This window comes from Prunus persica, chromosome G3, assembly GCF_000346465.2.
Source record: "Prunus persica cultivar Lovell chromosome G3, Prunus_persica_NCBIv2, whole genome shotgun sequence".
In the NCBI taxonomy this organism is placed as follows: domain Eukaryota; kingdom Viridiplantae; phylum Streptophyta; class Magnoliopsida; order Rosales; family Rosaceae; genus Prunus; species Prunus persica.
Window position 1 is genome coordinate 22297108 of NC_034011.1, and position 284526 is coordinate 22581633.

Sequence of the window (284526 nt, forward strand, 5' to 3'; positions counted from 1 at the left end):
TGGACTTCTCCCATGCCTGTCATAAACCACTCTGGAAGACAAAGTAGATTCATAATGCCTGGAGGGGTACTTGTCTGCTGCAACTCTTGACGAAGAAGGATTCCGATAAGACCTCTCCACAGAACGGCGTGAATAATGCTCAGGGTGGGCAGAGCGATTGGTGTCATCAGAAACCCTGCGACTTTTTGCACCTGGATAATCCCCATAGTCTCCATAGTGCTTGCGCTCACTGATACTTGAATCGGTACCATACCTTTTTAACCGATTAACAGGAGGGTACTCCCTGGGGTAGTACTTACCATTGCTGTACTCATTTTTGTACACTCCGTCCTCATCAACAATTTTTGAACTGATCCTTATATTCCTCTCTGAACCAGTCTCCCACCTGGCCGTACTCTTGCTCTGCTGACTTCCACTTCTATTAAATTCTTTCCTTCTAAAAGCATCATCGTTTGAATACTTCCCAGAAGGTGGCGTCCTCTCACGCTCAAATTTCCAGCCTTTGTCCTTACCCATATCATACCTACGCATTTTACTGTGAACGTAGTCATCTCTGGCCACTTCCCCTTTCTGCCATCTATCTGGAATGAACTCACCTTTCTCAATTTCATCCTTGGGTGGTCTCCACGACCCGAATTCAGCTTCCCCTTTTCTGGTCCTCTCCGGAACTATCTCTCCTTTTTCTATGTCCCCTCTTCGCCATTTCCCAGAAAAGGACTCTCCTTTCTCCACCTCACTTCTCCTCCATTTCTCACCAACAATCTCTCCCTTCTCAATCTCAATTCTTCTCGATTTCTCTGGCACGAATTCACCATTCTCCACTTCCACTTTGGGCCACTTCAAAGTCCCCAATTCACCCTCTTCCACTTCCTCCTTCTTTTCCTCAGCATTTTCACCATTCTCAGCTTCTTTTGAAACACAGTTACCACCTTTATCCAATCCCAATTCGCTTCCTTCAGATTCTACGTTCTTAGAAAACCCGGGCTTCTTGACGACTTTCTTCTTGGGCTTCATTACCTTCACTATCTTCTTCTTCTTAACCGGCTTGGAATTGAAGCCATTGTTAGCAGTCTTGCCTCCGCAAAGCGTAGTCTTGTCCTGAATTGGAAACCTGTCCATGATATTATGCTGCAAAGGCATGCATGCGACGCCTCCATCGCCCATGGAAATCCCAACCCTATTCTCAGAATCCCAAAACCCTAATTGTCCCCTTCCCCGGGGCTCTCGATGCTCATACTGCAATTCGCTTCAACTGTCTTCCTCTGTCGAATCCTCGCTTCAATTGAAAACCCTATTTTCCACAAATTCAACAAACAAATCAATACAAACCCAATGTAGGGTTTCAATGTCAAATACACGCATGCATAAATACTGAAAAATGAAGCATAAAAACCTCGAATTCAATAAGCTTCGAAAATCAAAACCCTAACCCATGAAGTTAAAAAAGATAATTGAAATCGCAGGGAGGAAAATTACGAGTTACCCAGAAAATTTTGACGAGCTGAGTGAATAGATCGGCCCGAAAAATCTAGCTGGCGAAGCGAAACAACGTGTGAAAAAGAGAGACTTGACGACGACAGATCGATAAACAGCGAGAATTGAAAGCTCCAAGATGAATCTCTCTCTGAGAAAATCTCTCTCTCTCTCTTTCAGAGTTTGTGTGTCTATCTGTTGGTTCCTCTCTCTCTTGTTGTTGCTGTTCTTGTTGGTCTGAAAGACGAAACCTCCGTGTTGTTATATTTTTTTTTTTTTCTTTTTTTTCTTTTCTTATTTCCGATCTTTGCCCTTTGGGGTTGTGTTACGATTGTGAGTCATGGGGGTACGTTGAGAAAATTACCAGAATATCCTTGGGGTCTTGGTCTACGTAGAAACAGATTCGTTAACTAGTTACTATAACTTAAGAGACCGGCCTTCAGTTTAACCGACTCCAGTTTCATAAAATAAATTTAAAATAAAAAATTTAACCGCCTCCAATAGTTTCACCAGAATAAGAGCTCCACTTGCATTATGACTTACATACAATGGTGAATTATGGCTCCACTCCACCTATTCAAAAATAAATAATAAATGGCAATAGGTTTTAGTTTGGTGGAAAAGTTTTGATTTGCAGATTTGAGATGTCAGATTTCAACCTCATAACATCTTAAATTATCACTTATACTAAAAATAATAATAATAATAACTAAAAATTCATACAATATAAAACAATGTTAAATAAATTTCATATATGTCATTTGCATACCGACTCCAAATACACATATATTGAGAAGTGGACTTTGTTTTGTTTTAAATACGGCAATTTTATTGGAAAAAAAAATAAACTTAAGCAATATATTATAATTAAAAATCAAATGGTTCTTCAAACTAAACATATAAAAATTACTGACAATGCATACTTATCAACATCATTAGCCTCACAACAAACATAACAAATTTATGAACGAAACGAAGATCTTTTGTGCATCACAATCATAACAATCCGCCCCAACCAATACATATCAAAGATATGGACTAACTAGCATTCACAAATTTGAGATGTGGTTAATTTCCTATACATTGACTTAGTTTTTTAAATTTAATAATAATAAAAAGGATTTGGATTTGAGACTTATTTTAAAAGTAGAAGAAAAAAATCAATATTCGTAAATAAATAAAAAAGTGCAAATAAACTTGTTAGTACTTTATTCAAATATGTTAAAGGAATTGTGAGAAGAGAATCACCTTCTCATATATATCACAAAATTACTTTTAAATCATTGTAATTTTTTTTAAAAAAATCAAAAAATCATTGTATTGATTTGTGCTGATTACTACTTTAAATTAGTGCTGGGCCCCACCTTGTATAAGGTATTTTTGGTGTAGTAGTAGAGGTGAAGGGTGTAATTGTCATTTTGAGTTGATGATGGGGTCCTTGTGATGATAGAAATTATAGAAAATAAGGGAGGGTTATTTTGGTAAACATGGTTTTGGCGCTCAACTCAACTTGAGCGAAATAATTTAGGAGGGGAGGGAGAAGGGTTTGCTTTGCAGATGCAAAATATGCAGGCGGAGGGAGTCCCAAAGTCATCGTGGTTTTGAGGCTTTGAGATACTCAGATCAAATCCACCTACGACTTTATATTAAAATGGTCGTGTGTCCAAAATTCCTGGAATTGGTCAAAGTGTTCAAGTTTGGATTTGGACTCAATTGAAGCCCAACAAATTTAACTAGGCTCTCTGACTACAACTAGTTCCGCAAAATTTTATTTTTAGTTTTTAATTTGGGTCAACTAGCGTGGGCTTTGGAGATTGAGATGTTGAGGAGGTGTGTTGAGGATTTCAATCTAGGCGTTTTAACTCATTGTTCGAAACCGCTTCTCTATTGGGGATGATGATTAAAAAAAAACCAAGATGCACTGTTTTTACGGTTACAAAGGCTTTGGTGAAGGATAAAGATAAATCATTATAGCTCTAGAAAAAAGAGAAGAGAAGAGAATGATCTCATACTTACAATGTTTTACTTCTGCAATGATTATGTACTGCACGTGGAGGAGATTGTTCTCTCTCTCCTCTCTCTCTCTCTCAATGATTTCTAGCTATATAGTACACTTGGAGATCATTTATTTGAGCAAATCAACAGCCGTAATTGAGAAGATTTCAAATTGTTATTTTTAATGGAATGGTTGAGATTAAATTGATATTTTCCACATCAAAAACCAAATGTATTGGATAAATTCCCGCTCGAGGTTTGGCTTGTCCCTAACCACAAAGTGTTTATAATTGATTTTGAATAACTGACAGTTAGGCACTAGATAGTCTGCTAGCTAAAAGTAGCAGTTTGTCAACTGCACCATACCTTGTGGTTAAATGTACATCTTTTAATTGCCCTAAAAATGTGTTTATATTCATTGGAAATGGCAGACATGAGCTATCCAAGTCGGATCTTCACTTTATACCCGAGTTCGAATCCTCCTCTTTCGTAATTTATTTTAGATTAATATTGAATAGTTTGTATAAACATAATATATATATATATCCATTGAAAATGCAATTGAGGATGTGAAAGTGACTTTACATTCCGTACTTTACACCTAAACATTGAAGATGCTCTAAAGTCGATATTGACTAAATTATATCCAAGAATATTCTGTATCAAAAATGAAGTTTGAATTCTTGCCCAAGCCCAAAGTCTCTCCAACAATCTGGTTAAGTCCAGAAGGAAAACACAGACAAAAAGCTTATATTACCACACCACATCAAATCAAGCTGATTGAAAGCCTTTTAGTTTGGTTGTATGCTGACAATGGACACTAGGGGAGACCATGGTCTTCAATTTCATAATTAGGGAACTTTCAAGTTCTACCCTTCTAAATCAACTGACTGGCAATTTCCTTTGACAAAAACGCAGGGATTGCCCAGACCAAAAAAGAAGAGGCGAACCTGTCAGACAACCGATACAACCACCCCAGCCAGTCACCCAGCTGAGAACGATCCTCTACGGCTATCTGGTGAACCAGAAGCTGTTAATCACGCTCTGATTGTACGGTCTTGATTCATCAACCAAGTTGGGATTCCTGTCTCCTTAGAAATCAAGGATACAGAGGTACGATCCTATAGAACAGATCCTGTCCAAGTAAGGTCGTGCCCTCTCTTCACATGCTGAGCTATGTAAACTCGTACAGATGTCTCTATATTCTCGATGTGGGACTCTCGCGAGACTCAGCCTTTGTCTTATTTTTGTGTTGATTTCCGTGGCATTCAAATGCCTGCCGTTGATTTCGTAGTATCAGTACGTTTCGTTTTCATTGCCTTCACAAATCTTTGTAGTTAACCCTCACATCAAAGGCATTACACACAGTTTTATCAACAAGTCCTTATTGTGTTTATAGACTCAAGATTTTATCCCAACTACAATGTTTTTCAACGTTTCCACTTCTTCTATCTCCCCCCAAGACTTCCTCTTCTACTTCACACTCATCACCCGAAACCCCACTATCACAACATGTCTCCCTTCTTACTTTTTCTTCTTATTCAAGTTTGGTGCTGCATTCATGCCGCCACGACCTTCAGACTCCCAAACAAGTCCATGCGCGTTCGTTCCTGGGTTCAAAGCTGTTTCTGTTTTTTCAAAGTTAACTACTTTCTATGGCTAATGGTTATGGTAAAATTTGTACCCAAGCAAGAACTAATGCACCATACAATTCGGATCGATCCATTTGCTGAACATAGTAAAAAAAACTGAGCATGATTTTGCCGGAAGGATTAGGAGTAGATCTCAGAGGAAAGAAAAGACACCAAGGCACCAACCATTTTCAAAGACACATTTGATCAATACTTGGTTAAAGAGGCCAGTACAAATTGAGTGCTTCACTTTCCAATATATTGCTATTTAGCTCTCTAACTTAAACCAAAAGGCAAAGACTGGAAACAAGTCCTACTGGAAAACAAAAAGCAATTCCAAAATAACACAAAGAAACAAACAGGGCCCAAACCACAAATGCACAGCAACTTAGAAAAACTGCATTCCAGTAATTGCTTGATATATATATCAAGGTTTATTTTATATCTTGGAACTGATATACAGCTTTGGCATAAGCATAACCCAGATCTGGATCCCGAGTACGTTTCAGTCTAATACAATTATAATGACGCGGAGTTATCAAAACCCATTAGATTAATCCAATCTCCAATGGTTAATTTTTTTTTTTAAATACGTGTAAATGCGTTGATGTTAAATGCAGAGAGACTTCTTAATAATTCAATTAAGAAAATACAGTTTCCCAACACCAAAAGAAACAAGAGAAAAAGAGAAAAATAAAAAGGGAGAGGAGTTAATCTCAGTCTGTACGTATAAGCTAGTTCTCAAATTCTGCACAATATATGAAAATTCCAAACTGTTCTAAACCAAATAAAATACCATCCTCTAACTTCCATAATAATTACAACAAAAGAAAACATTAAAAAAAACAGTAAAAGTAAAACTGATCCGGACTCTGTATATGTTCATGAAGGGGGTTGCCGCAAACTCATCAGAACATGAAGGAGGTTGCTGCAAACGCTGCAGGTACGAACACAGGCACATTGTTTCCCCTGAAATTACACAAAATTTCCACACACAAAAATATTATAAATAAAAAAACCAACAAGAAATTAAACTGAAAACCAATTAATTACAATAAATAAATTATAATAATTACCCGGAGAACTCGTCGTGATTAGTGCAACTGAGGCTTCGAGCCTTGGCCTTACGTCCTTTCTTGGACGATATCTTCTCAGACTGAGCCTTACCCTCGTGACCAGAAGCAACCCCATCCTCTGAGATTGCAACAAGAGCTGGCCTCCATTGTTGAGCAGACTCTGCAGACTTCGATCTTCTCACACGGCTTCTGATCATCTCATGATCTTGAGTTTGCTTCGACGACGACGACGAACGGTAACACGACCCCAACTCCAACAGGAACTTCATGGTTGATCTGCTGCTTTGGTTTGATCTGGTCTGTATATCTTCTCCACAATAAAAAAAAAAAAACTATGTGCTAGCTATAGCTTATGGTTTGGTTTGGTTTGGTGTAAGTAGAATTAACGTGAGAACGAAGGTTTGTTGCTTTTGGTAGGTTTTAACTTTTAGTTAGGCATCTATTTATAGGGATAAGTTAGGATTTATGACGCTGACGTGGAGTGTCTTCTTTTCTTTTATGTTAATCTGTAATCTAATTAATCCTAATCAACGTTTTGTAATTAAAATGGAAGTTTTGTTTTGCCCTATTTAGTTTCCTATGGATCCATAATTTGGCAGGTTAAGAGTTTCTCGTTAATTATCCATTATCCATTATCCAAATATTATCGGATCTTAGCCAAATAATATCCCACAAAGTAAAGTTACATATTATATTCACAAGAATTATTGTTTTATTTGTTCTCTTTCTCCATATTTGATTAAATATACGTTCATTCTCTTTTTATACAAGCGATATGAGGAATCTCGAATGCAGATAACTACAAACCCCTTGCAATTTAATACACCTTCATGAATCTCCAGTCTCACCTTTATTTTTTCCCATGCCTACATGACATGAATGGTCCTTTTTTCTTTTTCCCTAGATTCTGCCTCATCTTTGAGATTTGAACTACTTACAATATTATTAGAATAAAGTGACTCAAACACCACTAATCTGAGAACCAAAATACTTTATTTTATAATGATATTTTCCTAATCCAGGGAACTCCACAAGAATCAAAATTCTTGCGACCACCTAACTCAAATCACAAAATATTAAATTGTTGTTAGGCCCCATTATGCACATTGAATTCTTGTTGGTCCACTGAGTAGCTGGCCAGGGTCTTCATATGTACTGTCACAATTTAAGGCCGAACATAGAGGTGGAAGAAGAAGAATCTAGATTATAAATCCCACCATAAAAAGAAAATATAAAAAGAAAATAAAACAATTTAAAAGAGGCCGCACCCGCACTAGTAGGGAAATACCGACACTTCTCCACCACAAAATGTTACACTTATAGGGAAGGTTTATCGTTTTTACTAATCATCACATCAATCAAAGATCTTCTTCCAAACCACAATCAAACCCCCGGTGAAAATGAAAACGAAAGTAATCCTATCTTATCTTAGGGAAAAAAAGATAAAAGAACTTGGGCTTTTCTCTTTTTCTCCAATAGAAACTTTGAGCCGAGTTTTGGCCATGGCCTGTTTCATGTTTTGACTTGGGGCATAACAAAAACAAACACAACCCAGAAATAGGGTTTGTCCCAATGGGCTCATCCTACAATGGTGCTGGCTGCACGGGCTGGAGCTTCAATAGGAGATGGATCGTTTAGCGCTAATAAGCGTACTTGTGTTCAGTGTAACCGTCAAGCCAACACATAATGTTACTAACGAGTTCATAACTTAATAGTAAGAACATTTATTCACAGATAAATAGTATAAGGTTCAATCCTCAATCACAACTCTCCTTCCAAACTTTGATCCCAAAAAACAAAAAACACATATATTTACTTATTTATTAATACTATATTAGGTAGTGATATTTCTCAAGCCTTAGTCACCTCAGTTGGATTAACCAATAAACTAAGTCCATAACATATCAAATCATAACTCTGTGGCTTTTGAAGTTTGTTGGTATCAGACAAACATTGAAAAAATTTGATTGATTGATGTCAGGACTAAAGTTTGGGTGAAATCTACAATGCTTATAGATCATTTTATATTTCAAATCAAGCGAGCAAATTTTCCTGGTTGTTGTTTTGACGTGGCATAAAATGCTGTCTTACCCTACTGAATTGTCTTTCAGGGCACACATACATTTCCACCACCTTCAATTGCTCCACTAGAAACAAAATAGAGTTCGAGAGTTCTCGGTCTTGTTTTTCTTCATGGCTCTCTTATGTTTGGATGGGATTGGGGAAGAAATATAATTAACCTCCATAAGATCAAGATTATATAATGAAGCTCCCCCAGCTAGAGATTATCCACAAATTCAGCTAACTCCCACTTAGTTTAAACTAAAAGGCTTAATTATCTTTTACTTAAGCAATATTAAGAAAGGGAAGATTCAAACACAGGATTTCGGTTGCATGAGTAACTGTACAGTAGCTAGATTGTGCAAAAAGGTATTCATGGAAATGACAAGGCTTGAGCACCGTACATTACACAGAAGACAATTTCCTTTTCTCTTGTGAAGGAATGCAAAATCTAAATCACTAGATATTTTTTCGGATTGTCTAAGTAAAGTGAGAGTGACATGTCTCTCATGTGCAGCAGGCTAGGCAAACAAAGCAAAAGCTACAACTTTTCAGTAACAAATTATTCCGGAGAAAAATATGTATATGTCATGACATTCATGAATCATATATATGATGCTTCAAATCAGAATTGAAATAACTACTTTTTCTCTTTTTTGTACTTTTCTTACAGCCTTTTGATTTTCTTCGAAATGCAATAATATAAAGGTCAGAGCCAATAATACATACTCTATATATATATATATATACTTTGGCTGTTTCCAGTCTTTGAGATGTTGATATCAAATAAATGAGCAAATTATGCCAATCTTTTTACGGAATTGAACTTTTTAATTTGGAAATTAACACTTTATATATATTCACGGAAGAGTTTTGACCTAAATTTTAGTCTTAATTTATAGTCTAATAACATAAGAAGCCGGGAACTATATCTCTACTAAGATAAATGAAATTACTCTGTACTTCAACACAACACTTAGTTAACTGAAGTCTCATCTCATGTATTGACTTTATACAACCGCATGAAAAACGACCCGAGTGGAGATGGCTAGTTTATCCATTTTTTTTAGTATTTTCTAGGATTTCCGTCTCCATGCAAACACTGCAAAAGACAAATTAACCTATTTCATTCTATATATATATATATATATATATATATATATAAAGCCTGTTTAAATTGTTGCACCTTCCCCTGGTGCAGCTTCGTTTACTCAAAACAATGATTGAGTAAGAATTCTTTTTTTTTTTTTTTTCTCTTCCCTTTTAAAATAATCAAACAAACAATCCACAAAGGTTTTTATGTGCCAATATTCCATGGTCCTTAACCCCATAGGGAACTGACATGTTTGTGAGATGACCACATTTGTCCTCGTGGGAAGAGGTCTAATTTGTCTTTTCCTGTGGCTTCACGTGGCACAAGAAACCAAGTGCAAAGGATAGGTAACCATCACAAAACTCAAGGGCAAATCCATGCTGATTAAATTAGTGTTGTGGTTTTGTCTTAAATCATACTGCATGAGTGCAAATTCGACAAAACACTGGCCGGCGAAGACAGCTTCTTTAACCTACCCTTTACTCTCTTCAACACCTCCCACAATTGCTAGTCTCTTAGATAATGAGAGGTGCTAAGTAATTAGCAATATGCCAAATTTGCTTGGAGCTAGCCTTAGCTGAGCTCCTTCTATGAGAATTGAAGTGCTAGATTCTTGTAGTTTGAGTACTGGTAATTGAGTAAAAAAAAAAGAGAAGGAAAGAACATCGCAATTTGGAATATTCAAATAGGTTGACTTGGTTTTTTAACGGTGTTAATTAATAATATCAATGATTTACGATGCGTATAGCTTTACCTTATCTCATATGTTCTGATATGATCAATTTTCATTAACTAACTCACACAGACATTTAAATTTTTTAATTTGAATCTAGACATAACACATTCGAATTTGATACATCTTTCAAGAAGTGTAGAAAAATATCACTAGAGGAAAAATAGTTAATATGACAATATATATTATGTTGACCTCCCCATCACTCTATATTAGTTCATATACATTTAATTTAATTAGTAATTAATTGTTCCGGATATTTCAAGAGAAATGTAGAAGTATACAATATTCATCATACGTGCAACTAATTATCAATGCATTCTGTCATTTTATTATCAATCTGAAAGTTCCTATTGTGTATATATACCATACTTATGTATGGATAATTAGGGATATATAGTCTCTCTCTAGTATATATATATGGTTCAAGTAGCAGATAAGCTATAAGCTCTCAACTCCGTGCATGTTTCGTAGACAGAAACACATCTCACACACAAAAGCCATAGACAGATTTCCATTAACCCAAGGCCTCATATATCTCTTGAACCTAGAAACTCACATACCAACAGATAAAACCCTAGCTCTTCAATCCCATCCACCAATCTTCACAGGACGCGTGTCCAGCACCCAACTGTCCCTTTCCTCTCCCTCCTCCTCCTCCTCCTTCTCCCTGAAGCTCCTTCTTTTCCCCCACATATTTCTAATATTCACAGCCATGAAAACTGAAGTTAGAGGAAGCACCACCTCCATTTCTCTACAAAATCCTACTACTATCTTCAACACCTCTCAGGGCGCTTCGTTAACCGGCGCGCTTAAAGGGTGTCTTGGAAGCCTTGACGGGGCATGTATAGAGAAGCTCTTACTTCACTGTGCAAGTGCCCTAGAGAGCAACGATGTAACCTTGGCCCAACAAGTGATGTGGGTGCTCAATAATGTTGCTTCTTCTGTTGGTGACCCTAACCAAAGGTTGACCTCATGGATCTTGAGGGCACTGATTTCAAGAGCCTCCAAGGTTTGCCCTACACCTATGAATTTCAATGGAAGCACTAGTAGTAGTACAATCCCCACTAGGTTGATGTCGGTGACCGAGCTAGCCGGGTATGTTGATCTAATCCCATGGCATCGTTTTGGATATTGTGCATCAAATAGTGCAATTTTTAAGGCAATTCAAGGGTGCCCAAAAGTCCATATCTTAGATTTTAGCATCACTCATTGTATGCAATGGCCTACTTTAATAGATGCATTGGCCAAAAGGCCTGAGGGGCCTCCTTTGCTTAGAGTCACTGTTCCCAATTGGAGGCCACAAGTTCCTCCTTTGCTCAATGTGTCAAGCGAAGAAGTTGGTCTTCGTTTGGGGAATTTCTCTAGGTTTAGGGATGTCCCTTTTGAATTCAACGTGATTGAAAACTCATCTTCTTTGGAATTGCTATTCAGTACTCAATTAAACCCTTCTTCCCTAGACCTCCAGGATGATGAGGTTTTGGTTGTAAATTGTCAAAATTGGTTGCGCTATCTCTCCGATGAGCAACTTGGCGGTAGCCCGGGCCATCAAGATGGCTCTATGCGCAACACTTTCCTTAACATGATTAGATCCCTTAACCCTAGGATCATAGTTGTGGTGGATGAAGATTCTGATCTTAGTGCACCAAGTCTTAGCTCAAGAATAACCACTTGCTTTAATTACATGTGGATACCCTTTGACTCTTTGGAGACTTTCTTGCCCAAAGACAGCACCCAAAGGATGGATTATGAATCTGATATTGGTCACAAAATTGAAAACATTATTGGGTTTGAAGGGCACCAAAGAATAGAGAGGTTAGAGACAGGCGTTGCAATGTCACAAAGAATAAGGAACGTTGGTTTCTTAAGCGCCCCGTTTTGTGAAGAGACTGTTAAGGAAGTGAAGGGCTTGCTGGATGAACATGCTAGTGGTTGGGGCATGAAGCGTGAAGAAGATATGTTGGTGCTCACATGGAAAGGGCACAACTCAGTTTTTGCCACAGCTTGGGTTGCAAATGGGCCAAATCCAAATGGGTTGTTAATGGAGGATTAATTGGCTTCCAAAAAAAAAAAAAAAAAAAAAAGTTCATGCAAAGTGAAGTTATGAATTTGGACCTACCATATTGGGATAGGGGGGAGTGGTCCAGGTGATCGAGAGGCAATGACAAAAGCTTAAATGGTTGCTTTTTTCTCTTCGTCAAAAAGCTGCAAATGAGCACAAGACAAAAAGGAAAACGGCAGGCATTTTGTGGAAAAATGATTTTTTCACGAGCACTTTGTATTGAAGCTTTAGCTGCTGTGATCCATCACATGAAAGGCAAGAAAGAGGAGAGAGAGTGAGAATGGACATATTGTTGTCTGCTGTTTAGTATGGGACAAAGTCTAGTACTTTAATGTTTTTCCCATCTGTACGTACGTGCCGGCTTTTGTTCCATGATCAGTTCTGTGAAATTTAACTTTTGTTTAGCCCCTTTCTTTAATCATAGGAGTAACTATTCCCTTAATAATTTCTTGTTTTGGTAACAGTTTAAGTGACAATATGTACGAGTGGAAGCTTGAAAGCTACTTCTTTTTCTTATTCAAATTAGTAACTAGGCTTTTGTTCCATAAGATCAACTTATCTGTTCAAGGCATCTTTAAAGACATGGATATATATATTTTCTATGTTTCGGATTGTGTTTTATTCTTGGCCGCTTGAATTTTTGGGTAAATCTAGGAACAGAAACATGCATGCACACATACCAACGAAAGAGTGTATCAAAGTCGAAGCATGAAAAGAGAAACATACAACAAGGCCCACATTGCCTTTAATTTCATGAGTAGTCTTTTTTTTTCTTTTGTTCTTTTGTGAATTCTCATTATTCCAATGTTAAGACTCGAATTTAAGATTTTTTTTTTGAAAAAGCACAATTGTTTCGAACCATTATATTAATTATAATCTTTTTTTTATTGTGGTAATTATTATTTTGTCTCAATTAAATCCTTTAATTTTTTATTAGTTTCTCAGTTAATTGCAGCAACTTCAATGAAGTTTCTAGCATGAACAAACTAAGTTTGGCCATTGGAAAAGAAGAAAATAAAAAATAATCGATTAATTGGTCACGTTTGAATCACTGGGATCTTTAGCACAATTTTAGACTCATTGATTCTCATTTCATAGTAGATGAGTAAACTTTGAATACGAAATAACAACTCTCATAATAAGCACGTTCACCTCTTTTTTCATAATTTGTATTTAAAAGTTCTTCTTTTATAACATCAAGGCACTTCTTACAACTATTGATAGCAAGATCTGCAGTGCATTGAACTTCACGGTATATTACATCTCCGTTTGGTACACCAACTTATAACTCTCCAGAGAAACATATGAACGTGGATTTGTAGGTGCCTGCCATTTTATATAAGTTGGTCAACAATTCATTATTTCTTGCATGGTTCAAAAATGAGAAGAATTAATGAATTTGGAGAACTCCAACATTGGGCTAGTCACCAGATATGGTACTTCATGTGTCATTTTGATATGCCAAATTTGAAATACCAGAAGTTAATATCTTACTTAGAAACTTGTCCAAGTTTATATTATATGTCCCATCGACTGGAAAGGTTTGTTTGTTAAAACACTTATGCCCCACATAAGGAGATCCAAAGGTAGTGTAGAGAAAAACAAAGAAAAATAAAAATAAAAACTCAAAAATATTAACAGTTTTAAACTAAACATGTTCAATAGAATTAAACTTCCATTCAATTTAAACAAACACACACATGTATATTTGACAATCAATACTATCTTAATTCTAAGGTTTACCCATAAAATTCAATTATGGAAACATTTCAATCTCTAAGGTTTACCCATATTTCAAAAATTATGGAAACACATCATAAAGTCTAGGGATTTTCATAAATAGACCCATTCTAACATGACATTTTATACAAAACTCCTTAGAAAACATATTTGGAGAAAAAAGCCCTTAATTAACCACTTGTCATGTTCTAATTGGTTATTAGGGTGTAAAAAAAATTTCACTTGAAATTAACATGTAGTTACCAATGAGATGTTAGTTAGATTGACTCAGGCTTTTGGTGTGCTCCCAAGTGATCGTGAGTTTAAATTCTCATTATACTCTTTTACCACTCATCATTTTAAGTAACACGATGTAGAAGTGAAAGCTTGAAAGCAATAACTCGATCAATAGCTAGTTCTTTTTCTTACTCAAATTATTAACTAGGCTTTTGTTCCACAAGATCAACTTACATGTTAAAGGCGACCAGAGGTGTATACAATATATATTGCGGTGTTTGATTCTTGGTCCACCAAACCTTATGGGTAAATCTAGCAACAGAAACATGCCTGCACTGTGCACATACCAAGGAAATAGTGTATCAAAGTTGAAGTATGAAAAAGTTAAATATATAACAAGGACCACATTGACTTTAATTTCATGAGTTGTCATCTTTTTCTTGATCGTAGTAATTATTGTTTTGTCTCAAATTAAGCCTTTAATTTCTCAGTTAATTGCAGGACTTCAATGAAGTTTCTAGTATGAACAAAAAAAAGTTTGGCCATTGAAAAAAAAAATGAAATTGAAAAAGAAATCCGACCTGCCGGATTCGAACCAGCGACCTAAGGATGGCTGAGAGCACATAACCCACTACAGTCCTCCGCTCTACCAACTGAGCTAAGGTCGGATTGTTGGAAGTGATCTTGTCAGATGGCTATATCTATATGAAACGTAATATTTAATTTCCAAACCTTGGACCTATTTAGCTGGTAGTTACTTTAAGAAAAAGCCCAAGATCGAATACTATGCAATGTGAATAGTTTGGGCTCAATTGAAACCTAAAATAAGTCTGGGCTTAAGCTAATAAGCTTGGGCTGTATTGATCCCACAACGCAAGTGTAAATATTTCTTTTTGGGGTCAGCTACAACATGAGTTTAATTAAGTTGAAACTTGTGATGTGGTGGAAAGAGTATAACACACACACAACAAAGTTGTAATGTTGAAAGACGCAATTTTATGAGATGAACAATGCCCAATCATCTCTCTTAACCTTAAAAATAAAAATAAAAATGATATTAAGAACAAGCATAATTTCAACAATAAAAGGGTAAATACAAGGGATATACAAGAAGAACACACTCTAAATGGAAGTTCTTGCATACAATAAATCAGGAACATTAAATCCAGCAAGATAGTGAGTAATAAATATTACAAAATCAAGCCCAGTTTACTTAGAGTTAACATATAGGGGATCAAGAAGACTCTTTATAGCACCAGTGCGATATAGAGACTATGAGAATGATTGATTTTGCATGAACAAGGAACCAGAAACACCAAAAGTGAAAGGTCTTACAGCTCAACATCCATTTGGCCAAAGAAGACCACAACACCTCTAGCATCCCACATGATCTCACAACATCACATATGAAAGATCCATCAAGATCTAACAACTCTGCCTCCTCAAGATAAAGAATCTTTAAAATCTAGTCCAAAAGGACTAGGGAGAAACAAAACCCAACACAAAATTGGGAAGAAGCAAAACTTAACATAAAATTGGGGAGGAAAATCTCTCTACAACATGAAAGGGGAGAGAGTTGTCCGATTTATTAGCCGAAGGGGTCCCTAGAACCAAAATGGATTGTAGAGAAGAGAGACCAACAAGAAAGGAAAAGAAGAGAAAAGAAGGGTCGAGAGAAAAGGAGAGAGTATTATGTCTCTTAACTTTTTACTCTCAACTTATAAAGCATCTTTATATATAAAAAAATACGAGAAACACTTAGAGTCATCTCAACTCTTACGAAACATAAGTCCTTAAATCTAAATAAAACCAAAGTAGAACTCATTCTATATGAAATAGGTAATGTGTCACATCAACTGTGTGTACCATATTATTGTGTTTTTAAATAATGTGTCACATAAATTAGGTAAAAAAGTAATGGAGATAAAAGTTGTGATGTACTTGTGTTGCATTTTCCCTGTAACATTGTAGAAGGAAATCACAAATGGGTCGTGAGAAGAAATGAGGGAACCATTTGTCTGGCAAAGAGGCGGATCTTTTGGTGGGACCCACGTAACAGAAGTGGGGTCCTCCAAAGCCACATCCTAATAGCAAACGTCCAAATAGTACTCAACCAAAGAAACAAAATAAATAATTGAAAAGAAAATGTGAGATCGTCTAGATGGGCATTTCGGTCAATGTAAACAATCCTTGCCAGAGAGGGAAGAAATAAATAAAGTAGTGGATAGGGGAGGGGAAGGCAATGGGTGCACTGCAGACATACAGAGACTTGCAGCGATGAACGTGGAACAACCAACCAAAGGCAGGGAAAGCCAGCAACAAAGCTTCACTTCCAAGCTTTAAAATGGTCTCCCTCCCAAGAATATCACACATTAATATTATTATTATTCACAAATATACTTTTGGGGTTTTCATAATTAATTTTCTAAGCTTAGATGTATTTTCTCTGGGAATGTCAGAATGTGGCCAGTGGCCTAAATATGTAGTATTAGTAACACACACTTCAACTGCTCCCTCTCTCTCTCTCTCTCTCTGTCTCTGGGGTTCATAGTCAAATATTATATATCATACTTTTCTGTCTTTGCACTCTTTGTTTAATTCCCAGTTCTCACTCTTTAGAGGCTTGTCCTCTATATCTCAGTTGAAAACTACATTGCTTCTGCTTGAACCAATAGTGTCAATTTGCATTAACCGAAGTTCCTAACCTCTTTCCCTTTGTCTTCTTTCCCATTTCAGAATATGGATTTGTGTCCTCTACTTCCTCCTCTCTACTCCCCATTTGGTCTCCGCACCTCTCTGTCTTCGTTGCACCGTTAAAAATTTCTTCTTTTGCTTTTCCGATTGCAGTTCCCAAAAAAGACTCTTGATTTGAAGTGGGTTTTTGTTTATTTTAGGTTTTTTTTAATCATTTGAGTAATGGAGGTTCATTGTGATCTTGAAGTTGATGTCAATGGGGAAGAGTCTTTCATGGTGGACAAGGTAATTCTGTACTTGCAAGTAGTAGCAACCTCATTTCTTTTTCTTCTGTCCAAATGGTGATCTTATCCCACTATTTCTTTCTGTTTAATTTTGTTTACTCTTCTTGTACTGGAAGTGGATCCTCCTCTCTGTATTGTCAGTTCATTAAATCATGACAGGTCTGAGAGACTGAGATCCTTTATTGCTTGCCAATAATTGGTTGTCTCTCTCTCTGTGTCTTATTGTAATAGAGTCTTATGCTTGAATTGTGAGGTTTTACTGATTATCTTTCTACATTTCGTGCATGCTCTGGTAATTTTTCTTTGGTTGCTTTCCATGTCCTCCATCATGAATGATGAATTAGAAAGATTTTCCCTTTTCCGTCCACCAATTTAATTCACACCTAATTTGCATTGATGTGGGTCCTGGACTCATGGCTACCTTAGCTTTTGTTCTTCTGTTCGGTCTATTTAATTCACAAATTGCACGTTGATTTGGCAGGCCTTTTTCTTTTGCTTCATTCTCTCATTTATTGCTGGTATTTATGGGGCTCTCCCATTAATACTGCCCATGAAAGTAACCCTTTTGAGATGGACTAAGGGTTACTTTCATGGGTACTAATTACAATTTTCTGCCCTTCTTTGCTGGGTTGAGCAGCATACATCTTTTTGGAATTGCCCTTACCACAATTTATTGCCTATAACGACCTCTCTTCATTCTTTGGCATGTTCTGGTGTAGATTCCCACTTTTTATTTATCTATTTTTTTTCCCAATTCAATGAGGTCATTCTTTTTGTTGGGTTCCTCCTCTCCATTCTGGAATTTGTTGGGGGGGTTCTGTCTTTACAAAATTTCTTCAGTACCTGCAAGTTAGAAGCCTAAATCTTGCATAACATTGTTTTCATTATTTTAGTAGCTCTCTAAGTGACAATGATTGTCTCTTTTGAGCGAAGGAGTATTAATTTTTTTAAAAGATGAATGTCCCTTCCTCCTTTAACTCTGTGTTTTCATGATCATTTCTGCAGAAAATTATTGCTTCCTACTCTGGCAAATTGAGAAAATTACTTGGCAAATCAAAATCTACCTCAAGAAATCTTAAAGTGGTATTGCATGACTTTCCGGGAGGAGCAGAGAGTTTTGAGCTCATTTCAAGGTTCTGCTACAACCATGGCAGCACCGACATAACTCCTTCCAATATTTCCCTCCTATATTGTGCTGCACAGTTCATGGAAATGAACAATTCTGTCATTGGAACACATAATTTATTGGAAAAAGCAGAGAAGTCATTTGAAGAGATCAGATATTGGACATGGTCTGAGCTTTTAATGGCTTTGAAGCATTGCCAAGATTTACTTCCAGCCGCTAATTCTCTGAGCCTACTCGAGAAATGCATGGATACCCTTGTAGCAAGATTGCCTTCGACAAGCGAAGCGAGTCCTTGTCCTTCCACTTCATCCCCAGATAGCTCTGGTATTCGGTTTTCATGCGACACTCGAAGCTCTGAGAGTTTGAAAACCAGCTCATCTCGGGCAACCTGGTGGTTTGAGGATCTTCTAGCTTTAGGTCCAAATTTGGTTGAAATGCTGGTCAAGTCCATGATTTCTCGAAAGCTTGATCATGTTATCATTAGTAGGTTCCTCTTTTATTACCAGAAATCGAAGTTTTACACTGTCAAATCTGATGCCAAGTGCACCTTTGTGGAAACAGTCATTGATATGCTGTATATTCTTGATCAGAGCTGTGTTTCTTGCAAGAGTTTATTTGGGATTCTTCGAGTTGCTCTGAATTTGAACATAAACAAAAGTAGCAGGAATAAGTTGGAGAGCATGATTGGTTCACAGCTTGATCAAGCAATATTAGACAATTTGCTTGTTCCATCCCCACGGGGGATCAATTACTTGTATGATGTCAATCTTGTTCTAAGGTTATTGAAATCATTTCTGAGTGGAGGAATCTGTCAAGCATCGCCCATGCGATTGAGGAGAGTTGCTGCCTTGGTGGATTTGTATATGGCAGAAGTAGCCCCAGATCCTTGTTTGAAGCCTTCGAAGTTTGTGGCTTTAGCCATGGTCATGCCGGATTCTGCCAGAGACTCCTATGATGAACTTTACCATGCCATGGACATGTATATAGAGGTATCACATTTATGTCAAAGAATTTTTTTAAGCTATCTATTGCATGTATTTTTGCCATGTACATGAGAGAGCATATTGTGGATTTGATCTGCACTCTACTCTGTTTCATAACCTTTATTCTTGTTAAGTTTTGATCTAGTAGCTTATGATCCGTGCATTCAAATAGGACATTATTAAAAGATCTTAAAACATTGAGTCTCTTTTGATTTTGAAGATTATTTGTATGAGGTTGTTTATGCATTGAATTTGCTTGGTCATAGGTGCATGCAGGATTGTCAGAAGAGGAAAAGATGAAAATTTGTTGTGTGTTGAACTATGAGAAGCTCTCATCAGAGACTTGCATACACCTTTCTCAGAATAAAAAGTTTCCATCAAAAGCAGCAGTCCAAGCTCTCGTCTCTCAGCAATTGAAGCTTAAAAGCTTACTCCATGCAACCAACAATTCTAAGTCCTACGCTGACTCCCCTTGTAGTGCCGGCGAGGTTGGAAATTGGGGAAGGAAATTCGACGCCAATGAACAACTTGTGCTTTATGCCGGGAAACTCAATCTCGCAGCTGACAATGAGAAACTTAGAGCACATTTGCAAGGCATGCAGTGCCGGGTAATGGAATTGGAGAAACTGTGCAAGAAAATGCAAACTCAAATGGCAAAGTTTACAAAATCAAGAGCATCAAGCCACAGTCATACAAGATCTGTGCCCAAACTCTGTTCATGATAGAAGTTGAGCATTTTATTCCATTAGTTTTCAAGTATTATCTCATCTCTGTATAGCGCAAGGAAAGGGGTTTTTGTGTTTGCAACAGATTTTTCTTTCTTTGCTGGATAACTAAAGGTGAAAAGCAAGTTGTTTCACTTGCAAAGATTGAGGAAATCTTTGGTTGTACAGTTACAGAAAGAGAATTTCTGTTGAGTAACTTTTTCTTTTAATGAAATGTCCCTGTTCATTTCATGTAGTGCTCTTTGTACAAGATAGGATTTCAAGGTTAAGTCATTTTCCCCAGTCACTCTCACATTTGGGGCCATTCTGGAATGCAAGCTGGCAAGCATATTTTCTGCATGAATAGGGAAATATGAGGGTGAATGAAAGCTGAACATATTTGCTTTTCTGTTTCTTCAATCATCCATCATCATCACCATGGTAATTTATCTACAAATAGATTCTAGAAGATTAAAATACTACTGTCATATATCAATGGTTTCAATTACCAGTCAACTAATGAAACAAAGAACAATAGTTACTTGCTGTTAAGATATAAAAAGTCCAGTGTAGTTGTTGTTGACTTGCCACAAAAAAAAACAGTAAAAGTATAGAATTGAATAAAATGGTCCACTTATTGACATGAACAACACTCTGTTCTCCTTAGATTCCTGAACAGTCTTGGCTGTATAAAATAGTTTTCTTTTTAGGTAGTGGATTGTGTGTTCACCTAACTCATTGCGAAGTTGCCAACATTTCATGGGATTACAAGTTTAAAAACACTGAAAGTAAAACAATAAGTAAAACAATAACTTAGACTAAGTCCTCCTCCATTTACATAACGTAATTTGAAGGATCACTATTTACATGGACCAGAATTGTGTGTGGACGACTCAAATGCTATAGGTTGGTTTTCCGGGTCAAACCTAAATCTTGGTGAAACCAAGATGATATCATATGAATGAAGAGACAGAATCCCACGAAAGCCTTTTCCTTAGACGCCACTTTTCTTGTACTAATTCCTAGGTCTTACTTTATTCTTAATTATGAACAACCACAGATTATAATATAACCTAAGCAAACAGAACATACCACATTCATCAAGCATGAGCATTTCGATGAGGAAATGACTTTTTCAATGTTGTTACTTGTTAATCTGTTACTGGTATTTATAGTTTCCTAGTTTGAATATTTGAATGGCAAATGGCATTGCCACGTACATAAGAGTCTAGAGAGAGACCTTTCTTTCATGGAAGCAACATGTTTCTTGGCTTTGCCTTGTCCCTCTTCATTCCCTCTTTCTTTAATATAATAAACCCTAAACCAATTCAAACGAATCTCTCAAGAAAATAAGAAACCAAAGGAATCCTAAACAAAACTCCTCTTTTTTCTTTTTGCTTCCTTGAACGAGAAGTAGGTAGGGGTGGGCACTCAAACCGGCGAACCGGAAATCCGAGCCGAACCGTACCGAACCAAACCGGAAAAAAACCGAGTTGACCAAAAAGTCAAAAATCGGTCAAAAACCTAATATTTATCCAAGTTCAATGTCAAAATATCTCTCTTTTCTCACTTTAATATTTATTTTTTATATGAAATTTAATAATTTGTTAATTTTCAAGTAAAATAATAATATTTTAGTTGAGAATTTTATTTAAAAAAATTAAATTTTTTTTTAATAATCCGGTTCAAAACCGAACCGGAACCGGACCGAAACCGGTTCAAACCGAACCGGACAGTTTTTGAAATTTTTTTTATTAAAACCGAACCGAACCAAACCGAATGAATAGTACCGAATCGGTTCTAATTTGAGGCAAAAATCGGTCCAAACCGAACCGTGCCCACCCCTAGAAGTAGCACGAACTTCGTAAGACATCACCAATTGAATAGAAATTAGCCACACAAGTTAAAAATGAGAAGAGAGAAAGATGGAGAGTAGTTGTTATTTAACTAGGTAAAAAAATGAAAAGATAGAGTACTTGGGTTGGGTTAAACCGTCCAAGTGATAAAGTACATAGTGGAAAAATGAGTTATAATTGTGATCCATGTTGCACGAGCATTTCAATTTGCTAGAGTGTCGGACACTCGTACACGTTGACACACCTCGAATACGCGTTGGATACAATCAACAGACTTGAGACACTGTTGTCGTATGAATTTCACTTTTAAAAAAAAAAAATCTTATCAAATGTGGGCCAAATGCCCAAAAATAAGGACATATCAATCGGGCCTTACAACTGCTAGGACTTTTTGTAAAGTTGGTGGATCATCGAAACGCCATAAGCCCCAATCAAGATGCAAGTTGGTCAGCCATCATATATTCGTAAAATATGAATAAAGTGTTGGCGTGATTTGTGAATATTGACTTACTTTCCTTACACACCAAAAATTCCTATTATAATTGTAATTGATTTATTTTAATTCCTGATTTCCTACTGTAAATAGATTTAGGAATTTATTATTTACTTGCCCATTCAAGTTTCATTGTATTATAAATATGACCTCCTAAAAGGAGAATAATACACAGAAAATTCCCACAAACAAATATTCTCTTATAGTTTTCATATTTTAGCATGGTATCATAGCGGCGATCTTGAAATTGCTGACTCTAGTTTCAAACCCCTGCCGCCGCTATGGGGGTTGATGATTTTTTCAACCCTCATGGAGGTAGCACCACCGACTCCTTCTCTCATTCTCAATCAACCATCGTTGAGTTGAGTGCCCAGATGGCTCCGCCCCTACAGATGCAGACTTTGACCCTGAACTCGATCCAGAATCAAGATCCTCTTTTGACGACCCCGACTATGACGACAACGACCCCGACCTCGACTCCGAAGACGACCCCGACCCCTACTCCGATGATGACCCCAACCCCGAATTTGTCTCTGATTCAGACCCCGATCTCGATTTCGACTCCGACTCCGGCCCCGACTCAGGCTCAGATTTCGATCCAAATTCCTACTCAACATGTATCCTATGCATCTTCCGCTGCACAGATTATGACTTTTAGACTAACGACCCAGACACATGGACCAAATTGCGCATATTATGGTGATCCGAGACACACTTGTGAGACTTGTTTTAAATCGCATGGCTACCCCGATTGGTGGGCTACTCTTACAGATCGAGGACAATGCAATATGACCAGTAATGGTACTGGTTATGGATTCCATACTTCCGATAAGATTGATTCCAAGAGCTGGATAATTGATTCTGGTGCAACTGATCATATGACGTTTGACCCTGATGATTTTCTGAATACTACACAACCTCGACGAACCTGTATTGCAAATGCCAATGGTGTTACTTATCCTGTGACAGAGACTGGCACTGTTGCACTCTCATCCTCTCTCACCCTGTCTAATACTTTACTTGTTTCATCTTTATCCACTAAATTGTTGTCAGTTAGTCAGCTTACTGAACAATTGAATTGTTGTGTACTCATTTACCCGAGTTTTTGTTTGCTTCAGGATATTCACACTAAGGAGATTCTTGGTCGTGGTACTAAGAGAGGGGGGCTATATTATGTCGATGACTTCAGTCCCGGCGTGGCTAACAGTGTGACACATCCTTTTAATAGCAAACAAAAGCAAATCTGGTTGTGGCATCGTCGATTGGGATATCCGTCTTTTAGTTATATGAAGCATCTTATACCAGATTTATTCTCAGGTTTCAAAGACTCCGACTTTACATGTGATACTTGTATTTTGGCCAAGAGTCACCGTGTGCCCTACCCGTTGAGTACGAACAAGTGTACTACTCCATTTACGTTAATTCACTCTGATGTCTGGGGACCTTCGCCTATCACTGCTCCTTCTGGTGTTCGATGCTTTGTCACATTCATCTATGATTGTACACGGATGACATGGCTTTATTTGCTGAAGAATAAAAACGAAGTGTTTTCCCGTTTTCAGTCATTCCACAAACAGATGAAAACTCAGTTTAATGCTCAAATCCAGATTCTTCGCTCAGACAATGGTGGAGAATTTGTCAATCATGACTTTCAGACTTACTTCCAACAACATAGAATTATCCATGAGACGATTTGTCCTCAGACACCACAACAAAATGATGTTGCTGAACGAAAGAATCGACATCTTCTTGAAACCACCCGAGCACTTTTGATTGGCGCTCATGTTCCTTGCCGTCACTGGGATGATGTTATTGTCACTGCAGTTTACCTGATCAACCGCATGTCTTCTGGTGTATTGACATTTAAAACTCCCTTACAGGTGCTTGCGCAACACAGATCTCTGCCCTCTGTTTTGGTACTCACACCCCGAATCTTTGGATGTGTGGCTTTCGTTCATCTCCACAAAAATCAACGTAGCAAACTTGATCCCTGTGCGCTTCGTTATGTTTTTATGGGTTATGCCACTCATCAGAAAGGTTACCGTTGTTATCACCCTCATACCCAACGAACCTATGTCACTTTGGATGTGACCTTTCTAGAATCTGAGCTGTTCTTTCATGACCCATCATCCAATTCTGCGCTTTAGGGGGAGATACGAAGTGAAGAGCAGAATTGGAGCAACTTGGAAAACAAAGAAATTCTCCTATGTACAGAAATGATTGATCATCCCGAGTCTGGAGCACGAGATTACTCTCTGTTGAAAAGCGACCAATCGCCCATTCATAGCGATCAATTGCCTGACCCACCTGATCCATGCGAAGATATTTCTGATCCAAGTCTCACACCTGCAGACAATACAGAACAACAAGATGAAGACCCCCCTTCTAACTCAACAGTACCAACAGACCAATCTCCTGAGAGTATCCTTGAGGTAACTACTCCTACTAGACTTGTGCATTTAGATGATAAAACTATTGGATATCAATTACCTTTCAGGTAAAATCGTGGGAAGCCACCAAATCGTTATTCACCTGATATTAGCAAGACATCCAAGTATCCAATTGCAAATCATGTATCCACTGAGAAGCTGTCTGAACCACTCAAGGCTTTTGTGCATCAGTTGTCTGCTATCCATATTCCAACCGAGGTTTCTGAAGCATTGAAAAATTCTAAGTGGGTCCAAGCTATAAAAGAGGAGATGAAAGCTCTTGAGAAAAATCAGACTTGGACATTGGAGACTATACCACGAGGAAAAAAGACTATCGGATGTAGATGGGTGTTTACTATAAAACACAATGCAGATGGATCTATCGAGCGATATAAGGCAAGACTTGTGGCAAAAGGGTACACACTGACCTATGGTATAGACTATGAAGAAACTTTTGCACCAGTTGCAAAGTTAAACACTGTCAGAGTCTTATTGTCCCTTGCAGTTAATTTGGATTGGCCACTACACTAGTTTGATGTAAAAAAATGCTTTTCTACATGGCGAACTCACGGAGGAGGTGTACATGGACATTCCTCCTGGATATAATACTACTCAGACTGGAACAGTTTACAGGTTACGAAAAGCATTGTATGGATTGAAACAGTCACCACGTGCATGGTTTGGACGGTTCACCATGGCAATGAAGAACAATGGTTTCAAACAGTGCAACTCAGATCATACTCTGTTCTTGAAATATCGAAAAGGGAAGGTAACATCATTAATAATCTATGTTGATGATATGATTATTACTGGGAATGATAAACAGGAAATATCACAGCTACAAGACTATCTGGCTACGGAGTTTGAGATGAAGAATCTAGGTGGACTCAAGTATTTCTTGGGAATTGAGGTGGCTCGATCGCAGCAAGGCATATTTCTCTCTCAAGGAAAATATGTCTTGGACTTGTTGACAGACACATGAATGCTAGATTGTAAACCTGCGAACACTCCTATTGTTCAGAATCATCATCTTGGAGAATATCTGGATCAAGTTCCAACTAACAAAGAAAGATACCAAAGGTTAGTGGGAAGATTGATCTATTTGTCACATACTCGACCAGACATTGCTTATGCGGTGAGCGTTGTCAGTCAATTTATGCACTCTCCAAGTGAAGACCACATGAATGCAGTTCTTCGGATACTTAGATATTTGAAGTCTGCACCTGGAAAATGACTTATGTTCTCAAAGCATGGTCATCTAAATATTGATGGTTATTCAGATGTAGATTGGGCAGGTAATGTAACAGATAGAAAATCCACATCGGGTTACTTCACATTCGTGGGAGGTAATTTGGTGACATGGAGGAGCAAGAAACAGAATGTAGTAGCTTTATCCAGTGCAGAAGCCGAGTTCAGAGGCATGACTAAAGGGATTTGTGAACTTCTTTGGTTAAGAAAGTTGCTTATTGAACTCGGGTATAAACCTACATCCACAATGAATCTCTTTTGTGACAACAAGGCTGCTATAGCCATTGCACAGAATCCGGTTCAGCATGATCGTACTAAACATGTTGAGGTGGATCGACACTTCATCAAACAGAAGCTTGAGGCTAAAGTGTTTCAGTTTTCTTTTGTGAAATCCGAGGATCAATTGGCAGATATTTTGACAAAGGCGATTTCCAGTAAAGCATTCCACAATTCACTGGATCAGTTGGGCATTGGCGACATCTATGCACCAACGTGAGGGGGAGTGTTGGCGTGACTTGTGGATATTGACTTACTTTCCTTACACACCAAAAATTCCTATTATAATTGTAATTGATTTACTTTAATTCCTGATTTCCTACTGTAAATAGATTTAGGAATTTATTATTTACTTGCCCATTCAGGTTTCGTTGTATTATAAATATGACCTCCTATAAGGAGAAGAATACACAGAAAATTCCCACAAACAAATATTCTCTTATAGTTTTCATATTTTAGCATAAAGTAGTAAACCTCTTCCTTTTTTAATTTGATATGAAAAAGAAAACTACCTATATATAAACCTGAATCAAGTAGGAAACCTCCTCCTTTTTAATTTGATGATATGAAAAAGAAAACTTTACCACTACTTACCAGGCTGCCTTAGCTGGAGACGAAAGACCTCTTAATCCAGTAGCAAAAACAAAAAAACAAAAGACAAAAAACACATAATCCAATATTTCAAATGGGACGTTATTGGAAATAAACAATCACGCAGAAACAATTATTTGAGTCCTTTTTTAAAAAAAGTTTATTTATTTATTTAGATCTGGTATTTTTTTTATAAAAAAAGTGATCTCTGGATCTTGGAAAGTTCCAGCTAGAAAAAATACCCTCAAAAAACTTCCAGCAAAAAAACCCTCAAAATGAACCAGAAATCATATCGCGATATATTGACCATTTGATTCAAAATATTGAACGAAAATATCGCAGCCGAAATATCCTCGAAAATATCGACGAAATTATCGATATATTGACGATAAATGGAAGGTTGTGTGCGAAAATATCGTCTGTCCAAAAAAACGATATTTTCGCCGAAATATCGATGAAAATATCGGCATTTAATACTATGGTTATATTTGCTTGTAATGTGACTTTGTTTGATTTATAAAATTTTATTTACATTTTTGTTTCAAGAGAAAAAAAAGCTTATAATATATCTCCTTTATATAAAATAAAAAAATTATTTAGCCTACCCTTACAAAAATTTATGGATCCGCCATTGTGTGCATTGGGCAATCTGAGCAAGGGTTGCTACTGCTTTTAAAAATTGCTATGTAAATGGAGAAGATTACTCAGCTATTATCAATCAAATTACTTATATAAATTTGCAAGCAGATTCCTCAGAAATATTATGAGTGCTACCACACATCATGCATGAGACTGAGTTAGATTAAAATACGTACTGCCCAAGTACCCAAATCGTTGCATAGTCGAAAACTGGAGATTGTGCTGGTTCTCTAAGCATTCAAGTGTCGGACTTGTAATCTTTGGATTCAGTAAAAAATAGGTGTGAACTAAGAAGACTACCCGAGACTCATTGATATCCATGCATTATCAATATATATGTTCTTCAAATGTGTGTGCCTAGTTTGTCGTTGCACCACTTTGCACAAATCAGCCCACTGAGTAGATATATGCAACTCAAAATTGCCAATAAGTTGCAATTGATTCTCGCTAAATTATTGGAAACTCGTGAGGAGGTTGTCGATGAAATAGTTAAGAGCATTTACTCGTTCACGTTCTAAGTTTGATTCTTCTTTCCTCTAATATCCCTCATAGTCTTGTACTCGAAGTTCGATTCCCCCATTTCCAAATATCGCTTGTATAAAATAATAATAATAATAACAATAAAACTAATTGAATACATATAATACTTGTGTGTTGTGTGTGTGTGGGTTTGATTTGGGGGGTACATAAACATAACAATGATTTTCTAACCTTTCAACAAACAGATGTAAAAAGCTCAAGTTGATCCAAAGTACCATAAACATCACTGGGTTTTGTCAACCCTTTCCTGAGATCACTGACTGTCTTGAGGTTCAAAGACCATTTCGGCAGACCAGAAAAAAGCACTCCATCAGTCTCTGCCTCTAGTGAAGCTCAACTTTTTTTGCTAAGCCCATATGCACTCTCCACCGCCTAAATAGCTTCACTATTAATGAAGCAAATTAAGTATATACACACGTAAGGTTCATCAATGCAGAGAATATAATTTGGTACTGAATGAGTAACCAGCTATATAACTTATAAGTGGTGGGTATAGATTAAAAATACATGCCACTTTTAAATTCTTGGAAAATATGCCATCTTATTTCTGGGTTGTAAATTAATTGTCAAAATCATTCATTTTTAGCTTATTTTTCAAGGAATATGCAAAAAGTAAATAAAAATATTTTGACACCAAAAAAAGAACCTAAATTTGAGAAACATCAAAGCAATAATATTTTATTTTATTTGTTTGGTTGAGGCATTTGTCTTCCTTTCTTTTTATTCTTTCATTTTTTGGTCCCTAATTTTTTTTTATTAAATAAATTGAGGATGCAAACTTTTTTTAAAGCTAACGTCCTCCTACTGTCAAAATCCTCCACATTACACTTTTTAACAGGAAACTGGATGAAATGATCCTGACGATGGGGCCATTAACTGAAAAAATGTTTGCATTCTTAACTTTTTATAAAAATACAGTGTAAATTGAAAGTACCGTACAAATTTAGAGGTCAAATTACCAGTGTAGTATTAAAAAGTTTATATCCATAATTTCTAATTTTCTTTTTACCAAACATGTTACGTTGTTGCACTGAAACTAAAGAAAAGCTGGAAAAAATAATGAAGACTGGAGAAAGCCCATTAGCCCACCCCAAAAGCCCGCTTTAGCTACGCCATTAGCCCACCTCCGCCAGACTTAGCACGAAAGAAAACAGCACAGCTCCTGTCGTCCCTCCCTAATTTTCTCCCTTCTTCTTCTTCAGTCGAGTGGAGGGAGCGTCGTCACTGAGTCAGTCAATATCGCCGTCGGTAAGTCATCTTTCTTTTCCCTCGAATTTTCAGTCGATTTGTTTGTTTTCTATTATTACTGAGTCTTCTTTTCTATAATTCAAATGATTGGGTTGTGATCGATATGAATTGTAGTTTCTCTTATCTTAATGGAATGATTTTTGTTTCAGATTGTGAACCAGCAAAAAAAAATCTTGAGAACCCAGTAAAGTGCGGTAATTTTCCTTGTGCTATGCTCACACTTCACATTGTATATAAAACTTGTCATAACTATAATAGCAGATGCTGATACATAGTTCCGGATTAATGATTTCATTTAATATATTTGTCATCTGTGCTTGAGATAGTTTTGAATTTATTGGTTAGTCTTCTTTTTGAGAGCCACAAACACCTATCTTGCACACATTACAATAGCCATGCCTAATTTTGGAAATTTTCACAGATGGGGGAGCTGGCAAGTCAGAAACATGTTCAGTTCATTGTATCAGTCGAAAAGGTCTGACTTTAATTCGAATCCATTTGTTATGCTTTTGCTTTATACCTTATTGTAATAAGATGGTGATGCTATGCTCAGAAGAAGGATTCTTTTGAGTCCGTGGTGATGGAGCATATAAGAATGAATGGGGCATACTGGGGTTTGACTGCTCTTGATCTTCTTGGGAAGCTGCACGTCGTGGATGTCGAGGAGGTTGTTTCCTGGGTTCTCCAGTGCCAAGATGACTCAGGTTTGTACTTTGCGTAAATTCTTAGCCAGCCCAACAACACTAAACTGTTATTTTGATCTTCATTGTTTGTATGGTGATTTTGAGTTGTAGAGAGAATGATGATACAGCTTTGTTTATGCAGGTGGGTTTGGTGGTAACATTGGGCATGACCCACATGTACTATATACCTTAAGTGCTGTGCAGGTTTTGGCCTTGTTCGACAAGCTTGATGTTCTGGATATTGAAAAGGTTGCGAGTTGTATCCTTTAGCATATATTTTTGTAAATTGAAATAAATCTTTACCACTTACATATATATATATATATATATATATATTTTCCATTGGTTAATGACATTCAAAATAATTGTTACGCCTTGTGTTGAGAGGCTGCTTATAACTTCCTAAAAGTAGATGTAAACAGAGACAGCCATCTACAAAATTAGACAACTAAATATGTAAAGAAGATTGAATTTAAGCAAATTTGTGCAACTTAATATAAAACTCAGATGTGGCTGGGCTGCAGAATGAAGATGGATCATTTTCAGGGGACATGTGGGGTGAAATTGATACACGGTAATCTTTTTTAATTTCCTCTACTTTGGGAATTTTATGATTTGTTGAAGTTGCCATCTCTTTATGCAGAACATGACCAAGTAACAAATTCTTTGCTGTTTCTTGTAAAAGAAATTAACAAAACAGTAACACTTTCTTTTGATTTTAGGTTTTCTTATATTGCTATCTCTTGTCTCTCATTACTACATCGTTTGGATAAAATCAATGTGGAGAAGGCCGTGAACTACATTTTAAGTTGTAAGAATCATGATGGTGGATTTGGATGCACACCTGGTGCAGAGTCTCATGCAGGTCAAAGTAAGTTATTTACTTTATAGTGTCTCTAGGATGTTTACTTTCTGTTTAGTGCTTAATAAATCAGTTTTGTTATATGTCCATTTTTAGGCTTTTCCCCCCCTGTATTTTGCTTGTTAAACGAACTCTGTATAGGCTTTGTTCAGAGAATTTTTTGACTTCAGATTCAGTTGTATTTTGATGGAAACTCAATAGATCATCGAAGCTGTTTCCTTTTTGTCCATTCAACGGATGTTAGCAGTTACTCTTGCATTTTACATCACCTAGTTAAGTTTTAAGCTAAGGCTGTCATTATTTTTTTCTTTTTCACTTAAGTTTTTAGCTAAGGTCATGTGACACATCTCTTTTTACATCATTCCAACTGCCAAATCTAGTGGAGTATCCTTAATCTTGCTTAATCCACCACATGCCTGATCCAGAAATGGCATAATTAGACTAAAAACTACAGCTTTGCTCTGCACATTGTGACTGCAGTTTTCTGTTGTGTGGGTGCTCTTGCCATCACGGGGTCATTACATCATATTGACAAGGACCTTCTTGGATGGTGGCTATGTGAGCGGCAAGATAACAAAACTGGAGGTCTTAATGGTCGACCAGAGAAACTTCCTGATGTGGGGTTTTTTTTCTTTGAAATTGAAACTGAATTTGTTCCTGTTAACATTCTTGGACTCTACCTTATGGAATTGTTTATTCATTTCAGGTCTGCTACTCATGGTGGGCTCTTTCTAGTTTGATCATGATTGACAGAGTTCATTGGATCAATAAAGACAAGCTTATCAAGTTCATTTTAGACTGCCAGGTTACATTTACCTAACGAGCTATTTGTACATTTGGATTATCCTTTAGGAGTGGACATTCTCCCTGTTTTCGTATTTCCTGAGTGAAATTCCAATCATGTAACTATGGATTTATCTGAGATGCTTTGGCTAATTATTGAAAATTGCAGGACATTGAAAATGGAGGAATTTCTGACAGACCAGATGATGCTGTTGATGTTTACCACACTTACTTTGGTGTAGCTGGTATAATTGCTTTGCCTCTGCTTTGTTTGTTTTCCAAACTTCTTCACATAATAATTTGGCATGTTGAAATCTTTCTGGTTAGAGCTTCTTAGTTTCCATCTTGGTTCACAAGGGCAGCTAGTACCTGCTTATGAACCGCATATAGTGCGAAAATGTTTATATAAGATGATTTGTGTTCTCTGTGTAATTTTCTCTCTACAGTACTCATCACATTACATTTAAAGTTTATGTTTATTGATGCAGGACTCTCCCTTCTCGAATATCCAGGGTTGAAAGCCATAGATCCAGCGTACGCTTTGCCGGTTGATGTTGTAGATAGGATTATTTTAGACAGATAAAGGCTGTGTTTGCAACACTCTGATTTGCTTGAGCTTGCTGCAATTTGACACTTTTGTGGTTCTCTAATAGGTCGCAACTCTCAACACCCTACTGATATGTAGAATATACGTTTTTCACTTTGGATGATCCATAGACATTCCAGTGGTAGTTGGATGAAATGAGTAATTAAGTTCACAGCTGTAGCCTGTAGCAGCCACCATCCCACTCCATGATGAATCTCATTTATGAAGTATGGGGATTGAACTGTGTCTGGACGTAGAAAATTGTGGTCCCTGTTCTTCAACATTCGATGTCATCCAATTCCAAGTTATCATCTCATTCCCTTTTCTATTTGGTTTCTTTGTAGAAAATAGGTAGATTTGATGACTGAACTTTGATACGTATCATGATACATTTTCGTCTAATCTAATTGAAACTTGGTAACATTGGCATACATACAAATATGCCATCAAATCAATCAAGGGAAGAAGCCCTACTATCTTTATTAGCATGTCAGATTGTTCGTCACCTCCAATATTCGGGTATTCGATTTTGAACGGCTAATGAAACCCACATTTAATCAATGGTTGGAAATCATCTACGCACATTTGATCTATGATCATACATTATCTAGTCATCGAGAAATTCACAACAAAATGACCCGAATCACATAAAACAAGTATCACATCGCATCTCAGTCACAAAACGGTAAGTAACAAGAGCCAAAATGTCTTTAATTGCATCCAGGTTGTGTTGCCACTTGCAATTTGCAAACAATATGAGAGAGAGAGAGAGAGAGAGAGAGAGAGAGCTAATGTTTGTTTGCATGTGACCTTGTGTGACAAGATTCAAGATTTGAGCATCAAATTCTTCGACGTGCATTATACATGTTACATATATATATATATATATTATAAAGTATACTATCACGTGTGAGTTTGCGGGATCGATTTGGCTCTTCCTTTTGGCTCTCTTCATTTCATTGGAGATTTCCAATGAAAACAGCCGTCACCTCCACCCAATCCCATCCCCTCCACATCCCATCCCAGCCGACCTCAGTATTTCAAACACAATTCACGTGCCCACTTTGCCTCCTCCCTCATTCCTGTGGAAGCTAGACTAAGGGAAGCCTCAGATTCTAATCAATCAACGAGACACACGTCAGCATTCCTCAAACATTAGCCTTACGTGTACGCATGTGATTGCCAGAACTTTAGGCGAAGTTGGGGTTGGATTGGGATTGAATACAATAAAATAGGGTATTTGTTGGAAAAAGAAAAAAAAAAAGAGTGGGAGTTTTGAGAATGTGTGTGGGATTAAGAGGCGTCATGATCGAAAAGACATGTTCATGCCAACATGCGTGCACTCTACCTCCCTCTGTCCTTGTTTAATCTGACACGTGATTTTAAATATTTCACTGTTTCATTTTATTTTATTTATTCATTTTCTATGTTAAGAAATTTGAATTCCCATTTAAATTGAGTGCAACCCAAATTAGAGTTTGATGTGAATCAATGTAGGCATAAATAAATTGGGAGCTTTGGTGAGGTTGAAAGTGAAATTGTACACGTACAACTGTTTTCCCAATAATGGTCATGTTGCCTCATAAGCCTATAGATATGATGGATCATATAGGCCTGGAAGCTCTTTGTTTGCAAGAAACCATAAATGCAATTACACTTGCTCACTTACTATATTTTTGCATAATTCATTTACTAAAAAATAAAGAAGAAGAATTTATGAGTAATTTATAGAATAAATCGAAAATTTGATTTGTCAGAACTGAAGTAGTTACTTTCGAAATAACAAAAAGAAAAAGAGGATTCCTCACTTCCTTCTCTCATTCAAAACCGTGCATAAGTTTTTATTTTGCACGAATCCTAAGTGATAAAATAAAGAAGAACTAATTTTTTTCTTTTTTTATAATTACTTTCCTCGTGTATGTATAAGACTGAATCCATTTAATTACTAATCGTTAACTTTTCGAAGAATCCATAATTAATTCTTATCACAAATATAACATCTTCATCACCCATGTAAATCGACCCCAACACCTTCGGTAACCAAGTCAAGACAAATCTCGCTACACCAAACGCAATAATTTCTTAAAGAAATCCTGATTTTTTTCAACTCATTATTATTGCCAAAAAAGTACAAAATTCTTTACCATTTTCTTTTATTTTTTGGTTGGTGAATTCTTTGGTCCCAGTCGCCAGTCCCATCCAATTGAACGCTGCGGGCCAGCGGCCCTGCCAAGTAATTCAACGGCTGTTTACTACAATGTCTACAAAATATCTCTTGCCATGTGGATCTATGCCATTGGATGATCATAAGCTTTCTTTTTCTTTTTTACATTATCAGAAACTTTTCCTAAGGCTGTAAACCAATATCCTAAAGCATAATTGCAATAATTTGTTTTTTATAATACACTAGCCTCTTTCATAAGCGCTTTGGCGTCTGTGATAGGCTTTTTTTTATAAAAAATTTAAATTTATTTTAGAATTGAAAAAAATAATGAGTAGTTGTGTTTTATAAAAATAAGATTTATTATAAATTTTTTTAATATAAAAAATATAAATTTACTATATTATCTTCTAATATTTTGAATATTTTATGCTTTTACTGTATATATATAAATTATACGATGAACAAATACACTGTTACATTGTAAAAGGATGATTTTATTTTGTATACCAGGTACAGTAATAAATAAACTAAACAAAAAATAAAATATTATATTTAATTTAATATATACTAGCCTCTTCGCACGCGCTTCCGCGCTTGCGAGAGGCTTTTTTTTTAAAAAATTTAAATTTATTTTAGAATTAAAAAAGATAATAGGTAGTTGTGTTCCATAAAAATAGGATCCATTATCTGCTTTTTCTTTTTCTTTTTCTTTTTTAAAATATGAAAAGTGTGAATTTACCGTATTATCCTCATTTAATTAATAATTTGAATTCTTAATGTTTGCATTAACCAAAGGCATTTTCTGGTATTTGGAATGTTTCACCATTCTCTGCCTTTTGCTTTATATATATAGATAGATACATTAATGGTGGACAACTTCTCTTGCCTCAACCAATCCATAGCAGGGATTTATAAAAAACAAAATTATATTCCACATCAACGTATTTAAATGAGTCAACTACTACTCATTTAATCAAATCCGACATTGCTCTTCCATGATGTGGAATACAAATGCTGCCAATGTTTCAAGGTAGGGATGCAAAGGCAGCCCATATTTAAGGACAATCCAATTGCATTTTGGTTTACAAATACTATAATTAACCATTTATATTGGAGTATCAGCTCCTCAAGTTGTTTAGTACTTATAATCATAACGCGACATATTTGTATTGGTATAACCCGAATTCTCCATTCAGATGGAAGAATTTCAAATCGATGGATTTAGATTATAGGTAAACTTGTTCGTTTAGATTAGTACAATTCATGTATGTCAAGCTTTGCACAATAAAAACATAGAAGATAAATGGATTTCAACTCATTCATTTCATGTAGTCATTTTCATACTATATTACCTCCCGTCTAATGTGATTCTTATCTTTATAGCAAATTCAGGCTTATTCTCAAATCGAAATCATTTCTTTTAAATCCCTCCACTAAACCCGGCTTGACTTTATATTGAATTCGAATCATGTCATATCTTGCATCAAATTATCACCCATGATCTCATTTTTAATATCCGTACACAATAATGTTCTTACTAAAAATAAAAATAAAAATAAAAAATATCCAAAATATCCAAAATATGGCCCCCATCCCAAGAACCCAGAAAACAAAGGTTTTATTGCCATTATAGCATTGCATAGTGCGATTGCACTGAGCTGGCACTGTCATTACTCAAAGCAAAACAAAAAACAAAGATAAAGTGAAGAGAAAAAAAAAAAACACAGCTCCATTCCCCAGCTTTTTCTCCAATACCACCAAGAGATGCTTCATTGACAGCTGGCCTCGTCAGTGAACCAGCTGGACTTTCCCACGTGTCGTGGCCTCATTCGCAGTAGATCTGTATTAGGGCATGGACATGTCGTACCGAAGGGCAGTAGTGCCCCTCCACAGTCTCACAGCTTTGGCCAGCTAATCAGCGGGAGGGCCTCACAGAGAACAGAGCAACGGCTACATTTTTAATCTCTTGGGGTGTATTTATCGAAATTTGAAATCATACGTGGCTGGTGATGTGGTGAGTGGAATTCAGTGACGTGGACAGTGAAATTGGTGAAGGGGCTTGTGAGAGAAGCCAATTCAAACGGGCTATAAAAGGCAGTGTTTTTCGTGTTGCTCTCCAGACTCGGGACTGAGGGCATTTCAGAGTTGAAAAAGAAGAAAGCTTCATTCTCTCTCTCTCTCTCTCTCTCTAATATCTTCTTCTTCCATGGCAATTCCAGCGTTTAAAATTATGTCTCTGTTTCTGAGTGTGTTTGTGGGTTTTGCATTGGTGGGTCTGGTCAGCTCAGCTAAGTTTGATGAGCTTTTCCAGCCAACCTGGGCTTTCGATCATTTCACCCATGAAGGAGAGCTCCTTCACATGAAACTTGACAACTTCTCTGGTATATACCATTTTCTTTAGAAAATCAATCGCTACCTCTAATGATTTCTTTAGAGTTTTTGAAGCAGAGCATCAAGCTCTGTTTTTTTACCCAAAAAAAGCTCTGTTATTTTGGTTCATTATGCAAAACAAAAATGGTTGTTTTCTTGTATAATGCTTGCTCCGCCTGTTGCTTGGACTAATATGACGGTGGGTTTGAAATTTCAGGAGCTGGGTTTCAATCCAAGAACAAGTATTTGTTTGGCAAAGTGAGCCTTCAGATTAAGCTTGTAGAGGGTGACTCTGCTGGAACAGTTACTGCTTTCTATGTGAGTAAACACTACTACCAGTGTATTTTTCAGAACAAAAAGCAAATCTTTTTTGCTTGATTCCATTATTTTCTGATATTCTGCTTTAAAACATATTAATTTTTGGAAGTTGAAAACAGCTCAGCTTGTTGTGGTGCCAATTGGGTCCCCTGTTTGATCGATTTGACATACTATTTATTTAGACTTGGCTTTATTTGACCCATCATTGTGCTACTGATACTACCAGTAGCTCTTACCCATTCTGTTTACTCTAGTGAAGTTTTTATTTTTGCTAATTCTGATTTGATTATTAATTTGTTCTAATCTTATTACTAATTGTTTTCTCATTGCTTAATCCATTTGATAATCAAATCCATATATAGAAAATCTTGTGAACTTTGAATTGGCTTTTATGGAACCAACTAACATGTATCAGACTCTGACAACTGAAATTCAATTCCCCTTTACTCATTCATATGCACTAAATGATATTAATATCATATCTTATGGGTGATGTGATTTCTATTTAATTCTTCAATCTGTTTTCCTTTTTTTGACTTGTTCGTGCAGATGTCATCGGACGGCCCATCTCACAACGAGTTTGACTTTGAGTTCCTGGGCAACACCACAGGCGAACCCTACTCAGTGCAGACCAACATTTATGTGAATGGTGTCGGCAACAGGGAGCAAAGATTGAACCTTTGGTTCGACCCCACCACGGAGTTTCACTCCTACTCGATCTTCTGGAACCAGCGCCAAGTAGTGTAAGCACTTAAGCCTTCTCTCGTCACATTTTCTGTGTACATATGCATACATGGTGACTGTGAGCTCGTCTCGTTGCACTCAACTTCGACTTTCCCCTTTCATATATTAGATTAATTAGACAAGTTTAAAATATCACGTGTATAATAAATAAAGATTTATGTGTACATGTGTGATAAGTGGTCATTAGTAATTACGATTTCAATGGAGCAGAGGCATCCTTCAGTTCATATTCCAAAAGCCAGCTGCCAGTGTCATGAAGGCAGCGTGTGGAGCTTGCCTGCCCCCACTCTGTCTAAATATAAAGTTGAGAAAGAAAAACAAAAAAGCCCCATGGAAAAGGGAACGAATCTTACATGATGTCTGTACTCTGTAGGGTCGTTTTATGTGTAAAATTTACAGAAACACTGGGGGGGCGCCCGTTTGCTCTGTTTTGGCCCACTGGGCAAGCAATGGCTTTGGCATTTTGCTATATGCCGTACTGCATCATGTCTCATGTGTGAGGTAGTATTGTAAGAGTTTGACAGAGACCCCATTGGGTAAAATAAAAATAAAAATATGATATTCTTCTCAAAGTTCTCATCTTGATGTCGGTAAAAGCGACAAATTATATCTTAATAAAAATGGGCCTATAATTCTTTCTTCTGGTGGGTTCCTTATGTTAAATATAAGTTTTTACGTAAGGGACTCGTAGGTTTAGAATATTTATCCCTACACTCGGAGTTCTATGTTGAATTTCCCCTTCACTTACATATTCTTCTTCAATTATTGGTTTTGTTCAGGTTTCTAGTGGATGAGACACCAATTAGAGTCCACACCAACATGGAAAACAAAGGGGTGCCCTTCCCCAAGGACCAAGCTATGGGGGTTTACAGTTCAATATGGAATGCAGATGACTGGGCCACACAAGGTGGTAGGGTCAAGACAGATTGGTCCCATGCACCCTTCATTGCAAGCTACAAGGGCTTTGAAATCAATGCCTGTGAGTGCCCAGTTTCTCTTGCAGCAGCAGATAACGCAAAGAAGTGCAGCAGCAGTGGAGATCAGAAGTATTGGTGGGACGAGCCTACATTGTCAGCCCTCAATCTCCACCAGAACCACCAGCTCGTGTGGGTCAAGGCTCACCACATGTTCTATGACTACTGCACTGATTCTGCTAGGTTTCCAGTGACACCTCTTGAGTGTGTTCATCACCGCCACTAGGGTTCATGGCCTTGGGAAGATTGAAGGAGAAAAAGAAAAACTTTGTATAAAAGAAAGGGCGAAAAAAGGAGGGGGGTTAAAAAGCTATGAACATGTGCTCCATGTTTTTTTTTTCTTTTGTTCGTTTCTTTTGTTCTCATTGGGTCTCAGGTTGTATGATAGGCGTGGTAATTTCAATGTGAAATATGAATTTCCTTTTTTCCTTAAATTTTTACTTGTGTGATACTGAGACTTACTGCTCACTACCAAACATCGTAAAAAATTGCTAGCTTGCATGCGTTCACAGTTGCCTGGTATAATTTGTAGGTCACGGGGAGAACAATCATGGTTGATAGTAGTAGGTAGGGAATGGGAAAAAGTTATGCGACAGGGAAGGAAAATGCATGAAAGAAACAAATAGTGGACCCCAAATTTGGGATGTCATTTTGTCATAGTGGGCCAGCCTCTTCAGTCCTCAAGGCAAGTGGTGAAAGGCAATGAAAGTGAAACAAGGGTAAGGTTTGGCTTTTAACAAGCCGAGTGGTTAAGTGTTTCATATCAATGAATAAGTTGATATTTGGGAAATGGAAATCCAAGTTAGAATCTCGGATATACGAATCTTTAAAGCTATAAATTCATTTTGCATGAAATCACACTTATTATTATGGGCCAAAACATTTGCAGGTCATGATTAAAGAGAAGTTAATAAAGAACCGAAAGTCATTGGCCATGTGAATATGTGATGGCATTATTTGGTTTGGTTTCATCTCCCTTTTGAAAGGGGAATGTGGGAACAATGTCGTTTGTGCCTTTGTTTTTTTCAAAGTGATATGACAACGCTTGACATGCATTTTAGACAATTTGTGCGGGGAAGAAATCAAATTAAGCAGGGAAGGTCACAAGAATACAGTTTGAAAGCTTCTCTTTAACTTTTCTCGTGAATTCAAGCTTTCTTCTTTCAAGGGTTGAAAGACTGTTGTTTCCTAATCTCTTCCTATACTGCTGGGCCAGAGCTTTCTTATTACCTCTGCCACAAACACGTGAAACTTGTGTAGAAATTAAAACCTAGCATTATGGACTAGCTTGCATGATTGACCTTGTTTAGATGGGAGACCAATAATTTATATTTGAGGATCATAGAGGTTCCTTTCTCTACAGGCCAACCTAGCAACTGTAACTTGGGATAACTTTGCTGGTTTTTGGTGGATTCATGACATAATCCAAAGCTCCTAGGTCCCATACAAAAGATACGACATGAAAGGGGGTTGAAAGAAGGTGATGGTTTTCCACTCAGATGAATTAATCTGGTCCAGAGTAAATAATGGAAAAAACACAAAAGCTGAAAGGAGCCATTTCACAAGAATCAAATCAAATGACTTACTTGGCGAGGAGGAAAACTTATGTGGAATAGAGATAGAACTGTTTTGTTGTCTTTTAACCAATTATAACTTTTCCACTTGATCGGAAATAACAAAACAATACTATTTTCCGTTGCACATAAATCTTTCTGTTTGAGGAGCGTCCTCTGCTGTAGATGGGTTAAATATAACAGTAACTCTGCTTTCTGTTGTGTTTTCTTTTTGGTTAAACACAAAACTTGACTGATTTAACGTGTATTCTTTTTCTATTCTTTTGCTATGATGAGATGGAGCTACCACTCATTTAAGAGATACAAGATGAGGTGGTAGATCAGGAAATAATAAAGGCAATAATTAATTCTCAGAGTAAAACACATCAGGCCCCATTAACACCCACCAATCTTTTTTATGGGTGGAAAAGCTTTGAATTTGATCATTGAGGACAAAAAACAAGTGAAGCATCAAGATCTAGGGAAGACAATGATGGTGGCTGATAGGCATCAAATTTGAGTTCATCATGAACTGAAAGGGCTCAAGGCACTGATGAAAGTGGGAGACAGAGCTAAATGTAAAATAAGCTTAAAGTGGTTTTGTCAACTTGTTGAACAGAAAATGAACATTATATATATATATATATATATATATATATAGCAGCATACATTATAAGATGCTTTAAGAGAATATTATATGTAATTAGAGGCTAACAAGAACAGACAAAGGGGCTCATATTAATCCCAACAAGTATAAATCAACCATGTTTAGCTTTGGCATGGAAGAGCTGCTATTGATCATTAATGGAACCACACAAAAAAATGTTGATCACATGTCATGGCAGAGAATCCAAAGGAACAAGAAACGAAGATTCTAGCAATGATATTAGAGAAACACTTTCATTATCAATAATAGCAATGAATTTTGAGACACTGAATTATATTTTATTAAAGTTATATCAAATTTGGAATAATTCAAGTTGACTAGAGCTAATGTACTCCTCACTCTACACCTGAGATCGAATCCCCCTCTCCGTAATTTAGATTAAATTAAAGTAGATCATCGTTTGTATAAAAAAAAAAAACAGATATAAATAAGTTACAAAATAAGTACGTATATAGAGCTAAAACCCTAGACAATAAAAATAGGAAACCAATATAATTGATCCAACATCAAAGACAAACCAGATGATGTGACATTCAAAATTAACATACAAAATAAATAAAACAAAACTTTCCTGAAACATTTGGGTTTTTCAGCCCAAGGATTATTGGGCTTATGGGTTCTCTTTCATCCTGTAGCTTACAACTTGGGCTGGGACTTGGGTTCAAAATTCAAAATTTAAAGTATGAAAAAGCTGAAGATAAAGAGCGAGCTAAAGATTACAATTCATTTGGGGGCAAATTGGGGCGGTTAGGGCTTTTCTTTTTTCTTCACATTTACTGCTTGGTCAGTTGTCACTGTCGACGCCTAGCCCTCTCTTCAGCTCCAAATTCTCTTTCTATGAAGCTTTGACCATTTTTCTCTTCTGAGCTCAGACCCCTTGAGACACGAGGGTAGGGGGTCCCGGAGCAAAAGAAGGTAACTTTTTCGCTTCTCCAATTCTTGCTTGTTACTTTTGTTGTCAAATTTGATGAGATCTATGCTTGGTTATTTTCACTGAGAACGTAAATCCAGTCCAGTTTTGAATTTATTTAAAAGATTATATTTTTGTTTCATAATTTTGATATTTAATAAATTTATGATTTTGTGTATAGCGGCAAGCTTGCGGCTCTAGCAAGATTGTCAATTGAGTTAGTTTTTGTTTATTTGTTTGTTGGAAGAGTATTGTCAATAACAAATGGAAATTCTTAGTTGACTGAATGTTTAGTTTAAATGGTTTGTGCGGGAAAATGAAAGAGAAATTAATGTCGGTGTTGGAATTGTTTGCCTGAAAAAGTCAAACTAAGTGATCTTTTTGCATCTTCCTATTTTGTGTTCCATGTATCCAAACGCAATATGCCACAATCATGTTTTTGAATTTGGAGTAGATGGAGGTCATTTTTCCATTGTTTTGTACAAATGGTATAATTATTGGAAGCTTCGAGAGGCCTAACAGTCTTCCTAGCATTGTAGGATCTCTTCTGAATATAGTTTATGGTTTCTTTCTTTGTGTTTACTCTCTGCTGTTTTAATCCTGGGAAGACTTAGGTTTAGTGTCTGTATACTGAATGAGTAATTGAAGGATATGTGGTTGCATTGTATGTTGGCGGTTTTGCGTGCCCGTATGTTGGCTTGATTATGGGCATTGCACTAGGTGGTGTTTCAAGGTGTTGCTTTTTCTTTAGTTTTGTCTAAGGTTTGCGTAGCTGAAGCAAATTTGGCCGGTAATTAAGTGTCGCTTTTGAAATAAAGATTATCTCTAAAGACAAAGCCTTCTTTCTAATATTGGCAGGTGACTCATTGTATTTCCTGTTCAGTACAAAAGTTAACTGCATGACCAAGTTGGTCAAAACAGATCCAAGACAGGATGGATCTAATCCTGTGGCTGAGACTCTTGCGAAGTGGAAAGCATATAACGACCATCTGGATTCGTGCAACGATGAAAGTAAACCAATTCGTAGAGTACCAGCCAAGGGATCAAAGAAGGGATGCATGAAGGGTAAAGGCGGGCCTGAGAACTCTCGTTGTAACTACAGAGGTGTTAGGCAGAGGACATGGGGCAAGTGGGTTGCAGAAATTCGGACACCAAACAGGGGAAGTAGGCTCTGGCTGGGTACTTTCCCAACTGCAATTGAAGCTGCACTTGCTTATGATGAAGCTGCAAGGGCCATGTATGGTTCTGCTGCGCGCCTTAACTTTCCTAATATATCAATTTCCAGTTTGTCAAAGGATCCTTCTTCTAGGGCAACTCTTTCAGCTGTTTCCTCGTTAGCAACCTCTGCAGGTTCAGAATCCTCAGGAAGATCAGACCACTCGGAGGATTGTGCTGCTCAGGGTAAGGTGAATTATCTTTCCCCTAGTGTAGAGAATGAGGATACGACGATGAATCGAGATCAAACAAATGAGGATGGAGAAGATGAATGAAGAGTCAGTCTCTGACCTTCTCGGGCATTATGATGTACATTTTTAGTATACATACTTGGGTGATGGTGGAGGGTGGATTTTCATATTGTACGTGGGAGATGACAGGAATTTTGATAACTGTAATTGGGAGACGAGCAATTTTTAAATTTTTTGTTTCAATTCTCATTTGGAGTATAGAGCTTCTTACCTTTCCCATGGGCGGTTTCTGACCGATGATGAGATGCAAGTTTCACATACATTGAAGATTATCACTAATGTAAGTTCCAGTAATTGGCCGAAGGTCGACCGAAAAAGGATAAAAAAGAAAAGTAATTGACTAATGCTTTCCCAACCAGAAGAGGAAATTTTTTAGAAATTGAATAAAAGCCAAGGCTAATGCTTTTATATGTAATTTTGTTAGTGGGTTGTCCTGAAGCCCATAGGAATCCTTTTATCAAAAGCAAAAGGAGTTCTTGTTAAAGGCGGTAAATCTCTGAAGCGAAATCTATATAAACCGCCAACCAAACCCAACTTCAAGAGCGAAACCAAAACCCCCAACAAAACCCTGGAAATCCCAAACCGCCATTAAAGCTCCAGAAAACTTCTTCACGCAGAAACACAGTGCTCGTGACGATTTTTCTCACACCGTAATATTTGGTTCACAATTCGATTTGGTTTCTTCCTCTGTTTCGCAGTAGTATGCAGAGCAACGGCGAAATTGCGCCACCTGGCACCGTCGCATCGTCGGTTCTTCCACCGCCGATGGCGGAGCCCACCCTCTTCGAGAGGGCTCGGACATGGCAGAAGCTCGAATCGAAGCGGTACGGCACTAAGCGAAAGTTCGGCTTTGTCGAGGCGGAGAAGGAGGACATGCCTGCGGAACACGCGAGTAAGGTGCTTAGAGATCACGGGGACATGTCGTCGAAGAGATTTAAACATGATAAGCGAGTGTACTTGGGAGCGCTTAAGTTTGTTCCTCATATGCCAATGCCATGGGAGCAGACCCGTGAAGTTAAGGTTTTGTACCATGTAAGTGGAGCAATAACTTTCGTGAACGAAGTGCCGTTGGTTGTCGAGCCGATATATTTGGCTCAGTGGGGGACAATGTGGGTTATGATGAGGAGGGAGAAGAGGGATCGTCAGCAGTTCAAGAGAACGCGGTTTCCACCATTCGATGACGAGGAGCCTCCGTTAGACTATGCTGATAATCTGTTGGATATTGTTGATCTGCCGGAGCCAATTCAACTGGAGTTGGATGAAGAAGAAGACTCTGCTGTGTGTTCTTGGTTTTATGACCATAAGCCTCTGGTGAAGACAAAGCTCATCAACGGTCCAAGTTATCGCAGGTGGCATCTCTAGCTTCCGATTATGGAAACGCTTCACCGGTTTGCAGGGCAGGTACTTTCCGATTTGGTTGACCGCAATTATTTTTACTTGTTTGATAGGGAGTCTTTTTTAACTGCCAAAGCTCTTAATATGTGTATACCAGGTGGACCCAAGTTTGAACCTTTGTATAGGGGCATGGAGAAAGGGGATGAGGACTGGAATGAGTTTAATGACATAAACAAACTCATTATCCGGTCGCCTCTCCGAACTGAGTACAGAGTCGCATTCCCTCATCTCTACAACAATAGACCCAGGAAGGTAAAGCTTTCTGTTTATCGTACTCCCATGATTATGTACATAAAAACTGAGGATCCTGATATACCTGCGTTTTGTTATGATCCACTGATACACCCAATACTGAGCACTAACACAAAGAAAACTTATGATGATGATGCGGAGGAGGAAGATGATGGTTTTGTTTTGCCGAAAGGGTTGGAACCGTTTTTGAATGATACTCAGCTTTATACTGACACCACAGCTGCAGGAATTTCCTTGTTGTTTGCCCCACGCCCTTTTAACATGAGATCTGGTTGGACGGGACGGGCAGAAGACATACCTCTTGTGTCTGAATGGTATAAAGAGCATTGTCCTCCCTCGTATCCAGTTAAAGTTCGTGTCAGCTATCAGAAATTGTTGAAAAGTTTTGTGTTGAATGAGCTGCATCATAGACCACCCAAGGCTCGTAAGAAGACGCAGCTGTTTAGATCTCTTAAAGCTACCAAATTTTTCCGAACTACAGAACTTGATTGGGTTGAAGCGGGTCTTCAAGTCTGTAAGCAGGGATATAACATGCTAAATCTATTGATCCATAGGAAGAATTTGAATTACCTTCACCTTGATTATAATTTTAATCTGAAGCCTGTGAAAACCTTGACAACAAAAGAGCGTAAGAAATCTCGGTTTGGTAATGCTTTTCATCTCGGTCGTGATATCTTGCGGTTGACAAAGCTTGTAGTTGATGCCCATGTCCAGTTCCGTTTGGGTAATGTTGATGCCTTCCAATTGGCTGACGGCCTGCAGTACATATTTTCCCATGTTGGTCAGTTGACTGGCACGTACCGTTACAAGTACAGGTTGATGCGGCAGATTAGAATGTCCAAAGATTTGAAGCACTTGATTTACTACTGGTTCAATACTGGGCCAGTAGGGAGAGGACCTGGAAGTGGCTTCTGGGCACCAATGTGGAGGGTGTGGTTGTTCTTCCTTCGTGGCATAGTACCTCTTCTGGAAAGGTGGTTGGGAAATTTACTTGCCCGAAAATTTGAAGGGCGCCATTCGAAAGGAGTGGCAAAGACTGTAACTAAGCAGCGTGTCGAAAGCCATTTTGACTTGGAGCTTCGAGCTGCTGTCATGCATGATGTTCTCGATGCCATGCCAGAGGGCATCAAGCAAAATAAGGCCAAGGCTATATTGCAGCATCTCAGTGAGGCATGGCGTTGTTGGAAGGCAAATATTCCTTGGAAGGTTCCTGGTTTGCCAGTTCTCATAGAGAATATGATTCTTCGTTATGTCAAGTCAAAGGCCGATTGGTGGACAAATGTTGCTCATTATAATCGTGAACGTATAAGAAGAGGTGCTACAGTGGATAAGACAGTTTGTCTGAAAAATCTTGGGAGATTGACTCGCCTTTGGCTAAAGGCAGAGCAGGAACGACAACACAATTATCGGAAAAATGGTCCATATATTACACCAGAAGAGGGAGTTGCAATGTACACGACAACTGCGCATTGGTTGGAGTCAAGAAAGTTCATCCACATTAAGTTCCCCCCTTTGTCATACAAGCATGATACAAAGCTACTTATCCTTGCTCTCGACAGGTTGAAGGAATCTTACGCTGTGGCTGTAAGATTGAACCAGCATCAAAGAGAGGAACTGGGTCTCATTGAACAAGCCTATGATAACCCACATGAAGCTTTGTCACGAATAAAGCGCCACTTGCTCAGTCAGCGTTCCTTCAAAGAAGTTGGCATACAGTTCATGGATTTGTACAGCTTTCTCATTCCAGTTTATGAGATTGATCCTCTTGAGAAGATTACAGATGCATATCTTGATCAATATTTATGGTATGAGGCTGACAAAATGCATCTCTTCCCAAACTGGATCAAGCCTGCAGATTCAGAGCCACCCCCACTCTTGGTTTATAAATGGTGTCAGGGAATAAACAATTTACAGAGTATATGGGACACAAGTGAGGGGCAGTGTGTGGTGATGCTTCAGACTAAGTTTGAGAAGTTCTTTGAAAAGATTGACTTGATAATGCTAAATCGGCTTCTAGGTCTGATTCTTGACGGGTATCTTGCTGATTATATCACTGCGAAAAACAATGTGTTATTGTGTTACAAAGATATGAATCATACAAATTCTTATGGTCTTATACGTGGTCTTCAGTTTGCATCATTTGTGGTGCAATATTATGGGCTTGTTGTGGATCTGTTACTTCTTGGATTGACTCGTGCCAGTGAGATTGTGGGTCCACAGCAGATGCCAAATGAGTTCACTACTTATCAGAACACAAAGGTTGAGACTCGGCATCCTATCAGGCTGTACTCTCGATATATAGACAGGGTGCATATGCTGTTCTGCTTCACTCACGAGGAGGCTAGAGACCTTATCCAGAGATATCTGACTGAGCATCCAGATCCCAATAATGAAAATATTGTTGGATATAATAATAAGAAGTGCTGGCCAAGAGATGCCAGAATGAGGCTCATGAAACATGATGTAAATCTTGGGAGGAGCGTTTTCTGGGATATGAAGAACCGTCTTCCTCGAAGCGTCACAACTTTGGAGTGGGAAAACAGCTTTGTTTCTGTTTACAGCAAGGATAATCCAAATTTGCTCTTCAGCTTGTGCGGGTTTGAAATTAGGATACTTCCCAAGATAAGAATGAGTCAGGAAGCATTTAGCAGCACGAGAGATGGAGTTTGGAATTTGCAGAATGAGCAGACAAAGGAGAGGGCTGCAGTTGCTTTCTTACGAGTTGATGATGAACAGATGAAGGTGTTTGAGAATCGTGTGAGGCAGATCCTTATGTCCTCAGGCTCCACAACATTCACAAAAGTAGTCAACTAATGGAATACAGCCCTTATTGGTCTTATGACTTACTTCCGTGAAGCAACTGTGCATACACAAGAGCTGTTGGATTTGCTGGTGAAATGTGAAAATAAAATTCAGACTCGTATTAAGATTGGATTGAATTCGAAGATGCCGAGCAGGTTTCCACCTGTCAACTTTTAGACGCCAAAAGAAATTGGAGGTCTTGGCATGTTATCTATGGGTCAGATACAGTCAGCAGACAGATTTTGGTGTGACGCACTTTAGGAGTGGAATGAGTCATGAAGAGGACCAGCTGATTCCAAATCTTTACCGTTACATACAGCCATGGGAGAGTGAATTTATAGATTCACAGCGTGTTTGGGCAGAATATGCAATGAAAAGGCAGGAAGCTCAGGCACCAAATCGGCATCTAACCCTTGAAGATTTGGAAGATTCATGGGATAGGGGAGTACCTCGCATAAATACTTTGTTCCAGAAGGACCGTCACACTTTAGCTTACGACAAAGGGTGGAGAGTTCACACAGAGTTTAAGCAGTACCAGGTCTTGAAGCAGAATCCTTTCTGGTGGACACACCAGAGGCATGATGGAAAATTGTGGAACTTGAACAACTATAGAACCGATGTTATCCAAGCTCTTGGAGGTGTTGAGGAAATACTTGAGCACACCTTATTCAAAGGAACATACTTCCCTACTTGGGAGGGTCTTTTTTCGGAGAAGGCGTCTGGCTTTGAGGAATCTATGAAGTTTAAGAAGTTAACCAATGCACAAAGATCTGGGCTCAACCAAATCCCCAATCGTAGGTTTACCCTTTGGTGGTCGCCAACCATAAATCGGGCCAATGTATATGTGGGTTTCCAAGTGCAGCTAGATCTGACAGGAATTTTAATGCCTGGTAAGATCCCAACCTTGAAGATGTCATTGATTCAGATATTTCGAGCCCACTTGTGGCAGAAGATTCATGAAAGTGTTGTCGTGGATCTCTGTCAGGTTTTGGATCAGGAGCTGGATGCTTTGGAAATTGAAACTGTGCAGCAGGAAACTATACATCCGAGGAAAAGTTACAAAATGAACAGCTCCTGTGCTGACATTCTTCTCTTTGCTGCCCATAGATGGGCAATGTCAAAACCTAGTCTTGTGGCTGAAACAAGGGATGTGTTCAATCAGAAAGCAAGCAATAAGTACTGGATAGATGTACAACTCCGTTGGGGAGACTGATTCTCATGACATTGAACGTTACACTCGAGCCAAGTTTATGGATTACACAACTGACAGCATGTCTATTTATCCTTCTCCCACAGGGGTGGTGATTGGTATTGATTTGGCTTATAACTTACATTCTGCGTTTGGTAACTGGTTTGCTGGGTCAAAACCACTACTTCAACAGGCAATGAACAAGATCATGAAGTCAAATCCAGCTTTGTATGTCTTGAGGGAGCGGATAAGGAAAGGATTGCAGTTGTATTCATCTGAGCCTACAGAACCTTATTTATCTTCCCAAAACTATGGGGAGATCTTCAGCAATCAACTTATTTGGTTTGTTGATGACACTAATGTGTATCGTGTTACAATCCATTAAACATATGAAGGAAATGTGACTACGAAACCCATCAATGGTGCTATTTTCATATTCAATCCAAGGACTGGGCAGCTATTCTAGAAGGTCATTCACACAAGTGTGTGGGCGGGGCAGAAGCGACTTGGTCAGTTGGCTAAGTGGAAAACCGCAGAAGAAGTTGCTGCGCTTGTGCGTTCTCTACCTGTTGAAGAACAGCCAAAGCAAATTATTGTCACTTGTAAGGGAATGCTGGACCCATTGGAGGTTCACTTGCTGGATTTCCCCAACATAGTCATAAAAGGAAGTGAACTGCAACTTCCTTTCCAGGCTTGCTTGAAGAATGTGAAATTTAATGATCCAGTAGTAAAGGCCACTGAGCCGCAGATGGTTCTTTTCAACATTTATGATGATTGGTTGAAGAGTATTTCATCATGCACTGCATTCTCCCGGCTCATTCTGATCCTTCGCGCACTACATGTGAACAGTGTTAAGGCGAATATGTTGTTGAAGCCTGACAGAACGGTAATCACTGAGCCACACCACATCTGGCCTTCTCTTTCTGATGATCAATGCATGAAGGTCGAGGTTGCTCTAAGAGACGTCATACTATCAGATTTATGCAACAAAGAACAATGTGAATACATCGGCCCTGACACAGTCTGAGATTCGTGATATCATACTTGGAGCTGAGATTACCCCACCTTCTCAACAGAGGCAACAGATTGCAGAAATTGAGAAACAGGCTAAAGAAGCAAGTCAGCTGACAGCAGTCACGACAAGGACTGCAAATGTGCATGGTGATGAACATTGTCACCACTACGAGTCCGTTTGAGCAAAAAGCATCTGGGTCCAAAACTGATTGGCGTGAGAGAGCAAAGTCTGCTGCAAATCTATTCTTGCGAGTCAATCATTTATACGTGAATTCGGAAGAGATAAAGGAAACGGGTTACACATATTATTCCGAAGAACATCTTGAAAAAGTTTATTGGCATTGCAGATCTGAGGACGCAAATTGCTGGTTACTTATACGGTGTAAGCCCTCCTGACAACCCTCAGGTCAAGGAAGTTTGCTGCATTGTCATGCCACCTCAGAAGGGAACCAGCCAGCAGGTTTGTCTCTCATCAGTTCTTCCTAAGAATGATTTCCTCAATGATTTGGAGCCTTTGGGATGGATGCACACGCAGCCAAATGAGCATCCTCAGCTTTCCCATCATGATGTCATATCTCATGCGAAGATGTTAGACAGCAACACGCAATGGAATTTGGAGAAGTGCATCATTTTAACCCTGCAGTTTCACTCCAGGTTCCTGCTCGTTAACTGCATATAAACTCACTCCACCTGGTTATAAATGGGGACGTCAAGTCAATAAACAAGGCAGCGAAGGCGATATAACTCCACAGGGATACCTTCCAACTCATTATGAGAAGGTTCAGATGCTTCTCAGCGACAGATTTCTTGGTTTCTTTATGATACCAGATATTCGTTCATGGAACTACAATTTCATGGGGACGAAGCTTACGTCTGGTATGAAGTATGACATCAAGCTTGGGATACCCAAGGAGTATTATGACCAGGACCACCGGCCCACCCATTTCCTGCAGTTCAGCAACTTGGAGGAGGGTGACAGAGAAGTTGTTCGGGATGATAACTTCGCATAAATATTTTTTTTTCTGGAATGCAAGGCCAAAGGTGTACAAGGTTATGTTTTTCCAATCACCATACTCATCATTCTTGTCATAATCAGTCTGTAGAATAGAAAGTTTAGTATTTTACTGGATAGCGTAAGTAGCCCATTTGAATATATTTGTTTTATTCATATGTTTGTTGTCTTCCTTACGAGTTTATGTTTTCTAAACTTGTTTACATATGCTTCATCATTAGTTGCTATCGTGCATATATTTAAAGCATAAATAGCTGAATAATCAAACTGCCAATTGCTAACCTTTTGAGAATATCTTAATCCCCCAGAATTTGGATAAGATAGTATGCCATTTAGCCAGGACAAAGGTTTCTTAGATATTTAGGACACAAATTTGCCGACAAATTTGTTGCATCCATGATGCCAGGAGGCAAATACGGGATTCGAATTTAAGGACATGAGAAGCATAGCTCAACTGAAAAACAGAGGCCACACAGGTCATGGGCACAACCTAAGCTCTGTCTTGACCTTAGGAAACTTAAAGAGTTTTACAAGTCACATATATATATTATAAAGACATGAGTGATCCTAGGCCATCAATAAGGAACAGGATTATAGGCCACACAAACTCGCATTCAATTCCAATAAAACATTCATAATATATACCCTACAATTATATCATTCTTATCCTTGCGTAGTTTGCAGTTCAAGATATTACAAATTCACATGAAAAAGAATCCTCCTCATCAACTATGTGTTTGAGAGAGAGAGAGAGAGAGAGAGAGAGAGAGAGAGAGAGAGAGAGAGAGAGAGAGTCAACTACTGTAGCAGACACACGTGTCATTGGCCTTTCATGGGATATTTGAAGTGCAAAAGTCCGTGAGGCATCTCTTTAGGTTTTTGAGCTCTTTGGACTTTGGGCAGTTTGGTGGAGACAGTTCACACCTCACACAGTTTGCTTTTACCCACCCACGACGATGGTTCGTTTTGGTAAATCTAAAACTAGCCAGCAGCTCATTAGCTAAAAGCCACCTAAAACAACCGGCCATTGCTCAGTAAAGTAAAAAGGGTCCTTGGATTAGTAAAGTCTTAATTATCACTTATCTGAGCATCTACAACTGTCCATAATGTATATTATTGTTCCTTAATTACCATGAGAGAGTTAATTGGGTTTGATTTGAACACCATGTAATGTCATTAACGGTTCCAATTTGAAACCATCTCACTCAATCCGCCTCGGGACTTTTTAATGTAACTTTTTTTTTTTTTTTCTTCTTTTTCTTCGGGATGACATAATGCAATGCCATCCTTTTTAATTTGTCATCTTGCTCTTTAATTATAGGGGTTGACCGGTGACCAAAGTTCACCTAACCAAGTCACATGAGTATTAGGTTAGGGTAAAGGAGGCATGAAAAAAAGGCAGGCTAAAAGAGAAAAAACAAAACAAAAGATGGTTGTTGGTTCATGAGATCATGAGTTCATATCATGAAGTGTCAAGACTGAAGAGCCCAACTGGAAATGTTAACAATATAACATATATATATATATATATATATATATATGGAAGAACTTGCAACCTGCTATTTTCCAGCTGTAACACCAGCTGTGCCCTGTTGATCCCAAACTAAAAGGGGGAATAAGAAAAAAAAAAGAAAAAAAAGAAAAAAAAAAAGACCCTCTAACGACTCTTAAATCACTTGCAAATTGAGCCCTCCATGGAGTTGGCCAGCAAGCAATGAAATCGAAATCAATAAAACCGGAGAAAGCGACACCGTTTCATGACTGCAACCACTCTCTTCCCTGGACCCGTAGGGCTTTATGAAACCGCCAATATGGACTAAAACGAAGAATCACTCGTGTTTACCGTGCATAAGCAGTGAAAATGTACAATAGTATACGTAGAGCGCGTGATTAAAAACAAATGTCCTATACATGTGAAGAGCTAGTATATTTTAAATACGAACGATATCATAAGAATGTAAAATCGAACATAAAATCTTGGAAAACATGATTTTCGAGAATAGCTGAAAAATTATAAATTCCTCAAAATTAATTTTGTAACACTCCTTCCTTCCGCATGACATATGATATGGTGGTATATCAGATGTTTATGGCTCGTCTGGTAATATTTTTAGAGTGTATTTTTAGAGAATGTTTTAATAGAATAAAAACGATAAAATGAAAATGCATTGAAAATGCGTTTGGTAGATTAATTAGAAAATATCTTCAGAAAACAAAAACAATGAAAACGTATCTGGTAGTACAATGTGAAATAATAATATGTGAGTTATTTTTATAAAAACATTTCCCATGAGAATGAAAATAACTTTTTTCTATTTTCTATAAGTACACATGAACTTGTTTTTATTTTATGAAAATATTCTCAATATTTTCTGTTTTTAGGCCCCAAAAGCCTTATTTTTATTATCTAAAAATGAAAACAATCCCTTAAAACGTTATCAAACAGGTCCTTAATAGTTTTGAGAGAAAACCCTCCTTCCACATTGTTTTGGGAAGTTTCTTCCCAAAGCAAAAAGTCCTCCCCATGCCTATTTCTTTCCTTTTCCTTTATTTGTTTCCAGCTTTTTGTCCTCCAAAACAATCACTACACATCTCGAGCCCTGAAGTGCGCTGCACAGTGTATCCAGTTGTAGTTGCATGTCGTTTTGTACTTCCACAGATGTCTCTTTCTAACGCTTTAACCTGCCTGCCTGCCGCCTAGATTCTCTTCCGCGTATCAAAACTTTCCCGGATCCCAACTCCCTCTCTACTCCACCACACCATAATAAAACTTTTAACACACATGGGGTCCACTACCCGCAACAACCTCCTCCCCTGATCAACTGAGCTTCAAACCACACGTCCATCCTTCCGCATCCATCTAAGCCATCCGTTCCTCTCTATATAAACCCCCCCAAACCCAACCTCATTCCAATCTCAATCTCCCCAAAACCCAACCAAAGAAAGAAACAATCTTTTAGCGATAGCCTCATATTCTAAACCCAATGGCTAGACTTGGTCTGATTTGCTTAGTTCTAGCTGGGTTCATGGTGCTTCAAGCCACCATGGCTGATAAATCCCGGGATTTGGAGCTGAATCCATTTGAGGAAGTGAAGTTCCAAGATGGAGTTTTTGTCAGAGAAGCAGAACACTCTGTTTCTGTTGCTGCAGAGCCATCATCTGAGAGTATGCAGGAAGCCCAAGGGGCTGAAGCTCCAACTAGCAGGCGTTTGGGACCAGGAAAGCATCACTCCTCTGATAAGTCTGTGGCTGGAGGAGGTGTCATTATTGGTGGCCTCGTCACTACCATTTTTGCAGCTGTTTTCTGCTACATCAGGGTTACTAGAAGAAGGGGTGGTGTTCATTAAGCTCCTTGCTGCGTTTACATATATATATATATATATATATATATATATATGAGGATAAATGAGTGTAAAGGAGTGATTTTGATCAACACAGATACAAAATGATATCAGAATTAGATGATTTAGTGTAGTCAGAGATTTATCTTATTATTTTTTTGAATATTAGTGAGTGTGAATATTAAATTGAGATTGAGATTTCTTTGAAGAATATGCTTTATTTTTGTGCATTTCAGTGCTCTGGCTAATCGCTTTCGTCTGCCTTTATCTTTTTCTAATTTCTCAAGTCTAAGCTGAGATATGGCCTGGTTTATGATCTGCAACAACATGCCTTATTTTCTTTCCCGGGAAGCAGCAGAAAGTGGAGGCTTCTATTTACCTAGTAAGGGGAGAAGTATTTTCTATTTTGAATCATTTGGTTTGGTCTGCCAAAAAAATCTAAAGCTGATTATGTCAAGGGTTCCAAAAGAGAGAGAAAAATTGTAGTGTTTGCATCATGGACATACAAAATTTGAGCGCTCCAAGAAAGTAGGATTTCCCAAGCACATGATTTTTCATATAAAAATAAGAGGCAGGTCGGTGCCTCTGTCATGCTGCAACCACCCTGCAATATTGATTGTTATGTGCATGAAGTTTTCCATCTTGTGGAGGTTTTATCATAAATGAACGCGGAATCAGGTATATATATATATATATATATATATATGAAGATTCACCTGATTTGTTTGGAAAAAGTTAAGAGTCAACTGGAAGAAGACAAATCTTCCAGGCTTTCACATGCGAAGCAACCACTAGACCAAAATCTTTCTTTTGGAACTACATTCCCCTGCGTTTTCATTTCAGTCACTCAACTCTGTTGTTTTTCTGTTTATAGTATTAAATTAAAATACAATTAAACAAAGAAGTTCAATTCAACGTCCACCAACCCAGCATTTGTAATTGGCTCCTCCAGGCATTCATGGCTCTGCCGGTGGATGCGACTCCTTTTCCTAAATGGCGCTTTTTAATTTATAAATACAACTTCTTCCCTCCTTCTTATGTTATTATGTAAGTAGAATTTCTTATATTCTTGTCAATAATATTGCATGTGTGTAGAAGTTTTGTTGTTGTTGTTTTTCTTTATGAATTATTTTTACATTTGTTTATCTGTGATTTGCCGGAAGGAGAAGTATCTCCTACGAGGAAGAAGACAGAAGAAGTACATTTGGACGGTAAATTGGATACGGAAGTTGAACATTCAGCAAAAGATTGAACAGGGAAAGGTTGGCCGTTCGGCATGGAACTATGACTATAGAGCCCCACAAGTCTCTTGGGGTTGACCAACTTTATCAAAATAACTCAAACATGCTCTCATCTGATTGGACTGCTAGCAAACAGATCAAGGTCTTCTAGTAAAGTTGCAATTTGGTGAAGAAAAGGGGACACAATATTTGATCGATGCTAATTTTTCTTATAAAGAAAAAATATCCCTATTTATTGTGGTTGTAGAGGGAGAGGCATCATGTGTCTTCAAAATGCTTGGAGGGTCGGTCGTTGTCACTACTTTGTTGACATCTACAGTTTAGCTTCTTCAATGAACCAAAAGTTACATGATTAAAAAACAAAAAAAAGAACCAAAAATTGAATGCAGTGGCAGCTATGCAGAACACCAAATTGAAATTTAGGTGAGAGAAAGCACCATGTCCATGTGTTAGGTTAGAGAAATTGTTATTAATACATAACGATTTAATGTCTTAAAATAGTGGGCTTTATCACTTGTTGACAATGAGGCTGTTAGGAAACTCATCCTTGCCATTGAGGAGCCAAACACTGTTTAAAAGTGAATACATAGTTACCAAATCTTTCTATAAATTGTCATGAGAAAGAGCTAATCAATTAAGGATACAACAAATTATGGGTTACTATATATAGACTTCCCCAGCAATGTAGGTCAGTTGGCAAGGCATTGTGCCGGTCTCCTTGCACCCGAGTTTAAACCCCCTACCCGTACATTAGAATAATCACAATCCCCACCCATCCCAAATAAGATGGGGAAGAAAAGAAAAGAAAATACTTGGGCTTCATGTAAGCCTTGATTGGGGACGAATTAAGCCCATCTGAAATTCTTATGCGTTGGGCCAAGTTTCTAGCCCTTGTACGAAAATAGACCCATTAGCTTTTTGGGGTGTCTTTGCCGTCGATAGTTAGTCAGTTGGATTCAACTATAACTGCCCTCTGTTTTTACCCCCAGATTAACAAACTCAACTCACAAATCACAAAGAATACCACTCTCTCTCTCTCTCTCTCTCTCTCTCTCTCTCTCTCTCTCTCTGTGAAGAAAGAAAGAAGCAGACTTGAATCCAACACCAATGGCTTGTTGCACTCGTTGGCATGCAGCAGTCTACTTCACCATGGCTGTAATCTTGGCCTTCATAGCAATCTCCATGACACTGCGTTCAGAAGCCAACGATGAAACTTCACAAACCAAACCCATCAGCCACATTGTCTCACTCAACGCCTCAAGAACTCTGAGAAGAGCCGGCTTCAACATCATGGCCACTCTCCTCCAAGTCTCACCAGAACTCTTCTTTTCCTCTGCAAATGCAACCCTCTTTGCTGTCAAAGACTCCGCCATCTCCAACGCCACTCTCCCTCCCCGCCTCTTGAAAAACCTCCTCCAATACCACACCTCCCCTCTCCAGCTTTCAATGGAAGACCTTCTGAGCAAGCCTCAAGGTGCTTGCTTGCCTACCCTTTATCAGCAAAAGAGCATTGCAATCACCAAAGTTGATGAGAAAGAAAGATCGGTTGAGATCAATAATGTGTTGGTTTCACACCCAAATCTGTTTCTTGAAGGACCCATTTCAATTCATGGTGTTCTTGGCCCATTCTCTGCTTTGGATCCTCGAGATGTTTATCGGGGTTGGGATATTATTCAGTCACCTGCCTGTGACTCCAATTCAAATATGATTTCTGATGTTCCTCCTGATTTGAAGAACATGGTTGAATGGACTCGGATCATCCGATTGCTGAACTCAAATGGGTTCGTTTCGTTTGCCATTGGGCTGCACTCTGTTCTTGATGGGATTCTTGGAGATCATAAGGGTTTGAAGTCTGTGACAATTTTTGTTCCACCAAGCTTGGAGCTTGAAGCATATCCTACTCCTTTGCTTGAGAAAATTGTGAGGTTTCATGTTCTGCCTCAGAAGTTTACAAACAGAGAGCTCGAATCGTTGGCTCCGAGAACATTGCTCAGGACCCTGCTTCATGGTCAGCCTCTTGAGGTCACTGGGGCTGTGGATTTCATGAAAGGATTGGTCATTAGTGGAGTGAACATTGTGGCCCCTGATATGTTTTCTTCCAGCAAGTTCATTGTCCATGGGATTTCCCGAGCTTTGGAACTGGACGATCTGCCTAATACAGCAAGATAAGGTGGTTTCATTTCAACTGGTGCTGGGTAACAATCTCAATGCCTCTTCTCCCTCAGCCAATGGATATTGAAGTCATGCAAAATCGAAAGGCAAACGCACATCACCTTGCAAATACTTTTAGTTCCTTCTGCTTTTGTTTTGGATACATTGGTGTACGTGGTTTTTGCAACACAAGATGATTCTTGTTTAGGATAGAAGGGCAAGTTTCTTTTGCTGCATCTGAACAAGGCATTGTCAAGCAACATCTGACAAGAAATGTACACTCTCAAATGATTCAATTTGTAGTTGAATGAATAAGTGACTGAATAAGAAGTTTAAGACTGTAAGTTGCAATGACATAAGACTCATATATAGTTTTCAGCTTTTGTGTTAGATGAATGCTACTAGTAATTCATGAATGACAGGCACAGAACACAATCTGAAACCTGCTAAAAGTACGAGTTCGGCACATCATTCGGTCAAATTAACAAAAGCCGGAATTAAGGCTTTGGTAGAGTAAAGGTTGGGGGGGAAGAACAATTTATGTCAATCAATCAGTTGGCTACTACACAATCTGAGTATTCCACTATGCCTGAATTCTTTTCTCCTCAACAAGGTAATAAAAACCTCTAAACTAGAAAATGCCACACCTTGGACACAATCATTCGTCCTCTAAATTCCTTACTGAATCATTCAAAACTTGATTTGAAAATCATCAGGCCATTACAGAACAGCAGGAGAAGATCCAGGGATTAGAGTGTGAAACAACAGGGAAGGAAGCCAATTCAAAAGCATTTTATGAATCATCAACTTCAGACGTAACAAATTGCGAAACTCGGTCCAGGGCCAACTTCACAAATCCAATGCTCCAAGACTGATAACTTAAGACCCTCTAACTAAGTCGACCAAAGAAAACCAGATATTGATATGAATGATACGCAGCCATTGGCATTGATCATTATCAAGCCACCAAACAAGATGTTATCATCAATGTTCTTCGGGCCAATTCACATTCCGCAATGCATGTCTGTTTTGAAAAGTCATTAACAGATTCAGTTCAGATAAGAAGAAAGCTTGGAGTTTGTGATTTCAATTCAACTAGACAAAGAAATTACTGGATAACTAATTGTGTTCAGTCAAAACAGAGATTTGAATCCTAAATTTTGCATTAGAGTAACAAAAGATTAAATGAGTAAAAACAAGGCACCTGCTTAGGTGCATGAATCAACTAAACAATACATTGCAAGGATGAGAGGAAAACAAAACATACCAGGAAACTTGAGAGTGAAACCATTCACTCAATCCCATACTCTTTACAACACTTCTAAAGTTAATCCAGTTCCATTCAAGTTCTTACCCATTCAAGTTAATTCAGATGTACCAAACTGTGAAACTCTGTCCAGGTCCGAATTCTCAAATCCAACGCTTCAAGACTGATAACTTACGAGCCTACAACTAAGTTGACAAAAGAAAACCGTGTGTTGATATGGATGATACGCAGCCTTCAGCATGGATCATTATCATCCCACCAAAGAAGATGTTATTATCAATGTTCTTGGGCCAATTCACATTCAGCTACACATGTCTGTTTTGAAATGTCCAAGCTAGTTGCAAGTAGGATATCCTAAACTTATATAATTCATTAACACATTCAGATAAGAAGAAAGCTTGCGTTTATGATTTCAACTTGACAAAGATTGTGTTCAGTCTAAACAGAGGTTTGAACTTCGAATCCAAAATTTTCCATTAGACAACAACAAAAGATTAAATGTGTAAAATTAAGACAGACAAACCTGGCTCTTTGGTGCATGAATGAACTGTGAAATACAGTTCAAGGATGGGAGAAAAACAAAAAATACCATGACACTAGAGAGTGAAACCATTCACTAGATTCCATACTTAATCCAGATCCATTCAAGTTCTTACCCATTTGCTTAATTCATTTTCATAAGTCTTTTAAATCCCAAATTCAGATTATAAGTAACACACTATCCAATCTATAAACCATCACCATAATCACACACAAACAATTTGGAACCAAAAAAGAGAAGAATTACCAAAAATCAAGGTAAATGCTGAACTTTCATAATAATCCTTGTCATTCTCAATCCAGTCAAAGTAACATTAAGCGCACCAAGAAAGCTTGAATTCGTAAACAAATCTACAATCTCCCTAACCTCCTCATCCCCACATTCGTCAACAACCACCACACAAACCCCACCAGCCCTCACAGTCCTCTCCATCTCCGACACAAACCGGTTCGGAAACATAGCCTTTGCGAAATGAGCACTAAAACCCAAATCAAACACATCGTCAAAGAAGGGCAAGTTGTGGGGATCGGCCCGGCTCACCAGAGGAGGCGAATCGAGGAGCTCAATTCCGGTGACGTCGGCGACGCCCAACTGGTTCAGGGCCATGACCTCGTGGCCGGCACCCGCGGAGACGCAGAGGACCTTGGAGTCGTTGTGCAGGAGACCCATTTGATAACATGCGCGAAAGAAGTTGGAGAAGGACTGGACTTTGTTCTGCCAGGTCTTGGTGGACCAGAGCCGTTTGTTCTTCTTGTGCAGAGGGAGGAGCTCGCGAGGCGAGGAGTCGCAGGAGGATTTGGGAAAGCGGAGATGGGGCTTTGGGGGCGAATCTGGTGCGACGCAGGTGTCTGGAGTTTTGAGCAGGAGGAGGATGAAGGTGATTGTGCCTATGGTTATGGAGACGTACGAGAGCCTCTTCAAAAACATCTGTATGTGCCTCTCCATAACAGAGACCAGAAAAAGCTTTGTATCAATGGAGTTGTCCGCTAGAAAAAACTTGGGTGGTCTTCATTCTTGGACCTCGCTACACATGTCGAATTTTCAGCCGCTTGAATTTTCTCAAAAGCCCTCGACTTTTAATCTAATTACACAAATCTCTCCGCCATTAAATTAAAAATGCGGTTTTTTCCCCAGCGCCTTTGAGCTTTCAACAACTGCGTCCCTTCCACTGTGATGGCTGTGACTCTCGTTAGGAGAGCCTCTCTGCTTCCCCTTCCCGCCAAATTCCGAACGCCGGCTCCGAAAACGGCGACGTTTTCCGAATTTGAAATTCCGGTGTCTTTTTCATTCACTTTCCTCAGTCACTATTGTTCGTCTGCTCTCCGTTTAGACCCATGCTACTATGGCGACCAACAACTCCACTACAGCTACGATTCTGACTCCTTCTTCGCGTCTCTGATTGATGGTTCGACCCAAAAGAGCCACTTGGGTCAAATCCACGCGCAGTTACTTGTATTGGGGCTGCAAGACAGTGGCTTTCTAATCACCAAATTGGTGAATGCAAGCTCGAATCTTGGGTATGTAACGTATGCCCGTCGGGTGTTTGATGAATTTACTGACCCGGATGTGTTTTTGTGGAACGCAATCATTAGGTGTTATTCTAGGCACATTGTGTTCGCTGATGCTTTAGAAATGTATGCTAGGATGCAAGCAATGGGTGTCAGTCCAGATGGTTTTACTTTTCCTCATGTGCTTAAAGCTTGCAGTGGCTTGCCGGACCTTGAAATGGGTCGCCGGGTTCATGGACAGGTACTCAGGCATGGGTTTGAATCAGACGCGTTTGTGCAGAATGGTCTTGTGGCACTGTATGCCAAATGTGGTCGAATAGAGAGTGCTAGGGCTGTGTTTGATTGTTTAAGTGAGAGGACGATTGTTTCGTGGACTTCGATCATTTCGGGGTATGCCCAGAACGGCCAGCCTTTAGAAGCTTTGAGGATCTTTGGCCTTATGAGAAAATTGAATGTGAAACTAGATTGGATCGTTCTAGTCAGTGTTCTCAAAGCTTATACTGATGTAGAGGACTTGGGACAGGGGACATCAGTTCATGGTTGCTTAATTAAGATGGGTCTTGAATTTGAACCGGACTTGCTCATTGCACTCACAGCCATGTATGCAAAAAGTGGACAGGTGATGGCTGCCAGATCATTTTTTTATCAGATGAAAACGCCAAATTTAATATTGTGGAATGCTATGATTTCTGGGTATGCAAAGAATGGTTATGCTGAGGAAGCTGTAGAGCTATTCCGTGAGATGATCAGTAAAAGTATGAGGCCAGATTCAATCACCATGAGGTCTGCTATCTTAGCATGCGCCCAGGTGGGTTCTGTTGGCTTAGCAAGATGGATGGATGATTATATCAGTAAAACTGAGTACATAAATCATGTTTTTGTTAACACAGCCCTGATTGATATGTATGCAAAATGTGGGAGTGTAGATTATGCTCGGATGGTTTTTGATAGAACACCTAATAAAGATGTTGTTGTCTGGAGTGCGATGATTGTAGGCTATGGATTACATGGCCGAGGACGAGAAGCCATTGATCTTTACCATTCTATGCAGCAGGCTGGGGTGCGGCCAAATGATGTGACCTTCCTAGGGCTCCTCACTGCATGCAACCACTCAGGCCTTGTGGAAGAGGGATGGGACCTTTTCCACAGCATGAAACACTACAGGATTAAGCCTGGCAACCAACATTATTCCTGTGTGGTTGATCTTCTTGGACGTGCAGGCCACTTGGATCAAGCTTACGATTTTATCATGAAAATGCCAATTGAACCTGGCATAAGTGTATGGGGAGCACTTCTGAGTTCATGCAAGATTTATCGTCGTGTGACTTTAGGAGAATATGCTGCAGAACAGCTTTTCTCATTGGATCCATATAATACAGGACATTATGTTCAACTCTCAAATCTCTATGCTTCAGCCCGTTTATGGGACCGTGTCGCAAAGGTACGAGTACTGATGAGGGAGAAAGGACTGACTAAGGACCTTGGACATAGCTTGATTGAGATCAATGGGAGGCTTCAGGCATTCCATGTGGGAGACAAGTCTCATCCAAGATCTAAGGAAATCTATGAAGAGCTTGAGAGTCTGGAGAGGAGGTTGAAGGAGGCTGGATTTATCCCACATACAGAATCTGTTCTGCATGACTTGAACCAGGAAGAGACAGAGGAGACACTTTGTAATCACAGTGAGAGGCTGGCAATTGCTTATGGCCTCATTAGCTCTGCTCCTAGGACTACACTTCGGATAACCAAAAATCTTCGAGCATGTGTAAATTGTCATTCAGCAACCAAGCTAATATCTAAGCTTGTCAACAGGGAGATAGTTGTTAGGGATGCAAAGCGTTTCCATCATTTCAAGGATGGGCGTTGTTCCTGTGGAGATTATTGGTGAAAGAAAGGGAAGGCAAGCAGTAAATTTCTTTTTGTGTTCTGTTTCAGCTTCCCACAAGAACACAAGTTAGTTCTCAATCCATGTAAACCAGAATTCGATTCTTTGAAGTTGGATGTCTGCCGCGGAATCATTTGGCCTTGTAGAACTAACACGAATGATCGCGTGAAGCAATTTGCATGGAAGCAATGCAAACTAGTGGGCACATGAGGCAATGCTCGAAATCTTGAGCTGCAAAGAAAATGTTAAAGGTTTTGAAGCAGAATCATATCGACCCAAACAGAAGCTGACTTTGGCCCACACTGGAGTAATGGTAAAATCGAAAGGAAGCATATTAAGCAAGACGGTTGTAGGGGTTGCTTAGCTGGATGATGCTGTAAATTATCACTTCACTCGTGAGTTATTCATCCTTAAACCAGTTCGGAATAATTGGAAACAGAATGCACATATGTTTTCATCAGCTTGCTTGTTTTTTCACATGGCACAAAATATTTAGTCTAAGCAATAATAAAAAATGTTGCTTCCATGTTCCATCTTTCATCTTTTGATCCCACTAGAATAGCTCTCCAAGTTTAAAGAGCTTTAAGTAGCCCTTAACTAACGATGATAATATCCACCGTCAACTTATTAATCTTTTGAAATTAAAGAAAAACCATCCGAAACCCAAATGTGAGAGGTGTGAACAATAGCTTAAGAAAAAAACAAGAGGAATCTTGAACACCTTTTCAATCAACGCACCAAAACAACATTGCCAGCGACTGCCGACAAGGAATATCAACAATCACCCTACACAAAAGAAAAGTAAAGCTTTTCATTTAATCTTGGAGTCGAAAGATGGAAAGGGCAATCAGTTGTTGAGGTCTGCTCGAGCACTTCCAGCCCCATAGGCAAGGGCTGTCACTATTCATGTGAATAGTGGTAGCCCTTGCAATTTTGTTTTCACCCCTATGGGCAAGAGAAGGGCAATTACTATTCACATGAGATATGAGGTGATGAATTTGTATTGAATTTTGGTGTGGGATATAAAGAATATGACTAGGTATTTATAATATAAAAAATTCTGAATTTTTTAGTTTTTTTTTTCTTTCAAATTTTTTGTTATTTAAATTGGTTGCTGACGTTAGCATTGCGCCACTTGCCCGAGCAACAGCACAGGCTGGACTTGCCTGAGTTAGTGGGTCCCACGCCTTGCCCAGGCTTGCCCTTGCCCGCTGGAGCCGTTCGTGGGCCAAGGCCCTATCCTGCAGGGCAAAAGGCCTTGCGGTGGACTTGCTCTTGTAGGGTTTAATCTATACAGATGGAAAGGGTTGGAAGCCGGACTAATTGATTATTAACCTTGAGAAGAGTTAATTGTCTCCCCTCGATGTTGTGGCTTCAATAGTATCCCTGGGAACTCTTATCATAAAAAACCGTCTCATTCGAAATGAAATCTGGTAGCATGTTTCACTGATCGGTCTTGTTATTCTGTTCCAGACATGGTTTATTCATTTTCTAACTCTGTCCACCTCATTGATGCGCAACATTTATTCACAGATGGGCAGCGTCTTTCGCTTAACCTCTGTGAATTCGGTGATTTTTCAAATTTCCTTTTTTACTGCTTAATCTCTTTCTCTTTGGCATGACCACTGCTTTCTAAGAGGCATTATGTTATTGAACCTCTTCTATATTCTTTGCATATGCCCTCAGTTTCTGACATCAAAGGAGGGTTCTTTCCCCGAAAGTTTTATGCTCCACAATATCAACCTTTTAGAGCTACGAACAGGGTTTACCCAATATGATCTGGTTGGCATGGCTGCACTGCTTAAAATGGTTCTATATAGAGAGGGGCTGCACAAAGTTGGAAGTGCTAGTCACCAAATCTTTCCTTCACAACACCAAATAGTATCGACTCTGAGCTTTTATTAGGGAATCAATAGGATCATTCAAAGGTTTCTTGTTTTTGGAAGGTGGAAGTCTGCCATGGAATCATTTGGCCATGTAGAATCTACATGGATATTGATCGCATGAAGCAATTTACATGGAATCATTTGGTCAGGTGGTAAACTTCCAAATGTAAAAATGACAGGTTACTTGGCATCTGTAGATTCTGCAGGCTACCAACTTTTTTTGATTGAGAGTTTCTCTTTTCCTATTTTTGATTGTGGTTATTTGACCTCTGTTCAAGTCAGCATATTTGAATTTTTAAAAGCAAATCTTCTTTTTTCATTCTTTATTGGCTTAATTACATCAATAAAGAATGTGGAAATTATGCCCAAAAGTTTGAGGAATATGTAGCAATGTGGTTGGGATTCTGCTTATGTGGATGGCTTCTCAAAGATAGGCACAATTTGGGTACGTACTAGATGGTTATCGTGAAAGTTTTATCGCCAGTATTTTTCTAGATGTTCATTGTAACGTGTGATAATAAAAACTTTTAAGATGCCATCTAGAAAATATACAATTATAAAAGAATAGAAATTTAAGTTGATTGAAAAGAGCCATCTTGCACGCGCAGAAGAGATAATACGGAAAGGAAAAAAAAATTTACGGTTAAATTTTAGATTATCATCGTTTAAGAAAAATATCAAAACACAAAATCATTTTGCTTAAAGAGATAAATTCGTAAAATAATAAGTTATTTAAATAAACAAAATTTAAAAATAAAACGAAAATAAGAGTTCAATGTGCCATAAAATTCTCCAGGGATTTAAATTTTTTTTTATTAAAAAAAAAAAAAAAAAACCTATTGTGTTGTAACTTGTAATGAATCAGAAATCAGTCCAAGAAAAAAACAGAAAAAATAAGCAAGACATCTCTAGAATCGAAGAACATGGAAGAAGCAAGCAATCAAAACATAAATAATCTCCCAGAGGAGCTCCTCCTCCGCATCCTCACCTTCCTTCCCACATTAGATTCCATCCAAACCTCTCTCATATCCCAGAAATGGCGACCACTCTGGTCACGTGTTCCCTCCTTAAACTTACCTTTCGAGCTCTTCCCTTCATACGAGCCACCCTTGGATACCCGCCAATTCTTCGCCGAATTCATCGATCGCGTTCTCATTCTTCGCTCCAATTCTCCCATCCACACTTTCCGCCTCTCCTTCATCTACCATGATCACTACGGCTCCCATGTCGATTCCTGGGTTCGCTCCGCCATAACCCACCTCCACGCCCGTGAGCTCCATCTCGACTTCTTTATCCACAAAGATTTTCATGACGAGGAAACCCTAAATCACAAGTATGATTTCCCTTTCTCTGTTCTGAGAAATGGGTATGTTGAAAACTTATGCGTTACGCGATGTGATCTTACATTGCCGGCCAAAATGTCCACTATGCGTTTTTGCTCGATTGGGTCCATGTATCTCGATCAGGTTTATTTGACGGACCACATAATGAGTGATTTGATTTTGGGTTGCCCCAATTTGGAGGCTTTGGAGCTTCAAAACTGTTGGGGGCATCATCATTTGAAGATATGTAGCACAAGGCTTCAGAAGCTAGTACTTGGGTATTTTTATGATTCTGAACTCCAAGAGACGCTTGTGATTGATTGCCCAAACCTTTTTTCGATCAGTTTTGATTGCTGTGCCTTTGACAAGTTTGTACTTAAGAACGCGTCGTCCCTGGTTGAGTTTCATGTTGATATTGTGCACCTAATCGATGGGTCCTATTGTTATTGGAGCAAGGTTGTGAGGCTACTAGGACAAGCAACTAATGTTAAGCATCTTAATGTGCAAAATTGGTGGTTTAAGGTAATTTTCTTGACCTGTGTTCTGATCAATCATTGTTTACTGTATGATGATTTTGTTTAACTTTAAGTTTTTTCATTCTTTTTTGTATGTGGGAATTATGCCAGAAGTTTGAGGAATATGCAACAATGTGATTAGTGTTCTGATTATGTGATTTAGGATATGCAGAAGTCTGGTCCTTTATCAATCTTGTAGATATAGCTGTGTGTATTTTTGAATGATGCTGTAATTTCTAGTAGTTGAAATAGCTAACAACATGAGAGAATGTAGGCTTTTCAGCTTTTCATTGAAGTTGAAAGCTTTTCATTGAGTCTTGTAGTCGAAAGAAAGATGGGGAAAGGATATTTAGCTGTTGAGGTCTGCCCATTTTTTCAAGCCTTAGGCTTAGACAGAGGAAATGATCAGTGCCTAGTTTATACAAATTGGTCATGGATTGGTCTCCCAAGAAAGAAGTGGTTGAGGGATTGAATAGTACAGAAAAATAGCATAGTTGCTTGTGGACTGTAGTATGTTCGATCACTAACCATGGGGACAATTTAGTGCAAAAATGCATTTCCTGTGCCAATATTGTTTTTTGTTTTGCTTTTTTTTTTTTTTTAATAGAGGAAGGCTCATATTCAGTAAGGATTAAAACTGGATATTCTGCATTTTACGTTTCTGCAGCTTGCTTGTATTGCAATAAGTTGCTAAACTTTCATAATCGGTAGATTTCTCATTCAGACAGGTATAAATGCGATCTTGTAACTTAATGACATTTATAAAATTGTTTTGACAAAATCAGCTACCAAGAAAAGGTCATGTCTGTTTTTTCTTATCTGAAAAGACAAAAACAGGTTCTTCCTTGATGATCGCTCGTTCTAAGAAGCAGGATTAGTTGATGATTAACCATGTCATTGTGCTGACTTGTCTCGCCTTGATGTTGTGGCTTCAAGGGTATCCTTGGGAACTCTTATCATAGAAGAGTCTCACTGGAAATGAAATCTGGTAGCATGTCTCAGTGACCAGCCATGTGTCTGTGCTAGACATGATTTCACTTCCTAACTCTGTCAAACTCAGTGATATGCAACATTTTGTTCATAGATGGCCAATCTCTTTGGCTTAACCTATGTGAACTCTGAGATTTTCAAATTTGACTTTTTACTAGTCAACCTTTTTTTTCTTTTTTCACTATGTATGAGAACTGGTTTCTAGAGGTATTATGTAATTGAACATCTTCTAATATTGATAGTTGTTTTCTGTGCATGTGCCCTCAGTTTCTGACCTCAAAGGATCCTTTCCCCAAAAGTTTTATGCTCCACAATCTCAACCTCCTAGAGTTGAGAACGGGATTTACGCAATATGATCTGGTTGGCATGGCTGCATTGCTTAAACTTTGTCCCAATCTCGAGACAATGATTCTACAATACCTTTTCAAGATAGGGGAAGATGTGAGTACTACATACATTCTCTTATGCTTCCGTATTACTTTATATTTATCATTCTCTTTCATATTCCATGCTGCATATTTAAAATTTGATCTTCTAATTTCCAGGATAGGTTATCAGAAGAGTTACTAAATAAACCAGTTGACTTGAGCATGCCAAGTCTCAAGCAAGTTACAATGAAAGCGTATACTGCAACAGAAGATGAACTTAATTTTTTGAAAATCTTGATTGGGCAAGGAGTTGCCCTACAAAAGATTGTGCTTGCTCGCACCCAAGTTGGCGAGGAAGGACAAATTGGTGAGAGGTCGCTTCCTCTAGTGGTTCTATATAGAGAGGGTTCACAAGGTTGGAAGTGCTCATGGGCCCTGTACCCCGCAACACCGCGTAGTATAGACTCTGAGCTTTAGATGGGGAATCCATTGGCTCATTCCGAGGTTTCTTGTTTTTCCTGAAAATGGGTTTAAAATTAGATGATTGTTGCAGATATGTTTGGATTTGTTTTACGGATTATCTTCCGTCCTATTTCTTCGTTAAAAACACTGCATGTTTAGTGGAGTAGAATGTTTCTTCTTGTGTTACAAAGGGGCGGAAAGGCCCAAAACTTCCATCCTTGTCTTGTTAGGAAATTAACTCCTAATACTTCTATTAATATAGAACAAAACAAAATTCAATGATTGATATGTTATAAATCTAGTGAGAAATTGGAGAGAATTGAGATAGAGAGGAGGTATAGAAACTGATCTCTTTATTGAATAGAGAGTTCTTCACATATCTGTATCTGTGTTCTCTCTATTACAAAGAGGAGGAAGCCTTATTTGTAGGGAGAACAAAGTGGTTGCCTAGTGAGAAATTAGAGAGAATTGAGATAGAGAGGAGGTATAGAAACTGATCTCTTTATTGAATAGAGAGTTCTTCACATATCTGTATCTGTGTTATCTCTATTACAAAGAGGAGGAAGCCTTATTTGTAGGCAGAACAAAGTGGTTGCCTAATCATTCTTCTTGTGTTGGCAAGCATCATCATTACCTTTTTGGACTCCACCTTCTCCCTACCAATACAAGTGGGTGGGGGGGGGGGGGGGGGGGGGGGGGGGGGGCGGTGGAGGGGAAGCTTTATAGGTAAGCATCATTTTGGACTCCACCTTCTTTATTTTACAACACTCCCCCTTGGAGACCACAAATGATATGTAATATGCCTCGTTAAAAACCTTGTCAGTAAAAAACCCAGTGGGACAAAAAAAAACTGGTCAAAGGGAAAAAGAGTACATAATCATGTGTAACATAAAATTCTATGTATATTGATGCGCGTGCGACACTGCCTCGTTAAAACCTTGCCAGGAAAAAACTCAGTGGGATAAAAACCTGGACGAAGGAAAAAGAGTACAGTGTTGGAAGATTTTTATTGATAGCGCGCTCCCCCTGATGCTTGGCAAAAATATCTTTAAGTCATACTGTTGATCAGCTTCCTGAATATCATAGTTGACACTGCTTCTGTGAGTCAATCTTGAGCGACACTGCCTCGTTAAAACCTTACCAGGAAAAACCCAGTGGGATAAAAACCTGGATGAAGGAAAAAGAGTACAGTGTTTGAAGGTCTTTATTAAAACCATGCTCCCCCTGATGAATATCTCCCCCTGAAAAATTTAGGACTAGCTTTTGTCCAGTAAGCGACTATAAAAATTTTCATAGTATACCCTAAACCCTTGAGCGACACTGCATCGTTAAAACCTTACCAGGAAAAACCCAATGGGATAAAAACCTGGATGAAGGAAAAAGAGTACAGTGTGGAGCTGAGCTCTATCTGGTCTAGTATACTTCCGGAAAAACATTTAAGGACCAACGGATAAGACTCTCTTAGTATAAGCAAGAATCTCGTTGGTATAATGCTCGATCGAGACAAATATTTCGTGAATTCTGCAGAAGCTTTAATGTGTTGCAATCACATTATAATCAATGTACTCACTGAGGTAATTTATGCATATTAATATTGAGTACAAATTTTGTGCTTCATGCACATGTCCTTTAGGGACTTGCTTTATGCAATGTCAATCTTCTCAACGGATTTTGTCTAAAAAAAGGATTAAACTTTATGACACATTATATAGCTTTAACCCAGCTATTTATACATCTTTAGGAAATCGCTTCTGGTGATATGCTCCGTGCATTTAATAACCCTTAAAGATAATATGTTGGTCTCCGTAATTGTGTAATAAGGGGAGGGGCCACAATTGAATCTGTAAATATGGAGAAAAACCCAACATTCCTTGTTTCTGCCAGAAACAGTGTGTCATACAAAGCAGATATATTCCCTTTTATTCCGAACACCCAAGTATAAATTTCAGTATTAATATCTTTTGGGGTTCGTACTGTGGGTTTGTTCTTTCACGTTCATTCACATCTATAATGGAATTACCTCGTTCCATTTTGGCCAATGATATTGTCGACATTTAATAATTGAACGTGGTTCCAATCAACACAGCCCATTGATGATTTGAGTAGCTACTCCAAAATCAAAAATTGTCATTCATCAATTCATAATCTCACAATTCTCATTTGCATGCGCATGCATCAATTATAAGCATTTCTTTGCTTTTGGGTACCCAAGCCACTTCATGGGGCTTTTATTATGTGAGAATGTGGATTATAACCTCCATTGGAGCGTTATTTAGCAGTAGGGCGTGGATAATCTCTATTTAGAGAGTTGGAACATTTAGAACCCATATATCTGTCATGCTGCAGGCATGCCACAGATTAATACATACATGTCAATTAATTTATGGGACTTTAACCCATATTATGGGACTTTAACCTATATAATTTGCTACGCATTAGGCGTGCATAATATCAATATTGACATGTCAAAGGATTGTCCTTTCGGGACTTCAATCCATATCATTTGCTACGCAACAGGCGTGCATCATATTGATCACTGCTATACCCATATTCTGTTCTTATGGTACATTAATCTGTGCAGTGTATTATCAATGTATCCAACTTGCAATCTGTAAAATTTGCATTAATAATTCATGGATACATACAAGCCATTCTTTTGGAACGGACTTATCTTCCCATTTGGTTACCTTTCAAGATAAAATATCAAATAAGTATATAAGCAAAAAATAACACAAGTATTGCTTACATCCTTAGGTGGGAGAAACTTTTCTCAAGTATCATTCAAGCTTGTATCGGCCCAGTAAATGTAGCGCTTGATGATCTAGTTATATCCTGCAATAGTAAAATCACAACTCTTTTCTCTGTCAAAAACAAATAATCCTCAGAGAGTTACAGAAAGAGAAAAAAATGCAAAAAGAGAAGGTAAGCAATCAGGGAAGGAAGCTGGTGGGAGCAGACAATAAGCTCTCATATCTCCTAGTCTAGAAGGACTTCCGGAGATTAGAGCATAAGATCGCCTTCACAGTTTCCTGATATAGCGGAAACGTGATCAGGGATAGTCTCGCTTCCTGAATGGATGATCAGAGATAGTCTTGCTTCTCGGGCATATTAAGTGCTCACTGATAAGAAAAACAAGTAGATATCGCATCACTAGGTATGGAGAAAACTGGATGTCTTCTGCAAAGAAAATTTCGTTAGTAACACATTTATACACAAATACAATGAATAGGTAGAACCGGTGAATTTCAAATTAACCATAGGAAAATTGCGAGATTCTCGGGGTACTTTTGAAAAAGTAGCTCCGTGAAATCCGTAAAGCAAGATCAGCTTTGACGAAAATAATACTTGAAAACGCCGAAAGTGCCAACAAACATTAATGGAGGCTACGTGAAGTTTTGGAATCTGGGAAAGAAAAAATAATATGGGGATCTGAGATAATATTGGGATCCTGGAAACTGTAGCCATATTTCCTCCTATAGATATGGCCTTTGCAAAACTTGATTGGAGCAACTGCGTTTCAACTTGCTCCTTTCCTGTTATAATAATTGCGCACATTCTTAAAATTTGCACCTGTGGTTTTTACGTCTTTTCAAAATGACGGTTTGGAACCTTGTGCCTTATAGGTTCAAATAATCACATCGACTCTCCCAAATTTCATATTTCAACGTATAAGAGCCCGGAACTTTTGGCCTGGGCTAAACACAAACTCAGAATTTATTTGCCCTTTTCAAAATGGACATGAAATATGAATTGACTAAAAGCCACACTAATATCTCATATATTTGGGTTCATGAGCTTCCGGCTCAGATATAACAAAATATGTGGGGAGCCTCAATTCATCATTCTCTTATGCCAAAGAGATATGTGGCGTACCACAATTTGCAATAATACCTCAAAGGTTGTCCATTTAATTGTTGGAACTTCAGGTTCTCAACACTGTTAGATTTTGAACTTCTGGCCAAAATCACATATTCTCATGGTATGGACATTCAATCCCCTTAGATTTTGAACTTCGGGCCAAAATCACATATTCTCATGGTATGAACATTTTTACAATTTTCTGTACATATTTCTGGACTTCAAGCCCTTACATAATTGTCCATATTTTGAGGAACTTCTGGCATCTCATTTAATTGCTCATCCATGAGTTTAAGGAACTGCAGGTTCCCTTAGGAATGGTGATAGTTTACCCAGAATGGTAAATATTTATGCATACATCACTATTCATGTATACGGCACTATTCATGTGTACAGTACATTTGCCAGTACAGTTATCATCCATGTGTACGGCATTATGAACCAATACGGTACTGTTACATCATTAAGGAACCCCAGGTCCTTATTTACATGTCAGGGATCAAGGACCCTCAAGTCCGATCACATGTTAACATCATCATCAAGGATCTTCAAGTCCTGATGTAATTGTATGATGAGGATCAAGGAACTTCTGGTCCTGATCTGCATACTGTAAAAACTCATTATACAACACATTTAATCCATATAATAAATTGCTGGTAAATAAATTACCGGTATGGACGATAAACCCGCACCACACTTTAAATAAATGTAAATGTGCGGTAAATTAAATTCATAAAGTTAAGGTGCTTGTGTGGGCATTAATTCTGCTCCATACATTTAAATAAAAGTAAAGGCGTGGACGATAAACCCGCACCACCCTTTTAAATAAATGTAAATGTGCGGCAAATTAAATTCATAAATTAAATTGCTTGCTGTATGGATGTTAATCCCGCACCATACCTTAAATAAAATTAAATGTGCGGTAAAGTAAATTGTGCTTGTATGGGCACTAATTCTGCTCCATACATTTAAATAAAAGTAAAGGCGTGGACGATAAATCCGCACCACCCTTTTAAATAAATACTGGTTGTATGGGTAATAAACCTACACCATACAGTAAATAAAATAAATGTGGGGTAAAAACCATCACCGAACATGGAAAGTGTTAGTATTAGTAACGGTCTCCCACTGATAATATGTTTAGTATTACCAAGGGTCCCTTTTTGTTAATGGTTAGTAACAGAATGACAGATAAATATAGTATATTATATATATACTTAGAGGAAATAGGAAATAATATAATAGGAAATAATAGGGAAGATAAGGGAGCAGAGATCTTATCGCTTATTCTTTCGGTTATGCCCTTGCTGAGTGATCCCCCTTTTATTTTATTTTTTTTATTTTTATTTTTTTTTTTCGGTGGGTTTTGTTTGATGCAGACAGCGTGCCAGCTTTCCCTTATTTTCAATCTCAAAACATTCCTTTCCAGGCTGGAAACGACAGGCGCTGCTTTAACAGCGCTGCCTTTGAGGGAGTGGGTGGTTTTACAGGTGCAGCACAACCCATGATAACTGTCCTCTTGTGCAGACGAGAAGAAACCAAATAAGCCACCCAAGTTGATGTTCTTAATGGTCTTGCAGATCTGAGAGGCAATAGCAATTTCTTGACTTGAAACTCTTGGAGCTCTTCTGTCTTGCTGTTTTTTTTTTTTTTTGGTTCCTGCTGCTGTTCATCATCTTCTTCATATTCTTCATGTTCAGCTAGGGCTAGCAAAGGCATGGACTTTGGGTTGGGTCAGTTGTAGAAAGATGAAGACTTTCTTGACCATTTGGAGGCAATCAAAACCCTCCTCCTCTTGTTGAATGGGTTGTCTCTCTTCTCCACCTCCTTCACTGAGCTCCCGGAGGAGCTCACTTCTGACAGACTTGGAGAAGCTTGGTGATGCCGTAGAGGAGGACCAGAGAGAGAGACAGAGAAGTGAGAGAGCTAAGATCAAGGGCCATGATGATGATCTCCGAGTCGGGAAACTCCGAGATGATCCAGGTCTGCATCCTTAAGTTTGGAGCTTGAAATCCATTTTGCATGATTGTCTAGTTCTAGCTTTAGTAGTAAACTTGTCCAAGGTTGCGGCCTTCCCTCTGCCACGGTGGGGTTGCTTTGCTCCCACTGAAAATTACTCATCATTTTATACTCTGTTATAAAACAAGGCGTTCATGGCGTTCATGTTGAAGGAGGTGGTGGAATCGGGGGCAGGGGATCGGAGCTTGAGGTTGTCGAGGGCCCAGCTCAAGGCGTTCATGCTCTCCCAGCTCCGGTTTGGCGTCGACGAGGACGAGCTCGTCGGCGAGGTCCTGGGTGAGGATGGTCTGAGCGATGGCCATGCCCACGTTGCCAGCGCCGACGACGGAGATCTTGGTGTGGCGCTAGGTGGAGGAAGGTGAGGCGGCGTGCTGGAGGTCGAGCTCGTTGGAAATCCATGGTCCACTGGCAGTTCCTTGGCTTGGACGACGACAAAAGCTCCTCTGTCGTTGTTGTTGGAGGTAGGTTCACTTCCTCAACCGGTTTATGCCTTCTATTATCAATATGATTATATAACATTACAGATATAATAATGTAATAAACAATCAGGATAAAGAAAAGTGGAGAACTTATCTCTCAGATAGTCATCAAGAGTTCTCCTTTTTTTTTTTTTTTTTTTTTTTTTTCTCTTTTGTGCCGTAGCCCTTTCTCTGCTTTGGATTGCTGGCTGCAGATCCTCTTTGTTTTCCAGGTTCGTTTATGAGCTACTCAATCAAACCCAAGAAAGAAAAGCAATGAAGCAGAGTGTTTTGATCGAATTTCCCAGCTGGTATTTTAGAGATATTCGTGCTGATAACGTGTTATAAATCTAGTGAGAAATTGGAGAGAATTGAGATAGAGAGGAGGTATAGAAACTGATCTCTTTATTGAATAGAGAGTTCTTCACATATCTGTATCTGTGTTCTCTCTATTACAAAGAGGAGGAAGCCTTATTTGTAGGGAGAACAAAGTGGTTGCCTAGTGAGAAATTGGAGAGAATTGAGATAGAGAGGAGGTATAGAAACTGATCTCTTTATTGAATAGAGAGTTCTTCACATATCTGTATCTGTGTTATCTCTATTACAAAGAGGAGGAAGCCTTATTTGTAGGCAGAACAAAGTGGTTGCCTAATCATTCTTCTTGTGTTGGCAAGCATCATCATTACCATTTTGGACTCCACCTTCTCCCTACCAATACAAGTGGGGGGGGGGGAGGGGAAGCTTTATAGGTAAGCATCATTTTGGACTCCACCTTCTTTATTTTACAACATGATACTCATATTTTTTTCATTTTAAACGTAAGTGTTATTGTATATGGGCTTGCGGACTGGGTTTTTATAGGTGGGCGGGCTAGGCTTTAGACACCTTAGCCCAAACTTAGAACACTAAAAATGGGCCAGGCCGACCTAGCCGCTTGTGAACCCTTGGGCCCAATCTTTTTGAGCAAGCCCAATAATTGGGACTACAAAAAAAGTGGATAGAGCTCCATTTAGAACACAGGTGAGATTCAAAATTTTATCCCCAATGGTTGGGCTCTAAACCCAAGGAGCAACAACAACTTTTTAATACTTAATGGTATTAAAAGAATAAAGGAGAGAGAAAAAGGATTTTGTGGCTGCATGTGATTCGCTGATTTTTCGCGTTGGACCCACTTGGGTTTCATGAGCTTCAACCGGCACATTTTGTGGACTTGGTTTTAACCCTCAGGTGAGCTGAAGCATTTAGGCCTCGTTTGTTTATAGGAAAAGAGACTTAGGAATGAGAAATTAATTGTTTTTTTATGTTTGGTAAGTCCAAGCATTGGAAATCGTTGCCTAGTCCATGGGAAAGTAGGGGAGAAAGTGAAACCATCTTCTCCACTTAGGTTTTGTTTTTCCTCCCCTTGAGAAAGTTTGGGAAAATAAGTCAATATTAAATAAACATTTTTCATGATCATTTTGTCCCTATTAACAATTTAGAATTATAATATGTCATTAAATGCATTCTTATTTTTATTTAATTTAATATGAGTATAATTGAAAATTTATAAAAATTTTGTTTTCCATTCATACTCAAAATAAATATGGAAAAAGAAATAAAGTGATATCTCTCGGTTACTTTCCCAGTATTACCAAACGTGAGAAATGAATTTTCAAATTCGTTTCATGAATCAAACGGGACTTTGGAGATCCATTTTTACTCCATTGGAAATGGGTTTTTGGCATGAGTTGCTATACCTTGCAGCTCCATTCAAAGCTCTCACTGGGCTTGCCCTTATAAGATATGTTTTTGGGTGCTTATTTTTTCACTTCTTTTTTGTCCACTTACACTTCATTTTATTTTATAATATTTTTTTATATGACATTTTCTATTAGGTGGGGCGATAATATACTAAATTCACATACGGATACTAGGATTCGAAAGAATCATAATGACTCCCTATAATTTAATGCTGCTTTGTTTTATGCATATTTTAAACTTTTAATTAATGCTAATTATTTTTTATTATAAAAATGAACCAATTATGTTGAATTACAAAATAATTATAGTATTTATGGTAAGGAAAAATGCTCTCCTCCTAAAATAGTTTTTTGTTTGTATTTTTAGTTAAAATTTAACGAAAAAATAAGGAACATTATTGCGGATGAGTGCAAAAATCAGCTCCGTTTAATTTTTTTTTTTTCCCAATCTTCATGTTTTTTTTATTTATCAGGCTTCTTCATTTATGTCCTAGACATCGAAAGAAACCCAAGCCCTAGAATATGGAGGAAATGGAAGAGGCAAGCAACCAAAACCCAAGCGCCACCGTTGCCAATTGAAACCTAAACGATCTCCCAGAGGAGCTCCTCCTCCACATCCTCACCTGTCTTCCCATATTAGAATCGGTCCAAACCTCCCTCATATCCCAGAAATGGAGACCCCTCTGGTCTCGTGTTCCCTCCTTGAACTTCCTCTTCGAACTCTTCCCGCCATACGAGCCACCCTTAGATACTCGCCAGTTCTTCGCCGAGTTCATCGACCGCGTTCTTATTCTTCGCTCCAATTCTCCCATCCACACTTTTCGCCTCTCTTTCATCTACCATGGTCACTACCGCTCTCATGTCGATTCTTGGGTTCGATCCGCCATAACCCGACTTCGCACACGTGAGCTCTATCTCGACTTCTTCATCCACAAAGATTTTCATGACGAAGAAACTCATAATCACAGGTATGATTTCCCTTTCTCTGTTCTGAGAAATGGGTGCGTAGCAATCTTAGGCCTTACGCGATGTGATCTTTCGTTGCCGGCTAAAATGTCCACGCTGCGTTTTTGCTCGATTGGGTCCATGTTTCTCAATGAGGTTTATTTGACGGACCAGGCAATGCTGGATTTAATTTCGGGTTGCCCCAATTTGGAGGCTTTGGATCTTGAGAACTGTTTGGCGCATCATCATATGAAGATATGTAGCGCAAAGCTTAAGAGGCTAGCACTTAGGTATTTTTATGATTCTGAACTCAAAGAGACCATTTTGGTTGATTGCCCAAACCTTTGTTCGATCAGTTTTAATTGTTGTGCCTTTGACAAATTTGTACTTAAGAATGCGTCGTCCCTGGTTGAGTTTCATGTTGATATTTTGCACAAAATCGATCGATCCTATCGTTATTGGAACAAGGTTGTGAGGCTACTAGGACAAGCACCTAATGTTAAGCATCTTAATGTGCAGAATTGGTGGTTTAAGGTAATTTTCTGATTTTTGTTCTGGTCAGTTATCGGATTTCTGTTTCGATTTTGGTTAATTTCTGAATTGGGGATTTTGTTCTTTTTTGAATGTGGAAAGTATGCCAAAAAGTTTGAGGAATATGTAGTAATGTGGTTGGTATTCTGATTATGTGGATGGCTTCTCATAGATAGTGTATTTCGGACTTGGTGATATAGCCGTGTATTTTTCAATAAGACTTTGTCTTCTTGGAATTGAAAGAGATGAGAACATGAAAGAATGTAAGAATTCTTAGCTTGTCATTTAATCTTGGAGTCGAAAGAAAGATGGAAAGGGTAATTAGTTGTTGAGGTGTGCTCATTATTGCAGGGTTTAGTCTAGCCAGATGGAAAGGGTAGGAAGCAGAGTATCCCTGGGAATTCTTATCATAAAAGAGTCTCACTCGAAATGAAATCTGGTAGCATGTCTCACTGATCAGCCATTGTGATTCTGTTCCAGACATGCTTTATTCACTTTCTAACTCTGTCCACTTCATTGATGAGCAACATTTCATTCATAGACGGCCAACGTCTTTGGCTTAACCTCTGTGAAAATTTTCATTTTTTGCTGCTTAACCTCTTTGGAATTTTTCCCTACGTATGACCACTGCTTTCTGAGAGCATTATGTTGTTGAACCTCTTCTATATTCTATCTTAATTGTTTTCTGTGCGTATGCCCTCAGTTTCTGACATCAAAGGATTCTTTCCCCTAAAGTTTTATGATCCACAATCTCAACCACTTAGAGCTACGGACGGGGTTTACCCAATATGATCTGGTTGGCATGGCTGCACTGCTTAAGCTTTGTCCCAATCTCGAGACAAAGATGCTGGACTACCTTTTCAAGATAGAGGAAGATGTGAGTACTTTTACATACATAATTACAGCAATTCTAGATGTTTCTATACTAATGTTTTGTCTTTCCTTTTTTCTGTTCCGTGCTCCGTATCTAAACTTTGATCTTATAATCTCTAGGAGACTTTATCAGAAGGGTTGTCAAGTAAACCAGTTGAATTGAGCATGCCAAGTCTCAAGCAAGTTTCGGTGACATCTTATACTGGAACAGAAGATGAAGTTAATTTTATGAAAATCTTGAGTACGCAAGGAGTTGCCCTAGAAAAGATTATACTTGTCCGTGGCCATGTTGGTGCAAAGTCGCGTGTTCAAATGGTTCTATATAGGAATGCTTATTGAAACTAAATATCCTGCATTTGCAGTTTTTTAGCTGGCATACTGACATGATATGATAGGTAAATTTGTCAAGAAAAGTAAAGTTCCATTTGTTCTTTTTATTGTACCACATTTCTTTTACGGCAATAAGTTACTAAACTTTCATAACAGGTATTGAGTTCTCATTGAGAATGGTATAAATGCCAATATTGTAACTTAAAGATATTGTACAAAATTGTTTTGAGAAAACCAGCTACCAAAAAAAGGTCTGTATGTTGTTTCTTATTCGAAAAGTCAAAAACAGGTTCTGCCTTGATGATCACTCGTTCTAATAAGCAGGATTAATTGATGATTAACCATGTCATTGTGCAGAGTTATTTGTCCCTCCTTGATGTTGTGGCTTCAAGGGTATCCCTGGGAACTCCCTATCATAAAAAAGCCTCAGCGGAAGTAAAATCTTAGCATGTTGTAACAAGCCATGTGATTCTGTGCTATACAATCTTTAGTCACTTTCTAACTCTGTCCAACTCATTGATGTACAGCATCTCATTCATAGATGGCCAATCTCTTTGGCTTAACCTCTGCGAACTTGGGGATTTTTCGAATTTCACTTTTTACTGATTAACCTCTTTTGGCTTTTTTCCCTACGTATGACCACTGGTTTCCAGAGATATAATGTTATTGAAGATCATCTAGTATTAATAACTGTCTCTTATTCATATGCCCTTAGTTTCTGACATCAAAGGAGGATTCTTTCCCCAAAAGTTTTATGCTCCACAATCTCAACCTCTTAGAGCTGCAAACAGGATTTACCCAATATGATCTGGTTGGCATGGCTGCACTGCTTAAACTTTGTCCCAATCTCGAGACAATGATTCTGGAATACCTTTTCAAGAAAAGGGCAGATGTGAGTACCACATACTTAAGAATAGCAATTCTTGATGTTTCTGTATTACTTATGTTTATCATTCTTTTTGTTGTTCCAGGCTGCATATCTAACATTTGATCTTCTAATTTCCAGGAGAGTTTATCAGAAGAGTTGCTAAATAAGCCAGTTGAATTGAGCATGCCAAGTCTTAAGCAAGTTACAATGAACGTGTATACCGGAACAGAAGATGAATTCAATTTTATGAAAATGTTGATTGGGCAAGGAGTTGTCCTAGAAAAGATTGTGTTTGTTCCCGTCCAAGTTGAGAACGGAAAAGTTGTTGAGAGGTCGCTTCCTCCAGTGGTTCTATGTAGAAACGGTTCACAAGGTTGGAAGTGCTCACCGGACCTCTCCTCAGTACGGAATATTATAGAGTCTGAGCTAAATGTGGATTAGGTTTAAAATTACATGGGGAATCCATTGGCTCATTCCAAGGTTTCTTGTTTTTCTGAAACTGGGTTTAAAATTAGATGATTATTACGAATATCAATATTATGTTTGGATTTTGTTTACGGATGATCATCCGTCTTCTTTCTTCATTAACAAAAATTGCATGTGTGTGAGGGGCCGAAAGGCCCAAAACTTCTCTATCCTTGTCCTGTTAGGAAAGCGACTTCCAGTTCCTTGTTGATCCCCAAAACAAATAAAATAAAATAAAATAAAATCTTTCCTCAAGCAAAAAGGAAATATAAAAAGAAGTTGCCGTCTTTATATATATATATCGGGTCTCTTCGTATCTTATTCTAACACCTTACCCAGACCATGGAAACCAGAGCTGCAAAGAAGAGAAGGCTTCTTATGGAGCAAGAAAACAAACACAACTTGAAAATCAAGGACGGGCTCAGTGATCTTCCAGATGATGTCTTGCACCACACACTCTCCTTCTTACCCATTAAATCTGCTGCACATACAAGTACTTTATCTAAAAGGTGGAGAAAACTATGGGATTCCGTCCAATTCTCGACTTCTCCAAAGCTTGTCGTCCGACAGGGCTGCGATTTGAAAAAAAACCAGCTACGGTTGGGGAAGTTTATGGCCGGCATAGCAAAGTAGTTAATGGCATTTCCAAAGTATTGTCTGGCCGCCATGAAAACTCTAATATAGAGGTTTTTGAGTATGCTGGTTACCCTAGTTGGTTGCTTGATTGGGTTCCTTGTCTGGTGAAGCATAGGGTTGAAAAACTTGTTCTCTATGTCTGGTTGGTTCACTCGCTTGACTTGCCTTGCTCTCTATTTGAGTGTAACTCACTGAGAAGCCTCACATTGGAAGCCACTCGTTCTGAACATTGCCTCCTAATTAACAATCCCGACACCCGGTTTTGGCTTCCATCTTCTTGTGCTCGGGCTACTAGCGGCCTTCGCTCTCTGTCTTTAACCGGAGTGGATTTCGCAGGCAACGTATTATTTTCAGATCCTTCTTCATTCCCTTCCCTTGAGAAATTGACTGTAGATCATTGTAGAAGAATCAGCCATCTAAAAATATGCTGTGCCAACCTCAAATGCATAGAAGTTTGCAATATGGGTATAAAAAGCCTGGACATATCTGGAATGAAACTAGAGAAGTTGACAGTCAAACTCTGTTTCAACGGATGTGGCAAGGGAAGTAGTGTTAAGATTTTGGCTCCCAATCTACAAACATTTTGTTGGAACGATAACGACTTTGCTGAGAAGTGTTTGATTCAGAGCTTTCCAAAGCTCATGGAAGGTGAGATTAGTTCTTGTGTGCTACCAGCCAACGTTAGCAAAGTGAAGGCTCAAAGAGCAGCCAATCTTACTTTCCTCACTGTCCCAAGTTGGGAGCCTTTGTTTGTCCTATCGCATTCTTGAGATTTTGTCGAAAATATATCTTGAATTCGGTGGTCTACCATATTCATTTATGAACCTCAAGACCTTGCAAATTTATACTGATTTGAGAAAAGCTGATATCCCGGCTATAGCTTGCATTTTCAGGAGCTCTCCTGCAGTCCGAAATCTCACAATTACGATAACCGCTGGCTGTGATATCCATAGCCCACCCGCTGGCTGGGAAAATCAAGCTCAAAGTTTGAGCTCCTTCCTATGTCACCTAAAGGTGGTGAATATTGTGGTTTGGACAAATACGATACATGAAAGTGTGATTAACGTAGTGAGGTTTTTGCTTCAACATGGAAGAGCCTTGCAAAAATTTGTCATTTCTTCGTGGCACTCCAAGGTCCATGATCAACTTGCTACGTTATTTCCCCGGGCATCCACTCGTCTCGAAGGCTCATGGTTCTACACTAATTTTGTAAACACATAGACATAGATGATCATTATGGATACCACATATATATTGAGTTGTATATGTTGTTGATTTGGGATATTATCAATTCATAAATCTGGCGTTCAGAATTGCAGAATTTTGCTTAAACTTGCTAGCAAACTTCAATCTTTTAGTCAAAAGTTCTCTTTATATTTGTCAAATTCATCCAAACTCCCGGTTATATATATTGGTAGTGACCTTTACTTGAGTGTGATTCTCTGACGACATGTCTGATTTGCCTCGTGGCGTATTTGAGTGTGATTCTCTGAGGATCCTCACATTGAAACGCAGTTTTATATATCAACCCAAAGCCCCAAGAAATGCAGACCCATTGCTTCGGTTTTCATCTTCTTATATTAGGGCCATTAGCGGTCTCCGCAAGCTTCACACTTTGTCTCTAACTGACGTGGATTTTTCGGACAAAAAAGTAAATTTAAAAACTATGATTCTTTTAAAAAATATGAGTTTTCAAATAGTGACTTTAAGATCTAAAAACTTGTTTGATATCCTCTATCATTCTTATTGTGCAAGAAAAGTATTAACTTCCAACATTAGCGTTCAGATTGTAGAACTTTCGCTTAAACGTTTTGCAAACTCGAGTCTTTTATTCAAAGTCTCTTTATATTGGTTAAAATCATTCAAACTTCCATCTTTGTATTGCTCGTGAAATTTCTCTTTTTATATTTTAATAGAGTTTATATCAATAATATTTATAAAATATTAAATGAAAACAATTCATATATGAATGATATCTAATTTGGAATCTTATGTGAAACTATACACTTCTACTTTTATGTGAAACTATACTTATAAAGCAAAGTAAATTAAAAAAACAGAGAAAACAATAAGAATGAATAAATTTGACATTAGGTTTGGAGAGAAATGTTCTGCAACATGCCAAATCATTACCTAACTCATCGTATTCAAATTTGAGTTTTGCATTTGACGTTTCCTTTTGGAGATGCTAGTGCTTGTTGAGAAACTGAAATTAACTTAAACGTAAAAGGATTCTTTGAGTAAACGTATTTCACAGCACAAGAATACTGCAGTTTTCCTCTCTTATATATATCTGAAAAACAAAGCTTACAAAATAACAATCTCCACAATAACCACTAACACACAAGTGCAGATTTTGTGGAGTTCAACTACCTTAAGCAACGGAAGCAAATTTGAACGTGGTGAACAGACTAAACCACAACTTCTACATTCTAGGACTTCATCTTGACTTGGTCTCTACATGGCCATGTCAGCATTATTTAATTAAAAAACTAATTAAACTTAACTAAATAACTTTTAACACCCTCCCTTAAACTGATTTTTACGAAAAACAGTTTAGGATCTCTACACCATCACATAATCATCTTCCTGTTCAATGCTTTGAAATGAACAAACTCCCAACATGCTTCTCAGCTTCTCAAACGCAGGTACCATTACATAATCATCTTCCTGTTCAATGCTTTGAAATGAACAAACTCCCAACATGCTTCTCAGCTTCTCAAACGCAGGTTGCTTCAAAGGCTTAGTTAAGATGTCTGCAACCTGCTCCCCACTCTTGCAATATTCAAGTACAATCTTCCCATCACTGCACAGGTCACGCAAAAAATGAAAACGTACATCAATGTGTTTACTTCTCCCATGCATGACTGGATTCCTCGATAGCTTTATAGTTGACATGTTGTCGCAGTAGATGGTTGTTGGTCCCTTTTGAACATCACCAAGCACTTCAAATATTTTCCTAAGCCACATAGCTTGACAGGAGCTTGCAGCTGCTGCTACATATTCAGCTTCTGTTGAGGAAAGTGTCACAATTTGTTGCTTCTTTGAGGACCACGATATTGCACCAGAGTTGAGCAGAAATGTGTGACCGGAAGTGCTCTTGCGATCATCTATATCACCTGCATAGTCACTATCTGTGTACCCAACAAAACCAGAACCATCTTCCTTTTTATAAAACACACCATAATCAATTGTCCCCTTTACATACCTGAGAATTCTCTTTGCTGCATTGAGATGCATTTCAGTTGGTTTTTCCATATATCGGCTCACAAGACTCACTGCATACATGATGTCAGGCCTCGTGTATGTTAAATACATGAGACTCCCAATTATCTGTTTATAGAAAGTGCTGTCAACCTCCTTTCCACCTTTGTCTTTGCATAGCTTTAAGCCGTGTTCAGCTGGAGTTCCAAATGGCTTGCAGTTATCCATCTGAAACCTGTTAAGAATGTCCTGTGCATATTTTTTCTGGTAGATGAAATTACCAGCAGTAGTTTGAATGACTTCCAATCCAAGAAAATAGTGCATTAATCCTAGATCAGTCATTTCAAACTCCATCATCATAGACTTCTTGAATTCATCAAACATTTTAGCATCACTTCCAGTGAATATCAAGTCATCAACATACAAGCATACCATGAGTATTTTACCTTCTTCCTCAGTCTTGACATAAAGTGTGTGCTCAAAAGGACATTTGTGAAATCCAAGCTTAGCAAAGTGAGCATCTATGCGACTGTACCAAGCTCGAGGTGCTTGTTTCAATCCATAGAGTGCTTTCTTCAGTTTGAACACCTTCTCTTCTTCTCCTTTTCTCTCATAACCAGGTGGTTGATCAATGTACACCTCCTCTTGCAGGTTTCCATGCAGGAATGCTGACTTCACGTCTAACTGAAAAATTTTCCAGGAATTTTGAGCTGCAAGAGAGATCACTAACCTAATCGTGTCGTGCCTCGCAACTGGGGCAAACACCTCTTTGTAATCAATGCCATGCTTCTGCTTGTAGCCCTTAGCTACCAAACGAGCTTTGTGCTTGTCAACCTCACCTTTTTCGTTCAACTTTGTTCTAAACACCCATTTAACACCAATGGTTTGCTTTCCCTTTGGAAGATCAGTTAACTCCCAGGTTTGATTCTTCTCAATGGACTTGATTTCATTGTCCATTGCTTCCCTCCATTTCTCCTCTTTAACAGCCTCAGTATATATGATTGGATCACTATCTACAAGTAATGCAAAGTGAGCATTTTCATCATCAGAACTTGAATAACTTATATCGTAGTCCATCATCCATGCTGGCCTCTTCCTTGAGTTCTCATCTCTCAAATTGTATCTCTCTTCTTCAAACTGTTGAGATGACTGAACTTCAAGTTGAGGTGGCTGCTGGGCTTGAGTTTCAGGAGCTGCTACCTCTTCATTGTCTAAATCATCATAAACTGGAATTTGTTGTTGAACCGATCTGTTCTCAGACCAATTCCACATAGTGTCTTCATCAAATATCACATCCCTGCTTACCACTATCTTCTTTGTAACTGGATTGTACAGTTTGTATGCTTTTGAGACTTCACTTACACCAAGAAAAACACATTTTTCACTTTTGTCATCCAACTTCTTTCTTTTCTCATCGGGGATGTGTGCATATGCTATGCACCCAAACACCCTAAAGTGATCAACCGCAGGCTTCAATCCACTCCAAGCTTCTTGAGGAGTCATATTCTTAACAGAAAATGTGGGACTTCTGTTTAAAATATGAACTGACCATAGCACAGCTTCAGGCCAAAACTTCTTGGGAATTCTTCCTTTGACTAGCAGACTTCGAACCATGTTGAGAATGGTGCGATTTTTCCTCTCACTTACACCATTTTGTTGTGGTGTATAGGCAGTGGTCAGCTGTCTCTTGATGCCTTTCTCTTTGCAAAATGCATCAAATTCCTTCGAACAGTACTCTCCCCCACGGTCAGTTCTTAGAATTTTAATCTTCTTTTCTGATTCATTTTCAACTAGAGCTTTGAAGCTTTTGAATGCTTCAAATGCCTCTGATTTTTCCTGCAAGAAATATACCCATGTCTTTCTACTAAAATCATCAGTAAAGGAGATGAAATATTTCTTGTTACCATTTGAGATGGGATTTATTGGTCCACATAGATCAGAGTGAACCATCTCCAGGATTGATTGAGCCCTTGCTGCCTTGCCACTTGGAAAAGAGTCTCTTTTGTGCTTCCCAGTGATGCATTCTTCACACATCTTTGATGGAGGAGTTATATCAGGTAAGCCAGTGACCATCCCTTTCTGGTGAAGTGTTCTCAAGCCATTAAAATTCAAATGGCCATATCTGTAGTGCCATCTCCACGGGTCATCTTCTTTGGCAAATAAGCAAGCCTGCAGAGTCTTGATTTTCAAAGGAAACAATCTGTTGGAAGACATTTTTACAACAGCAATGGACCCTCTTTTTGGGTCGTACACTTCACACTCTCCTTTATAGATTGTAATCCTGTAGCCTTTATCTTGTAACTGACCAGCACTCAGCAAATTTGTCTTCAAATCAGGAATATAAAAAATATTTGAGATAGTTTCAATAAAGTCATTTTTAGTTTTGATTTGAATATCTCCCTTACCCATCACTTTCACTGTTGACTTGTCACCAAAACTCACTACCGTGTGAAAGCTTTCATCCAAATTAATAAAGGAAGACTTACATCCACTCATGTGATTGCTGCAGCCTGTGTCTACATACCATGTCTCCTGATCAGTTTTTGTCAGTGCATGAAAAGCCATCAAAAGTGTCTCTTCCTCCTTCTTTTTCTCCACAAAATTTGACTTTTCTCCTTTTTCTTTTGGTAACTTCGTGTAGCACTCATTCTTGTAGTGCCCAAAATTTCCACATCTATAACACTCCACTTTTGACTTATCAAAGTGGTACGTACCTTTTTCTTCAAAGTCATCATCTCTTTTGAAAACATGAGATGACTTGCTGTCATCTCTATGTCCAGACCGTCCACCTCCTCGATGACCTCGACCACCTCTTCCTCTATCACGTCCACCTCTTCCACGACCTCTTCCTCCTCGAGAACTTGAGGACTCAGAAACAATGGAAGCTTTCAGAGCTGTTTGTTCTTCACTGGCAGTGGTGCGGTTAAGTCTTTGTTCATGCACTAACAAAGAGCTTTGTAGTTCATCAACTCGTAACTCAGCAACATTCTTTGCCTCTTCAATTGAACAGACAATGTAGTCAAATTTTGGAGTCAATGATCTCATAATTTTCTCCACAACTTTGACTTCTTCCATGGTGCCACCATTGGATCTCATCTTGCTTGCTATTCCCAGAGTTCTAGCAAAGAAATCAGTGATGGACTCTCCTGATTTCATTTGTAAAGTTTCGAAGTCCCTTGTTAGAGTTTGAAGCACTGCACGCTTCACCCTCTCTGACCCTGCATATTTCTTCTTCAAAGAATCCCATATTTGTTTGGAGGTCTCCTTCTCGAGTATCGTCTCCAAGATAGATCGATCAAGTGCCTGAAAAAGGTAATTTTTCACCCTCAAGTCCTTCAGCTTCTGTTCAGCAACCCTCTTTTGTTGTTGTTCAGTCAACACAACTCCCTCTGCTGGGGCGTCAATTCCTGATTCCACAAGATTCCAATACTCCTTTGACCTGAGAAAATTTTCCATCAGCATGCTCCAATGGTCGTAGTGACCATCAAATCGTGGAATCGCTGGTTGAATAAAACTCTCAGTGGCTTTCTCTGTTGCCATTGTTTCTTGCTGCTGCAAGACACAATCTTTCACCTTTTTCAAGTTTGTTCAGGCCCAGAAGAGCTCTGATACCAGATGTTGAGAAACTGAAATTAACTTAAACGTAAAAGGATTCTTTGAGTAAACGTATTTCACAGCACAAGAATACTGCAGTTTTCCTCTCTTATATATATCTGAAAAACAAAGCTTACAAAATAACAATCTCCACAATAACCACTAACACACAAGTGCAGATTTTGTGGAGTTCAACTACCTTAAGCAACGGAAGCAAATTTGAACGTGGTGAACAGACTAAACCACAACTTCTACATTCTAGGACTTCATCTTGACTTGGTCTCTACATGGCCATGTCAGCATTATTTAATTAAAAAACTAATTAAACTTAACTAAATAACTTTTAACAGTGCTAACTCTTAAACTTGAGGGATCAAATCCAACGGAAATTTCTTCAGAAGCCATTTTTTTGTAATGCAGATAGATAAGATTGACAATGTTTAACTATACCAAATCAAGTTTGTAATGAAGATAGAATTACAAAACGCGAGATAGTTGAAGAGCTTCTCCTTTGTGATGAGGAGTTTGTTGATATTGGTAAAAGTGGAAGAACTATAAAGGAGAAGCTTAAGCCTACCTTATTTGGTGATTATGAAGGTATATACATGTGTATAGATATATATATATATATATATATATTTGACTTGTAGGATAATCATGTGTATAAATTTGGTTTAGCTGCCCTTGAATACTTCCATTTTTCTAGATTTTATTTTTTCTTGTTGTACTTTTGAATATTAATAAGCAATTGATATGGTTTTTTGTTTGATTCAACACTTGGATTTCACGTTTGGAGGCTAAAATCGAATTTTGGAATACCAAAATAGTTTTTACAATATTTTTGGGTACTTAAAAGAATTTTCTAGGATTTTTAAATAATAGAAACTATTTTAAACATATATTCTAATATATAAATATATTTAAAACGTATAGCCGGACGGCTATAATTTTTAAATATTCGAATAAATTAAAAGAGTATAGCCGAACGGCTATACTATTCCGCCCGGCTATACTATTTAAATATTCAAATAATATAACGAGTACTATTTAAATATTCTAATATATTTAAACGTATAGCCGGGCAGCTATACTATTGAAATATTCGAATAAATTTAGCGAGTATAGCGGCGCGGCAGTACTCTATAAATATAAGAGAAACTGATTGGTACCGTGGCATCCTCATACATCCCAAATGTAAGACATCTTGCTCACTGGAAAGCAAGCCTTGAGGAGTATGAAAATTTAAATTACAAAACGTAATTGGAGCACACTTATCAGGAAAATTTAAATCTCCACATAGATCCTGTTATCCAGAAAAAAGATTAAAGGGCAAAACCAAGTGTTGTTAACTACAGGCAAATCAAGATAAAAACCTGAAGAACTTATTACCTGAACATTTTCTGAGCGTGCATCATGTGAATAACGGTAGGGAAGACTTTTCAAGTGCTGCCATAGAGAATGAATTCCAGTAAGCATTCATTAATGTGATCTCAGCGGCCTAAATAAATAAACATCCATCGAAACTGAGATATACATAAGCAAATGACCATATAGGTTTCTCCAGGTGCAATGGACATCAAAGCGGATAACGAGGAAATTGCTGCCTGTTGTTCAAATGAATTAGAGCTGGACAACCACATTGGTCCCAGTAGGGTCGGCACCTGATAACCACTAACTGGCGTGGATTTCTCGGATGGTGATTTATTTTTGGATTCTTCATTCCCTTTCCTCGAGAAATTGACTCGACACTCTTGTGTTGGAAAGCCTCATCTCGAAATTTGTTGTCCAAACCTCAAAGATCTACAAGTTGGCAGCACAAGATGAATAACGTAGACACATCTGGGATGAGACTAGAGACCTTCAAATTCACCCAGTGTTTCGGAGAATGCTGTTTTAACATTTTTGCTCCCAATCTACAGAGTTTTTATTGGGCAAGTAACAACTTTGCTGGGAAATGTTTGATCCAGAGCTTTCTGATCCTCCGGAAAGCTGACATATATTATCCGTTCACTGTCAAAGGAATTAAGATTCATAGTACAGTAAATCTTTTTTCCGCAATCTCCCAAGTTCAAAACCTTAGGCTATCCTTTGAAATTTTTGAGGTGAGTTTAACTATCTGTTTTCTTTAATCTACTAGCTTGTTTTGGATACACATACACATAATTTTAATTTGTTAAAGATCAATTTTAGAACACACCTATGTTAATCTTGAGAGTGATCAGCACACCCAGCACCCATCTGGCAGCAGCTCAGCAAGCATCTTTGACAAAGGATTGCCCTAGGATTTGTTTGACTGTATATAAAAACATTAGCAGCCGCACATTTTGTAACAATTCTTACATTGTCTGAAACTTTCTTCTTTCATGAAACTTATCAAATATGTGGTAAAAATTTATGATTTTGCCTAGCTAGCTAGATATACGATTTATAATCGACATGTATATTGTACTGCTGGGAATTTCCAAAAATGTGTTCTGTGGATTTATGCTGCTTACTTATCTATGCAGATTTTATCAAAAAGATATTTTGAATTCGGTGGTCTGCCACCATGTTCATTTATAAACCTCAAGAGCTTACAAATTGATACAAGTTGGAGCAAATCTTACATCCCAGGTATAGCATGCTTATTCAAGAGTTCTCCAGTAGTCCACACTCTTGGAATTGAGATAAAGTCTTATTGCGCGCCAGACAATGTAAGTTTTGGCATACTTCTTCTTGTGTACGTATATGTTGTTTACACTTCTTAATTAGGTCATACAGATATTTACACGTCTTTTATATCTGTTGTAGAGATGATCTTTGAGTGAATATCTACAAAATAGACAGTTTGGATTAGTGAAATACAATGCAAAGTAGGGTGTTCCTTAATTATTATTTGAAGGATCCCTCAATGAAAACTCTCTGTATATATATATCTCTGCTTCACAAACATATTAATTGTACATTGTAATTCAGAAATGGAACAACAATTTGTTGGACAATGGCCACTGCACTAAAGAGCAATTCTGGGATGCTGAAGCTCAAACTCTGAGTCCCTTCCTATGCCACCTGAAGGTGGTGAAGATTAGGGTTTTCCAAAAGATGGGGCATGAGGGTGTGATTAGCATAGCAAGTTTCTTGCTTGAACATGGAAAGAACTTGCAGGAAATGATTATCATTACTCCGAAGTACTACAAAGCCTCTGATGTAGCAGCTTGGAAGGATAAGATTGGTATAATAGAGGGACTCTCTCGGGGATCAACTGATGTCAAAACCTCATACTTAACTGCTGATATGTAGTTTTGATGTTCTATGTATGTTGCTTAACATCGTTTTGCTTACTCTCAGAAGAGAAACTCTGAAGAGCAGTTAAATGAACCAATTTATCTCAAGCTCTAAGAAATCTCAAACAAGGAAAACGATGCGTATTTGGTATTTCCTTTTATAATACTTGCAAGGTGTAGATTTTTAAAACTAAAAAAATGAGTTGCTCCTAAATTGTTGGGTGAAAGCCCTTCCTTCCCATCTTATTATTTACTCATAAAAATTGCATGACTGCTGGAATGTTTCTCGTTTGTGTTGCATGGGGCCGAAATTACAAAAACTTCAACATTCATATTTTGTAAGAAAATTAACTTTCAGCAATAGAGAGGGAATGTGGCAAAGATATTATCAATTATAAATTTTGGAAAGGTTTTTTTTAAGTTTTTAATTTTTATAATACAAGTGATAGTCTAAATTATAAATGGGTCCGTTGGACTTCACAGATGGTCAAACCCACTCTGATAACATGAAGAAAGTTGAGGGCTCGTTTGGTATCCTACTCAAAAACTATGATTCTTTTAAAAAAAAATATATATGAGTTTTCAAATACAAAATTTAAGATCTAAAAACTTGTTTGGTATTCAACTTCATATCTATTTTTAAGATCTTAAAACTTGTTCAAATTAATTATTTTTAATTTTAAAAAAAAACATAGAAGAAGTTGAGGACCTCTATCTCTTTATATGATAAACCAACAAAAATTAGGGTTGCCGCTGTCGCCGACTAGATCTGGCCAAAGCCATCATCAACGACGAGATCTGGGCCAAAGTTGCCATCACCGACGAGATCTAGGCCAAAGCCGCCGTCACCGATGATGAAATCTAGGCCATTGACATCGTTGTCTTTCATCAGAATGGTCTCGATCTCGCCTATCTAATCCGGGGATGAGTTCGATGGAGCCTCCTCCGTCGTTGACTCGGTCAATGGTTAGAGTGAAACAGAGACTACGTCGTTGACTCACTTGATGGTTAGAGAGAGAGAGAGAGAGAGAGAGAGAGAGAGAGAGAGAGAGAGAGAGGGAGGGAGAGAGAGAGAGTCCAAAACCATTTGACAATGGGGGGAGTAACCCAACTCCTTATAAACTCATGCTAAGTCCCTTAACTTTTTTTTATTTTTATTTTTCTGAAAAGTCCCTTAACTTTTCAATGTGGGACAATACGAACAATTTCCATGGGCATGGACTCGTAAATCTCAACACGAATTAAGTTTTAATTTTTGTTAAGCACGTTGTGACGGGACCCGCCCCGAATTCCTCGGAACCCGGGATGAATCCTGGAATTCCCGACATCACACTGATGCCGGGCCCACTCATTGAAACTATAGCCTCCTTTCCCAAAAAGAAATAAGGGCACAAGACTTTTTACTGAAATTTTGGCTGAGTCTCCCTTATAAATTGAATATTTCCCAAAAACTTTAACCTGCATAACAAACACAATATAGTCCCAACCAGTAGCATGCACAATCTAATAACATACAATTCACATAGTCGGCCTCCGACCTTCAATTAATCCGAAGCAAAACCACCTACCAAACTCTTAAATTAAATAATGAAAATAAACCAAACATTTAATGAGCTCAAACTAATTTATGCATACCCACCGTAATTATCACCAAATCACTTCCCAAAGTCCATCATGTGATATTTAACAAACCAACACAAATCGAAAGTAGATAGAACTCGACCCAAGTCATATAACAATCCAAAAAGGGGTTTCAAACCTAACTTGACCACAACCACAAATTAACAACATTCACTTAGTCCAACGGAATAATAATACATCTATTCAATCAAACCTCGTTTCGATCGAACCTTAAAACCACCGACAAGGTCGACACCAAACTCATCCAAAGACCCAAAATAACTTGAGTTCGCGGCTGCACCCAGGTGGGGCCCCAGGCTACCTACGTACCCTTACTGAGGGATCAAGCCACACGTAGTTCTTCCAACAAGAATCCCAGCTCCAATAACATACAATCCATTACAGCAATACAAAATAGTAAATTCTAGAATTATTAATTTCCCTTTTCCTTAAATTACAACACACTAGACATTATTCTTTTTAAGCATCAATTTTTCCCCGATATAGTAAAATAATCCATTTTTCCTTTCCTTGATCTTTTATCACACGCTGGAATTCTCCAACGCTACGTGTGATAATTCATAGCAAATCACAGGGTCTCACACTTCGGAAATTCCAACGCCACGTGTGAGACCTAATAATCATATAATCTTCCCATACGCCGGAAATTCCAACGCCATGTATGGGAAGTGTCTCACATGTCGAAAAATTCAACGCCACGTGTGAGACCTGATAACCACACAGTCTTCCCATATGCTGGAAATTCCAATGCCACGTATGGGAAGTGTCTCACAAGCCAGAAAATCCAACACCACGTGTGAGACCTGATAATCACATATTCTTCCTATATGTCGAAAAATTCAACACTACGTATGGGAAGTGTCTCACACGCCGAAAAATCCAAGGCCATGTGTGAGACCTGATAATCACATATTCTTCCCATACGTAGGAAAATCCAACGCCACGTGTGAGACTAAATAATTATACATTCTTCCGATACGCCGAAAATTCCAACGCCACGAATGGAAAGTGTCTCACACGTCAGAAAATCCAACGCCATGTGTGAGACTAAATAATTATACACTCTTCCCATACGCCGGAAATTCCAACGCCACATCTGTGAAGTATGTACTTTTACATCATGTAATCATATAACTTTATTCAAATTTCTCAATCATTATTCCCAACATGTCTTTATATACATATATCGTTTTCCAAAATTGCACAAGCTTCAAACAACAATATAACATCCGATAATCCTCCAATTTAAAACGATAAATTAATCTCCTAATCCCACATAATCAACATAACTCAAATAACAGTCAAGGCTGGTCAATAAGGTTATTTTAATCCTTCTAGAGAGGTGAAACTACCTCAGAAGATTCACGGTCAACCCAGGGTCATACTACCCAAGCTTGGTCAAACCGGCCCATGGGGCCCACAACCTCCGTTTTACTATCCGAAAGTTCCTATGGGTTCCACAAGATTTAGGATACACGTCCTGCAAGTTTGGTCCTGATCGAATAGTCGGATCGCACGATCGGACGGTTATTGTAAAACACCAACTTCAAATTCCTACACGATTCTAGGAGTGCCTAGATCAACATATATAAATTTCGAAACGATCCAACGGCTCCAACCTATCGAACCCGGATAACGCACAATATGCGAAATCCGTTCGATAGTCAAACGACATCGGAATTGAAATCCGAGCACACCTACACACTCGTGAGGACCAGGAGGTTACGTCGGGACACAATGCCCTTTTTCTACAGTGCCCACACTCTGCCACACGTGCTGGTAGCGCATCTAAAGAGATTACGCTTCGCAGTAAAATCTCAAAATAACGTCTCAAGACTCCTACCCTAGGTGTAAAACCCTATTTGGAACCACTTTTATTCATTGAGCCTATCCCAAAAAGTGACCGGAAATGGCCAGAATCGCGATCCCAAATCTGGCCGAAATCCAATTCAAAAATCAAGCTACCTAAGCTCTAAATTGATGAAATCCTACCAAACCATCAGCTAGATCATGAAAAATAGGTGAGAAAGCATACATCACTTGCCGGAATTGGTGGCCGGACGACGGAGAACGAATTCGGAGAAATTCGAGCAAAAAATCGACTGTTTCTCTTCGATTTTCTTACGAAAGCACGGCGGCAGGCGACGGGACTTGGCTAGGGTTGAAGGAGGACGGTGGCCCGGTCATTTTGGTACTGGCCTCGTTAGCTTTGGTGGCCTGATGAGGGAACGGCTGGCCAAAATATGGCAGGCTGGCGCTGCCGTCACGAGAGAGGAGAGAGAGAAAATCAGATTTTATCAAACCCTTTTCGCAATAATTACGATTGTGCCACTGAGGGTATTTTGATCGTATCTTTTTCATTACAACTCCGATTCGAGCCCACTACATGTCTACGGACTCATTCGGCCGTGCTCTACGCAACGGTATAGTTAAAATTTCCAAATTATTTTTCGGTCAAAAAATCAACTTTAAACCCAATAAAATATTCTATGGGTAAAATATTCTTTTATCTAATTAAATTAATAACTAAAAATTTATTTAGGACTGGGTCGTTACATGTTGACTAATTAAGTTTTATTTCCTCGGTCACACATGGTGTTGTCATTTCACACATATTATCAATTCATAAATTTGGCATTCGCTTTATATTTGCTAAGGGTATGTTTACTAATCATAAATTGGGATAAACAAGAATCAGAGTAATTAGGAATCGGAGTCATGCATTCCAATTAAGTTGTTTACTAACAGTAAAGAAATAGAATGAAAATAAAAAGAAATACCATTAAAACTGTTTACAAATGTCAATAATTGAAATCAAAACCAATTTGATTACCAAAATGTCCTTACACAAAACAAATTTATTTTGTTCAACTAGCAACATAATTTTTCTAATGAATTTAATTTCATATTTATAAAAAAAATAATCAAATTTTATAGGTTTAATTATTTATTTTCAATATGTCTAAATACATAAAATTATAGATAGAAGGTAAAAATTCAATATAATTTTTTGTTGCATGCAACATTCAACAACAAAAAAGAAAAAAAATAGAAAAAAAGAATTGCAGTAGAAGAAGAATATGGCCATATGAGAGAGAGAGAGAGAGAGAGAGAGAGAGAGGGAGGGAGGGCCTGCCGATGGTGATGTGAGAGGGGGGAGGGATATGAGAGTAGTTTTGGTATGAAAAGTTTATTCCTGTTCACACTTCTCCAATACCACATCCCTCATCAGTAATCTCATTCCTCCAAAATCAATCACATTATTAATTTTATGTGGGGTCCATGCTGTCTTTAATTCCTAGAGTGTTAGTAAACAACGGACTGACCTGAACTAGAATCACTCCTTTTTCTCCCATTCTCGTTCTCCTTTCGTAAACATGCCCTAATTTAGAGTGATACTAAACAAGCTATTTATTGAATTACTAATTTATCCTAAGATAAAATAATCAAAATGGATATAAACTCACAATTTGCATTGTATCCAATACTTTTGAAATATAAATAAATAAATAATGTCTCATCAAACATAAACACTCTCCCGACCTAACCTCCTTACCCACTGCCAACCAGCCATGTGGTTCTATCTCACTCTCTCTCTGAATTTTGGATGATGGACTCTCAACAAGGTCTACGAATTGAAGTCCTCCATCATTAGGAATCTCTCCTAACTCCAAAACCACCCTCTAGTGATAATCCAATTCCGATTTCTATGAAATAAAGCTTACCAATTCTGTAATAGGGAATAATTTTATCAAATTCTAAACTACTAATTCCCCACAAGTACTGTAATTGTTTATCAACTGTAGGATCTAATGAGGAAGGTCTGTGTGAGAGAAGAAAAGAGAGTGAGGGGCAGGGCCCATGGCTGATAGTGGAGATAGTGAGTGCGGCAGCCAAGGCTGGCAGTGAGGAGGCTGGGTCGGGAAGGAGGTAGTTATTGCTGGAACATTTTATTTTATTTATTTTTTATTTCATAAGTATTGGCTGAGAAGGTGCAAATGGTGAGTGAGTTTTAGGTTAATTAAATTTTGGTGATGTGGACTTATTAGAATTCATTAGATTAATCTAAAGGTTAGTATTTGTTTAAAAAGGTGTTGTGTGATAGTATATTAGAGTGTAACAGGGGTGTTTTTGGTAATTAAATAGAGTGTATTTAGTTAATTTTACATTTTAATTAAAATATTAGGGTGTACTTAATTAATTTTAGGGTTCGTTTAGCAGCACTCTTTTTTTTTATTGTCTATAAAATTCACTCTACACTTCTCAAACTTTCATGAACTCCTTCATCCTGCAGACTTCTTTAAAACCCACAACCCTAATTGAATACTCCCCTAAATAAAAAAGAGTTGCCGTCTAACGTTTCTCGGGTCCCAAACCATGGAAACCAGAGCTGCAAAGAAGCGAAGGCTGATAGAGGAAGAAAACAAACGCAATGGGCGACGCAGGGACAGATTCAGTGATCTTCCAGATGAAATATCGCACCACATACTCTCCTTCTTACCCATGAAATCCATCGCACAAGTAAGTGCTACATCGAAAAGGTGGAGATCTCTATGGGCTTCCCTTCCTATTCTTGACTTCTCCGAGGTCTGTCCTCTCACCTTCCCGTTCTTTCAAAACAAAAGCGTTGGCCAAATTTATGATCAACAACTTAAAGTAGTGAGATTTATATCCTCAGTATTGTCTCGCCGCCATGAAAACTCTAATATAAGGTTTTTTGCTTTGGCTGGTTATGTGATTTATGCTTGGTTGCATGATTGGATGCCTTGGCTGGTGAAATATAGGGTTGAAAAACTAGTTCTCAAAGTCTGGTCGAGGCGGATGTGTGATTTTACTATACCTCAGTGTTTGTTTGAGTTTGATTCACTGAAAAGTCTCACATTGGAAAGTAGTAATTTTCCATGTCACCCACCCCCAAAACCCCAAACAACTTCAGAAGAACAATCTAGGTTTTCTTCTTCTTATTATGTTAGGGATACGGGCGGTCTCCGCTCACTTAGAACTTTGTCCCTAACTAAGGTGAATTTGTCAAATGTGGATGGTGATTTCTTTTCAGATTCTTCATTTCCTTTGCTTGAGGAACTGACTATAAATTTTTGTAGAAGAACGAATCCTCTCAAAATTTGCTGTGCAAACCTCAAGGATCTACAAGTTTGCAAAATTTTAGTAGACCTTGACATATCTGGTGTGAAACTAGAGAGTTTGATTGTCAAAATTTGTTTTAGTCTCAGTGAAAACAGTGAAAACAGTGAAAATTTGGTTAATATTTTCGCTCCCAATCTACTAACTTTTCACTGGGAGCATAATGACATTGCTGAGAAAAGTTTGATCCAGAACTTTCCAAACCTCAGAAAAGGCATCATACATCAACGGTTACTAGTCCAATTTCACAAAGTGAAGACTCATGCTGCAGTCAATTTTCTTTCCGCCTTATCCCAAGTTCAAAACCTTAGTGTGTCCTTTCACATTCTTGAGGTCAGTTCTATTTTCTCATATACTTCTTTGGAGGCATAATCATTTTGAATTTACGAGCTCTCTTGGATGCTTTAACAATAGATGAAGTTGCAAAGTAGTCGTATCTTGTTGTTACTGGTGTTGCATCTATTTATTTACTGAATATACATAATACCCCAAAATTGAAAGTGGGACATAGCCTTTGTTTTAAGATCTATCTGTGGTAACAATGGATCTGTATAGCTATGGGGTGATATGTAATATAACCTACATGTATATGGTACTGGAAATTTCCATAAATATGTTCTCTGGATTTATATCGCTTATAAATTATCCATGCAGATTTTATCAAAAGTACATTTTGAAGGTGGTCTACCACATTCATTTATGAACCTCAAGACTTTGGAAGTTGTTACTAGTTTGAACAAATCTGATGTTCCGGGTATAGCATGCTTATTCAAGAGCTCTCCCGTTGTTCAAACACTCAATATGGCGATATCTTCTATTCATACATTAGCAAATGATGTAAGTTAATTTTGTCATAATTCTACTTTTATGTTTTTCACACTTCTTACCTCTCCATAACATAGCATGTTATCTGACTTACAACATATTACAAAATTAAATTCAGAGATGGAACAACATCTTGTTGGACAGAGCTGGCTGCAGTGAAGAGCAATTCTGGGAATCTCAAGCTCAAACTTTGAGCCCCTTCCTTTGTCACCTAAAGCTGGTGAATCTTCGAGTTGCAGATCCAATGCATGTGGTTGACGTTGCAAGGTTTTTGCTTCAACATGGAAAAGAATTGCAAGAAATGGTTATTCGTGTGAACAAAGCCTATACCATACCTGCTTGGGAATATAAAATCAGTATAATAGAGGGACTCCCGCGGGCATCGGGTGTCAAACTCTCATGCTTAATCAACTAGGCTCCCCTTTATGACAAAATGTACAAATCAGACAAGCTTATTTCATTAACGCAACTGTTGGTTTCGTTCTGGACAATATTTCAACTCCATTTGGCATGACTAATTAGCTCAATGCATCTCACATACAATGCGAAGAAGAAACTACACCTTACTTATAGGCTTTTAAGCCATAAGGGAGAAAGAGTCCAAGTATCCTACCTATTTTTCATTCCGACCAACAAAAAAAAAAACTAATAGAGGTAGAATATTATCATTAGGTTCAAAATTAAATTCTATATATACTAAAACCCAATGCAACTAAACACTGTAGCTAAGCACAGTATAATGACGGAAATGCCCTCATTTTGCTGTTGTTTTCTTTTTGTTTTTCCTTCATAACAGTAAATTGACGAAACTGCCCTCAACTAAACAGCTTCTTCTGTTCCCGTTTTTGCCCCTTCCCCTTCGTTGCGAAGGTTTCGTCCGCTCAGAGAAGTGCCCATTTTCAGTCCGTTTCGAACCAGCTGGTTGGGGGGCAGCCATGGAAGATCTGCATTCATTGTTAGACATGCGTGGGGGGCCGTCGATTTTTGTTTGGGAGGTGCGCTGCAAATCCAGCCGCACTTTTAGTCTTTGTCTCACAGATTTGTGGTCGGGATATTTCTCATCCTTTCTACAGCCTTCGACTCAGACTTCCATCTTTCTTGCTTGCGAATTTTTGCATCCTTTGTCTTCAGGTATGCATCCCGTCAATTTTTTAACAGATCTTTTGGTCTTCATTTCATGAATTTGATTGTTGGCTGGGAGATTTTTCGTCCTTTGTAGAGCGTGGGTGTGAGTCATGTTCTATCTTTAGGGTATTTTTTATTTATTTTTCACGAATTTGGGTTCATTTATTTGGTTACTTTGATTTCAGGTTCTTGGGTAATCCCTAATGCTTTATTTATTTATTTTTTACGAATTTGGGTTCATTTATTTGGTTACTTTGATTTCAGGTTCTTGGGTAATCCCTAATGCTATATAAGAGGAGCTGAGGTATTTATATTTCACAACATATCTTTAGGGTATTTTTTATTTATTTTTTACGAATTTGGGTTCATTTATTTGGTTAATTTGATTTCAGGTTCTTGGGTAATCCCTAATGCTATATAGGAGGAGCTGAGGTATTTATATTTCACAACATATTGGGTTCTATCAGGAAGGGGATTGAATCTCACAGATTAGCTCAGGTATTTCCATCATTCTTATTATTAATTTTTTTAATCAATTGTCTATTCAATGACTTTGCTCTCTTGGAGAAATCTTAGAAATGGAAATCATTCTCAATTTCTGTTTTGGTTGCTGATAAAACACTGGAAAGCAAAGACTAAGCATGCTTTTTTTTTATTGAAAAAATTTTCTTTTTTTATCTGCTGTTGGTTGTTGTATTCTAAATATGGAGAAAAAAATTAATGATAAAACACAAGGAAAAAAGAAGTGAAGATTAATCAGGTTTTGACAAAATAGAAATTAGGCATGATTAACCAGCAACCATGCTGATAAAGTGCCATCTTCCCTTCTTAGATTGACTCTCCAGCATATGGTGTCTGGGGAAACATATGGTTTACTTTCTCAGTTCGATATGCTTGGTACATAAGTTCTGAAAATTGTATGGCCTGATTGAGCAGGCATGCTGTAGCTGTAGAGTTCTTGCTTGAATGTGTATGGTTTGTCCTTTAAAATTACAATTGAACATAATATCCTAGATATTAGGATTGCCGCAGGCTTATGTAGATCACAGTCTGTGCAACGATTCAATCCTGAGTGAGAGAGTGGTTTTGTGATTTTGATTGTTTAGGGTGACTTTTGATTGAGATGTTCGATTGAGTTGTCAGGACAAAGGGAATGTAAATCTAGATCAACACTTACAGAAAATTAAAGTTATATATTGAAGTTTTTGGTTTTTAGAATTAGAGAGGCTGAGAAAACAGAAATCATGCTACAATGTACCTGGAATGAATATTTGTGCTGCCTCCTTTAAGGAACCTAAATCTGTTATGTCTTTGGCCTGTCCAAGTTAGCATATATTAGATAAACTGTACATTAGTATTTATCAAGCAGTTTAACTCTTTTTAAATTGAAGAGTGGTAGTTCTGCATCATTTTTCGCAGCTTCAGCTCTTTCTTTACTTATACTCTCACTCATACAGCCTTCCGTGCTCCCTGTTTCATTCTTATTATTAGAGCATTGGTTGTTTGGAACAATAGAATATATGTGTTTGTGTGAGTGAGAAAGAGAAAAAGAAAGAGAAGGGTGGTAGCACTATACCTTCCATATGAAGAATTTGTTGGCTGGGAGATTTTTTGTCAAGAGACTTTCTTTCTTTTAGTTTTTTGTCAAGAGACTTTTTTTTTTTGTCAAAATAGAAATTGGCAATTATTTTATCTTAACCTCTATTGGTTTTCTTTGGGGTTCTCAGGAAACATTTCACTTGATTCCTTGACTTGGTGGGGCTTGATTGATTATGAGTTTTGAGTCAAATGTGCTCACTGTGTATATCTGTTTAACTAGGCTTGATATTAATATATGCATATTGTTTGATCGTTATAGAATTTAGTTAATTCTTTAATATAATAATAGATATTTGTAATTGTGAAGTTGTTTACACAAAACTAAATTTATGTTGGTGTTAAAAATATAAGCAGGATTTCATATAGTGATGTAAATTTTGTCATCTTTTTCTCATCCTGTGATAACCTATATTTCTCTAAAAATGTGATTCGATCCAAATATAATTCAATTATTTGTTTATTTCACAGCTTGAATACACCAAAAGGCAAGGGACTAGACATTTGCATTCTGCTGTCATTTTCGAGGTATAAAACTCCTCTAATTCATTGTCTTTTTAAATTGAGCATTATTAGTCATGTTAGTCAATTGATTTTAATTATTTTGTAAGATTTTATATTTGCTTTTCATCGATTATGCTTGCATACAAGTTATTTACAAATAATCTTTATTTTGTTGATTGATACAAGTTGGATATGCTTATTGCTAAAAATTTTCTCCTCTTTTAAATATTTTCCCTTTGATGTTCTCATTGAATATTTTATCTAAATCATTAATCTGGTGAATTTGGTTGATTATAAATTTTGAGTTCAATGTCTCAATTGTACATATGGATTTAACAAGACTTTATATTAATATATATATATATACTGTTTAATCATTATGAACCGAAATTGGTTGTCTGATAAAATAATAGATATCTAGAATTGTTATATTATATTTTAATCATATTTACAGGTGAATTTTTTTGGAAAATGTCCATTTTTCAGGGGAGGTTCTGCCCGTTTTTCAACAGAAATGTCAAGCCCTTAAATAATTTTTACTCTAAATAAGAGCAAAAGAGTCATATGTTCCTAATACATAAGAGAATTAAAAGCCTAAACATTATATTTACATCCTTTTTTTCAATTTTTCTTCAATATATCCAACCATGATTAGTTTACCTATCTTCAACTTTTCCTTTAGATAAACACAGAATTTAAAATATGTTTACTTTGTGTTACTTCAATTGGAAAACCATCTACAGCTTGCTCATTAGTTCTCTTAATTTTGTAACTTTGTATTTCCTAGATTGGAAAACTATTTATAACTTTCTTATTAAATTGTTAAATTATATTATTCCTGTTTATACATAATTAAATGTTTATGATTATTGTCCTAACTCAATTTTCCCCATTCATCAATATTAACATTTACTATTTTTCCACTTTTTTATAACAGGGTCAAGACCTCCATCAAAGAGAAGAAAAATCATGAAGAAATTGCAAAACAAAACTCGCCCAATTAAACAGCATGCTGCTCAAAACTATCCAAATTTTGCTATTTTGATGGCTACTTCCCACTATTAACATCTCAATGTATATACAAACAAGTCTACTATTTTAACGTAACAAGTAGCCTGTAAAATATGTTATTACTTACTTTTTTGCAACTTATACTCCCTTAGTTAAACATAATGCTGTAAGTTAAATCTCATTGTATATATAAACAATCTTACTTTGTCTACGCAATTTCAAAACCCGCAGCATCGCGCGGGCTTTTCTGCTACTTTATATCTAAAGATAGATAACAAATAACTTCAATTAAAATGTATTTTTTTGAGGTCAAAATACTGAACTTTATATTTGCTTCAATACCTGAACTTTTGTAGACTCCTTGTTCCTGCAAACTTCTTTAGAATCCTAATTAAATACAACCCTAACACCTTTAAAAATCCCAATTGAATCAAAAAGAGTTGCCGTCTTCTTCTATCTGCGGCTCACACCATGGAAACCAAAGCTGCAAAGAAGAGAAGGCTGATAGAGGAAGAAAACGAACGCAATGGGCGAGGCAGGGACAGATTCAGTGATCTTCCAAAAGAAATATCGAACCATATATTCTCCTTCTTACCCATGAAAGCCATCGCACAAGTAAGTTTTACATTGAAAAGGTGGAGATCGCTGTGGGATTCCTTTCCTATTCTCGACTTCTCCGAGGTCTGTCCTTTCACATCCCAGGTATTTCAAAAGAAAAACTTTGGCCAAATGTTTTATCACCAAATGAGCGCAATGAGGTTTATATCCTCAGTATTGTCTGGTCGCCATGAAAACTCTGATATAAAGTTATTGGAATTCTGTTGGTTTGCATGAGTGGATTCCTTGGCTGGTGAAACACAGGGTTGAAAACCTAGTTCTCAAGTTCTGTTCAAATAACGTGTTTTGTGGTCCAGGTCCGCCACCTCCAACAAGTTTAGGACTAGAACTTGGGTTTTCATCTTCTCATGTGAGAGATGCGGGCGGTCTCCGCTCACTTCGAACTTTGTCCCTAACTAACGTGAATTTATCAGATGTGTATGGGGATTTATTCTCAGATTTTTCATTTCCTTTGCTTGAGAAACTGACTATAGAGTCTTGTAGAAGCATGAATCAGCTCGGAATTTTCTGTGAAGACCTCAAGGATCTACAAGTTTGCGGAATGGAAAAAATTTGCCTGGACATATCTGGAATGGGACTAGAGAGGTTGGCTGCTGTCAAACTTCATTTAACAAGTGTCATCAGCAATAGCTGCGTTAACATTTTCGTTCCCAATACACAAACTTTTCAATGGGGGCCTGATGAGGTTGCTGAGAAAGGTTTGGTACACTTCTGGCTTCCAGTGAATGATGCCAAAGTGAAGACTCATACTGTAGTCGTTCTTTCCGCATTATCCCAAGCTGAAAAACTTACTATATCCTTTCAGATTCTTGAGGTCAGTTTACATATTCTATTTTCTTATCTACTTGTTTGGAGACATGATCATTTTGATAGCTCTCTTGGATGCTTTAACAATGGATGAGTAACAAAATGTGCTTATAGCATATTTTCTGCCAGCAATCGTAATTCCAAATATTTGTTGTAAAAAAAATTAGTATCTGCCTCGTGTATCTGTATATATGTACCCGTATATAAATCTGTTTTGTGGATTTATGTCGCTTATAAATTATGTATGCAGAGTTTATCGAAAATATATTTCGAAGGTGGTCTACCATTTTCATTTGTGAACCTCAAGACTTTGGAAATTATTACTGCTGGTTTGAGAAAATCGGATTTCCTGGGTATAGCATGCTTATTCAAGAGCTCTCCCATAGTCGAAGGGCTAAAAATTGTGATTAGTCCTATTCATAGACCACAGGATGATGTAAGCCACTTTCGGCATAATTCAACGTTTTTTTAATTTTTTACACTTCTTAGCTCTTCATAAGATAACAACAAATACCACTCTTGTAATCACTGGCTTGACACTACGCACATTTACTCTTAAAATATATCCGGCTTACAACATATTATAAAATTATATTTCAGAAATGGAACGACATCTTGTTGGACAATGCCCTCTGGAGTGAAGAGCAATTCTGGGAATCTCAAGCTCAAACTTTGAACTCCTTCCTTTGTCACATTAAGAAGGTGGACTTTTCCGTTGTTACAGGCATAGATGAGACTGTGATAAGTGTTGCTAGGTTTTTACTCAAACATGGAATAGGCTTGCAAGAAATGAACATTTGTCCGCAGAACTGGAAAGCCTATCAACAAAATCAAACTGGATGGCAGGCTAAATTCAAGATAATAGAGGAACTGCCGCGGGCATCGGAGGATGTTGAAATCGTATGGTTATTCTAGTGGTTAAGTTTTGATGTTCTGCGTTGAGGGGAATGCATATTTATTATTAGCTTGCACTTTAGGTGCCATGAATTTGTGATCAAATGTGAAAAATTGGACAAGCTTTATTTTTATTAATGCAACTGTGTTGGTTTCTTTTCGGACGAATTCGAGCTCAAAGCATCACATGACAATGCGACGATGAGCTTACTTGGTATCTTATATATAGGGAGGCGTTTTTAAGCCATAACCAAGAAGGAGGCCAAGTATATATCCCATATTAATTTCAACCAAAATTGAAAATTGGGCCTTATCAATAATTATTTTTCAATAATTTTTTATGATTAACTAACTAACCAACCATAAGGTAGAATTATCATTAGCTTGGATTACAAATTTATCAAAATTAATTAAAAATACTGCAATCGTACTTGGAAACAAACTCAAACGCTGTTCCCGTTCTCACCTCACTTCAAACCTTTGAACCATTCAAACCCTAAAGTACGTAACTCAATCTCTCAACCCAAAGACCAGTAAAAACCAGATCAAACACCAACAAAATCATCACAATGGAAACAAGATCCGCTGCCAAGAAAAGAAAGCTCCTCATTTTATACAACCAGAAGGATCAAGTTGACGACGATGACGAAAGCGAGAAGAGCAACAGAAGCAGAAGCGTTGACCGCATCAGTGACCTCCCAGATTACGTTCTCCACCACATCCTCTTCCTCCTACCCATCAAAACCGTCGCCCAAACCAGCGTCTTGTCAAAACGATGGCGTTCTATCTGGTCCTCGTTCCCGGACCTCGACTTCACCACCCTCACTCGAACCCCCACAAAGCCACATTCTTCTTCTTCATCAAAATCGCTCTCTCAGAATTCCAAAGAAACAGACTTCATCACGCAAGTCCTGACTCTCCGCGATAAGCACTCCGATATTCGGATCCTTCGGTTCGGTTCCCGGTTGAGCTTCTCCCGTCTCAATGGCCTGATCCGCCTGGCCATCCGGCGCAATGTGCAGGAACTGGACGTGGAGGTTGCCACAGAGGATTATTTCAACTTCCCTAGATGCGTCATCGCCAGCGACTCTCTCCGCATTTTCAAGTTGAAATCGCGCTACCCAGGCTTCAGATTGCCCCCTTCATCTGTGATGACGAGCGGATTCAAATCCCTCCACTCGTTGTCGCTTTCACGCATTGTCTTATACAACCAGCCTTCTCTCTGCGACATGTTCGGAGAGTCTGCTTTCCCTATGCTCAAGAAACTGAGCTTGGACGCTTGTTTCGGGTTGAAGTACCTTCGGATTGGGTGCAGGGCGCTTGAGGATTTGACCCTGGAGAACTGCTTTCAGTTACAAGGGTTGGATGTTTTGGGTGGGAAGTTGGAGAGGTTGAGAATTGTGAGGTGTTTTGATGCTTATGCTGATAAGAGTTGGGTGAAGATTGGTGGTCCAAGACTTAGAATTATTCTTTGGGAAAACAATGCTATTACTGATAGCTCTTCTCTGGACAATTTGAGCTCTCTGCAAGAGGCCTCCATTGGTTTCTTTTTGCTCCAGGAAGATATTAGTGTGGCCAAGCTTCAGAGTGTGTCCAACCTTTTTATGGGACTCTATCATGCCCATTGCTTGACACTTGATACGCAATGTATTGAGGTACTTCAATTTAAGTAATATGAACCATTGATCATGTTAATTTAAGTAAAGTAGTGAGATACACGGTCTAGCAAAAGAAATTTAATCTACTGTGTTATGCTATTAGACTATGAATCTGAACCATTGATCATGTTAAATTTTTATTTGAATGCGTGATTTAGATTCATAGTTTGACAAGAGAGTATTGTCATTAATTTTATATGGTCACTCTTATGCATATGTAACATTTCAGTGATGAGCACGACTTATATGTACAGCTTTTTGTTGTTGCAGATTCTGTCAAACAGTAATTACTTTGCGGTTTATCTGCATCCATTCAACAATCTCAAGTCTTTGGAGTTGCATACGGGTTTCAACAAGAACAATGTCCCTGGATTGGCGTGCATATTCAGGAGCTCTCCCATGCTTCACACTCTGACCCTCAATATTATTAACGATTACAAGATTGAAAGGAGAGTACGTATTATAACTGAGATTAATTTGGTTAATACATTCATTGTATTCTTAATCTACACGTAAACCGACTGATTAGCATCAATTTCAACAGCTAACTAATTTGGTTTCTCATTTTGATGCATAAATATAATAGCAATGGAATAAGGATTTGTGGGAAATGTCCAATTCTGAGGAAGAAAAATTCTGGGAATCGCAAACGCAAGCCTTGAGGTCGTTTTTACAAAACCTTACGGTAGTAAAGATCCAGGGGTTTTTAGAGTGCGAGAATGAAGTGAGTCTAGCAAAGTTCTTGCTGAAGCATGGAAAGGCCTTGCAGGAAATGATTCTGTGCACAGGACACTGCAAAGCTAGATATTCTCTCCAGCGACAAAAGATTAGGTCACAGATGATGGGATTCTCTTGGGCTTCTTCTAATGCCAAAATTGCATTTCACTAAACTTGTACTGCAAACGTTCTCTTTGACTTCCTCTTCTTTTTCTTTATGTGCGCATTTTCCTTGCTAATTGGATGGAGTATACGCTCATCATATGAATTTATGTAGAGCCCAAACAATTTGGTAAGCATAAGCAGATTTGTATGTTGAAAAATCAAAATTCAAGAAGAAGCTAGTATAAAGTGAATTCAGTTTAGAAAGGAAGAGGAGAGAGAATACAAAACATTAACTATCACAACCATTGAATGTGCTTTAATCTAATGGTCTACAATGTGTGTAATAATGTGTGTCAAAAATGTGTGTCTCCTGATCCTAACCTTATATGTAATATTTAAAATATGGTGATTCGTAATGTTACACATCCTAGCTACATAAATGGAGGCTAGAAAAGTATAGAAAAATATATATTATATTTGACACCTAACCACTTTCTCTTTGTGTGTTAGTTTTTGGATTGGCGTAGGTCTTTGGTGTGCTCCTAAGTGGTCCTGGGTTCAAATCTTCATGGTACCTTGTGTGTATATGCATGAATTTTTCCCCTTTCTATTCCTAATTTTGGGAAAAAATAAAAAAGAACAATGGCAATATCATTAAGTACTACTTTGCAAACGCACAAAATGTTTTTAAATTGCAGAAGGTTGTGGATATGGCGACGTTCCTTCTAATTTCCTCAGTGTCAGTGAATTTGCCTCTTGGTGCATGCAATCAAGTAACAATGGATCCAACGTGACAACCAGGGTTGAAGTCTAGATGAAGTGTTTGTTGGATTCATTGAATGACTATATAGTATAGGATATATTTATATATATTTTCTAAAGGACTCGTTGCCTCCGGGAAGATACGTATATATGTAAATGGATATGAAATCAATAAGTTGTTACATATATTTATTATTATTATGACTTTTTTTTGGGAGATATTTAGTGATATACCCATTCTTAGCACTAATATTATAAATAAACTCTACACTATTGAATTTCTATAAACAAACTCAAAAAAAACTCAAAAAATGACAGCTGACCTTATTGAATTTAATATTGATTATTAAATTACTTTGATGTCCTATTGAGTGTTTTTGGTATTTTTATAAGATTTTGGAATTGAGCTTGTTTTAAGAAATTGATGGCAGTTTTGTAATTTATAAGAAGTTAAAAACCTCTTAGTTATGTTGTAAATGAATTTTGGGTGTATTTCTAAAGTTCATTTCATACGAGATATTTTTATAATTTAGGCCCATATATTAGATATAATAATAAATCTGTTTTTTTTTTTTCAAGACTATATAGTATATATATATATATATATATATATTTATTATATTATATATGCAAGTTCTGACCAAATATATTTATTATTTCTTTGGGACAACTGGCCAAAAATATATATAATTATTTAATGGAAGTTTCTTGATCTTACTACCTATCACCTCATACTAATAGTTTATGGGTTGGGAGACGTCTCAAGTCATTTTTCTTTACCAGAAAACAAGACTTTCTTACTCAATTTTTATTTAGAATCGTACCAAAAAAGAAAAAACTTATTGGAAAAAAAATAACAAAATGCCTTGAACAAATTTTAATTTTTGAACCATCACAGGCCATAGAAACACGGCACCGTCGTGAAATTTTTATTTTTTAACTGGTCCACATCATTATCATATATAACAGACAAATGTTTAAGTATTTTAGTCAGCAAATCCAATGCAGCGGCAGCCTGCAGTGCTCTGCATGCTCCTCGCGCAAATAGATATATTTTATGTAATTTTTTATAAAGAAAAATTCCGTCAACGGGTCTAGTCCTGTAGAAAAGACTACGAAAGAAAAGTTATCGGAGAAACGAATGAATATGTACCAACAAGTAATATTACAACCAAAAGAAGGTGTTTGTTATTTCTCTGTATTTCAGTTCCAAAATGAATAAAAGATGGAAGTAAAATACAAATCAAACGATCAAGATTGACGTCTCTTATTATCTTGCTCCCCCTGCATCGCTTGTTCAAGCCAAATCCAAGATTCCTCCATCAACTCAGGGCTGAGTCTGAACATCAGAACGCAAAACTCCATCTGGTTGAGAGCTCCATCGCCATCCATGTCACCTTTCCTCATCATGCTCACAAGCTCATCTTCTCTCAAATTCTGCAGACCAAGAAGAGCAGAGTTGCTCCTCAAGCTCTCCAATGTAATGACCCCTTTGTCCTTGTCCATCAGCAGCTGGAACCCATTGCACAGCTCTCTGATCAGGCCCTCCCCGCCAAGCTTGTCAGCCATCTCTGGCAGCAGATCCTCAAAATCATCAACAGCCCTCTTGCCAACTCCTGCCATTGATTGTTATTAGCTCCTGTTTCTTTTGATGTATTGGGTTTTTGGGTTTGTGAGGGAAACAATGAGAGTGAATGAATTTATACCGTGTGAAGGAAGGGGGAAGGAGGGTGGAAATTGGAAGGGGGATATTGGAAAGAGGAAGGTTATGGTCTCCCCGTGTGGATGACAGCAATGGAACAGTGTGTTAATTGCTGGTCGGCTTTGATTCTTTACGCCTGCAAGGGCCAGCAGCTATTTTATTTGCCTCCTGTGTTTCTCAGAAATTTGTGAAGGGTACTTTTGTCATTACATGTAAATAATTAAAATTGGTCCTATTAGGGGCACTGATGTGTTTGGAATTTGCCTCCTATTTGACTTTCAACGCTGGCGTCGATGGGGGTACTATTGTCATTTCAGATTATCTTATACTTCAGAAACGGTTTTCCTTTTTGACTTTGGCTATTTTACAGTTGGGTCGGTGGAAATCGGTTATATCAGTCAACCAAGTGTTCACATGAAATGAAGAAGAAAATGTGGTCTCAAAAGCTCAAAGCCTCTTTTCTAGTTGGGTTTTTTGGAAAATTCTGTGGTGCCTCAGCTGTATCGGTACAGCCAGTTATCCAAGGGTCAGTATTGCATCTTAAAAATAAAGGGCTGAGATTGAATGACCTGAAGACTTGTTGAGCCCTTTGTTATTAAATATCACGTGACATACACGTGACTGAGAAAACAAGTGAAAAGCTTCAACGTGCGGAAGCCCTGGCGTGCATTGGACCTGCTTATCTCTGCGATCGATCTCTCTCTCTTGGAAATCCAATCCTCATCTATGTCCCCAAATCAGAATCTGGGCGTCTCACTTCTGCCGACGCTGAGATGCAACAGTCATCGGACATCGCGTGCACTGGGAGCTTCTTCATCTTTGCAATATATCTCTCTTTCTCTCTCTCTCAAATCCAATCCTCATCTTTGTCCCCAAGTTGGAATCTGATGCATCTCCTCTCTGCCGACACTGCGATGCAAGAACCATCGGAGAGGAGACAGAGTGGGGTGATTCAGTCGAGTTCGACGGGGGTGGTGTGAAAGGCCTTTTTTTGGGTAGAAATTCAACGACTTAGTATTGAATCTGGAGTGAGGATGTCTGTGTTGCAGAGCCTTTGATGGGAGAAAAAATTCAACGCCTTGGACTGAATCTTGGTGATTTTTTTTTCCCTCTTTTAATAATTTTTAATATTTTAATATTTTAATATTTTCTCTTAATTTCATCACAGCATCAGACCCACTGTGATCCTTTCTCCATCAAACCCATGTAATTTTCGTTTGATGGAGGATTTGTTTTCTTCCATGTATGAGGTTATGGATTTGTGCTTCAAAATAAGGTATGAAATTTTGAACAATCAGGTTGTTGATTTTCTTTAAAGTCTTGGATTCTTGAATTCCTACTCTTTTTTTTTTTTTTTTCAATTTGAGATTTGTTTTATTACTCAAGAACTCTGGTCATGATGAATCCAATTGGAGTTTTCGGGCTTGTTAGTGGAGAACTGAGGTTGGCATCAAAAGAGAAAGATGAGTTCTTTAACTAAGAAACCTCATAACTGGTTTTGGTTTTGGCTATATTATTTCTTATGTGCAATTGCATATAGTTTTTGTGCAATTGCATACAGTTTATGCAATTTTTGACCCCCTGTATGCAATTAGCGACAGTGTGATGTTTAAAGAAACGTTTGACTTGAATGCTATGTCATTGAGTTATTTACCCATTAACAATCTAGTAACAATTGAGGTTTCGTTCGTTGAGTATGTTGCGTTCATTTGATAAATTTAAATGTTGGTATGTTCGGTAAGAAAAAATAAGAGTTCACGAGAAAGAAGAAGACATGATATATATATATATATAATTTTTTTTTTAGGTGAAGTGTCTTGGGTTGCCATTACCATTTCAAAGATTGTATTGCTAAATCTGTAAGTGTATGGTTTAAATGTGATGTTCATGATTGATATTGGTTGTTGTGATTGCCGTAATTGCTATATATTGGTTGCTCTGGCTAAGGAGTCAGGAAAAGAGCAGTTAAGACAAGTGCATTTTTGTTACACTGAAATATGTGTTTTGAGATACCATCACAGTGTTTGAATAATCTCTCTCTACCTCCCTCTCATTTGCAGAAAGGGGTATGCTCACTTGGACTTTTCATGCATACTTGGTGAGATTCTCACCTTCTTCTGAGAGCCTAATATTTAGGGGCTAACATTTGTGTACTCTACAAGTTATAAATTGAGCTAAACGTATTACAAAATATTTTAGGTGAAGTGTTTTCTTTGTTTATGTTTCTTTTTTGAGATCTTATTTCTTATTTATGTGACATGTAGTCTTGGTTAGAGAAAATAGATGATATCACATATAATTTTCTATAGCTTTTAGGTAGTAGTAGATTATCCGTATTGTCATGCAAATGAACACACACACAAAAGAGGCCCTCTAGCCAAAAAGAGGAAATTTGGTGATCTTTGCATACGTTATAAGAGTGTGAGCCAATGAGCCTTCTAGTAAAAACGAAAGAAGTTAAAAACCAAAAAAAGGGCGGAAGGCAATTGCATATTGTAAACTAATAATTGCAAATAGACGTTACGAAATTGCGTATATATATATGCAATTGCATATTGTAAAATGAGATTGCACATAGATGCTACGAGATTGCATACAGGCATATGCATATGGATACTATAAATTGAGAATTGCACACGTGCTATCAAATATGCGATATATGCCCACAAAAACCATTAACATGGTTAAATTGTTGATTTAGTCCTTGAACTTGTATCCAATTTTCAATTTATCGCATGACCTTTTTTTTCATAATATTACGGATATGAATTTTCTTTATCACCAATGTCTCCCCTGCCGTTTAATTCCCTAACATTTCGTCCAATCTGTCATTAAATATGAGGGCACATTGATCATTTCATACGTTAAACATAATTGAATTATGTAACATTAAATAATATGAAAGGATATTAAATATATGCCTTAAAGCCAAACATGTGATATTGCGTTCTTTTTTGGATATTTCACCATCATTTATGGGCAAAATCATTGTTTGCATCTATGTTATTTAGTCTACAATCATAATAGCACAACAATCCTTGGAATATGATTCGTATGTGGGCTAAGCAATGAGATTGGATATAAGAAGACTTCTCATATTTCCACTTCACTTCGTGGTCATATATTATCAATTGGGCATTGATCATAATCGAAAAGGTCCAATTTTCTTTTTCGTCAATTCAATGTGACTCAATCAATCGACCATTAAGTAATAATTTTTGTTGAAAGCTTTTAAATTTATATTTGTACCAACAATCATATGTTTGATTTTATTGAATTTTTTTTTAATTAACAATATAGGAATAATTGGAGATAATCAACAAAGTTCAATTTTATTCTCAATACTTCATTGGGTTAAATTAGTAGTAAATCATGAAAGTTATATTCAGTAATTTATGCCCAACAAACCTACCTAAAGAACGCTAAGCGACTCGTTCGTCGGGTAAATAATGTTGTTCGTTGACCAAATTACCCAACGAACTCCTTGATTTACTCAACAAAAAAGGTATTTTACTTCGAAGACGCAAGGGGAGCGCTCGGTGAGTAAAGCTAGTCGTTCCCCGAGAAATTGGACTAACTAAAATATTTTATCAAACAAACGGGGTGTTTGTTCTAGTGAACGCAAGGGTTGCGTTCGTTTAGTAAAGTTATCTGTTCCCCGTAAAATTGGCCAAACCAACTTACTTTTTCAAACAAATGGGGAGTTTGTTCAAACGAACGTAAGGATTTGCTTTCGTTCAAAAATACTCGACGTTCTGCCGAAAAAGAAGGCCAACATAGCTAATTTTTTAAACCAACAGGGTATTTGTTCAAACGAACGCAATACGTGCGTTCCTTAAAAAAAGTTACCCGTTCGCCGAAAACATGCCCCAACCACCTTACGTTTTCAAACAAACGGGGTATTTTTTCACACCAACGCAACAGGTGCGTTCGTTGAGGAAAGTTTTCTGTTCGCCGAAAAAATATATCCAACCAACTTACTTTTTCAAACAAACGGGCTATTTGTTCACGTAAACGCATGAGTTGCGTTCTTTGAGTAAAGTTGCTCGTTCTTCTAAAAAATGGGCCAAACTAACTTACTTTTTCAAACAAACGGGCTATTTGTTCACGTAAACGCATCGGTTGCGTTCGTTGAGTAAAGTTACCCGTTCCCCGAAAAAATAGGCCAAACTAACTTACTTTTTTAAACAAACGGGCTATTTGTTCATGCGAACGCAGGGGTTGTGTTCGTTGAGTAAAGTTGTCTGTTCCCTTGAAAAATGGGCCCAACTAACTTACTTTTTCAAACAAACAGGCTATTTGTTCATACGAATGCAGCGGTTGCGTTCATTGAGTAAAGTTGCCCGTTCCCCAGAAAAATGGGCCAAACTAACTTACTTTTTCAAACAAACGGGCTATTTGTTCACATAAACGCAAGGCTTGCGTTCGTTAAGTAAAGTTTCTCGTTCCCCGAAAAAATGGGCCCAAATAACTTACTTTTTAAAACAAACGGGCTATTTGTTCACGCGAACGCAATGAGTTGCGTTCGTTGAGTAAAGCTGTCCGTTCTTCCGAAAAATGGGCCCAACTAACTTACTTTTTCAAGAAAACAGGCTATTTGTTCACGCGAATGCAGGGGTTGTGTTCGTTGAGTAAAGTTCCCCGTTCCCTGAAAAAATGGCCAAACTAACTTACTTTTTCAAACAAACGGGCTATTTGTTCATGTAAACGCAGGGATTGCGTTCGTTGAGTAAAGTTGCTCGTTCTTCGGAAAAATTGGCCCAACTAACTTACTTTTTCAAACAAACAGGCTTTTTGTTCACGTGAACGCGATGGGTTGCGTTCGTGGAGTAAAGTTGCCCGTTTCTTGAAAAAATGGGCCCAACTAACTTACTTTTTCAAACAAACGGGCGATTTGTTCACGCGAACGTTGGGGTTGCATTCATTGAGTAAAGTTGCCCGTTCCTCGGAAAAATGGGCCAAATGAACTTACTTTTTCAAACAAACGGGATATTTATTCATGCAAACGCAAGGAGTGCGTTCGTTGGGTAAAGTTGCCCGTTCCCCGGAAAAATGGACCCTACTAAATTTCTTTTTTAAACAAACACACTATTTTTTCACGCGAACGCAAAGATTGCGTTTGTTGAGTACGTTGTGTTCATTTGATAAAGTTAAATGTTGGTGTGTTCGGTAAGAAAAAAAATAAGAGTTCATGAGAAAGAAGAAGACATGATTTTTTATTTTTTATGTTGTTTTGTTTTGTTTTGAGTTGAAGAAATTATTATTATTATTTTAAAGAAAAAGCGTATGGGTGTGATATATAGTATTGTTAATTTAATTGGATCTTTCCCCTGATATTTTTCAGGTGCTTCTTTTTTAAAACTATTTAAAATGTGGTTCTTAAAATTTTTCATGTAAGCCTTGTACCAAGGGATATGCACTAGAAACCAACTCCACTAAATAAATTTTTGTGTCAATTTGTTGCACGTTGGAGTATATATACAGTTGTTATAATAATAATATAAATTATGTAAAATAAATAATTTTAGGGGGTCCTCAAAAATCAGGGGCCCTGTGCATTGGCGCCACTTGCACTATTTCAGGGCCGCCCTTTTCTACTAGTTGGGTTAATCTTAACTATCTCATATATGGGAAGACAGTAGAGAGCTCAAGAGAGACCTATGTGCACCATGTTCAAACATGGCTTACAAACTGCTCGGGTTACGTAACTTGGTATGACTATTGTATGAATCTAGATGGTTGTTCCTCATTGTTTGAACCTCATTGGAGCTCTTCATTTATGTAGATGGACACTTATCTAAATTGTAATTCAATGTTAAAACAAACTATGGATTTATGCATGGTTTATTCATTCTAATCAACATTTTATTTTCAAACTTTTCATTAACACACATTACATACCACTTATATTTCATCATATGTATATCTTATTATTAGTAAATTTTGAGTTTTATTTGTTCAATACATTCATTGATAATGTACATAACATTTATGAAAGTTTTATACCAAAATTATGTGTTTCAATACCTATATCTGTCTTCTTCTTTTTTCCGATACCTAAGACGATAATAATATATCCCCCGAAATATCCGTAAATTGGAGGCCCTATATTATTTACATGGTTGATATTTTAATCCTTGGCCCACTCGAACCTTCCAAGGCTGAACCATATGTAGCCTTCTCTTTAAGGTTTAATTTCCTCCATTTATTAGCAATCTCTTCTTGTACCTGGAAAAAAAAATCTCATTAAAAGAGCCTTTTTAATAAAATAATTAATAAACTAACCCAATCCATTGCCATCTCTCACCTTATTGTCCAACTTTGCATTTGCCACTTTCCCCATTTTATGTCTTTTTTTTTTTTTTGTAAATCATTTATTTTTAATCAAAAAACCATCATAATATTAAGCAACTACATTTTCGATTTTTAGATGTACGTGTAACTTACATGAAATTAAAAAATGCATCCTGGCCAACTCTTGATTGTTGCACATTACTGTCGACTTTGCGCTTTCCTTTTGTTGATCCCCTTTTTTGAGCTTCCATAACTTGCACAAATCAAGTACAAAACACTATCATGCAATTGTCTCTAGCGCCGAGAATTTGAATACTAATCCAAAGCCTAATACCCCCTAAACCCCGTAAACACCACAACATCACATTGCTTAATTAAAAACATACGGGGACCTGGATTTGCATACAGTAGCTTAGTAATTGCATATACTGATATGCAATTGCTCGATACTACTTGCAAGTGCATCAGCCCTCGATTATTACATTGCACAGATAATGCACACAACCCACCCATGCATTTCTCTATTGGGTCGGGATTCTTACTCATTTCAAATCCCAATACAAATCTTAACCAATCCTCACATTACACTTTCGGAACACTTTAATCCCCATAACAAATTATTCTAAAGCACAGTCAAACCTACCTACCTACCACGAAATCACCTGAGTTGCATAATTTGAAACAAAAACTATATACTGTCATTGCATTCAATGACTTGGATTTGCATACAGGCTATTAGTAATTGCATATAGAGATATGCAATTGCATATTGAGCTATGCAATTGCATATTGAGCTATGCAATTCCACGAACATTACAACTATGAATGTGAGATACGTGCATACTTTGGAAAAAAAAAACTATATACTCTAATTGCATTCAATGAATTGGATTTGCATACACGCTATTAGTAATTGCATACAGAGATATGCAATTGCATGAACATTACAGCCATCAATGTCAGATACCCACTTCACCTCACGCCACTTTCAGAATCACAAACCCACCACAATTAAATCATACACAATCAGAGGCCTCATGGGTATTTATATATACAATCAGATCAAGAGGCACTATAACAACCCAGCAGAAATGCAGAGTGGGAAAAGAAATACAAAATTTGAATCATTAATTTCTGGAATTGTTCAATGAAAAAACTGAAACAACAATTCAAAATCACTAGAAGAATAAATTAAATAGAACCATCAATTACACATAACGAAAATCAACACACGAACTTACCGAGATGGAGGAAGCAGCTGGAGAAGACGAAGTGGGTTTCTGGGTTTTGGCTGAAATCTGCTCCTCAGATGGAGAAGACGAAGTGGGGGGAGCTTCTTCAGGCTGTAGGAAGCTGTGCAGCTATGAATTCACCGAAATAGAGCTGTGGCTGTGCAAAGCTATGGAGGAGGAGATAGACGAAATCGATCTGTGTGCAGCCTAGGTTTTGAACGAGCGGGAGTTTTTATTTTCCTTAGTTTAACTGGTTAACCAAAAGAACCAGTTTTCATTGTTTTTAAAAAAAGGCCACGTGATGGGCTGTACAGGTACACCCGGCGCACCACAGACTTATGTTTCCCAGAAAAAAAGGAGGAACTCTTCTATGAAATTCTTTATAAATGTAGGGCCGATTAAAGTTGTTAGCATTGTGTATTATTCGTATATTAAAGTTGTTATTCTTTTCGAAAACATAGAAATATATAGGGTTTTTTTTATATATAAAATGAAATGTGTATTATTCGTATATTAAGGTAATTTGCACAAATAATACAGATTTTTCGGAATATTTTTAAAAAATATACATTTTATTTCCTCATTTTATCCCTATTATGGAAAGAATGACTACAAATAATAAACTTTAAATAGATAAATTTAATTTTTATATGCTGACCAATATTTACATCAGACGTTTTCAAGAAAATTATCAAATAATACACAAAATATTTTATAAGCATTATACTCGTCCCGTATTTTACTAACTACGCTCAAATGAGATAGTATGTGCAAAAAAGAATACAAATAAGACTAGGTTTGGGTTGACCCATCCCTGGGCTATGCGTTCTTTGAGCTTGGGCTTATGAACGCACCTAATTTGGGCCTATAAGAATTCTGAACCCCAATGAAGGACATTGGCCCATCAAAAGATATTGGTCCAAGTCTTTGCATTGCCTATTGTCAACACTTCTCAGTGTCTTCCATTTTCCTTCATAAATCAAACTTCAAGTGTGTTGAAGCAATGAAACATTACTGAATTGAACTTCTATCGACCTTCTGGGATACTCACGGTGATTTCATTGTTGGAGAAACTGGTAACTGCTGGGATACCGACAGCAGCGCGGGGGTGGTTCCTATGCATTGAAAAAGCAGGTTCTTTGGAGAGTGGAAGTGATGCAGCTTCATTTCCTTGCAGCATAAGAAAAACAGAAGACATTGTTGGCCGATCAGCTGGATCTTCTTGAACACACAAAAATCCTACATGCATACACTTTAGAGCTTCATGAGGCTCACATGCTTCCCTTGCTGATTCATCAATCACCTCCATTCCTCTGCCTTCTTTCCACAACTCCCATGCCTAATTGAGATTCAACATCAAAACCCATCAATCTTGTTCAAAAAAGAACAAAAAAAAACTATAGTTTCTATAACTTACCCATCCCGCAAGAGTTCGGGAATTTTCAAAACGATAAAAAGAAGCATTCTTCTTTCCACTTACAATCTCCAACAGCAACACTCCAAAGCTGAATACATCCAGTTTCTCAGAGAAATGGCCATAGAGTGCATACTCGGGTGACATGTAGCCGCTGCTCATGAATTAACAGTAGAGGTAGAGAAGTAAGCAATAACAATGACTAATATTTGCATCAGGTTTTGTATATGGATGAAAAACATGTGTTCTTACTATGTCCCAACAACCCTGTTGGTATTTGCTTCAGTTTGGTTCATCCCAAAGATCCTTGCCATTCCAAAGTCTGAGATTTTGGGGTTCATTGATCCATCCAAAAGAACATTACTTGCTTTAAGGTCCCTGTGAATTATTTTCAGTCTAGAGTACTTGTGGATATAAAGTAGCCCCTGAGCAATACCTTCTATAATTCTAAAGCGTTTACCCCAATCTAATTCTGTTTTTTCCAACGGATCTGATTCAACAAACCATGGAGAATAATCAGCTAGGTGAATATTTTTCCGTTTTGTTTTGAAATAAAATTTTTGACACACAGAGAAAGATACTGCATTACACCACTTTTGAAAACATGGGAAAAGATCTTGGAAAAAGGTAATCGGATTTGACGTCTCATAAATCAACAATATCAAAGAATTAATTTTAGCAGTGATGAGCATATATATACCAAACAAAAATTTGTCCAAACTTCGATTTGGCATGTACTCGTAAATCAGTATCATTTCCTCCTTTTCAATACAGCAACCCAAGAGCCTAACAAGATTGGTGTGTTGGAGCTTGGCTATAAGCTTCAACTCATTCATGAACTCCTCGTGTCCTTGCCCTGACTTCTTTGACAGCCTTTTTATGGCTACTTCTTGGAGTTCAGGCAAAATCCCCTGTAGTGGAAGAAAAATCCGACACAAATTAAGACAATTACAACCTTACCAAATGAGAAGTAATGGGTGAAATTATTAAGAAATGCATAAAAGAAACTATCATATTTATAGCTCAATAGGACTATCAAAGTGTTACCTTATAAACAGGGCCAAATCCTCCCTCTCCCAGTTTATTAGCTTCAGAGAAGTTGTTTGTTGCAGCTAAAATTCTCCTTAAACGATAGAGTGGTAATCCTGCGTCATTCTTTCCACCTCCAGCACCATATTTCCTGTTTAGTCTTATTGTTAAAACATCCTTTGTTTGGATTACTAGACTCCGTATCGCTGAACATATGAAAGATAGACAGAGTGGTAAAGTACCTTCCCTTTCCCCAAGTCTTCTTCCATAAGAAATAACAAAAAATTATTGTAAGCAATCCTGCCGTTGCTGAGACTGTTGCAATTACTAGGGAGCGCTTATGACCTGCAAAGAAAACAAAAAGATCCAGTTGACAAATTAAAAATGATGGCTCCGAGTAATGGTCACTCCCCACAACACCAATAAACAATTCCTTATTACTTTTGGGATTCTTGAACTCTGAAGCTGCAAGTCTGATATATAAAGTCCTTCCATCACCGTCATCTGGTGCAAGTTGCTTTAGACCAAATAGATCTCCAGTCCAAATTGAACATCCAGCAGTGCTGCTGTAAGCATAAGCAATGCAAAAGCAGTTACTTAAGCAGATTGATGTACATTGCTTAGCATAAGCAATACTAGAGTGTTTATCTTCAACACTGGCAGGCAATGACATGCTAGGCATTTCTAGAAACCTGTCTTCTGTCCCAGTAGCATTCCCACATTGCAGAGTGGTTTTTCTTGAGCACCCACCTGAATAATCCTGCAAACTCCAATCCCTATGTGACTCTGGCTCAAACCCCATCAAACAACTACATAAAGGCAAGGATTGCTCATTGTAAGTACTGAATGGTCCGCAGAAGGCATAAACCTTTGGTTTAGACCAAAACAAATTCCATTGCCTGGGGCTGGTAGTCTCCAACCATGTTAGCTGCTGAATCTGCCCTGAGGTATACATCACGCATCGAGATATTCTCTTAGGATCATAAAGAGAATAGGTAAAATAACTTTCATTTTCGTTTGTAACATAGCTGTAATTGAAAACATCATTAAGCGTCATCTCAGGATCCCACCTGAATTTATCTGAATTTTCATCCCATGGTCCACTAGTCCAATACTGTTGAGACCTATTCCACTGTATGATAAATGAGTTGATTTGCTTTGGGTCAAGCTCAAAAGAGAAAAGACCTGGTGCAGGATCCTCTGAATTCTTCCATGAAGTGAGAATCTGGCTTTGTTGTTTGGTAATTTTGTTGAATCCGATTCTACTTCCTGGTAGCCATGTATCGGCTGGATGATCAAAACTTTGCCATAAAGGCTCTGATTTAGTACTAGCACTAGACCCATCAGCTCTTAAGACAAGGTTACCATTGTCTAAAAGAACTGCTTCTACAGAACCTGAGGCTGAGGTAGTGGTGCTGGAGGTCGCACTTGTGGACCAAACTGAACCTTTGGACTTACTGAAGAGAAGTAAATTACCATCTGATATTTTCAACACTGAAGAAAATCTATCAGAGATTGGCTGTTCCCTATTTGCCACCCACACTACAGTCCTAACAGAAACTTTCTTGTACCAGATGCCTATGTAGTAGTTTGAAGAATTACCTGGTTTGAAGAAACCCAGCTCAAAAACCCCACCTGCAGAGACAATGGTTTGATCGCCAGAGAGATATTGGTTTGCAGTGATGGTGTCAGCTGCAAGGCAAACATGGGTTTTCATATACAGGCATAAAAAAATAACAGACAACAAAAACTTTTGGTTGGTTTTGGTGTCCATGGCTGCACAAAAGCAAAATTGGCAAACAAGCTTACTTGATAAACCAGAACATTCCAAGTCAGCCAAGTCAACTCGTGAAGTGTCTATGTCATACATAACCCCTTAATTCACCTCAACAATGTTACAAAAGCAAAATTGGCAAACAAGCTGTCTTCATTGACTGAAGTCGTTTAGCTTAGCTAGAGTCTTCCCCATGCTCCGCCCTTTCTGGTGTTTTTATTTTTTATTTTTTATACAATCGATAATTTACTCTAAATTAATTTAATTTACAGAAAGGAAGATCCACACTTGATGTAATGGAATTGAATTGAAGTCGCCATAAAAGTTTCTTTTCTTTTTTGGGGTAAAAAATTTGGGGATAATTTTTGGATGAAGGAGATGCGGAAGACAGTGGCAATGCTTGTAATTCAATTGAAAATTGTCGCCATCATATTTGTCTACCTGGCATCATGGTTTGGAAAATGGTACTTAATTTTCAATGCAATTACCAAATCAATGAAAAGTCCAAGGCTCTTCATTAATTTCTACAATAATCTTACATACAAATAATCAATGAGGTCTCTTATTAAGGATAGACAAACCAACCAAAATAGAAATTTTGAAAAGGCTAAAAATCAAGAAAGAGAGAGGATTTGCTTTGTTTGTGGAAGAACCAATCATGTGGCTAAGACTATTTTCACAAGAAGACTGAGGTGTATAGATCAAAGTCAAATCATAATGGACAAAGAGGGAGGCCCAAAACGGACAATATCGTGCTACGGCGAAGCCGATCTCGGAATGTGACAACATAGTTCACTATGATTCCTTCAGATGAAAGCTGTTCACACTAATAGGTTCAAGTCCTAAAGACACTTACACCCATTGCACGGTATACAAATTGCCTAAGTTTCCTCATCGTTACTTGTTTTTCATTTTGACTATTCCTTGTGAAGTTTTGAATCTTGTGGGGGATTGTTAGTTATTTATTATTTTATTTTATTTTATTAAAAATTCAAAATTTATTATTATTATTATATATTTAGTAATGATTATTTATTTTAAGAGTCATATTTGTTCACCAAATAGACGTGACTTTATTAAAAGGGTGTGTGGAGTCTTCTAAATAAAGAACTCCTCAGACATAACAGGGAACTAACAATTCTCTGTTACTCTCATGCTCCATATATGAATCACACTCATCATTCTCCATATCCTACAATTCTCTTTATCTATTTCCTGGGCAATCGATCAACACCTAGCATACTCGTCTACTGTTGGCGTGCATAATGGACCAGATCCTATGAGGCTTTTGGGTTGTATCTTGGAGTTGTAGGCACCGCCATAACCTGCACGTAGGAAGGTGTCTACGGCTTTAAGATAACATTTATCGTGCCTCTCTTAGGTTCACAAGCCAGACTTTCTTTCTCCTTTAATATACCTATTGTTAATTGTGATTGTTTTAATTGGACGTATTTAATCTGTTTTATATTTACAAAAATCTGCATTAAGTTGAATTTGATCGAGAATGTCATTAAGTTTGTTGATTTAAAGAAGCTATATAGCTTTGAGTACAATGACAAGCACTCTGTTATCTCTGAGTACCTATGTATCGTGGGCTAAACTCAAAACGAACCCTGCTTATTTCTTTTTCCGCTGAAGAGGAAGAACAAGAGTCTGGTTATGAGTTGTGGTTATGTACGCGCCAAAGATGAATGATATAGGAGTTGATAGAATAAATTCTCTTGTCTTTCTCTCTTCAATCTTTCATTAATATAACAATAATATATATAAGTCTATTTTTATTGAGGATGTGAAATTAGAGATTTTGTTAAGAAGAATAATTCTCAGTTGTTATTGATAGAGCCAAAAGGCTAAGTATTTATAGAGATATTACAAGCTTAACTAGGAAAACTAGGTTACTTGGAGACTACTCCAAATCAATTACAATCAACTAATAAAAGGAAACTAAATAACAATTTAATAACATTCCTAATTTCCAACACTCCCCCTCAAGTTGGAGGGTGGATATCAAGAACGTCCAACTTGCACAAGAGATTGTGAAAGGTGTTACTCCCAAAGGTTGCTGATAAAGAGGCAGTGGTGTCACTGCTGTAAAGGGGGCAGCTGTGTCGCAGCTGTGTCACTGTTGTAATGAAGGCAAATTTGGAGGCAAATGGAGCAGCGGTGTGCTGCTGTAAAGGGGGTTGTTGCTCCTCTCAAATTTGACGATGTATGAGAGTCGTGAGTTGAAGGAAGCAGCACCCAAATAATGTTGTGCTGATGTTCAGCACATGTTGCATGTATGAAGGCTGTTGTTGATGTTGCTGATGTGCAACGATGGTGATTTTGTTGCTAATGTGCAACAAATGTTATTGATGATGCCTTTTCTTGAAGCTGAATAATAATGCTGCTGGGGCAGCTGAATGATGGTGTTGCTGGTGCAACTGATTGATGATGTTGCTGGTGCAATTGTGCGGAAGCTATTGATGATGGTGTGCAGCTGCCTGTGTGCAGCTGATGTGTGACAATGTGTCTATCTCCCATATCTGCCCCTCAAATCCGAAGCTTGTAGAGGGTCGAGATTTGGAAAAAGAGCAGAGAGAATGAAAAATAATGATGAAAGAGAGATTAAAAAAAGAAAAGGAGCAAAGCCAAGAAGATGGCGTGAAAGTGAAAAAAATACTTTTATTTTTATCTTTGGTTTGAAAAATGACCCACCGAAAAAAGGATATGACCTATCGAAAAAGTTAGCCAGAAAAAGAAGAAGAAGAATTGAGTGATGTGGAGACAGAAAGAAAATATCAAACTTGGCCAAGAAAAAAGTTAGGTAGAGAAAGAAAACAAAAAAAAATTGGGTCTGATGTGAAACCTCAAAGAGAAACTGATATATCAACAAAGGAGAGAAAGTGAACGCTCATGTTGGGTTGTCGTGGTGCAAAGAAGCGATGGCAACACAGAGAGAAAAAGGACCAGCAGTTGTGCAAAGGTGCTCTCAGGAAGATTACGATAGATGGCTTGGATACGAGCGATCGATGATTTCTAGGCAGGGGTAAAGAATCAATGAACACAATGGCTGGTCAACAGCAGTGGTGCTAGTGTAGAGCCTCCTGCGTTTGTTGGAGATGTCGTGGGTTGTCCAAAGACATGACGGCTCGGTGAGCCTTGACGAGGCTCATGGAGGAAATAAACGGCTTAGTGAGCAGTGACGAGGCTCACGAAGAAATCGCAATGAAGACGGCGTGTCTGCCGCAAGCGTAGACGACTTAAAAAAATGATGGGTAGGCTCAATGAAGGACGAAGATGCCGTGGTTGTGGCAAGCGTAGTAAACATCAAAACATGGGCTCAATATCTGATTGCAACAGAGAGCATGACTAGAGATGGCTCAATATGATTTGTATAGAGAGCAATACTTGTATGAAAAACATAAGGAAATTGCAGCGCCAAAGAAGGGTGCGACTGTTGGTTTAGTTAGATGTAGGAACTGTGGGATGGTATGGCTTTGTTAGCGGGAATAAAATATTGATCATTGAGGAGAGGGTGAACAAGACGACTGTACAAGATGAATACCCATCATGGGTGAGGGATGAAAAGCGCCAACGACTCTCAATTTGGCAAAAGATTTCAAAGATTAGCAACTAGGGTTGTGAAACATCGGATTGTGAAGAAAATAAGGTTTGTAAAAAAGTTTCAAGAGACGCCCTAGAATCAGTGCTCTGATACCATGTGAAATTAGAGATTTTGTTAAGAAGAATAATTCTCAGTTGTTATTGATAGAGCCAAAAGGCTAAGTATTTATAGAGATATTACAAGCTTAACTAGGAAAACTAGGTTACTTGGAGACTACTCCAAATCAATTACAATCAACTAATAAAAGGAAACTAAATAACAATTTAATAACATTCCTAATTTCCAACAGAGGAATCTCTCAAATAAAATTACTTGAAAGATGTCCTTTAGGGTACTTTACAATTTTTTTTTCCAATAATCCAAACCATCTATTTTTTAGGTCTTTATTCATAAATCATCCTTATAAAAAATTAGACAAATCGGAAACCGTTTAGACATATAATTGTGTCATACAAAATCAATAAACACATTGCTTCAAGAAAGTACTAAAATTTCAATAATTTAATTGAGTGATCCGGTAAATTTTTTTTATTTGAAGGACACCCTTTAGGGTACCCTATGAATTTTTTCAACAATCCAAACCATCTATTTTGTAAGTTTACATTCATAGATCATCCTTGCAAAAAATTAGACAAATAAGAAACCGTTTCGACATCCAATTGTATCCTACGAAATCAATGAACACGGTGCTTCAAAAAAGTATTAAAATTTCAATAAAACAATTGAGTGATATCAGATTTAAGTGATTTTTTTTGTAAAGATAATCTTTGAATGATTATCTAAAACATAGATGGTTTGTATTAGTGAAATACAATGAGAAGTGGGCCCTATAAAGGGTGTCCCTCAAATAAGTTTGTTTGAGATGATATCTGATTCAAGTTATTTTTTGTAAAGATAATCTTTGAATGATTATCTAAAACATAGACGGTTTATATTAGTGAAATACAATGCGGAGTGGACCCTATAAAGAGTGTCCCTCAAATAAGTTTGTTTGATTGTTTGAGGGATCCCTCAAACACTAATTTTATAGGACTCACTTCGTATTGAATTTCACTATATGCCTTAATGATTTTGTCAGTCTCAATTAGATGTCTTAATAATTTGCAATTTGTACGATTTTTTCGAGGATGATCTCTGAATGAAGATGTGAAAAATAGATGGTTTGGATTGTTGAAAAATATTTTGTATAGTACCTTAAAGAGTGCCCCTTTATTTGAGGAATCCCTCAATAAAAAGAGACTATACATATATAATATGGGGCAGATCAATGGCACCAATTTGCTTACACAAATTATGACCAAGTTTTTGACCCTTAGATTAATGGTTTAGATTAACCAAATTAGTGGATCAGTTTTAAATAATTATATTAGTTTTACAATTATGCGATAACATTCCCATACTTCCTCACGAGTCACATTCTAATCCAGTTTTCGTTTTCAAACAGCATTGATTTAAAAACTCACCCCATATGAGGGGATGAAGATGGCCGAGGGTGATAGGTGCTGGTTTAGTTGTATTCATGTCATTGGTCCATTTGGCAAGAGAAGAGTGGTCCACGTGGCAGCCTTCTCACCTTTCAATTGTTATTCAGTTGTGGGGTTGTTAGATCAGTTTGTTAATCAGTTTTGGGTTGTTAGATTAGTTGTTAAGTCCGCGGTTTAGGCGCGAATATTAGTTACAGTTGCTAACCCAGTTTATAAGCTGGTTTTGTAAGGCTTTTAGTTGTGAATTGTTTTGTGAATGTTCTGAGTCAATAAAGTTACTCGTTTTGCTTACACGAGTCAAGGTTGAGAGCATTGGGTTGGAGAAGGTGGCTGGGATGAAGGAAAACATATTCAACGAGTAATCCTAATTTTTTTTGTTTTTTGTTTTTATTTTTTTGCTAGGTAGAATAATTAAAACAGTTGTTTGAGTAAAACAAGGGCCATGAGTGAGGGTTTAAACTAGTAATTATATGTGCCATTGGATTAATTCAATGATCTTTATTAGGTCCTTAGGTGAGCGGGACTGCCAAATTTCTTGGTTTCCATTTGTCTTCTTGGTCAATTAATCCCTTTTCCTTTCCTCCTCCTCCCACCTCATCCTCATCTTACATCTCCCTATTTTAAGGGGTTGATCAAGAAATCTATCCAATATTATGAAGGAAATTTGAAACAAATTGAAAAAATCACTTGAATCCGATATCATTTGATCATTCAATTAAATTATTGAAATTTAAACATCTTCTTGAAGCATCATGTTCAATGATTTTGTTGGTCTTAATTAGATGCCTTAATGATTTTCAATTTGTTTGATTTTTTTGCAAGAATGATCTATGAATGAAGACTTGAAAAATGGACTGTTTGGATCGTTGAAATTTTTTTTTGTATAGTACCCTGAAGGGTGTCCATCAATGGAATGGGACTATATATATATATATATATATAAACAAAAATAGTATTGCTGAGTTCTTGCAATTGTCACAACGTTTTTCTTTTTAGTTTATATACCTAACATTATAGGGAGATTCACTATTATACTCAACATAGAGGCCCAAATTATAAAAATACACTATATGAAATGGACTTTAGAAATACACCGAAAGCCCATTTACAACATAACAAAGAGGCTTTTAACTTCATATAAATTACAAAATTGCCATCGATTTCTTAAAACAAGCCCAACCCCAAAACCTTATAAAAAAACTCAAAAAACTCAATAGGGCATCAAAATAATTTAATAATAAAAATTAAATTAAATAGAGTCAGCTGTTATTTTTTGGGTTTTTGTTTTGGTTTGTTTGTAGAAATTAGATGGTGTAAGATTTATTTATATTTTTTTATACTAAGAATGGGTATATGACTAAATATCTCAACATTAAATGTGTTGAGGGAAGGAAACAAATATTGGAATCTCTATCGACCTTTAGGCAAACTGATGGTGACTCCAGTGTTGGAAAAAACGGAAGGTAATTGAGAAGAACCAACAACAGGTATGGAATTCCTGTTAGTTGAAAAGGCAGGCTCCTTGGAGGGTGGAAGTGATGTGGCTTCATTGCTCTGCAACATAACGAATTACAGAAGCCATTGTTGGTCAATCAGCTGGAGATTCTTGAACACAAAAAAACCCTACATGGATACACTTCAAAGCTTCATCAGGGGGGCATGTTTCCCTTACTGATGCATCAATCACCTCCATTCCTCTACCTTCTTTCCACAATTCCCATGCCTAATTAAGATTTAACATACTTAAAACTTGTATTTTACAGTTAACCGCAAATTTACAGGGCAAAAAACAGAAAGGAGCGTATATAGTTCAGAATTATTAATACTTACCCATCCAGCAAGAGTTGGTGAATGTTCAAAGCGATAAAAAGCAGCATTGCTCTTTCCACTTACAATCTCCAACAACACTCCAAAACTAAACACATCTAGTTTCTCAAAGAAATGGCCATATCTTGCATACTCTAGAGACATGTATCCGCTGCATGAATTGATGGTAAAGAAGTAAGCAATACTAGTGATTGCATAAGGTTTAGCAAAACTGAATGAAAAACATGCCCTACATATACATATGTACTTACTATGTGCCAACAACCCTGTTGGTATTTGCTTCAGTTTGATTTATCTCAAAAATCTTGGCCATCCCAAAGTCTGATATTTTTGGGTTCATTGCTCCATCCAACAGAACATTACTTGCTTTCAGGTCCCTGTGTATGATTTTCAATCTAGAGTACTTGTGGATATAAAGTACTCCCTGAGCAATACCCTCTATAATTCGAAAGCGTTTTCCCCAATCTAATTCTGCATTTTCAGATGGATCTGATAGGACCAACCATGAAGAAAATTTAGCTAAGTGTTTTTCTTTTTATTTTAGATGAAATGCTGGACAAATGGAAAAAGATCTTGCATTACACAACTTTTGCACATTGAAAAGGATCTTCTAAGATATGAGGATACACCAAACAAAAGTTGGTCCAAACTTCCGTTGGGCATGAACTCATAGTGTTTATGTTGGCGAGTCCTTATTTCATTAGAATTTTGGTTACTTACCAATTATATTTTGTCATATTGTAATAGAGATTATTTTATTTAGTGTTATAGGGGTTGATGATAACCCTCATAGAGGTAGCACCACCGACTCATTCTCTCATTCTCCACCAACCATCGTTGAGTTGAGTGCCCAGATGGCTCCGCTCCTACAGATGCAGACTTTTACCCCGAACCTAATCCAGAATCAGGATCCTCTTTTGACGACCCCGACCCCGACTCCGACTATGACGACAACGACCCCGACCCTGACTCCGAAGACGACCCCGACCCCGACTCCAAAGACGACCCCGACCCCGACTCCGAAGACGACCCCGACCCCGACTCCGATGATGACCCCAACCCCGAATTTGGCTCTGATTCAGACCTTGATCCCGATTTCAACTCTGACTCCGGCCTCGACTCAGGCTCATATTCCGATCCCAATTCCTACTCAACTGTATCCTATGCATCTTCCGCTGCACAGATTATGACTTCTCGACTAACGACCCCGACGCATGGACCAGATTGCGCATTTTGTGAAATCCGAGGATCAATTGGCGGATATTTTGACAAAGGCGATTTTCAGTAAAGCATTCCACAATTCACTGGATCAGTTGGGCATTGGCGACATCTATGCACCAACGTGAGGGGGAGTGTTGGCGTGACTTGTGGATATTGACTTACTTTCCTTACACACCAAGAATTCCTATTATAATTGTAATTGATTTACTTTAATTCCTGATTTCCTACTCTAAATAGATTTAGGAATTTATTATTTACTTGCCCATTCAGGTTTCATTGTATTATAAATATGACCTCCTACAAGGAAAAGAATACACAGAAAATTCCCACAAACAAATATTCTCTCATAGTTTTAATATTTTAGCAGTTTATACCGGAGATAAATGGCCTATGACAACCAAACACGTGGACAGGATCGATTCTGGCTGCAGAAACGCCTTCGGCATGCTTCCTACCGAAGCCATCTATCTTGGCCCTTTTTACCATCGGACACGTGTCATGCTCACAATCCATGTCCACAGTCCCACATCGGAAATATGAGCATAGTGCACACCTCCCAAGGCCTATATAAGAAGACCCCTATCCCCAAAAGGAGGGAAATCAGAACTAACGGTACGCTACCGATTGATCTGTCAGTTAATATTACTAAAACCGTACTTACTAAAGCATCGGAGAGCCTTCGGTCGGTACCACACCGGTGCCCCAAGGACTTACCGAACGCGTCCTTTTGCAGGTACTTACCCTTCCGAAGTAGAACATCTTCCGAGGACAGTCACCTGCCGAAGGCATAATATAACTAAGTTGACGAAATACGTGCCGAACCACTTTTTCGCATCAACACATAGATCAAGATCAGTTCCTCCTCCTCAATACAGCAACCTAAGAGCCTAACAAAATTGGTATGCTTGAGCTTGGCTATAAGATTTAACTCATTTATGAACTCCTCATGTCCTTGCCCTGATTTCTTTGACAGTCTTTTTATGGCTACTTCTTGATTTTCAGGCAAAATCCCCTGCAGTGGAAGGAAAATCAAACACAAAGTGAACCACCATCCTACCAATCGAACTTAATTAGGAAAAAGGTTGTTAAGAGAACCAAAAAGTATAATATTTATGAAAGAAAACTAATGTACTTTAATTACCAATACAAAATGGAAGAGTCACCTTATAAACAGGGCCAAATCCTCCCTCTCCCAGTTTATTAGCTTCAGAGAAGTTGTTTATTGTATTTAATATACTCTTTAAACCGAAGAGTGGTAGTTCTGTGTCATTCTTTCCACTTCCAGCACCATAATTTATTTTAGTCGCACCATACTTCCTCCTCTGCGTCCTGTTTCAGTCTTTGTCAGAGCATGGATAATTTGTTTATAGAATCCGTATGAATGCACGAGTATGTCTGTGTGTGAGAAAGAGAGACAGAGTGATGGCAATACCTTCGCTTCCCCAATCTTTTCTTCCATAGGAAATAGCAAAAAATTATCATAAGCAACTCTGCTGCTGCTGAGACCATTGCAATTATAAGGGGGCGCTTATCCGTATCACCCTTGCCATCTGCAAAAAATTAAATAAAATTAAATTAAATATTCAGGTTGACCAATTACAAGATGGCTATCCAAGAAATGATCTTTCATAACAACACCAACAATTATTCACTTACTACTTTGGAGATGCATAAGCTCAGAAGCTACACGTCTGATGTATGAAGTTCTTCCACCAGCGTCATCTGCCACAAGTTCTTGCACACCCAGGAGATCTCCAATCCAAATTGAACATGCGTTACTGCTTTCATAAGCAAAAGCAGTGCAAGAGCAGTTATTTAAGCAGATTGATTCACATTTCTTAGCACTCCCAACCTTAACATGCAGTTCATTTTCAGACATTGACATGCTATGCATTTCTAGAAACTGGTCTTCTGTCCGAATAACACTAGTTGAATTCCCACACTGCAAATTAGTTTTTCTTTGACACCCACCTGAGTAATCCTGCAAAGCCCAATCCCGTGGCGACTTCTGTTCAAAACCCACCAAACAATTACACAAGACCCCGGATTTTTCATTGCAACTCCCAAATGCCCCGCAAATCGCATAAACAGCACATTGCTGTCTTGGTTGAGACCAAAACATTTTCCATGGCCTGGAAGGCATAAACCAAACTACTTGCTGAACCTGCCCCGATACTGATATCACGAATGGAGATACTTTCTTAGGATCATAAAGCGAATAGGTCATATAACTTCCGTTTTCATTTGAAACAAAGCTGTAGTTGAAGACGTAATTACGCCTCATATAAGGAACCAAGCTGAAAAGATTTGAACTTGCATTCCAAGATCCACTGGTCCAACACTGTTTAGACCTATTCCACAGTAAGATATATGAATTGCTTCGGTCTAGCTTAAAAGAGTAAAGACCTGGTGCAGGATCCCGTGAGTTCTTCCATGAAGTGAGAATTTGGGTTTGATTGGTAAGATTGTTGAATCAATCTTGGCTCCTGGTAGCCATGTATGGGTTGGATGATCAAAGCTTTGCCATACAAACTCAGATGTACTAGAATGAGCTCTTAAGACAAGATTTTCCACTATCTAAAAGAACTGCTTGCACAGAAGCAGAGGTGGTGGTGGAGGTCAAATGTGTGGATCAAACTGGAGTTTTGGCCCCATTAAAGAGAACTAAATTGCCATATTTGATCTTCAACACCGATGAAAATCTATCAGAGATAGGTTTTTCCCTATTTGCCACCCAAACTATGGTACTCGCAGATACCACTCGGCCGGAATACCAGGTACCTATGTAGTGGAGGCCATCTAATTCGAATAACCCCAGTTCAAAATCCCTGGAGACGATTGTCTGGTCACCGGAGAGAAATTGGTTTGCAGTGATGGTGTCAGCTGCAAAGGAGATACTGAACTCGAGAAATAGGCACAATAAAACAACTATAAACACCAACATTGGGTTGGTTTTGGTATCCATGGCTGCAGTAAGATACAGTAAAGAATTAGGAAATTATCTCATAATTATACAATGATTTATCAACTATATAAAAATAGGAAAGTAAATCCCTTAATTAATTAAGGAAGTAAATCTCCTTGATTAATTAGGAGACTCATGTCAACACTCCTCCTCAAGTTGGTGCATATATGTCACCAATGCTCAACTTGATAAGTGAGTCATAAAATACTCTTCTACAAACAGTTTTGGTTAAGATATCTGCCAATTGATCTTCTGATTTTACGAATGGTAGGCGGATGATCTTCTTCTTAAGTTTTTCTTTGATAAAATGTCTATCCACCTCAACATGTTTAGTTCGATCATGTTGAACTGGATTATGGGCAATATCGATGGCTGACATGTTATGACAATGTAACTCCATTGGCTTTTCTGGCTTGAACCCCAATTCTGTCAATAGTCTTCTTATCCGTAGTAATTCACAAACTTCTTGAGCCATTCCTCGATACTCTGCTTCAGCACTAGATCGAGAAACTAAATTTTGTTTCTTACTCCGCTAAGTGACTAGGTTACCTCCCACAAAAGTGAAGTAACCTGAAGTAGAGCGTCTGTCAGTAACGGAGCCAGCCCAATCAGCATCTGTATATCCAACAACTTCGAGATCTCTATTTTTGGAGAACGTTAACCCTTTCCCAGGTGCTGACTTTAAGTATCTTAAGATCCGATCAACTGTATTCCTATGGGACACACAAGGTGAATGTATAAACTGACTAACCACACTCACAGCATATGCAATATCTGGTCTTCTGTGAGCTAAATATATCAACATTCCAACAAGGCGTTGGTACTGTTCCTTATTGGTTGGTTCTTGATCCATGTCTTCACATAACTTGTGATTTATCTTGATGAATGTATCAACATGTTTGTATCCAAGCATTCCTGTTTCAGTGAGCAGATCTAATACATACTTCCTTTGAGACAGAAATATACCAGTTATGGACCTGGCTACTTCAATTCTTAGAAAGTACTTCAGATCACCTAAATCTTTCATCTCAAATTCCTGAGACAAATACTTCTGCAGTTTCAGTTGCTCTCCTGTGTCGTTTCCAGTTACGACTATGTCATCCACATAAACAATCAATGCAGTAAGTCTTCTTCCATCACGCTTAAAGAACGAAGTGTGATATGCATTACTTTGTATATATCCAAAATTCTTCATGGATTCAGTGAATCTGCCAAACCATGCCCTAGGAGATTGCTTTAACCCATACAATGACTTTCTGAGCTTGCAAACTTGATTCTCCTTGTCACGAGCTAAGTTACATCTTGGTGGAAAGTCCATATATACTTCTTCTTCCAAGTCTCCATGTAAGAAAGCATTTTTGACATCAAACTGATGTAATGACCAATCGAGATTTGCTACTAGAGAGAGAAGGACTCTGATAGTTTTAATCTTGGCTACTGGCGCAAAGGTCTCTTAGTAGTCTATCCCATATCTTTGTGTGTACCCATTCGCCACCAATCTAGCTTTATATCTTTCAATGGATCCATATGCTTTAAGTTTCACAGTATAAATCCACCTACATCCCACTGTCTTCTTTCCATGAGGTAATGACATGAGTTCCCATGTGCCATTTTTCTGGAGAGCTCTTCATTCATGGCTTCTTTCCATTTTGAGTCTTCTAGCGCTTCAGTTATACTGTTGGGAACGGGTATGTCAGCCAACTGCTTCACAAAGTGTACCCAAGACTCTAATAGTCTGCTGATGGATACATAATTGTTGATGGGATATTTCCTTTTTGCATTAAGATCTGCTTCATAGTGAACTGGAGGTTTCCACGGTTATTTCGTTTTGGAAGTTGATATGCAGGCTCTGTGCCTTTTGAAATTAAATCATTAAGGGATATTTCATTAATGTTATCAGTTTCAGGAGAAGATGTTACATGAATGACGTCCTCAGTAGGTGATTGGTGTGGTACTGGAGCTGAAGAATTCTCCTGCACAGGCAAAAACTCCTTAATGATGATCTCCTCCTGAGTTTGATAGCAGGGAGACGACCGGTCGCTGTCCCTTGGCGACCGGTTGCTTTTTCACAGAGTTGAATTCTTGCTGGGTGACTGGTCGCTATAATTGGGCAACCGGTCGTTTTCAGTCTGGGATGTTTCTACAGGAAAAAATTCAGAAATTGGAGAAGTGTTGGCATTTCGATCCTCCTCCTGGACGGTTGAAAAATATGTCAGGTTCCCGGAATACAACATCCATAGAAATATAGACTTTCTAACTTGGAGGATGATAACACCGGTACCCCTTTTTGATGAGGTGCATAGCCGATGAAAACACATTTTTTGACGCGGGGATCCAATTTGCTGCGTTGGTGATCATGTAAGTGGACGAAGACCACACAGCCAAAGATCCGGGGTTCCAGGTTTTTGGTAAGAGGTATTTGGAGATGGTGGTAGAGTGTTTGAAGGGGGGTTTGGAAATTGAGGATATTGGAGGGAATCCGATTGATAAGGTATGTTGCAGAGAGGACGACTTCTCCCCAAAAGAATCGAGGCATATTGGCACCAAAGAGAGAGGCACGAACCACTTCCAATAAGTGTATATTCTTTCGTTTAGCCACACCATTCTGTTGAGAAATGTAAGGGCATGAGCGTTGATGTATGATGCCATGATCTTGTAAAAACTGATTAAGATCATGGTTGATAAATTCTCCGCCATTGTCAGACCGAAGAACCTAAATTCTAGTATGAAATTGTGTCTCTACCATTTGATAGAACTGTTGAAATTTAGAATTGACTTCCCCTTTTATTTGGAGAAGAGAAACCTAGGTCATACGTGTGCAATCATCGATAAACGTGACAAACCATCTAGCTCCCCCAGGAGTGGTAATTTTAGCCGGACCCCAAACATCAGAATGAACAAGAGAAAAATGAACCAAACTTTTATGTGAACTTAAGGGAAAAGGAACACGATGGCTCTTAGCTAGTTCACAGATGTCACACGTAAAACTAGAAATATCTAACTGGAAAAATAAGGAAGGAAATAGCTTATGTAAATATTCAAACGACGCATGTCCAAGACGTCGATGCCATAACCATGCTTCGGAAGTTTGCTTCTCAACACTCGTACCCCCAATTTTGTAAGTTTGACTGAGGCTGGCTTCATTGTTAGAGGCCAAGTCCAGATAGTAGAGTTTGCCCCTCATAGTACCCCAACCAATCATCTTGCTGTTGAGGATGTCCTGAAAAACACAATAAGTAGGCCAAAAGGTTACAGTGCAATTCAAAGCTGTAGTAATTTGGGCAACAGACAAAAGATTATGATGTAAGGATGGAGCAATCAACATAGAATTCAAAGTGAGGGAGTTAGAGAGAGAGAGGGAACCCTCCTCAATTACTGGGGAAGGGGTACCGTTGGCATTAGACACCACCGATTGAGAAGAAGGTGTACGAGATGTAAGTTGTCCAGGATCAAAGGTCATGTGATCAGTGGCTCCGGTGTCAATGGCCCAAATGTGTTTCTTTGAAGAACTATGTAAAACATAACCGTGGGAACCTGTTGTGGCAATGTTGGAGGATGGGGAAGTGAAGGCAGCTGTTAAGGAAGATGAGACGATATTCATGGCAGCAGAAGGATTTAAGAATAAGAGAACAAAAAAAGAATTTGTGTTTATTGTTTTGTGATAAGAGGATATGAGGATTTCGGTATGAAGATCTGGATATGAAGCTGTAAATATGAGGAATTTGATTCATGGCAGCGGAGGGATTTAAGAATAAGAGAACAAAAAAAGAATTTTTGTTTAGGGTTTTGTGATAAGAGGATATGAGGATTTGGGTATGAATATCTGGATCTGAAGCTGTAAATATGAGGAATTTGATTTAGGGTTTGGGTGTGAAGAAATTTGATATGAGGATTTAGAGTTTGTGTTTGAAGAAATTTGATATGAGGATTTAGGGTTTGTGTTTGAAGAAAATTTGATATGAGAATTTAGAGACAACCGAGGATCGATTGCTCTGATACCATGCTAAAATATGAATATGGTTTGAATGTATTAGGTTATTTTTATTCTTTTCCATAAAGAGGCATATATAAGAGTTTACATGTACTATACAAGGAATTAGATACAATAAAGAATTAGAAAAGTATATCCTAATTATACAATGATTTATCAATTATATAAAAATAGGAAAGTAAATCCCTTAAGTAATCAAGGAAGTAAATCTCTTTGATTAATTAGAAGACTCACGTCAACAGTCTTGCTACTTAATCGAAGTTAACCATTGAATGGTCAAGTCATGCGTCTGCAATGACAACAATGAGAATTAAGGATAATGAATGAGTGCTGCATATTTTCCTTTCAGCATTGCTTTCAAACTTGTTATAAATTTGCCACTATACTTTCGTGAATGCCAATTACTTTGAATTTCTTATAATTTTTGTTTCGTGAATTTGTGGTGGGTGTGTCTGGAAGCAAAATAATTTATGTTTTTATCATACATGTTACTTTTCAAAGAAAATCTTCTTCCATCTAGGGGATACTCAATTCAAATACTTCACCTAATAAAATGTTAGAGAGAGACTAGCTTAGTTTCCTGGCATTTTACTCGAAAGTCTTTAGTCAATCTTTCCATATTTTCTGTCACTTTCTGTGTAAACAAACACGTGTGTGGCTCCCCCAATTTCTTTATTATTGTTTCTCACTTTCGTTACTAAGCTCTACTTGGAGGACGGTCTCAAAAACTATACTTGAGGGGATGGTAAGGTAAATCCAATTTAAGAATATTCAACCATTTGAGCATCCATGGCTTCACAAAAAATTTGCAATAGTTGAATACCAGCTGAACATTCCAAGTCAACAAAGTCAACTATTGAAGGGTCTACGCTCCGTTCTCTCTTTAGTTTGAGAGTCCTTGGCTCTGTAACTCTGCCCGTTTAACCATGCATGCGGCATTGTTTTAAGCATTCATAGACCAAACTTGCCTTTCTAAATGTTATAACTTTTTAGGTATACAGTTCTGTTCATGTTCATTGCTCTGCAATGTGTAAAGATCTTGGAATATTTGTTCAGTGAGGCTTCTTTTTAAGTTTCTCACACCTGAACCAGACCAATATAAGTTGTGAAGCACTTTCGTTTACTTAAATAATAAAAAAGAGTCTTGGACATTGCCAAAGTCTTGCACACTTGATTGTGAGTACTCTTGTCACAGTGTTTTCATTTTTCGTTTATATATCCAACAATAAATGTGTATAGGAAAGGTAACATTTTTGAGCTTCTATCGACCTTCTGGCAAACTAATGGTTACTGCATTATTGGAAATAATGGGAGTTGTTTGAGGAGAAGAACTAACAGCAACGGAATTCCTATGTGTTGAAAAAGCAGGTTCTTTGGAGGGTGGAAGAGATGTAGCTTCATTGGCCAGCATAAGAATTACAGAAGACATTGTTGGCCGATCAGCTGGATCTTCTTGAACACACAAAAATCCTACCTGTATACACTTCAAAGCTTCATCATGCCGGCATGTTTCCCTCACTGATGCATCGATAACCTCCATTCCTCTACCTTCTCTCCATAATTCCCATGCCTAATTAAGATTCAACATGTAAACCCATTAGTCTTGCATGACCGTTCACATACTTATATTATTTCAAGTTTATAGTTAATTATAAATTTTTCAGGCTTAGGATACATTAGAATTTTTATTACTCACCCATCCAGCAAGAGTTAGTGAATGTTCAAAGCGATGAAAAGCAGCATTCTTCTTTCCACTAACAATCTCCAGCAGCAACACTCCAAAACTAAACACATCCAGTTTCTCAGAGAAATGGCCATATCTTGCATACTCAGGTGACATGTAGCCGCTGCATAAATTGACGGTAGAGAAGTAAGCAAAAGCAATGATTGTATAAGATTTCAATGATTGAAAACATGTGCCATGTATATATATATATATATACTTACTATGTGCCAACAACTCTGTTAGTATTTGCTTCAGTTTGATTTATCTCAAAAATCTTTGCCATTCCAAAGTCTGAAATTTTGGGGTTCATTGCTCCATCCAACAGAACATTACTTGCTTTCAGGTCCCTGTGAATGATTTTCAATCTGGAATACTTGTGGATATAAAGTATTCCTTGAGCAATACCTTCTATAATTCGAAAACGTTTTCCCCAATCTAGCTCTAATTTTTCAGATGGATCTGATTGGACAAACCATGGAGGAAAATGAGCTTAATTAGTGATTTTGATTTACTTTAGAAAAAATGTTAAGACACATTGAAGAAGATCTTGCATTACATGGGTTTGCAAAAACATAATCAAATTTGAAGTCCCAGAAGTCAGCAATGTGAAAGAAATAATCCTAGAAGTGCTGAGAACATACCAAACAAAAACTTGTCCAGACTTCGATTGGCCATGAACTCGTAGATCAAAATCAGTTCCTCCTCTTCAATACAGTAACCAAAGAGCCTAACAAGATTGGTGTGTTGGAGTTTGGCTATAAGCTTTAACTCATTCATGAACTCCTGATGTCCTTGCCCTGACTTCTTCGACAGCCTTTTTATGGCCACTTCTTGATTTCCAGGCAAAATCCCCTGTAGTGGAAGAAAAATCCCACACATATAAAGAGACGTTAGAGAACCGCCTCCTTATAAGAAATGTATAAATGAAACTATGAGATTTATATTCGGTGGTACTATGAAAGTGTTACCTTATAAACAGGGCCAAACCCTCCTTCTCCCACCTTATTAGCTTCAGAGAAGTTGTTAGTAGCAGCTAATATACTCCTTAAACTGAAGAGTGGTAGCTCTGTATCATTCTTTCCATCTCCATCACCAACATTACTTAAAATTTCATCATATTTCTTCCTATGCTTCCTATTTCAGTATTATTTAGTCAGATCATCATTTGTTAGGATTACAAGAATCAGTGTGTGAGCAAGCATGAGAGGGAGAGCGAGTGGTAGCAGTACCTTTCCTTTTCCAATGTTTTAGTCTCACCATTCTTCCTCCTACGCGCCCTGTTTCATTCTTATTGTTAGAGTATCTTTTTTCTGATTACAAGAACCAGTGTGCCTGCAAATGAGTGCGTGTGTGTTTTCTTCCAAAAGAAATTGCTGTACCTTTCCTTTCCCCATGTTTTCTTCCATAAGAAATACCCAAAAGTTATTGTAAGCAATCCTGCTGTTTCTGAGACTAATGCAATCACAAGGGATCGTTTATTAGCATTAACACCTGCAAAGAAAACAAAAGAGAAAGATCAAATTTATTTTAATTAACACATTAACATGATGGCTCGCCAAGTAATCATTTCCTCATTACTTTTAAGCAGTGGAAGAGCAGATCCAAGTCTGATGTATAAAGTTGTTCCACTCCTTTCACCTGTTCCCAGTTGCTGCAAATTTAAGAGATCTCCAGTGAAAATTGAGCATCCAGTGCTGCTATCATAAGCATAAGCAGTGCAAGAGCAGCTGTTTAAGCAGATTGAACCACATTCAGAAATATTTCCAATCACCACAGACTGATTATTTTCTGGCAATGACATGATACGGATTTCTTGAAACACGTCTGGCGCCCTATATTTAGCACTAGTACTAACAGCAGTCCCACAGTACTGCAGGTTGGTTATTCTTGAACACCCACTAGAATAAGCCCGCAAATTCCACTCAATCTCTGACTTCGGCTCAAAACCTGTCAAACAATTACAGGAGACCGTGCTTAACTCGTTGCAACTGCCGGATGCCCCGCAAAAATCATAAACTTCACATTGCCTTTTTGGTTGGCTCCCAAACAAATTCCACTCTCTGGAATTCTCCGACCATGTGAATTGCCGAATCTGCCCTGAGGTATGCATCACGAGTCGAGATATTGTCTTGGGATTATTTAGAGAATAGGTGTAATAACTTTCGTTTTTGTTTGTAACATAGCTGTAATTGTACATATTGTTACGCCTCATCTCAGGAACCCAGCTGAAAATACGTGACTTTGCATCCCATGCTCCACTGCTCCAATACTGTCTAGACCTATTCCAAAATATGAGATATGCATTACTTCCATTGGGGTCAAGCTGAAGACTGAAAAGACCTGGTGCAGGATCCTCTGAACTCTTCCATGATGTGAGAATTTGGGTTCGATTAGTGACAATGTTGAATCCAAGTTTACCTCCTGGTAGCAATGTATGAGCTGGATGATCAAAGCTTTGCCACAAAGGCTCTGATGTATTAGTACTTGACCCATCAGCCCTTAAGACAAGGTTTCCACTATCTAATAGAACTGCTTGTACAGAACCTGAGGTGGTGGTGGAGGCTAAATTTGTGGACCAAACTGGAGTTTTGGATTCACTGAAGAGAATTAGATTACCATCTGAGATCCTCAAGACTGAAGAAAATCTATCAGCGACTGGTATTTCCCTATTTGCCACCCAAACTATGGTCCTCTCAGATACTACTTGCTCAGAGTACCATATGCCTACGTAGTTGTATGAAAAAATACCTGGTTTGAAGAAACCCAGCTCAAAAACCCCATCCGCTGAGACAATGGTTTGATCACCCGAGAGAGATTCGTCTGCACTTATGGTGTCAGCTGCAAGGGATATATGGGACTTGAGAAATAGGCATAATAAAAGAATGTTGAACCCGAATTTTGGGTTACTTTTGGTATCCATGGATGCACAAAAATTTTGCAGACAACCAAGATGATGTATGGTACTGGAAAAATATACCAATACTTGAAAAGCCAGCTGATCATTCCAAGTCAACTGTTGAAGGGTCAAGTAAAACGTCTACAGTTGAGTCGTTTAGCTTCAGTTAGTCCTGCCCTGCATTTGTGGACGATGGTCTTCCACTGTGCGTTATCTATTTAGTTTACAGCCTGCCCTTTTCGGCGTTTAGTCATTGGACACCTACTTTTAAGCCAACTGTTGAAGGGTCAAGTAAGAGTATCACTGTAACACCCCGACTCCAAATTTAATTCCTATTTTAAATTATTTAAGTGAATTTACGAATTTACTCTTAGGATAGGGGTAAATTGGTTATTTTCTTGTCCGGAAAGTGTTTGAGGCAGTGATTGGTATTTTTGGGTAGGTGGTATCGAGACGAATTCGTAGACATGCGGTAGGCTTGAATCGGAGTTGTAACGAAGAAGTTACGGGCAAAACATCGATAGTGGCAAAACCGTAAATATTTCGAAGTCTGAGTTTAAAATATCTGACTTCTCTCTCTCTCTCTCTCTCTCGCGCGGACAGCTCCTCCTTCCCGTTTTTTTTTCTGCACAGCCGGTGGCTCCAAGAGCCACCACAGCCGCCACCGACCACCGTTTGGGGTGGTACCGGTCCCAAAAGAACCGCCAGCTCCTCCTCCTTCCATCCCGCTCCATCCCCGACCTCGGCAGCCGCTGGTGTCGCCGGAATCAGCCGGAAAACGAGCCGGTTTTCACAGATTTTCAAACCGCTCGTTCTCCCTCATTTCTTCTCCAAATTTGACGAGTAAGGTATGGATTTCTACCTATTTTCCATGCTCTAGGTGATGGTTGGATAGGATTTCGTTAATTTTGAGCCTAGGATAGCTGATCTTCAATTTGAAATTCTGCCGATTTTGAGAGTTTGTTTTCGGCCACTTCCAGTCACTTTTTGGGGTAGGCCCAAGAACAAAAGTGACTCCAAATAGGGTGTTGTACCTAGGGTAGGAATCTTGAGCCGAGATGTTGAGTTTTTCCGATGAAGGATTATCGCTTTGGACACCCGTGCGCTGCCGGCGCGTGGGCGGCGCGTGGGCACTGTAGCAGAGGGGCATTATTGTCCCAATGCGATCTCCTGGTTGTCACGAGCGCATAGGATTTCGCGGATCTCAATTCGGATATCGTTTGACTATCGAACGGATTTTCGCATATTGTGCGTTATCCGGGTTCGATAGGTTCCGACCGTTAGATCCTTTCCGAATTAAATTATGTGGTTCTAGGTATCTCTAGGATCGTATAGGAATTCGCGGATCGTGAATCGGAACCCCGGATGTTCCGGTTCAATAACTTAAAGTTTGCGTTTTATAATAACCGTCCGATTGTGCGATCGTAAGCGATCTAACCGTCCATTTCGGACTAAACTTGCGAGACGGGTATCTTAGACCTTGTGAAACCTTTAGGAACTTTCGGATTGTAAAACGGAGGTCGTGGGTCCCGTAGGCCCGGTTGACCCAAATTGAGAAGTTTGACCGTCAGTTGACCGAGTGTCTCCCAAAGTTGTTCCATCGTCCAAATTGAGTAGTCGGACCTTAGAACGTCTCGTTCCTAGTACACTTACTAGAGACCTGGGAAATTAGGATATTTAATTTAAAGTACTCGTTCCAAACGTTTCGTATTAATCTCGTATACGTATTTTGAATTAGGTACTCCGACCACGCATACGCAGCAGGCGGGACCCTCTCAGAGTCAAGCAGCGTGGGACTACTTGTGAGTGGACCTTGTTTTCAAATCTTATGCATGGTTTTATTGATGAAACATTTGTGCATAATGTTTTTAATGATTTATTGAATATATTATATTCATGAGTTGAGCTTGATGTTTTTATAAGCGCTTTGGTAAAATATTGTGGGTTTGGTATAGTTGGGTATTGAAAGTATATTTTATATATGGATTTTGGGAAATATTATGCATGATGTTTTAAATGGTATTTTGAATATATTATTTATGAAATTGTTGAAAGTGATATTTTTATGAGGCACTGAAATTATATTTTGGGTTTTGACGTATTTGAGTATCTTGAGTATGAATATATGGATTTTGGGGATTTCTATATATATTGGCTATGTGTGAGGTACTTGGGTTGTTGAGATGAGATTGTGGAAAGTGGTGAGTATAGAATGTCAGTTGGTGTGCGGTAAGCACTACCCTATGTACCTCCCCTGATGTGGAACTTGGATACGGAGACTTGAGATACTTGGAATTGTCGGGACCCGGGGCATCCTTGACGGGATGTTGCTGTAGACCCTTAATTGGGTAGTCTGCGCGCGTAGGATTGTTCACAGGCGTACGGGTTTTGAGGTTATCGACGGTACGTTCTGGCTGAGAGTTGGTCCCCCAGTTGGACGGCTCGTTCCCTAGTCACATGGTGGATTGAGGACTCATCACGAGGACTCTGCCAGGGTGACTAGTCAAACAATCCCCCGGTTGGATTGTTTCCCCGGTACAACTAGGTGATGGTTATATTTATACTATATATATATCTCTTATATTATATATTTATATCTATTCATCCATTCTTGTTTCTCGGTGTGGATACTTCCTTGCCGGTCGTGCCAATGGGTACGCTTTCGAGAGTTTGGTTGTGGGATTTATAAGTTTTTGGATGGTGGGTTTGTAAAGCGTTCTTTATGGATTTTGGATTTGGCATTTGGTATTGATTTGTTTTTATATATATTATATATATATATATACATATATACGTGAGTATGACGGTTTTGAGATGCATGGGATTTCTTGCATGGTTTTCTAAACGGTGGGGTTATATTACGTTGGTTTACGCTGAACTGAATTTATTTTTGTCCACTCACAATTTTCTGTTTTGCGCCCCCCAGCCAGTAGTTGACTGAGCTCCGCAGCAGAGCCGGATCGTGAGCTTCCGAGCCTTGAGTCATCGTAGGACTCTTTCTTCCTGTTATTTCCTTTGTACTCTGTTTTGTTGAAATTGAAGTCCTTAGACATGCTCTGTTATCGCCCTGTTAGGGTTTGAATTGTGAGGCCGGAGGCCATTTTGTTGTAAACTGTTTATTCGCTTCAAAGCATGCTGCTGGTTGGGTTTGTTCTGTATTTTTATGCAGGTTGAATTTTGTTGGGTTGTTCAATTCATAAGGGAGACTGGCAAAATTTTGGTAGAGAGTCTCGGTCTCTAGTAAGTGGGCCCGGCATCGGGGTGATGTCGGAATAAAGACGGGATTCGCCCCGATTTTGGGGAAATTTCGGGGCGGGTCCTGTCAATCACAATGGGTTTTCTAAACCACATTTTAAAACAAATTTTAAGTAGAAATTGGAAAAATACAACTTCAACCATGCTCTCTATCCATCTTCTAAAATAGAGAGACCTCTAAGAGCTTCTAAATTTGAGAAGAGAGAAATGACTCATAGTGGTCTCCATAATTTAATGCTGTTTTATTTAATGATTATTTCAAACCTTATGCTAATTATTTTTTATATTATTTTTTAATAGAGATGGATCAATTAAAAAAAATTATAGCATTTATGACTCCATAAACTAAAAAGCATGATTGGAGTTTAAATCATGCACTGGCCGTGGAAGAATTGTCCTACCTGCTTGGCAAGGAGACTATGGGAATCGGAAGGGCCAAAAAAGTATAATTTTGTACCTATTTTTCATGTGCCATATTGCAAATAAAACGAGGGCAGATATAGCTTATGTTGTAGGAAGATTGAGTAGATATACGCATAACGAGTAAAGATCATTGGAATGCTTTAGAGCGAGTGTTCAAGTATTTGAGAGGAACTTTGGATTACTCATATGTTATAAAGGTTTTCCTTGTGTAGTAGAAGGGTATAGTGATGCCAATTGGATTACAGATAGTTCTGATGTAAAGTCTACTTCAGGATATGTATTTTTGTTAGGAAGAGCAGCTATATCCTGGGCATCCAAGAAACAAACAATAATTTCAAGAAGTACAATGGAGTCAGAACTTATAGCTCTTGATATTGCATGCACTGAGGCTAAATGGATTAAGAATTTTTCGCTTGAGATGCCCCTTGTGAACAAACCTATACCAGCTTTTTCTATTCATTGTGACAATAAGGCTGTTATGGATTTAGTAAGACAAGCTTATACAAATAAGAAAGTTGTATCCTTGGAGTTTATGAAGTCTGAAAAGAATAATGTTGATCAGTTGACCAAAGGTCTATCTAAGAATGCAGTCCCAGATATGTCAAGGGGGATGGGCCTAAGCCCGTAAGGAAGTCACCTAGGGAGGTAACGCAACCTTTGTGATTGGAGATCCTATAAAGGAGGTTCAATGGGTAGTAACAATTCATATTGCGTAACTTAGATTCCAGCACTCTAAAATAGAAGATATTAATTAAAATATCCTGCTCATCCTTATGACATTAGTGCTAATAGATGTGACATTGAGGAAGGACATTATCCTGAATGAGTTTCGAGGCAAGCATACTCTTGTAGGGTATGAGTCACATGTATTTTTGGAGGACTCACCTAAGTGAGAGTAGTCATGAGGCCGCGACTGTGAGAATTGGGTTGTTCTCTAATAACTTTCATGAGAATCAAGATTAAGTGCATGACCATTAATAGCGCTAACCTGAGCCAAGTTTATGGATTAGTATCGTGTGTGTAACATATTGTAATTTGAATCAAAAGGGGTTTAGTTCAAAACATAGTTCATTATGATTCCTTCATATGAAAGCTATTCACACTAAATGTAGGTTCAAGTCCGGAAAACACCTACACCCATTGCACGGTATACAAATTGCCCAAGTTTCCTCATCTTTACTTGTTTTTCATTTTGACTATTCCTTATGAAGTTTTGAAACTTGAGGGGGATTGTTAATTATTTATTATTATGTTTTATTTTATTAAAATTCAAAACTTATTATTATTGTTCTATATTTAATAGTAATGATTATTTATTTTAAGAGTCAAATTTGTTGACCCAATAGACATGACTTTATTAAAAGGGTGTGTGGAGTCTTATAAATAAAGAACTCCTCAGACATAACAGGGAACGAACAATTCTCTGTTACTCTCATGCTCCATATATGATCAGACTCATCATTCTCCATCTCCTACAATTCTCTTTATCTATTTCCTGGGCAATCGATCAACACTTGGCATACCCGTCTGCCGTTGGCGCGCATAACGGACCAGACATCCTATGAGGCTTTTGGGTTGTATCTTGGAGTTGTAGGCACCGCCATAACCTGCACGTAAGAGATCCCTAAAATAATTTTATTTGAGGAACACCCTTTAGGGTATCCTATGAATTTTTTTCTAACAATCCAAACCATCTATTTTTTAAGTCTACATTCATAGATTATTCTTGCAAAAAATTAGACAAATCGGAAACCATTTCGACATCCAATTGTACCATACAAAATCAATGAACACGGTGCATCAAGAAATTACTAAAATTTCCATAACACAATTGAGTGGTCAAATGATATCGGATTCAAGTGATTTTTTTATAGAGATTTTTTTTTTATCAACGTGAAATTCATTAGATAAAGAAATTATGGTAGATAGCCCAATGACATAGGATCACAAAATGAACATCTAAAACATACATGGTTTGTATTAGAGATGTGTATATATACAGTGAGCTTCGGTTAAGGGATTCCTCAAACAAACTTATTTGAGGGATACTCTTGTAGGACCCACTTCGCATTGTATTTCACTAGATGCCTTAATGATTTTGTCGGTCTCTATTAGATGCCTTAATGATTTGCAATTTGCATGTTTTCTCGAGGATGATCTTAGAATGAAAATGTGAAAAATAGATGGTTTGGATCGTTGAAAAACATTTCGTAGGGTACCTTAAAGAGTATCCTTCAAATAAAATTATTTGAGGAATGTCTCAATAGAAAGAGACTATACGTATATAATATGGAGCAGATCAATGACACCAATTTTTTTACACAAATTATGACACAAGTTTTTAACCCTTAGATTAATGATTTAGATTAACCAAATTAGTGGATCAGTTTTAAATAATTATATTAGTTTTTCCTCCTTATTTCTTTCTCCACAATAATGTTTTTCACGTCTTTATGTTTTCCAGTGTCGCTCACTTAAGGACTTAGAAATGAGGTCATGTAAGGTCCTTTTTAATAAAGACCATTGGATTAATCCAACAGTACACATAATTACTAGTTCAAACCCTCACTCATGCTCCTTGTTTCACCCAAACAATTCTTTTAATTATTATAACCAGCAAAAACAAATAAAACTAAAAACAAAGAAAGTAGAATTACACGTTGTCTTCATCCCAGCCACCATCCACCCCCTCATCCCCTTTCTCTCTTCCTCTTCCTCGTTCTTCCCCCTCAGTCATCTTCTCCGTTGTGCATGAAATTAAAGGATGAGTGTTAAAATCATTCGCCTTTATAAATCAAGGAAAGTTTAATCTCATTGGGATATTACCGTTAGATTTACAATTATGCTATAACATTCCCATACTTCCTCACGACTCACATTCAAATCCAGTTTTCGTTTTCAAACAACATTGTTTGAAAAACTCAACCCATATGAGGGTATGAAGATGGCCGAGGGTGATATGTGCTGGTTTAGTTGTATTCATGTCTTTGGCCCATTTGGCAAGAGAAGAGTGGTCCACGTGGCAGCCTTCTCACCTTTCAATTGTTATTCAGTTGTGGGGTTGTTAGATCAGTTTGTTAATCGGTTTTGGGTTGTTAGATTAGTTGTTAAGTCCGCGGTTTAGGCGCGAATATTAGTTACAGTTGCTAACCCAATTTATAAGCTGGTTTTGTAAGGCTTTTAGTTGTGAGTTGTTTTGTAAATGTTCTGAGTCAATAAAGTTACTCGTTTTGCTTACATGAGTCAAGGTTGAGACCATTGGGTTGGAATGGGGGCTATGAAGGAAAACATATTCAACGAGTAATCCTAAATTTTTTTGTTTTCGTTTTAATTTTTTGTGCTAGGTAGAATAATTAAAACAGTTGTTTGAGTAAAACAAGGGCCATGAGTGAGGGTTTAAACTAGTAATTATATGTGTCATTGGATTAATCCAATGATCTTTATTAGGTCTTTAGGTGAGTGGGACTATCTAGTTTCTTGGTTTCCATTTGCCGTCTTGGTCAATTAATCCCTTTTCGTTTCCTCCTCCTCCTTCCTCATCCTCATGTTACATCTCCATATTTTAAGGGGTTGATCAAGAAATCTATCCAATATTATGAAGGAATTTTGAAACAAATTGAAATTCATCCAAAAAATTACTTGAATCCAATATTATTTGATCATTCAATTAAATTATTAAAATTTAAACACTTTCTTGAATTATCGTATTTATTGATTTTATTGGTTCAATTAGATGGCTTAATGATTTTCAATTTGTCTGAAATTTTTTTTTTTTTTTTGCAAGGATGATCTATGAATGAAGACTTGAAAAATAGATAGTTTCGATAGTTGAAATTTTTTTTTGTGGAATACCCTGAAGGGTGTCCCAAGAATTGGACTATATATATATAAACAAAAATAGTATTGCTGAGTTCTTGCAATTGTCACAACGTTTTGCTTTTTAGTTTATATACCTAACATTAAATGTGTTGAGGGAAGGAAACAAATATTGGAACCTCTATCGACCTTCTGGCAAACTGATGGTGACTCCATTGTTGGAAAACGGCAGGTAATTGAGAAGAACCAACAACAGGTATGGAATTCCTGTTAGTTGAAAAGGCCGGTTCCTTGGAGGGTGGAAGTGATGTGGCTTCATTGCTCTGCAACATACGAATTACAGAGGCCATTGTTGGTCGATCAGCTGGAGCTTCTTGAACACACAAAAACCCTACATGGATACACTTCAAAGCTTCATCAGGGGGGCATGTTTCCATTACTTATGCATCAATCACCTCCATTCCTCTACCTTCTTTCCACAATTCCCATGCCTAATTAAGATTTAACATACTTAAACTTGTATTTTGCAGTTAATCGCAAACTTACAAGGCATAAAAACAGAAAGGAGCGTATATAGTTCAGAATTATTAATAATTACCCATCCAGCAAGAGTTGGTGAATGTTCAAAGTGATAAAAAGCAGCATTCCTCTTTCCACTTACAATCTCCAACAACAACACTCCAAAACTAAACACATCTAGTTTCTCAGAGAAATGGCCATATCTTGCATATTCTGGAGACATGTATCCGCTGCATGAATTGATGGTAAAGAAGTAAGCAATACCAGTGATTGCATAAGGTTTAGCAAAACTGAATGAAAAACATGCCCTACATATACATATGTACTTACTATGTGCCAACAACCCTGTTGGTATTTGCTTCAGTTTGATTTATCTCAAAAATCTTAGCCATCCCAAAGTCTGATATTTTTGGGTTCATTGCTCCATCCAACAGAACATTACTTGCTTTCAGGTCCCTGTGTATGATTTTCAATCTAGAGTGCTTGTGGATATAAAGTACTCCCTGAGCAATACCCTCTATAATTCGAAAGCGTTTCCCCCAATCTAATTCTGCATTTTCAGATGAATCTGATAGGACAAACCATGAAGAAAATTTAGCTAGGTGTTTTTCTTTTTATTATAGATGAAATGCTGGACAAATGGAAAAAGATCTTGCATTACACAACTTTTGCGCATTGAGGTCCCAGAAATCAACAACATCAAAGAATCAATCTTAGAAGGAATGAGGATATACCAAACAAAAGTTTGTCCAAACTTCGATGGTGCATGAACTCATAGATCAAGATCAGTTCCTCCTCCTCAATACAGCAACCTAAGAGCCTAACAAGACTGGTATGGTGGAGCTTGGCTATAAGATTTAACTCATTCATGAACTCCTCATGTCCTTGCCCTGACTTCTTTGACAGTCTTTTTATGGCTACTTCTTGATTTTCAAGCAAAATCCCCTGCAGTGGACGGAAAATCAAACACAAAGTGAACCACCATCCTACCAATCGAACTTAATTAAGAAAAAGGTTGTTAAGAGAACCAAAAAGTACAATATTTATGAAAGAAAAACTAATGTACTTTAATTACCAATACAAAATGGAAGAGTCACCTTATAAACAGGGCCAAATCCTCCCTCTCCCAGTTTATTAGCTTCAGAGAAGTTGTTTATTGTATTTAATATACTCTTTAAACCGAAGAGTGGTAGTTCTGTGTCATTCTTTCCACTTCCAGCACCATAATTTATTTTAGTCGCACCATACTTCCTCCTCTGCGTCCTGTTTCAGTCTTTGTCAGAGCATGGATAATTTGTTTATAGAATCCGTATGAATGCACGAGTATGTCTGTGTGTGAGAAAGAGAGACAGAGTGATGGCAATACCTTCGCTTCCCCAATCTTTTCTTCCATAGGAAATAGCAAAAAATTATCATAAGCAACTCTGCTGCTGCTGAGACCATTGCAATTATAAGGGGGCGCTTATCCGCATCACCCTTGCCATCTGCAAAAAATTAAATTAAATAAAATTAAATATTCAGGTTGACCAATTAAAAAGATGGCTATCCAAGAAATGATCTTTCATAACAACACCAGCAATTATTCACTTATTACTTTGAAGATGCATAAGCTCAGAAGCTGCAAGTCTGATGTATAAAGTTCTTCCACCAGCGTCATCTGCCACAAGTTCTTGCACACCCAGGAGATCTCCAATCCAAATTGAACATGCGTTACTGCTTTCATAAGCATAAGCAGTGCAAGAGCAGTTATTTAAGCAGATTGATTCACATTTCTTAGCACTCCCAACCTTAACATGCAGTTCATTTTCAGACATTGACATGCTATGCATTTCTAGAAACTGGTATTTCGTCCCAATAACACTAGTAGAATTCCCACACTGCAAATTGGTTTTTCTTTGACACCCACCTGAGTAATCCTGCAAAGCCCAATCCCGTGGCGACTTCTGCTTAAAACCCATCAAACAATTACACAAGACCCCGGATTTTTCATTGCAGCTCCCGAATGCCCCGCAAATCAGATGAACAGCACATTGCTGCCTTGGTAAAGACCAAAATATTTTCGATGGCCTGGAAGGCGTAAACCAAATTAGTTGCTGAATCTGCCCCGATACTGACATCATGAATGGAGATACTTTCTTAGGATCATAAAGCGAATAGGTGAAATAACTTCCGTTTTCATTTGAAACAAAGCTGTAGTTGTAGACGTAATTAAGCCGCATCTCAGGAGACAAGCTGAAAATATTTGAACTTGCATTCCATGATCCACTGGTCCAATACTGTTTAGACCTATTCCACAGTAAGATAAATGAATTGCTTCCATTCGGGTCTACCTCAAGAGAGTAAAGACCTGGTGCAGGATTCCGTGAGTTCTTCCATGAAGTGAGAATTTGGGTTTGATTGGTAATATTGTTGAATGCAACCTTGGCTCCTGGTAGCCATGTGTGGGCTGGATGATGAAAGCTTTGCCATAAAAACTCAGATGAACTAGAATGAGCTCTTAAGACAAGATTTCCACTATCTAAAAGAACTGCTTGCACAGAAGCAGAGGTGGTGGTGGAGGTCAAATGTGTGGACCAAACTGGAGTTTTGGCCTCATTAAAGAGAACTACATTGCCATCTTTGATCTTCAACACCGCTGAAAATCTATCAGAGATAGGTTTTTCCCTATTTGCCACCCAAACTATGGTATTCGCAGATACCACTCGGCGGGAATACCAGGTACCTATGTAGTGGCGGCCATCTAATTCGAAGAACCTGACGCAGCACAAGCAACAAAGGTTTCAAGCGAAACCGTGAGTAACAATAAAACTGGATTCCACCAGAAAATTAAGAGAAGCTCTCTTGGAATATTATGATTAAAAGTTGAGTTCCAGATACATTAGACAAACCTGTCTAAATACACATTTCTCAACAACCCTCAACCCTTCAACTACTAGGGGAGTTATTACATAAAACTGAAAAAAACAGGATTAATTTGGAGTCTTAATAACGTAACTCCTAAACTGTCCAAAACAGAATTTATTGGAAAATTAACTACCAAACTTTAACTGCAGTTTTGGAAGGCCAAACGACCTCAGAATGCCAAAATCCACCTTATGTCACAGCAAAGCTGTGAGTTACACTCGTGGCTTCGCTCCCTTTCCGAAAAGGTATTTTGCGTCCTAATCGGAGCTTGGACGACAAAACTGCATATTCCCGCTACGTCTTTTTTCTAGCTCAACCTCGATAAAATCTGCCATCTGTTCTACATCAGAACCCCAGTTCAAAATCCCCGGAGACGACTGTCTGGTCACCGGAGAGAGATTGGTTTGCAGTGATGGTGTCAGCTGCAAAGGAGATACGGGACTCGAGAAATAGGCACAATAAAACAACTATAAACGCCAACATTGGGTTGGTTTTGGTATCCATGGCTGCACTAAGAATTTGCACACAAGAAAGACAATGTCTTGCTACTTAATCCAAGTTAACCATTGAATGGTCATGTGTCTACAATGACAACAATGAGAATTAAGGATAATAAATGAGTGCTGCATATTTTCCTTTCAGCATTGCTTTCAAACGTGTTATAAATTTGCCACTATACTTTGAATTTCTTATAATTTTTGTTTCGTGAATTTGTGGTGGGTAAAATAATTTATGTTATTGTCACACATGTTACTTGTTAAAGAAAATCTTCTTCCATCTAGGGGATCCTCAATTCAAATACTTCACGTAATAAAATGTTAAAGAGAGACTAGCTTAGTTTCCTGGTATTTCTAGAGGCGGTGAATAATCATTTGTCAAGGGAGGTCTTGTCGTCGACGTGGCTGACCAATAGCCTTTCTCCATGTTTTCCTAGATGGTATAGAGGCCGAGGTAGTGTGGTCAGGAACTGAGCCGACGTGCGTGGTTGGTAGTTAGAGGGGACACATAGCTAGCAAAGTCCACATGTTCCGTTCTCATTGAACAGATAGGCTCGGTTTATACCGAAAGTCAACAAACAAGTATATTGCAACGGTGACACAGAAGTTCTCTCATATCGCGCATTGGATTCATGGAAACATTGATGTTATATTTCATTTTAAAGTTATCATATTCATTTGCATACATTCTATTATGCACAGTTGGCAAGTATAGAACTCAGTTAGAGGTGGGGAAACAGAACATTAGTACCCAGGATCTAATGCATCAGTTTAATGTACAGGTGGCACATATGACACTTTACACGTTGGCAAGTATACAATTCACACACGTTGGCAGAAAAATGTATACTTGACAGTTGGCACAGCTATGTACTTTACAAGTTGCTGTATACGTGTGTAAGTCGCGTATGACTGCCTCCATTTGCCACAGAACTGACAGTTGATGCAGTTGACAGTTTTGTGCATACTTTCTCCTACGTTGTATGAAGAAACACGTACATTAATTGCTTTGTTGGGGAGTTACGGTAGATTTTCCAGCTCTCCAATTTACAGCTGACAGCCCCAACGGCCCACACGTCGCACAGTGAAATATGCTGGCCTACAGCATTTGTCTTTCCTCAGATGGTTTCTGATTCATTGGGCTAATTCCAAACCTCTAGGCGCCGTCCAAATATGATAACTATTTGTGACATACAGTACCTGCTCTTCCCTTCTCTCCTTCCGTAGGGTTTGTCCACATTTTTTGTGTGTTTTAAACACAATCCGCGGATAAGGTATGAATTTCTTTTTATTTATTAGTTTATTTTTTTTAGTGTAAGCGATTGGGGGGTTTTTGTACATATTTGTACAATATGTCATGTTAAAATAGGGTTATTCATAAAAAGTTTTTACACAAATATTCATTGGATGTTTGGGAGTTTCGAACCTCTACCGACATGTGGGGAGGTGGAAGAGTTCAACCAACTGAATTATACCCACTAGCTAAGGTATGAAATTTTTGGTATTCTTGCCCTATTGATATTGTGCTTGCAAGCATTTTTTTTCCTTTGGAAATTTGGAAAACCAATTTCTTTTTAATAGAGGCTAAAGAGCCACTCAGAGCCTTATTTTAACAAATTAAAGGCTATTAACGGTATGATTTAGAAGTATACGACTTGAAACAAGAAGTTAAGTCTTTAATATTGCAAAATTTAGCTATTTTTCATAATGTTATTTTCTTTATTTTTATAATTTTGTGGGGAAATAAACTATTACGTACTATTCACATCCTCAAGCAACCAAGTTGAGGTGTTGAACAGGTTTCATAGAAATACCACAGGTAAGAAAAATTAATCATGCTTTGAAGTATCGCCAATCTCTGTTTTCTTCTTTAAAAAAAAAGGTTGTGATTCCTAGAGAATAATTTTTTTTAAACACTTAAACCAAAACCTTAGCTCCAAAATAATATTAAAACAAAAACAAAAACTATTAAATTGCACGAAATTCACTAAAACCTTAGAGCATCTCCAAGGGAGATGTCAAATACCAAACATCAAATTTAAATTTGATGGCTGATGTGGCAATTTGACATTTACATACTTTTACACTCCACCCGATATGTCAAATAAATAATTATTGTAACAGTCAAATCATTTAAGAAAAAAATAAAAAATAAAAAAGGAAAATAATAAATGAAAGTAATAGCCAGCTGTCTTTAAAAAATAATAAAATATTCATTTGACATCTTGCTTTTGGGATATTAAAAATAACATATCAACCTCTAGCCTTCATTCCACATCAGCTTTGACACATCGGTTGGAGTGATGTGAGATGTTATTTCTAACTGTTAAATATTTATGTGGCACGTTTGACACATCGGTTGGAGATGCTCTTAGAAGGCTATTTTCACCTAACAGAATCCACTGCTAGAAGAAGCTCAATTGCGCTTGTCAATCTGCTGCATGCTAGTTATTCTACAATAATTATATATGTGCTGAACAAAAGGAAGTCTATCTGCCTACTACCAAACTAATGGTGATTACATAATTGTTGGAAAAAATGGGAGATGTTTGAGGAGAAGAAGCAATAGCAACGGAATTCCTATGAGCTGATGAAAAAGCAGGTTCTTTGGAGGGTGGAAGTGATGCAGCTTCGTTGCCCAGCAGCATACTAATCAGAGAAGACATTGTTGGCCAATCGGCTGGTGCTTCTTGAACACACAAAAACCCTACATGGATACACCTTAGAGCTTCATGAGGGTCACGTGCTTCCCTTACTGATTCATCAATTACCTCAATTCCTCTGCCTTCTCTCCACATTCCCATGCCTAATTAAGATTTCATTAACATATATATAAACCCATCAATTAATTAGACTTGAAGGACCATTCACTTTAATTGCAAACTTGAAAGGATTAAAAACATATACATACTAGCTAGAATAATTTATAGTTTATATATACTTACCCAACCAGCAAGCGTTAGCGTAGGATCAAAACGATGAAAAGAAGAATTCCTTTTTCCACTAACAATCTCCAAAATCAACACTCCAAAGCTGAATCCATCCGATTTCTCAGAAAAATTGCCTAAAAGTGCATACTCAGGTGACATGTAGCCGCTGCGCATGAATTATAATGGTAGACAAAGCAACAACAATTAATGACTAATATTTTGCATCATCAGGTTAAGTACATGAATAATGCAAAAGCATGTGCTATATACTTCTACTTACTATGTCCTAACAACCCTGTCGGTATTTGCTTCAGTTTGGTTCATCCCAAAAATCCTTGCCATTCCAAAATCTGAAATTTTGGGGTTCATGTCTCCATCCAGCAGTATATTGCTTGCTTTTAGGTCCCTGTGAATGATTCTCAATCTGGAATACTTGTGGATTTAAAGTACTCCTTGAGCAATGCCTTCTATGATTCGAAACCGTTTACCCCAATCCAATTTTATCTTTTCATATGGATCTGAATAAACAATACATTTAAAAAGATGTTGCAAAAATTAGCTAATCAAATTTGATGTCCAGGAAAACAATAACATCATTGGCAAATTGGCATTCCTATGAGTTGAAAAAGCACACTCTTTTGGAGGGTAGAGGTAAACGTAGCTTCAATGCCATGCAGCATTAGAATTACGTACGTCGATCGGCTGGATCTTCTTGTACACACAAAAGCCCACATGGATACACCCCAAAGCTTCATGAGAGAAGCATATTTCCCTCACTGATGCACAGTGGCAGATCTAAAAAATTTTCAAGAGATGTGTAACATGTAAAATGCTAAATGCTCATAAAAAAAATTCATATCAAATCATCGCTAGCCTAGCAAAATTCATATCAATTAATCAATTAATCTGATGAGAAAATCAATATAAATTAATTCAAATAAAATAAAATCAATTAATCTAATAAAAATGCATATCAAATTATCAATTAAACAAACAAATCAAAATGCATACCTCAAAAGACTTTACTTATCTCAAACCCTAGTCATTAAGAGAGAGAGAGAGAGAGAGAAAGCTTTAGATTTTGGGGGGGTTTCCCCTGAATTCCGTTGGATCTACAATATTCTTAGGGTTTAGGGTGGACCTATGTCAATCTATTGTTCCTTTGGCAGATCTATTATAATTAGGACAAAGGTTTTCTGCGATTTTTTTCTCTGAACTATTTGCATATTGTTAATTTAGCCCCTTAACAATTTTTTCAGTAAATTAAGGACACAAACTTTTTAAAAATTGCCAATTGAGGGCGTTGGTCAATTTTTTTCAAATTTCCGTCCAACTTTCTCTCTTTTTCTTTTGATTTTTAACTTTTAATGAATTTTGTTTTTAAATTTTTATTTAAAGTATTGAATTTTTATTAATTTTTTGTTCCCGTGGAAGTACATTAAAAAATGGGTCCCACTTATGACACGAAAGCATTTAATAGATTCACTAACGGTTTAGATAACGAAGAGGGTAAATTGTAGATTTTCCGTCAATCTGAGTATGTAATTGTAAATGTCCCCAAAAAAGGATATTCTGTAATTTATTCTATTGTTGTATTGATTCGATTATATATATAAAGCATATTTGACTAGTCAACTAAAACGAAGATGACTAGTCAACAGTTCTGCAATGTGCTGAAGATAAGGAACAGACAAGCTAATCAATCAATTGAGCAAAGGCCAATGGACTACCTAAGTGTGACCTGTTTCTGAAAGTCCAAGGCCTTGGTGAGTATATCTGCTAGCTGTTTCACAGAGGGAACAAATTCCAAAGATAGAATTTTGTCTTCCACAAGATCTCTAATAAAATGGTCCCTAATGTCTATATGCTTAGTCTTAGAGTGTTGAACAGGATTTTTAGAAATATCTATACCACTCATGTTGTCACAATAGATTAGAAAGCATGATTGAGCAAGACCATAGTCTTCCAACATTTGTCTCATCCAAAGGAGTTGAGTGCAGCAACTCCCAGCTATAACATACTCTGCTTCAGCAATGAATAAAGAGATAGATTTCTATTTTTTGCTATGCCAAGCAACAAGGTTGTTGCCTACATAAAAGACCCTCCCGGAAGTGCTTTTCCTACCATTACTACAACCTGCCTAATCGGCATCACTATACCCAACAAGATTGACACAAGTGTCATAATGTAACACCCCGACCCCAAATTTAACCCTCATTTAATTATTTAATTATTTAAGGGTATTTTAGTCATATTTTTAACCGGAGAGAGTTTGAGACCACGACTTGTATTTTTGGATAGGTGATACTGAGACGAGTTCATAGACACGTAGTGGGCTCGAATCGGAGTTGTAACGAGAGAGATATGGTCAAAAGAAACCCAGTGGCATAATCGTAAATATTTCGAAATAGGATTTTTTTATAAAAATCTGATTCTCTCTCTCTCTCTCTCTCTCTCCTCTCCCTCGCGCGCGACAGCCGGCCACGTTTTGGCCGGCCGTGCTCTCCTCCGGCCACCAATGACGACGGGACCGGTACCAAAATGACCAGGCCGTCGTCCTCTTCCTAACCCAGCCACCTCCCGCCGCCAGCCGCCGTGGATTTGCCGGAATTTGGAGCTGAAGCGGCCGACGTCGTCCAAACTTCAAAGTCGCCGATCTCCCTCCTCCGGCCACCAATTCCGTCGACCCAGTATGGATTTTGAACCTCTCGAGCTGTTCTAGCTGCCTGTTGGTTGGGTTTTGATCGATTCGATCTCTAGATCACTCGATGTTCGAATTGAAAATCGGCCGAAACTTCGGCCGCCGTGATTGGCCATTTCCGGCCACTTTTTGGGGTAGGTCCAAGAACAAAAGTGGCTCCAAATAGGGTGTTATACCTAGGGTAGGAGTTTGGAGCCGTGGTTTTAAGATTTTCCGGTGAAGCGTTATCGCTTTGGGCACCCACGCGCTGCCGGCGCGTGCGGCGGCGCGTGGGCACTGTAGAAAAAGTAGCGATGTGTTCCGATGAGATCCTTAGGTTGTCACGAGTGCGTAGGATTTCGCGGATCTCAATTCAGACGTCGTTTGACTATCGAACGGATATTCGCATATTACGCGTTATCCGGGTTCGATAGGTTGGGACCGTTGGATGGTCCCAAATTTAATCTATGTTGATCTAGGTATTTCTAGGATCGTGTAGGATTTCACGGATCATGAATCGGAGCCCCGGATGTTCCGAATAATAATTTTAAAGTTTATATTTTATATTAATTGTCAGATCGTGCGATCGTGAACAATCCGACCGTCCGATCTGAACCAAACTCTCAGGACAAGTGTCCTATACCTGGTAGAACCCATAGGGACTTCCGGATCGAAAATTGGAGGTCTTGGGTTCCCGCAGGCCCGTTTGACCAGGGTTAGAGTAGTTTGACCCTTGGTTGACCGTGAGCCACCCGGAGTAATCTCACCTCTCCAGGGGAGATTATCGGGTGCTAGACTATTGTGGAGGGTTACACAATATTAGAATTAATTTATATAATTATAAACATATATAGTTGTACAAGGGTACAACAGAGTCTAGAATGTCAGTTTGGAGTGCTATACGCACTACTTTAGGTACCTCCTCGGATTTTAGATTCGCTACAAGCACCATCAAGTGAAAGTTAGGTCCCGCGTGGCGTAGGTTATCCGGCGTTGGGACAGACCCCATACGTGGCGTTGGTTGTACCGGCGTATGGGGAGATTTGCAATATGATGTTCAGGTCTCACGTGACGTAGGTTATCCGGCGTTGAGACAGGCCCCGTACGTGGCGGTGGTTGTACCGGCGTACGGGGAGATTATGTGATATGATGTTGAGGTCCCGCGTGGCGTAGGTTATCCGGCGTTGGGACAGGCCCCATACGTGGCGTTGGTTGTACCGGCGTATGGGGAGTTATGTGATATGATGTGCAGGTCTCACGTGGCGTAGGTTATCCGGCGTTGAGATAGACCCCATACGTGGCGTTGGTTGTACCGGTGTATGGGGAGATATAATGATAGTATGGCATGGTCGCACGTGGCGTAGGTTATCCGGCGTGTTGACAGGCCCCATACGTGGCGTTGGTTGTACCGGCGTATGAGGAGAATATGTGAAATACAGAGAAAGGAAATAAGGTATCACCGATGTGTGGAATTGGGTTTTAGGGAAGAACTACGTGTGGCTTGATCCCTCAAGGAGGGTACGTAGGCAGCCTAAGGTTATTGGGTGCAGCCGCAGACTAGATATTAGTCATAAATTATAATTGAATTGTTTGGTAGTTGTTTGAGAATTATTGGAAGGCCGAAGGCCATTTATGAGAATTTGCATGAAATTATATTGTGCATGCTGCCAGTTGGGAATATTAAATGTGTTTTTATGCATGTTGAAATTTTGGGAAATGTCCAATTTATAGGGGAGACTCTGCCGAAATTTCGGCAGGAAGTCTCGGTTTTTAGTAAGTGGGCCTGGCATCGGGGTGATGTCAGGAATTCCAAAGGGTTCGTCTCGGGTTTTGAGAAAATTCGGGGCGGGTCCTTAAACATAAGTATACTACAACCCAAACTCAAAAGTTCTACTCACATATTTTATGATTCTTTTGACAGCCAACAAATGAGACTCTTTGGGATCACTTTGGAACCTAGCACAAAACTCCTACACTATAGGAAATGTCAGGTCTACTTACAGTCAAGTATAGAAGGCTTCCTATCTTGCTTCTATAGAAAGTTTTCAACAGGGACAGATGAGCTGAGATTCTGAGGTTGATTATGACAAGTTGACAGGTCAACTGGAACAGAATTGTCAAGAGTTGACTGGTCAACCGATTTGCTAAAGGTTGACAGGTCAACCACTAGATCCAGACCTGGAGATTCTCCCTAAAGCATAGAAGATAAAAGACCATCCTCATCTCATGCCGTCTCAATGGAGGCAGCAAAGTCATCAATATTGACATGATGGTTCCGGTCCTATAATTGTATGCTATATAGGCTCAGCTTGAAGTGGAATACCCAAGAAAAATTCCTTTCTCACTTTTAGAGTCAAACTTAGCAAGGTGTTCCCAATCTCTTAAGATAAAACATGTGCTACCAAAGACTCTAAAATAAGACACATTGGGTTTCTTACCTTTCCAAAGCACATAGGGAGTTTGTTTGGCACCATACCTCAAAAACTCCCTGTTTGAGATGTAAACCCAAAGAATGTTTAGCAAAATTTTTGTTATTGAGCATCACCCTAGCCATCTCAACAAGAACTCTATTTTTTTTTTCTCTCAACAACACCATTTTGTTGAGGTGTAATAGGTGCAAAGAACTCATGCTTAATTCTTATCACCTCACAAAATTTCAGAAGCTGAGAATTCTCAAACTCAGAACCATGATCTGTTCTAATTCTAACAAGAGGCAGATGACTAGTCATCTTAACTTTTTGTAAAAGATGGTAGACAGATTTAAACCTTTGAAAGGTTTCTGATTTTTCAAGCAAGAGTGAGACCTAAATAAACCCAAAGAAGTCATCTACAATGGATATGATGTATTCCTTGCCACCAAGGGAAAATGTTTGGACAAGACCAACAAGATAAATGTGAATAAGTTCAAAAGAACATGAAATTTTGTTGATCACCCAAGATTCAAAGCACTGTGAGAGAGATGATTGAAAGATATGCATGCAATGACCACATTTAAAAATAATAAAACAAAAGAACAAGGTGCAAATGCATGACAATGTATCTAGACTCCATGAAGCACACACAAATAAGAGAATGGTCTAGATACATAAAATAAAGAAACTAGTCACCAACATGAGGAAGAACATGGTCTTCCTTCTTGATCCAAACTTGCTTCACTTTTGAGACTTTATGAGGCAAAGGGATAACCTTAGGAATTTTGACAACTTTATAAAGAAGATCATTCACTTGAGTTTGAAGTGAGTCATCATTTACTTTCTTGAAATGAACAAAAGGCTTTTGCTCAAAATTCCTAAAATCAAAACACTTTGGTCTAATGTATCCTAATGTGCCACAATGATGGCATATAGGAATGAACCTTTTTGGTTGAAGGAAACCAAATTTTGCAAGTGAAGAATGTTTATCTCTTGTACAAACCACAGACTTTACAGTTGCATACCCCTTAAAAGATGACACATGAGTCTTAAACTCACTTTCTTGGGAAACTTGAGACTCAATCCTAAGGATATGACACCTAGGTCGAATGTGTCCTTTCACACCACAATGGTGGCAGGTAGGCACAAATTTGGATTGTGGAAGAGACAACTTTCCCTTAGAAACAATATTCATGGAATCAAAACCCAAGTTGAGACCATGAACAAATTTTGGAGCTTCTTGAGTTGACACATCTTTGACAAAGATTGTCTTAAATGATGAAGGTGTAGAAGACTCATTTATATATCCTAAACCTCTTTTATCACCGAACAATTTTCCAAAATTGAGCATTTTATCAATCTTTTCAGCACCAATGGTTAAACCTTGAATCTTTTCTTTTTCCAACTTAAGTTCATGTTCCAATCTTATATTTTCAAATTGTAAAGCATCAAAAGATTCAGATTGTTTAACCATGTTGTTTTCAAGTGATTTTATCATCCCAAACAAGTTTTGAACCTCAATGTCTTTCTCAAATAACATCCATTGCAAATCAGAATTTTCAACCACAAACTTATCATGCACGACAACATTTTCATGCTCAACTAATGACTTTTCAAACTCAAATAAAATCAGTCTATGAAGAAAGAAGGATTTGTCATTTTCAAGTACATTCAACTTCTTAATCAAATCAGAATTTTCTTTTTCAAAAGTGCTAACTTTATGATACAATTCATACATGTCAACTTCATTCTCATACAAGCTATCACTCAACTTCTTTTTGGCCATTTTGAGAGTTTCATTCAGTTCATCAAGTTCCTTGACCTTTTCTTCCATCATGAGATTATGTTCTTTGAAATTACAGGTTTCATTGAAAAGCATATCATACTTTTCACATAGTTCCCTGTATGACTGGTCATCTTGTTCCTTGTATGACTGGTCATCTTGTTCTCTATATGGCTGGTCATTTTGCATATCATCTCTAGACACAGATTCTTTCTTAACTACATGAACTCTAGCAAGGCTAGAGTTATGAACATAACCAACAAGGGCAAAATTATTTGCCTCTTCATAAGATGAAGTGATATAGTTATTGGAATCATCACTACCATTATCACTCCATTGTGCAATAATTGACTCTTCTCTCCCATTAAACTTTGTCTTGTGGTTATTTGCACATTCCATATCAATGTGACCAGTACCACCACATAGATAGCACTTTACAAGACCTTTCAAACTTTTGTCTTCCATAAAGCCATAAGAGTCCAAAACATTCATCTCCTTAAAAACATTGTCTTGAGACACACATGTAGACAAACTAGGAAGATTCTGACAATTCCTAGTGACTTTGGTTTTATCTTTGACAACGCTTCTATAATTCTTAACAAACAAGGCAAGCTCATCATGAATGCAAGGAGCAATTTGATCCATTTTTATGTTTGCACACCTAATACCAACTAGCACCTAAAGGATCTCTCTATTTATGTTAAGAGCTGGTGCTCTGATATCAATTGAAAATGGTACTTAGGTGACGAGGGGTAAATTTAAAAGATATTCAATCAAGAACACAACAACCTTCACACACTCTAGACCTTGACCAAATACTCTTATGACTAGTCAACTGTTAGATATGAATTATACCAAACAATAACATACACAGAGCATACCAAGATGTACCTGCAGGCCTAGAGAATTAGTAGTGACAACCTAGGCACTCAGAAGGACCCATCAATCTAGGCATCCTCTGTGCTAGCAACAACTATGGTGAAAGTGTGTGAAGACAACATAATCAAGCAAACACCAAACAGCAGAAATAGATGACTAGTCAACCGCACAAATTCAGATGACTAGTCAACTATCAAGAACACAAACCCAGAAAATTTACAGAGATGGAAACCAGAAATTGTTCACCCAGAAACCCACCATTGGGAAAAACTTGGGGTCATCAACCGACCAGGCAATCCACTAAGCAAAAAAGATTCTTACAAAGAACACTAGCAAGCTCAAGAAATTCCTAGGTCTATTTAGGAAGATGAGCTATACCTCCTTTGTGCAATCTTCTTCTCCAACTTAGCAAAGCTTGAAGCTCAGTTCTTCACGACAATGGCAGCTCCTTCTTCAGCTCATTCATCCCATGGCACCAGCTTGCAAGCTCTAACTCAGACAGAAATGAAATTTGGATTCATGGAGAAAATGACCAATTTCTTCAAGAAACCATACTCTTGAAGAAATCAATCTTGAATCTGACCTAGATGTATATGATAGAGTGTTTGATCTAGCAAGATGAAGTTTTCATATTTCAAATGCAGTTTTCAAAAAGAAACAATTTGGAAAACTCAAAGATGAAAAATATGAAGGTTACTCATAAGGAAGAAGGAGCGAAAGTTTTCTATGAAACTTTCCAAAACCTATCCCCAAAAGTGACGGCTTCCCAAAGAGGAATCGCAAGGCCTTTACAGACCAAAAATTTTCTTAGGTCAGAATCCCATGTGGCAGCCAAGAGAGAGAAAAAGGAATAGAACAAAAAAGTTGGTTATCAAGCTGGAGAGGAAGGATGACTAGTCGTCCAAGAAACAGATGACTAGTCATCATTTTATGAAAAACAGTATAATGCAATGTTATGCAATGCACAATTTACCTTTGCCAATTTGCATGAACCTCCATATGATAGTTGTTAGTTAAGAACACCTAGAGAAGCTATTCTCAATCTAAACTTGAGCTTGATAAATAACAATAGAAATCCTATTACAAAGTTGTTAAGGGAAGCCAAAAGAAAAACCCAAAATGCATACATTAACACATGAGTGTCACATGCTTCCCTTACTGATTCATCAATCACCTCCATTCCTCTGCCTTCTTTCCACAATTCCCATGCCTAATTAAGATTTCATTAGGACCATTCACTTTAATTGCAAACTTGAAAGGATTAAAAACACAAGGACGACATATACATACTAGCTAGAATAATTTCTAGTTTATATATACTTACCCAACCAGCAAGCGTTAGCGTAGGATCAAAACGATGAAAAGAAGAATTCCTCTTTCCACTTACAATCTCCAAAATCAACACTCCAAAGCTGAACACATCCGATTTCTCAGAAAAATTACCTAAGAGTGCATACTCAGGTGACATGTAGCCGCTGCACATGAATTATAATGGTAGACAAAGTAAGCAACAACAATTAAAGACAAACATTTTGCATCATCAGGTTTAGTACATGAATAATGCAAAAACATGTGCTATTTATGTCTACTTACTATGTCCCAACAACCTTGTCGGTATTTGCTTCAGTTTGGTTCATCCCAAAAATCCTTGCCATTCCAAAATCTGAAATTTTTGGGTTCATTTCTCCATCCAACAGTATATTACTTGCTTTTAGGTCCCTGTGAATGATTCTCAATCTGGAATACTTGTGGATATAAAGTACTCCTTGAGCAATGCCTTCTATGATTCGAAACCGTTTACCCCAATCCAATTTTATCTTTTCATATGGATCTGAATAAACAATACATTTAAAAAGATGTTGCAAAAATTAGCTAATCAAATTTGATGTCCAGGAAAACAATAACATCAAAGAATATCTCAAAGGTGATGAACATGTATATACCAAACACAAGTTTGTCCAAACTTCGATTGGGCATGTATTCATAAATCAGTATCATTTCCTCCTCTTCATTACAGCAACCCAAGAGCCTAACAAGATTGGTATGTTGGAGCTTGGCTATAAGCTTCAACTCATTCATGAACTCCTCATGTCCTTTCCCTGACTTCTTCGACAACCTTTTTATGGCTACTTCTTCATTTTCAGGCAAAATCCCCTGCAGATAAAGATATTAATGGAATTTTTTTTAAAGAGAAGTCGACAAATTTAGTATCATATTTATGAAGAACAATGTAATTGAGGAAGTTTCACCTTATAAACGGGGCCAAATCCTCCCTCTCCAAGTTTATTAGCTTCAGAGAAGTTGTTTGTTGCAGCTAGTATACTCTTTAAACCCGAAAGTGGTAGTTCTGTACCATCCTTTCCACTTCCAGCACTACCATTATCTTCATTTCTAGAAATTCTCTTCCATAAAAGATATCCAACAATTGCTGCAAGCAATCCTGTTGTTGCTGAGACAATTGCAATTGCAATTACAGCCCACCGCTTCTTGAAGAAATTTTTAGCATGACCCTTACCACCTGCAAAGAAAAGAATGAAAAGGATCCAAGTTAGTAATTATGGTAACTTTCTAGCCAAAAGAAATGATTTGGCTTGTTTTTAATAATGAAAAAAGAAACAAAATTAATTGACATGCCTTGAAAATCATTGGAGCCATGCCTTGAAAAAGAAATGATTTGATTCTCACTCTTACTCTTTTTATTTTCTAACACAACAGCATGTTCTGGTATTTTTAACAACTCAAGCTTGGAAAACCCTTCTCTGTTTCTACCACATGTCAATGCATTTTCCCTAACACATTCACCAGTCCAATCCCCCAGCTCACTCCATGTTTTACTGTCATCCTGCCACAACAGCAGGACAAACAGCCCATTTGGGTTCAACACAGACCTCAATTTCACTAAGCTATCCGAGACGCCATAAGTAAAATAAACCTCATCAGTATGATCATCAAACTCAACATTGAAAGAGAGGACCAAGAAGGTTGCACTGGGATTTTTAAAGGCTATTGATTTGGACTCATGGCCAGTCAATAGACAGCACTTCTCCAGTAGGGACCAGTGTTTTCCTTCCAGACAACAACCTGGGCAGGCAATTGAAGATCAATGCCGAGGGAGAACTTCCCTGGTTTCGGATCGTCAACTGCTGCCCAGGATGTAAGGCGCCTCTGCTGGTCAGTCCTCTTGTTAAGGCTAATCATCATGCTGGGCAACAATGTGTCTGAGGGATGATCAAAGCTCTGCCACAAAGGGTCTTTTGTTTGATCTTTTCCAAATCCTAGGACAAGGTTTCCAGTGTCCATTAGCAACCCAATTGTGGCATTCGTTGCAGAAGCAGGGAGGGATGCATTTGAAGACCAGATGAGTGCTTTTCTTGTCTTTCCATCCAACACCACTAGATTTCCATCACTGCCCAGCAGAAAGACACCTGGAGAATCAAGTGGGGTTTCTCTGTTGGCAACCCACACAATTGGTGGGTTTGGGATTGTATTGTACCAAATGCCAAGGAAGTATTTGTACAATTTTCAGGACTGAAGAAGCCCAGTGCAAAGTTTCCAGTGGGAGAAATCAAGGTCTGGTTTGCACTGATTGATTTGCCTGGGACTAATAAGTTGTGTGTGCTGGTACAAAAGGAAAATGGCAGCTTAGGAGAGAACACTAGTAATGTCAGAACACAAGCAATGAGCCTCCCCATTCTGAGAGACAAAGGAAGAAACAAGGAGACGACCGGCAGAGGCTCAAACAGCGCAGAATGACAAAGTTTGTACCTCAAGGCTTAAATTCGACAGTGCCTAAGACATAGTGTTCATTTATTTATACCCCATCAACTCACTGACCTGCCACGTTTTCTTCGTTAAGCACATGCCACGCTGGTGCCTAAAATTGACGATTATTTTTTCTATTTAAACCCTCAATTCTCTTTGTTGACCTCATATTATAAGTTTCCCTCAACTTGTGTAATTCAAATTTTTACATTTTTAAGAAAACCCTATCATCTTCCCAAAATACCCCTAAATACACAACCGGCAAAAAAATAAAAAATAAAAAACTCACCAACCTCACACCCACCCCACACCCCACGCCCCGCAAAAACTTAACATGCATATTAGTATTTTATTTATTTATTATTATTTGCATTTCAAAATGGTTTTGATTTTGTTTACCTCTGCATATATGATCAAATATCTTATCAAAAATTGCATTCATGTGCGGAAATTGGTTGTTGTATCTCTATGCATTTTGCAGCACCTAGCAGAAACAATCATTTTATTATTCCTGTGAAATCAGCATGAAATTGTTAGTGTCGTGACCAAAGCTAGGAAGAATGTGGAGAAATTCAAAGTAGGTGATCGTGTAGGAAATGGGGTGTAGGTTTCCTGCATGAAATGTGAGACCTGCGAGTCTGGGACCAAGACTTGGAGAACTACTGCCCTCGAGCAATATTTACCTATAACTCATACGATCAGGACTGAATAAAAGTCTTTGATCATAGCATTCTCAATAATTCTGGAAGGAGTCCCAAATCAAGAAATAATCTCACATTATGTACCTCAATTGACGACCCACAAGCCACTATTTGCATATCTTATTTAGGGTTTGTAAAAAGAAGATGAGAGTGTAGGTTTCTTGGATTGAAAGAGAAGAGTAATCTGACAATATGGTCTATAGGAGTTTGTATGTTTCTAAAACTTAATATGAAGAGTGGTAGGGTGTGTATATAGATATACTAAGAATTAAGTTGGATGACCTTTTTTGTCCTTTTATACAAAAATAAAATTTAAGCTCTTAATGATTTAAAAAAAAGAATTCGGGTGAACAAATAAAAGTGTAAGGTTTAAATAGAAAAACTCAAAAAAAGTGTAGTCTTGAACTAGACTAAACCAAACAGTAATTGATTAAACCGGCTAAATCAAATCAAATCAAGCGGTTTGATTCATGTTTTATATTAAAAGGTATAATTTTGAATTGAACCAAACAAAACCGCAATTAATTTGATATGATTCGGGTATACTGCTAGTTTATTATTTATTTATCAAATAGTGATATCCATTAGAAAACTTTAGCAATACATGAAAGACGTGTACGAAACATGAATTCATCTCAACATGACTGCAAAACCAATAACCCGAAAGAGGAAAACTACATGAAACAAAATCCACATAAACAACTGAACCACTCAAATCATCAAAATCCGCATAACTCGTATTCAAACCCACACAGCCCAAAAACAAACAAAAGTCTAAATTAAACCACAAACTTAAATCATGACTACCATACCACCATGGATACCATAGAACAAAGGGTAGATCTCAGGAAGAAAACCTCCAACGATCCAGTTAACAAAAGCAAGCGAATAATAAGAGTCACATAATAGTTAACAAAAGTCATGACTTGACAACTATATTGCTAGTTTGAGGCCTAATCTAAACCCAACCAAACCCTACTTAACTTAGGGTCAAGGTTCACCTGGGGTACCTTTGGATTATGTATTGTAATAACCACACTATGTCTAAAATGTATCAACACAGAAAATTGTTACCCGTAAAATATAAGGGTACATAGATTTCATCCTTGGAGAAAAGATTATTATTATTATTATTATTATTATTTTCATCTCCCTCATTAAAACTAAGTTTTGCAATGAATTTTGATTTTAGTCCTAATAAACACCACCCACACTATTTATGGGCCGGTTGGTCAGGTTACGACCCGATTGCATATTTTCATGTGAGGAGAGAATTGGTCCAGTCGAGATTATGCAGTTTTCTGCCCACCTTGCAATTTCTCCTTTCGGAGGAGGCTGTAGTTCGTAAATAGACAATTAAACAAGAAGTGTAAAAACGAAAAAACCATACGGAAATAGATATAAATTTTCTATTATTTAATAATCTTTATTATTTTCAGTAATTTCACAGAAAGCTAGATGCAGTTCAAAAAATTTATTAACACATGGTGAGGGAAGAATGGTAAATGGGCTGTCTCATAATTTATTGCGACAAGATGAGCTGAGGCCACCGTCAACTTTCATCAATAATATATATATATATACTCAAACAGTCCAGAAACAACTCAAACAGTCCAGACCAGTCCAGACACAACTCAAACAGTCCAGACCAGACACATTTACCGCAGCCTCTGCGTTTATATACTCAAACAGTCCAGACCAGACACATTTACGACAGCCTCTGCGTTTACCCACACTATGTCTAAAATGTATCAACACAGAAAATTGTTACCCGTAAAATATAAGGGTACATAGATTTCATCCTTGGAGAAAAGATTATTATTATTATTATTTTCATCTCCCTCATTAAAACTAAGTTTTGCAATGAATTTTGATTTTAGTCCTAATAAACACCACCCACACTATTTATGGGCCGGTTGGTCATGTTACGACCCGATTGCATATTTTCATGTGAGGAGAGAATTGGTCCAGTCGAGATTATGCAGTTTTCTGCCCACCTTGCAATTTCTCCTTTCGGAGGAGGCTGTAGTCCGTAAATAGACAATTAAACAAGAAGTGTAAAAACGGAAAAACCATACGGAAATAGATATAAATTTTCTATTATTTAATAATCTTTATGATTTTCAGTAATTTCACAGAAAGCTAGATGCAGTTCAAAAAATTTATTAACACATGGTGAGGGAAGAATGGTAAATGGGCTGTCTCATAATTTATTGCGACAAGATGAGCTGAGGCCACCGTCAACTTTCATCAATAATATATATATATATATATATATATATATATATATACTCAAACAGTCCAGACACAACTCAAACAGTCCAGACCAGTCCAGACACAACTCAAACAGTCTAGACCAATCTCTTTATAGGTTAGACTATCGCTTGTATTAAAAAAAATATATAAGTAACTTAAAATCCCACTACTGATGACTGCTGGGATATAATTATTAAGAAATATAAACCCACTAAAATAAGTGAAAATTTCATTTAATTGGTCATAGATAAGTAATATAAAAAGATCTATCATTTAATTTCAATATGACTGCAAAAAAAAAAAAGCAACAATCTGAAAGGGGAAACTGCATTGGACAAAATCCAACCAACTCAAATCACCAAAATCTATCATAGCCCATATCCAAACTCACACACCCCAAAACAAGCAAAATCCTAAATTAAACCACAAACCTAAATAATGACTACCATACCACCACGGATCGAAGTCCCGCCACCATAGAACAAAGGGTAGATCTCAGGAAGAATTAACTTCCAATTATCCAACTGCACATATAAAAGCAAATAATAGTCGCATAATAGTTAACAAAAGTCCTTATTTGACAACTATATTGCTAGTTTGAGGCCTAAATTGAACCCAACTGAACGGTACTTAACTTCGGATCAAGCTGCTGTAAATGTCTCTTTACATTGTTATTATCCATAAAATTATTTTTTTCATCCCCCTCATTGAAACTAATAAGTTTTGCAATGAATTTTGATTTTAGTCCTAATACACCACCACCCACGCTATATATGGGTGGGTTGGTCAGGTTATTACGACCCGATTGCATATTTTCATGTGAGGAGAAAACTGGTCCAGTCGAGATTATGCAATTTTCTGCCCACCTTGCACTTTCTCCTTTTCTCCTTCGGAGGAGGCAATTTTCTGTAGATAGACAATTAAACAAGATGTGTAAATACGGAAAAACCATATGGAAATAGATATCTTTTGATCGTCAACTTCATCGATATATATATATTGCGTGGCTTCTGCACATATAAATTTTACCAATGTAAAAGCCATGGCTTCTGCTTTTATATTCTCAAACAGTTCAATGTAAAGAGACATTTACAGCAGCTTCCGTTTCTTCTTGGTCAGTCAAAGACAAAAATACAGGAGAGACATAGATTCATTTGGATATACGTACTGCGATTTAAAAACTAAATTCCTGGACATTGATTCCATTCAAATGAAACAAGGATCATGTTCTAGAAGATTAATGTTGTGGATAACGTTGGTAGAGTAGGTATTGTAGGAGAGACTAGCATGTGAAAAATTATTTATGCACACAACACACAAAGGTGAACGAAAACGATTCAAATATTTGTATGTGTAACTTATTTAAAAAATTATTTGTAGCGCCAATGGGGTCTATTATATTGGAAACGGCTATTGAGTTGTGGACCAGGTTCAAACCTCTATGGCACCTTAGTTATATGTGTGTGAGAAATCCTCTCTTCTCTTTATAGACTATTACTTGTATGAAAAAAAAAATATTAATCACTTAAAAATCCACTACTAGAAATATAAACCAACTAAAATAAGTGAAAAGTTCATTTAATTGGTCATAGATAAGTAATGGTAATTAAACTTAAATCGCGTGAAACTTTCCAAAAACAAGAGCAACAAAATGTTTGTGCATTTTGATTTATGCAAGAATTATTTCTCAACTATATATATGTTCATGGTGTAACATTAAGCAGATGGAGTCTAAAATTAGTTAACAAGGTAGAGACTATAGAGTAGACAAATCATTATGGTAGATGGAATCTAAAATTAGTTAAGTAGCCTGATCATTAATTGAGGGCTTTGTTTTGAATGGTTAAAAAATCAAATCTTGAATACGCTAGTTATATAACTTCTTTCTGGCATATAAAATCATCACATAATAGTGGAATTCACGTACATATTATTACAGATGTGCTTTGATTGATTATGTTTAATTTTTGGCTAACATTGAGAACCAGACCAATTATTTCCGTTAAAAAAATTATGGACCAATTTTGCTTCGTATTTGAAAAATGATAATAAAAACCGGACCGATTTATTCGGTTCGGGCAGTTTTTCAGTTTTGTCAATCTAAATGGCCAGCCCTACATAATATAAAAAGATATCACACAGTAATTTGTTCAGAAATTAGAGACCAGTTATTTATCAATCAAAATAAAGAGAATCGACGTTGGGCTCACTTCTCATGCAGGTTATTAGGCTCATTGAGCAAGGAAGCTATTTTCGGGTCCAAGATTGTTCTTTTGTAGGCTGTTTTATTCTTTAGGCCTACCCAAAAATGACCCAAAAGAAAAAGAGAACAATCGTTGCAAGCAAATAATACATGTCGTTATTGCAGCCTTAGGGAGCTTCTATAGTGAGTGGGAAGTTATAAGGGGTGTTTTTGAGGGGTATGTAAGAGCCGTTGGATTTCATCCAACGGTGAGTTTTTAAAAGAGGGTGCATGTAGAATCGGGTTGAAATCTAACCCGTTAGAAACCCAACTTCAGTTGTTCCCCTCTTTCCCTCTCTGTGAAAAACTGAAGCCTTTCTTTTTGAATGTAAAGCAAACCCACAATTAGAAGGATCCAAATCTCCCAAACCTTATAGTCACTCGACTGTCATTAGCTCGTTGGGAGGCCTGCGATCTATAGTATCCTGGGTATTACGAAGAATGGCTCTTACCTAGCTGTTGCCCTGTTTTGATTCTATGGCTCAAGTGAAAACCCCTTCTCTTTTCATTCAGCTGACAAGATTCCAGATGAAAGCAAAGTAGCTTATCTGTTTTTGTAGCTAGAAGCCGCAACAGCAGTTGTTCCTCGATTTTGGTAGAGATGGAGTCTCAAATACCAAAGAGTCTTCTCTAATGTCCACCACAGTCTTTCAAGCTGACTGACTTCAGAGCTCCCGATTGATTTTGAGAGGTAAGTTCACTTGCTGGATTGATTTTATTGGGTTAGGTTTATTTTTTGTGAGGGTGGGAAATTCGTCATTTGTGGCATCAATAATGTGTCATTTTCTTATGAATATTCAATATACTTAGTTCATTGTTGTTGGTCGGGGTGGAAAATTATGAAATGTAGGTAAAAGAACCTAAACTTAGGCTTAATGACGTTAGGAGTAAGCAGTTGGAGAGGATATTGGGTGAAGTTCTGTAATTGGTGGTTTGAATTACATTTGTGTTCTTAGTTGAACATGTTGGTTCTAATGTTATTTTGACCAGATTATTTCCCAAGAGATGACGTAACTTGTATGAAATTTTGCTTGTGTTTTGTGTAATCGGAAGTTAGGCTATGCGTATTTTGTGTCAATTTGGGCAATGTTTTGTGTAAGTGGAATGCATTGATATGTTGTGATGCAGTAATGACTGATTAATGAATGAATAATTGCTATGCAGTAATATAGAAGTGGATCAATAATATACGTAGATAAAATGTCTGGGGGCTCAGAGAGTGATGAATGTGCAATAGCTAATGGGAGGGTTTATATTCCTGAAGTAAGAAATGAGGAAACACCAGCAGTTGGGATGAAGTTTGACTCGCTTGACCTCGTTTACAATTTCTATAATAGATATGCATTCTTGGCTGGCTTTGGTATTCGACTTCATTCTAGCTTTTGGGGGAAAAATAAGAAAGAGATTTTGAGGAAAGAATTTGTATGTTGCAAATAAGGTGCATACAGGAAGGATGAAACTCGGGAGAGAAAAAGACAACGGGAAATAAGTAGATGCAATTGCAAAGCAAAGATTGTGGTTGTGAAGACAAATGGGAGCAAGAAGTATACCATTTCTCTTTTTGCAGAGGGACACAATCATAAGATGACACCCTCAGAAAGAATGCATTTATTGAGATCACACCGTCATATTTCAGATTCTACAAAAGTACTCACAAAACAGTTGGGTTCAGTTAATATTCCCATTCATCAGAAGGTAAGTATATTCGAGGTGCAATCCGGAGGAATGGATAAAATCGGTTTTATCAAAAAAGATATCTACAATCTTGAATGTAGTGTGAATGGGAAGCTGAGGAACCACGATGTTGAACTAGTGACCGAGTATTTTATGGCTGAACAGAAAAAAAATGAGGCTTTTTATTTCAAGATTGAGGGAGATGGGCATGACAGGTTTAGTCGATGTTTTTGGGTAGATGCAACTTCTAGACGGGCGTATGGGTTTTATGGAGATGTTGTTGTATTCGATACCACATTCAACACGAATCGATACGACTTGACATTTGCACCAATGTTGGGAGTTAATAACCATGGTCAGACAATTGTCTTAGCATGCGCATTTTTGAGCAAGGAAACGACTGAGTCGTTTGTTTGGATGTTTGAGGAGTTTAAGAAAGCCATGCCAGGTGGGGAACCTAAAACGATCATTACAGATCAAGATGCGGCAATGGCCATAGCGATTTCAATAGCCTTCCCGAGTACATTTCATCGACTTTGCATATGGCACATCACATCAAAGTTCTCTATTAAGTTACCACGTGACGCTTATAAGGAGTATTGGCCTGAATTTCAGAAAGCCATATGGGATACTGACAATAAGGATGAGTTTGATGCAAAATGGAATATTGTGGTTACAAAGGCTGGTTTGACTGACCATCCATGGCTAAGTTCAATGTTTGATTTAAGGGAATCTTGGGTTCCAGCCTACGCACGACAATTTTTTGCCGCTGGAATGTCAAGCAGCCAAAGAGCGGAAGGTTCTCATGGTTTTTTCAAGCAATACATATCAAGGAGAAATTCGTTGATGGATTTCATAATACGATTTGAGAGGGCACTTTCTCATCAACGTGAAAAAGAGTTAGTTGCTGATCACGTAGATGCATTTGAAGTGGCTCAATGTCTTCTACCGATGCCAATGAACAAACAAATGGCTACCTTGTACACAAGGACAATGTTTCAAAAGTTTGAGCAAGAACTAATACAAAGTACAGCATGTTTCCTAGAGCTCAAAACAGAGGATGCGTGTAAAGTTGTGTTCAACGTGAGCGAAAGGAAAAATTGGGAAACAAGAGTGGCAGAAGTCGTATATGTCAAAGATTCTGACCACGCATCGTGTAGCTGCAAAAGATTTGAATTTGTTGGAATTATTTGCAAGCACATCCTAGCATTGTTCAGAAGGGACCAGATTGAATATATGCCCGATAAATATATTTTGAAGAGGTGGAAGAAAACTGCGAAATGTGGATTGGTGTCAGATGCAAATGGCAACGAAATTAAAGACTGTGCAGATCCTGGCCTTCTAATAAAGCGGAGTACAATGTCTCGACTTGCTTCAGATGTGGTTGAGGATGCATTAATGAGTGAAGAAGGATGTGAGCTACTGTCAGAGACTCTAAAAAGTTTGCAGGTGAAGTTGAAGTTGCTGAAGGATGGACCAAGTAATAACGAAGTTGGAGGGTCCAGCTCTCAAACACAATATATGAAAGACCCTAAGAGAGTGAGGTGCAAAGGAAGGTCGAAAGGAATAACGGGAGCAAAGGAAAAGGCAATGAAGCGAGGGATTAGACACTGTCGGGAGTGTGGACACATTGGTCATGATAGAAGACAATGCCCAGCCTTGAACACACCGTAAGATGCTACCACTATTTGTAATAATATCTAAAATATGAAAAGGTAAAATTTTTATGTGCTTGTGTTTGATGTTTATGCAGGACATCACCGTCGAACAATGACGAATCAACTCCAATACATCGTAGTGACCCATTATTCGACGATTTTGACAGGATGCACAGACCAACTGAATGATTGATATTTGTATTAGACGAAATGTGGTTGTTATGAAGATTAATGATCAAGTGAAGTTTTATAGATTCAGTTTTTGAATGTTATTGTGTTTTTGTTCATGTCCACCGATGAGCTCTTACTATGTCCACTGGTAATTGAAATGAAAATTTGCTTGGTTTCATTCTTCCAAGACATTTGGAGACATGTTAATTTTACGTCTTCTCCCTATTTATAAATTTTCATAGACATTTGATCAAGTTTGAAATTTGTAGTTATGTGAAGAAGCAATGACTCTTACCATGTAAAATGGGCAGTTTAGGGTGAAATTTGTTTTAACAGAGATTCATTTTTCAATTCCTCAGGGTAATGCAGCAATTACAGCAGCCAGCTGTTGTTTCCATTACCAGTAATCATTTCCAGCAGCAGCCACTTTTTCCGACTGGTTATTAGGGGCACGATTTTGTACACTTTTGTAAGTGAAGGATACTCGAAGCACTTTGTTGGAACAGAGCAAATAGAAACCAGCGGGTAAAAAAAAAACATAACATTGCAGCTAATTACATTTCGATACATAGGTGAAAAATATTAAAGGGTACACTAACTTATATAAATACTCATAATTCCACACACAAAATAACATTTGATTGCAAAACATATTATGTGCTTCCTCATAGCAATACCACGATCTCCCCAACCAACTGAACAACGGTAGCCACAATCACTGGGTCGTACTCGCCAGCTTCTTCTTAGCAGGTCTCACATGCTTATGGCCACTCATATCCCTAGTGATATACACGAAATAAATCTTCAGCAATATTTGGAATTTTATTATATATAAATAAACCATAAACCATTCAGTAAACAATGTATAGCACATGTTATGTAACTTATGACTCACGTGTCAATTTTTTTTTTAACACATTAGTACTCCAGCTCTTTAATGTAAATGGACATGATAAGGAGCATTTACTGATTCCCGGCTTTCTGTGATATTGACTGCTTCTTGAATAATATTTCCATATTTGCAAAATATAATGTTAGACATTATAACACATGATGACTTGCAATACATAGTCCCAATAATTATATATGAAGCAAATGAAACTGATATTTGTGTTATTTTAAGTTAGATAATGACATTAAGGGAGTATATGTGCAATACCACGGTCACCCTCAACCAACTGAACAGCGGTAGCCGCAATCACTTAGTCGTATCGGTCGGCTTCTTCCGAGCAGCTTTGACGTGCTTATGCTCATTCATGTCACCCCCATCGTCTAGTATCTCTCTCACAGCATCAGGGGACACATAGTTCCAATCATAACTTGTATGAGTAGTTGCCGCAAATGCTCGGAATTTGTCGAATCCTTCGTTGAATGCCAACTCCAGTTCAGTATGGTGCTCTTCGCATCGCATATGGTTCATCAAACAACCTTTGATTTCATCATTCATTACTGTATCCAACTCCTCAGCTTTCAGCTTCCTGCTATGACTCAGCTTCAAGTACTTGTTCTTTTGGGATAACGCTTTGTTCACCCTAATGTTAAGATCAGCCAAAATTGCCTCGTCTTCAACATATTTCTCGTGCCATGAATTGATCAGTCTGGAATTATAATCCAGCTTGCCACTGACTGCATGTATTGCCTGTAATGGATCATCGGAGTCCCCCTCACTCCCAAATGATGTTGAAAAAGGAAGGGGTCGGCGAGTACAATGTGGAAATAGAACCTGCCACTCCAATTTGTCATCTTCGATTGTGTTGCTGGCGCCTGAAGAGGTTGACATGCTTGAATAATCCTCTTTGTTTTGGGAGGATGAGGATTGCATATGCAATTTCGTTTGAGAAAGGGAACATAGGTTTATAGACCAACATACCAAAGCTTGTGTGTAGTCAACATATGTACTTTTTGGCGGGAATTTTTTAAAAATAGGTGTCAGGTTTTGCTTTTCAAGCATGTCAACCTCACACTCTCCTGACACCACTGATAGTGGTTGAAACAAAGTCAATGGAAGTGACATCTACTTAGTTAACTCAACCAAACTAGTTAGGATTAAACTTAGATTGTATCAGACCAAAAAATAATTTCTACTTTGTCAACCAAATATTTTTTGGCGGGAACCCTTTTCTTGGTATTACTATCACCCCTTTCATATAAAATCTCCTTCCACACAAAACTCACTCCTCCACCGGATCTGTCTCCATCTACCGATACTCTCAGAAGAAGCAAACAAACTCATTCCCCCCAAAGAATGAGCATAAGCACAACCAAGTTTGATGTGAGCATAATAAACACCCCTCCAAACAAAGACCGGCTTCGACACGCAAGTGAGTCACCAGACAAGCAATGTCACATTGCTAGATAGAATGACCATTTTGTTGGAAGTTTTGAGTCTGAAAGAGTTGTTGCTTTTTGGAAGGACAGGCATCTTCAACTTGGTGATGAAATCCAAAGGGCAAGGGCACGTTTGGAATTTGTGGAAGGCCAAATTGAAGATGACAAAAGGCAGGCCAATCTGGATAGGGCGAAGTTGCAGCGCATGAAGCGTAGACACAAACGACTTCGGAGTGTAGCTGTTCAAAAATACAAGAACTCATCTAATGTAGTGGAGTCAAAGAAGCGTGTGATGCAAGCTGGATTCGACTACTTCCGATCCTATGCAAAACTCGTCGTACCCGGGTTTGATTGGTCATCTATTACCGTTTCCGACGTCACCAAATATACTCAGCAAGGGAAGTAACCATTTTGGTTCTCGTGTTTGAGCAGAGGCAAATAAGTGGAATTGGAATTTTGATTACACTCTGCTTCAAAGCTATTTTGATGCTAACTACTATGGAAGATTTAAACCTTAATATTTTGATGTCTTTAATTACGAAAACAGAAGATGCAAAGAGCCCATCTACTTCAGCCATATGTTGCTGCCATGTCCATTTGTTTTTGATCACTTATCAGATTTGGACATGGTTGCATCATATGCAATGTTGCCTTTATTTATTATATGTTAGGACAAGGTTTATGGAAAAGCTTTTGTGAGTGCGTTTGTGACAAGGTTATGGAATTATTATGTACACTTTATATATTGTGTTTTGTACTGGTTCATTTCCTACTATTTCTTGCTTTCTTTATATTTTATGTTTGTGGAATCCCTCTCAAAGTTAACATATACTGTGAAAAAAATATTATGCAACTGATTATATAATCACTCATATAGACTAGGACAAATATTCACTAAGGGTTTTAAACTTGCTTCACTTGTGTGATGTTATTGAGAAAAAGTATGGCATTATTTATGTGATTTGACATGATTGAAAATATATTACTGATTCCCAATGCGGCGTCAAATGGACAACTTATTGAATACCTGTGACGTGTTAATAACTCAAGGTGCAGTTGCATGTGGACAACTTCTTGAATACCTCTGACGTGTTGAAAACTCTAGGTGCAGTTGCATGTGGACAACTTATTGAATACGAACTGACGTCTTCAAAGCTCTAGGCGTAGTTGCAATGATGGCTTCAAAGTATGTGCAATTATTTTTTATGTACATTATTATAACAAAACATATTATTGTATATAGTGAAACTAAATATTGTATTATTAGAAATTATATTTCGAATATTATCCGAAATATACGTGTTAACGTGAATTTGGGTTAAGAGGAAAGTGAGTTATGTACAAATAATTTTCATTTTCTCATTTTCCGGGCATTTTTTGGATTTTCGTAGAATTTATTACCTATGTCCACAGATTGTTGCACTAAAAAAGCCAAAATAATAGCAAGAGGACACCTGGCGCGATCTCAGCCAGTCACTTTTGACTACTTGCACAAGTGTACGTTACCGAACATGGCCACATCCTCCCATTTTACCCTAAATTATTATTTTATTACCTTTTGTCTTGGAAAATTCATAACTAAATACACAAAAATTCAAAATTATTTCCGAAAATTGCTACGAACTCATTGACACTCCATCTCCGTTGCTGAATTCTCCGATTCATTGTTACGCATTTGTAAAATTAATTCCCAACATTAACGGGAGATGCTTGTTGAAGTAGGTTATTCAAGTTGAAGTTAACAAACATCAATACTTAGGGTTAAGAGGAAAGTGAGTTATGTAACACAATTTGGATTATTTCATTGCGAGACGAATGATTTATAGGTTCTCCTAGTTTTATGACGTCACAAGTAGGCCGGAGTAATTTTGGGGGCATTTTTACGATTTTCCTACTATTTTTTACCTAGTTTCAAAGATTTTTGAACAAAAGAATCCAAAATGTAAAAGAAGATGACACCTGGCGCAATCTCAGCCAGTCACTTTTGACTACTTGCACAAGTGTACGTTACCGAACATGGCCACATCCTCCCATTTTACCCTAAATTATTATTTTATTACCTTTTGTCTTGGAAAATTCATAACTAAATACACAAAAATTCAAAATTATTTTCGAAAATTGCTACGAACTCATTGACACTCCATCTCCGTTGCTGAATTCTCCGATTCATTGTTACGCATTTGTAAAATTAATTCCCAACATTAACGGGAGATGCTTGTTGAAGTAGGTTATTCAAGTTGAAGTTAACAAACATCAATACTTAGGGTTAAGAGGAAAGTGAGTTATGTAACACAATTTGGATTATTTCATTGCGAGACGAATGATTTATAGGTTCTCCTAGTTTTATGACGTCACAAGTAGGCCGGAGTAATTTTTGGGCCATTTTTACGATTTTCCTACTATTTTTTACCTAGTTTCAAAGATTTTTGAACAAAAGAATCCAAAATTAACAAGAATATGACACCTGGCGCGATCTCAGCCAGTCACTTTTGACTACTTGCACAAGTGTACGTTACCGAACATGGCCACATCCTCCCATTTTACCCTAAATTATTATTTTATTACCTTTTTTCTTGGAAAATTCATAACTAAATACACAAAAATTAGAAAAACGATCTGAAAATTTCTACGAACTTATTGCGATTTCATCTTCCTACTGCATTCCCTGTTTAATGGTTATGCTACATTAGTATTTTATTATTATTTATCCACAATTATTATAATTATTATGATATTACTTTTTAGGCTGTCCATTTGTTAATTATATTTAGTCCAACTTGTTGAAAACAATTTTATTTTCCGTGCGAATAGGCCATTTGTAGTGCTCATCGGTTTCTCTGTTCTTCAATTTGTTAATTTTTTTATTTTTTAGGTTGAAGGGATGTTTTGAAACATAATATGGAAATATACAAGTCATCCATTGTACTCCTTCCACACAAAAAAATAGTCTACGTCATTCACTGTTCAACCCCCTAGGTTAAGAAACGTGTAACCAAATCCTTTCGGATATGCTAAGTGGAAAAATGTCATTCCCAAGCACTGGTGAAAAGACACCTATTTACTTCATGCATGACTTTTCGTTTACCAAATATGAAGATTGGGGTCGGTGAGCAAAATATCTGTGTCAGTAAAATGTCATTCCTAGCCGTCTATGATGTAAGTAATCATTCCGCTATATAATAAATATTATACATTAATATATAACACGGTTTATGACAAAATACCAACATTTGAACAACATTTAAACTGAGCTAGGTATAACGTAGCCAGCCAACCTAGAAGTGAAGAGAAGCAAGTCCACAATGCATCAAAACCGTAAATTCGTACTAAAACTAGCCGTCTATGATGTAAGTAATCATTCCGCTATATAATAAATATTATACATTTATATATAACACGGTTTATGACAAAATACCAACATTTGAACAACATTTAAACTGAGCTAGGTATAACGTAGCCAGCCAACCTAGAAGTGAAGAGAAGCAAGTCCACAATGCATCAAAACCGTAAATTCGTACTAAAACTAATGCAAAAATACGTGATTCCGTCGCACATCATACTCACGCAGGATTTTGCACCAAAAAATACTCTCACGGTGCCATTTGCATCGGTTGCAACAAGTCCACAACGCAGGATTTATCTTGTCTTCACTAGGCCAGCCTGGAATAACAAAATACCATTCATTGTTATTACAAGCGCTGCACCGATTGAACTGAATCTTCCCATAGTCAAACATATCTACGATATGTCTTGCAACAAATGCTCCGCGACATCTTCCTGTCAAAGCATCCCTGGTTCGTTTCATATCAATGTTGTTACGTTGATTCAAAGAACACAAGAATTGTAATGCATCCTCTTTTGACTGACCAATTCCGGACATACCAAGTAGTCCAACTACATATGCCGCTTCCATATGGCTTGCCGTGGCTGCAATGCGCATCTCATACAACGCTTCCACCTTACCGTGCCTGAAAAAATCTTGGAATGCTTCTCTAAATATGGACTCAGGGTTATTGCAAGCCCTGCATTGTTGCAAGAAATGCTGGACCGCAGGTCTGGCACCGTACCAGATAGGATGGTATGGGTACTTTGCCATTGAAATGGTGTTCCACACTTGTGGACTGTTTGCCAAAGTTCGGAACAATCGGCACACAAATGCCATACGGAAGAGATCTTCCGATGATTCGGTTGCCACGTATAACATGACTTGAAACCAAGCGGACTCCGGGATGAAGGCTTCGGGCATATCGAAATGGACATGCTTCCTTCTCTTTCCTCCGACTGTAGTGAAGTGTTTCGAATTCATCTTCAAAGTGTTTGGAATGGAACGATTTGAGGAGTGGCAGAGGGGATAAATGATAATATTTGGGGTACACGTTTTGTTTTAGCCTCTGTTTATAGTGTTTTGAAAAGGTGTTTCCAGTTGGGGTTTTTCCAAGTTGACCCTTTTGAAAGAAACTGAACCCCAGTGAATTAAAACTTAAGACAAAAGAAGGGAAAACGTCATAACGGTGCATACAGAGTCAGACAGTCAAAAGGTTAATTAAATGGCTATTTGCATAGCCATTTTTGGGTTTATCCCACTATCAAATTCATTGATACAAATGTGACGGATTACTGACTAGTGACAGAAGGTCCCATCATGTACTTTCTCATTTTCCCACACCCAACGACCCCTAGTAATGTTATTAAAATGGAACCAATAATGACGGATTCTTATCCAACTAGTTGCCTTAATGAAATATAAATAAATTAATAAAATTGAAGCAGTGTCCCGTCATTATTCAGAAAATATATTTGGTAGTGAAGTAGTTTATATTGCTTTTCGGGCTAAAAGATCTCACAATGCTGACGGTACAGGTGTCGACATCGTGACCAACCCACCAAATGATCCCAAAAAAATGAAATATAACTCGATTTGGGCAGAGATGAGAGAGAGCTGAGTGACAAGTTTAGGGTTATGAGTGAAGGGGTATGAATGACAACTATGAGTGAGAAGGTATGAGTCCGAAGAGGTTTCAGTGAGAAGATCTGAGTGAGAAGAGGTACAACTGAGAAGATTCAACATGTCTTCGTCTTCATCTCCCGCTCAAACAAAGAGGTGTCAGTATTGTGGAGCTACAATGGTGCTTCGGGTTTCAAAATCTGAAAAAAATCGAGGGAAGCCATTCTGGAAGTGTCTAACCTCCTATGTAAGTTTTAATTTAAAGAATATGTATGTGGGTGAAAAAAAACCTATGTCTAACTCTGACAGAATTATATTCCATATATGATGCCTGCAATTAGGGAGCCACCAGTTGCAATGGATTCGAATGGGTTGATGTAACCTCCGCTGAAGCTGAACATCAAGATGACACGTATGATGCTAGAGTGCTGAACATGCTGAAGTCCATTAAGGACTTGGTATTAGTTTTATTAGTTGTATCAATTGTCATTTTATTTGTTCTTTTAATGATCATTTAACTGCATGGTTTAAAAGATTGTGAAAGTTCTCCCGCACAAGACATGTTGCACGCACCACCAATGAGACCCTAAACCCATTTTGTAATATTTGGTAACTACATGTATTTCGCATGTTATAGAAACGATATTGAATGTTTATTGAAGGTTTATTGACAGTTTGCTGCATGTATATGGAATATCATTGCCCCAAATTTGGATGTTTATTGGGGCCACAAGTATCACTCAAGTAAGAATGAAGGGGGGAAACGGACCTTATTCTTTCTTTTAGTAGGAAGAACAACTGTTAAGTTTAATATCCTATTCAATACGACTTCCCTATGGTTGGTGTACTTGTCATTCCCAAGTATATTGCATCATTATTGTGGGCAAGGGCATGTCTATTGTGTGTGTTAAGGGAGTATTGTGTGTATATTGCATGTCTATTGTGTGTATATTGCATGTCTACTGTGTGTATATTGCATATCTATTCTCTGTATATGGCAGGCCAAGTTTGTGTATATTGTTTGTCTGTTGTGTGTGTATTGCTTGTCGGTGCGTTTGTGAATTGTTGTTCATTTTGTGTATATTGTCTTTGTTTCTACTTTTATGCTACTGAGCTGCGGAAAACCTTTCGCATGTTTAGACACCTATTATGATGCAACACATTGCGATTAATGATGGCTTGCATCAACAATGACATATCACTTTGCAATGATGTAATACACTTAAAAAGCCATCTTCAAATCCCAATTTACATATGCAGTCTTAAAATTCCAATTCAATGCAGTTTGGTTAACAAACATGTAAATGTCATGAAGGAGTTAGCGGTAGAATTCGATAAGGACCCGTACGTCTCTATTGTGTATTTACATTAGTTTGAGAATGGACATTCCCAAAACCTTCTCATGTACCATTTGTCATCTTCAACCAATATCATGGGAAGTAAGCATCTCCCCTTGTTATCTCCGCAGCCAATTTCAACCGAAAAAAAGGCATGTTGTGCGAGGTGCAAGTAGCTAACGGAAGCTTAGCGCTGAAAAGCTCAATGTACTTTAACACAAACATGCCACAATCGCCTCTGAAGCAAAACAAGAACTCGATCAATTAAACTAATGACATTCTAACGTAATTGACAATTGAAAGTAATAAAATTAAATTGCAAGTTGTGCTTACTCATTAGACTGTTGTGGAACATCCACACGCTCTATTGGCCACGGACACCACCAATCTCGGCTGCAATTGTTTGCATAAACACCTTCTTCATAAAAGTCGATGGTGTTGAGAAGATTTGAAAGCGTAATTGATAGCAGGCCGAGTTCTTCCTTTACGATGTCATCTGGAATTAGTGAAACCTTTGAATCGTACACTTTGATTTCACACAATACCAGATCAATCATTACAGCCACCCAATGCTTGTACTTCGTCAACATAAATGGGGTATACACCTTATAGACGGTCTGCCAATCCAACCCACACGGAGGAACCTTCCCATTTACAACGTTTAGTAAACTTTTTCTGATTTTCCACCCAAGCTGCTGTTTTTTTCTTTTATTATCCGCAAAGCAAGTACGAATGTGATTCTGTGAAATACAAAACAATCAATGCTTAAACACCTCCACTAGTGTGTGTATGGAAAATGTGTAATTATTAACGGCACTTGGTGAAGGCCGATGACATACCATAAAAAAAACATCGGTCGTTGTCCAGTCCGCTACTTCTACCGAATCTGTCTCCAATTGTTGTTGTCGCTTCCGGATGAGATACAACCCCAAATCAATGTGCTGCAACATGTTTTTCTTGTCATTCTCATAATGTATGTACATTAAAACAAATGCATCATCAATTACACTTACATCTCCTTTCAGCCAACCATCAGCTTTCACGAGGGAAGCGAAGAATTCAATCTCAGCTTCCACGTTGCCAAATTGCATCACCAAACTATGAATATAAAACAGTTTTAGAACACTGTATATAAAAAATTATATACAGTCATGCTTCTATCTTATAATTGCAAGGGACTTACTTTGGGTCCTGGCGCCATTCCCAACAAAGTTTCAGCAATTTCACCAGATCATCATGCGGAATCGCCTTCATTGGGTCTAACATCTTCAGTCCGGTTATCTGTGCCCCAGTTTTTGGAACCAATTCACTGCCTTCAACGATCTTCCACAAAGGAATGATCCTCTTCCTTTTCCGTAATTGGACCCCTTGTGCCAGAGCTTTACCTTTATCATTCAACCACACGTTCAACTGAGATAGCACAGCTGTAGGTTCATCCAAATCAATGTCCCCGACAGTAAACTCAAGCAGTGTCCCCTCCGTGCTCTCGCCAGTGTCACCCCCAAGCAACATAACTTCATTATCTTCTTTCTCACATTCGTTTCTTTGCACTTCGTTTTCCTCACTTGTTTGTGTTTTCACTTCCTTGCCCTCCCTTTTTTTCCTTTGCAATTTCTCTCCCTTACTGCTTTTTCTTTTCACTTCCTCTCCCTCACTGCTCTGTCTTTGGGCTTCATCTACCTCACTTGGTTTTCCTTGCACTTCACCCCCTTCAATCCCCTCCTCTTCCTTTTCCTCTCCCTCATTTCTATTACTTGGCCCTTCACCTCCTTCAATCCCATCCTCTTCCTTTTCCTCTCCGTCAATCCCCTCCTCTTCCTTATGTGCTCCCTCATTTCTATTATTTGGCCCTTCACCCCCTTCAATCCCTTCATCTTCTTTTTCCTCTCCCTCATTTCTGTTACTTGGCCCTTCATCCCATTGAATGTCATCCATTTCCCCATATCCCTTAAATAGATGTGAGACGACACAACGATTCGTCCTCTGTTTCAGTAAAGCTAGGTCCCTCCTTACTTCCTGCTCAAACTGAGGACCTAAACATTGGTCCAACAGTTTTTCCATCCGTATGACCTTTAAGTGAAGGACGTCTTTTTCCCACTTTACTTGAAACAACTCAGACCTCAACAAGCTTACCACCTTGTTCAACTCATCAAGATCACCACATGAAGAAGGAATTGACTCTGCCGAGACAACAGCAGGGCGATCCTGTGGCCAACTCCAATATGGCTGTCTCATTTCCTCTTCACTTGGACATAGCGCCCGCAACTGAACTGACTGTTTCAGAATACAGACAAGAGTCATACTAAATCATTCTACTTCATAATTTCATTCAATCTTATCAATAGTTCTAAGGGCTGCAAACCAAACCTCTTTGCTCTGGAAAAAATAATTGTTCAACTTTCTCATCTCTGGAACAGACGTAGTAGTTCTCCATCGCAAAATACGCGGGACAGCGGTCGGATCAACAACCTTGCAGTAATTCAGGTCCGCCATTCTAGGAATTAATTCATATACCCAAATCTACACAATTCACAGGACAAAAGTCATTATTTATGTTTTAAAGAAAAACAAAACATAACTGACATGAACATTATTACCATGTACCTGGAAAGCATACGTGAAACCTTTAAAACTCCAGCCACTCCTTTGCGCTTCACCATGCTTATCCTTCTTGCCCTTCTCATTTCTCCGGCTTGTTCCCGTTACCTTACTTTTCCCCTTCCCTCTTCCCTCTTCATTTTCCAAGCTTTTCACATACTTTGTTGGTGCAGAAAATAGACTGTCTTGGGTTTTGTCAAAGGACACCGAACCCCACGGATACCTGTTGAACGCATCCAAGTCCTCTACAAGGGTCAGGTAATTTAGATTGATGTTCAAATGTTTGTCCCTTCCCAAAACCACTAACTCAGCAAAGTAAACAAGAGCTAGCTTGTAGATGTCATCTTCCTCTGTGCACCTCACAAATGCTTCTTCTAAAGCATTGCATATAATTCCTTCGTCTATAAAATATCTTTTCTGAAGTCTGATTTCATTACTCTCTCCACTGGAAACTTCAGGCACTTCCCCAAAACGAAGCCCTGTGATCAAACAGAAATCCTGACGAGTGAACTGAGCAACGTCACACCCTAATAAGAAACTCAGTCCATCCAAGTCTTTCACACCCTGCCCCGCTACTCTACGCAACACAACCCCATGCACAATCTGTCCGCTAAACTGAATCTTATCTATATTCAGAAGATGGCCAAAGCATGATGTCTTGAATTGTTCTAATTGTTCCGCACTCAACTTCGCTCGAATTGCAGCTAGAGATGAATTTGCATGTGAGCAGTTGTTCACCCGTGACGAATATACCTCTGCCTCTGGCCATACCAGCTCCACGTTGGATCCCATTTCCTCAAATACAATGTGAAATAACGTGAACATATATACTACCACGTATTTGCACAATCACAACTAGTCAACCAGGCACATTACAACTTTTACAAAGTACATGAGCATATGGATTACTCATCACAGGCTTTAACATCATCAAAGCAATATGACAATTTTTGTGCAAATACCTGTTAATGCAATGATTATGTGAATTACAAACAATTTCACGTGTTTTATTTATGGATCCATACTCGTGTGAGTGCAATGTAGGCAAGTTCTGCACTTCACACACATGACAATTATTGTCATCTCATACACAACCCAAAATAAATAAATAAGAAATATAGTGGAAGGAAGCAAAGCAAAGCATGTACTCTGCTATCTGCTTGCTAAGCAATTGCCACATCCTTCTTTCTTTCTACCTTTTTCTTCAGTCACCCACAATCGTCATAGATCAACCTTCATTTCAAATGCTTTGCACTTTTATTCATGAGTTTATTATTATCTGTTCTCATTTCTCATAGGCAAATTTAGTAACAAATGAAATAATATTTATTTCACAAAATATATAAATTCTAGTGTCAGAGAGGTACTCTTCACTCTGCACTGCTTCAAATGTGGAAGGTTTTGAGATGTTATTGACATGTGATTGACTTTATTTTCATTCGTTTTTTAACATATACCCAAGCAAAAATTAACATGCAATTGAAGCACAAATAAGAGATGCCAAATCCAACAACATTGATGGTACAAATTGGGGAAAACCATTACTCTAACCCTAAACTCAAATTCCTTACATTACTCATCAAATGCTTTGCAGTTCTATTCATGAGTTTATTATTATCTGTTCAAATGTTTCTCAGGCAAATTTAGTAACAAAGGAAATCATATTTACTTCATAAAATATATATATATATATATTCTAGCGCCTCTTCTTAATCTGCACTATGCACTGCTTCAAATGTGAAAGGTTTTGAGGGCCTCCTCCAATTCAACACCATTATCTTATTCATATCATTATTGACATGTTATTCACTTGTTATTGACTTGATTTTCATTCTTTTTTTAACATATACCTAAGCAAAAATTAACATGCAACTGAAGCACAACGAAGAGATGCCAAATCCAACAAAATTTATGGTACAAATTGGGGAAAACCATTACTCTAACCCTAAACTCAAATTCCATAAATTACTCACCAAATGTTGGTTATTGCAAGGTGTCTGTGTGGGGTCTTTCTGTTTCTTTGCTCCACAAATGGAACCTACCACTTCCAACGAATACAGCTTCTCCCCTTCCCCTTCCACTGCTTCGCCTCTTCACTGATTTGGAATCCATACCTTTGCCCCTTCTACTCCAAATAAATACTTTCTCGGGGTCTGGAGAACGGAGTGGCGAATCGTTGCCTTCAACTGTCGTTAGCCGTTGCCTTCATTGGGTATCTCAGACCTCTGTGTTTTAGAGAGATGAGTTCTTTCTGTTCAAACTTCGAACTTGCCTCTTCTTCTTCTTTTTCGGACGTGTTTCCCTCTTCTTCTTCTTTTTGGACGTGCTGGATATTCAATTCGGGTTTGGGTTCCTTACCTACCCAATTGTGAAACTTTAACTCAATTCTCCCCAGCCCTTGGATTAATCTGATGGCTATAAAGTGAACCCCTTATAACTTTCCACTCATTATAGTCTTGGCGGCAGCGGTAACAGTATCTGGGCATAAAAATTGTGAAGCCCAATTAACTCAATAGAATTCTTGAACTCTGTCTGTGTTTTTCTTTGTACGTTTTATTTCTCCGACTTTAACTGTGTTGAAGCTATCGACCTTCTGGCATACTAATGGTGACCACATTGTTGGAGAAAGTTGCAGATGTTTGAGAAGAAGACCCAACGGCACTGGAATTCCTATGCCTTGAAAAAGCAGGTTCTTTTGTGGGTGGAAGCGATGAAGCTTCATTGCTCTGCAGCATATGAATCACAGAAGACATTGTTGGTCGATCAGCTGGAGCTTCTTCAACACACAGAAGCCCTACATGGATAAACCTTAAAGCTTCATGAGGCTGGTATGTCTCCCTTACTGATGCATCTATCATCTCCATTCCTCTACCTTCTTTCCATAGCTCCCAAGCCTAAGATTTAAACATTTTTTTATGAACCCATTAATCTTCTTGCATGATCATTAGCTTAGTTTAATTGCAAATTTGCTTCAGGCTTAAAAACAAAAACTAGAATTCTCCGCACTTACCCAACCAGCAAGAGTTCGTGAATGTTCAACACTATAAAAGGCAGCATTCCTCTTTCCACTTACAATCTCTAAAAGCAACACCCCAAAGCTAAATACATTCAATTTCTCTGAAAAATGGCCAAAGAGGGCATACTCGGGTGACATATAGCCGCTGCATGAATTAATAATGGTAGAGAAGTTAGAAACAATAACAGTGATTAATCGCATAAGGTTTGGAACATGAATGAGAACCAAATACTATATAGATATACTTACTACGTCCCAACAACCCTTTTAGTATTTGCTTCGATTTCGTTTATCTCGAAAATCCTTGCCATCCCAAAATCTGAGATCTTGGGGTTCATTGTTCCATCCAACAGAACATTACTTGCTTTTAGGTCCCTGTGAATGATTTTCAATCTAGAGTACTTGTGGATATAAAGTAGTCCCTGAGCAACACCTTCTATAATTCGAAAGCGTTTGCCCCAATCCAATTTTGTATTTTCAGATGGTTCTGATTGCACAAACCATGAGGAAGAATGAGTTTAGTGTTTTTCCTTAAATTTTGGAACAATATTGTTTGACTGCAATGGAAAAAGGCAAAGAAATTTGATGTCCCAGAAATCAACAATATCAAAGAATCTTAAAAGTGATCAACATATGTACCAAACAAAATTTTGTCCAAACTTCGATTGGGCATGAACTCATAGATCAAGATCATTTCCTCATCTTCAATACAGCAACCCAAGAGTTTAACCAGATTGGTATGTTGGAGCTTGGCTATAAGCTTCAACTCATTCATAAACTCCTGATGTCCTTGCCCTGACTTCTTTGACAGCCTTTTTATGGCTACGTCTTGATTTTCAAGCAGAGTCCCCTGTAGTGGAAGAAAAATCCAATACGAGGAGAACCACTCCTTACAAAAGAAATTATCATTCTCATGAAAGATACCTAACATTTAGAGCATACAGTTGAAATGTTACCTTATAAACAGGGCCAAATCCTCCCTCTCCCAGTTTATTAGCTTCAGAGAAATTGTCTGTCGCAGCTAATATACTCCGCAAGTCGAAATGTGGTAGCTCTGTGTCATTGTTTCCACCTCCAGCACTAATATTACTCAATGTCTGGCTCATTCTTCCTCCTATCCTCCCTGTTTCAGTATCATTGTTAGAGCATCATTTGTTTGGATTTCCAGAATCTTAGAGAGAGTAATAGTTACTAGTTGTAGTAGTAGTAGTAGTGGTACCGTCTTCTCTCAGAGTTTTCTTCCATAAGAAATAGCCAAATATTATTGTAACCAATCCTGCTGTTGCTGAGACTATAGCAATTACAAGGGTCCTCTTATCACCATGACCCTTACCATCTGCAAAGAAGTAAAAGATCATTTTCTGGCTAACTACTATTTACTTTAAAGGATTTTAGTCGACACATCGATTTAACATACCTTGATCGGAGCGATGAACACGAATATAAATAGTTTGCCCCAGACCATGATTCTCTACAAGATCCATCAGGTCACCGAACCATGCCAAACAACTTGTAGTAGTTCCTTCTGTCACATTTGAATAAGCATAAGCTGTGCAAGAGCAGTTCTTAAGACATTCAGATTCACACTCTTTTGTACTCTTATTTCCTAACAGAATAGAATGATCTGGTAGTTTCATCCTTTCAAATTTTGAGAACCCTTCTCCTTTATCACATGTCAATGCCTTTTCCCGAACACAGCATCCGGGCCAATCCCTCATAGCCCATTGTTTGTGAAATTTGATCCTAAAACCTTTCAAACACTTGCACTGTGATGAGAGGGGATTGCTATTTTTATCACAAGCACCATCTGGACCGCATCGAGCATAAAAATCACATTTATTCTCAGTCCCCCCCACACTTGACGCCATGTACTAGTGTCATCCTTCCACTGCCACAGTAGCAGTACAAGCATCCCATTTGGATTCAAAACAGACCTCAATTTCACTGAGTTATCTGAGACACCATAACTAAAATAAATCTCATTAATATCAATGTTGTGAGCAATGAAAAAGAAGGTTCCACTTGGATTTCTGAAGTATGTTTTTGCATCCTTGCCGAAGTAGACAGCACTTCTCCAATATGTATCATTTTCCTTCCAGGTAATTATCTGTCTGGGGACTTTAGGATCAATGCCTGCAGTGAACTTTCCTGGTTGTGGATCACCAAGTGCTGACCATGATGTAAGCAGCCTTTGTTTGCCTGTTCTTTTGTTCACGCTAAGCTTCATGCCAGGCAACATCGTGTCGAATGGATGATCAAAGCTCTGCCACAAAATGTTTCCTTTATATTTCAGCTCAAGGTTTCCACTATCCATTAGTAAACCAGTTGTGGCATATATTGCAGAAGCAGGTACTGACGCATTAGATGACCAGATAACTTTTCTAGTCATCCCATCTAACACCACCAGATTTCCATCACCACCGAACACAAAAACACCCGGAGAATCAAGTGGGGATTCTCTGTTGGCAACCCATACTACTGGTGTATCTGGGATTGTGTTGTACCATATACCAAGGAAGTATTTGGTGGAATTTTCAGGTCTGAAAAAGCCTAATGCGAATGTTCCTGTGGTACAAGTCAAGGTCTGGTTCTCAGTGATATATTTTCCTGGTACTAAATTGTCTTGGCTGGTACAAAGAGATGAGAGTAATGTAACAAGGCAGAGAAACAACCACTCCATTCAGAGACACAGAGACAGAAGAAGAGGAAGAACTTTCATGCCTCAAACTAATAAACTAAGGTGGCTACTACTAGCTGATAATAATTTGCTTCAAACCATAATTTCATCTTCTCCATTTTAAATGAGCATGATGATCATGTGGTCTAAGAACCTGAAATTCATCAATTATAAAGTTTAGATGAGTTGAGGCGGCCACCATTTACTACTAGTATGATCACCTTGCACTATAGGAGCACAACAAGCACCAACCAAACTAACACTCAGAGGGGACACTGACGTATCATAATTCAAATGTGAAAAGATAGAGGCAAATTAATCCTGATTATATATGTTGCGTGAATCTTTGGTAACAGAAACAACATGTTCCATTTCAATGTAAAAGCCAGGAGTTGCTGGCTCATGCAGGCATACTTATTAGACACTTCAACGTAAAGAGGCAGACATCTTCTGTCTTGTGTTGAAATGTTTTTGGAGAGAACGTTGCTAGAAAAGGGATATTTAGGAGACTAGGAAAATCACTAAGATAGTTGAAGAACTTTCTAGACAAAGGCCACATTCAACAAAAGAAATAATCTAGGATAAATTACTCAAATGGTCCTCAAACTTGTACTCGATTTACATTTTGGTCCCTAAATTAAATTATTAGTCCAAATGGTACATAAACTCTATTTTAATCGCCCATTTGATCCAATCGTTACATTTTCTGTTAAATGTAACCAAATTTTAGGGGCAAATACGACTTTTCATAATTAACAAATAAAATAGGGTTAAGATAAATACAAAACTAGAAAATAATTGAAGAAAAAGAGTTAAAAAAAAAAAAAAAGTGTTTGGTCCCTTCGATGTCTCTTCCTCTTGCAGTAGAACCCATTTCTCTGGAGAACTCCAACATCCCATTTTCAAATTGCCTCCCATTATTAATCCCATATGAGTAAACCCCTCCTCCAATCCCCTCTCCCTCATCCCCACCACTAGTAAACAAAGACCCATTTCTTGAGCCTGGCAAGCTGCATCTATGAGTTTCAACCTAGTCGGTGCATTCAGAGGGCTTTCTCTGCGCTCGGGCTCAAGCTCAAGCTCAATCTCATCATCGTCCTCCTTCTTCAGGGGCGATTTGGGTTCGTTGCAAGTGGGTCCCAAGCTGTCATTAGTGTCAAACCCCCAAAGATTGGACTTGAATATTCAAAACGCGCACAAGAAAGGAGCTGGGAGTACCAAGAACGGTGGCGATTCCCCAGGCCAAAGGCTTGGCATCAAGATTTTGGGTGACCAGGCTGCTAAGGCTGGCTCCATTATTGTACGCCAGCGTGGCACCAAGGTACACACTCAATTACACCCAAACCAAACCAAAATGTTGTTAATTTTGTATAATGAATCTTATATTAGGGGTTAAATTTGTACTGATTTTGAGCCCAAAGTTTGTGTGCTATTGGCTCAACATTGAAGAGTGGCATAAATAAATTGAAACCATTTTTACCATAAAATGATTTGTGTTGAACTCGAATTTTGGTACCTCAGTGCGTGAAGCTTTAGATTATAGAGATGCATGTTTAATAAATCTAGTGTGTTGAATTATTAAGGATTCTGGAAGTTCTCAGAAATAGAGGGGCCTGGCATGGAGGATGGTTGTTGGATGGGTTTGGGTGGAGAGTGGTTGTGGGATGGGTTTGGAGGTTGGAGCTTGAGGGTGGTGGCCATGGGGGAATGGGGAGAGAGAGACAGAGAGACAGAGAGACATAGAGAGGGAGAGTTTTTATTTATTTTTTAGTATTTATTTATTTTTAACGTACGAAATGACCAATTTGCCCTCACATTTAACAGCAACATTGACAGAATGTAACGGTTGGATCAAGTGGGCGATTAAAATAGAGTTTATATACCATTTGGACTAATAAATCGAGTACAAGTGGGCGATTTAGGAACCAAAATGTAAATCGAGTACAAGTTTGAGGACCATTTGAGTAATTTACCCAATAATCTAAGAAGTGCTGAGAACATACCAAACAAATTTTTTTTCCAAACTTCAATTGGGCATGAACTCATAGATCAAGATCAGTTCCTCCTCTTCAATACAGAAACCCAAGAGCCTAACAAGATTGGTGTATTGGAGTTTGGCTATGAGCTTTCATTCTTTCATGAACTCTTGATGTCCTTGCCCTGACTTCTTTGACAGCCTTTTTATGGCCACTTCTTGATTTTCAGGCAAAATCCCCTATAGTGGAAGGATCCCACACACATAAAGAGAATAACCTCCTTACATATAAAGAAATGTGTGAAAGAAACTCTTAGATTTATATCTCAGTAGTACATTGAAACTGTAACCTTATAAACAGGGACAAACCCTTCCTCTCCCAGCTTATTAGCTTCAGAGAAGTTGTTTTTAGCTCTGTGTCATTCTTTCCACTTCCATCACTAACATTACCATAGTTCCATATTTATGTTTATGATAATGGCTTGCTGCAATTGTAGATTGTTCTCTATAGATTTGTATATATATTTTGTATAATTATCATATGAATGGCTAAGGGAAAATCAGTTTCTACAAGGTATCAGAGCTAATGGCTAATGCCGATTAGCGATCCTATAGTTGCCAACATTGCTAGTCGTTGGCACTTCTCATTCGTAAGGGTGTTTGTTTCTGTATAGTCCTTTTTCCTTTCCTCTTCTCAAAGATGAATATGCTTTTTTTTCCTCTCTTCCACAGCCCAGTGCCTCTTCCACTCCCCAGATACCTAGTCCTGTTAATGTATGCATTTTGAGTTTTTCTTTTGGCTTCCCTTGACAATTTTGTAATAAGATTTTTATTGTTTTTATCAAGCTCAAGTTTAGATTAAGAATAGCTTCTCTAGGTGTTCTTAACTAACAACTATCCTATGGAGGTTCAAGCAAATTGACAAAGGTAAATTGTGCATTGCATCACATTGCATTAAATTGATTTCATAAAATGATGACTAGTCATTTGTTTCTCGTATGACTAGTCATCCTTGCTCTGTAGGATTTTTAGCTGGATAACCAATTATTTTGTCATATTCACCTTTCTCTCTGCTGCCATGTGTCGATTTTGACCTAGGGAATTTTTGTGTGTAAATGCCAAAGAATTCCTCTTTTGGCTGCTGTCTCTTTTGTGTGGAAGTTTTGGAAAGTTTTGCTTGCCATCTTTCTCTTCTTCTTCCTCAAGAGAGAACCATCTTATTTTCATTTATGAGTTTTTCCAAATTGATTTCTTTTTGAAAAACTGCATTTGAAATACGAATCTGCATCTAGCTACTTAAAACACTCTCTCATTTATATCTAGGTCAGATTCAAGATTGATTTCTTCAAGAGTATGGTTTCTTGAAGAAATTAGTCATTCTCCTTTGAATCCAAATTTTGGTTTCTGTCAGAGTTAGAGCTTGCAAGCTAGTGCCATGGGATGAATAAGTTGGAGAAGGAGCTGCCAATGCCATGAAGAACTGAGCTTCAAGCTTTGCTAAGTTATAGAAGAAGATTGCACAAAGGAGGTATAGCTCATCTTCTTAAATAAATCTAGGTTTTTCTTGAGCTTGCTTGTGTTTCTTTGTAAAAATCTTTTTCTACTTAGTGGATTGCCTGGTGGGTTGATGACCCCCAGTTTTTCCCAATTGTAGGTTTCTGGGGGAACAATTTCTGATTTGCATCTCTGTAGTTTTTCTAGGTTTGTGTTCTTGGTGGTTGACGAGTCATCATATGAATTCTGGGTTTGTGTCCTTGTAGTTGACTAGTTATTATTATCTGTTGTTTGGTGTTTACTTGATTATGATGATTTCACACACTTTCACTATAGTTGTTGATAGCACAGGAGATGCCTAGATTGACGGGTCCTTCTGAGTGCCTAGGTTGGCACTAGTAATCTTCTAGGGTTGCAGGTACATTGTGGCATGCTCTGTGTGTATTCTTGATTGTGGTTGTTCATGACTAGCAGTTGACTAGTCATAAGTGTATTTGGTCAAGGTCTAAAGTGTGTGAAGATTGTTGCGTTTTGTTTAAGTATCGTAAAAGTTACCTCTCGTCACCTAAGTACCAATTTCAAGTCCCATTCATCATCCATGTCTATCTCTTGATATGATGGCCAGATCTTTGTTTTCCCTCAGAGACCACACCTCTCTATCGTTGGTTTCCCTCTTTCTCTTGAAATCTCTCTCCACTTCTTTGTCTCCGTCATGCCGTCTCTCTCACCGAGTTGTCTCTGTTCCCTCCGCGAGCCTTGTCAACGCTCGCCAAGCCTTATCTTAGTTTGCAATCATGGTTTTTCTGTCTCATGTTTTTTTTATGGTTTCTCTGTCGTGGTTTCCATACTTTTCTCTTGTTTGTTGATGTTGCTTGTCATCATTCACTGAGCCGTCTCTCTTTCCTCCGTGAGCTTCGTCAATGATCACTGAGTCTTCTCTGTCGTGCTACACTGCTGCTGTTCCCTTTCACAGCCCCTGTTTCTTCCTCTCTGTTGCTGACTTGGTATCAGCCAGTCAAGCCCTATCACTGTGTTGTTGTCTTGGTATTGACCTCTCACGCTCCATCTTTGCTTAACCTATGTTCTCCTCCCATCTTAAGTCCAATCTCTTTCTTTGATTTTACTGGTAGTCTCTGTCTTCTTCAATGCTCTCTTGGGCTGCTTTCTTCTTCTCTGCTACTGGGGTATTGTCTTTTTTTCTTTATAATTCTTTTATGTTACTGGGGTATTCCCTTCTCTTCTTTTCAATTGTGTTTTCTCTCTCCCAGTCATGGGTTGTTTCTGGCATCTTGAGTTTCCTTTCCTTTTCATGGGTTGTCTCTCACATCTTGTGTTCTCTCTCCCTCTCTTGACTACTTTCTCCTTTTGATGGGTGTTACCTTTTCTCCTTCTTTTTTTTTTTCCTTCTCATTTTTCCATCTTTATTTTGAAAGGATTTTATCTCTATGTGTTTTGACCACACTCTCCTTTCCTTTCTATGTCTCACTTGGTTTCCTCCTTTATTTCTTATTAGGCTTATTATCACAAAACGTCCCTAAGTTTTACGAAAATATCAGATTGCATCCTTAATGTTTTTTTTTTTTTGTCATTCGTGGTCTTCAAGGTTAGTATATGTAATCACAAATGGTCCCTGCCGTTAGGTTCCGTCAAAAACTCCGTTAGTTTGCTGATGTGGCATATGCATATATCACAAAACATTATTGAGGTTCATGCACCTATCACAAATGGTTCCTACAAATTTTTTTAATTTTTTCATTTAAAATTCATAAAATTTTAGTTTTCTTTTTAAAATTTTATGAATTTTAAATTGTTTAAAAATATATATTATATTTTAAATACATGTGAGACTATATTATTGTAGATGTGGGCTCCATGTATATGCCACATCAACAAACTAATGGAGTTTTTAAAAAATAATTTAAAATTCATAAAATATAAAAATGACAAAACTAAGGTTTTAGGATTCATAAATGGTCCTCAAGATTAAAATCCTTCCATAAATGGTTTTTTCATTTATAAATAATTTTAAAAAGAAAACCAAAATTTTATGAATTTTGAATGAAAAAAATTTTAAAAAATTTGTAGGAACCATTTGTGAAAGGTGTGTGAACCTCAGGGATGTTTTGTGATATATGTATATGCCGCCACGTCAGCAAACTAACGGAGTTTTTGGTGGAACCTAATGGCAAAGACCATTTGTGATCACAAATACTAACTTTGAGGACCACAAATGACAAAAAAAAAAAAACATTAATGATGCAATCTGATAGTTTCGTAAACCTTAGGGACATTTTGTGATAATAAGCCTTCTTATTATTGTTTTTTGGGTCAATATCCCTCTTTATTTTAATCTATATGGGCCTTTATCCCCTTGTAATGATCTTTTCTTTATTATTTCTCTGTTCTCCCGTGGTTTTCTTCCCCATACCTTATTGTTTCTTTAGTGCTCTGAAATTCAAACTTGCTCATGCTCTCGTTTTCTTTTCTATGTGTCCCAAGTTGGTTTCACCACTTATCCTCTACTGTTGTGCTGCAACCTTCCTTAACCCTTTTATTCCCTTCAAATATTCCTTATGTTCTCTCTGTACGCACCCGTTTCTGCTTTTCATGTGATGAATTTTCTTTTGTTTCCATTCCTCATCTTAATTATATTTATAAATAAATAAAAATGCACTTGTTTGAATTATTTTTCTTTCTCATTCCTCTTTACAACATTGTCTATTTCTCTTTATCCTACCTAGAGGGTGATTCCTAGATAGCGTTATGTTTCTCAAATGCCTAGAGTTGTTTCCTAGGTACATTTGACTATATGTCAGCCCGTCATGAATTATTTTTCTTTCTCATTCCTCTTTACAAAACTTCTTAAAATTTTGAGGACTGAAGAAGCCTAATGCAAAGGTTCCACTAGAAGAAGTCAAACTTTGGTTTGCACTGATAGATTTGCCTGGTACTAAGTTGTATTGGTTGGTACAACGAGAGAAGAGAACAATGACAATACAAAGAAAGAACCTCCCATTCAGATACAGAGAGACAGGAAGAAGAAGGAAGTTCATGCCTTAAACTAATAAAAGTGTCTAGCAATAATTTGTCACTAAAACTAGTTAAAGTGCACACCATAATTGCATCTCCTCCATTTAAAATGAGCATCATGTGTTCTAAAGAACCTTAATTTTATCAATTGTTAAATCCAAATGTCGGTAGTGACAGAAATCCAGTAGGGACAACATGAGGCGGCCACCAGGGCCTCTGTACAGATAGAGCCTCCTAGAACAAACTCTGGAACAAAAATATATAAAAAGAATTAGTCCGTATATATTGATAACAAATTTAAAACTACTCATTAATATTTATTTTTTAAAATATTATAAAGGATTATCAAATAAATAATTTAACAAGGAATATAAAATAAAAAAACCCATGGTTCATCAAATTATTAATTATAATTAACCAAAAGAAAAACCTATGCACGGTGGATTTAGTATAGAACAAGAGCTCTTATGATATGTAATTTTAATGTATTAATATATTATGCGAGAACAACTTAAAAGAAACCGTGGATATAATATCTTTTTAGAGGTGGATATATCATATATTAAATTAGAACAAATATATGATACATAATAATAAAATAATATATATAGTGAAACAAAAGAAGAAGAAAAAAAATTGGGGGCCCCCTTAAAATTGGGGCCAGAACCGCCCTTGCACACCCCAAAGTCGCCTGTGGCGGCCACTATATACTTTCTCCTGATCCCCAATTGGCCCAGCCAACATCACTGCAATTGATTGTCATACTTGTCACACTGTTTTTTATTTTTCCGTTTATAATAACTTCGAATGCGTTGAGAAAAGAAAACGTTATCGAACCTCTATCGAGCTTGTGGCATAGTAATGGTGACTGCATTGTTGGAAAAAAAAGAAGCAGAAGCAGCACTAGAATTCCTATTTGTTGAAAAGGCAGGTTCTTTGGTGGGAGGAAGAGATGTAGCTTCATTGGCCAGCATAAGAATTACAGAAGACATTGTTGGGCGATCAGCTGGAGCTTCTTGAACACACAAAAGCCCTACTTGGATACACCTCAGGGCTTCATGAAGGGAGCATGTTTCCCTTACTGATTCATCAATCACCTCCATTCTTCTGCCTTCTTTCCATAACTCCCATGCCTATGGTTTAAGATTATATATAAAAGCACATTAATCTTGCATGAACATTCACTGGTGTTTGAAGCTAGCAGTTAATTGCAAATTTGAAAGGCTTAAGAACAAAAAGGAATATAAACTAGATTTTCTAACACTTACCCATCCAGCAAGAGTCAGTGAATTTTGAAAACGATGAAAAGCAGCATTTTTCTTTCCACTTACAATCTCTAAAAGCAACACTCCAAAGCTAAACACATCCAATTTTTCCAAAAAATGGCCATATTGTGCATACTCAGGTGACATGTAGCCACTGCATGAATTAATTAGTGGTAGAGAAGTGAGCAAGACCAGTGATTGCATATCGTTTTTAATACATGAATGAAAGCATGTGCTATACATATACTTACTATGCCCCAACAACCCTGTTGGTATTTGCTTCAATTTGATTTATCCCAAAAATCCTTGCCATCCCAAAGTCTGAAATTTTGGGGTTCATTGTTCCATCCAACAGAACATTACTTGCTTTTAGGTCCCTGTGAATAATTTTCAATCTAGAGTACTTGTGGATATAAAGTAGCCCTGAGCGATTCCTTCTATAATTCGAAAGCGGTTACCCCAATCCAATTTTGCATTTTCAGATGGATCTGATTGAGGAATAATGAGTTTAGTATAGTGATTTTCTTTAAATGGTGGAACAATGTCGTTGTACCAGAAAGGCAATTCAATGTGATGCCTCAGAAATCAACAATATCACAGATTTAATCTCAGAAATGGTGAGCACATACCAAACAGATGTTTGTCCAAACTTCGATGGGGCATGTACTCATAGATCAATATCATCTCCTTCTCTTCAATACAGCAACCCAAGAGCCTAACAAGATTGGTATGTTGGAGCTTGGCTATAAGCTTTAACTCATTCATGAACTCCTGATGCCCTTGCCCTGACTTCTTCGACAGCCTTTTTATGGCCACTTCTTCATTTTCAGGCAAAATCCCCTGTAGAGGAAGAAAAATACCACACACACACACAAAAAAAAAATTAAAAAATTAAAAAAACCAACTCCTTACCAATCAGAATTAATTAGGAAAACTATTATTTAAAGAAAGTACAAAGAAAGATCATATTTTCAAATAGGGCAAACAGTGGAAGTGTCACCTTATAAACAAGGCCAAATCCTCCCTCTCCCAGTTTATTAGCGTCGGAGAAGTTGTTAGTAGCAGCTAATATACTCCTTAAACTGAAGAGTGGTAGTTCTGTATCATTTGTTCCACCTCCAGCACTAATATTACTTGTAGTCTCACTCATATTTCCTCCTATGGACCCTGTTTCAGTCTCATCGTTAGAGCATCCTTTGTTTGGAATACTAAAATCTGTGTCCCTCCACGAGTGTGTGTGTGTGTGTGTGTGTGTGTGTGTGTGTGTGTGTGTGTGTGTGTGAGAGAGAGAGAGAGAGAGAGAGAGAGAGAGAGAGACTGTGTGTATGTGTGCTCGCGCGTACCTTCACTTCTCAAAGTTTTCTTCCATAAGAAATAGCCAAAGGTTATTGTAAGAAATCCTGCTGTTCCTGAGACTATTGCAATTACATTGGACCGTTGCTTCAAGAAATTATCAGCATGACTCTTATCATCTGCAAAGAATAGAAAACCACCTTGTGGAATGAAGGATTCAAACAATGGTCACTTTCTAGCCAAAATAACTAACTCTGGCTTGTTTTGTTTTTTTTTTGGCAAGTGGCTTGTTTTTCTTTTGACTAATCAATGTAATCTTGTGAAATCAGTGAGTGACTGAGTCTCAACTACGAGTCTTAGTACTGCTGGATTCAAAGAACACATTTATGCAGAAAATAGCAAAAGAAACCAAATTAACGCACCTTGATTTGAGCTATGAAGGCGAATATAAATAGTTTCCCTGAAGTGTGATTCGCTACAAGATCCATCAAGTCACCAAACCATGTCAAACATCTCCCAGTATTTTCTTCCGTCATATTTACATAAGCATAAGCTGTGCAAGAGCAGTTCTGATGGCATTCAGATTCACACTCACTCATGCTCTTATTTCCTAACTGAATAGAATGGTCTGGTAGTTTCATCCTGTCAAAATTTGAGAACCCTTCTTTATCACAAGTCAATTCCTTTTCCCGAACACAGCCTCCGGGCCAATCCCCCATAGCCCATTTTTTGTGAAATTTGGTCCTAAAACCTTTCAGACACTTGCACTGTGATGAGAGGGGATTGCTATTTATATCACAGGCACCATCAGGACCGCATTGAGAATAAAATTCACATTTATGAACTGGCTCTGTCCAATATGGAAACCATGTTCTACTGTAATCCCGCCACTGCTGCAGCACAATCTGCCCAGTTGGGTTCAACTTGACCATCAATTTTATTGAGCTAACCGACACCGACACACCATAACTAAGATAAACCTCCTCAATGTCAAAGTTGTAAGTAAGGAAATAGGAGTTTCCACTTAAATTGCCAAAAGTTGTTTGTGTTTTCTTGCCAATGCAGATAATACTTCTCCAGTATGGAGCATTTTCCTTCCAGATAAAAACCTGGCCAGGCGCTACTTTGGGATCAAAGCCTAAGGTGAACTTTCCGGGTTGTGGATCATCAACTGCTGCCCAGGATAAAGACGCGTTTGATAGCCTGTTCTTTTGTTCGCGCAAAGCCTCATGCCAGGCAACAATGTATCAGAGGGATGATCGAAGCTCTGCCACAAAGTATCTTCTCCATGTCTCAGTTGAAGGTTTCCACTGTCCAGGAGCTCAGCACTTGTGGCGTTCATTGCAGAAGCAGGTACTGATGCATTAGATGACCAGATAACTAGTTTTCTAGTAACCCATCTAACACAACCAGATTCCCGTCAGCGCTGAGCGCGAAAACACCCGGAGAATCAAGCGGGGATGCTCTGTTAGCAACCCATACAATTGATTCTGTCTTTGGAATTGTGTTGTACCATATACCAAGGAAGTATCTCGTAGAATTTGGAGGACTGAAGAAGCCTAATGCGAAGGTTCCACTAGAAGAAGTCAAGGTCTGGTTTGCAGTGAGAGGTTTTTCTGGTACTAATATGAATATCAATTATTTATTTGGCGTGCTTTAATATGAATATCAATTCACAGGTCCCCTTGTCATGAACACGAAAGCAACCTTGGGAACTCGATGGAATGGATAGTCATGAATCCTAGGAGTCAGGAATCCATAGCTTTAAAATTATCAACTTCCAATATGAGCCACACAGCCCAACCTCACATACGAGGATTAAAGGAATACATAAAGCCGCCAAAGGTGATCCAAAACTTCTAGTCGATAGAACTATGAATTCCTAGTTTATAGGAATAAGGGAACGAAAGGAATTTTAAGACAATTAGAGAAACAAAAGGAAGAAGCTAAGGAACTGCTTTGAGTTCTGCCTTTTTGAATTGCTTCCTTATTTCAATGAATAACTTACATATTTATACAAGGTTCGGTTGCTAAAATTAACTAAACTAAAATAGTAAATTATTTTAAGCCATAAAGAATGAATGGCCTAAAATCTTACTTAATTTGAACCATTAACTTTTTATGGTTTATAACAATTCGTTATAAACCATTAGTTTTTATGGTTTTAAATAACTTAATAATATAATATAATATAATAAACTATAATTATATTATATTATGTTTATTTTTGTTGGTAGATCCTCCTGGATCATGGCTCCCCCATCTAAGATGCTTGAGCTCCTGGTCAAGCTACATTGAGATGAGGAAACTCTAGTATTGCCTTGTCTCGAATATACCATTTCGATTTGCTGGGAAGTTGCCCTTTACTACCAATACGAAAATACTCATACTTTCCATGTCGAGTCTCACGAACCTTTTGTTCCAATATGGATGAAATGCAGTACTTCTTTTCAATCTAGTATCCATCATTTCCCATAAAGACCTCCAGAAATGGCCTAAGAATCGACTGTCTCTATCAGAAATAATCGATGTAGGTAAGCCAAAATACTTCCAAACATGTTGGAAAAATAACTTAGCAGCTCCTTCTCCAGTAACGGTCTTCTTGCATGGAATGAGAATCACCATCTTACTGAAACGATCTACCACCACAAACAAGTAGTCATTTCCAGACTTGGTTTTAGGCAATCCACCTAAGAAATCCATCGAGATACTCTCCCAAGGTCGGCTAGGTACTGGCAATGGAAGATACAGTCCTAACTTTCTATTGGAAGGCTTTGATGTGTTGCATAGAACACAACCTCGAATGTATCGTGAAACATTGAGATGCATCTTTGGCCAATACACATAGCGACGAAGATTCAATAAAGTCTTCTCAACTCCAAAATGTCCTGCTACTTTGGAAGTATGAGCCTCACGAATCCACTGCAATCTGTCGCCATCTTCTGGAATGCACAATTGTGTTCCCTTGTACATTAGTCCATCCTTCAATTGGAACTCACTAGTCTTTCCTTGTTGTAGCTTGGCATATGCTGAGTTGAAATCAGTATCTGTGTCATACCCTTTGGCATATTCAGAAGGAACAATGGGTTGGATTTGCATAGCCACCAGCAATGTGGAACTAACTGGTGTAGGTGGTCTAGATAACATATCTGCCAACTTATTAGTTGTTCCTTTCTTGTACTTTATCACAATATTGAATTGTTGTAGGTAAGACATCCATTTCATATGGCGAGCATGCTGCAACTTAGACTGTGTAGTTAAAAATTGAAGAGGTTTATGATCTGAGTGAACTACAACTTTTTTTCCCAACAAGTAAGCTCTCCAATGCTTCACTGCTTGATGCATTGCATACAGCTCCTTGTCATAAGTTGGATAATTCAATACCGGTCCACTAAACATCTCAGAATGGTATGCAACTGGTTTCCCATCCTGAAATAATACGGCTCCCATTGCATAGTTTGATGCATCTGCTTCTACGTCAAATGGTTTCTGCAGATTCGGTAATGCTAGTACTGGGGCCTCTGTAATCTTTCGTTTCAACAATTGGAAAGATTCTTCATGGTTTCTCGACCATTCAAACTTTTGATTGGCTTTTGTAAGTGAATGTAAGGGTGCTGCAATTTGTGAAAAGTGCCGAATAAACTTTCGCAAATATTGACATGCACCTATAAAGCTCCGAACTTCAATCACTGAACGGGGTGTAGGCCATTGAGAAATCACATGTACTTTCTCTAGGTCCATTTTCAGTTCTCCTGCACCAACAATGAATCCCAGGTATACGAGGTGTTGTTTCCCAAATTCACACTTCTTACCATTTAATTATAATTGATTTGTTCGTAGAACCTCCAAAACTTGAGCAATATGATGAAGATGGTCCTCCCATGTGACACTAAAAATGAGAATGTCATCTAAGTATACAATGACGAAGTCGTCAATGAAAGGGCGGAGTACCTCATTCATCAATCGCATGAAGGTAGCTGGAGCATTACATAACCCGAATGGCATGACTAACCACTCGAAGAGTCCCTGCTTTGTTTTGAATGCAGTCTTCCAAGTATCTTCTTCATGTATGCGGACTTGGTGATAGCCAGATTTGAGATCAAGCTTAGTGAAGTAGTGTGCACCATGTAGTTGATCTAGTAGGTCATCAATCCTCGACAATGGATACCGATTCTTAATGGTTATTTTGTTGAGTGCCCTATAATCAACACACATACGCCAGCCTCCGTCTTTCTTAGGCACAAGTAACACTGGCGAACCACATGGGGAGCAGCTAGGTTTGATGATTCCTTGTTCAAGAAGTCCCTGAATTTGCTTTTTGATCTCGTCAGATTCCATCAAAGAAGTACGATACAGACCTAAGTTTGGTAGAGGTGAATCTCCTACCAACTGGATCTCATGCTCTATAGCTCTCTGTGGTGGCAAACCTTGCACATCATGAAATAAGTCCTTGAACTTCTCCTGCAATTTTCCTATGTCTGAGCATTGCGTAGGAGATAAAGACAATGTAGACAATGTCACAGCTCCAGAACTTTGATCTTGTGGTCGAATCATCAACAAAACAAATCGCCCACATGAATTGACTAACCTCTTGGCTTGGTTAGCTGTCAGCAAATTATCTGTAAGCAAATTATTTGTAGCTTGAGGCTTGCAAGCGTTGATGTGGAACTCCTTCCCATCCTTCACAAGTCGATACTTGCGAAGCCTCCGATAGTGGATGGCATCTCGGTCCCATAAATATGGACTGCCTAATATGACTTGGCAAACATCCAAAGGAACCACCTCACATGTCACCTCATCGATATATCAATTGGTGATAGCAAATTTGAAGGTACATTGCTTCGTGATCTGTAAGTCAACATCTTTCTGAATCCATCCTAGCGGGTACGGCTTAGGATGTGGTGTGGTTTCTAAACCCACTTTTCTTACTAAAGCCTCTGAAATCAGGTTTTTCTGACTTCCAGGGTCAATGATAGCTTGTACAACACTTTGCTTCACCTGAATATTCACATGAAACAACTCTTCACGGTTGTATGTGTCTTCAATATCTGCTGGTCTTGTCATAAGGGTAAGTGTAACATCAGGTTGCTTCAATTCTGGAAGCTCTTCTGCTTGTTGTATAGTTAAGGTGGCTTTTCTGTCATTTCTCCCCTGGTTGTTTTTCTCGCGCTTTGGCCGTAACTCAGGATGGAGTATCCAGCACTTGTCTTTGGCATGTCTACTGGTTTGACAGTGATCACAGTATACCTTCTGTGTCTGACCTTCCTTGCTCTGCTTCCCCTTTTTCTGCCAGTCAGTTTTGTTGACAAGTTTTGATCTGTCATCCTTCTTGTCAGTTCTTTTATTTTTCGCCTCAATGGCGATGGCCTTCATAGTAGCTTCTTCAATGGTGTCTACGGTGAACAATTTTAGTTCTTTCCGTATGTAGTCGGCAAGACCTCCGGTATACTTCATGAAAACGTCGTAGTCATCGACGTCAATGTCTAGAACCATAGCTTGGTTGTGAAACTCTGTTGTATACTCTTGTACATGTTGTCCAAATCTTTGTCTGAAGTGTTGCCATTTATACCATCTTTCATCTTCATAGCCAACTGGATAAAATTGTTTTCTCAAAAGCTTCTTGAAGTTCTTCCAAGTCAATTTTGAGACATCATACCGTCTCTGATAGGACTTCCACCATGTAAGGGCATGGCTTGAAAGTTTCAAACTCGCAAATTTTATTTTTTGCACATTAGAATACTTATAAACTGTGAAATAAGTTTCTAATGTGTCTACCCAGTTATCTAGCTTTTCAGGATCAACATCTCCTTTATATATAGGGATGTCAACCTTAAAATCAATCTTTAAGGTATCAATAGAATTTTTATTGTCACCTGATTCAGCTTCCTTTTTCGTTGGATCAGCTTTTATGTCGTCTTCATCTTTGCTATCCTCAACAACCTTTTTCTTGAGCTTTTGATCAGGCTCGGATGAAGTTGATGGACGTGAAGATTTTCCAGTTTTCAAACTCTCCACGAGTTTAAGGATTGATGCAGACAAGTTTTCAACTTGTTGCTCAAGTTTAGTGATGCGATCGCCATCATTAGATGTATCTTGTTTGTTTTCTCCAGTCATATTGCCTCTCTTGGACCTTGGCTTTCGGTGTACGAGCAAAGGACCCAAAAGTTCTTCTCCAGAAGCTTTGCGTTGGTTGCGAGTTGAGACCATAAACCACCGTCACCCACTCGGATCTGGTGCTCTGATACCACTTGATCCAAAACTTCTAGTCGATAGAACTATGAATTCCTAGTTTATAGGAATAAGGGAACGAAAGGAATTTTAAGACAATTAGAGAAACAAAAGGAAGAAGCTAAGGAACTGCTTTGAGTTCTGCCTTTTAGAATTGCTTCCTTATTTCAATGAATAACTTACATATTTATACAAGGTTCGGTTGCTAAAATTAACTAAACTAAAATAGTAAATTATTTTAAGCCATAAAGAATGAATGGCCTAAAATCTTACTTAATTTGAACCATTAACTTTTTATGGTTTATAACAATTCGTTATAAACCATTAGTTTTTATGGTTTTAAATAACTTAATAATATAATATAATATAATAAATTATAATTATATTATATTATGTTTATTTTTGTTGGTAGATCCTCCTGGATCAAAAGGTTTTTCACAACATGAACAATACAGAGTTGCTATGGAGAGCTTCCATGACTCCTAGGATTCCTGACTATCCATTCCATCAAGTTCTCAAGGTTCTGCTTTCATGTTCATGACAAGGGGACTTGTGAATTGATATTCATATTAAAGCACGCCAATTGCCAATTATTTATTTGGGTAGTTGTTAATTAATTTAGAAAAGTGGAAAGTTTGCTAGGTTAATAAGGGTAAATCAGGAAAAATCTTATTGAAGTATTGTTTCTCTCTCATAATAATGTTATTAAATAAATAAAAAATAAAAAAATTAACCATAGTTAAACCCATGGATATGTGTCAACTTTTGGGAGGGGTGGTGAGGGTACACCTAAGGTTAAGGTGGTGAGCAAAAATGCACCCTTTCTCTAATATTTTCTTTTGGACCTTCTCCATTTTCCTCATGACATGTATCACTTTCCTTACACTTAAAACAATGTCATCAATGCATCACACAAGCTCATTTTTCTTTTCCAAATTAACCCTTATTAAATGTATTATTATTATTATTATTATTATTATTACAACAAGCTAGTATTTTAACAACTTTCTTTCCACCTTATTAAAAATATTAAATAAGAAAAAAAAAATTAGGTTTTTATATATAAAAATGTATTTGATTTTTGTTTTTCCACCATATTAAAAAATTAAATAAGAAAAAACATAGGTTTTTATATATATATATATATATATATAAGTCTGATTTTCGTTTTTCCAAAGAATACAGATTATAACTCACTAAAAAAAAACACACTTTTTTTTCAAAAAAAATAATTTGACTTTTTTTATTTATTATTTATTTTTAATAAGGTGGTAAGAAAATTGTAAAAAAAATTAATACATTTAATAAGGGTTAGCTTGGAAAACAAAATTTAAGTGTAAGGAAAGTGACACATGTCATGAGGAAAAGGGAGAAGGTCCAAAAGAGAAGGTTAGAGAGAAGGTTGCTAACATTCCCCTACAAAATTTCACACCAAATATGTATCAATCAATAGAAACAGAATCAACTATTACTAATCAGGGGCGGAGCCAACAATAGACCAGTGTGGTCCCAAGCCCCCACTCTATTTTTACCTCTTCTATTTGTATATTATATATGATATATAATATTTAGTATATTAGGTTAGTTTTAGGATATTTACCCTTAAAATAAAATAACATATTAGATTCTGTTGGTATCAAATTTCTTGATCACTCTTCTACTCATCTCCCTCATATCTTCTAGGTTAGTTTATGACACTTGCACTAAAAACTCCTACCCTCTGTTTGGATAAGGACAAATAGCTCAGAATTTAACAGAAGAAATTGACAATTCCCTTGTTTGACAACTGAAGCGCGGAATTTATTAAATGAAGCTCGAAAAAAGTTGTGAAAATTGGGGCATCAAATTCCCGAGTTTTATTTCCACCAAAATAGGCATCATTTCACAATTTCTACGTAATTTTCAATTCTTTCATCTAATCGAAATATTGCACTTTATGAACTGTTTATTTTTCTATTTCTTTTCTCTGTTGGAATATAAATTATTAATTTTAAGTTTTTAATAGTGTAGATGATGAAATTAGTAGTTAACCCATTTAAAATATGAAATTCATAATAATTTTGAGGAGAAGACAAATTTTAAGAAGGGCCCTCTAATATGAAATCCTGACTCTATCATTGGTACTGACGAAGGCATTTAGCCCAAGTATGAATGATATGACCTTCCACTATACAACTAAAACACAAAACAGCAAAGACATATCACGCAGGGGAAAGTGTAGGACCCCCCGATAGACTTATCTCAACAGAAGAAACATGCCTTTCTGCCAATGTAAAAGCCAAGGCTGGCTCTTAGATGAAACTAGGGGAGGGCATCGGGATCGGAAAACCAGAACATCAAACCAGACCGAAAGAAAAAAATCTAAAAAAATCGGTTGACTAGAAAAGTCAACAAACAGGCACTGAATCGGATCGGACTAATTCAAACCGATTTTGATTCTGGTTTTATGTCACTCAAAACTAAACCGGACCAAATTGAACCGGCTAAGTTAATTTAATATATATATATATATATGTATATATGTTAAAATATCAATTTCTTAGGCCCAAACCCAACTATTTCAATAGACCAACAAAAACCCAAATTTCTTTTCTCATTTCCCAAGCTCAACAAGCCATACTAAATACTAATATCCTAATCCTATTTCTTTTCTCATTTCCCAAACCCAACTAGTACTGATGATTTACCTTCTCCTGTTACCAGTGACGGTACCATCAACCTCACCCCTTCCTTACCTTTGTCTTATGCGCTCTTGGTTTCTAATATTCATTGCAACTTGTTATATGTTGGTCGTTTACTTGATACACTTAATGCGTTTGCTACTTTCTATTCTACCCATTAATTGTTCTTTTCAGGATCTCATAACTCATGAGATGATTGGGCATGATAAACGGATAGGGGATTGTATTACTTGACTTACCGATAAGATATAAGCTTTTCACTCTATAATTTACCGGTAAAATATATGATTTTCACACTATAATTTACCAGTGAGATATAGGGCTTTCACTAACTTACCGATAAAATATAGGTTTTCCACTCTTTAACTTACTGGTACCTTTGGCCTTTGGGTGCTTTACAAGGCAAATTTGTATCTGTTGTGTTCTTTTTAGCAAGGATGCTATCAATAACTCAATTCAAGCAAAAAAAAAAAAAATTTCTCTCCAACTCATTGCCAATAATTTCACTTTGTCGTTCAGGGGTGAAAAGCCGAGAGAGTCAGAGAGAAAAATACGACGAGGGAGAGAGAGTAATTATTTGTAAAAACAATATAAAACAAAAGATAAAAAATGTAATCTTGGGTTTTATAAATAGGTGAAATGGTATTTTATTGAGGCTAGCAACACCAGCCATTAGATTAAATCGAACGGATGTAACAAGTTTGGACCTCAGGAGAGCAGCACTGTTGTCTCTAATATGCAAATATTTTATTAAAATTGGAACATCTATCGACCTTCTGCCAAACTAATGGTGACTGTATTGTTGGAAAAACTTGCAGGTGTTTGACCAGAAGAACTAACAGCAGCAGGTATGGAATTCTTGTGAGTTGAAAAGGCAGGTTCCTTGGAAGGTGGAAGTGATGTGGCTTCATTGGCCTGCAGCATACGAATTACAGAAGACATTGTTGGTCGATCAGCCGGAGCTTCTTGAACACACAAAAACCCTACATGGATACACTTCAAAGCTTCATCAGGGGGGCATGTTTCCCTAACTGATGCATCAATCACCTCCATTCCTCTACCTTCTTTCCACAATTCCCATGCCTAATTAAGATTTAAAATACTTAAACTTCAATTTTACGGTTAATCACAAATTTACAAGGCATACCCACAGAAAGGAACATATATAGTTTAGAATTATTTATACTTACCCATCCAGCAAGAGTTGGTGAATGTTCACAGCGGTAAAAAGCAGCATTCTTCTTTCCACTTACAATTTCCAACAACAACACTCCAAAACTAAACACATCTAGTTTCTCAGAGAAATGGCCATATCTTGCATACTCTGGCGACATGTATCCGCTGCATGAGTTGATGGTAGAGAGGTAAGCAATAGTAATGATAGCATAAGGTTTAGCAAATGAATGAAAACATGCCCTACATATAAATACTTACTATGTGCCAACAACCCTATTGGTATTTGCTTCAGTCTGATTTATTTCGAAAATCTTAGCCATTCCGAAGTCTGAAATTTTGGGGTTCATTGCTCCATCCAACAGCACATTACTTGCTTTCAAGTCCCTGTGAATGATTTTCAATCTAGAGTACTTGTGGATATAAAGTAGTCCCTGAGCAATACCTTCTATAATTCGAAAACGTCTTCCCCAATCTAATTCTGTATTGTTAGATGGAGCTGATAGGACAAACCATGAAGAAAAAATGAGCCAAGTGTTTTTCTTTTTTCATTTTTTATATGAAATGCTGGACAAATGGAAAAAGATCTTGCATTACACGACTTTTGCCGTACGAGAAATCAACAATATCAAACAATCAAATCTTAGAAGGAATGAGGATATACCAAACAAAAGTTTGTCCAAACTTCGATTGGGCATGAACTCATAGATCAAGATGAGTTCCTCCTCTTCAATACAGCAACCCAAGAGCCTAACAAGATTGGTATGCTGGAGCTTTGCTATAAGCTTTAACTCATTCATAAACTCCAGATGTCCTTGGGCTGACTTTTTTGACAGCCTTTTTATGGCTACTTCTTGATTTTCAAGCAACACCCCCTGTAGTGGAAGGAAAATTCGGCACAAAGTGAACCACCATTTTACCAATTCTACTTAATTAGGAAAAAGGTTATTAGGAGAACAAGAAAAGAAATTATAATATTTATGAAAGAACAACTTTAATTAGCATTACAAAGTGGAAGTGTCACCTTATAAACAGGGCCAAATCCTCCCTCTCCCAGTTTATTGGCTACACTGAAGTTGTTTGTTGCAGCTAAAACTCTCTTTAAACTGAAGAGTGGTAGTTCTGCATCATTCTTCGCAGCTTCAGCTCTGGCTTTACTTATAGTCTCACTCATGCTGCCTTCCGTGCTCCCTGTTTCATTCTTATTATTAGAGCATCGGTTCTTTGGAACACTAGAATATATGTGTTTGTGTGAATGAGAAAGAGAAGGGTGGTAGCACTATACCTTCCATTCCCAAGTATTTCTTCCAAAAGAAATAGCCAAGAACTAATGTAATCAATACCCCTGTTGCCGACGCTATTCCAATTACAGGGGACTTTTTCAATACATTGTGGGAATGACTCTTAAGACCTGCCAAGAAAAGAAAAAAGAATGACCTATAAAATGATTGCTGTAAGCGTCATTTCTGGCCAACTACTGTCTGCTACGGATTCTAATTGGCAAATCCATGCACAAAAAAGCAAAAGAACACAAAACTTACCTAGTTGGGAGCCATGAACACGAATATAAACATCATGCCCATAATTTTGTAAACTCGGGGAATCAACAGGTTGATTATCTAGAATATCCATCAAGTCACCAAACCATGTCAGACATTTCCTAATGCTTCCTGCTGTCACATTTGGATAAGCATAAGCTGTGCAAGAGCAGTTCTGGAAGCATTTAGATTCACACGCACTCATACTCATATTTTCTAACAGAACAGCATGATCTGGCAGCTTTAGCTTAGAAAATTTTGAAAACCCATCTTCTTTACACATCAATGCTTTCTCTGGAACACAGCCACCAACCCAATTCCCCTTATCCCATTGGTCTTGGAATTTTGGCCGAAAACCTGTCAAACACTTGCATGGTGATGAGAGGGTTTCATTTTTATCATTGCAGGCACCATATGGACCGCAATGATTATAGAAATCACATGTATCAACAGGCTTCTTCCACCATGAAAACCATTTTTTACTGAAATCTAGCCACAGAAGCAGCTCAATCTGCCCATTTGGATTCAATATGACCCTCATTTTGACTGAATTATCTCAGACACCATAAGTAACGTAAACCTCTTCAGCATCCAAGTTTGTAAGTAAGGAAGTAAGCGGTTCCATTTAACGATGGAGCATGATCACCATCAACACCAAAGTCTGTGTTCGTCTCCTTGCCAACGTACAAATCACTTCTCCAATATATAGCATTTTCCTTCCAGATAACAAGCTGGCCAGGCACTTTAGGATCAATGCCTGAGGTAAACTTTCCGGGTTGTGGATCGTCAAGTGCTGCCCAGGATGTAAGGGCCCTTCGTTGGCTCGTCCTTTTATTAAAGCTAAGCTTCATGTTAGCCAAAAGTGTATCAGAGGGATTATCGAAGCTCTGCCACAGAGTATCTTCTCCAAATCTAAGTTGAAGATCTCCATTATCTACTAGTACACCAGTTGTCCCATTCATTGCAGAAGCAGGTACTGATGTATTAGAAGACCAGATAACTTTTCTAGTCCCATCCACAGTGTCCAACACCACTAGATTCCCATCACCGCTGAGCGTAAACACACCCGGAGAATCAAGTGGGGATTCTCTGTTAGCTACCCATATTATTGGTGTCTTTGGGATTTTGTTGTACCATATACCAAGGAAGTATTTGGTAGAATTTTCAGGACTGACGAAGCCTAATGCAAAGGTCCCAAGGGAAGAAATCAAGGTCTGCTTTCCAATGATAGATTTTCCTGGTCCTAAATTGTCTTGGCTGATACAAATTGGCAAGACAAGAGATAGAAGTAGCAAAGCAAGACCAAGATTGAGCCACTCCATTCAGCGACGGAGAGAAAAAGAAAGAAGAAGAAAAAATTTGTTCTTGCCTCAAAACTAAAAAAGTAGCTAACTATAATCTGTGCTTACTAAAACTAATGAAAGTTCACACCATAATTGCGTTTCTTCCATTCAAAATAGGCAGCATGTTTCTCTAAAGCACCTGAATTGCATCAATTATTATGCCGAAATTAATGTATCAAATTTACTAGAAATTTGTTGGGACAACAGGAGCTGAGGCGATTACCATTATCTCCAGATCTACTATTTCCCAAGCCACTCAGGTCCAAAGTATGAGTGAGACCACCTGTTGTGCTTTATCACCGTGCTAAGCCGAGATTCAGAAATACTAACACCACAAAGCCAACCACAACTTAAAATAAACAAGGAACAAAGATAGTACACAAAAGATTAATGAGGTTCGGCAAAATCATGCCTACGTCCCCGAATAGAGTACTTCACTACATAAGAATAATAACAATACAAGATACATTTGAAGTAATTCAACATAAGCCAAACTCCAAACCCCTGTACGCCCACTCACAGTATTTCCTAAGAGCTCATCTCTCACAAGAGTTCTGTACTCTCTTGCATTCCTCTGGGTCTTTCTCCCAAGTCAAGCCCGTCCTTCAGTCTTGCATGCTCCACACATCATATGGACCAGCTGCTGCTACATATTATTGGCTGCTTATTCAAACCTTCGTACACGTATGTCGGTAGCAACAAGATAAAGACCAAAATGTCTTCAACTTCAACCACTTATTTAATGCTACGTCACTTCTCCTAAAAGCCAATTTGTCAAAATTACAGCACAACGCTTAGGTCAAAATTATATCAGTAAACCGTAATACAAAATTCATGGCAAAAAGAGTGCTGCTATTTCCACCCACTTGTATTATTTTCCAACAAACCTTATTTTCAAATTTTTAAAGACAAATTTATCCATTTGTAAAATGACTTCTAAGGACAAATTTACACTTTTCTTCTTGTTTGTCTTGTTTCTCTGCGGATAGAAGCTCAAGAGGAAAAAAAATATCCAGGTTGACTCTTCTTTGCCGTATCACTCACTCAAGTCAAAGCGTAATTCCTCTCATCTTACATTTCTATGTTTGTTTGCATTTACTCTTTGTCTTGTGAACCATTTGAAAAATTTTGTACGTGGGTTTTCTTATTTATCCAAAAGAAAAGAAAAGAAAAACTAAAATTTGTAGGTGGGTTTTGGAATTTCTGAAACCAGGGTTTTTTTTTTTTTTGGTGGGATGCTTGTGGTTCAAAGGAAGATTTTTGGTCTGTTTGCTCGATTTGTTTTTTTGTTTTTTTGTTTTGGTTATGTGGTTAAGGCTACCGGGAGATTTAATATTTGTGGGTTTAGTATTATAGGAATCTGAGCTTGGAACTTTTGCTGGTTTCTGAAGCTAATTGGAACAAAACTGGGGTTGTTTTGAGTTTGGTTTTGGAGTTTTTGGGTATCCCTTGAAGCTTTGGAATGGTTTGACTTTGTGGGTATTTAGAAGAAGTACATATATTTCGTTTGATGAAGTTGTATTTGAGATTCAAGGAGTTGGAAAGTTGTATTTGAGCTTTGTTTTGAAATTTTGTGAAATTGTTTTGAAGCTTATGCGAATGGCTTGACTTTGTGGGCAGTAACGGATCTAGAAATTTTTCAAGGAAGGGGCAATATTTAAAAGGTTAAAAGCTCAAAAAGGGAAATTAGGCTGGTAAGTGGTAGGTTTAAAGCCATTTACGTGTAGGTTATAACTTATATCTAAATGTTTTGTTGAAAAAAGAAAAAGAAAAAAAAAGAACTTGTTACAAGCAAGTATGGTTAATTTCAGAAAGGGTGTGCTGTCTTATTTTAAAACAAAAGGATGGTTATTCCTCTTTAAACACAACCGCACCGTTTCATTAAAAAATAATTGAAAAATGCACCGTTTGATTATACAACACAAAGCCAAAACAGATTGTTTCACTAATGAAAAAGAATCACAATAATAATGCAAACGACACCGTTTGTGTCAAATTATCTGAGAAAAAAGAAGGTCATCTTCCTCAATACCTGAAATTTGCAAAAACAATGATAGGCTCAAGCAAAACACCTCCGCCTCTCCCCAGAGTGCGCCTGCATGCGAGCTGACAAGCAGAAACAAAACAGAAGACATTTCTCTCAAGCAAAACAAGAACATCTTTCAGGCATTTGCTCGAGCAGTTGGTGGGGCACTAAAGCAGAGGGGCAAATCTGGTACCTCCAAGGCTTTTTCGGGTGAAGGGAGGTGCCCCAGGACAAATTAGAAAGATTTAGTGTCTTTTCATTTAAGAAAAAATAAATATCTGATTCCAGTCCGATTCTTCCACCATAGTCTTTGTGTGTACTTTTTTGGGTTAATTACACTTTAGTACCATGTGGTTACACTCTTAAGACATGTTAATCTATATCTTCTTAATTTGTACAATAACATATCCAAACTTTTAAATTTGTTACAATGTGGTTCCGCCGTTAGGGTTTCAGTCATATTTCTACGTGGCATTGTAAGTTCCACATTTTTCAATTTTTGTTAATTTTAAATTGATTAAAAATGAATAAAATATTTATAGAATAAATAAAAAAATCTATCTGTCTCTGTCTCTGTCACTGTCTCTCTGTCTCTCTCCTCCCTGCATTCCCCATGACCACCACCCTTCAACACCACGAACCCAGAACCCATGGAGAGCGAAGCTCAAAACCTAAACCTAGTTCGTCTTTTAATTCTTGCCAAAACCCTCAATTTCAATCTCACCATCTCATTCTATCACAAATCGTAACCCCAATTCTCAAGAAGAATGCTTCTCACTCCGGCTCACTCTCCTCGCCACCTCTCATCCCCTTCACCATTTGCAATTTCCGATAGTTCGGTCCAACTGCCAAGAAGTTCCTCCCAAATCACTTCCAGAAACCCTAGAGGCCATCCCACAGTCCTCGACGAAGACACCTTTGTCGCCGCGATTGAGATGATAATCGAAAGAGACTTCTTTCCGGATATCTCGAAGCTTTGGGACCGCCTTGACTGGCTCGAAGCGATCAAGACCCGCGACCCGGGTCAGATCCACGATGCCCAGTTGAAGATCATTGAGTGCCACAACTTTATGGGCCAAATGTAGTCAAAATGTAAACCCTAAGCCACTGACTGAACATTTTGTTTTGATTGAATTAATTTGATGAAGCTTTGTAAGTTCTGGAATTTTTTGAATTTGAATTGTGTAAACAATTTCTCTCCTGTCTGATGGCTTAATCTGTTGGATATTGACAAATGGTTCATTGATTTTCAGTTGATTTTGCATTTTGGATACTTTAGGATATAATTTGCTATGTTTGAGTTTCTTGGATGCTTTGGTTTCTTTGTAATTCATGTTCTTTATGGTTACAGGGCATATGCTGTGGTCCAGTGAGCATGTCTATCTTTCTTTGGTGTGCCAGCTTTGATTTGATTTCTCAATGTTTTGCCTGAACTTACTCATTTTTTGTTTTTAGTTTGTTCATTCTTCATGGGGCTTCATTTCTTGTTGTGTTTTTATCCTCAATTTTGAGCAAAATATCTCTTAATTTTATGTTGGTTTGATGCAGGAAAAAGAAATCGCAGGGGGGGATGGGTTCTGATTTCGTGGTGGTTGGTGGTGGTTGGGGGATGGTGTTCATGAGAGAGAGAGAGAGAGAGAGAGAGAGAGAGAGAGATTTATTTTTGGTTTTTTTAAAATAAATATTTTATTCATATTTTAATTAATTTAAAATTAACAAAAATTAAAAAATGTTGGACCCACAGTGCCACGTAGCCAACTAACGGAAAGATATGACGGAAACCCTAAAGGCGAAATCACATTGTAACAAATTTAAAAGTCTGGGTATGTTATTGTAAAAATTGAGAAGATAGAGATTAACATTTCTTAAAAGTGTAACCACAGAGTACTAAAGTGTAATTAACCCTTTTTTTATATACAAGGATTCGATCCTCTGAATAGCGGGACCAAAACCCGTTGCCTTACCACTTGGCCAAGCGATATTGGGGATAAGGATTTGAACACATGACATCAAATACATAAATAACTGTTTTTAACTACTTGAGTTACAAGTCTCTTATTCCCTTGATGACATGTGGTATGTGGACGAATAAGTACTTAACAAATTGTAGTGGGGTTAGGTCCCAAGTATGAATGAATTATATGACCTTGCTTTATAACTAAAACACAAAAAAGCAAGGCTAAACTGGTGAAAAGCCTTCTAAATTTGTAGCATAGTTTCAATTTTTCCTTTAATCTCTTTCTAGAAAATTAATCTTTGTTCACACTCCCCATCCAATTTGCCATTAAAAAAAAGAAAAATTAGGTATTAGACATAATTATCTTTACTAATTAGTATTTGAGACAAACAGTATTTCTGTTTTTGTTTTAATACCAAGGAATTGAATTTTGTTTTGGATTTGGCCAAAGTGGAGACCCAAATTCGTTGGCCCACCTTACATTAATCACTGAAGGGACAATTATACCCTTTTTATTTAAAAGCATGACCTAAATTCATTGCTCTCTCTCTCTCTCTCTCTCTCTCTCTCTCTCTCTCTCTCTCCACAGCAACAACGACCACATCGCCATGATCTGCGATCATCGATCCAAGATCGAGAGGTCGATCTGCGATGGAATTCTCAAACTGCTTGACCCGTGGCTCATCCCTTTGACATTCACCGACGACTCCAAGGTCTTCTAGCTCAAGATGAAAGACATTGTGATTGCTATCTTGCTGAGTTCAAGATTGATTGACTTGCGGCTCATCCCTTCGAATAACAAAGATTAGAACATCCAAGGTTCCAATCTCCAGTTTTCGTGTAATGTTTTTTTGTTAATTGCTCAGATCTTGTGATATTATTTTCATATCAGACTTCACATCGATGTCAAGCCCTGATAATCTTATGACTTGTGTTTTTCTCTCTCTTTGTGAAGCTTATGAAATTTGTTATTTTAAGAAATATTGAACTGATATGGATGCACATTTAACTAGTGATGTTACTTTTGTATAATTTTTTATTTCTATAGAATTTCAGTCTTGTTTATGGTTGGTGTTTTCTATCCCTTCCACATGTTCACCTCACACCTTTTAATGAGATTATCCTTTTCTTTAGCCAGTAATGGCTAGTCATTGCTCTGATAAGTAGGGCTCTTAAAGTGTATCTTCGGGTACAGTTATATATGAACTATCACTTCCTCTTCCAATTTGCTGTCATTTCTTTTAAGTGAAAGTGGCTTCTCAATTGGTCATTTGTTTCTATGAATTGCTTATTAATTTTGTATGTAACCTTCATGTTAGATTTTGCACGTTTGAATTTTCAAGGCTTTTTTGTTGCAGTCTTGGAGAAAGATGATTGTTGATATCTGTAGCATCAATCAGGTAGTACTGAAATGAAGCTGTTTGTAGGGAGTCGATTTTTCAGTTTTTCGTGTAATGTTTCTTTTGTTAGTTGCTCAGTTCTTGTGATATTAATTTCATATCAGACTTCACATCAATCTTTTGATCTATTATTTAAATCTCCACCTTGCATCCTTACTATTTTAGTCGTTGATATCTATTGTCAATGGTATTGCAAAACTTTTTGGTTTAGCTTTTTGGTGCATGGGTTTGAACTTTTTGATTTGGAAATGGTATTGCAAAACTACATTGTACAGGTTCTGCATTGTAGTTTTACACAAACTGCATTGCAGTTTTGAAACTGTATTTCAGTTTTCATTTAATTACAAATTGATTTTTGTTCTTTCCTTGGCCTTCAACCTCACCAATTTGAAGAGTAGAGGTTACCCAAATGAGGAATTGAGTGGGCAAGAGAAGAGTAGAACTACCCAAGAGCAAGGGAACTCAAAATTGGACTTTCGGAAACTGCATTGTAGTTTTCATTTAATTACAATTGGATTTTTGCTCGTCCTTGGCCTTCAACCTCACCAATTTGAAGAGTAGAGGTTACCCAGATGAGGAATTGGGTGGGCAAGAGAAGAGTAGAACTACCCAAGAGCAAGATAACTCAAAATTGGACTTTTGAAAACTGCTTTGCAGTTTTCATTTAATTACAATTGGATTTTTTGCTCTTTCCTTGGTAGAGATACATTGGAGGTTTTGCCCCGTAATCCATAGGTTGTTGGTTATTGAGTTGTTAAGCTAGTGTTGATTTGATTCCCTTCTCTTTGTACTTGTGGAGTTTGCCATCTAAATTATTTAGTTTGCAGCAATGCATATTTCAATTTTGTTTTGTTTCTAGCTATATTTTCAATTTCGACCTGGAAACTTGAGATCATATTGCGGTTCTTAGGATAGAGATGCTTGTTGTTTATGACATCACTGCCATATGATATTTTGCAATACCGTTTAAGCTTTAGTTCAGTAAAATTTTATACAAGTTCTGCATTATAGTTTTGCACAAACTACATTGCAGTTTCAGAAACTGCATTGCAGTTTTTGTAATTACAATTGGATTTTTGCTCTTTTCTTGGCCTTCAATCTCACCAATTCGAAGAGTAGAGGCTACCCAGATGAGGAATTGGGTGGGCAAGAGAAGAGTAGAACTACTCAAGAGCAAGAGAACTCAAAATTGGACTTTGAAAACTGCATTGCAGTTTTCATTTAATTACAATTGGATTTTTGCTCTTTCCTTGGTCTTCAACCTCACCAATTTAAAGAGTAGAAGCTACCTAGATGAGGAATTAGGTGGGCAAGAGAAGAGTAGAACTACCTAAGAGCAAGAGAACTCAAAATTGGACTTTTGGAAACCGGAAACTGCATTGCAGTTTTCATTTAATTACAATTGTTTTTGTAGCTGTTTTCGTTTTTGTTTTTGTTTTTTTAACATAATTGATATCTACATTATATTTTTGTTGCAGTTTCTGTTTTTATTTGCAGTTTTTGTGTGAATAAGTGTTGAAATGCTTTTTATTTTTATTTATTTTTAATAAACCATTGATTGTTCATATAAATATTGTATAATTGAATAAATATTACAAAATCAAGTTTGGTGTAGTGGTTTGTGAGTGAGCCTTCCTCCTTTGAGGGTCAAGGTTCGAGTCCATTCAATGACACAATCTTTTTTTTAAAGGTGAATAAAGGGCAACGGAGTTGGTCATCTACAGACGGTGGCAGGTAATGGCGGCCAACGGTGGTGGTGGCAGGTGGCCAGCAGCGGGAGTCCGGTGGTGGTGGCAGGTGGCCGGCGGCGGAAGTCCGGCGGTGGTGGCCGGCGGCGAGATATGATTGGCTAGATATGGACATGTGGCATAGTATGCTTGCCTTAGAAGGAGTGGCATTGTGTGTAATTTTGATATGTTTTAATGATATTTTTGTAAAATTAGGTACCACAATTTGGTCTTTTGCCTTATGCTAATTAGATGAAATTGTATTACTATCTTCTAAATTAGTAAACTATATTGTGTTTTAAAACTAAAGCTCCCTTAAAACAATTCATATGCCAAGCATGCGAGACTATTTAAGGAGAAATTGGTCATTTGCACTTTAAAATAATTAAAACTAAAAAAAATTAAAGCAAATAATAATAATAATACTAGGCTTAAATATAGAAATGGTCATTGTGTTTACCCATCTGGCCAATTTAGTTCTCGTGTTTTCTATTTAGTCGATTTAGTCCTTATGTTTTAGTTCATTAGCCAATCTTGTCTATTCCATTAAATTACCGTTAAAAAAATTCATTAAAGTTTTAAAAATTAGGTTTGAAAAATTTAAGTTTATTTTACAAAATGAATAAAATTAAGAAATTTTAAATAAATAAAACCCAACACCCTCTACGCTCTCTTCTTCTCTCAAGCCGCAACCACCACCCAAGTTCCCACCATGAGCAATTCCAGCCACCAACCCACTCTCTCTCTCTCTCTCTCTCTCTCTCTCTGATCCATCCCACCCAACCCCGCAACTCCTCTATGCATCTCCCTTTCTCCTCTCTCGCATCAATCCCTCCTTCCCACTGTACATCTTCTATTGCCCCACCTCATAGCTCCGTTGTTTTTTACATTTTCTTTTTAATCAGTCAACTATTTTGTTAAAAATGGGGTTTGATTTTTAAAATTGAGATTTTATGTTATTCTATAACTATTTTGAGATTTTTATTGATTCAAATAATATTTATGAATTTTTTAACAGTAATTTAATGTAATGGACAAAATCGGTTAACTTAATAAAACACAAGGACTAAATTGAAAACACTGGTATCAAGTTGGGCAAGTGAGTAAAACACAAGGACGATTTTAACAGTTAAGCCTAATAATGAAACCCCATCCTCCAGCCCCACCCCATTGACCTCCCCCTCTTCGCCCCTTTCTGTCTCCCTTTGCCCCTCTCTCCGACCGCGCTGGAACAAAAAGCTGAAGCATCTATCTTTGTCGCTATTTCTCTCCCTCTTCCCTATCTGATCATGTACCCGCTATGGGTGCTGGGGTTATGCTGGGGTTTGAAAAAACAAAAATTTTAAAATGCTGTTTGGGTGGTGGTGGATTGACTTCTTTGGATACTTGTTATTACTCAACGGAAAGTGTCGGACCCACCGACATTTTGTAATATGTTGGGTAACAGAAGAAGCGTGTTTCGCTTTCACCTTTCTTCTGCCAATGTAAAAGCTACGGCTGGCTCTTAGATAAAACATTCTTCTAATTTTTTGGACTAAATATGTATAACATTGCTAGAGTAACTAAACATAAATCACGTGTCACTTTCTTAGAAATGGATTGCAACACAATAGTTTGTATTAGCAAGGTAGAATGATCATGTTCTTTTTAAGCACGGACAGGGAGATTCGAACTTGGACCGCTACCTGACATTGAACTGCTATCGACCTTCTGGTATACTAATGGTGGTTGCATTGGTGGAATAGCTAACATCAATGGCATTCCTAACGTGGCTTCAATGCCCTGCGGCATTAGAATGACTGAAGGCATTGCTGGTCGATCATCTGGATCTTCTTGTACACACAAAAGCCCCACATGGCTACACCGCAAAGCTTCATGAGGGCAGCATGTTTCCCTCACTGATGCATCAAGCACCTCCATCCCTCTACCTTCTTTCCGTAGTTCCCATGCCTATGATTTAAACACATAAACCCACATCTTGCATGACTGTTCACTTACTTGCACATGAACCTTGCAGAGTTAATTGCAAATTTGACAAGCTTGAAAAGAAGAATATAAAACTAGAAATTTTAGTACTTACCCATCCAGCAAGAGTTGGTGAACGTTCAAAACGGTAAAAATCAGCATTATTCTTCCCACTTACAATCTCCAACCACAACACACCAAAGCTAAATGTATCCAATTTCTCAGAAAAATGGCCATAGAGTGCATATTCAGGTGACATGTAGCCGCTGCACGAACATGGAGAAGTGAGAAACAGTAAAGATTGCATAAGGTTTACGTGAATGAGAAACATGTGCTCTGTGTACTTACTATGTCACAGCAACCCTCTTGGTATCTGCTTCAGTTTGATTCATCCTGAAAATCCTTGCCATTACGAATCTGAAATTTTGGGCTTCATTGCTCCATCCAACAGTATATTACTTGCTTTTAGGTCCCTGTGAATGATTTTCAGTCCAGAAAATTTGTGGATATAAAGTACTCCTTGAGCAATACCTTCTATAATTTGAAAGCGTTTACCGCAATCTAGTTTTGCCTTAGCAGATGCATCTAATTGGACAAACCATGAGGAAAAATGAATTTTGTGTTTTTCTTCTATAAAGCATTTTGTACACATGAAAAAAGATCTTGCAGAAAGCAATCAAATGTGATATCCCAGAAATAAAAAAAACCAAAGAATTAATCTTAGAAGTTGTGGTGATCATATACCAAACAAAAGTTTGTCCAAACTTCGATTGGGCATGTACTCATAGATCAAGATTATTTCCTTCTCTTCAACGCAGCAACCCAGGAGCCTAACAAGATTGGTGTGTTGGAGCTTGGCTATAAGCTTCAACTCATTCATGAACTCTTCATGTCCTTGCCCTGACTTCTTGGACAGCCTTTTTATGGCTACTTCTTGATTTTCTGAAAAAATCCCCTGTAGTGGAAGAAAAATCCAACAAAAAGAGAACGAACTCCTTACCGATCAGAATTACGGGGAAACTTAATTAAGAGAAGTCCAAAAGAATTTATCATGCTTATGGAGAACAATGTACTTGTATTAAGAGCTCAATACTGAAGTGTCACTTTATAAACAGGGCCAAATCCTCCCTCTCCCAGTTTATTAGCTTCAGTGAAGTTGTTTGTTGCAGCTAAAATTCTCCTTAAAGTGAAGAGTGGTAGTTCTATATCATTCTTTGCAGCTTCAGCACTCAGACTGCCTTCCGCTCTCTCTGTTTCGTTCTTATTGTTAGAGCATCGTTTGTTTGGAACACAAGAATCTGTGCCCCTGCACATGTGTGTGTATGTTTTTGTGTGAGTGAGAAAGAGAAAGAGAAGCACTACCTTTCATTCCCAAGTACTTCTTCCACAAGAAATAGCCAAAAACTATTGTAATCAATCCCGCTGTTGCTGAGGCTATTCCAATTACAAGGGACTTTTTCGATACAATATGAGAATGACTCTTACTACCTGCCAGAAATGACACTTACTTAGAGCCATCATTTTTATAGATCATTCACAAAAAAGCAAAAGAAATTCATCAAACTTACCTAGTTGGGAGCCATGAACACGAATATAAACATCTTGCCCAAAAGTTTGATTCTCTACAAGATCCATCAAGTCACCAAACCATGTCAGACATATTATATTGTTTCTTTGTGTCACATTTGCATAAGCATAAGCTGTGCAAGAGCAGTTCTGAAGGCATTTAGATTCACACTCATTCATACTCTTATTTTCTAAAAGAACAGCCTGATCTGGTAGTTTCAAGTTCAACTTCGAAATCTTTGAAAACCCATCTTCGTTATTACACATCAATGCTTTCTCTCGAACACAGCCACCGAGCCAATCCCCCATATCCCATTGTTTTTGGAATTTTGGCCTAAAAACTGTCAAACACTTGCATGGTGATGAGAGGGTTTCATTTTTACCACTGCAGGCACCACATGGACCGCAACGAGGATAAAAATCACATTGATCAAAAGGCTTCCTCCACCATACAAACCATGTTTCACTGTGTTCCAGCCACAGAAGCAGCTTAATCTGCCCAGTTGGATTCAATATGACCCTCAATTTGGTTGAACTATCTGAGACACCATAAGTTAGATAAACCTCATCAGCGTCAAAGTTGTAAGTAAGGAAATAAGCGGTTCCATTTGAAGATGGAGCATTTTCACCATCAACATCAAAGGCTGTGTTTGTCTGTTTGCCAATGTACAGATCACTTCTCCACTATGGAGCATTTTCCTTCCAGAAAAAAGTCTGGCCAGGCACTTTAGGATCAATGCCCAAGGTAAACTATCCAGGTTGCGGATCATTAAGTGCTGCCCAAGATACCTCTTTGTTGGCCCGTCCTTGTATTCAAGCTAAGCTTCATGCCAGGCAAAAATGTATCAAAGGGATGATCGAAGCTCTGCCAGAGAGTATCTTCTCCAAGTCTAAGTTCAAGATTTCCATTATCCATTAGTACACTAGTTGTTGCCTTCATAGCTGAAGCAGGTATTGATATATTAGAAGACCAGATAAACTTTTCTAGTCCTATCCATGATTTCCAACACCACTACATTCCCATCACCGCTGAGCGTAAAGACACCCGGAGAATCAAGAGGGGATTCTCTGTTAGCAACCCATACTATTGGTGTCTTTGGGATTTTGTTGTACCATATACCAAGGAAGTATTTGGTAGAATTTTCAGGACTGAAGAAGCCTAATGCAAAGGTCCCCAAGGGAAGAAATCAAGGTCAGGTTTCCGGTGATAGATTTTCCTGGTTGCAAATTGTCTTGGCTGGTACAAATTGGCAAGACAAGAGATAAAAGTAGCAAAGCAAGAGAAAGAAAGAGCCACTCCATTCAGAGCCAGAGAGACAGACAAAGAAGACTAGTGAAAGTTCACACCATAATTGTGTTTCTTCCATTCAAAATAGGCATCATGTTTCCTCTAAAGCACCTCAATTGCATCAATTGTTAAGTCCAAATTAATGTTCAATAGTAATATAAATTTGTTGGGACAACAGGAGCTGAGGCGGTTACCATTTTCATGTCCAGATGTACTATTTCCCAAGGCACTCAGGTCCAAAGTATGAATGAGATCACCTTCCATTATAGGACAAAAAAAGTCTGACTTCTAGAATGATGCCTCCCTTCTACCACCTAATTTTGGCTAGCTTCTTTGTTCTGCTTGATTTGTACTGGCTGGATGTTTAGTTTGAAACAGAGAAAATAGAACTTTTGAAACCTAATTGACTTGTGCCTTCACATAAGTTACATTAGATTGCTGCAATTTGGAACAGGGTAAATCAGATGAGCCTTGCTTCTTGAACATCAGTGCTTGTACCAAAAAGTTCCAAATATTACAGCACCGACAAAAATTACACTTATAGATTATAAGCAAAGAAACACGAAAAATGCATCATAAAATTTCATGTTGATGCACTAACTTGACAACAATGATGAAGATAAGAGGCATAAGAACTGCTTTGGCTACCGACCATCTTCTAATGTGATGGTTAACTCATTGTTAGAGAATGTTTCAGGTTTGCTTGAAGAAGAAGCCCTGCTACTTCTAGAAGGGCATCGCCTAACAATAAAGGCGGGTTGTTTGGGTGCTGGAATAGTTGCAGTTTCACTGCCTAGCATGAAAACTACTTGTGACATGGTTGGGCGATCACTGGGATCTTCTTGTACACATAAGAGCCCAACATTGACACATTTTAAGTACTCATCCTTGTTGCAGCTTTGACAAAGTGTCTGGTCCAGCAAATCCAGTGCCTTCTCTTCTTTCCATGAATGCCATGCCTGGTATGAATTTACAAAATGTAAGGTGTATGGATGAAAAAGATATTAGTTGGGGATGAAACGTTTCAAGCACTTACATAGCCTAGAAGACTCAACGATCTTTCAGGCTGAAAAAATCCTGTGTTCCTTTTCCCACTGATGATCTCAATTACAACTACGCCAAAGCTAAAGACATCAGATTTAACTGAAAATAACCCATCTAATGCATACTCTGGAGCCATATAGCCACTGCAATACAAGAATTGTAACTTGAGTCAGTGAATTCATATCTGATTGTTCACCGTTGTCTGGAGGTTATTGATTGAAAATTGAGCTACAAATGATGCTGATGAAAAGGTTAAATACCATCTGCTTCAAAAAAACTTACTATGTTCCAACTACTCTACTAGTGTTTGCTGCAGTTTCGTTGCCTCCGAAGATCCTAGCCAAACCAAAGTCAGAGATTTTGGGGTTCATGTCCTCACCGAGAAGAATATTGCTGGTTTTGAGATCTCTATGAATAATCCTTAACCTAGAATCTTGGTGAAGATAAAGAAGCCCCCGAGCAATTCCCAGAATGATATTGAAGCGCATATCCCAGTTCAATAGCATGCATAGTCTTCGGTCTGGCAAGGTATTATTTTCCATCCAAGAGCATTATATGTAAGTTAGTTTCTTTCAATGAATATAGATAGGGTCATATGAATGAAAAACTCTAGAAATATAACTAGAGGCTAACCAAATATGAATGAGTCCAAGCTTTTGTTGGCCATATATTCATAGACTAACATCTTTTCATCTCCCTCAACACAATAGCCCAAAAGTCGAACCAGGTTTCGATGTTGGAGTTTGGCAATCAACAGAACCTCATTTTTGAATTCCTCTAATCCTTGTCCTGAACAGCTTGAGAGCCTCTTGACAGCGATTTCTTGTCCTCCTGGAAGCTTACCCTGATAGTACAATCCGAATAAAGTTACATTATTTACCGGTAACAAGTTAATATTGAACCATGATGTCTACTAAAGGTACATTACCTTGTAAACAGGGCCAAAACCCCCTTGTCCAAGTTTATTTGCATTGGAGAAGTAATCTGTAGCAACCAGTATGCTTTCCAACTCAAAAAAGGGTACATCAAAGCCTTCTGTATCATCACCTTTAAATCGGCCTGATTCGATCAAATTTTTAACTTTTCTCTCACTATCATATAAGTAAAGCGCTGAATTCTTATGAAGGATTTCCCTGCTTCCTGAATTCAAAGACTTAATACTATTAGGCCCCAACGATTCATTCTAATGAAGCCGCAAATAACTTAATTCATGTGGTGGATATAAGACTAGTTACCTTGTCCCTTGACCCTCCTCCTTCTCCATAAATAAGTATAAATGAAGGTACTTGAGAGAAGAGCTAGAACAGCTACACTTATAAAAGTTACTGCAATGATTAGAGCCAAGGTCATCTTTCCTCGAGCACCAGTTTGCCTACTGTAATCAACTTCTGCAAAAATTAGAGAAGAAAAGGCAATCACTATCTTCTGCAATTAAAAATAATAATTTTATCTAGTTTATGGTATAGTTTTGGAAGACACGTAAGTAGTAGACCTGCAAACTTGACTCTGGATTTATAAGAGTTACATTCGTTCTCATTTGAACAAATTTCATTCAATATCACTGCTCTTAGCAACAGAGTACTAATTCATTCTTTATCCATAGCCATAAAAGGGAGCATCATTCATGGCACAGTTTTGCATGCATAGTATAAGTATGGTTACCCTGAGTACAATTCAAAGTCAGGCTATCCCATTTAGAGTTTGTGGTGCAGAGGCACCTCTTCTTCCCCTCTTGAGAAGCATTACAAGTAGAATGGGGCCAGTCCTTGCAGTCTGTGGATGAAGAACAAGGTGGTTCCAATGGTGGATCCCATGAAATTTCAACTTCATCTCCTGCTTTAAATGAAAAATCAGAACTAAAGTTGGCCGGATCAGCATTGCACCTGTTGATCAAATGAAAGGGAGATGATTGGTTGAGCTGCAGGAAATTTTTGTTTCTACAGTCATCTGCATTTTTGGCTTGGATGACAAACTTTCGTGTATCCGGATCGATGCTTGTGACTTGGTAGGTGCCAGCGGGTGCCTCAAAGCTAACCTGGCCCGTGGAGATGTTGCACTGAAAACTATAGTACGTAAGATCACCACAATTTGGTCCAGTGCTTAAGGGATAAGGGATAATGTTTGTACCACAAGTTTCACAATTCCTCGATGTTGATTCTGCAAAAATATAATTACTTGAAATTTAAAAACAGCATTTGGCCAAGGTGATTATGTAACAAAGGATGTCAGGTTTTCAACTTGCCAACTCCTCATGAATAAGATGAAAACCAAAATGGGATCCAAGACAGGAAAAGGGTAAACCACATTGCATTGAATAGTCATGTTAGTAACTCTCACAGTAGTGGTCATTGTTGTAAATAAAATAGCATACATGCTCGGAACCAATTATAACTACTGTGGTTTTTCATAGTTCTTTTGCTTAAGAACCAAATGATGTTTAAATAAGTAGGAGAATCATACCTATATCTGAAACTGCTACACGAACCTGTAGGTTCCGGCCACTGTCATACTCCTCTTGAAGATTGCTGACATCCTGTGACCAAATCCAACATGTAGAACTACTACTTCCACCCCGTCGTGTGATTTCAACCTCCTCATATAAATAAGCTTGGCACTGGCAGTTGTTGAGGCACTCTATTTTGCATTCCATTTCACTTTTAGCATTAAACTGAGAATCCGGGTTTCCCACCTTCATCATCTTTAAACTCAAGAATATGTCACTCACAGCACCATTGCCACATATTCCTGACTTTCTACTGCATCCAGCTGAATAATCTCCTCCATTCCAATTTTCTGGTGAACTAGGCTTGAAACCGGGCAAACACTTGCAAACCAAACCATTTTCGCTCTTGCAGCTACCAAAATTACCACATGCATTATACACACTGCAGCTATCTCTAGGATCTGCCCAGATTAAAGACCAAACCTTCTCAGTATCCCACATCAGATACTGAATTTGGCCCCAAAAACTCATAACCAGTCTTGTATCATTGTATAGTGATGAGGTGAGATATGGCACAGAGTCATTGTGGATTGTGGTTGAGGAGAAATTTGATAGCAAGTAAAGAAATGAAGAAGGCATCTCATCAGAACGAATGAACTTGCCAGCAATTCCGCTTTTCCAGTACCTCATCGATCTTTTCCAGATAACAAAGTGGTTCATTCCCTCTTCATCCTGTTGAAATGTGAAGTTCCCAGTTGCTGGATCGTCATAACTTTTCCATGAAGCCAATACTAAATTTTCATTCATTTTCATGCCTGGAAGAAATGTATCAGTTGGATTTTCAAAACTCTGCCACAGAATTCTCACTGAATGGTTTCCTTGCTCTTGATTGCTCACAATAAGATTGCCAGTGTCCATGAGCTTTGCTGTCCTGTACATTGATGATGATCTCTCAAGACTTGTGGACCAGTAAGTTTTCCCACTACCATCCAATACCTTGAGGTTGCCATCTTCTGCCATAGCAAAAACTCCATGAGTATCTGAAAGTGGGTTGTCTCTATTGGCAACCCACACAACAGTTTTCGGATTCGATCCATAGTACCATATTCCAACATATCTTCTGCTGTCAGAGCTTCCATTTGGAGTAAAGAAACCAAGTTCAAATCTCTCTCCTGATGAAACAATAGTATCACCTTGAGTATCACTAATCAAACTGCTAACTGTCATGCTATCTTTAGCAATGCAACACAGAAGAGAAGTGCATAACAAGAATAAGTACAGAAAGTACATACAGAACATGTGATTTACAGACCAACTAATGATGATTATTTTCCTGATCTTTCTTTTGCTTACCATAATGATAGAAGTATCTAGCTAGAACATTTTTCTTAATCTAGGAGGCATACAGTGGAAACTAATCATCAAGTTAATCACAGAGCCTTTCGGCCAAAATGCCCTGCTGCTGTTTTCCATTCTCAAAAGTGCCCCTAGATGGCTACATTTTACCTTTGCAAGCTGTTAGCAATGTGCCAAGAAATAATTGGTTGGTTTGAGTGAAATCTGTTGCTACATTAGTTATTTGAAGGTGACATCTTGTTCAATAGTTGAAAGCAAATGCTCATTAAAATTGAAATGGAGAAAATGAGTCAGGAAAATCTGTTGTTGAGAGATACATGATTGCAAAAGGAAAATGAGTCAGGCAACACTACCTAAATTCATATGAGTACAAACAGAAAATGACACAAAAGTAGAAAACACCAAAAAAAAAAATGGTAGACTATTTTTTATGAACACAATAATTTTCAACTTAGCTGGCTCCCCTACTCACATAGTCTTAGTTAAAACCCCACATTATATGCTCTTGGATTCTTTTGTAGATTAATGTACGCCATTGGATGAAAGTAGCTGCAGCTTCCAGGTTAAAGTGAATATCAAAACACAATGTTTCTGCTATAATTTAAAGGGCACTGCTACAATAAGGGCCCATTTGGTTCAAGGTTTAGGAGTTTAGGAGTGGGTTTAAAATTGCATTCACATGTCTGGTAAGTGCACTCTTGGAAATGCAATTATGGACTCATGGGTAAGAACTTCCCCGGGCTAACCTTGGGAAATTTTTTCCCCCCACTTCGAAAAGCATCTAAAGCAGTTATTTTGAACTAACTTACGCATGTTATTATTTTTAAATACCACTTTTTATCCTTTAAAAAACTTGTCATATATTAACCTTTAATAATTAAAAAAATTCAAGGGTATTATTGGCAACTTGATAACTTTTCATTCCTAATACTGCACTAAACAAACATGAGAATGGGAGATAGTTGCATTTCCTAATCCTCATTTCCCAACGCTCCCAGACGTGGGAATGAACATTCTCCATTCCCATTTCATGGTATTAGACATGGGAAATTTATTCCCGAGAAGTTCAATCCGCGAACTAAACCGGCCTAATATGCAATTTGAGTGGTGTTTAATCAGATCAGATTGAATTATTGGGAAAGCAAGCAGGACAGTCAGGTCAAGGAAGGAGGGTAAGATATTGTTAATCTTGTGTCATCTTTTTTTCTTGTGGTCCCCTGGCCATACTTTTTCTTCCTCTTTTTGTGAGGAAGAATTTAAGACACGGGCTACCCGGATTTCTATATATGAAAAATAAGAAACAAACATGTGCCCCTTTTTTGTTCTCTCTTGATTATAATATAATGATGATAGAGACCAGAAGATCAAAAGTCGACCTCTGCATGAGTTTTTTAATGGGTATATGACACACAAAAAGGCGCAATAGCGAAAACCTTAATTTGGGGAAAAGAGGGAGAAACTTACCAGAGGGCATGTATTTCCTTATTCGAGGATTCTAATGAAAAACCAAAGCTCGGAATTTGTCAATGACAGCACACAGCACAACCCGTCAGCCACACGTAAACACAACAACCAAAACCTAACCTTAAATATGTGTGAAGCCTTCAAACCATCTGCGCGGGTAGGGAAACGAACACTAAGACTTTGGATGAAAAATTAATATTCTTAACTATTTGAGCTGCAAACTCTTTGCTCGAATAACTATTAATTGTCTCGTATTTTCCTTATATCAAACCTATCATTGACCACAACAAACCTGAAATAATAATAATAATAATAATAAACTTTCCAAGTTGATTTCATGATCTTTTTTTTAGTCTGCACAAGAAAATGTACACAATGAGTCCAAGTAGCATTACAAAGAGGTCAAATATTTGTGTTGGAAATCAAAATGTTTATTTATTTCCCTTTATGTATTGATTGTAATTGATTTAGGAGTAGCCTTCAAGTAACCTAATATTCCTTGTAGGGTTTGTAAATCTTTGTATAAATACTTGGCTTTATCAATACAATAAAGAAATATTTTTCACAAACACAATACCAATTTGACATGGTATCAGAGCACTGATTCTATGTGTTTTTTTGTTTCTCCATTACAAACCCTAGTTGTCTATCCCATCATGGGCGACACTAGTAACACCAAATCCTCTGAAACAGAAACCAAAATCCCTCAAACAGAAACCATGGATCACTTTGATCCTTACTTCTTGCAATTCTTGGATCATCTAGGGCTTCTTATTGTCTCTCAACTTCTTGATGGAGATAACTACAACACGTGCCATCGTACCATCACCATTAGCCTTAGTGCCAAAAATAAATTAGGTTTGTTGATGGCACCATCAAACCTCTCTCTAAGAAAGATTCCAAATACCCCTTTATGGTGTCGCTGCAAAGATATGGTGATGGCTTGGTTGTTGAATGCTCTCACACCAGCCCTTGCTAACAGTGTCATCTATGCCGAAGACGCCTGCTGAAGTTTGGAATGATCTGCAAGATCGATTCTCTCTTGGCAACCTTATTTGTGTTTTTCAGATTCGGAGGACTATCGCCGAACACAAACAAGGGCAGCAAAACCGTCTGTCAATACTACACCAAATTGAAATCCCTATGGGATGAATTGGGTTCTTATCAATCCGTGCCACACTACACCTGTGGAGCCTTGAAGGTGTTGTGAGCACAAGATGATGAAGAACAAGTCATACAATTTTTTATGGGTCTCAATGACTCATACACAAGTATTCGAGGCCAAATTCTATTGATGCAATCTGTCCTTTCTATTAAGAACACTTAGTCTATGATTATGCAAGAAGAATAACAACGTGAGGTGGGAGACCACAACCCATCTGACCTCGCTCATTCCATGAACGTGAGCAACAAAACATACAAGCCTCAAGGCTCCTCCTTATCTAGCAACTCCAAACCACAAGACACCACATCTTCAAAGAATACCGCTCTACGGAGCAACTCACGCAAACCTTTCTTTTGCACCTACTGTAAGGACACCACTCATCTTGTTTACATGTGTTTCTATTCCCACTCCTCTCAACTCCACTGTTGATCTTCATGATGGTTCTCACACCAAAATTAGTGGCCTTGGTTCTACCTCTCTTGCTCCCAATTTATATATTGATGGAGTTCTTTGTGTGCCTAACTTTCATCTTAATTTACTTTCTATTAGCAAACTTACATCTCACCTCAACTGTTCCATTCACTTCTTCCCTACCTTTTGTGTTTTACAGGACCTGGCTTCGAAAAGGATGATTGGTCTGGGGAAACAAGCTAATGGACTCTATTACTTGATAACGAAAGAGAACGTCACCGCTCCATCATCCACATCCAACGCAACCACATGTCACTTCAACCACACCTCCGCTACTCTTTGGCATCAACACTTAGGTCACCCATCCAAGGAGCCTTCCAAAATTTTGTCTCAAACAATTTCTGAAATTTTATTTGATTCGCACTATCATTGTGATGTATATCCCTTAGCTAAGCCAACTCGTTTGCCCTTTTCTTCCAGTTCAATAAAAACTACTCATCCTTTTTTATTTGATTCATTGTGATATTTAGGGTCCTCACCGCGTTGCATCTTATTCGGGTGCACAATACTTTCTCACCATTGTTGACGATTTCTCACGCTACACTTGACTTCACCTTATGCACCACAAATCTGACACATAACAAATTCTCAAGAATTTCATTGCTTAAGTCCACAATCACTTTCATTATTCTGTCAAAAGTGTTCGTTCCGATAATGGGACTGAATTTGTGTCTATGACATCTTTCTTTGATGAACATGGCACACGTTTCAACGCTCATGCCTTTCCATTCCACAACAAAATGGAGTGGTTGAATGTAAACATAGACACTTACTCAATGTTGGTCGAGCCCTTCAATTTTAGGCTCATCTTGCTCTCCACTTTTGGGGAGAAAGTGTTATCACTACTTCCCACCCTATCAATCATCTTCCCACACCTACCCTCAACAGAAAATCACTATATAAAATGTTTCACCAAAAACCTCCCACATATGCTCATCTTCGCGTCTTTGGGTGCTTTTTTTATGCTACCAACACCAACTCACCTTCCAAATTTGCACCTAGGGCTTGTTGTTGTGTCTTTGTAGGATATCCATTAGGACAAAAGGCTTATAGAGTTTATGAACTTTCCACACATAGCTTTTCTCTAGCTGTGACATTGTGTTTCATGAACATGTCTTCCTTTACCACATCTCATCTTCAAACACACCTTTCTTCTCTTCCGCACCATTTCCTAACCCGTTTCTAGATAACTTTCCCTCTGAAACACGATCACAACCTCAAAAAAGTCCAAACCTACAAACTGCCCAGAAACAATCGATCGCCCATCCCATTGCAGTCGATCGTTTTCTGCCTAAGACCACCCAATGCCTTCCATCACTGAATCGATCAATCATTCCCTCCAAAACAATCGATCTCTTTTTGACAGAGAGCCATGCGCCTCTCTCATCTCTGAACCGATAGATCGCACCTCCCACCACTATCAATCTCTCACTGACACCGAGCCTGTCCCTGACCCTCCTCCACCAGAGAACGTCCCTTCCTCTCCAGCCCTTCGCCATAGCCAACGTGGTTCTCAAAACCATCCATTCTCTTACGTGATTTTTGCAATCAAGCTACAAATGGGTCATCATCTTCCAAGGTCAGGTACATATTGTCCCTTGTCCAATTACATTTCTTATACCTCTTTATCTCCTTCACATAAAGCATTTCTTAAGTATTTCAAGTGCTGTTGAGCCCACTTCTTATGCTCAAGCTACACTTGACCCTGCTGAACTACATGCTCTTGCCCAACAAAACACTTGGTCATTGGTTCCTATCCCATCTGGCAAGCATGATATTGGCAGTCGATGGATGTATCGAATCAAGTACTATTCGGATAGTTTTATTGAGCTTTACAAAGCTCGTCTTGTTGCCAAAGGATTTACTCAATGAGAAGGCCTTGATTATATAGAAACTTTTGCGTCCATTATGAAATTGGTCACCTTTCGTTGTTTGTTATCCCTTGCTTATGTCCATTAGTGGCCCCTTTATTAGATGGGTATTAACAATGCCTTTCTCCGTGGTGATCTCCATGAAGAAGTCTACATGACTCCTCCTCTGGGCCTTTGTCGACAAGGGGAGAGTAATATGATTTGTCGACTACGCAAGTCCTTTTATGGTCTCAAACATGACCCTCGTAATTAGTTTCACAAGTTTTCTGTTGCCATTCAGAAAGCTGGGTTTACACAATCTTTTTCAAATTATTCTCTCTTCACTCGTACTTGTGGTACATCATTTACCGTTGTTTTAATTTATGTTGATGACATGGTGATCACATGCAATGACGAGAGTGCTATACAAAATTTGAAGTCTTTTCTTCAAAATCAGTTTCATATTAAAAATTTGGGTCATTTAAAGTATTTTCTTGGGCTTGGGATTGCAAGATCAAAGGCGGGAATTGCAATCTCCCAACGAAAGTACACACTTGATATCCTCGATGATGCAGGTATTCTAGGTGCTCAATCGGTAGACTCTCCTATGGAGCAAAACTTGAAGCTCACAACCAGTAATGGTGAAGTGCTCAATAATCCTTCATGATTTAGATGATTGGTGGGGCGATTAATCTACCTTATAATCACTATACCAGAGATTACTTATGCAGTCAATAGTCTAAGCCAATTTATGCGTCAACCGAGAAAACCACATTTGGATGCCGCTTTATATGTTCTACGTTATCTGAAAGGTTGTCCATGTCAAGGATTACTTTTCTCTTCAAAAAGCAAGTTGCATTTGATAGGTTATTGTGATTCTAATTGGGTAAACTGACCTATGACGAGAAGATCCACTTCATGCTATTGTGTTTTTCTTTGGAATTCACTCATATCTTGATAGACAAAGAAATGGAAAATGGTATCTCGTTCATCCGCTGAAGCTGAATATCATTCCATGGCAGCCGCTACTTGTGAACTGACTTGGTTACGATCTCTTTTGAAAGATCTACGAGTTACCAATCTAGGTCCTGTAAAGTTGTTCTGTGACAACCAAGCAGCCTTTCATATTGCCGCCAATCCGGTTTACCACGAACAAAAGAAACGCATTGAGATTGATTGTCATGTGGTTCGGCAGAAGATTCAAGCTGGACAGATTGCTGCCTCATTTGTTCCATTTGCATCACAGGTAGGAAATTTGTTCACAAAAGCCCTGGGAAGTAATGTTTTTCACAATCTTGTATGCAAGTTGGGCATTCTTGATATCCATGCTCCAACTTGAGGGAGAGTGTTGGAAATCAGAAAGTTTATTTATTTCCTTTTATGTATTGATTGTAATTGACTTAGGAGTAGCCTCCAAGTAACCTAGTATTCCTTGTAGGGTTTGTAAATCTTTGTATAAATACTTACCCTTTTGGCTATATCAATACAACGGAGAAATATTCTTCACAAACACAATACCAATTTGACAATTTGCAACCAACATAAGCACAAAAAGTTACCGCGTAGAACCATCAAGCAAAAGATAAATCAATTGATCATCATTACGAAGAAAAAGTTACACTATAACACTAGTAAAAAAAACCCCTTGCGCGACCAAATTTTGCGCGACGAAAAACTATTTGTCGCTCAAAGTCACTTTGCGCGACGAAACTTGAAACTTCGTCACTCAAAGTCTTGCGCGACCAAATTTTGCGCGACGAAAAATAATTCGTCGTGCAAAGTCACTTCGCGCGACAAACTTTTGCGCGACGACAATACATCGTCACTCAAAGTCTTGCGCGACCAACTTTGAGCGACGAAAAATAATTCGTTGCTCAAAGTGACTTTGCGCGACGAAAAGTAAACTTCGTCGCGCAAAGTCCTTATAAAAATTAAAAAATTATTTTTTAAAATCTTTGCATGACGTAATCCAAACATTTTGTCACTTAAACTAATTTTTTTTTATTTTTTATTTTGTATGCATAACACTTAAGAAATTAAACGGTATATATATTTATTAAGTAGCTTTAAATTTATTATTTTAGATCGGATCGGATTTTTGTTAGAAAAATATATTATTGTTGTTCGGATTGGATTTTTGTTAGAAAATATATTTTTTAAATTGACGATCGAATTAGTTTATTGTATTCATATAGGGGTCAAGGAGTGTAGCTGTAAAAAATCATCAAAATCGGAGTTAAAATAACCGTTAAATCGTAATTTTTCATTATAACCGTCGAAAAGTTTTGTCCCACTACTTGATCTCTGAATGTTTATTTTTTCCTATTTTTGGCGTATATGATCTCGAAGTATAAACAAACAAGTTTGACGGTTGGATCGTTGAAACTAGTTTTTTTGAATGCATATGCCATCAAAACAATATATTCACTAACAATTAAGAGTTTATTTATACTTTCGTTAAATATAACATAAGATTTTGTGGTATCCAATAGTGTAAATATTTTAAATTGAAGATCAAATTTAGTCATTGTATTCATATAGGGTCAAGGAGTGTAGCTGTAAAAAAATCATCAAAATCGGAGTTAAAATATCCGTTAAATCATGATTTTTCATTTATAACCGTCGAAAAGTTTTGTCCTGTTACTTGATCTATGAATGTTTATTTTTTTCGATTTTTGGTATATGATCTCGAAGTATAAACAAACAAGTTTGACGGTTGGATCGTTGAAACTAGTTTCGTAGAATGTGTATGCCATCAAAACAATATATTCACTAACAATTAAGAGTTTATTTATATTTTCGTTAAATATAACATAAGATTTTGTGGTATCCACTAGTGTAAATATTTTAAATTGAAGATCAAATTCAGTCATTGTATTCATATAAGGTCAAGGAGTGTAGTTGTAAAAAATCATCAAAATCGGAGTTAAAATAACTGTTAAATCATGATTTTTCATTTATAACTGTTGAAAAGTTTTGTCCCTTTACTTGATCTCTGAATGTTTATTTTTTCCGATTTTTGGCGTATATGATCTCGAAGTATAAACAAACAAGTTTGACGGTTGGATCGTTGAAACTAGTTTCGTAGAATGTGTATGCCATCAAAACAATATATTCACTAACAATTAAGAGTTTATTTATATTTTCGTTAAATATAACATAAGATTTTGTGGTATCCACTAGTGTAAATATTTTAAATTGAAGATCAAATTCAATCATTGTATTCATATAGGGTCAAGGAGTGTAGCTGTAAAAAAATCATCAAAGTCGGAGTTAAAATAACCGTTAAATCATGATTTTTTATTTATAACCGTCGAAAAGTTTTGTCCCGTTACTTGATCTATAAATGTTTATTTTTTTCGATTTTTGGCGTATATGATCTCGAAGTATAAAAAAACAAGTTTGACGGTTGGATAGTTGAAACTAGATCAAGTAACGGAGTGTAGCTGTAAAAAATCATCAAAGTCGAAGTTAAAATAACCGTTAAATCATGATTTTTTATTTATAACCGTCGAAAAGTTTTGTCCCGTTACTTGATCTATAAATGTTTATTTTTTTCGATTTTTGGCGTATATGATCTCGAAGTATAAAAAAACAAGTTTGACGGTTGGATAGTTGAAACTAGTTTCGTAGAATGCATATGCCATCAAAACAATATATTCACTAACAATTAAGAGTTATATTTATACTTTCGTTAAATATAACATAAGATTTTGTGGTATCCACTAGTGCAAATGTTTTAAATTGAAGATCAAATTCAGTCATTGTATTCATATAGGGTCAAGGAGTGTAGCTGTAAAAAATCATCAAAATCGGAGTTAAAATAACCGTTAAATCGTGATTTTTCATTTATAACTATCGAAAAGTTTTATCCCGTTACTAGATCTCTGAATATTTATTTTTTGCGATTTTTGGAGTATACGATCTTGAAGTATATACAAACAAGTCTTACGGTTGGATCGTTGAATGGTGTGTGTATATATATATATTTATTAAGTAGCTTTAAATTTATTTATTTTGTACGTATAACACTTAAGAAATTGAATAGTATATACATTTATTAAGTAGCTTTCACCTTTATTATATTTTAAATCATAAAATAAATTTTTTATTATTATTCAAAACAATTATTTTTATAAATATTGTGCTACGTTTTCGTCTCTCAAAAGTTTGCGCGACCAACAGTTCGTCGTGCAAAACTCAAAAAATTTGAGTGAGTACCAAAAATGGGACGCGGGTTTTTAAAATAAAAAAAAAACTTTAGACTTTGCGCGACCAATATTTTTTGTCGCTCAAAACTTTGCGCGACCAATATATATTTTTCGTCGCGCCAAAATTTGGGCGGGTACCAAAAATGGGACGCGGGACTTTTTTTATATAATTGTTTTAGACTTTGCGCGACCAATATGTACTTTTCGTCGCGCAAAAATTTAAAAATTTTGGCGGGTACCAAAAATGGGATGCGGGAATTTTTAAAAAATAATAATAATTTTTTTTAGACTTTGCGCGATCAATTTTCCTATATTCGTCGCGCAAAGTTAAATTTTGGCGGGTACCAAAAATGGGATGCGGGAATTTTTTTTAAAAAAAATAATTTTTTTTAGACTTTGCGCGACCAATATGTATTTTTCGTCGCGCAAAGTTAAATTTTGGCGGGTACCAAAAATGGGATGCGGGAATTTTAAAAATAATAATAATTTGTCGCGCAAACTTTGCGAGACTAAGATGTTTATCGCGCTAACTTTGCGCGACCAACAATATTTTTCGTCGCGCAAAGTGATACGATTTTTAAAACCAAAATAACTCCTCCACCATTTTCTCAATGCCTTTCTCTACTCTTACCTCTCCTCTCTCTTTCCCTCTCCCCAAATTCCACCCTTTCTCTCACACTCACTCCTCTCACTTAATCTCTCATATCTCTCTTCACTATCTCTCACTCTCACTCCCTCTCTCATGCATCTATCTTTTCACTATCTCTCACTCTCTCATCTCTCTATCACTATCTTATCTAATTCTCTCACACTCACTTCTCCCTCTCATTCTCACTCACTCTCAATCTTGCCAAAAGGTATATTCTCTCCAAATTTGAAATTTTTTTCATTAATATGTGTTTTTGGAGTTAGTTTTGAGTTTGTGTGGGGTTTGGGGTTGAGTAAAGGGGAGATATTGGAGTTTGGGTTGGATTTGTGGTATAACAATTTTAGGGGAGATTATGCATTCTTTTTTTTGTTGTTGTTGTTATATGACCATATTTGTTTTTTTTATAGGTAATCATCGAGACTTTGATGGCTAAAGTTGAGGATTAGGAAGCTATCAAAACATATCATCCGCCACTACCACCACAATACGCTTGTATTAGAATTTTATTATTGTATTTTGTTAATTTATGTGTACATTTTGAATATTATATATATATTTATTGGATAATTTGATCACTATTTTTCATATGTAATTTTATTTTAAATATGTCAATTTAAATTAAAGTAATTAAGAAAAATCTTACAATTAAATTAAATTTAAAAGTAAAAATTCGAAAAAATTAATATCAATTTAAATTAAAGTGATTTAAAAAAAATCATACAATTAAATTAAATTTAAAAAGTAAAAATTTGAATAAATTAATATTAAAGAAATAATAAAACAAAAAGTCAAAAACCTTGCACGACAAAATATTTTGTAGCGCAAACTATTAAATTAGTTTATTTTAATTAAAAAAATTTAAAACACAAAAAATATTTCGTCGCGCAAATATTTGCACGACGTTAGTATTCGTCGCGCAAAACTCTAAAAATGTAGGCGGGTACCAAAAATGGGACGCGGGAATTTTTTATTTTTTATAAATTTTTTTGAGACTTTGCGCGACAAATATTTTTCGTCGCGCAAACCTTTGCGCGACCAATGTGTTTCGTCGTGCAAACCTTTGCGCGACCAATGTGTTTCGTCGCACAAAACTTTGCGCGACAAATATTTTTCGTCTCGCAAACCTTTGCGCGACCAATGTGTTTCGTCACGCAAAGTTTTGCGCAACCAATTTTTTTTCGTCGCGCGACCAATATTTTTTCGTCGCGCAAAGTCACTTTGCGCGACCAATGAAAAAACTTGGTTGCGCAAAGTCTTTCTTCACGATCTTTGCGCGACGGATTCTGCGCGACGAAGTTTCTGTTGCGTTAAAATTTGTGCGACTACAATGTATTTTGCGCGACGAAATTCTCTTCGTCGCGCAAAGTGTAAAATGTAGTAGTGGTAAATATATAAAAAAAGTAACCTATGATACATGAAAAGTCAAAATTTTACTTTAAAAAGGATAAAAATACTAACTACAGCCTCTAACCATTCTTTTATTATCTACCTTCATCTAGAGTTGTAGTTACTTCAGCAAATGTTTCTGGCTTAGTAGAAGAAGAAGCTGTGCTAGAGTTGAATCTCCTTAGGAGAAAGGCTGGTTGTTCAGGAGTTGAAGAGATTGCAATTTCACTGTCAAGCATGGTAGGAACATTTGACATGGTGGGACGATCAACACAACAGGGTCTTCTTGTACGCATAAGAGCCAAACATTGACACACTTGATGAATTGACTTTTGTTGCAACTTTCATCCAAAGTCTTGTCCGTTAGTTCTAAACCCTTGTTTTCTGTCCAGTCTCCATGCCTGAGAAAAAGTTTAAATTTCAACATGGTGTAAAGCATAAAATGGGGATGAAAAAAATAAATGGGCATGAAAGATTCATTCGACAGACTTACATAATTTATGAGGCTGAAAGTTTGTTTGGATTGATAAAATCCTATGTTCTTTTTTCCACTGATTATCTCAAGAAGAACCACACCGAAGCTATACACATCTGATTTCACTGAGAAGGTTCCCTCTAATGCATACTCTGGAGACATGTAACCACTGCATCACAAATTATAATAACAGTTTGTAAAATATGCAGGCACCAAAGCACTTCCCTCTAGAAGGGTCAAGGAATTGAAATTTCAAATTTGTGCTATAATTTACGAAATATCCACCCTGAAAATTAAACCGTCCGCTCGAAATTTACTAAGTTCCAACTATTGTGTTTGTGTTTGACTCAGTTTCTTTGCCTCCAACAATCCTCGCCAAACCGAAGTCAGATATTTTGGGGTTCATCTCCTCATCTAAGAGAACGTTGCTGGTTTTCAAATCTCTGTGAATGATCCTCAATCTGGAATCCAGATGAAGATAGAGAAGTCCACAAGTGATTCCCAAAATCATGTTAAAGCGCATCCCCCAATCGAGAACCATGCTTTTTGCATGATCTGGAAAAGTTTGCATTTTCCATTAGAGAAACTTGGGAGATCTGGTGATCAAGAAACCATATATCATGCAGTAAAAAAAAAAATACTGAAATGAGGACTAGGAACAAACCAAATATAAAGAAGTCTAAGCTTTTATTAGGCATGTACTGATAGAGTAAAATCTTTTCTTCACCTTTAATGCAATATCCTTTCAGCCTAACAAGGTTTCGGTGTTGCAGTTTGGCAATCAGCAACACCTCATTCTTAAATTCCTGTAAGCCTTGTCCAGAAGCACTTGATAACCTCTTTACCGAGATTTCTTGATCTCCAAGAAACTTGCCCTGAAAAAAAAAATCCCCTCTCACATCAATTTACAACTAACCAGAATACACGAACATTAATGAGAAACAATTTTCTAGGGACAATAACACAACACATTAGTGTTGCTAAGGTGGTTCAATTGCAATGAAATGGAAAACAAGTACTCCTCCATTAACTTGTAAACAGGGCCATAGCCCCCTTGTCCAAGCTTGTTTGCTTCTGAGAAACTATCTGTAGCGTCTAGTATGCTTTGCAAATCGAAAAAGGGTACATCTATACCTTTCTCATCTTCTTCCTTGAACTCACCTGTGTCTATCAACTCTTGGACTCGCCTTTCACTATCAAGTTGTGCTCGATTTATTTTATCTAAGACATGAAATTGAAGAATATTATTCTCATGCTGTCATTCAATAGGACCAATCCTGCAGATGTTCATGCATAGAGTGCATATAGTAAAGTAGTTACCTTGTCTCTTGGTTATCTTTCTTCTCCATGTATAAACAAAAATGATGCATGCCAGAAAAATTCCGCTTGTAACAACTGCCACAGTTATCAGCATCAGAGACACTCGCACTTTGCTTATTGGTTGTTCTTCTATTTGCTGTTCTTGTGTCTGTTGAAGATTACCTTCTATAAGAAAGCAAGAGGAAATTCTACATGTGAATTATCATCATATAATTAGATTATTGAAGTGGACAATCTAAAACAGAATGATCCAGTTATAATAAGCCAATTAAATGATTGGATTTATCAGTCAAATTTTACTTAGTTTCAGTTATTTCTATGTTTCTACTCAGACTGACAAGCATTGGTCTCAACATAAATTGATTGGCAGTAAAAGGCCTAGCCTAACATGGCATCCTCCGGATGAAACTTGAGAACTAAAATTGCCCAGGTGAACATTGCACCAACTGGTCACATTGAATGGAAATGGAGGGTTCAGCTGTTGACTTTTGACTCTGTTTATAGGATCACAATTATCCACATTTTTGGCTTGGATGACGAATCTTTGTGCACTTGGGTTGATACTAATAACTCTAAAGACGATGCCATTCGGTCCCACGAAGCTAACCTGGCCAATGCTGATGCTGCAGTTGAAATGGGAGTACATGGGGTCATCGCCATCTGGTCCAGTGCTCAGGGGATAAGGATTGATGGTTGTACCAAGGCTCACAGTCTCTTAAAGTTCATTCTGCACAAGGTGCAATTTCTTGACTATCACAACAAACTAAAAAAATTTGCATTACCTCATTTATGTTCACTTTAATAATCTTACCCTTTTGTGATTAAGTTTAATTTGTTTCTGCACAATGTGCTTTAAATTCTCACTCTTACATCTTTTTTCATAGCAAAAAATTTTGGTTAAACAAACCAACAACTGCATATACTCCATCATAATCCAAAATTAAAAAGAGAAATACAATACCTGAATCAGACAAGGCAATTCGAACGGAGATATTATGGCCATCATCTCCGTACTCTTCTTCAAGATTATTTAGCTCTGCCAACCATGTCCAGCACAAGGAAGAAGTAGAGGCATCCCATCTAGTGTTGTTTGCAGCAGCGGCATATGAGTAAGCTTGACACAGGCAATTGCTTAGGCACTCGTTCCTGCGTACTGTTTCATTGTCAACTTTGATACGTGTGTTTGGTTTTCCCAGTTTCATCTTCGTCAAGCTCAAGAACGTGTCGTTCTTTTCACATATTTTCGACTGTCTTGCACATCCACCAGAAAAGTCTCCAGAATTCCATTGCTCTACAAACTGGGGACTGAAACCCGGCAAGCATTTGCACTCCAACGGTCTATTGTTTCTGTTACAGCTGCCAAAGTTGCCACAAGCATTAAACTCACTGCATCGATCTTTTGGGCCCACCAACGCAAATTCCACTGCTTTTTGTAGGTAAGAAATTGCGGCTCCCAAATAAAATTCATCACCAATCTTGTATAATTGTATTCCAATCTTGTCAGATTTTTAGGAGAGACACCTCTCATGCGGAAATTTGATAACAGATAAGTTATAAGAGGAGGCATTTCAGCTGAGGTGGAAAACTCACCCTGCTCTCCACTTTTCCAATAAGGAATTGATTTTCTTGAGATAACATACTGATTGTCTCCTTCTTGATCTAGCTTGAAGGTGAAGTTTCCAATTCTTGGGTCATCTTGGTCTCTCCATCAAGTCAATTCTAAGCTTTTATCCATCAGCATCCCAGGAATGAATATATCAGTTGGATTTTGAAAGCTCTGCCACAAACTGTTTTGCACTACCAGCTGATCATCTTCACCATCATCACTGAACAACACCAGGTTCCCGGAATCCATAAGCCTCACCGTCAAATTTGAAGACTTGATTGGTTCAAGCCCTGTTGACCAATAAGACTAATCATCAGTAAAATTATCCAACACTTGGAGGTTACCCTTCTTTGATTGAAAAAACTCCAGTGCTAGTTAAATTGACAACAACTGGATTTTTTCGACTCAGATTGTGATACCAAATGCCAACATAGCTTTCTGCAGATGAATTTAAAGGAGTAAAGAATCCCAGTTCAAATTTTCCTCCAGCCGAAACAAGAGTTTCTGATTTGACGTCTCCTCGAATTGGAGTGTCATATGTAAGTGTATCTCTAGCACAGCAAAGAGGGTGCCCAGAGCGCAACAAGAGTAACAACGCAAACCATGTAATGCTGCAATTTGTTCTTGCAATCCTTCTTCTTCTTCTGCCAACCATCATCAAAGTTGAGTGTTACAAAAATGGGCAAATAAACACTACAAACAAAACAAATTTGTACAACAGTAGTATGTAATTAAAAGAACCTTAATTGAGTCGAGGCAAGTGTTGGACACTCTGACCTTAAGACGAATTACGCCCCACACTGGTGCTTATGGTTCACTAGCGTTCGTCTCCCAAGATACAACGACTCCCCTCCTTATGAAAGAAGCACTGCAATTCACAAGGAACTTTGAACCAAAATTATGCAGGAAACTCTCTTTATGCAAAATCTAATGCTCTCTATATATGAAAGTATGTATCTAGAGAATTAATTGAATTAATAAAACTGTAGGAGGATTGCTCTATTTATAGATGATGAAATACCCTTTCTAAAAAGGTATCTCAATCTGAAAAGGCAAACAATGTATTCCTTGGTCTGAAGAGTTGTCACCCCAAACAATGCATCCCTTGGTTTGAAGAGTTGTCACTCCCCATGTGAAGATGTCTTTAACCCAATGGATTTTATTAATTTCCATTCAAATAGGAAAATCAATATTAGTTAATATTAAATTTTCCAACAATCCCCCACATGAATGGAAATTGACTCAACAACATGCAAACAAAAAATGAAGACACTAGAGAGAGTCCCTATTAGAAGAATACTGCATCCGGATAGGTAGCTTTTGGCCTTGAACCTTCCATAGTGGAATACTATCGGATTTACTTGGCTAATCAGTGAACGTGATGTCTTGAACTATTCAGCCGTTTGTGTAAACCCAGACAATAGCACTCACACAATATCCTCCTAAACATATTTGGTTCGATCGGTTGTGCTCGTTTTGGCCCTGAGCAATTCCTGGTATTCATGAGAGCTTTAGAGAATTCAAGCCTTAAAAAATTCTCATAGAAACGGCCTCATTTCACACTCACATAGGTGACTTCCTATTAAGAGTATCATGCACTACCCCACTCGGATTTCCAAGCTATAGGAATCATTAAAATCAAAGATTACCCTAAAACACGCTACATGCAGCACTGTTTCATCATAGGATATGGGTAGGAGATGTAATCTCAGCAGTGCTACTACTTAGTCATCCATAATTTGGTTGTCCCTTTTGAACCTAGATCTTGGGATCTCCAGTCAGCTAGGTTGGGTATCCACTATGGAGACTTTAAATATTTAGGCTTATACTCCCATTCCCTTCGATGATCAACTAACTCTCTAATCTGACCTTTAAATATTGGATCCACTAGGTTGACTACGAACTGATGGTGTGCACATTCCATCTTATGAAATTATATTCATTCGAGAGTAGTTGTTTTCAAAAAATTCCTCCATGTGTTTTGTTGGGAATTACTAAGTAATTTGCCAACTCTTCGGTGGACTTCCCCCACAATTAAGGTATTTGTAGGGTCTTCAACCTTTTTATACCTTAAAATAAACATTATTCTTCTCTTTTAAAGAGCAAAGTACTTTTCCATTCTTACACAAATATGAGATTACAAAGATAGTTAAGCCACCCCCACAATTCTCTTACAATTGTGGTTCCTATTAAACTACCAATGAAATTTCGTACCTTAAACTTTGCATATTACGTCTAGTGCAATTTTGCAATAGACCCCCACATTTTCGGATTCTCAACATTTGTGTAATTTTGTTACACATATAAATATCCTTTAGGAAATTTCGAAGCCACTTTACTCATCATTTCCTTTTAATGGAAATTTTTCCTTTCATACAGACCATTGTAGTTTGAAGCCTCATAATTAGAAACTTAATTCTACAAAATAGGGCTTTATCCCCACATTTCAGTTGTTGTCTTTGTAAGACGGAGAAATACATGTTTCTGGTCATTTCAACACTACTTCTCTTCTTGGAAGTATTCGTCAATTGTGTTTGTCAAATATAGATAATATACTGACATGTTTTCCCTCTTTAGGAAAATTTGCAAAAACCAAATATTTGCAATCTTTCTATATGCAATCCAATATATCAATTGCGTATCTTGATGTCAATAAACAAATATTTGGTAGTCTTAATTGATAAATAATGAATCACAATAGTGTGTTACAACAAAACACACAGAAATTAATAATACAATACTGATAAGAAGTATAGCAAACGCAATATGCAATTTATTCAAGATAACAGTAATACAGAATGCTATATTTCACAAATACAGTGAATTTAATGTATGTAGATAAATATAATCAGAATTTATAAACAGAATAATAAAAAATGATGCCAAACAGAAAATAGATTCCAAATAAATAAATAAAAACGATGCTGTATATTTAGACTTTGTCTAACAATAGAAACAGAAGGCAATCAGTGTTTGTGGCAATCTTTATTTAATGGTCCCGATTAATATAACTTAGCTTTGGTTAACTCGAATTGTATAAAACAAAGGAAACTAACAGGAAACCAATTCAATAGAATAAACAACTAATAAAAAGATGTTTTGCTGTTTGTACCAAAATCAAACCTTTTGCAGCGTTAACAATTAAATGCACAAAACAGATTAATGTATATAGCAATTAACACAAATAATTCGTCTTAAGATTGTAGGAAATAATAGTGCTAAAATGCTATAAAATAAACAAATAAATACTACAAACAAAACAAATTTTTACAACAGTAGTATGTAATTAAAAGAACCTTAATTGAGTCGAGGCAAGTGTTAGACACTCTGACCTTAAGACGAATTACGCCCCACACTGGTGCTTATGGTTCACTAGCGTTCGCCTCCCAGGATACAACGACTCCCCTCCTTATGAAAGAAGCACTGCAATTCACAAGGAACTTTGAACCAAAATTATGCAGGAAACTCTCTTTATGCAAACTCTAATGCTCTCTATATATGAAAGTATGTATCTAGAGAATTGATTGAATTAATTAAAACTGCAGGAGGATTGCTCTATTTATAGATGATGAAATACCCTTTCCAAAAAGGTATCCCAATCTGAAAAGGCAAACAGTGCATCCTTTGGTCTTGAAGAGTTGTCACCCCAAACAATGTATCCCTTAGTTTGAAGAGTTGTCACCCCCCAATTGAAGATGTCTTTACCCAAGGGTCATGTCTTTAACCCAATGGATTTTATTAATTTCCATTCAAATAGAAAATTAATATTAAATATAATATTAAATTTCTCACAATCCCCCACATGAATGGAAATTAGTTTCAACAATATGCAAATGATAATGCAGACTTAAAGAGAGTTCCTATTAGAAGAATATGGCATCTGGATAGGTAGCTTTTGGCTTTGAACCTTCCATAGTGAAGTACTATCGGATTTACTTGGCTAATCAGTGAACGTGATGTCTTGAACTGTTCAGCCGTTTGTGTAAACCCAGACAATAATAATACAATACCGATAAGAAGTATAGCAAACGCAATATGCAATTTATTCAAGAGAATAGTAATACAGAATGCTATATTTCACAGATACAGTGAATTTAATGTATGTAGATAAATATAATCAGAATTTATAAACAGAATAATAAAAAATGATGCCAAACAGAAAATAGATTCCAAATAAATAAATAAAAACGATGCTGTATATTTAGACTTTGTCTAACAATAGAAACAGAAGGCAATCAGTGTTTGTGGCAATCTTTATTGAAAGGTCCCAATTATTATAACTTAGCTTTGGTTAACTTCGAATTGTATAAAACAAAGGAAACTAATAGGAAACCAATTCAATAGAATAAACAACTAATAAAAAAATGTTTTGCTGTTTGTACCAAAATCAAACCTTTTGCAGCGTTTAACAATTAAAAACACAGATTAAAGTATATAGCAAATAACACAAATAATTCGTCTTAAGATTGTAGGAATATAGGTCATGGTGTATCACAAATAGAATATGCTCGTATTATTGGTAGTCTCATGTATCTTACGAATTGCACAAGGCCTGATATAGCTTACTCTGTTAATAAATTAAGCAGATACACTAGTAATCCTGGAAGGGATCATTGGAAAGCTATAGTCAGAGTTCTAAGATACTTAAGATACACCAAAAATGTTGGATTGCATTATACAAGATATCCAGCTGTACTTGAAGGATATAGTGATGCTAATTGGATATCTGATACTAAAGACTCCAATTCTACAAGTGGATATGTCTTTACAATTGGAGGTGCGGCTATATCATGGAGATCTACTAAGCAAACTATTATAGCTAGATCTACTATGGAATCTGAGTTCATAGCATTAGATAAAGCTGGTGATGAAGCTGAATGGCTACGTAATTTCTTAGAAGTTATTCCATGTTGGCCAAAACCTGTGCCTGCTATATGTATACATTGTGATAGTCAATCTACAATTGCAAGGGCACAAAACAATATGTACAACGGCAAGTCTCGACATATACGTCGAAGACACAACACCGTTAAGCAACTGCTCTCCAGTGGAATAATTACCATTGACTACATAAAGTCAAGAGATAATTTGGCGGATCCATTTACTAAAGGTTTGAACGGAGAACAAGTTTATAGATCATCGAGGGGAATGGGGTTAAAGCCCATGTCAAATGAGTAGTCATAGTGGAAACCCAACCTAGTTGACTGGAGATCCCAAGATCTAGGTTCAAAAGGGACAACTAAATTATGATAACTCAAAAATAACACTGAAGAGATATATTCTCCTACCCATATCCTATGATGATACAGTGTTGTATGAAATGTGTTTAGGTTAAGCTATGCTTTTAATGATTCCTATACCTTGATTATCCGAGTAAGATATGAGAAGATATTACCAATAGGAAATCACCTATATAAGTGTGAAATAGGGCCGTTTCCATGAGAATTTTTAGGGCTAAATTCTCTAAAGCACTTATGAATGCCAGGAGTTGCTCAGGGCCAAAACGGGCACAACCGATCGAACCAGATATGTCTAGAAGGGTATTGTGTGAGTATTATTGTCTGGGTTTACACAAACGGCTGAACAGTTCAAGACATCACGTTCACTGATTAGCCAAGTAAATCCGATAGTACTTCACTATGGAAGGTTCAAAGCCAAAAGCTACCTATCCAGATGCCATATTCTTCTAATAGGAACTCTCTTTAAGTCTGCATTATCATTTGCATATTGTTGAAACTAATTTCCATTCATGTGGGGGATTGTGAGAAATTTAATATTATATTTAATATTAATTTTCTATTTGAATGGAAATTAATAAAATCCATTGGGTTAAAGACATGACCCTTGGGTAAAGACATCTTCAATTGGGGGGTGACAACTCTTCAAACTAAGGGATACATTGTTTGGGGTGACAACTCTTCAAGACCAAAGGATGCACTGTTTGCCTTTTCAGATTGGGATACCTTTTTGGAAAGGGTATTTCATCATCTATAAATAGAGCAATCCTCCTGCAGTTTTAATTAATTCAATCAATTCTCTAGATACATACTTTCATATATAGAGAGCATTAGAGTTTGCATAAAGAGAGTTTCCTGCATAATTTTGGTTTAAAGTTCCTTGTGAATTGCAGTGCTTCTTTCATAAGGAGGGGAGTCGTTGTATCCTGGGAGGCGAACGCTAGTGAACCATAAGCACCAGTGTGGGGCGTAATTCGTCTTAAGGTCAGAGTGTCTAACACTTGCCTCGACTCAATTAAGGTTCTTTTAATTACATACTACTGTTGTAAAAATTTGTTTTGTTTGTAGTATTTATTTGTTTATTTTATAGCATTTTAGCACTATTATTTCCTACAACAAGTACATATCTCCTCCTAAAAAATAGATAACTCTGTTTCAGACTGCAAATTCTGTCCCATAAGCCATTTTCGTGGTTCAATTTATCAACATGCAATTTAACTAATTACAGCAATACACAAGGTACTCTATACTATGTATGTACCAATATTGACTAAGTGGCTGCGTTATGGACTCAACTGAATGATTGAAAAAAAGTAGCTGGCCCAATGTTTAGGTCTAGGTCGTCTGCTTATCTCTTCTTTTTTCATGTGCCCACTATTTTTATTGTTTCTTTGCCTCTTGTTTTGTTATGCGGTCACTTATTTTCTTACCTTCCTTTCTTCTTCTTCTTTAGAGTGCAACCATTAAAAGAGGGGTCAAGTTAAAGCCGCTATCAGTTTTGTTTTTTTGGTATTGAATTTATTGTGGGACGGGCATGACCTATGCATGAGCAAACGCTGCTGTCCGCATTCCTTTATTTTCCTTTTTTCGCTTGTTTGGCCCACCATTGTTGTGTTGTCACAGCGAAGCCACATTTAGCCCGATCCGTAGAGGTACTTATCAAATATGAAGAATGTCGTTTTCATCACGATGTTGTCCTTGGTATTATTTTTTTATCTGAATTTTATTTTCCGTCTGAGCTAGAGTCATCATATGGTATAGAGTTCTCTTTGTACTCATCATCAGACTTCACCATGCTCGTTTTTTTATTTTGAGAAAAAAAGTTTCTTAATCTTAGGCATGAATGCCATGTTTGATATTTTTCTTTTGGTTGCATGCTTGCTTTATATTTTCATCTCTCATCTTATTGAGCTCTGGTACTTTAATTATTCTGAGACGATATGCTTTACTCAATACTGGCATATGCCTTATTTCTTCGTTAATATTTATGGCATTTTGTAGGTTACATGACTTTCATTGTTATTTCATATTTTCATACAATTCTAACCTTATCATGGTTTAGTTAATTTATTAATTTCTTTAAGCATGATTTTATTAATTAATTATTATATCTTAAGATGAGTATGTATTATACAAGAGATCAGAGCCTGAAGTTCCTCGATCCTCATAATATATATAACTAGATCAAGGCCTAAAGTTCCTTAATAGAATTAGAATCTAAAGATCTTTGATTCTAAATAATTTCAACTTGGTTAAAGTATAAAAATGGGGTTATAAAATAAAGGGTATGGATATGAAAGATTCAACAGCACACTTAGTACATAACTTATGAGGCTGAAAGTTTGTTGGGGATTGATAAAATCATGTGTTCTTTTTTCCACTGATTATTTCTAGAAGAACCACACTGAAGTTAAACACATCTGATTTCATTGAGAAAGTTTCATCTAATGCATACTCCGGAGACATGTAACTATAGGTGTCAAACGGGCTGTGCTGTGCTGGCCGGCTCATTTAAATTTGTACCACTAAGTTATTCATGTCGAGCCGTACCGTGTCATTTAATTAATCGGATCGTACCGTGCTGGCCCATTTATTAAAACCGGCCCAAAGTCCAAGTCCACATTGGGCCGCCCAAGAACCCATTTAACTTTATTTTTTTAAAGAATGGTAGACTCTATTTTATATGAACACAATTCTTCAGTGTCTTAGTTAAAACCCCACATTATATGCTCTTGGATTCTTTTGTAGATTAATGTACACCATTGGATGAAAGTAAGCAGCAGGTACCATGTTTTTATTTTTATTTTTTAGTATAAGTCATAGTCTTAACAACATGGGAGAGAGGTTTTTCACACTTAGACAACCAAGATGTCATGGGATTTCGAACATGATACCTCTAGTCTGCAAGTCAATGCTCTTTTTCACTAGGCTAGACTCTGTTGACAGCAGCTACCATGTTAAAAGTAATTACCAAAATACAATGCTTCTGCTATAATTGAAAGGCCACTGATACAATAATATGCAATTTGAGTGGTGTTTTATCAGACCGGATTGAATTATTGGGAAAGCAAGCAGGGCATCCAGGTCAAGAAAGGAGGGTAAGATATTGTTAATCTTGTGTCATCTTTTTTTCTTGTGGACCCTTGGCCTTACTTTTCTTCCTCTTTTTGTGAGGAAGAATTTTAGACATGGGCTACGCGGGTTTCTATATATGCCCCTTTTTGTGCCCCTTTTTTGTTCTCACTTGATTATAATATAATAGGATGACAGAGCCCCAGAAGACCAAAGTCGACCTGCATGGGTTTTTTAATGGGTTTATGACATGAAAAAAACGCGCAATAGCTTGAGTTTCTAGATCCATCCAAAACCTTAATTTGGGGAAAAGAGGGAGAAACTTACCAGAGGGCATGTGTTTTTGCTTATTTGGAGGTTTCTAATGACAAACCAAAGCTCTGAATTTGTCAAAGCAGCACAACCCGTCAGCCACGCATAAACACAACAACCAAACCAAACCTAACCTGACATCTGTGGGAAAAGCCTTCAAACCATATTCTGCATGGCGCGAGTAGGGAAACAGAACACAAGACTTTGGACTTTGTGGGAACCAAATTAAACCTGAACCCTAGATCAAATAATTAGGCCAATCAATTTGGGAACTATTTGACCTAATTAGGAGTTACCTAACCTAATTGGGAGTTACCTAATCAAATTGGGGGTTACTTGATACTCGCCTTAATTAGGGATTCAGTTAAATCCTTAATCCCTAAATACACCAACCTCACCAACCACACTAACCTCACCAACTACACCAACCACACCAACATCACCAACTACACCAACCCCACCAACCTCTCCAAGGCCACTATAAATACTTGGTTACGCACAAGGATGAGGTACGTCAGAACTACTACTAAAACCTCTGTAGAAATCTTCCCTCACAGAGCCTAGCTACCTCCTCTCTCTCTCTCTCTCTCTCTCTCTCTTTTACATAAGGCTCCGGCCGCCCGGTTTATATTATAAACATATCTCCGTACCCTATTAGCTATTGTTTTCAATACGATTCAATTGAACTAATTTAGGTATCGGAGGGCCTTTGGCCAACACCCCCCGGGTGTGGTCCTCTTATTTGTTCTATTTTGCAGAGAGAAAGAGGTGGTGAAGAAGAAAGGGGAATCTTTCCAATCGAATATTCTCGTGGGGAAATTTGCTCCCACAAATTGGTGCTTTCATTGAGAGCAAAAGTTATACTCAACGCGTACTCAAGGAATTCGTTCCTCCTATTTTCCAATCAACTAAAGCCATTCCACCCACGATCCCACGATCGACATGGTGGCGCCACCACCTCTCACCACCGTGCCACCTACCGAACTTCTAGCTGAGACCACCGCACCGGCCACCGCCGCCGAATATGGTGGAACCTCTCATCAAGGCGGGCTCGTTACCACCGCCGTATTAGGCCAGGTCTTAGAGCAACTTCAAGCATTCCCTCCATTGCTTCCACACTCCACACACTTCTCTCATCCCGATCCACGAAGTCAAGCAGACCTTAGTTTGAGAGTTGGCCAGCTAGCTCAGAGAATGGACAACCAAAGCACTCTGATGAGGCAGCTCCTCAACCAAATAACCTTGGTTTAAAACCTTGGCCTTGGACAATCGGGCGAAGAAAGAAGGATGGATGAACACGACGGTAGGCAGCACGACGGGTACCAAGCAAGTCAAGCAAAGTAAGCAGACAAGGCGAGGGACAACAACGTCATAGGCCTGCCGACATGTCGCAAATATCCGCGAGCCACACTCAGAGCAAACGAAGTCACCCATCCAGGTTGAGCCTAAGGAATGACATGCGCGAGAGGCTGGGCTCACGACCTGACATCCACCCCCGCCTGGGCCCACATGGAAATGTACATCAAAGGCTAGGTCCCCAAGGAGGTCAGCCAAACAACCATCGTAACGAGGATCGTGAAGAAATACGCTCAGCTATCCGCTCGCAGAGGAGTATTCACGAAAGGCAAGGCCCCCAGGAAGGACAACTAGATAACCCTCACAATGAAGATCATGAAGAAAGGCGCTCCGCTGCTCACCCACGAAGAGTCGACTCTCACCAACAAGCTACAGAGAATCCTTCACAAGCACAGTCCACCAACGCGCCACCTTGGCAGCGCAGGAGAGAAGGTCGACCTCGGAGGACAATGAGGAAGTCAGTCAATATCGTGGAGGTCGCCAACGTAGCCGACTAGCAATGTGCGTAGAAGACGTTGAGAAGCTCGTGAATGACCGACTTCGAGACTTGAAGACTGGAGGAAACTTCGAGGATTCACTACGTAAGGAGATGGACCAAGTGAACTCTACGCCTTTCACCCTCGATATCGAGCAGGCTGCTCACCCGAAGAGATTCTCAACACCTTCATTCACGCATTTCAAAGGGGATTTCGATCCCGAGAGCCATATAAAGCACTTCAAAAGTATCATGATCTTTTACAAGGCTAACGACGCGCTGATGTGCAAGGTGTTTGTAATGACCTTGCAAGGAGCAGCCCAAGACTGGTTCCACACCTTGTCATCTGGGTCGATCAGCAGCTTCAAGGAGCTAGTTTACGTCTTCACCAAAGAATACACTTCTTACCGGAAGATCAAGAAGAACCCTGACCATCTGTTCAACCTGCAAAAGAAGGACGATGAATCCTTCCAAGATTACATCAAGAGGTTCAAAACAGAAAGGGCAAACATCATTGGATGTGACGATCGAATTGCGTCATCGGCCTTCAAGAGGGGCTTGCCAATTGAGTGTAAGCTGTGTCGCGAGCTGACCATCTCTTCTTGCCAAACACTAGTAGAAGTCTTCGCGACAGTAGAGCGCTATGCACTTTGGGACGATGACCGGATCGCCGCAAAGAAAGCTGCCAAGCAAGCCGATCAACCGGTTGAGCCGGCAAGCCAAAGAAATGGCATGATAAAAGACAAGGATGGGGGCAAGCACGAATTATAGCCTCAATGAGGTGCTCCAACAACTGAGAGTTACACTAAGTTCACTATTCTGATACAGCAGATCCTAGCCCAAGTAAAGACCATGTCTTGATTGAAGAAACCATCTCCTTTGAAGGGAAACCCAGCCAAGAAAGATACCAGTAGATACTGCGAATTTCATGAAGGGCACGGTCATTACACAAATGACTGCGTCGCCTGGAAAAAACACCTAAAGAACTGGTCGGAGACGGCTATTGCACAGAATTCATCGCAAGGAGGGCTATCCAGCAAATCAAAGATCGTGACATAGTTGCCAACGAACCTCCACAAAAAAAGTCATACAGATCAGCACGATCTTAGCCGACTTTAAGAGCCTGAGCTGACCACCGAGAAGCAGAAGAGAAAGATCATGCAAGCGACAAGCGCAGGTCTCCCAAGCTGTCACCTACAACCCAGTCATGGAAAACGATCCCGACATCATCTTTTAAGGGAAAGAAGTTACAAGACAACGGAATGCCCATCATATCCGAAGATACTATCCACAAAGCTCCTCGCCTATCAGCTAAGCTCCAAGCAGGCGGCCAGGCCTCCTAAACCTCCATTAAAGACAAGTTACTTTTGATGTTACCCTTGCAACTCATCTCTTTTGTTCAATGAAGCAATGTAGTCATGTAGACATCAATACATGTTCCAGCTTTTCTTTCCAATAGAGTGTTCACAAATGCAATCGACACATCTCTAGACATAGGCCAAATGGGCCACACTCATCGACATGTCTCCGGAAGTAGGCCAAACGGGCCACACTCATCGACACGTCTTCGGACGTAGGCTAAACAGACCCTTCTCGTCGACACGTCTCCGGATGTAGGCCAAATGGGCCGCTCTCATTGACACGTTTCCGAACGTAGGCCAAACGGGCAGCACTCATCAACATGTCTCCGGACGTAGGCCAAACGGGCCGCACTCATCGACACGTCTCTGGACGTAGGCCAAACGGGCCATACACATCGACACGTCTCCAGACGTAGGCCAAACGGGCCACTCTCATCGACACGTCTCCGGATGTAGGCTAAACAGGCCACACTCATGGACACGTCTCCGGATGTAGGCCAAACGGGCCACACACATCGACACGTCTTTGAACGTAGGCCAAACGGGTCACTCTGATCGACACGTCATAGGACGTAGGCTGGACATGCCACAACCCAGAAACACTCAAGCAGTTCACAAGACACTATCACTATGCGAATTGAAGTTAGAGAAAGCAACTAAAATTTCCATAGCAAGGTGACTAACCGGCTGAGTTCAACAAAAAGATGGTTAAACAGAACCAATTATTTTAAACAAGAAAGCGGACTATAAAAGCTGGAAAGAAATAAATAAGTCTTCATCTACTCTGAGACGTCGACAGGAAACCCATGATATACATCCTTTTTAGCATCTGCCTGATTAGCCACGCCCTCAACAGCTCCACCTGCCTGCTCCGCGACATTTGCTGCCATCTCATCGGCTACGTCCTCCTCTGCTCCATCCTTTTCAGCTACCGCCTCCTCGGTCCCTTCCATATTCACAATATTAACTTGCTCACTTTGCACAAGGAACAAGTTCGAGCAGAGCGCCTCAATGTCACCATCTTCAATTGCATAGAAGGAAGCAATCTCATTTGTGCAGTGCAAGTAGCCCAACTTGTACGCATCTATAATGGCTTCAAACTTGAATTTCTTTGCAGACTTCTGGTGAGTGCGAAGTCTAGCCAGAAGCTTGTCATAGATGAGGGAGATAACAGCCTTCTTGCGCTCGAGATGAAAGAAGGCATCTTTTCGACTAGCCAAGTCAGCAGTAGAAGAGTTAACCTCAGAATCCTTTTCGGCAAGGGAATTTTTTAGCTTCAATATCATCGCCCTCAAATCAGAAGTCTTCTTCTCATAATAGGCCTGCTTGGCAAAAAGCTTGCTGGCCAGTTCAGCATTCTTCTTCTCCAGCTCGTTGAGCTAAGTAGAAGAGGGGGCAACAACAGATGAATTCTGGATATTCTCAACAGCAAAAACCAATCCTTTTTGAAGAAGATGAAATGTCGTTTCCCTTTGTTTTTCCAAGGAAATACTTAAGAAGGTGCCAAGATCGCCGGCTTGACAGATGTAATAAACCAACTCAGCACAGGAAGACTGGTTTGATAGAAAGTTCGTCTTGAGCAGGTCAAACACGCATGCATCCCCTGCAGGGCTGGACTTGTTCACTTTGGGATCAACCGCCGACATTGAAGATCCCTTCGCCAGGGCAGATGACTCTCTCGTCTTCTTAGCCTCCGCCAACCTCACCTCCAAATGAGTCAATTATGCTGAATCAACTTCACACTTGACTGTTCGTGACTCAACAACTGGATTATGAGCAGACTTCCCGCTTCGATCTTCATCCTTTGACTGATGTAAATGACTCGAACTTCAAAAAGGAATATTTGCATCTCTTTGACGCTCGGCAGAATGAGATCAGGCACGAGCTGTTCCAAGAAGCAGATCATGGTCTTCAAGCTTGTCAGCATGAGGCTCAAGTAGAACACCCTAAACACCGCGCATACCACCAACCATCCTACTATCTACACCAACGAGATGTTTGACCCTGGCAGATGACGATGGAATCGCTCTTACTTGAGTCTTCTCAGCAAAAGGGATCCTTGGCTTCTTCCTCAACGGGGACACATCTTTCGCCAACGAAGTCGCAGCTTTATTTTTTGAAGACTTGACATCAGCCTTCCTTTTTGAAGGAAAGTCCGGTAGAACACTCCTTCTGCCCAACCAGCAGGTCATCCAAGTCTGAACCATTATGCTTTCATCTCTCAACATCCTGGGCAGGGGGCAGACCACCAACTTCCTCCCGATACCCGCTCAGCTGACGTGGCCTGCAATGTGCAAGGCCCAGCATGCTCTAGCCCAGACTTGTGATGATAGGCAGCAGCTGGTCCATCTGCTCGCACTTGCTCCACCACAGCTGCCGCCCACTGCCAATCGTCACATGTCACGACAACAACTAGCCGGACTTTCCCCAGCTGGCCTTCGCCACAAAAAAAAAAAAGACAAAGAAAAAGAAATATACATGCTCGACTTACCTTAGGATGCACGGTGACTCCTCTCTTCGACAAGCAGTACAAATTCTCCAAGATCTCTCTCAAGCTAGAAAGTAGAGAAGTTAAGTTTGCGATGTGAAGAAGAGTGAAGAGAAGCCATGCATTTATACAGGTTGGGCATCCTAGGTCAAGAAGGAATCACAAGCCCGTTCCTACTGGGAACCCAACTCCAAGAACAGTCAAAAGCTCACTCCATTTGGGAACCCAATCTACAAAAGGAGCCCAAGTCACAGAAGGAAGCCCAATTACAGCTGGACAGCTCAATAATTGATTCACATCTCCTCCATGCCACCACGCGCCATGCAGAAGCTGGGGGGCATTTGTAGGAACCAAATTAAACAACCCCAGGTCAAATAATTAGGCCAATCAATTTGGGAATTATTTGACTTAATTAGGAGTTACCTAACCTAATTGGGAGTTACCTAACCTAATTGGAAATTACCTAATCAAAGTGGGGGTTACTTGGTACTCGCCTTAATTAGAGATTCGGTTAAATCCCTAATCCCTAATCCCTAAATACACCAATCTCACCAACCACACCAACCTCACCAACTACATCAACCACACCAACCTCACCAACTACACCAACCACACCAACCTCTCCAAGGCCACTATAAGTACTTGGTTACGCACAAGGATGAGGTACGTCAGAACTACTACTAAAACCTCTGTAGAGATCTTCCCTCACAGAGCCTAGCTACCTCCTCTCTCTCTCTCTCTCTCTCTCTCTCTCTCTCTCTCTCTCTCTCTTTTACATAAGGCTCCAGCCGCCCGGTTTATATTATAAACATATCTCCGTACCCTATTAGCTATTGTTTTCAATAAGATTCAATTGAACTAATTTAAGCATCGGAGGGCCTTTGGCCAACACCCCCGGGTGTGGTCCTCTTATTTGTTCTATTTTGCAGGGAGAAAGAGGTGGCGAAGAAGAAAGGGGAATCTTTCCAATCGAATATTCTCGTGGGGAAATTTTCTCCCACAGACGTAAAGATAAATATTCTTAACCACTTGAGCTACAAATTCTTTTCTTGAATAATTATTAATTGTCTCTTGTTTGAGTTGACCAACAGTTGAACCTCCTTACATCAAACCTATCACTGACCACAACAAAACTCCCACACAGAAAAAGAGTTCCAAGTTGATTTCATGAATTTTTTATTTGGTCTGCAGAAGAAAATATACACACAATGAGTCCAAGTTGCATTACAAAGAGGTCAAATCTTTGTGACCGACAGAAGCACAAAAGGTTACCGCGTAGAATCATCAAGCAAAAGAAACATAAATTGATCATCGTTACGAAGAAAAAGTTACACTTAAATATAAACAAAGAAACCTATGATACGTATATGTAGCCTCAAACCACTCTTTAATTATCTGCCTTCTTCTAGACTTGTACTTATTTCGGCAAATGTTTCTGGCTTAGTAGAAGAAGAAGCTGTGCTGGAGTAGTTGCCTCTACTTAAGAGAAAGGCTGGTTGTTTAGGAGTTGGAGAGATTGCAATTTCACTGTCAAGCATGGTAAGAACATTTGACATCGTTGGACGATCAACGGGGTCTTCTTGTACGCATAAGAGCCCAACATTGACACACTTGATAAATTGATTTTTGTTGCAACTTTCATCCAAAGTCATGTCCATTAGTTCCAAGGCCTCGTTTTTTGTCCACAGTCTCCAAGCCTGAGAAAAGTTTTAAATTTCAATATGGTGTAATCCAAATAGTATAAAAATGGGGTTATAAAATAAAGGGTAATTACAATTTTAGTCACTAAAGTTAGGGTCGAGTTTAATTTTGGTCACCGAAATTTTAATTTTCCAATTTTGATCACTTTATTTGCAGCTGTTAGAAAATCAGGTCATATGCTTCAATTTCGTTAGTTACATTAATTAAAAAATATTTTTTAAATATTAAATTATATAAATAAAATATATTTTAATTATTTTAATTAGGGCAAATTTGTCATTCTTCAAGGCAAATTCCTTAGACATTTTAAAATAATAAAGAAAATGTAAAAAAATGAAAAGAATTTAAAAAAAAAATGGAGGGTGGGTCGTGATAAAGAGAAAGAAGGTGGCCTTGCTTTTGGTACAGAACATAACATAGAGAAATTGAATGGTTGATGCAAGTCTCAACACAATAATAATACATTGATGGGCTGGCGTTTGGTGATACATTTGGGAGACGCAGTTGATTGGTTTGAATAAGAGCCCTAGATTAAGAAATCGGAGATGAGAGATAATGCCCAAAAAGTAGAGATTTTTGGCATGCCCAATTGACCCAAACGCTCCTTTGCTGGGTCTCATAGAGAAAGACCTCAAGAACAAGGCCTTTGATTTTGGGAGCTCTCTCTCCCTGCAACCAAAAAAACCACCATTGTTCCTCCGTTTCGGCGCCCCCCCCCCCCCCCCAAAACAAAACATGACTGCCCCCTCCCATAACCCACCAACCTAGCCACTCTAGCCACCCAAACCACCACACCCCGAAGAGAGGTTAGCGAAGAGAGTCGCGGGGCAGAGACAGAGAGGGGCGGGGTGGTGCTGCTGATGTTGGGCAGGGGCTTGTGGCAAGGGGTGGGGTTGTGGGTCTGCAATGTTCACTTTTGAGGTGGGTGGTTATGGCAACTAAAGGGATCTAACAATTAAAAAAATTTATTTTTATTTATTTATAATTTAATATTAAAAAATATTTTTTAATTAAGGAAACTGACAGAATTGAAGCATATGACCTGATTCGAATAATTGAAATTTCGATGACCAAAATTAAATTCTACCATAACCCCTATGACAAAAAATGTAATAACTCCAAAATAAATGGATATGAAAGATAAAACAGAACACTTACATAACTTATGAGGCTGAAAGTTTGTTGGGATTGATAAAATCCTGTGTTCTTTTTTCCACTGATTATTTCTAGAAGAACCACACCGAAGCTAAACGCATCTGATTTCACTGAGAAAGTTCCATCTAATGCGTACTCCGGAGACATGTAACCACTGCATCACGAATTATGATAACAGTCAATAAATTTTTGCTACAATGTATGAAGCATCCACCCTAAAAATTAAACCGTCTGCACAAAACCTACTAAGTTCCGACTACTGTGTTTGTGTTAGACTCGGTTTCTTTGCCTCCAACAATCCTCGCCAAGCCGAAGTCAGATATTTTGGGGTTCATCTCCTCATCTAAGAGAATGTTGCTGGTTTTCAAATCTCTGTGAATGATCCTCAATCTGGAATCTTGATGAAGATAAAGAAGTCCTCGAGCGATTCCCAAAATGATGTTAAAGCGCATCTCCCAATTGAGAAAGATGCTTTTTGTATGATCTGGCAAACTTTGCATTATCCATTAGAGAAACTTGGGAGCTCCGGTATTCAAGAAACCATATATCATGCAGTATAAAAATGTTGAAATGAGGACTAGGAACAAACCAAATATAAAGAAGTCTAAGCTTTTGTTTGGCATGTACTCATAGAGTAAAATTTTTTCTTCTCCTTTGATGCAATATCCTTTAAGCCTAACAAGGTTTCGGTGTTGAAGTTTGGCAATCAGCACCACCTCATTCTTAAATTCCTGTAAGCCTTGTCCTGAAGCCCTTGATAACCTCTTTACTGCAATCTCTTGATCTCCAAGAAACTTTCCCTGGACCAAAAAAAAATTCCCTCTCACATGAATTTACAACTAACCAGAATACATTAATGATAAAACAATTTTGGAGGGATAATAACACAACACATAAGTGTTGCTAAGGTGGCTCAATTGCAATGAAATGGAAAACAAGTATTCCTCCATTACCTTATAAACAGGGCCATAGCCCCCTTGTCCAAGCTTGTTTGCATTTGAAAAATTCTCTGTAGCGTCTAGTATGCTTTGCAAATCGAAAAAGGGTACATCTATACCTTTCTCATCTTCTTCCTTGAACTCACCTGTGTCTATCAACTCTTGGACTCGCCTTTCACTATCAAGTTGTGCTCGATTTATTTTATCTAAGACATGGAAATTGAAGAATATTATTCTCATGCTGTCATTCAATAGGACCAATTAATCCTGCAAATGTTCATGCATAGAGTGCATATGGCAAAGTAGTTACCTTGTCTCTTGGTTATCTTTCTTCTCCATATATAAACACAAACGATGCATGCAAGAAAAATTCCGCTTGTAACAACTGCCACAACTATCAGTATCGGAGACACTGGCACTTTCCTTCTTGGTTGTTCTTCTATTTGCGATTTTGGTGTCTGTTGAAGATTACCTTCTATAAGAAAGCAAGAGGAAATTCTACATGAAGTTATCATCATGTAATTAGATTACTGAAGTGAACAATCTAAAATGACATGATGCATTTATAATGAGCCAACTAAATGATTGGATTTATCAGTCAAATTCTACTTAGTTTCAGTTATTTCTATGATTTCTACTCAGACGGACATGCATTGGTCCCAACATAAATTGATTTGCACTAACAGGTTCATGCATCAGCGCAATTTTATGCCTAGCCTAACGCGTTCTCACCTTGAGTACAATTTAAGTTAAAGCCACTCCATTGATAATTGGCATTGCAAAGGCATCTTTTCTTTCTATCGCTTGCTGGACTGCAAGTTGAATGTGGCCAACCCCTGCAGTCTGCAGATATTGTACAGGCTGGTTCCAGCGGCAGCTCCCAACCTAATTCTACTGCATTAGTACCTCCGGATGAAACTTGAGAACTAAAATTTCCCGGGTGAACATAGCACCATCTGGTCACTGTGAATGGAAATCGGTTCAGCCTAACATAGAATGCTTCTAGTATATAACACGGACTGTTTAGTTGTGTATGTGTGTAGAGTTTGTTACTCCTACGCACGTATGACATCCCTCAACATTATTGATTGTAGTTAATTTCATCCTAACTGAGGTGCTTTAAACTCTCACTCTCTTGCATCTTTTTTCAACTGTAAAGTAGTTTGGTGAAACAAACCAACAACTGCATATGTTCCATCGTAATCCAAAATTAAACAGAGAAATGCAATACCTAAACTAGACAAGGCAACTCGAGCAGAGAGGTTGTGGCCATTATCATACTCTTCTTCAAGATTATTTAGATCGCTCGACCATGTCCAGCACAAGGAAGTAGCAGTATCCCTGCTAGTGCTGTTTACACCTGCACTATGAGAAAGCCTGGCACTGGCAGCTATTTAAGCACGCTTTCCTGCATTGTATTTCATGTTCAGAAGTTATTTGTGCGTCTGGTTTTCCCACTTTCATCATCTTCAAGCTCAAGAAAGTTATTTGTGCATTATCATTTTGCAAATATATATATTTTTTAAATTAAGACAGCTAATTTGGTCCAATAAGCCATTTTCCTAGTTCCAATATATCAAGAGGAACTAAACTAATCATACCAAGTCATCAGTACCTGAAATTAAATTCAGTTCACTGGTCAGTAGACCCAGTCTGCAATCACTAAATGGTTGATGCTTTTGTTTTATCAAAAGTAGCTGAATGATTGAAAAGTAGCTGGCTTAAAGTTGGGGTCAAAGTCGTCTGATTTATTTATTTATTTATTACTTGGACAAAAAGATTCCAAGTTGATTTTCATTATATGCTACTCATATTGTGAGACCAAGTAGCATTGCAAAGAGGTCAAATCTTTGTGACCGACATTATATAGTTGAGAGGGCTTTTACAATTACCACGTTTGGCCGCGTAGACTCATCACAAAGAAAAAGTTACAGTTTCAGAATAAAGGAAACTATGAGACATAAAAAGTTAAAAGTTTAGTTAAGGAGGACAAAGGGACTAATTACAGCCTCAACAATGCTTTAATTATCTACCTTCTTCTAGACTTGTAGTTATTTCGGCAATTGTTTCTGGCTTAGTAGAAGAAGCAGCTCTGCTGGAGTTGTTGCCTCTCCTAAAGAGAAAGGCTGGTTGTTTAGGAGTTGGAGAGATTGCAATTTCACTGTCAAGCATGGTAAGAACATTTGACATGGCGGGACGGTCAACAGGGTCTTCTTGCACGCATAAGAGCCCAACATTGACACACTGAATAAATTGACTTTTGTTGCAACTTTCATCCAAAGTCTTGTCCATTAGTTCCAAAACCTTGTTTTCTGTCCACAGTTTCCATGCCTGAGAAAATGTTGAAATTTCAATATGGTTGAAGTATAAAAATGGGGTTATAATTATAAAATAAAGGGTATGGATATGAAAGATTCAACCACCACACTTACATAACTTATGAGGCTGAAAGTTTGTTGGGATTGATAAAATCCTGTGTTCTTTTTTCCACTGATTATCTCAAGAAGAACCACACCGAAGCCATACACATCTGATTTCACTGAGAAAGTTCCACCTAATGCGTACTCCGGAGACATGTATCCACTGCATCACAAATTATAATAACAGTTTGTAAAATATGCAGGCACCAAAGCACTTCCCTCTAAAATGGTCAAGGAATTAAAATTTCAAATTTGTTCTACAATGTATGAAATATCCACCCTGAAATTTAAACCGTCCACACGAAACTTACTAAGTTCCAACTACTGTGTTTGTATTCGACTCAGTTTCTTTGCCTCCAACAATCCTTGCCAAGCCGAAGTCAGATATTTTGGGGTTCATCTCCTCATCTAAGAGAATGTTGCTGGTTTTCAAATCTCTGTGAATGATCCTCAATCGGGAATCTTGATGAAGATAAAGAAGTCCTCGAGCGATTCCCAAAATGATGTTGAAGCGCATCTCCCAATTGAGAACCATGCTTTTTGTATGATCTGCCAAAGTTTGCATTTTCCATTAGAGAAAGGAGCTCTGGTAATCAAGAAACCATATATCATGCAGTAAAAAAAAAAAAATACTGAAATGAGGACTAGGAACAAACCAAATATATAGAAGTCTAGACTTTGGTTAGGCATGTACTCATAGAGTAAAATTTTTTCTTCTCCTTCGATGCAAAATCCTTTAAGCCTAACAAGGTTTCGGTGTTGAAGTTTGGCAATCAGCACCACCTCATTCTTAAATTCCTGTAAGCCTTGTCTTGAAGCCCTTGATAACCTCTTTACCGCGATTTCTTGATCTCCAACAAACTTGCCCTGGCAACAAAATTCCCTTTACATCAATTTACAACTAACCAGAACACGTCAACATAATGAAAAACAATTTTCTAGGGACAAAGTGTTGCTCAGGTGGTTCAGTTGCAATGATTTTGTAAACAAGTATTCCTGAATTACCTTGTAAACAGGTCCATAGCCCCCTTGTCCAAGTTTGTTTGCATTTGAGAAATTATCTGTAGCATCCAGTATGCTTTGCAAATCGAAAAAGGGTACATCTATATCTCTCTCATCTTCTTCCGTGAACTCAGTTGTGTCCATCAACTCTTGAACTCGTCTTTCACTATCCAGTTGTGCTCGATTTATTTTATCTAATACATGGAATTGAATAATTTTATTTTCATGCTGTCATTCAATAGGACCAATTCTGCAGATGTTCAGTACAGAGTGCATATAGCAAAGTAGTTACCTCGTCTCTTGGTTGTCTTTCTTCTCCATATATAAACACAAACAATGCACGCCAGAAAAATCACAACTGTAAGGACGGCCACAACTATCAGTATCAGAGACAATGACATTTTTCTTCTAGATTGTTCTTCTGACTCTGGAAAATTAAAGAAAGCAAGGGGAACGTTATACATGTGAGTTTTCATCATACAATAAGCTTATTGAGTTAACAATGTAAAATGGCAAATTCCAGTGATAGTAAGTCAAATAACTAATTGGATTTATAAGTCCAATTCTACTTGGTTTTATCATTTTCCAATTATAATTTCTACTCAATCTAAAAAAAGATAATTGATTACCATATGAATTCCCATAACACAGTGTGTCACAACGATATTCCAAAGAGAATTTCGGAAATTATAGGAAAGACCTTATGAATTTATGGGATTTTGCTTCTTTATATTCTCCCTTGTAAGCAAGCAGGATTCATCATCAGCCTCAGTTTTGTCTCAGTAGAGTGATGAATCCAACGATGCACTTACAACAGGCTAAGGGGGTTGAACATCACAGTTGATTACAATAAGGAGAGATACTGAATAAGTCATTAAGCTAAAAATAATCTCAATGAACTAATCCTTCTTAGCAATACCATTATCTCAACATCGCAGCAGGACTAGTCTTGACTCTAAAAAAATATTGATTTGCCTAACATGACGTTCTCACCTCGAGTACAATTTAAGCCATTCAACTGAAAATTGGAATTGCAAAGGCATTTTTTCTGTCCATCTCTTGCTGGAGTGCAAGTTGAATGCGGCCAATCCCTACAGTCTGCAGATGTTGTACAGGATGGTTCGGTCGGCGGCTCCCAACCCAACTCTACTGCATTAGTATCACTAGATGTAAGGTTGGCACTGCACCAACTGATCAACTTAAATGGCAGTGACAGGTTGAGCTGCTGACTTTTGGATGTGCTCCTAGGATCACAATTATCCACATCTTTTTCTTGGATGACAAATCTTCGTGTACTTGGGCTGATGCTAATAACTCTAAACAAGGTTTTATTCGGTCCCACGAACCTAACCAGGCCTGTGCTGGTGTTGCAGTTGAAACGGAAGTACATGGGGTCACCGCAATCCGATCCAGTGCTGAGGGGATAAGGAATGACGGTTGTGCCACAAGGCTTGCAGTCTCTTACGGTTGATTCTGCACAAGATTTAATTTTTTGACTATCATAACGAACTAAAAAATTAGCATTAACCTCATGCTTCTGCAATCATGCTCACATGTAAAAGCTTAACATAGAATGCTTCTAGCATATAACAGACTGCTTAGTTGTGTATGTGTGTAGAATTTGTTACTGCTACGCACGTATGACATCCCTCATCCTAACTGAGGTGCTTTAAACTCTCAGTCTCTTACATCTTTTTTCAACTGTAAAAGTAGTTTGGTGAAACAAACCAAGAACTGCATATATTCCATCATAATCCAAAATTAAACAGAGAAATGCAATACCTAAGGCAACTCGAACAGAGAGGTCTTCGCCACAATGTCCATACTCTTCTTCAAGATTATTTAGATCCCTCAACCATATCCAGCACAAGGAAGTAGGTGTATAATCCCTTCTGGTGCTGTTTACACCTGCACTATATGAGAAAGCCTGGCACTGGCAGTTATTTAAGCACTCGTTCCTGCATCCTGTTTCATTGTCAACATCGATGTGTGTGTCTGGTTTTCCCACTTTCATCATCTTCAATCTCAAGAAAGTGTCCTCGCTACATATTGTCGACTTCCTTTCACATCCACCTGAAAAGTCTCCAGTTTCCCATTGCTCTGCAAACTGGGGTTTAAAACCTGGCAAACATTTGCACACCAACGGCCAATTATTACTGTTACAGCTGCCAAAGTTCCCACAAGCATTAAACACACTGCATCGATCTCTTGGCTCCAGCGTCCGAAGCAAACTCCACCGCGTGTCTTGTTCAAGCCAGGTCAGAAACTGTATCTTTCCATCAAAATTCATCACCGTTCTTTTATATTTGATTTTCAATGTGGTCATAGCTGTAAAAGTATTATAATTATATCCTCGACCTATAGGTATGGCAGTACTCTTGCTGAAATTTAAAAACATACTTGCCATGGGAGGAATCACTTCAGCTGAAGTGGAAAACTCACCTGGCTTTCCACTTTTCCAATAAGGAATTAATTTTCTTGAAATAACAAAATGATTGTCTCCTTCTTGATCTAGCTTGAAGGTGAAGTTCCCAATTCCTGGGTCATCTTGGTTTCTCCATGAAGTCAATTCTAAGTTTGTATCCATCACCATCCCAGGAATGAATGTATCAGTTGCGTTTTGAAAGCTCTGCCACAAATGATCATCACCATCCTTAAACAACACCAGATTCCCAGAATCCATAAGCCTCACCACCAAATTTGAAGACTTGGGTGTTTGAAGCTCTGTTGACCAATAAGACTCATCAGTAAAACTATCCAACACTTGGAGGTTACCTTCTTTGATCGCAAAAACTCCAGTGCTAGTTGAATTGACAACTGGCTTCTCTCTGTTAGCAACCCAAACAACTGTCCTTGGACTCATATTGTGATACCAAATGCCAACATATCTTCTAGCAAGGCCAGAGCTTTGTGTTGATGAAGGTGTAAAAAATCCCAGTTCAAATTCTCCTCCAGCTGAAACAAGAGTTTCTGATCGAATGCCGTCTGTAATTGGAGTGTCATATGTGAGTGTGTCCCTAGCAAAACAAAACTGGTGCGCAGAGCATAACAAGAGTAACAATGTAAACCATGTAATGGTGCAATTTGTTCTTGTCATCCTTCTTCTTCTTCTGCAGACTATCATGAAAGTTTACTGGTTCAAAAATGGCATCGTGATTTATTCCATGTGCATCAAGCTACATCAAGCTACGAGTGCATTATGAATTGGGCCAGCCAGTAGCAACTTGCAAGTTGTAATTGTGTCTTTCTTTCTTTGACTCTTTCTCACACCTATTTTTATTTTTCTGTCTGCGACTCTGTTTCATTTCATTTTCATAGTTGCTCGTTTTGGTTAACATTAGTAAGTTAGGTTACCTTATTTAAGTGAATAAAAACAAAGGAAATTCTATATATACTAAAACCCAATGCAACTAAACACTGTAGCTACGCACAGTGTAATGACGGAAATGCCCCTCATTTTGCTGTTGTTTTTGTTTTGGTTTTTCTTCAGCACAGTAAATTGACGAAACTGCCCTTGACTAAACAGCTCCTTCTGTTTCCGTTTTTGCCCCTTCTCCTTCGTTAATAACCCTTCGTCCGCTCACAGAAGCCCCCATTTCCAGTTTGTTTCGAACCAGCTGGTTGGGGGGCAGCCATGGAAGATCTGTACATGGATGGGGAGCCGTCGATCTTTGTTTGGGAGGTGCGCTGCAAATCCAGCCGTCCTTTTGCTCTTCGTCTGAGAGATTTCTGGTGGGAAGATTTTTCATCCTTTGTACAGACTTCCATCTCTCTTGCTTTCGAATTTCTGCATCCTTTGTCTTCAGGTATGCATCCCGTTTTCATTTCATGAATTTTATTGTTGGCTGGGAGATTTTTCGTTTTTTGAAATAGAAACAGGGTTTGCATTTCTCCCCTATTAATTTTGAGATTTTTCATTCCCCCTGTCGGCTACCTCTACATCCTTCTCACAGGCACTTCTATCATAGATTGTGACTTTGAACTATGATTCACCATCATAACGGAAAACCAGGAAATTCCCAACTTCTAAATGATGATCCTTCACAAAACCCTGTCAACCCTTAGAGAAGAACAAGCCATTCTCTCTCTTCTTCCAATTCCACAGCCCTCCCTTTCCCACTTGGGCCTCTAAGAGAACATTTGCGAAGTGATCCTCCGTTGAAGTTCTTGATAAACACCGGTGATATATGCTGCAAAATTCAATAGCCTTTGAATTGAACATCCTATGATGGGATTGAACATGCTTTTGAATTGGTAATGGCAGGTGACTCTTTGTGTGTGAAGAAAGGCTTGCGATTGCCCTTGCTGCTGTTGTGGGACAGAGCCAGTGTATATGTATAGAAGTTGTGGTATACAATGTTCTCTTTCCCTCTCTTTAATTTCAGTTTTTTTTTCTTTTAATAGAATTTCGTCAAATATTTTGGTTCTGGATTTTTTGTGTTGAAGAAATTTACAATAAAGATATTTTATGACGTTCTGTGTTCGTAAATTATATAGGTTCTGCTGTATGCTAAATTTGCAGCATCAATGTTTTAGACAATTAAGGCATAGTGATTATCATCCATAGTTTTGACTTTGGTTTTTTCTTTTTATTCCCTATAAATTAATTTTAGTGAGAAATTTGGATTTCTATTTCAGAAGGTTTGTTCTCTTCAGTTTTGCATCTCCTCAACTTTTTAATGGATTAATGATTTGCTGATGGGTTTCTAAGCATATTGTCAAAATCTTTGATTCCTTGACCAAATTGATTACGCTGCTGTGATAATCTGTTGTAGTCAATATTGTTGTTGTGGGAAAGTAAGCATGCCAATTTCAACAATTTGTAATGATCTTGCTGCTGTAATGGGTTGTTAATTTGTTGTTGTAATGATAGGATTAGATGATTACAATATCTTGGACATGGTTTTCTTTTGTTTGTTGTAAAATAAAACATAAGCAGAAAACCATGTTTAACAAACATCAATTTCTAGGGTTAGGGTTTTCGTTTTATTCTCAAATGATTTGATGGGCAACACGATTTGTTCAGGATGACTCTGCATATATATATATATATATATATATTCTATATATACTAAAACCCAATGCAACTAAACACTGTAGCTAAGCACAGTGTAATGACGCAAATGCCCCTCATTTTGCTGCTCTTTTTGTTTTGTTTTTTCTTCAGCACAGTAAATTGACGAAACTGCCCTTGACTAAACAGCTCCTTCTGTTTCCGTTTTTGCCCCTTCTCCTTCGTTGATAACCCTTCGTTCGCTCACAGAAGCCCCCATTTCCAGTTCGTTTTGAACCAGCTGGTTGGGGGGCAGCCATGGAAGATCTGCACATGGATGGGGAGCCGTCGATCTTTGTTTGGGAGGTGCGCTGCAAATCCAGCCGTCCTTTTGCTCTTCGTCTGAGAGATTTCTGGTGGGAAGATTTTTCATCTTTTCTACAGCCTTCCACTCAGACTTCCATCTCTCTTGCTTTCGAATTTCTGCATCCTTTGTCTTCAGGTATGCATCCCGTTTTCATTTCATGAATTTTATTATTTGATTAAACTATAAGATCTGTTTTAATTTGCTGCCCTAAAAGTCCAAATCCCTAATTTTCCTCATAGTGGGTCTGTGTTATTGATTTGCAAATTTTATCCAAATACTGAAATTGATTTGATTGTGTTATCATTTTGATGAAATCATGTTAAACAATTTAGTTATTAGAATACTATATGATTGCTTTTGATAAGGTTTTCTGTTTGGTTATTAAAAATTAGTTGGTAAACCCTGAAAATCGGTATTTGGATATGTCGGTTCTTTTGTTACAGGGTTTAGGATAGCTCTGTTTTGGTAAGCAGGATATGCTGCTATTTGGGTTGCTCTGTTTAAAGATATGTTCGTTCTTTTACTACATGGTTTTAATTCAAATTCGTTCTTATACTGGTTTATGGGACTGGGGATTTGAATTTGATAATTTTTGTTTAGGTAGGGGAAAGAAAATTTGGGAGTGTGATTCTAGGAACTGATTGCAATGTTTTAGCATAGTTGACTTGAAGAAGACTGGTTTGGGAAATATGTGGGATTTGAAAATCTGACTTCTAAATTGGAATTATGTTTGTGGACATTAGTGATGACGAGAAAAAATTCAGAAAAGTTAAAATTCAGAATTTTTTTGTTTGTGGGTTTGATTTACCAAGCAGATTTTTGCGTTGAATGGAAACTTATTGAAAACTAAAAAAGTTTGTATATCCTAATTTCAGAATGCAGAGTTTGGTTCTTTTGTTTTTTTCCTTTTCATGGGCTAATAATTTGGCCATGCTTCTACTCTTTGCAGTTGCTAGGGACTGGAATGGATACGCAGGATACATCTCCTTCAGTGTTGCTATTCTTTGACAAGGAAAGATTTATATTTAATGCTGGAGAGGTAAGGAACTCAATTACATACATTTACATCTGGTTAGTTTTGTAATATTAAAAGTAAGGTGATGATTCAATTATTGTCTATGAAATAGTAATTAGAGATCAATGATAAACCTGTTGTTAAGTAATATAGTGTCTCCTACTTTGCAACTCTCACTGCAGGGATTGCAACGGTTCTGCACAGAGCATAAGATTAAGTTATCATAGGTATAAGATATCTGAGATCCTTACCCATTAGGTAGTTAAGACCAAAAGTGGGGCTCTATATATACGCCTGGTGGTTAGCAAGAGAGAGTGAGTGGTTTTAAAGGGTGTCAATGGCCTTTGAATTTTACTTAAATAAGATTAAAGTTATATGCTTTCAAGTATTTGTGAGCTCTCTGTATCTGGGTTTTGAGCAAAATGACTTTATTGATAAAGCTTTGATTTGCAGTGTATATTAATGGAATAATAGGAACTGCTGACTGATGCAGTTTTGCATGTCCTTGGTTAATGCATTTATGTTTGTTCTACACAGATGATAAATTTTTAGGAGAAATGGAGACTTAAGGAGAGAAGTTATGGATCTGATAAGGGTTTAGGGTTTAGGGTTTACTATCTCTAATTTTTGGATCCAAATGGAATTTCTTTGATTACATATGCTGTTTCTCCAAAGCACCAATGAATAAAGCATTTAGATTTGATGGGTTTGATGTGAATGGTATGAATAAAAGCGTTTAGATTTGATGGGTTTGATGTGAATGGTATGAATCTCTCTCTCTCATTTTGGTTTGGGATTTTTGATTTATTTGTGAATTAATTTTGTTGGGTTCAATAAAATTATCAGCCAGCTGCAGCTGACTTGGTGTAAATCACGTATTTGGTCTACTTAAGTTCTTTATCGTTTCTGCCCAAAAAAAAAAGAAGTTCTTTATGGTAATTTATGAAGCATTTTGATTCTGTTTTCTGGCGTTTTCCTTTGTTTCTCCAACTAATAGATGTAGGGGTTTTCTTTTATTTTTGGTTCACCAAATGGTTTTCATCTATTCTGATTTTCTAATTTTTTATATGAGATGTGCAGTTGTTGCGGCTCTTAATCCTTCAATCTTCTCCATCTTACTTCGAAAGTTCACATTACTTTGGTTGTTTTTGGGTCTTTCTGTTAACTACTTTGAACATGTATTTTAAGTTCAATTTTTGTCGGCTTGGCATTTCCCTTTTTTAAGAATCTATTTCAATGAAGGCATTCAAGTTATATTACTCAGTTAGTTGGAGTTTACAGCAAGACATTCCATTTGAGTTCATTAAATGTCAAACTGCATAAAAAAATGAGACAAGGTTTTGCAATCATTAAGGATCTTATTGTTATTGGAATAGCTCCAAGAGATCAAGGTTCCAAAAAGGAGTAACATACATTTGGAAAGGTGTTCACCCATGATCCTACGGCTGTGTCTGCAATTTTTGTTGCCCTGGCATTTCCCTTTTTTCTAATCATGCCTACCAAATGATTGTTCTGATATGAGGATTAAGGGTGCAATAAATTATTTTTTTTATACCACTGAAGTTGGGATTTTTGAAGAAAAATATCTATATCTTCGTTTTGCAGTTTCAACCATTTTGGATTTCTAACTGTCTTTATGAAGATGTTGATTCTTTCTTATATTCATGTCACAAATTAGTGGCATGCTCCTCAAGAGTTTTTTTTTTTTTCATTATTATTTTACGTGCTTATTCTCCTTGAATATTTAAGGTCAAAATAGTTAAACTGCCATTTGAAATTTTATTAATTGAGTTGTGTGTTTTCTGGATATTGTTAGCAAAGTAAAACAAATGAACAAATTTCCTTTTCTCTCCATCTCTGCTTTCGCTTACCTAAATTGCATTTTTTTTTTTTTTGGCATCCACATATTGTTTCACTTTAGTTTATGATTTTTTAAGGCATGAACATGATGAACATGATTTTTTTTTTTTCATTATTATTTTACGTGCTTATTCTCCTTGAATATTTAAGGTCAAAATAGTTAAACTGCCATCTGAAATTTTATTAATTGAGTTGTGTGTTTTCTGGATATTGTTAGCAAAGTAAAACAAATGAACAAATTTCCTTTTCTCTCTATCTCTGCTTTCGCTTACCTAAATTGCATTTTTTTTTTTTGGCATCCACATATTGTTTCACTTTAGTTTATGATTTTTTAAAGCATGAACATGATGAACATGACTTGCAAGACACCCTGCACTTCCTTTTTTTTCTTAGGTAACGCTCTGATTTCAGTTCTGGGTTTCATGAATGTCTAATCATGTTTTCCTTTGTACTTGGATTTTGCTATGCATTTCATATTAGTTTTTTGTTGTATGGATTCAATTTAAGTTTCATGCTTCATGATGTGTAATGTTAGAATTCTTTTGTAGTTAGACTGTTAGAATCCTGAAATTTAAGTATTTGCTTAAAGTTGGTTGGTTGGTTGTATTTTGAGGCTATGTAATTATGTGGTTGTTGTACTTCATTCTAATTACTGTTTATTTTATTATTATTTTTTTTCAGTATGAATCACAGTTAGGCAGTCATCCAATTGCTTCAGGTATGACTTATGAAAATTAAAAAGTTATTCAAATCTACATGTTGTATTGAAACTTTGGAATTTTATCTCAACAGATTCAATTGTCTCTCACCTCTCTGACGTATAAGCAATCACTGAAGCAAAGAAGCGAAGATAACTTTCAGATTATTGTTTCTTCATTTTGATTTATTGACTTTTTCTTTTTTCGTTTGTGTTGCCTCAAAATTCCTTCACAAAATTCGACTTGCCTCTACTACTACGTGTTTCCTGCTCTCTTCCTTATGTTGTTTTCCTCCTGATTTAATCTCAGGCTTCCATGAAATTTTGATTGTTTCAGGTGAGCTTGGGTACGAAATCCAAATACGAGAAGCAGTCGTTCACCCAAATTGTTTAACCATTCTTCGCTTTAAAGGTATATTCATGATTGCCTCTCTATTCCTTATACTCTCTACTATTTTTTTTGGTACTGATTTCTTTATTTTTGTAATGTTTGTTTGCTCATCATTTCTGCATTTTCATGTTTGTATTTTTCTTTTCTTCCACAACCTTTTCCTTCAGATGAACACAGAATTTAAAATATGTTTACTTTCATATTATTCATATCTTAAAAGTAAAGAAAAACATTGAGTTCTTATTTAATTTCGTTATTTTGTGTTTCTTCGATTGGAAAACCATTTATAACTTTCTTATTAAAATGTAAAATTATATTATTCCTATTTATACATAATTAGATGTTTATGATTATTGTCATAACTCAATTTTCCCCATTCATCAACATTAACACTTGCTATTTTCCCACTTTTTTATAACAGAGTCAAGACCTCCATCAAAGAGAAGAAAAGTCATGAAGAAATTGCAAAACAAAGCCCACCGAATTAAACAACGTGCTGCTCAAAACTATTCAAATTTTGCTATTTTAATAGCTCCTTCCCACTATTAACATCTCAATGTATATACAAACATGTTCCTATTTTAACATAAAAAGTAGCCTGTAAAATATGTGATTTCCTTTTTTTCCACTTATACTTCCTTAGTTAAGCATAATGCTACGAGTTAAATCTCATTGTATATATAAACAATTTTATTTTGTCTACGTAATTTCAAAACCCGCAGCATCGCGCGGGCTTTATTGCTAGTTCTATATATACTAAAACCCAATGCAACTAAACACTGTAGCTAAGCACAGTAAATTTACGAAAATGCCTTTATTTTAAACTGTTCAGCCAGCTTTTTCTCTCCCTTTGCACAGTAAAATTGCGATTTTGCCCTTGGCTGATGGTTTTGTGTTTTTCCCGTTTTGCCCTCTCTTTCATTGGGATGTAACTATCGGCTGTTTAGGGTTGAGAGGCGTCTGGTTGGATTTCAACTAGCTGGTTGGAGAGCTTCAGGGGTAAAATGGGAGAGCTGTTTTTTCTTAGTAAATTTAGGTTTTACCCATAAAAAAACTTTCACTTTTGGAAAAAGCCAAAGCTTTTTCAAAAAAGACAGAATAACCTCTCAACTTTCAAACCAAAGACATGCAAATGTAAAAGATTTATTAGGAAATCAAAAAATAAATAAGGGCAATTTTGTCCATTTTTGCTTCTTTTAAAAATTTTCTCTCTCCTTTGGGCTTTTCCAAAGTCTCCCTTTTTTCTTCGATGTCTACATCTGGAGGCTTTTACACAGCCATAGTTCACCGACTTCAGTTTTGGCTTCCATTCTTCACCGACTTCCTTGCCTTCTTCTCTTTCGATTCGAAGATCAATTTCCATCTAAACTCATCTCCGTCTGCTGCTCGCCTGGCCTTGGCCTCTGATCAGGTTAGCCTCTTAATGGTTCATGAAACTGTAGTGAAGTATCTGAAATTCAATTTGGTTTAACGATATACCAATTTAAATTTCTCTATCTGATTAATATCATAGTTTGAGATATGCAACCGATTTCTTAGGTTCCGACTTCTGATCTCTTTGCACGATGTGATTGTTAGTTAACCCAAAACATCCTTTTAGTTATTGAGTTTTGCTGATGTGATAAGGCCCCTTAAAACCAATATCTCCCTCTTTATTGAGTTTTCACTGGATAAATTTTGCTCATAGTTTTCTTCAATTGCGTTTAATTGAATCTTAATTAATAAGCATGTGTTTTTATTTAGGTATATATTTGTGTGTTTTAATGTGCAAAGGGTCGTGTTTTCAGGTGATTTTATCATTAAGATGCCAATGTTGACTGCTCCAAGTACAATTGTTAGCTCGCCTCTATTGCCAACAGGTATTTTATGAGTACCCATTGCTAAGTTTCTGTGATTTTTAAAAGATAATAATACTAATGATTGATTTGATTGGAAGCTACAGATTTTGAAATGAGGTATTTCTTCCATCAGTTTGTGTTTTCATTGTTTACCGACTTCCTTGCCTTCGTCTTTTTCATCGCTATGATCTTCCTCTTATCTTCCAAGGTGCTCACTTTCCGACTCACTTGGGTTCTATCAGGAAGGGGATTGAATCTCACAGATTAGCTCAGGTATTTCCATTGTTCTTATTATTAATTTCTTTAATCAATTGTCGATTCAGTACTTTGCTCTCTTGGAGAAATCTTAGAAATGGAAATCATTCCCAATTTATGTTTTGGTTGCCGATAAAACAGTGGAAAGCAAAGACCAAGGGTGCTTGAAGAAAAAAAAAATTCCTTTTTTTATCTGCTTTTGGTTGCTGTATCCTAAATATGGAGAGAGAAAAATTAATGATAAAACACAAGGAAAAAAGAAGTGAAGATTAATCATGTTTCGACAAAATAGAAATTGGGTGCTTTATTCTTTTTGAGCTTAACTTTTCTCATAGATTGCTCGCACTTGAGGGCATTCCCCCGCATGTTATTGTTTTAATGCTTTTGTCCTCTGTTGGGTCATTTGGGTTGGTGTCATTTTACATTGCTAACCTTATGTTTGTATATTTTGCTTGAATTTCAGCTGCACCCAGAAAACTATCTGAGAAGATAATCTGCAGAGCAGGGGACTTGCAATCTACTGAGGTTAAGTATCTTTGAAACCACTTCAAGGACCTCCTCTCCTTTGAGTTGTAGTTTCATTTAAGTTGCCAAAAACTCCTGCAGTAACTTTGATACCTCGCCAGCTACATGTTCCAATGGATCTTTTTTTGATTCACAGTTTCTTAGGTTCCATTTAATTTGGTATTTATTTTGGTTTGATATATTTCTCTTAGGGTGTGTCAAATGGTAAAGCTGCAAGTAAACCATCTATTGATAATAATAAAAATGAGCTTTCTAACCCTAAACCCTCTAATATCTGAGTATGTTGTTGAATCTATTGGGTGTTTTGTTGAGGTTAATTTTAGGGTACAGCAATGGATTGAAATATCTGAGCATGTTGTTGAATGTTTTGAGTGTTTTGAGACTGATGGAGAGAGAAAAGCAGAGGAAAATAGTATCTGAATAGAGTTTTTTTCTTTCAATTACTTATAAGATTTCTTCATATAAAGTCCTTTGTTTAATATCAGTTTCTATTGAGCTCCCTTAGTTTTTGGTGGATGTTGGTGTGTAAGTGTGTGTTCTTCCTGTTATTCACACTGAACCCATTTTTCTAGAAGGCCATAACGGTATAAAGTAGGTATAAACTAGGTATAAATTAGGTCAAAATGCTTCTGTAGAGGACTATTCTGTATGTATGGAATTTTGATCTTTGTGGAAATATGAATGGTATGTTAGAAAGTGAATTCATATAGACCGCATAGTTGGAATTTTGAGTTCTTAGGTTTATTTTTGTGCAAAGTCTTCTGTTAGAAGATTCATTGAAGAGCCATTTCTTTCCTTTTTCAGTCCCTCTTCTATCACTTGAAAGGCTAAAGTACCTGAGGCATGAATTCTTGCAGGAATTATAGCTCATGAGAGCAATACTTTTTTTATATAAATCTATTTAAAGGATGAGACATAGAAGGATCTTTGAAAATTATGGTCTGGAATGGATATTTTGCAGACCAAAGTTTGAGAGGTCTGTCATTGGGAATGCATAATTGTATCCGAAAGCTTCCCGTGATGAACTTTAGGTCAAACTCATAAAGAGAGAACATTTAAATTCGTAAAGAAGGGGTAGTGTTCAAGCTATTTCCCAAGTTATTATTTCAAATCTTTGCCCTTCCAAGTTTTAAAGGTTTAAATTGTTTGTTAGGGTTTCTCAATTTGGGTGTTTGATTTACGAATTTTAATTCTTGTCTTTCTAAGTTTGAAAACTACCTTCATTATCTGGTTGGAGTTGTTGATACAACCAGAACCAGATTTTAAATTCAGTTGGGATTGTTGTGAGATAAGAATGGGAGATTTTTTTTGGCTGGCTCTTTGTCAGTTGGGATTTGTTTTTCTTTTCTTTTCTTAATGCTTCTTCATTCCTGTTTTGCTTTAGCAAAGTGTTCAGCTCGCATGAATTTGATCTTTTGGTTAATAGAGCATAGAAATTAGCTTACGTCACCATATGAAAATGGGTTTAATTTTCTTTAGGTTTATAGTGAAGAAGTCGATCGTTTAAAAGGGTTTTTCTTCAAGAACAAACAGATAGTGTAATTTAAGATAAACAAAAAGAAACTAAACTATTTTTATATCACCAAAATTTTCAGTGTCTCTGATACCAAATCAGACCAAAGTGAGTCAAATTAAGTTAGTAACCAACTGAACTTACTACAAGTGAAATGTGTCTGAACAATGAGTTGAGGCAAACACCAGAGGAGCCACAATAAGTTATTAATTGTTCTTCAAAACAAGAAAACAAACTAAAGAAATTAAACACATAATTTCAAAAGTTCAGAGTGAATTGTGTCCTGTCTGCGTTTTTTTTTTAAAACTCCACAATTAGTTTTGCCCTTGCATGGCCCTCTGAAATTTGGAACTGTTCAGTTAAACCCAGATGTGCCATAAGAAGCCAGACATGGGTGAGCAGCTCTCCTCCTCGCCTGAGCTGCTGAGCCTGACCACTCCATCGACATTGATTGGCGGCATAAGGGAGCATCTCCACCCACACATGACTTACAAACTGCCACTTTCTCCCATTAGTCCACCCTCTATCTGACTCCAGGGACTGCAAGGCTTTAGCAAGCCTGCATGCATCAAATAGAACTGACTTGCTTCTATCTCCTTTCACTTTAGATGGAAGGATGTATGTGCACACATCCAGTAGCTTTGTGCATGCTTTCCTTTCACCCAATTTCATTATTTTCTTTTCCTTGAAAAATTCTTCAGCCTCAGCACGTGTCTCTAAACCTTATCTGTCCAATCCCATTCAGTAGCATGAAGGGGCACATGACTAATAGTTCGATAACAGCTTACTGTCTTCACAATTTTCACTAGGAACCGAGTTCGAGTTTCGATTCACATCAGAATAATAACATAGATCGGTTTGTGCATTTGGTATTTGTTTTTGTGTGATATTTTTCTCTTAGGGCGTGTCAAATGGTAAAGCTGTTGATTTGTTGGAATTTAGGGTTTATGATTTGTTGATTAAATTTTGTGATGGACCTCTTTTCCTCTCTCTGTTTGTGCATTTGTCTTAATTAAATTTGTTTCTTAAAAAAAAAAATGGTGTGTTGATTAATTGATATGACAGTTTGGTTTGATTAATTCATGTGTATGACAGAAAAAGTTGGGAGCTGCTTTTGGAGCCTCATTTATTTGGCCTGCGAGCTTGATTTAATTCTCCAGGTTTTCATTCTCTTCCATCTCCATCTCCGATTTTAATCTATTGGTTTGGAAAAGCTCATATTCAAGTGATTTTTAAACTCTAAATCCCTAATTGATGATAATGCCTAATATTTTTAGTTAGTTGAAATTTTTATAATGAGTTATTAGATGAATATTGATGATTTTCTTTGTGGATAATGATTTATTAGATTGAATGAATATTGATGATTTTGTGTGTGGATAATGATTTGTTGGATTATAGATGACTATATATGATTATTTGATTTGTTGGAATTTAGGGTTTATGATTTGTTGATTAAATTTTGTGATAGACTTTTTTTTATAACATAATAATCTGTTTATCGATGATGTGTAAATAACATAGTAGCATATTTAAATTTTTTAACGTGTGTTTTGAATCAAGTGCTTCCTTCTATTCTTCAAAAAGACATCTATTCTGGTAAACTTAATTGAGTTTGAGCTTATGGGGTTAAACTTTTTGCCATATTTTTATTGCACTGTTTCTTTTCTTATTCTTATATGCAGGGATGATTTGTTTCTTTTTTTCCTTCTTCTCAATTTCAAACAGATTTACAGTACTTTCTCTTGCTGAAATTTTGTGAAATATATGTATATAGGGGAGCTCAAATTAAGAAATAGTGGTTACGCATTATTCCTTTGTCATAAAATTTAATTTTTCTTCAATACATCCAACTATGATTCTTTTACCTCTCTTCAACTTTTCCTTTAGATAAACACAGAATTTAAAATATGTTTACTTTGTGTTACATCAATTGGAAAACCATCTAGAACTTGCTCATTAGTTCTCTTAATTTCGTTACTTTGTGTTTCCTCGATTGGAAAACCATTTATAACTCTCTTATTAAATTGTTCAATTATATTATTCATGTTTATACATAATTAGATGTTTATGATTATTTTCCTAACTCGATTTTCCCCATTCATCAACACTAACACTTACTATTTTCCCACTTTTTTATAACAGGTCAGGATCTCTATCAAAGAGAAGAGAAGTCATGAAAAAATTGCAAAACAAAACCTGCCCAATTAAACAGCATGCTACTCAAAACTATCCAAATTATGCTATTTTGATAACTGCTTCCCACTATTAACATCTCAATGTATATACAAACATGCCTACTATTTTAACATAACAAGCAGCCTATAAAATATGTTATTACTTTCATTTTTAGCAACTTATACTTCCTTAGTTAAGCATAATGCTACAAATTAAATCCCATTGTATATATAAACAATTTTATTTTGTCTACGTAATTTCAAAACCCGCAGCATCGTGCGGGCTTTTTTTCTAGTATATACTAAAACCCAATGCAACTAAACACTGTAGCTAAGCACAGTGAAATGACGAAACTGCCTTCTATTTTTACTGTTTTTCAAACTCATTTTTCTCATCAGCACAGTGAAATTACGGTTTTACCCTTGGTTAATTGCTTTGTGTTTTCCCCGTTTTGCCCCCCCTCTCCTTCGATTGTAACGGCTTGCCTTTCGTTCTATCAGATGCTGGGTTCGCTTCTAACCAGGTTGGTTGGCCTGGTTGCGGGGCAATGATGGAAGAGGTCGGTCTACTGTTGGAGATTATCTGGAGGCTTCGATTTTTATAGGAGTGGCGTGCGTTGGTCTTCTTCTTCAGATCGAACTCCAGCTTTCTCTCTGTTTCAGTCTCTTTCTCTCACTGATCTGTAAGTGAATTTTGCTTCATCTTTCCATTCGATTTTTGTTGCTTTTTTTTTCATTTTTGTTGTTACTAATATCTTGGATCTT

General features: G+C 37.7%; 29 protein-coding genes, 3 long non-coding RNA genes, 1 other non-coding gene and 11 pseudogenes across 57 annotated transcripts in view; 21 read left to right on the forward strand and 23 right to left on the reverse strand.

The window, feature by feature from the left end:
• LOC18783386 (histone-lysine N-methyltransferase ATXR3) overlaps nucleotides 1-2032 on the reverse strand; it is a 12541-nt gene extending 10509 nt beyond the window's left edge. The window contains exons 1-2 of the mRNA XM_020560698.1: nucleotides 1484-2032; nucleotides 1-1291 (exon numbers count right to left, since the gene is read on the reverse strand). The exon at nucleotides 1-1291 is cut by the window's left edge and continues 1156 nt beyond it. Of these exons, the coding sequence (XP_020416287.1) occupies nucleotides 1-1164 (1164 nt within the window). The 5' untranslated portion in view covers nucleotides 1165-1291; nucleotides 1484-2032. The remainder of the gene's footprint in view (nucleotides 1292-1483) is intronic.
• On the reverse strand, nucleotides 5708-6575 carry LOC109948174. The gene is made up of 2 exons (XM_020560265.1): nucleotides 6176-6575; nucleotides 5708-6068 (listed from the first exon to the last, which is right to left on the reverse strand). The coding sequence occupies exons 1-2, from the start codon at nucleotides 6442-6444 to the stop codon at nucleotides 6008-6010; spliced, it is 330 nt and encodes a 109-aa protein (XP_020415854.1). The 5' UTR covers nucleotides 6445-6575; the 3' UTR covers nucleotides 5708-6007.
• On the forward strand, nucleotides 10475-12627 carry LOC18783777 (scarecrow-like protein 32). Its single transcript, XM_007216145.2, has one exon. It carries the CDS (start codon nucleotides 10526-10528, stop codon nucleotides 12113-12115), a length of 1590 nt encoding a protein of 529 aa, XP_007216207.2. The 5' UTR covers nucleotides 10475-10525; the 3' UTR covers nucleotides 12116-12627.
• On the reverse strand, nucleotides 14656-14748 carry TRNAY-GUA. Its single transcript has 2 exons — nucleotides 14712-14748; nucleotides 14656-14691 (listed from the first exon to the last, which is right to left on the reverse strand). It is a non-coding gene; the product is annotated as a tRNA-Tyr (tRNA).
• On the forward strand, nucleotides 16339-20123 carry LOC18782854 (BTB/POZ domain-containing protein At3g22104). Of its 3 annotated transcripts, XM_020560223.1 has the most exons (4): nucleotides 16339-16427; nucleotides 16975-17059; nucleotides 18064-19173; nucleotides 19434-20123. In XM_020560223.1, exons 2-4 carry the CDS (start codon nucleotides 16997-16999, stop codon nucleotides 19887-19889), a joined length of 1629 nt encoding a protein of 542 aa, XP_020415812.1. In that variant the 5' UTR covers nucleotides 16339-16427; nucleotides 16975-16996; the 3' UTR covers nucleotides 19890-20123. The 3 variants fall into 3 exon arrangements, with proteins under 3 accessions (XP_020415812.1, XP_007215642.1, XP_020415813.1); XM_007215580.2 differs by having other exon boundaries at nucleotides 16339-17059; XM_020560224.1 differs by lacking the exons at nucleotides 16339-16427; nucleotides 16975-17059 and adding an exon at nucleotides 17835-17907.
• Nucleotides 29064-32431, forward strand: LOC18782319 (geranylgeranyl transferase type-2 subunit beta 1). Its single transcript, XM_007215649.2, has 11 exons — nucleotides 29064-29191; nucleotides 29341-29385; nucleotides 29613-29666; nucleotides 29745-29895; nucleotides 30017-30133; nucleotides 30382-30448; nucleotides 30597-30745; nucleotides 31217-31353; nucleotides 31443-31541; nucleotides 31689-31764; nucleotides 32008-32431. Exons 3-11 carry the CDS (start codon nucleotides 29613-29615, stop codon nucleotides 32100-32102), a joined length of 945 nt encoding a protein of 314 aa, XP_007215711.1. The 5' UTR covers nucleotides 29064-29191; nucleotides 29341-29385; the 3' UTR covers nucleotides 32103-32431.
• LOC18782384 (xyloglucan endotransglucosylase/hydrolase protein 9) lies at nucleotides 36278-39109 on the forward strand. The gene is made up of 4 exons (XM_007215690.2): nucleotides 36278-36650; nucleotides 36857-36957; nucleotides 37507-37700; nucleotides 38481-39109. The coding sequence occupies exons 1-4, from the start codon at nucleotides 36476-36478 to the stop codon at nucleotides 38899-38901; spliced, it is 891 nt and encodes a 296-aa protein (XP_007215752.1). The 5' UTR covers nucleotides 36278-36475; the 3' UTR covers nucleotides 38902-39109.
• On the forward strand, nucleotides 41624-43460 carry LOC18782421 (putative dehydration-responsive element-binding protein 2H). Its single transcript, XM_007216350.2, has 2 exons — nucleotides 41624-41810; nucleotides 42664-43460. Exon 2 carries the CDS (start codon nucleotides 42705-42707, stop codon nucleotides 43293-43295), a length of 591 nt encoding a protein of 196 aa, XP_007216412.2. The 5' UTR covers nucleotides 41624-41810; nucleotides 42664-42704; the 3' UTR covers nucleotides 43296-43460.
• Nucleotides 43585-51122, forward strand: LOC18783059 (annotated as a pseudogene).
• On the forward strand, nucleotides 53762-54492 carry LOC18781620. Its single transcript, XM_007217707.2, has one exon. It carries the CDS (start codon nucleotides 53920-53922, stop codon nucleotides 54280-54282), a length of 363 nt encoding a protein of 120 aa, XP_007217769.1. The 5' UTR covers nucleotides 53762-53919; the 3' UTR covers nucleotides 54283-54492.
• Nucleotides 56027-58693, forward strand: LOC18784396 (fasciclin-like arabinogalactan protein 21). Its single transcript, XM_007215552.2, has one exon. The coding sequence runs from the start codon at nucleotides 56625-56627 to the stop codon at nucleotides 57684-57686; it is 1062 nt and encodes a 353-aa protein (XP_007215614.1). The 5' UTR covers nucleotides 56027-56624; the 3' UTR covers nucleotides 57687-58693.
• On the reverse strand, nucleotides 58000-60513 carry LOC109948170. 2 transcript variants are annotated; one of them, XR_002270773.1, is made up of 3 exons: nucleotides 59723-60513; nucleotides 58936-59120; nucleotides 58000-58692 (listed from the first exon to the last, which is right to left on the reverse strand). XR_002270773.1 is itself a non-coding variant. In XM_020560229.1 (2 exons), the coding sequence occupies exon 1, from the start codon at nucleotides 60419-60421 to the stop codon at nucleotides 59729-59731; it is 693 nt and encodes a 230-aa protein (XP_020415818.1). In that variant the 5' UTR covers nucleotides 60422-60513; the 3' UTR covers nucleotides 58000-58692; nucleotides 59723-59728. The 2 variants fall into 2 exon arrangements, 1 of the variants encoding a protein (XP_020415818.1); XM_020560229.1 differs by lacking the exon at nucleotides 58936-59120.
• Nucleotides 60536-63407, forward strand: LOC18781789 (pentatricopeptide repeat-containing protein At3g12770). Of its 2 annotated transcripts, XM_020560228.1 has the most exons (2): nucleotides 60536-60993; nucleotides 61120-63407. In XM_020560228.1, exons 1-2 carry the CDS (start codon nucleotides 60650-60652, stop codon nucleotides 62870-62872), a joined length of 2097 nt encoding a protein of 698 aa, XP_020415817.1. In that variant the 5' UTR covers nucleotides 60536-60649; the 3' UTR covers nucleotides 62873-63407. The 2 variants fall into 2 exon arrangements, with proteins under 2 accessions (XP_020415817.1, XP_020415816.1); XM_020560227.1 differs by having other exon boundaries at nucleotides 60536-63407.
• LOC18784432 (F-box/LRR-repeat protein At4g14103) lies at nucleotides 65376-68700 on the forward strand. Its single transcript, XM_020560790.1, has 3 exons — nucleotides 65376-66599; nucleotides 67850-68023; nucleotides 68128-68700. Exons 1-3 carry the CDS (start codon nucleotides 65679-65681, stop codon nucleotides 68425-68427), a joined length of 1395 nt encoding a protein of 464 aa, XP_020416379.1. The 5' UTR covers nucleotides 65376-65678; the 3' UTR covers nucleotides 68428-68700.
• On the forward strand, nucleotides 76358-80627 carry LOC18782664 (annotated as a pseudogene). Its single transcript, XR_002270990.1, has 3 exons — nucleotides 76358-77965; nucleotides 79881-80057; nucleotides 80172-80627. The product of XR_002270990.1 is annotated as an F-box/LRR-repeat protein At4g14103 (transcript).
• LOC18783168 (putative F-box/FBD/LRR-repeat protein At4g03220) lies at nucleotides 81020-81904 on the forward strand. Its single transcript, XM_020560077.1, has one exon. The coding sequence runs from the start codon at nucleotides 81020-81022 to the stop codon at nucleotides 81902-81904; it is 885 nt and encodes a 294-aa protein (XP_020415666.1).
• Nucleotides 89502-91211, forward strand: LOC109948137. Its single transcript, XM_020560078.1, has 4 exons — nucleotides 89502-89585; nucleotides 89852-90034; nucleotides 90440-90625; nucleotides 90888-91211. The coding sequence occupies exons 1-4, from the start codon at nucleotides 89502-89504 to the stop codon at nucleotides 91209-91211; spliced, it is 777 nt and encodes a 258-aa protein (XP_020415667.1).
• Nucleotides 97214-99218, forward strand: LOC18781596 (F-box/LRR-repeat protein At3g58930). The gene is made up of 3 exons (XM_020560079.1): nucleotides 97214-97423; nucleotides 98633-98815; nucleotides 98922-99218. The coding sequence occupies exons 1-3, from the start codon at nucleotides 97214-97216 to the stop codon at nucleotides 99216-99218; spliced, it is 690 nt and encodes a 229-aa protein (XP_020415668.1).
• Nucleotides 100434-107905, forward strand: LOC18783254 (putative F-box/FBD/LRR-repeat protein At4g03220). Its single transcript, XM_007216012.2, has 8 exons — nucleotides 100434-101792; nucleotides 101996-102052; nucleotides 103901-104471; nucleotides 104715-104900; nucleotides 105065-105364; nucleotides 105982-107013; nucleotides 107287-107469; nucleotides 107603-107905. The coding sequence occupies exons 1-8, from the start codon at nucleotides 101701-101703 to the stop codon at nucleotides 107903-107905; spliced, it is 2724 nt and encodes a 907-aa protein (XP_007216074.2). The 5' UTR covers nucleotides 100434-101700.
• Nucleotides 109727-110627, reverse strand: LOC18782721 (calcium-binding protein PBP1). The gene has a single exon (XM_007216670.2). The coding sequence runs from the start codon at nucleotides 110221-110223 to the stop codon at nucleotides 109852-109854; it is 372 nt and encodes a 123-aa protein (XP_007216732.1). The 5' UTR covers nucleotides 110224-110627; the 3' UTR covers nucleotides 109727-109851.
• Nucleotides 116347-118148, reverse strand: LOC109948224. Its single transcript, XR_002270831.1, has 2 exons — nucleotides 117838-118148; nucleotides 116347-116849 (listed from the first exon to the last, which is right to left on the reverse strand). It is a non-coding gene; the product is annotated as an uncharacterized LOC109948224 (long non-coding RNA).
• Nucleotides 118459-122462, reverse strand: LOC18783376 (G-type lectin S-receptor-like serine/threonine-protein kinase At4g27290). 4 transcript variants are annotated; one of them, XM_020559488.1, is made up of 8 exons: nucleotides 122081-122462; nucleotides 120713-121963; nucleotides 120514-120616; nucleotides 120290-120422; nucleotides 119943-120153; nucleotides 119495-119732; nucleotides 119246-119396; nucleotides 118459-119167 (listed from the first exon to the last, which is right to left on the reverse strand). In XM_020559488.1, the coding sequence occupies exons 1-8, from the start codon at nucleotides 122139-122141 to the stop codon at nucleotides 118856-118858; spliced, it is 2460 nt and encodes an 819-aa protein (XP_020415077.1). In that variant the 5' UTR covers nucleotides 122142-122462; the 3' UTR covers nucleotides 118459-118855. The 4 variants fall into 4 exon arrangements, with proteins under 4 accessions (XP_020415077.1, XP_020415078.1, XP_020415079.1 ...); XM_020559489.1 differs by lacking the exon at nucleotides 122081-122462 and having other exon boundaries at nucleotides 120713-121765; nucleotides 121874-122055; XM_020559490.1 differs by lacking the exon at nucleotides 122081-122462 and having other exon boundaries at nucleotides 120713-121213; nucleotides 121342-121717.
• LOC18783368 lies at nucleotides 128432-133149 on the reverse strand (annotated as a pseudogene).
• On the reverse strand, nucleotides 133682-134467 carry LOC109948138 (uncharacterized mitochondrial protein AtMg00810-like). The gene has a single exon (XM_020560080.1). The coding sequence runs from the start codon at nucleotides 134465-134467 to the stop codon at nucleotides 133682-133684; it is 786 nt and encodes a 261-aa protein (XP_020415669.1).
• On the reverse strand, nucleotides 138242-141932 carry LOC18784170 (G-type lectin S-receptor-like serine/threonine-protein kinase At4g27290). Of its 2 annotated transcripts, none has more exons than XM_020559486.1 (8): nucleotides 140505-141932; nucleotides 140246-140357; nucleotides 140096-140143; nucleotides 139835-140000; nucleotides 139508-139718; nucleotides 139088-139325; nucleotides 138837-138987; nucleotides 138242-138710 (listed from the first exon to the last, which is right to left on the reverse strand). In XM_020559486.1, exons 1-8 carry the CDS (start codon nucleotides 141784-141786, stop codon nucleotides 138402-138404), a joined length of 2517 nt encoding a protein of 838 aa, XP_020415075.1. In that variant the 5' UTR covers nucleotides 141787-141932; the 3' UTR covers nucleotides 138242-138401. The 2 variants fall into 2 exon arrangements, with proteins under 2 accessions (XP_020415075.1, XP_020415074.1); XM_020559485.1 differs by having other exon boundaries at nucleotides 140445-141932.
• Nucleotides 142340-144975, forward strand: LOC109947917. Its single transcript, XR_002270699.1, has 3 exons — nucleotides 142340-142610; nucleotides 143501-143564; nucleotides 144689-144975. It is a non-coding gene; the product is annotated as an uncharacterized LOC109947917 (long non-coding RNA).
• On the reverse strand, nucleotides 149225-153183 carry LOC18783686 (annotated as a pseudogene).
• LOC18783361 lies at nucleotides 155666-167551 on the reverse strand (annotated as a pseudogene).
• On the forward strand, nucleotides 174546-176568 carry LOC109948139 (protein FAR1-RELATED SEQUENCE 5-like). Its single transcript, XM_020560081.1, has 2 exons — nucleotides 174546-176164; nucleotides 176248-176568. Exons 1-2 carry the CDS (start codon nucleotides 174546-174548, stop codon nucleotides 176339-176341), a joined length of 1713 nt encoding a protein of 570 aa, XP_020415670.1. The 3' UTR covers nucleotides 176342-176568.
• LOC109948140 lies at nucleotides 182175-182897 on the reverse strand. Its single transcript, XM_020560082.1, has one exon. It carries the CDS (start codon nucleotides 182895-182897, stop codon nucleotides 182175-182177), a length of 723 nt encoding a protein of 240 aa, XP_020415671.1.
• On the reverse strand, nucleotides 184509-186445 carry LOC109948141. The gene is made up of 5 exons (XM_020560083.1): nucleotides 186117-186445; nucleotides 185947-186031; nucleotides 185773-185874; nucleotides 185267-185673; nucleotides 184509-185171 (listed from the first exon to the last, which is right to left on the reverse strand). Exons 1-5 carry the CDS (start codon nucleotides 186443-186445, stop codon nucleotides 185027-185029), a joined length of 1068 nt encoding a protein of 355 aa, XP_020415672.1. The 3' UTR covers nucleotides 184509-185026.
• Nucleotides 186943-188323, reverse strand: LOC109948142. Its single transcript, XM_020560084.1, has 4 exons — nucleotides 187538-188323; nucleotides 187301-187453; nucleotides 187067-187207; nucleotides 186943-186966 (listed from the first exon to the last, which is right to left on the reverse strand). The coding sequence occupies exons 1-4, from the start codon at nucleotides 188321-188323 to the stop codon at nucleotides 186943-186945; spliced, it is 1104 nt and encodes a 367-aa protein (XP_020415673.1).
• On the reverse strand, nucleotides 190114-193227 carry LOC18781971 (annotated as a pseudogene).
• LOC18783391 (50S ribosomal protein L27, chloroplastic) lies at nucleotides 194243-194760 on the forward strand. Its single transcript, XM_007215091.2, has 2 exons — nucleotides 194243-194545; nucleotides 194746-194760. The coding sequence occupies exons 1-2, from the start codon at nucleotides 194243-194245 to the stop codon at nucleotides 194758-194760; spliced, it is 318 nt and encodes a 105-aa protein (XP_007215153.2).
• LOC18781868 lies at nucleotides 200533-203919 on the reverse strand (annotated as a pseudogene).
• LOC18783102 lies at nucleotides 211421-215949 on the reverse strand (annotated as a pseudogene).
• Nucleotides 224054-227187, reverse strand: LOC18784441 (annotated as a pseudogene).
• LOC18782958 (G-type lectin S-receptor-like serine/threonine-protein kinase At4g03230) lies at nucleotides 227618-232208 on the reverse strand. The gene is made up of 8 exons (XM_020559481.1): nucleotides 230678-232208; nucleotides 229880-230374; nucleotides 229453-229605; nucleotides 229146-229357; nucleotides 228851-229061; nucleotides 228500-228737; nucleotides 228210-228360; nucleotides 227618-228132 (listed from the first exon to the last, which is right to left on the reverse strand). Exons 1-8 carry the CDS (start codon nucleotides 232014-232016, stop codon nucleotides 227818-227820), a joined length of 3114 nt encoding a protein of 1037 aa, XP_020415070.1. The 5' UTR covers nucleotides 232017-232208; the 3' UTR covers nucleotides 227618-227817.
• LOC18783685 lies at nucleotides 243227-247268 on the reverse strand (annotated as a pseudogene).
• LOC109948143 lies at nucleotides 257090-257836 on the forward strand. Its single transcript, XM_020560085.1, has one exon. It carries the CDS (start codon nucleotides 257090-257092, stop codon nucleotides 257834-257836), a length of 747 nt encoding a protein of 248 aa, XP_020415674.1.
• LOC18784051 lies at nucleotides 262049-266211 on the reverse strand (annotated as a pseudogene).
• Nucleotides 266501-271269, reverse strand: LOC18784190 (G-type lectin S-receptor-like serine/threonine-protein kinase At4g03230). Of its 2 annotated transcripts, none has more exons than XM_020559484.1 (8): nucleotides 269913-271269; nucleotides 269124-269603; nucleotides 268423-268488; nucleotides 268134-268324; nucleotides 267785-267995; nucleotides 267440-267677; nucleotides 267141-267291; nucleotides 266501-267039 (listed from the first exon to the last, which is right to left on the reverse strand). In XM_020559484.1, exons 1-8 carry the CDS (start codon nucleotides 271252-271254, stop codon nucleotides 266734-266736), a joined length of 2985 nt encoding a protein of 994 aa, XP_020415073.1. In that variant the 5' UTR covers nucleotides 271255-271269; the 3' UTR covers nucleotides 266501-266733. The 2 variants fall into 2 exon arrangements, with proteins under 2 accessions (XP_020415073.1, XP_020415072.1); XM_020559483.1 differs by having other exon boundaries at nucleotides 268423-268557.
• On the forward strand, nucleotides 271739-278199 carry LOC109947915. 4 transcript variants are annotated; one of them, XM_020559491.1, is made up of 6 exons: nucleotides 271970-272479; nucleotides 273298-273625; nucleotides 274440-274529; nucleotides 277047-277083; nucleotides 277400-277474; nucleotides 277875-278199. In XM_020559491.1, exons 3-6 carry the CDS (start codon nucleotides 274455-274457, stop codon nucleotides 278000-278002), a joined length of 315 nt encoding a protein of 104 aa, XP_020415080.1. In that variant the 5' UTR covers nucleotides 271970-272479; nucleotides 273298-273625; nucleotides 274440-274454; the 3' UTR covers nucleotides 278003-278199. The 4 variants fall into 4 exon arrangements, 3 of the variants coding, with proteins under 3 accessions (XP_020415082.1, XP_020415080.1, XP_020415081.1); XM_020559492.1 differs by having other exon boundaries at nucleotides 273334-273625; XM_020559493.1 differs by lacking the exons at nucleotides 271970-272479; nucleotides 273298-273625 and adding an exon at nucleotides 271739-271936.
• LOC109947916 overlaps nucleotides 278708-284526 on the forward strand; it is a 10116-nt gene continuing 4297 nt past the window's right edge. Inside the window, exons 1-7 of one of the 12 annotated variants that reach the window (XR_002270694.1) lie at nucleotides 278709-278864; nucleotides 279241-279312; nucleotides 279396-279408; nucleotides 279500-279564; nucleotides 280020-280071; nucleotides 282680-282744; nucleotides 284263-284444. This is a non-coding gene — a long non-coding RNA (uncharacterized LOC109947916). Of the gene's footprint in view, nucleotides 278865-279240; nucleotides 279313-279395; nucleotides 279565-280009; nucleotides 280072-282679; nucleotides 282745-284262; nucleotides 284445-284526 lie in introns of all 12 variants that reach the window. The other 11 variants (XR_002270689.1, XR_002270690.1, XR_002270695.1 and 8 more) reach the window with 11 other exon arrangements.

What these genes read in the sequence shown, in the direction of transcription:
- LOC109948174 (XM_020560265.1), bottom strand. Translation starts at nt 6,444, where the DNA reads ATGAAGTTCCTGTTGGAGTTGGGGTCGTGTTACCGTTCGTCGTCGTCG. An exon ending in AATCACGACGAGTTCTCCGG is followed by an intron (nt 6,069 to 6,175) that starts GTAATTATTATA and finishes GTGTAATTTCAG; the next exon opens with GGGAAACAATGTGCCTGTGT.
- LOC18783777 (XM_007216145.2), top strand. Translation starts at nt 10,526, where the DNA reads ATGTTTCGTAGACAGAAACACATCTCACACACAAAAGCCATAGACAGA.
- LOC18782854 (XM_007215580.2), top strand. Translation starts at nt 16,997, where the DNA reads ATGGAGGTTCATTGTGATCTTGAAGTTGATGTCAATGGGGAAGAGTCT. An exon ending in AGTCTTTCATGGTGGACAAG is followed by an intron (nt 17,060 to 18,063) that starts GTAATTCTGTAC and finishes TCATTTCTGCAG; the next exon opens with AAAATTATTGCTTCCTACTC. An exon ending in CCATGGACATGTATATAGAG is followed by an intron (nt 19,174 to 19,433) that starts GTATCACATTTA and finishes GCTTGGTCATAG; the next exon opens with GTGCATGCAGGATTGTCAGA.
- LOC18782319 (XM_007215649.2), top strand. Translation starts at nt 29,613, where the DNA reads ATGGGGGAGCTGGCAAGTCAGAAACATGTTCAGTTCATTGTATCAGTC. An exon ending in TCATTGTATCAGTCGAAAAG is followed by an intron (nt 29,667 to 29,744) that starts GTCTGACTTTAA and finishes TGCTATGCTCAG; the next exon opens with AAGAAGGATTCTTTTGAGTC. An exon ending in TGGGGTGAAATTGATACACG is followed by an intron (nt 30,449 to 30,596) that starts GTAATCTTTTTT and finishes TTTTGATTTTAG; the next exon opens with GTTTTCTTATATTGCTATCT.
- LOC18782384 (XM_007215690.2), top strand. Translation starts at nt 36,476, where the DNA reads ATGGCAATTCCAGCGTTTAAAATTATGTCTCTGTTTCTGAGTGTGTTT. An exon ending in GAAACTTGACAACTTCTCTG is followed by an intron (nt 36,651 to 36,856) that starts GTATATACCATT and finishes TTGAAATTTCAG; the next exon opens with GAGCTGGGTTTCAATCCAAG. An exon ending in GAACAGTTACTGCTTTCTAT is followed by an intron (nt 36,958 to 37,506) that starts GTGAGTAAACAC and finishes TTGTTCGTGCAG; the next exon opens with ATGTCATCGGACGGCCCATC.
- LOC18782421 (XM_007216350.2), top strand. Translation starts at nt 42,705, where the DNA reads ATGACCAAGTTGGTCAAAACAGATCCAAGACAGGATGGATCTAATCCT.
- LOC18781620 (XM_007217707.2), top strand. Translation starts at nt 53,920, where the DNA reads ATGGCTAGACTTGGTCTGATTTGCTTAGTTCTAGCTGGGTTCATGGTG.
- LOC18784396 (XM_007215552.2), top strand. Translation starts at nt 56,625, where the DNA reads ATGGCTTGTTGCACTCGTTGGCATGCAGCAGTCTACTTCACCATGGCT.
- LOC109948170 (XM_020560229.1), bottom strand. Translation starts at nt 60,421, where the DNA reads ATGGAGAGGCACATACAGATGTTTTTGAAGAGGCTCTCGTACGTCTCC.
- LOC18781789 (XM_020560227.1), top strand. Translation starts at nt 60,650, where the DNA reads ATGGCTGTGACTCTCGTTAGGAGAGCCTCTCTGCTTCCCCTTCCCGCC.
- LOC18784432 (XM_020560790.1), top strand. Translation starts at nt 65,679, where the DNA reads ATGGAAGAAGCAAGCAATCAAAACATAAATAATCTCCCAGAGGAGCTC. An exon ending in TGCAAAATTGGTGGTTTAAG is followed by an intron (nt 66,600 to 67,849) that starts GTAATTTTCTTG and finishes ATGTGCCCTCAG; the next exon opens with TTTCTGACCTCAAAGGATCC. An exon ending in TTTTCAAGATAGGGGAAGAT is followed by an intron (nt 68,024 to 68,127) that starts GTGAGTACTACA and finishes TCTAATTTCCAG; the next exon opens with GATAGGTTATCAGAAGAGTT.
- LOC18783168 (XM_020560077.1), top strand. Translation starts at nt 81,020, where the DNA reads ATGGGATTCCGTCCAATTCTCGACTTCTCCAAAGCTTGTCGTCCGACA.
- LOC109948137 (XM_020560078.1), top strand. Translation starts at nt 89,502, where the DNA reads ATGGACATCAAAGCGGATAACGAGGAAATTGCTGCCTGTTGTTCAAAT. An exon ending in TATCCTTTGAAATTTTTGAG is followed by an intron (nt 90,035 to 90,439) that starts GTGAGTTTAACT and finishes TTATCTATGCAG; the next exon opens with ATTTTATCAAAAAGATATTT. An exon ending in CTTATTGCGCGCCAGACAAT is followed by an intron (nt 90,626 to 90,887) that starts GTAAGTTTTGGC and finishes ATTGTAATTCAG; the next exon opens with AAATGGAACAACAATTTGTT.
- LOC18781596 (XM_020560079.1), top strand. Translation starts at nt 97,214, where the DNA reads ATGGAAACCAGAGCTGCAAAGAAGCGAAGGCTGATAGAGGAAGAAAAC. An exon ending in CTATTCTTGACTTCTCCGAG is followed by an intron (nt 97,424 to 98,632) that starts GTCTGTCCTCTC and finishes TTATCCATGCAG; the next exon opens with ATTTTATCAAAAGTACATTT. An exon ending in TTCATACATTAGCAAATGAT is followed by an intron (nt 98,816 to 98,921) that starts GTAAGTTAATTT and finishes AATTAAATTCAG; the next exon opens with AGATGGAACAACATCTTGTT.
- LOC18783254 (XM_007216012.2), top strand. Translation starts at nt 101,701, where the DNA reads ATGAGTTTTGAGTCAAATGTGCTCACTGTGTATATCTGTTTAACTAGG. An exon ending in TTTGATCGTTATAGAATTTA is followed by an intron (nt 101,793 to 101,995) that starts GTTAATTCTTTA and finishes TTTATTTCACAG; the next exon opens with CTTGAATACACCAAAAGGCA. An exon ending in TTGATACGCAATGTATTGAG is followed by an intron (nt 107,014 to 107,286) that starts GTACTTCAATTT and finishes TTGTTGTTGCAG; the next exon opens with ATTCTGTCAAACAGTAATTA.
- LOC18782721 (XM_007216670.2), bottom strand. Translation starts at nt 110,223, where the DNA reads ATGGCAGGAGTTGGCAAGAGGGCTGTTGATGATTTTGAGGATCTGCTG.
- LOC18783376 (XM_020559487.1), bottom strand. Translation starts at nt 122,045, where the DNA reads ATGGACACCAAAACCAACCAAAAGTTTTTGTTGTCTGTTATTTTTTTA. An exon ending in AACAGGGTTGTTGGGACATA is followed by an intron (nt 119,397 to 119,494) that starts GTAAGAACACAT and finishes ATTCATGAGCAG; the next exon opens with CGGCTACATGTCACCCGAGT. An exon ending in CCCGAACTCTTGCGGGATGG is followed by an intron (nt 119,168 to 119,245) that starts GTAAGTTATAGA and finishes AATCTCAATTAG; the next exon opens with GCATGGGAGTTGTGGAAAGA.
- LOC109948138 (XM_020560080.1), bottom strand. Translation starts at nt 134,467, where the DNA reads ATGGACTTTCCACCAAGATGTAACTTAGCTCGTGACAAGGAGAATCAA.
- LOC18784170 (XM_020559485.1), bottom strand. Translation starts at nt 141,786, where the DNA reads ATGGATACCAAAAGTAACCCAAAATTCGGGTTCAACATTCTTTTATTA. An exon ending in AAAACATGGGGAAAGGAAAG is followed by an intron (nt 140,144 to 140,245) that starts GTACAGCAATTT and finishes AGAATGAAACAG; the next exon opens with GGCGCGTAGGAGGAAGAATG. An exon ending in AACAGAGTTGTTGGCACATA is followed by an intron (nt 138,988 to 139,087) that starts GTAAGTATATAT and finishes CAATTTATGCAG; the next exon opens with CGGCTACATGTCACCTGAGT.
- LOC109948139 (XM_020560081.1), top strand. Translation starts at nt 174,546, where the DNA reads ATGGATAAAATCGGTTTTATCAAAAAAGATATCTACAATCTTGAATGT. An exon ending in TGCCCAGCCTTGAACACACC is followed by an intron (nt 176,165 to 176,247) that starts GTAAGATGCTAC and finishes ATGTTTATGCAG; the next exon opens with GACATCACCGTCGAACAATG.
- LOC109948140 (XM_020560082.1), bottom strand. Translation starts at nt 182,897, where the DNA reads ATGCCCGAAGCCTTCATCCCGGAGTCCGCTTGGTTTCAAGTCATGTTA.
- LOC109948141 (XM_020560083.1), bottom strand. Translation starts at nt 186,445, where the DNA reads ATGTTGCTTGGGGGTGACACTGGCGAGAGCACGGAGGGGACACTGCTT. An exon ending in CGACCGATGTTTTTTTTATG is followed by an intron (nt 185,674 to 185,772) that starts GTATGTCATCGG and finishes TGTATTTCACAG; the next exon opens with AATCACATTCGTACTTGCTT. An exon ending in GTTCCACAACAGTCTAATGA is followed by an intron (nt 185,172 to 185,266) that starts GTAAGCACAACT and finishes GTTTTGCTTCAG; the next exon opens with AGGCGATTGTGGCATGTTTG.
- LOC109948142 (XM_020560084.1), bottom strand. Translation starts at nt 188,323, where the DNA reads ATGGGATCCAACGTGGAGCTGGTATGGCCAGAGGCAGAGGTATATTCG. An exon ending in GTTTCACGTATGCTTTCCAG is followed by an intron (nt 187,454 to 187,537) that starts GTACATGGTAAT and finishes TGAATTGTGTAG; the next exon opens with ATTTGGGTATATGAATTAAT. An exon ending in ATTTTTTCCAGAGCAAAGAG is followed by an intron (nt 187,208 to 187,300) that starts GTTTGGTTTGCA and finishes ATTCTGAAACAG; the next exon opens with TCAGTTCAGTTGCGGGCGCT.
- LOC18783391 (XM_007215091.2), top strand. Translation starts at nt 194,243, where the DNA reads ATGAGTTTCAACCTAGTCGGTGCATTCAGAGGGCTTTCTCTGCGCTCG.
- LOC18782958 (XM_020559481.1), bottom strand. Translation starts at nt 232,016, where the DNA reads ATGGTAAGCAAAAGAAAGATCAGGAAAATAATCATCATTAGTTGGTCT. An exon ending in TGTAGCAGTTTCAGATATAG is followed by an intron (nt 230,375 to 230,677) that starts GTATGATTCTCC and finishes ATATTTTTGCAG; the next exon opens with AATCAACATCGAGGAATTGT. An exon ending in GTTTTGGCCCTGTTTACAAG is followed by an intron (nt 229,062 to 229,145) that starts GTAATGTACCTT and finishes TTGTACTATCAG; the next exon opens with GGTAAGCTTCCAGGAGGACA.
- LOC109948143 (XM_020560085.1), top strand. Translation starts at nt 257,090, where the DNA reads ATGTGCGTAGAAGACGTTGAGAAGCTCGTGAATGACCGACTTCGAGAC.
- LOC18784190 (XM_020559483.1), bottom strand. Translation starts at nt 271,254, where the DNA reads ATGATAGTCTGCAGAAGAAGAAGAAGGATGACAAGAACAAATTGCACC. An exon ending in TGGCTTAAATTGTACTCGAG is followed by an intron (nt 268,558 to 269,123) that starts GTGAGAACGTCA and finishes TTAATTTTCCAG; the next exon opens with AGTCAGAAGAACAATCTAGA. An exon ending in TCTAGACTTCTATATATTTG is followed by an intron (nt 267,678 to 267,784) that starts GTTTGTTCCTAG and finishes AAACTTTGGCAG; the next exon opens with ATCATACAAAAAGCATGGTT.
- LOC109947915 (XM_020559493.1), top strand. Translation starts at nt 274,455, where the DNA reads ATGGATACGCAGGATACATCTCCTTCAGTGTTGCTATTCTTTGACAAG. An exon ending in CAGTCATCCAATTGCTTCAG is followed by an intron (nt 277,084 to 277,399) that starts GTATGACTTATG and finishes TGATTGTTTCAG; the next exon opens with GTGAGCTTGGGTACGAAATC. An exon ending in AACCATTCTTCGCTTTAAAG is followed by an intron (nt 277,475 to 277,874) that starts GTATATTCATGA and finishes TTTTTATAACAG; the next exon opens with AGTCAAGACCTCCATCAAAG.